General features: G+C 39.0%; 2 protein-coding genes across 10 annotated transcripts; both read left to right on the plus strand.

The window, feature by feature from the left end:
- Positions 1–33,532: 33,532 nt before the first annotated feature.
- LOC126299535 (SR-related and CTD-associated factor 4) lies at positions 33,533–230,675 on the plus strand. Of its 9 annotated transcripts, none has more exons than XM_049991518.1 (21): positions 33,533–34,367; positions 68,353–68,481; positions 68,852–69,013; positions 69,110–69,445; positions 85,734–85,862; positions 89,204–89,544; positions 89,966–90,125; positions 121,316–121,566; positions 132,774–132,968; positions 133,049–133,170; positions 133,255–133,463; positions 146,508–146,679; positions 153,044–153,430; positions 154,399–154,560; positions 164,616–164,849; positions 181,302–181,404; positions 184,802–185,368; positions 186,336–186,547; positions 207,722–208,267; positions 211,239–211,334; positions 211,694–230,675. In XM_049991518.1, exons 1-21 carry the CDS (start codon positions 34,338–34,340, stop codon positions 213,556–213,558), a joined length of 6,408 nt encoding a protein of 2,135 aa, XP_049847475.1. In that variant the 5' UTR covers positions 33,533–34,337; the 3' UTR covers positions 213,559–230,675. The 9 variants fall into 9 exon arrangements, with proteins under 9 accessions (XP_049847475.1, XP_049847476.1, XP_049847473.1 ...); XM_049991519.1 differs by having other exon boundaries at positions 33,846–34,367; positions 89,207–89,544; XM_049991516.1 differs by having other exon boundaries at positions 33,867–34,367; positions 69,110–69,460.
- A 40,844-nt stretch (positions 230,676–271,519) lies between these two features.
- LOC126297956 (uncharacterized) lies at positions 271,520–271,894 on the plus strand. Its single transcript, XM_049989275.1, has one exon. The coding sequence runs from the start codon at positions 271,520–271,522 to the stop codon at positions 271,892–271,894; it is 375 nt and encodes a 124-aa protein (XP_049845232.1).
- The last annotated feature ends 16,464 nt before the right edge of the window (positions 271,895–288,358 follow it).

Here is a 288,358-nt window from a genome sequence, read left to right on the forward strand (position 1 = left end):
CTCTAACATCAATGTTAAGAGGTTTTTTAAACCATGTACATTTAAATCGAATTCGGGATTTTTTTTTGGATAATGTCCAATTGTACTAACAGAATAATATATATAATAAATAACAATGAATAACACATTAGTGCCTCCTTGTAGCATGACGTTTATTATGACTGGCGGAGATCGTTGCTTTAGAGTACCTATGTAGGATATAAATAAGGTGCCAGAAAACCTAAGAGACATCGTTTTTAATTATGTAAGACGGGTTCAGCAATTGCAGTTAACTATACTAGAATTTGTAGAAGACAAGATAGCACTCAGTGAAATAGGTGAAGATATATTACAACTAGAAAAAAAATTTGAAAAGTTGATGGTTGAAATAATACCACAATCTGAGTAAATTAGGTGAAGAAATTATTTTTAAGGTCTACGAAACCTTAAAACTATTGATAGCAAGTAATAAGAAGATTTTTTCGAAATTAAAAAAATGAATTTTTATTTAATTTTTATAATAAAATAAATCAGTAAATAAATGAATATGCCTGAAGGAAATAAATATAACTATGCAGATAAATACTGCAACAAGTGTGGGTGGGAAATCACTTATAAGAATTGGTCCAGGAACTTGAAATCAAAGGGTCATCTTAAGAATGACCCTAACAATGAAGAGAAGGAGGAGCACAACAAAGATAAAATATACCGCGAAGATCTTAAGATCTTGGCTAAGGATTATAATCTTAGTGGTGTTTCGAAAATGAAGAAATCGCAACTTAAAGAAGCTTTGGAAAAGACTAAGGACATGTTGTACAAGAAGCAGGATTTGGAAAAGCTAAGGGTACCACAGCTTATAGACATCGGTAGAAGTAAAAACATTAAGGTGACTGTTAGGATGAGGAAGGCTGAAATAATCGAATCCATTTTGAAGACGCAAGACATTGTCTTTCGTAATAAGGTAGCTCAAGGGTTAGGTTTCCACGAGGACTTGATAGAACCACCTAAGGAAGACGCAAGCCACCATACACCATCACAGAGACCAACTCGCGATTCATTAAGAAATTTAACGCGACTGAAGTAGATTACACCATAAAGGTAAGTAAGATAATGGAAGTTGAAAACGCCATCAACGCAATGATTAAACTGGCCAAAGAGAAAGGAAACTACAAAAAAGGAGACAAATTAACAGTAGTAGCAAGCAACCCAAATGTCCATCATGATATTTCAACCGTGGTACAATCAGACGTCAGTGCTAGAACTTTCATGAGCCATATAGGTAGAATTCTATCTTCTAAGGAGAACTTAAATATCACACAGACCAGGTTCAATATTAAGATTCTGAATGTACCTAGAGGTCAGGGGAAAGCACAGAAAATTATAAATCTGTCTGAAGATGTGAGAACAAAAAGATGCATCACCCAAATAAAGAACAGAGATAACTTGTGCTGCCCACGAGCCATAGTAACAGCCGTGACCTACCACACGAATGAGGTTCTCGGTAGGCAACTTAGTGACATTAATATTAAACATGTCAGAGGCGGTAGACGCATTCAGACACAATTAACTGAAGAGTTGTGCAAAAGACTCGGTGGCTACAACGAGGAAGGTTTCACTTTAGAGGATATAAAGAACGTGGAAAAGTTATTGAATATTCAAATAAAGGTTGTCTGTGCCGAAAATTTTAATTCAGTTATATACTCTGGTGAAGAAAGGGATACAAAAATTTATCTATACAAAAATGGGAACCATTTTGACGTCATAAACAGTATGAAAGCTTTTCTGTGAAGCTGTTATTACTGCAATAAGTGCGACTCACCTTACAATAATAAAGACAAACATAAGTGTAAAACGAAGGGAAATGTGTGTATTCTGTGCAAGAAACCTGTGCACTCCCCCGAAGAAAAGAATAAGGTTTATTGTAAGGAATGTAACAGGTATTGTTACAACCAGGAATGCTTAGATAACCACTCAGAAGTTTGTAACACAGTTTATAAATGTAGAGGATGTAATTTAATTTTATCGAGATCTAAAGAGCATAAATGCGGATACTCCTTTTGCTACAATTGTATGGAACCTTATAAGACTGGTGAACATCAATGCTACATACAACATAAACATCAGAAAGGCGGAAGGTGTGAAAGTCGGTGTATTTGTAAGGCTACCGATAAGGAGAGCTTTTTGGAACACTTTGTAGCTAAAAACAAGGATAAACTTCTCAAAAATGTTAAGCTCACTACCCTTCAAAGACAATTTGGTAATGGAGATATTTCAGAACAAGAGTATAAAGTACTCTACAACAATACACTGACTGAAATTATAACGTTATTAAATGGTTGCCGTTACACAGAAAAGTATATCTGGTTCGACTATGAAGCTGAGCAAGATACTGGAGTGCACATCCCCTACCTCGTAGTAGCCCACTATATTGACGGTACCAAAGTTTCCTTCAAAACAAATGAAGAGTTCTGCAAGTGGTTGATTTCTAAGAATCACCAAGGGTACACGGCTATTGCACACAATGCGAAAGGCTATGACTCACAATTCATTTTAAAATACTGTATAGAGTATACGTTGAAACCATACACTATATACAATGGAACAAAGTTGATGATGCTAGAGGTAAACGGACTAATAAGCATTATTGATAGCCACAATTTCGTAGCTTCTCTTTTGAGTGACTTCCCTAAAACATTCGGGCTGAAAGAACTTAAGAAGGGCTACTTCCCACATTTCTTCAACACAAGAGACAATCAGACTTATGTAGGACCTATTCCTGAGACCAAATACTATGGCGTAGACACGATGAAGACAAAAGCTAGAAAAGAGTTTCTGGAGTGGTATCATCAAAAAGTTAAAGAAAATTATATATTTGACTTTCAAAAAGAATTTATGGATTATTGTAACTCTGATGTAGATATTCTGCGTAGAGGTTGTTTAGAACTAAGGAAACAATTTTTGGAAATTGCTAACATAGATCCATTTCAGTACATAACTATTGCGAGTGTTTGTATGGGTATTTATAGGTCCAAGTACCTCCAGGAAAATACTACGGCTGTGATAAAAAGTGACAAGAAAGAAATGTATAGTAAAGAGTCGATAACCTGGCTCAACACCTTCGGGGGTGTACAACACGCTTTGAATGGTGGAGAAGTAACGATTCGTTGGGCAAAAGTAGATGGATTCAATAAGGACACTAATACAGTATACCAGTTCCACGGTTGCTTTTGGCATGGATGTCCTGATTGTTATCAAGAAGAGACTATTAACAATGTTAACCATGAGACTATGGGAGACTTGTACGAGAAAACAAAGCGAAGAAGTTACCAAATTAGGGAAGCAGGATACAACCTTGTCGAAATGTGGGAATGCAAGTGTGCTAAGAGTAAAGGATACAACAATACTACTACAATCGTTGAGCCCTTGAACCCTAGAGATGCTTTCTATGGAGGAAGAACAAATGCAAGCAAGCTTAAAGTGTGTGGTAAAAAGCTGAGATACATAGATGTATGCAGCCTCTACCCTACAGTTCAGTATTTTGATTACTATCCTGTCGGTCACCCTATAAAATTATACAGACCTAAGAGGTACAACAAAAATTGGTACGGTTTGATTAAGTGCAAAGTATTACCACCGTGCAAGCTGTATCATCCTCTTTTGCCTATTAAAAAGGATAAGTTGATATTTGGGTTGTGTGGAAAGTGTATTGAGGAAAAATGTGGTGCTTGTCAGCACACAGACGATGAAAGGGTGATAATAGGAACGTGGACTACAGATGAAGTGAAGAAAGCTATAGAGAAGGGGTATAAAGTGGTACAAGTATACGAGGTTTGACATTTTGAAGAAAGAACTAATGATCTATTTAAAGGATACATTAAGGACTTTATGAAAATTAAGCTAGAAACGAGTGGGTGGAAAGAAGACTTTGAAACTATTGAAGAGTACACCACAGCGGTTAAGGAACATCTTGATATCGATCTGAATCCCGAAGAAGTGGTTCCGAATCCTGGTAAGCGTGCCGTTTCAAAGATTTGCTTAAACTCATTGTGGGGTAAATTCGGTCAAAGACAGAACTTGACCCAAAGTGAATACATAGTGGATGTAGACAGGTGGTACAAAATAATGTTAGATGATAGGGTTGATATAAGCAATATGATTTTTATTAATGATAATATTGTACAAGTCACCTATAAGTATAAAGACCATTTCATTGAAGACTCCTTCTCAACCAATGTGTTTATAGCAGCATTTACAACTTCTAATGCGCGTATACGGCTTTATGATATGCTAGACAGGTTAGGGTCAAATGTGGTCTACTACGATACTGATAGTATTGTTTATATTGATGATGGTACCAACACCGTTGAAACAGGCTGTATGTTGGGGGAGTGGACTGATGAACTGGGGAAGGATGATTATATCACAGATTGGATCTCTACAGGACCTAAGAGCTACGGGTACATGACATACAAAGGAAAGGAAACTATGAAGGTGAAAGGCTTCACGTTAAATTATGAAAACTCTAAACCACTCAACATAAATACCATGAAAAATATTGTGGATAAGGAGATAGATAAGGTTAAATTAAACTACAAAATGATTACGAGAGATACAAAAACCAAAAGATTGATTAATAAGGATGTTAGTAAGGAATTCAAATTCGATTATGATAAAAGAATGATTGAGTCTGAGGTCAATGGTATTATTGAAACATATCCTTGGGGATATTAAATAACAAAAGAAATAGCTAGAGTATTGGCATAAGTTAAGGTAGACACAACCTTAAATCAGATTAAGATAAATAGACAAGTTAAGGTTAAAAGAGGCTATAATTGGTAAGATAAGTTAAGGTAAGGTTTCACCTTAAATAAGATTAATATAGGTAAAATAAGTTAAGGTAGGCACAAACCACAATCTTAAATAAGATTAAAATAATTTTTTAAGGTTAATAGGACCTTAAAAAAGTGTTGGTTAAGTATAGGAATAATTCTTAAAAAAATCTTCGATTACATTTCAAGGTTAAGATTAACCACATCTTTTAACACTTTGTATTGAGACTCTTTATTTAAATAGAATGGATGGTTCTCACCACACATTTAATACTTGTTTAAGATGAAGCTTAACCATAATCTTTCTCAACACTTTTGATTATGTTTTGTGGTGACTTTGAACCATATTTTACTCATATTTTTCAAGAAAACTTTGTGAATTTTTTATGGTTGATCTTAATGATAACTTTAGATTACGTTTTAAGGTTACTTTGAACCATAAATTGTTTCACAATTCTTCAGAAATTTTTATGGTTAGTTTCACCTTAAAGAAGATTTACTTTTAGAAACCTCATTGGACAGGGTGTGGTTGGTTTTAATCTTAAAAAAGATTAAAAAATGAAATTGGTTTAAGGTAAGATTTAAGGTTAAACACGATTATCCAACAGATAAGTAAAATAATTTTTTAAGGTTAAATGGAACCTTAAAAGATAAATAAAATTATGGTTGAATTTAACCTTAGAAGAGGGGGTGATCCCTATACACCCACATACTACTCCCCTCTGTTGTTACTTATCTGTATAAATGATGTAGGAGACAATCTGAGCATCCGTCTTAGGTTGGTTGCAGATGATGTTGTCGTTATCGTCTAGTAAAGTCATCAGAAGATCAAAACCAATTGCAAAACGATTTAAATAAAATATCTGTATGGGGCGAAAATTGGTCATTGACCTTAAATATTGAAAAGTGTGAGGTCATGTACATGAGTGCTGAAAGGAATCTGCTAAACTTCAGTTACACGATAAATCAATCAAACTTAAACGCCACAAATTTAACTAAATACCTAGGAATTTCAATTATGGACAACTTAAATTTGAAAGAACACAAAGAAAATATTGTGGGGAAGGTAAACCAAAGTCTGCGTTTTGTTAGCAGAGCACATAGAAGATGCAACAGGTCTACTACTAAAGACTGCCCACACAATGCTTGTACGTCCTGTTTTGGAGTACTGCTGCACGGTATGGGATCCTTCCCAGGTAGGATTAACGGAGGACATCGAAAAAGTTCAAAGAAGAGCAGCACGTTTTGTATTATCGAGAAAGAGGGGAGAGAGCGTCACGGACACGTTACAGGATTTGGAGTGGACATCATTAAAACAGAGGCGTTTCTCACGAAATTTCAACCACCAACTTTCTCCTCCGAATGCAAAAATAGTCTATTGACGTTGACCTACATAGGGATAAACAACCATCATTAGTAAAATAAGGGAAACGACTAACTTTTAAATGTCTACTGTGAAACTTTGAAGAAACTTAAGTGAGCCATTCAAAACAAACTTCGCGTTATGTTGACATCTGGTGTTGTGCTTTTCCATGACAACGCTCGTCCCCACGTGCCTGGGAAACTCTAGAGGTTCTAAAGCAATTGAAATGGGATGTTTTTGATTATCCCCTATACACCCCAGAGTTGGCGCCAACTGATTTTCATCTCTTCGCTCACATGAACAAGTTGCTTGCGTCGAAGTACTTCGATAATGATGAACTTCAAAATGCTGTGAAAGGTTGACTGTGCACCTATCGGGCAAAAATTCATGAAGAAGGAATTTGTAATTTACTGTTACGCTATGCCAAATGCTTAAATTTAAATGGTGACTATGCTGGAAAATAGCAAAAAGCTGTAGTTTCAAGATGCATATAATAATTTTTTTCCATGCCCACTTTTTATTTACAGCCAAGTGAAGGTTACTTTTTGAACCGTCCTCACAGCATTTTTCAGTACGAATTCTTGCAGGTACGAAGGTTTCCGAAAGTCCTGAGATTTATCATACTGAGATTTGTCATACTGTGTGTAGATTGTTCGCCGTTGTCTATGGGATGATTGCAAAAGGGCTTGGATTTGATGTAGAAAAATGGAACAATACAATATTATGCCTTATATTATCAGCTTATGATATCAGTGATAAGGGATGTGTATGTGTGTGTGTGTGTGTGTGTGTGTGTGTGTGTGTGTGTGTGTGTGTGTGTGTGTGTGTGTGCGTGCGTGTGTGAGTGTGTGTGTGTGCGCTTGAAAATTTATGATGCCTACTTAAAATAAAGTGAATATTGGTATTAAGGTTGTAACATAAAATATGCAACTGCTCCACAACAGCCATCACACACAGGTGATGGAGATCAGTTAGACATTAGCAAGTCTCAAATCGGCTTCTGTGCATTTTTTCAGACCTCAGCTTCTTCTTAGAAAAGTACACATGCATTTTGCTGTTCAAAAGCGATGTTTCTTGTAGTGTGCAAGCGCATAGTAAATTCTTGTCAGATCATGTCAGCATGCTACTGGTCCCACCTAAAGACATATGAAGTATCAGCATTATATTATATATGCTTAGTGGCTGAGTATCAAGCGTTGCTCGGATATGTATTTATTGCACTCTTTTGTTAGTCCATCTCCTCCTTTCCTCTCTCTCTGTCCACCTCCTCTCCCCCCCCCTCTCTGTCCATCTACTCCTCCCCACTATCTGCCCACCTCCTCCACTTCCTCCTCTCTATGCCCCCCTGGCCCTCTGTCTGTCGCCTCCTCCTCCTCCACCCTCCCTCTGTCAATCTCTTCTCCCCTCTTCTCCCTCTTCATCCCCTCTTTCCTTTCTCTGTTCATTTTCTCCTCTCCCTCTCTCTGTTCAACTTCTCCTACGCGCTCTGTCTGCCTATCTTGTTCTTCCCCTTTCTTTAGTCACTTCCTCCTCTTTCCTTTCTCTGTCCATCTCCACCTCTTCAATTTTCTGTCCATTTCCTCTTTCCCCTCTTTCTGTTCATCTTCTCCTCCCCCTCTATCTGCCTATCACTTCATCCCCCTGTCTCTGTACGTCTCCTCCTCTTTCCTATCTCTGTTCATCTCCTTCTCTCTCCTCTCTCTGTCCATTCCCCAACGCCTCTCTCTGTCCATGTCCTCCTTCCCCCTTTCTGTCTGTCCATCTGCTCCTCCCCCTTCTCCCTCCACCTTATCACGCTAGTCCTAGCAGAAGGCTGGTGGTTCTTACCCCCACAGTATTTCTTTCCAGATATTAACTGGACGTGTGCTAAATTTGGTTGAAATCGCTCCAGGGGTTTAGGTAGAGCTTTTTACTTGTAACTTTGCCCATGCACGTGCATATCAAATATGAAAGTTCCTGGCAGATTAAAACTGTGTGCCGGACCGAGACTCGAACTCGGGACCTTTGCCTTTCATGGGCAAATGCTCTACAAACTGAGCTACTCAAGCACGACTGACACCACGTCCTCACAGCTTTAATTCCGTCAGTACCTCGTCTCCTACCTTCCAAACTTCACAGAAGCTCTCCTGCGAACCTTGCAGAACTAGCCTGTGGCTAAGCCATGTCTCCGCAATATCCTTTCTTTCAGGAGTGCTAGTTCTGCAAGATTCGCAGGAGAGCTTCTGTAAAGTTTGGAAGGTAGGAGACGAGGTACTGACGGAATTACAGCTCTGAGGACGGGGCTTGAGTGGCGCTTGGGTAGCTCAGTTAGTAGAGCACTTGCCTGCGAAAGCCAAAGGTCCCGAGTTCGAGTCTCGATCCAACACACAGTTCTAATCTGCCAGGAAGTTTCATATCAGCGCGTACTCCACTGTAGAGTAAAAATTTGATTCTAGAGTATCAAATATATTTAACATAGTTCATATGTATTTGTAAATATATTTCACCTGTATCTCTAGCGAATTTCACCCTACAGTTTCATTTCCACACAGCTCAAAGCTTATGATGTTGCCTCTCCTGAAATATTTGCTTGTACAATGACGTAACTTTGTAGGTACATTCAGTGGTATGTGTGGCTATCGTCTGCGAAATGTGTTGTGAATACCGTCAGTAATAAAGAATTAATAAATTAAAACGTCATGCATGATGCAGCAGTTTTTCTATTATCTCAGTATTTGACGTCGTATCTCCTGAACTATGTGTCGTACAATTATATATTTTTTGTAGGTACATTCAGCGACATATGTGAATTTGTCTGTGAAACGTACTGTGAGAAGAGTTGGTAGTAAAGAAGTAATAAATTAAAAAGTCATGCATAATGCACCAGTTTTTTTGCGCGGCCCTGTATTTGACATCATATCTTGTGAAGTATGCGTTCTAAAATGATATATTTTTGTAGGAACATTTAGCGGTATATGTGGATACTGTCTGCAAGAAATGTTGCAAACAGATTTACTAACAACGAAATAATAAATGTAGATGTGTGTAAGAATGTGGCTGTTTTTCACACACCTCAGTGTTTGAAAAATGAAATGTGTGTGAATTCCTAAAGGACCAAACGGATGAGGTCATCGGTTCCTAGACTTACACCCTACTCAAGCTAACTTAAACTAACTTACGCTAAGAACAACTCAATAGGACTCGAACCCCCAACGGGAGGGGCCCATTTCAGTGTTTATGATGTCATTTCTCCTACACTACGTGTCGTGCAGTAATATGATTTTTCTGGTGGTTTCAGTGGTATTGCGAATGATGTCTCTAAAATGTGTCACGAAATAAATTAAAACATGCTTCATGTAGCAGTTTTACTGCATGAACTGCAAAAATGTTGTATTATAAGTGATTAACTTTTTTTCCTTTCGCCATTTTGTGTTGACTGTCAGCGAAAAATTATTGTTAGGGGTTTGAAATTACGTGTAAAGTTTTTTGCAAGTTACTAAGTACTCTCATTCTCAAATACTGCAGCTGCGCGGGATAGCCGCGTGGCTTGAGGCATCTTGCCACGGGTCACGCAGCTCCCCCCTCGGAGGTTCGAGTCATCGCTAGGGCATGGATGTGTGTGTTGTCCTTAGCATGAGATAGTTTAAGTTAGATTAAGTAACGTGTAAAGCTAGGGACCAATGATCTCAACAGTTTGATCCCATAGCAACTTACCACAAATCTCCGATTTTCAAACACTGGATGACTAAATTATGGGCATTCACACAGCATGTGCTACACTGCTTTTTCACTCCAACCCCACCTCTTCGATACTTCAGTGATTGTTACCCTCACAGCTATACTTTCCAGACAATAAGTGATACATGTGCCCGGTTTGGTTGAAATCGGTCCAGTGGTTTAGGAGGAGATGTGGAACATGCATACATACATACATACATATACACCTATGTTCATAATATATACGGCTCACGCATTGGTGCCTCAACGGCACACTATCAGAGGTACAGCCAGTTGCATCACCATTATTCTAACTCCCCCAGATCTGTCGGCGAAATGTTACATGTTTATTATGCATTGGTGTCTCGCTGACACATAGCCAGTTGCGTCATGATTATTATGAGTAGTAACCTTAAGTTAATTTTACTGTACAGGGTGAGTCACTAACTATTGCCACCAAGAATAACTCCGAAAGTATGATAAGAGCTGAAATGTTTGTGGGACAGAAGCTGCATGGGAAAATGGGGGTCATAATATGATATTGGTTTTTTATTGCTAGGTGGGGCCGCTTCAGAAATATGAAGGTCAACTTTTTTTTTTTTTTCAAATGTGATGCTATAGCTTGGTACATATTTTCTGATAGCGGCTATCGAGACGAATTCACTAATATGCAACAGTAAGGTCTTTGAAGGCCAACGAAGGTCACAAAGGTGGCATGAACGTCCATTTACAGAAGGTGTTCAAATCGATGACCATTGGTATCAGTGTAGTGGTGCAGGTCTCCTTATCATGGATTGAGTGGTATTCCTTATCACTTCGGCAGTTCTCGAAACACATGCTCCGACAATTGTCTCTCACATATATTCAGATGTAGTTGGAACGTCTTGATAAACAATGTCATTTACGAATCCCCACAAGAAAAAACCAGAGGCGTCAAGTCTGGGCAGCGAGCCGGCCACGACACATCTCCGCGTCCAGTCCAACGATTTGGGAATTGTCTCTGAAGCTCATTTCTAGCCATCAGCAAGAAATGTGCCGCACACCCATCGTGTTGATATCGAATTATGTTCTTTGTTCCTAAAGGTATTTCTTCCAACAACAGACGTAATACTTCTTGCAGGAATATTGTGTACTTCTTACCATTAAGCTTTCTTTTGATGAAATAGGGGCCTACAATTTTGTCCTCCATAATCCCACACCATACATTTACTGAACACGGTTTTTGGTGTGCAACGTGCTGCAGCCAACATGGATTTTCAGTTGCTCAATAATACATGTTACGCAAATTAACATTTCCATGGTTCATGAATGTAACCTTGTCTGTAAAAAAAAATCAAATTAATAAATGTATCATCCCTCTGAATCTGAAGTTGAGCCTATCGGCAGAATTCAGTGCGACGCATACAACCCGTACCAGTTAATTCTTGGTGGAGACTGATATGGTAAGGATCATATTTATGGGGATGCAGAACACGAACAACACTACTCTGCCTCATGCCAGATTGCCTTGCGATTTGACGCGAATTAACAAAAGGATCTCGAACCACAGTGGCAAGAGTAACAATTTCCATTTCCTCATTAGTAATTTTCCTTTGCCGGATATGTTTCCGATGCGTTGTTCTCAATTTGTCATACACATATTTAAATGTACGACATGTAGAGTGAGTACGTTGAGGATATCTTTCAGCGTATGAGTCTCTAGCTCTCACTGAATTTCGTTGGCGTTCTCCGTAAATGAGAAGCATATCGACTTGTTCTTGGAAGGAATACATCATTCACATTCGCTTGATTCGACGATACTAGTCTTACCGTTCCTGTTAGTGTTGTATTGCGAAACCGTAGTAGAATGGTGTTTACATGTCAGTGGCACGGGAGATGCATACGCCGTATTCGGCGAATATTTCCTATTTTCACGATATACGAGAGAGAATTGTCGGAGCATATGCTTCGGTAAGTGCCGAAGTGATAAAGAATACCACTCAATCCATCATAAGAAGATCGCAGCAATGCACCGACACCAATGGTCATCACTTCGGACACCTTCTGTAAATGGGCGTTCATGCCACCTTTGTGACCTTCTTTGACCTTCAAAGGCCTTACTGTTACAATCATTGGATTCGTCTCGATAGCCGTTATCAGGAAATAAGTACCAAACTATGGCATAACATAAAAAAAACAAGGTTGACCTTCATATGTCTGACGTTACCCCACCTAGAAACAAAAAAATCAACATCATATTATGGCCCCCTTTGTCCAATGCAACATTTGTCCCGCAAACTTTTCACCTACTATCATACTTTCAGAGTTATTCTTGATGGCCATAGTTAGTGACTCACCCAGTATAATGGAAGAATGTCTTGACATTTTTATATGACATCAGAGTTATATACTGCAGAGGAGCTTCATCTACTAATAGGAAATGAGAGTACACACAATTATTTCAGTACAGTTAAACACTAACATTACAGTGAGAAAACATTATTTATATTTCAAGACAAGAATTCTTCTTTGCAGAAGCTTAACGCTGTTGGTAGTGGAGTCAGCCTTTGGCAACGTGTCACAAGGCTTTCAGTCCTATCCATAAACAAAACATTTCAGGTCATTAAAGCTAAAAAGTAACCACGCCATAAGGACATGCTGTACGTGTGGAACTGATCATGGAAAAAGTGTTTCTTCTCTCACACTTTTCCAAGACGAGTGAGGAGGAATCAGTATTCCTCAATAATGGAAATATGTTTTTTAGTGGAAGAGTAAATGGGATGGAGACTACGGATTTTACCCTGTAGTAGTAAATGTACCTGAATCATGAAAAAATGTGAAATACACATTTGGTGTTAAACTTTTTATTTCTCTCTCCGTTCTAATTTTTTGCGCATCGCCTCCATTTCTCAATGTGTAATCACCTTACCAAAACATTATCTTCATGTCGCCTGGCGTTCTGCAGTCTTGACTCTTTCGAGTGTATACGTAAGAAGCTTCGAAGGTAACACTCTCCCTAACACAATGGATGTCTGAGTCACAGCTGTTTTGAGTCAAATATTGTACGTTACTTGTAGTCTGTACAGAATGGGAATACACCTGCATTCATCTCTTGAACCAGCATCGTCGTGCAGTTCGCCCTACTGTTCCAAGATGGCCGCCGAGTAAGTGACGCCAGAAACTATTTCCAGAAAGTTAAATGATTTAGACAGGAATATAATTTAGTTTAACGCCGACAACAAAGTAAATACATGCATTAGTGTATCGTTTAGTCTTGCCGTTAAAGGTTTGACTTTTCTTTGCGTATTTTTTCAGAAAACACGAAAAGATCGTAACTTCGCGAAGTCACGCTTAGGCTCAAATTTTGTAAACGTGTTTGTTTCTTGTTTCACGGTAATTTAACTAGTTTCTCGGTAACAAATAAGTAAACTACCGTAAATAGCGTGTAGCTTCATTGTTTTAATACAGATTTCAGAAAAACACCGTAACTTTATATCAGAAACTTGCTTATATACATTTGTTTATAGGCCTAATTATCGTAACGTTTTTGGAGAATCAAACTTAAAGTATCTCGTTTAATTGTCCTTTTTTTCATTCCATCGAGTGAAATATATAATAAATAGCGTATACCTTCATTGTTTTAATACAGATCTCAGAAAAACAGCTGAATTCTAAATCAGAATCTTGCTTATATACATTTGTGAATAGGCTTAATTCTTGTAACGTCTGTTTGATTTTCGGTAATTTAATTGATTTACTCTAGCTTAAGTATTATTTTTGCCATGAGTGAGAAGTTCCTGACTTGCCGTAGAATTGTTTGTTCCGGGGTTTGGCGTGATGGATGCGGTCGATTTTTTCACTGAGGGGACTGCAGTGGCGTGGGTGTCGGGAAAGTGGATCAGGCTCATCAGTGGTTTTGTAGGATTTGCAGCAGAGATATGACGATAATGGAACAGGAGGGGAAAATTGCTGCCCTTCAGGCTGAGCTAGATCAGGCTAGGGAAGATCTGGACAGGTTAAGAAGGGAGAAAGGGCAAAGAGAGGTGGGAAGCGGCAACAGGTAACAGAAGGAACAGGCCTGGAACTAAGTCTGACAGTTTTGTGGTGAATGTCAAAAATAAGTTTGACCTGTTGCTTCAGTTACAAACTGATGAGCCTCATGCACAGGTAGGTGTAGACAGGACACAACAAACTTTCAATAAGAAATTGAAAAAGAATGTAGGAAAGTCATCGGAAAGGAAGAAAGTTTTGTTGTTAGGCAGTTCTCATGCCAGAGGTGTAGGCCAACATCTGCAGGAGGAATTAGGACCAGAATACCAGGTCACAAGTTTTTTCAAACCAAGTGCTAGTCTGGATCAGGTGACAGAGGATTTAGGTTCACTCTGTAAAGGATTTACCAGGGAACAGCATCGTGAGAGATCCTGGGTACAGTATAGAGTGTGACCTGGTAAAGATTGCGTCGGCATCGAGACACACCAATGTTGAATTTGTATCTGTCCTGAGACGCCATGACCAGCCTCATTTGAACTCTTCTGTCGGGAGAGTTAATTTGGAGTTGGAACAGCTGCTTGGGTCGGGTGTGGGGGCTCATATTGGTGTGGTTCCTGTTGATTCTCTCAGTAGGTGAGACTATACCAGGCATGGCTTACATCTCAACAGGAAAGGGAAGGGGAAACTGACTGGGATAATAGCAGGAAATTTAAAGGGGGAGGCACTGCCATGAATGGTAAAATACCAGTGGTTACAGGTGATGGAGCAGCACCTTTTTTAGGATAGCTAAGGCAGAAATATGACAAAGTCTACGAGAGGTCAGGATTGAAACAAATCTTAAGTTTAGGAAAGAAATTAAACAGCACAATTCTATCACATTGCATCACCAATCACAGCTTTCAATTATAAATTTTCACCAATCACCAGAAATTTTATCTCCACCAAATTGTATCTCAGTCCTAGGTAATTGCATTGATGAATTAAAGTCACCCAACCCAGTTGACATAATCTGCCTCTCTGAACACCATGTGAACACTGGTATAGGAATTAGGCCTAAGCACAATGAGAAACTCAGACAGGAGGGTACTGCAAATGTTAGAATAAGGAAAGGTTCTCATAAAAGTATAATTAAAAATAATGTAAGTATATTTCATCAAAATATTGGGAGTTTAAATAATAAAATAGATGAGCTTCTGGTTTGTTTAGAAGATTTAGAAGCTGAGGATGAAATAGATATAGTATGCCTGTCTGAGCATTACATTGTTACTGATATGGATAAGGTAAATGTAAGTGGATATAAGCTCTCTGCACTTGTAATGAGAGAAAATATGGAGAAAGGAGGAGTTGCCATATATGTCAAAAGTTTTCATTCTGCAAAAAGTATAAAAACAAAAAAGTTTTGTGTAGAGAAACATATAGAAGCATGTGCCTGTGAGCTTAAATTAAATAAAGGCACATTTATAATTGTAACTGTATATAGGTCCCCATCAGGAAATTTTCATCTATTTCTGAAAAATTTGGACTCCTTGTTGTGCTATCTGTCCGATAGGGGCAAGCAAATTATTATTTGTGGGGACTTCAATGTAGATTCTCTGAAAGAGGGTAATAGGAAAAATGACCTTGAAGTATTACCCGGTTCTTTCAATTTGACACCTGTTATTGATTTTCCTACTCGGGTGGTAAAGGATAGCAGTGCACTGATAGATAACTTATTTATAGACCAAGATAAGTTTAACCAGATAAATGCTCAACCTGTTGAGAATGGTCTTTCTGATCATGGTGCACAGCTAGTAACAATTTATGACATAGCTCCATTCAGCAATACTAAACAGTCCTCCAAAGTAGTACGTTCAGTCAACGATTTAACAATTGCACATTTCAGGGAAAGCCTACAGCAGTTAGGCTGGGATGAGGTGTACCATGAACCTGATGCCAATTTAAAATATAATTTATTTCATGACATTTTGTAAATGCATTTGAAAATTGCTTCCCCAAGAAAATAGTTAAATATACTTGTAAGAAACCTCGTAACAAACCATGGCTTAGTAAGGGTATAAAAATATCTTGTAACTGGAAAAGGGAAATGTATCTGACAGCAAGAAAGAGTAGTGACCCAGAAACTATCAGACATTATAAAAACTACTGTGTTATATTAAGAAAAGTTATTAAAAAATCCAGAAGTATGTGTATCAGGTCTGAAATCAGCAACTCTGATAGTAAAATTAAAACAACTTGGAATATTATTAAAAGAGAAACAGGTCAACCTACAGCACAGGAAGACAGTATTACCATCAAATTGAACGAAAACCTTACGAACAAAGAGCCAGAAGTTGTAAATATTTTTAATAATCATTTTCTAAATGTTGTGGATATAGTCGGATCCAGGTGTCCATTAGAAGATGCTAGGCTGTTAATGGAAGAGGCCATACCTATGCAATTTGATACAATTGAAATCTCACCCATTTCTCCCTCTGAAATTAGGAAAATAATAAACTTGCTTAAAAGCAAAAACTCGCATGGAATTGATGGCATTTCCAGCAAAATACTAAAAGCTTGTTCTCAACAGATAAGTAAGATTCTCAGCCACCTGTGTAATAGCTCTCTGGAACAGGACATTTTCCCTGATAGACTGAAATATGCTATTGTTATACCTTTGCTTAAAAAGGGGGATAGATCTGATGTCAACAATTACCATCAAATCACCCTTCTAACAGCTTTATCCAAAATTTTTGAGAAAGTAATGTATTCAAGAGTAGCTTCACATATTTGTAAAAATGAAGTACTAACAAAAGTCGGTTTGGTTTCCAGAAAGGTTTATCAACAGGAAATGCCAATCAAATTTTGAATGATCTGAATAACCGAACACCACCCATTGGGATTTTTTTGTGATCTCTCAAAGGCTTTTGATTGTGTAAATCATGAAATTCTGCTAGACAAGCTCAAGTATTGCGGCATGAGTGGGACAATTCACAAATGGTTTAATTCATACCTAACTGGAAGAGTGCAGAAAGTTGAAATAAGCAGTTCTCATAATATGCAAAGATCAGCATATTCCTCAAACGGGGAACTATCAAGAATGGCGTTCCACAAGGGTCAGTCTTGGGTCCTTTGTTGTTCTTAATATATATATATATTAATGACTTGCCATTCTATATCCATGAAGAGGCAAAGTTAGTTCTCTTTGCTGATGATACAAGTATAGTAATCACACCTGACAAACAAGAATTAACTGATGAAATTGTCAATACTGTCTTTCAGAAAATTACTAAGTGGTTCTTTGTAAAAGGACTCTCACTGAATTTTGTAAGACACAGTACATACAGTTCCGTATAGTGAATAGTATGACGCCATTAATAAATATAGACCTTAATCGGAAGCATATAGCTAAGGTAGAATATTCCAAATTTTAGGTGTGTCATTTGATGAGAGATTAAATTGGAAGAAACACATTGATGATCTGCTGAGACGTTTGAGTTCAGCTACTTAAGCAATAAGGGTCATTGCAAATTTTGGTGATAAACATCTTAGTAAATTAGCTTACTACGCCTATTTTCACTCATTGCTTTCATATGGCATCATATTTTGGGATAATTCATCACTGAGGAATATAGTATTTATTGCACAAAAGCATGTAATCAGAATAATAGCTAGAGTCCACCCAAGATCATCCTGCAGACATTTATTTAAGGATCTAGGGATATTCACAGTAGCTTCTCAGTATATATACTCTCTTATGAAATTTGTTATGAACAACCAAACCCAATTCAAAAGTAATAGCAGTGTGCATAACTACAATACTAGGAGATTGGGCGATCTTCACTATTCAAGATTAAATCTAAGTTTGGCACAGAAAGGGGTGAATTATACTGCCACTAAAGTCTTTGGTCACTTACCAAATAGTATCAAAAGTCTGACAAATAACCAAAAAGTATTTAAGAAGAAGTTAAAAGAAATTCTGAATGACAACTTCTTCTACTCCATAGAGGAATTGTTAGATATAAATTAAGAAATATTCAAAAAATAAAGAATATAAAAAACCACAAAAAATAAAAAAGTTGTTATATTAATTTAAGTATGTTGCCATGTATTGGAAAATTTGACTCGTTCCACATAATTACAAAATATCGTATTCATGATCCATGGAACTAGTATTAATCTAATCTAATCTACATATAGAACATACGATGTGAGGCTAGCTTCCTTCGATGGCTGCTCGTTTACAATACTCTGTGTGATTTAGCTGACATTCTGTAATATATAGTGTTGCTAATACTCTCATGTGAACATACCCATTTGTTAGACATGTTGATGTTAAGTTAATTTCAGCTTAGATTCTCATAAGATCATTATTTACAATTGCATTTCAAGCTACTTGTTTGCAAGGGTACTGGAAGTGGAGCTTAATCTTTTGTGAGCATCTGACTCGATACAGAAGACCAGAAGTGCACGAGTCACTGAATAGACAGTATCGTGTCAAAGACAGTTATGTCCATGGATTTCAGATGAGTAATAAATGAGGTACTATTTGGAAAATGGTAGACATTTGTGTTAAGCATTATAGTATGTTTCCTAAAACAGGAGTTGCTGTGTTGACGTACATTCTTCTCTTATTCATCATCACATGCAAATTTACAGTCTCAACGAAATAATTATAAATACAATGGAATGGAACATGGCAAGGACGGCATGTGGACACATTAAGATCATTTACAGTGTACCTGCACTGCAGTAGCACAAGCTTCAGTAATAACATTATTCCATTAATATTTTCCTGGTATGTGTAGGGCTAACACTGTAGTCATAAATCGACGCTTAACATACATACAAACACACGAAATGAGTGTAATAAGATCAGATACATACTGCAAAACGTGATAGCACATCCTATACAGTAGTGACATACAAACACACAAAAGAGTGTAATAAGATCAGACATGTGCTGTAATACATGATACCACCTCCTATACAACAGTGTCTTGATTTCCTCATTAAATAATTAAAACTATAGACAGACAGATAACAGTTGGCATTAGATTACACTTGTTAAATGCAGTGGTTTAAGCTTATTCTACATACTGGTTATTTTCTAAGACTTACGGAATAACATACTGATAGGATTAAATCATAATTCAATAAGAGTCTTTTTTGGTGGTATTGTGGCAAAAATATGTCTGTCATGTTTCTTTAATATAACTCTAACGCAATGGCATTGGCGTACTCTTCAGTTTTTAGTTTACACAAGACATTTGATTCGATCAATAGACGAGATAATAGACGAAATGTCCATACGCATTTTCATATCAGCGAGACCTGATGAGTTGAAGGCTTGCAAAAGGCAGTTAGTCAGCGAGTCAACACTTATAGCAGTCCTTGGTAGAGAAGAGTTTGGTTTTCACAAATGAGATTGAGACGTGTTAAAATGCTAGTTCAGGATTGTTGCTACATAATTGGCGTGTATGCCAAACAAATACTCTACGGAGTCATACCTAACATTCAAATACCAGTGGCTCAAGTCTCTCTCTCGTGACTGCTGACACATGATGTAGACCACTGCACTCTAATGTTTAGTGCAAGAGAGTGTACTGAAAAATAGCGCGACCTAATTTTTTATGTGAAAACTCTTAAGCTTTTTAAATACAACTAACTTTATTAACTTTCTACATCGTTATTCTTCATGTCCAGATTAGATTAGATTAGATTAATACTTGTTTCATAGATCATGAATACGACACTTCGTAATGATGTGGAACGTGTCAGGTTAATGAAAGATGTCTGTACAAGATATTACTTTACACAAAATATTGCATGACACTAATGCTTGAGTTAGTTTTTTTCCCTCCCTTAATTTATATCTAAAAATTCAGCCAATGAGTAGAAGGAGTTGTCATCTAGATATTCTTTTAATTTATTTTTAAATGTTGGTTGACTATCTGTCAGGCTTTTGATGCTGTTTGGTAGGTGACCAAAGACTATTGTGGCAGCATAATTTACCCCCTTCTGTGCCAAAGTCCGATTTAACCCTGCATAGTGAAGATCATGTATTTATTTCTCAACATACGATGAACACACCTCTCTCAGTGAGAAATCAGTTTGTTGATACCATCACTGTAGAATTTTGGACTTTGTTGACGGAGCTACGACCTTACTTCTGCTTGTATTGCTTCATCATTATCAAAGTGTAGTCCTCAAACGTGTTTTTTAAGATCTGGAAACAGATGAATATCGGAGGGGGTCAAGACAGATTGTATGAACGATGATCAATGACAGTGAACCAAAGACGTTGGGTTCTTGCAGAAGTTGCAGGGTTTGTGTATGGTGTGGATTTGTCATGCTGAATGAGATGGTGCATCATGAATGGAGGCACGTTTTCTGCTGTGAGAAACTCGATTGCTTCACGCTGTTTCTCACACACTGACGTTGTTACGTTACACACCACCATGTTACACACTGCAATTTGAAACCCTCTAGTGACAAAGGGTTGCAACTTCCAACAGCAAAGTAGGAAAGCCGACTGAGTAAAATGCATGGCATTTTACACCTCAACTGATATTGAGAACAGATAAAAAATTCGGAAGCATTACTTTTCAGCACGCCCTCGTAAATAGACACAGAAGGCAGTGCAAATGTGTCTACACACAGGAATAGTTTATTTGTTGAACTTGGAATGGGTATTTGTGTAACAAAATCAGCTACAATTATGGAAAGCTGCAGAATGTGTCCAGTACTTTGCTGCTAATTGTGTCGATTAAGTTACAAAACTTCAAAGTAGTCATTAATTACGGTAATACTGGCTAGGATCTTTAGACAGGATAGCACTGAGCTACACACAATTTGCCTAGATGATTAAAATTTTTGCAGAATTGACTGTGACAGCCGGCCGTGGTGGCCGAGCGGTTCTAGGCGCTACATCCTGGAACCGCGCGACCGCTACGGTCGCAGGTTCGAATCCTGCCTCGGGTATGGATGTGTGTGATGTCATTAGGTTAGTTAGGTTTAAGTAGTTCTAAGTTCTAGGGGACTGATGACCTTAGAAGTTAAGTCCCATAGGGCTCAGAGCCATTTGACTGTGACATCATCAAATTATGCCCACGCTGTAATATCAAAGTATCTTGCTTCAATATTTATAACCATTTTGCAGAACATGTTATGACGTTATTACTGTGAAAGTGTCTTACCTCATAATACACCCCTGGAAATTGAAATAAGAACACCGGGAATTCATTGTCCCAGGAAGGGGAAACTTTATTGACACATTCCTGGGGTCAGATACATCACATGATCACACTGACAGAACCATAGGCACATAGACACAGGCAACAGAGCATGCACAATGTCGGCACTAGTACAGTGTATATCCACCTTTCGCAGCAATGCAGGCTGCTATTCTCCCATGGAGACGATCGTAGAGATGCTGGATGTAGTCTTGTGGAACGGCTTGCCATGCCATTTCCACGTGGCGCCTCAGTTGGACCAGCGTTCGTGCTGGACATGCAGACTGCGTGAGACGACGCTTCATCCAGTCCCAAACATGCTCAATTGGGGACAGATCCGGAGATCTTGCTGGTCAGGGTAGTTGACTTACACCTTCTAGAGCACGTTGGGTGGCACGGGATACATGCGGACGTGAATTGTCCTGTTGGAACACCAAGTTCCCTTGCCGGTCTAGGAATGGTAGAACGATGGGTTCGATGACGGTTTGGATGTACCGTGCACTATTCAGTGTCCCCTCGACGATCACCAGAGGTGTACGGCCAGTGTAGGAGATCGCTCCCCACACCATGATGCCGGGTGTTGGCCCTGTGTGCCTCGGTCGTATGCAGTCCTGATTGTGGCGCTCACCTGCACGGCGCCAAACAATCATACGACCATCATTGGCACCAAGGCAGAAGCGACTCTCATCGCTGAAGACGACACGTCTCCATTCGTCCCTCCATTCACGCCTGTCGCGACACCACTGGAGGCGGGCTGCACGATGTTGGGGCGTGAGCGGAAGACGGCCTAACGGTGTGCGGGACCGTAGCCCAGCTTCATGGAGACGGTTGCGAATGGTCCTCGCCGATGGCCCAGGAGCAACAGTGTCCCTAATTTGCTGGGAAGTGGCGGTGCGGTCCCCTACGGCACTGCGTAGGATCCTACGGTCTTGGCGTGCATCCGTGCGTCGCTGCGGTCCGGTCCCAGGTCGACGGGCACGTGCACCTTCCGCCGACCACTGGCGACAACATCGATGTACTGTCGAGACCTCACGCCCCACGTGTTGAGCAATTCGGCGGTACGTCCACCCGGCCTCCCGCATGCCCACTATACGCCCTCCCTCAAAGTCCGTCAACTGCACATACGGTACACGCCCACGCTGTCGCGGCATGCTACCAGTGTTAAAGACTGCGATGGAGCTCCGTATGCCACGGCAAACTGGCTGACACTGACGGCGGCGGTGCACAAATGCTGCGCAGCTAGCGCCATTCGACGGCCAACACCGCGGTTCCTGGTGTGTCCACTGTGCCGTGCGTGTGATCATTGCTTGTACAGCCCTCTCGCAGTGTCTGGAGCAAGTATGGTGGGTCTGACACACCAGTGTCAATGTGTTCTTTTTTCCAATTCCAGGAGTGTATTTGCAGTCATTTTTAACTCTGATGCTGATAGTCTGCTCACTACAGTGTACTGACAATGAATGACAAGACACACATAATAACACAAAATTAATTTGTTTTAACAAATACTCACAGCCTGATCCTCTTACTACAGAGCACAGACGTATAATGGAGATCAAATTGCCTGAGAGCAGTGGAGCAATGCGGCCACTAGCAGAGAGCATGTGACTGCCTCTCGCTTGAGAGCAGAAGACCGAGTGGGGCAGTGCAGTGGTTTGCACACTGGACTCACATTCAGGAAGATGACTGTTCAAACTTGTGTCCAGTGATCCTGATTTAGGTTTCCCGTGATTCCCCTAAATCGCTTAAGGCAAATGTCAGGATTGTTTCCCTCTCCATCCGACCTTGTGTTCCGTTTCTAATGAATTCATTGTCGATGGGACGCTGAACGTTTCCACCTGCCTCGAGAGCAGAGGGTTCTCCGCAGCGATTACTTGAGAGCACGATGGTGACATCAGTGTGGAACACGTCATTGACCTAATGTGCCATACATGTAATATGACGTTGATGACAGCATGACATTGTCATTATCATTACTCTGATGTCAGTGTGATGTTGGTGTAACGTGAGACTGATGATGTGAGCTAGGAGCAGTCAAGCAGTTAATTATTTATAATGTGCAGTTACATCCTATTGTGCCTTTCTTTTCTACAGGAATGCACGCATTTACACAATTTGCGGAAGAGAGGTACATATCAGCATGGAAAGTTAAATTTTTTGACGGGTACATCTACATTTCTGGTTTATCCTATCAATTTGACAACTAAATTGTCAATTAATTCTAGTCCTCCAACTACAGAGTACAGAGTTAGAAAGGACAGAAAATTTGCCTGAAAGCAGTCGAGCCCCCCAGAGATTGGCTGAAAGCATGATGGCATTTACAGGGAGGGAAGTGGCGAGTAAACTGAATATGACAAGAGAAATTGCCTCAGCGCATTAGAAGTGCAGTTCCTAGAATGCTGATACGAGAATGTGCTGACATCACCAGTTCCTGAAATGCTGACACCAAAATGTCCTGACATTAGCTATTGTCTGTCCAGAACTGCGAGTGTTATTCTACTTACTATGACAATCATATGAAGTGTTCAAAATGTTGATATTGTGCGTTAATGCACAATATAAAGCGATTTAAGACAGACAATGCTGCATGTTGAATTTGATTGGAGTTATTGCTGCATAAGCTCGTGTTGTATGGCATTTCATATCTTTATGAGACATCTATGTTTCCTTGTCGATCTCTCGTGTTTCTTTTCCTTTTTTTTTCAGCCTCAGATAAAAGTACAGAGGTGTTAAAACTGATGAGTGTGCAGGTGTGTTTCCCATATGACTTGTCCAGTGATCTCCAAATGTTCTGTTAAAAAGGTATGTTATGATTTTATGGAGTGAGCAGAACATCTGTCAAGTTGGCACAACATTAGTTGCCTTATGGCTACTGTTATGTCTTACAATAACTGTGGAAGCATGTCTGTTGAGTATTGTAGGTACTTGGGAGTCCAGTCAACAAACCTGAAACCGATTAATCCGCCCCTGAATAGCCTGCACCACACATTTGACAAGCCGAGCTCATTGCTTACCACCTTCTCTCAGCCAGTGTGTATTTTCAACTGGCTAGTAGTTGTGAAGATTTATCTTCCCGTGGTTTTCTAACGATGCTTCATTTGTAAATTATATATTGCATAGAAACGCTGCATCACTTTCCAGTTTTTGTGAACGTCATACTGAGTACTGTAACTGTTTTTGAAAGTCATTGCAATGAAACCTTTGTTGGAGCAGAGTGTAAAATGGATGAAATGTGTGAATGTAGTATTCACAATACACTCCTTTATGTGATCGTACTTGTGCATTCAAGTTTCCTCAAACAAATACACACAGAATACATAAAACAGCTCACAGATTTATTTGCGTAGCTTTATTCATACGAGATCTGTTCAAAAAATTCCGGAACGTTCGTAAATGTGTTGTTGCGAAATGCGGTTAACAACGCCTGTGTTTAATGTGTAACTGCTAGAACTTTCATTGTTGTATGTCTGTTAGTTATTATCATTGTTCAGTGCTGTATTGAGTAGAATGTTGTGTAGTACAGTTTGCGGATTTCAACAAGAGAAGAGCAACGCGTCCGTATTAAATTTTGGGTGAAACTCAAGAAAACTTACAGAGACGCACAAAATGATGCAGGAAGCCTATGATGGTGAGTGCTTAAGCCACACTCGGTGTTATGAATGATTCATACAGTTTAAAAATGGCCAGACGTAAGTTGAAGATGGCCCTCATTCAGGACACCCATCGACGTCTACCGACGTTCTTGTCAGAAACGTCTCGAAATTGTGCGTGGCAACCGAAGATTGACTGGCTGAGAGATTGTAGGAGAATGTAAAATTTCAGTTTGATCATGTATTGAAATCCTATGAGAAGGAAATGGCCTGTAATGGGGTGAGACTATTCATGATCCTTGCAACACGATAACGCATCAGAACACGCATCCCTGTTGGTACGCCGGCCAGAGTGACCGAGCGGTTCTAGGCGCTACAGTCTGGAACCGCGCGACCGCTGCGGTCGCAGGTTCGAATCCTGCCTCGGGCATGGATGTGTGTGATATCCTTAGGTTAGTTAGGTTTAAGTAGTTCTCAATTCTAGGGGACTGATGACCACAGCAGTTAAGTCCCATAGTGCTCAGAGCCATTTGAACCTGTTGGTGCATGACTATAGCACAAGCAACGAAATCACTCCGCTCATCCTTAGTAGTCTCCAAACCTGGCCCCTGCGAACTTTTTTGTGATCAAAGTTGTAGAGCCATTGAAGCGACGAAGATTTGCAACGACAGACGAGACAAAAGTACTAGTCATTCCCCTTCCTGTTCTCGCAAATGGAGCAAAGGAGAGACGAATGTCTGTCTGCGCTACTGTAAGAACCCTGATTTCTCTTGTCTTGTCTTTGTCGACCTTATATGAGACGTTCCTTGGTGGCAGTAAAATCGTTCTGCAGTCTGTCACAGATGCGATTTCCTTACACTTCCTCAAGATTGTTTTGTGTAAGGAACTTTTTATTCCCTCCAGGGTTTCCTATTTGACTTCATTCATGTAACACGTCCATAATATCCACTCATTAACCGTAGAGGCACCCTGTGAATTGCTCCATTGCCTTCCTTTAATTTCACTTGGTGAGCAGTACTGGAAAATGGGTCACATAGGTGTTCTGCACGAGACATATTTTATAGATGAGCTACACTTTCCTATAATTACACTCCTGGAAATGGAAAAAAGAACACATTGACACCGGTGTGTCAGACCCACCATACTTGCTCCGGACACTGCGAGAGGGCTGTACAAGCAATGATCACACGCACGGCACAGCGGACACACCAGGAACCGCGGTGTTGGCCGTCGAATGGCGCTAGCTGCGCAGCATTTGTGCACCGCCGCCGTCAGTGTCAGCTAGTTTGCCGTCGCATACGGAGCTCCATCGCAGTCTTCAACACTGGTAGCATGCCGCGACAGCGTGGACGTGAACCGTATGTGCAGTTGACGGACTTTGAGCGAGGGCGTATAGTGGGCATGCGGGAGGCCGGGTGGACGTACCGCCGAATTGCTCAACACGTGGGGCGATGGTCTCCACAGTACATCGATGTTGTCGCCAGTGGTCGGCGGAAGGTGCACTTGCCCGTCGATCTGGGACCGGACCGCAGCGACGCACGGATGCACGCCAAGACCATAGGATCCTACGCAGTGCCGTAGGGGACCGCACCGCCACTTCCCAAAAAATTAGGGACACTGTTGCTCCTGGGGTATCGGCGAGGACCATTCGCAACCGTCTCCATGAAGCTGGGCTACGGTCCCGCACACCGTTAGGCCGTCTTCCGCTCACGCCCCAACATCGTGCAGCCCGCCTCCAGTGGTGTCGCGACAGGCGTGAATGGAGGGACGAATGGAGACGTCTCGTCTTCAGCGATGAGAGTCGCTTCTGCCTTGGTGCCAATGATGGTCGTATGCGTGTTTGGCGCCGTGCAGGTGAGCGCCACAATCAGGACTGCATACGACCGAGGCACACAGGGCCAACACCCGGCATCATGGTGTGGGGAGCGATCTCCTACACTGGCCGTACACCTCTGGTGATCGTCGAGGGGATACTGAATAGTGCACGGTACATCCAAACCGTCATCGAACCCATCGTTCTACCATTCTTAGACCGGCAAGGGAACTTGCTGTTCCAACAGGACAATGCACGTCCGCATGTATCCCGTGCCATCCAACGTGCTGTAGAAGGTGTAAGTCAACTACCCTGGCCAGCAAGATCTTCGGATCTGTCCCTCATTGAGCATGTTTGGGACTGGATGAAGCGTCGTCTCACGCGGTCTGCACGTCCAGCACGAACGCTGGTCCAACTGAGGCGCCAGGTGGAAATGGCATGGCAAGCCGTTCCACAGGACTACATCCAGCATCTCTACGATCGTCTCCATGGGAGAATAGCAGCCTGCATTGCTGCGAAAGGTGGATATACACTGTACTAGTGCCGACATTGTGCATGCTCTGTTGCCTGTGTCTATGTGCCTGTGGTTCTGTCAGTGTGATCATGTGATGTATCTGATCCCAGGAATGTGTCAATAAAGTTTCCCCTTCCTGGGACAATGAATTCACGGTGTTCTTATTTCAATTTCCAGGAGTGTATTTCAATAAACTAGACTGGACCATTCGCCCTTCCTACAACTGACATTATGTGCTCGTTCCATTTCCTGTCGCTTTGCGAGTCACATCTAGATATTTAATCAACATGACTGTGTCAAGCATTTACAGTCTGGAACCGCGCGACCGGTACGGTCGCAGGTTCGAATCCTGCTTCGGGCATTGCTGTGTGTGATGTCCTTAGGTTAGTTAGGTTTAAGTAGTTCTACGTTCTAGGGGATTGATGACCTCAGAAGTTAAGTCCCATAGTGCTCAGAGCCATTTTTTTGTGTCAAGCATTACACCACTAATAAATACTGTATTCGAGCATTGAAGTATTATTTTTCTTACATTTAGAGCATACTGTGATTCATCATATCTAATAGAAATTCTGTTCAAGTCATCCTGTAGCCTCCTACAGTTGCACAACGACGAAACTTTCTCGTGTTCTACGGCATCATTAGCAACAGGCTCAAATACAGAGAACAAGAACGGTCTTATTACATTTCCTTAGGGCATTCCTGTCGATACCTTTGTCTCCGATAAGACTTGCATCTCAGAACAAAGTTCTGTGTTTTATTACTTAAAGAATATTAGAGCCATTCAAGTATCTAAGAAACTATTCTATATGCTTGGACCTTCGTTAACGGTGTGCTTTGTGACACTGTCAAACGCTGAGAATATGGCTTCTGTCTGTTGCTTGTAATCCATGGTTTGCAGAATATCATGAGAGAAAATAGGAAGCTGAGTTTCCCAAGAGCGATGCTTTCTAAATCCGAGCGGGGTTTTAGATAAACGCTTTTCCTCATAAAGAAATTTATTACATTTGAACACAGAATATGCTCAAGAATTCACAGGCAAACCGGCGTTAAGGATATTGGTCTGTTATTTTGTCGATATGTTCGTTTCCCCTTCTTATATATCAGAGTCACCTGTGATTTTTCCATTTGCTTGGATCTTTGTTCTGGACGAGAGTTTCACGATAAATGTAAGTTAAGTAAGGTGCCAATGCTGAGGAGTACTCTCAGCAGAACCGAAATGGATTCCATCCAAACCTTGCGACTTATTATTTTTCAACTCTCTCCGTTAGAGATGTCTACAGTACAGTGATCAGCCAGAACATTGTGACCACCTACCTAAGTGCCGATATGTCCACTTTTGGCAAGGATAACGGCGACAACGCGTCGTGGCCTAGAAGCAGTGAGACTTGGTAGGTCGATGGAGGGAGTTGGCGCCACATCTGCACACACACAAGTCACCTAATTGCCGTAAAATTCTGGGGAGAAGATCGATGACCTCTGACGCCACGTTCAGACGTGTTTGACCGTATTCAGATCTGGCGATTTGGGGGGACGGGGGCAGGAGCAGCACATCAATTTAAAATCGCCGCTGTATTCCTCGGACCATTCTAACACACTTCTGGCCTTGTGAACTGGCACATTATCTTGTTAAAAAGTGCCACTTGCGACAAGAAACATGGTCGTCATGAAGGGGTGTATGTGATCTGCAACCAGTGTACGATACTCCTTAGCCATCATGGCACCTTACACGAGCTCCAAAACCCATGGATGCCCATGTGGATGTTCCCCAAAACATAACGGAGCCGCTACCAGCTTGTCTCTGTCCCATAGTACAGGTGTCAAGGGGCTGTTCCCCTCGAAGACGGCGGATTCACACCCTCCCATCGGTATGATGAAGAAGGCATGGGGATTCAGCAGACCATGCAGTGCTCTGCCACTGCACCAACGCCCAATGCTGATGGTCAAGTACCCATTGCAGTCGTAGTTGCCGATGTCGTGGTGTTAACATTGGCCCGTGCATGGATCATCGGGTGCAGAGACCCATCTTTATGAGTGTTTGGTGCGCTGTGTGTTCAGACACACTCATATTCTGCCCAGCATTAGAGTTTGATGTTAGTTCTGCCACATGTTGCCGCCTGTCCTGTTTTACCAGCCTGCCCAGCCTACAACGTTTGACATCTGTAATGAGAGTTGGGTACCTAACCCCATGATGCCTGGACATGGCTTCACCTTAGTTTCACCATGTGTTGAAGGCACTCACCCCAGTACTCTCCGACCATTTGACAAGTGGAATTTGCGAAATGCTTGTACCGAGCCTCTGGGCCATCACAATCTGCCCTCGGCCAAACTCAGATAGATCGTCTGCCTTCCCCATTCCACACGTGGACAGCACACTCACTGATACTTACATACACCGTGTGTGTGTCTGACTAACAGTCATTCCTCCCCAGGTGATGCTTCTATCGCCTGGATGGCTTTATATCGATAGTAGGTCAGTGATCATAATGTTCTGACTGATCAATGTATGTCCTCCATACAGTAGTCAAATGGTAGTATGTCTGTACAGCCCTTCTGCGTGAATGATTCTTTAAGCCTTTAAACACGAGATTTTAAACGGCAGCTTTCCTTCACTGCGGGTGGTTTCTCGTAATACCAGGTAAATCCGTGTCCTGATGTTGCTGATTCCGCAAAGTTTAACTGTGGAGCATTGCACTACCACACCAATTCCTGCAAAATGAGAAAGAAATCATAATGGCAAGCGCATAATATCGCTCATGGGTCCGGGTGGAATTGCATTCTTCATCCATATTGCATCATCACCGTTGCGCCCTTGTCTTCTGGGATCTATCATGATGCAGTGCCCATGTCTGGATGTGGCGTTGGTGCTGACTGAATTGGGAGGGATGAGAAGTGCTGTTGGGCCTGTGAAGCCATGGACTGTGATCCAGTAACATCTTTGGCCTTTAGCTATGCCACTTTAAATCGATCAATGGGCACAATTTTCTTTCTTCTTTTACATGGATTGTCAGTGCCCCATCAACCTGAATTATGGCCAGGAAGGGGCCTTAGTAAAGCAGCTCCAATGCTGAACACACTTCAGTCTAGCCACAGTCACTGTTATAGCCCCCCAGATGTCATACACTTTTTGGACTTCTTTGTGTGGCTCCTGCTTATAAATGAAGTACTCAAGCAGAATACTGTCCATTTCAGAAATACTGTCGTCGATTTCAGAAGCATTATCATCAATTTTAGAACCAGACTCTTCGAGTAGCCTCAGATACTCATCAGTCAAACTGTCTCCCATTTTACGACAAACTTTTGTAATCGAGACAACCACGGAAGCGCACAGCAACAACGATTATGCAGGAGGTTATTATGCCCATCATATGGTTTTTAAGTCGTGTAGCACTTTGTGGAATCACGAACATCCATTTAGCGGCTTTCAAAATTACTAAAAGAGCGAACAACTAACTCCACACCTTTACTGTTCGGAAATAATGCATCTGGAAATAACACTCAGGGAAGTCGCATGCGGAAATTTTTCGTGCGTCGATTATTAGGGAAATCACAATGCGCCCATAGTTTCTGGGGGCAGCGACCAGAATGTGTTAATATAGTGTAACTCAGTGTAAGAAGACATGTTTCATCGCGCCCAGGTCTTTGAAAACAAACATGAGTTGTTCATTATGGTGCAAGGCAGGCGTTGGTTGCAAATCGTCCTCTGGAGGTTCGTTACTAATCTAGGTGCTGTACAGCCTGGTGTGACAGATTGGAGGAACTCATGCGGTGACTACAGGGGCTCTCCATACATGAGATCTACCACAGATGCCTGAAATTCCTCCTTCCATGCCATTAGAAGCTGCTTGATATTGTGTTGTTCTCCTGAACAATAGTACCATGGTACAGAAGCTCTCAGCCTTCCATTGGCGACTCTGTTTCATATTCTTGACAGCAGAAACATGCTATCCGTTCTAAGCTAAATGCACAGTCCATAATTTTCACTGAATGATCTTGTAGTTGCCAAACTTCTGGTCACCTTCTGAAACTTTTATTCATTGTGAGGCAGTTTCAGGAGTTGTGAGGAAGAGGTAGTGGACCAAATAGCTCCACATACAGATGTGCAAAATTATATTGGTGTTAACAAAGGTCCAATGTGGCACTTGTTGGTAACATGTCTCTTTGCCCTTCTGACGGGGGGCTGCATTCCTGGGTCTGTGAATGGCAATCTTGCAGCACACCAGGTCACACAAAGCATTGTGGCACCTGTGTCATTGTAGAGCAGATGCTTATTTGATGCCTTTTGACTTAGTCTGTTCAAGGACTAAGTATTTGGCAGCATAGTGATGCAGATACATACAAAGATAGCCACCCTGTGATTTTGTCACATTAAAGGGTGCCTGGCGGTGGCAAGCAACATTCCTTGCAGCAGCTACGTCAGTTCTGCATTGTTGTTCTGTGCCATTATCAGCTCATTAAAATCTATTGTCGGAGATATGGCACCAACTCTGGACAAGACATTAGCAAACACATTTTCTGCGCCACTAATGTGGGTTGTGAAGTGGACAATTAAATTCAGGTGGTTAAGTTAGACTGGCAGGTAACTGCTCTGGGGCAGAAAAATGTGAATATCAGCAGTTAATGGATGGTATGTATGGTGAAAATGTGACCTTCGGCTGTAAACCAGTAACTTTTTATGGCTTTATAGGTAACGGGGAACTCTGTATATGATAGACAAGAACACCATTTTTCAGGTGGTTATTTGGAGAAAAGCCCAAGGGTTCAAATACTTTGTTCATGCGATGTTGCAGAGCCACACTGAAAGAACGAATTAAAGCATCTGAAAAAAATTGCCAACAGCAAACGGATGCGCAAGAAAAGCAACTTGTGTGAATTTCTCCTGGCATCAGCTTGGTGGAGTGACATCTTGACACTCTCAGCCCAAGGTATAAGATGTCGATAGCAGTATACCATGTCTAGACATCCATACAGTTCTCACATTGTTGTTGTCATCAGATAATCTCCAAGGGCAGCAGATATTTTTAATCCGATGACGATCACTTCTATAGTGCCACTAACACATTTGGTGGAATCCAGTAGTTTTCTATAGTAGTCAAAAAGACGAGAAACTTCTCAGAGAAGATGTTTGTGTTCTTTTAGCGGAGATGATACTATCAGCATGCCATCTTTGTAGGCAATACAGAAGCTAGACCTCGTAACACTTCATTAATAATCATTTGGAATGTGTGTAGCGTTGCACAATCTGTAAAGCAGAAACTACCGGTTTCAGCAGAGTTGAATTTCATGTCATTTTTTACATGCACGACAACTCCTTTCTCCATATTTTACCCACAGAAAGAGGTTCTAATTTATCGTGTCTATATTTAACATTTAGAGTCCTGTGTTTACATGATGCTGAGACAAACATAGTACCGTACATCAGCTTTGTGTTGACATCCTAGATCGCATAAACAGATAATAAGTTTGTTAACTTACTTTATTTTCTCCTCTGACATCCTGATGGATCAGGGTAAGCTTATTTGAACAAATTTCATTTGCGTGTGACCAATTATCCGGACTTCTTTTACGGCAGTCTCTTTAGGTGAAGTAGAAAACGCTTACCTCTAACATCTGAAATCAGAGTAGGCTAATTATGTCATTTTGACGGTGCCCCCATTCCCCTTATCTTTTCAGCTACCAGTTCAGCTACTCTCCCTCCTCCTATCATCCTTACATTTTCAGCAATACAACATCTCTCACGTCGAATTGACATCTACGCACTAGAAGTGATACCCACTAGTTCAGCCCTCGCGCTTTGTGAAACGATTTACAGTACTTGCTTCATGTGGGATTTCATTTGTGTCGCTGCATTTCTTCTCTGCCACTTGTTTTGACAGTAAAACTCGTCCATCGCATTCCATCACAACATACATCTCATTTCTTTAGGTGTTGATCATTTTTCCTCGTTCCTCTTGCAATTATTTCAGAGGAAATATAAGCAATTTTGTGTTGGCGCCGTCTTGCCTAGTACGATTGAAGTAAGTATCAGTAAGTTATAAGATGACCAAGAGCCAAGTATTTCTACAGTGAGATTCGACCAACCTAACCACAAATACATGAAGAAACCAATGAAACATATCAAGCTGACTGACAGCATTAAAAAAAATCATTAGAATGTTTGTAGGTATGTTACCTTAGTTGTTTACTCAACCACAGAACATTTTACACTTGTTTTATTTAATTTGGGTATAAGCAACATTGACCATGCAGCCAGCAGTAATCATTTTACAATTGTATTAGAAATGTTAATTTGGTACAACAAGAAAACAATTAAAAGTTAATAAACATGCGAGTATATAATACGGTAACTTAAGGGCCTAGTAAATCCTTAAACTAATGTTACCCCATTTATTCAGAACTTCCCACGAATCACTACACACATTGCGCTCAGTCCAACTACTTCTTCACAACTCACTGGACATATTAGACTCAGTGCAAAAGTACACTGGCAGAAAGTATAAAGACGATAACTAATCATGTTTTTTTTTTTGCTCAAAGAATTTTGATTGAAATTGATTAAATGATTGAGCTCTTTAAATCATTTGGAAGTAGTACGTTGGCATGAAACGTAGTTTTCTGAGTACTGGCTGAGAAACCGCTGCTGGCGAGAACTGTGACGTTTGCACAAACACAATCAGTTCGGTGATGAATCGCTCCAAAATAATGAGAGCTTACAAAACAATATAGGTTTACGGTCTGAAACAAAACATGCTTATTGGTAACGGGCCCTTATAGCACGATATACAGTGAATTAGCAGTGTGCAAGCTGACTGGTATTAATCGCAACTATCTCATGTATTTGTTTTACGCCACAGCTGCACATTAATTATAAAAAACGACTGCACCTTACAAATGAATTTGGCGCCACAGAAGTAACGGGCATTTGTTTAACTCCCATCGTTCAGTATCCGACTGAGGTCGGAAGGAGGTACACGCGGGACGTAGAGTCTTGAATGTTTATTTTGTGCTTATTTATGTACATCCATGTGTTTATTTCTATCATGTTGTATCATCCATATTGTTTCAATGTTAGATGGCAACATTTACGTTCAATCACGCCTTTTAGCTGGAAAATATGACGCATTCAATCATCTTGCGAAAACTCTCCGCCATTCCTCATGACGTAACCCATCTAGCGTCGTGTGAAGGTTTTTGTGAAAATTGTACTCAGGACGGTGGTGTATATTCGTTCCCAATAATGAAGACTCCAATATATGTATTATTTCTTACAATTAAGTGATGAACAAGTGTACTAGTGTTATTTTAATTATATTAGTAGAATGTTAAAGACGTGTAAGGAGTAATTTACAATTATTACAATGTCCTAAAGAAAGAAAACCATGGATTCAGTCCGAGCATTCAACGCAGAGGTTAGTTAAATTATGTAAATAGTTCTGAAGTGACGTTTTTATTGTTTGTACACTGCTTTCGAAATGTCCTGCCTCGTGTTGAAGCCCGATAGATTATACTCGGTTGCCAGTCAACAAATCGTTAATTGCCCTTTCTCTGAATTCTTTTTCGTGTAAAAAGAGGTTTTGTACTCTTTTTAAATAGTAGAGTATTTGTTGCATCTTCAAATCCCTGTCTATATGTTGTATTCAAATGTACGTAACGCTGCTCCGTATTTCCATGTCTTGCCTCGTAAAACAAATAATCTGTAGTCTCATGGTTGATTGTGGCTCCGCTAATTTATATGTAAATAGTTGCATGTCGTATTTTTTATTCACCTTTGTATTTAATCACTTAAAATACCTAGTATAGAACAGTTTCCATACAGGATACCGTACAGTGTCTAAGAGACGGTGGAATACATGTACTGAGGTAATTCACCGCCGTGGTTCCGCAAAGAAAAAAGACTAAAATAAAAGATAAAAAATTTCTCTTTGCTTCCCGTGTGAAATGTATACTATGTACTATTTCACGACTCCCGCGCATAAATTTCCCGCGTGGTTTTTTGTTTTCAACAGCTGGTCAAGTGCAAAAATTCTTTTCAACGTGGAGTATTGTGCCCTATTATAATTACTAACGCCGCCCGGGCAAATTAAAGTTTTTTTTCAGTTGTCGTTGATGATTTTCGTATAAAGAAACGGTGATAGCGTACTGCCTATTTTATACCTTGCCCAAGTATGATGGTTAACGTTTATTTAATTATTGCATTGGTTAATGTTTTTTTACTTATTGCATTAACATTTTTCACACATCATCAGTCTTGTGCTAATTAATACATTACGAATTTCTTTTCCCTTCTCACCTTTTGTTACCTTTTATAAATCTTCATTTGGCCTAAATGGTTTTCAATTGTGTGCTGTGCATGTCACTGCCTAGGAGAGCACTTTGAAATCACAATATATGTCCAAGACTGACTGTGTATATTGGAGCAATGTAGAGTTTTGAATTGACGCCAAAAGTCAGTCGCAGTAAAAGTTTAATCCTTTGCTTTGCCATGTTACTTCAGTTGTCTGTATTGATACCATAAAATGTAGTATTGTAACTATTGACAAAAATCATGATGTTCACTTTGTGCATTATTTTGTGAACTTAACAGGCACTTATTTAGCTTCTATAAGCATTACAGATTTTATTTCTACAATTTAACACACTTCTAAATACACATCATTGGTGTAGTGTAATGTTTAGAAGATACTTTTTCTGTTTAGGAGATACTTTTTCTTGCATTGATTAATGTTTTCTGGTATACACTACCGTGTCCCTTTTCATCAACTAAAATTCACCTTTGAGTTTCTGAATGCAGTTTCTGTGTGTGGATACTAGTAGTAAATTATTCAGTGTTTTATTGCTCTTGGATCACCAAAACATTTGTGCCAGCATCCTGTTCAGAGTTACAGGAATACCAATTGCAGAAACCCTTGAAATTTTGTGCTAATGTGAATAAACCTGCATGAATGCATGACTTTGTTGTGAATATGATTTACTGTTGTATTGAGGTCTTACACAAGCGGGAAATGTAGCAACTGTTACACAGATGTTAAAATATCAAACACTTCAGGTATGGGAAATGAGGATAGTGTTCTTTGGCATTAGGTGGGGATATTGAGGAAAAATACTTAAGAAACTCATTGAGCTGTCTAACAGTGTTGTATCCAGAGAACAGTGTGATACGGTACAAATCAGTACTTAGTTGTAAGTGGTATGATTTGAACTACTATATTATTTAGCCTCTGCACAATCCCAGAAATGAATAATATTGAAACAAGTATTCCTGGAATTGAAACCCAATTTAAATTATCCAGAGCAAACAAGATACCATACACATTGGCTTGTATTTGTAAAATAGCCCCATGTGATTGGAAAAAAGTGCATGGAATTATTAATAATACAAAGTGGACTGAATACGAGGAATCAGTACTAGGGAAGAGAAGGGAAAGACTAAACTGCAACAATAAAGGAAACTGTATATGGCACCAATGGGAAATACTACACAAGATTAAAAACAACTTAAATTCTTAAGTATGTATATTGGTGGATGCTCAGAATTGGAAAACAAACATATAGCCTCTTCCAGTTCAACTACTTTTGCTGTAAGAATAAATAAGAACACACGCAAGAGGGTGGTGTGGCCATTTCTAGTATATTACTGTAGCATTTGGAGTCCTTAACAGATACAATTCCCAGCAGATGACAAACTAATTGTGAGGCAGGATTCTATGGTCCTAAGATTCGTTCAGCTCGCGCAAAAAGTGTGTAACACAGATACTTAGGGTAAATATAACAAACAGTGATTTGAGGAAGATTGTCATTGTTTTGCTTCCTCCATCGTACATTCCACAAAGGGACCATGGGCATAAGTTAAGAGAGAGTAGGACTTGTACCAAAGTGTATGATGTCATTTTTCACCTCACTCAATGTGCAAATGGAAGGGAACAGGAAATCTAATACTTATACAAAATGCTTTTTGCAATGTGATTAGCCTCTCAAAACACAAAGCTTGTGTTTTCAATACTGAGTAACAGGTTTAATGTAGTAATCAGTTGGTAGATGAATGCACATAATGGTGCTTTCTGTTAATAATCACACCTTTCAAATACTGACTCAGTAGCTGAGTGTTATTTGTAATAACTTTTATTCCATTACCATAGGTTAACTTGTGAGATAATGCATAGTTCCTAGAAGAGAAAAGAAAATACAATGTGTAACTTATATAGTTAATTTGCTTTTCATTATCCATGGGTACACATTAAACTTACCAGGTTTTGAAAAATTGTCTTGACAGTACTGAACTACTGTGGAGCAAAATATTAACTTGTATGTCCATTTGTATGTTATTATTCTTGTGTTTGCCTTTTTCAGTTTCTTGTTTTATAACCTCCCACACTACTTTGCCTTTATTTTCTGCATTATATATTAATTTTACATTGAATGATTTTTGCTTCAAGCAGTATCTTCCTGAATATTTTTTTATACTTATGATAGTTCTTGAGAACTGGGAAATTAAAGTGTGTCTGAGGAGTTTTTAATATCCGCAATTATCCATCCATTTTCCTTAGCTGCAGCAGTAGAAATGACTACTTTTGCAAATATCACCTCAAAAATTAATTTAAACAATGAGCAAAATTTAAGTTTTATTTATCTGAAAACCATGAATTTCTTTTGAAATTATAGTGCAGTCAACACCGTAGTTACTATATTTGTTGAATTATGATGGACTTTTACTACCTTTCAATATCTGCCACATACTTATCCAGTATCTTCATCATGGTTTTATTGCCAGTGATGCATGTTTCTTTTGGACACTTCAGCTATTTCATCATTATGGTTTTAACAGATCCAGCCAACAAAAAGAAATTTTTCCTGCTTTTCTTGACAATTATGCAAGCTTGGTAGTTAATAATATATCTGTTGTTTATAATTTTACTTCAAACTAAACGTGCTTTATACAGTAAGCATTTTTGTATTTGGAGGATTCATTGTTTATTTTAGAAATAATATTCACATGAATGACAATGAATTGTGATCATTCAATTCCACAGAGCCATTATGGGCAAAGTTTAAAAAGATTGTAAATCGTCCTGTGGACAAGTATGTGCCTAGTAAGTGGATTAATGATGGGGAAAAGACCCACTGTGGCTTAGCAACAAAATTTGATTTGGAAAATGCTGGGGAAGCAAAGATTGTTTGTAGACTCTTGTCAAAAGAGAACATGCACATGATAAGAGGCAAAGGTTAGTAGAAATTCAAGCATACAACTTCCACCGTCATATCTTAGCAAAAGATCTGGCCTAGAACTTGAGAAAATTCTAGTCCTACGTAAAGTCGCTAAAAGGGTCTAAGGCTACCATCCAATTACTCATTGACCAGTCTGGTGTGGCAGTTCAACATAGCAAAACGAAAACCAAAGTTTTTATCCCGCATTCAAGAAATCATTCACACGTCATTTGACCATCACCCAGAGTTCCGTGTGAACAACATAGTAATAATCGTCCCTGGCATAGAGAAACAGTTGAAAGAGTTGAAAACAAATAAGTCACCAGGATCGGATGGAATCCCAATTTGGTTTTGCAAAGAGTACACTAAGGAATTGGGCCCTTAGTTTGCATTATAATGAATCTCTTGCCCAGCATTCTTAAAGTCCCAAGCGACTGGAAGAAATGCAGGTGACTCCTGTGTACAAGAAGGGCAAAAGAATGGACCTGCGAAGATACGTGCCAATATCCTTAACATTCGTTTGCTCGAGAATTCTAGAAAATAATCTGATGTCGAATATAATAAATTTCCCTGAGATTGAGAAGCTTATGTCCACAAATCAGCACTGTTTCAGAAAGCAGCTTGTCCTTATTTCACATGATGGACTGCGAACTATGGATGAAGGACAACAGGCTGATTAAATATTTCTTGATTTCCAAAAATCATTTGACACGGTACATCACTGCAGACTGTTAATGAACGTACAAGCATATGGAATAGGTCCCCCAATATGTGAGTGGCTCAGAGACTTCTTTGTTAATATAAGCCAGTATGTTGCTGTTGATGGCAAAGGTATTGCCAGGACTGCCCTGGCGAAATGTGATAGGACTGCTCAAAAGCAAACCCGTAATGTTCTGATACAGTGTTAGTAGGTCCTGCTTGACAGTCACGTCATCTAAATATTTGGATGTAACGTTGAAGAGAGATATGAAATGGAATGAGCATGCCAGTGTTGTTGTAGGGAAGACAAATGGTCAACTACAGTTTTGGGAGAATTTTTAGGATACTGTTCTTGAGTACTGCTCGAGTGTTTTGGATCCACACCTGGCTGGATTAAAGGAAGACATAGAAACAGTTTAAAGGCGGGTTGTTAGATTTGTTACCAGGAGGTTCGAACAACATGCAAGTGTTACGTAGATGCTTTGTGATCTCAAATAGGAATGCCTGGAGGGAAGGCGACGTTCTTTTCGAACAGAAAAAGAGAAGACTGCATAGCTGTATAGGGTATTCTCCACCACGCACCATACAGTGGCTTGCGGAATATGCATGTATGTGTAATTTAGATATTCACACTGTTGTCCCTTTCCTTCCTTCCATTTATTCTCTACGAGTGATGCATGTCTCTTGAGTTACTATCTTGTAGATTGAAATTATTATTATGGTTGAGTTAGGTAATTTATTGTTGGCACTCTGTAGAGACTGTAAAAAAAAAAAAAAAAAAAAAATAAATTTCTATGGTTTAGACATTTATTGGGGAAAGAAAGTTCAGGCATCCACATACAGTTTTGCTTCTGTACAATTGACACCCAAACTATAGTATTATGTATCCTCAGTTGGTATTGATAATGTCCCACACAAACTAATTTCCTGGCAGCAGCTAAGGAACTACCTCCTCTGGTGTGCCACTCAACCATCCTGAAGATTTCTTTGTTACTGAATTTGGTATTAAGGAGCTAGTTTTATGTAGAACTCTCCTTTCTTTCATATTTCTATTGGGGTCATTCAATGCCAATTTGGAACATTGTTTTGCTCAGCCATCGTGGATTTCATTGAAATTTTGTGTGATCATTCGCACATGGCCCCGATAAACATTTGTAAACTTTGATGTTCGGCAAAAAAATACTCATTGAGATATAGTCACTTCTTTGACTCCATGCTCGACTTCGCGCAGACCGAGGATGAATTTCTGGTGAATATGAACTGTTATATCTCTGACAATGTTCTCTTGAAAAAAATATAACTTGATAATCTTGTATGGCGTCATGCATTTTGTTGGGAATAATAATGGAAAGAATTTTACAGGTCATATTCAACCATAAAGTTTTGGACAAAGTTGTTGAAAAAATATTAAAAGTTTGGCTTCTTATGTCTCTGGGACTAAATGTATGACGCACGTGAAACTTGGCATGTAGTAACCAATCAACTCAAGGTTCTCAAATACAAAGTTCCATTTATATACCACTTTTTCATACTGAATAAATGAAGTGCAGAGTTGAAGATCCTGTGAAAATGTAAAAAAAATGCAATATTTTCGACCTCATTTTCCCAAAAACTTGTGTACTGTAAGATTTTATAAACCGGGCTCATTAGAAAGACCATAGTTTTAACTGTCAAAACAAGTCACACACTAACAATGCTAGATAGTGTACAACAAAGTTGGGCATGAAAATTGCAGCACAGAAAAACATAAACTTCGGATTCTTATATCTTGTAGAGTAAATGCATGATGAACATGAAACCTAATATGCAATAGCTTGGCAGCACAAGGATGTGGCATACAAAATTTCATTCACCTTCTATGTTCCAGTAATCTGTAAATTAGTCAAAAAGATGATCTTTGTGAAAAGGTGAAAATAGTCTTCAATTTACTAACACAGTTTTATGTTGAAGCTTCAGAAAAGTCTTATTAGAAACGATGTGTTTTAACCCCCACCTCACCCCACTGAGTATGATTTCCAATATGGGCTAACAGTGCTGTGTAAATTGAGGCAAACTAACCAGTAAAATCACACTGCTGATAAAGTTTTAACCTTGGCTTGTTATATCTCACTATTAAAGGCAGGATAAACATGAAACTCTTACGCAGCAACTTAATATCGTAAAGTATTCCAATAAAAAATATCATTCACACATTGCTTTCTAAATTTCTACAAAATCAGTTCAAACTTGAAATTTGTAAATATTACAAAAATAGATCATATTCAATTTTGTCTTAGAAAATCTGTTTTTTTTTTTAATCAATTTCAGACCAGTCAGAGTTGGAAAGTGTGTGTTTTCAAGCATTCAGAAAATCACGTTCTATCTTTCAATGTGGGCTAACAATACCTGAAAATGACATACAAATTTGAGGGAGCCCGTCAGGCCATTCTACATTATAGCAACATGTATCTGTGTGTCATGGAATGTTTTTTTATTTTTAAAATAAGGTATAGAAATGAGGTACATGGCAAATGACTTTGCAAGCAGACAAGGTTTTGGAACCTAAATTAAGAAACCAAATTACAGGCTTGGGAACCTGGATGAAGAAACCCACCAGTGGCTTGTATTGCACAGCTATTGGGCATGATCCCTGTGGCATTGGGGTTGTTGGTTTGTGTTCTTGAACTGGTAGTGACAATGTCTCCATGGACCAATGTGATATAGTGATATATTACTTAACAATTTAAAAATAAAATCCACATGCAACAAAACATGGACAACAGGTTGTTGCAATATAGCCTGTTTGCTTGATAAGAGTCCCTCAAATTTGTCCGTGATTTTCAGGTAATGTTAATCCACATTGGAAGGTAGAATGAGATTTTCTGAATGGTTGAAAACGTACACCTTCCAACTGTGATTAGTTTAAAATCATTAATGGAAAACAGATTTACTAAAAGCAAATTGAATGTGACCTATCATTGTAATATTTACGAAAATCAAGTTTGGACTGACTTTGTAGAAATTTATAAATCAGTACGTGAATGGTATTTTGTATTGGAAAACCTTATGTTACTAAGTTGTTGCCTACAAAGATTCATGTTTATCATATCTTTAATCAATGAAATATAAGAAGCAAAAGTTAAAACTTCACCCACAGCGCGATACTTCTGGCTGGTTTGCTTCAATTTATGTAGCATTGCTAGTCCATGTTGGAAATTAAACCCTCTCTTCAGGGCTGGAGGCATGGATTAAAACGCGTTGTATCAAAAGAGACTTGTTTTTAAGCTTTAATAGAAAATGGTATTTGTAAACGAGGTGTCGAATATACCCTATTTTCACGTTTCCACAAAAATCATCTTTAATTGTAAGTTAATGAAATTTTGTATACCACATCGTTATGCTGCCAAGTTATTGTGTATTAAGTTTAATATTCAGGATGTGTTTACTCTACAAGATATAAGAATCTCAAGTTTACATTTTTTCCATGCTGAGATTTTTGTGCCCAACTTTGCTTTGCACTATCTAGCATTGTTAGTACGCTTTGGATAATCAGATACACTATTTTGGTGATTAAAACTATGGTCTTTCTAATGAGCTCAGTTTATAAAATTTCACAGGACATAGTTTTTTGGAAAAATTAGGTTGAAAATACAGTGTTTTTTGTATTTTTCCAAAATCTTTAATTTTGCACTTCATTTATTCATTATGGGAAAGTAGTGCATACATGAAACTTTGTGCTTGAGAACCTTGTGTCATTCACTTACTACATGCCAAGTTTCACTTTCATAATACCTTTAGTTCCTGAGATATAAGAAGCAAAACTCTGATATTTCTTCTGGCGATTTTGTCTAAAAATTTCTGGCTAAATATGGCTCGTAACTCTTTACAGTATTATTTTTAAGAGAGCGCATAAAGTTGTAAAAGCCGGCAAAATTTTGTTTCTTTCAACAAATTACTGCCTGAGATACAACAGCTCAAAGACTCCAGAAATTCACACACGAGTGACTGTTTCTTGCCATGCACTGCTCCAACGAATGTCAAAGTTTACCAATGTTCATTGGGGCGATGTGGAAATGTTCACAAAAAATTTCAATGAAATCAATAACGGTCGAGGAGGGAGGCCTAGGTGATATGACATGGACTGACTGTATTGACTAACTTGGGTCACGTAAAAACTTCAGTTTCTCTTATTTCTTTGTTATTTCGTATTTTTTCAGTGCTACTCCGTCTTCTTCCCATGTTGCCTTTTCTTTGTTGTGACGGTGTTTTAATGACTTGACTAATTTTCTAAATTTTCGATACATGGTGCAGAAATTTAATCTAAGTGAAATTAAATCATCATATTAGCTCTAGAATCCAGTAATGTATGTCATTTTCACTTCCTCAAGAAAAATAAAGAAAAACAGATATTTGGTTCTTAATTGATGTTTTCAGTGTTAAGTATATGCCGTACTCATTCCACATAGCTCATAATACTTAATTACCCTTTGACAATTTTATACTTGCATTTAGTATATTTTATGGTCTTGGAATAGCAGTTTCTTACAAAATTGGTTTTGCTTGTAAGAAGAGTTTTTTTTTTTTTTACAGGACTTGTTGCAGAAAATCTGTATTTTAGGGGATTGCTGAGAAATTATTGTTTGTAGTTACATCTACATGTGTGCTCCACAAATACACCCATTGTGCATCATTACTATCATTATCATAATCTTGAACAGTTTCCAGCCCCAGGCTGAATCAGTTTGGAACATAAACCTCACCATCTAGACCTGTTTTCCCACTATCTTTCTGTATTCACTGTGGTCCAGTCCTGACCTCCTTTTTTCCAACATATTCCTCCACACTTTCCAGCCATCTATCCCTTGGTCTTCCTCTTGTTAATTTCCTTCACATCTCCATTTCATGTACCTTCTTGGGAATCCTCATTTTTTTCTGCTTAAGTGCACTTACTTCCTTAGCATTGATTTTCTATCCTGCTCTGCAGGGGCCTTCTCTTTCAATATTTCCATCACCTTTTCAGTCCTCATCCTGTCTCTCCTTGTTACTCCTATCCTAATTCTGAGGAACCTCATTTCACATGCCTGTAATCTGCTTACATCTATTTTCTCCATTACCCATGTTTCAGATCCGTAGGTCAGTGTTGGGATGTTGTAACTTTTGTTTATTATGTTATCTTTGTGTGTGTGTGTGTGTGTGTGTGTGTGTGTGTGTGTGTGTGTGTGTGTGTGTGTGTGTGTGATGTCTTTGCTGCAAATCAGGCTCCTAACACTTCGCACGAATTCTTCTGCCTGTGTGCCACATTCACTGATATCTTTCTTCCATTTCCATTTTCCTCTGTCGCACCTCCCAAGTACTTGATGCTTTCCATGTTCTTCATTCTTTCACCTGTAATCCGTATTCTGCTAGTTGGTCTATTTTTCTTTCTAGTTGTAACGAGGATCTCTCATTTGTTCACATTAAATGTCATTCTGTACTGTCTCACAGTTTCTTCCCAGGTGTCCAGCTGTTCCTGAACCTTCTCCCTTTTTCCCCAGATCATGAAGTAATCTGCAAATAACATTGCTTTCATCTTGTCTTCTCCAGTTTTTTCTGCCATCTTAGTCATTATCTCATCCAAGATAACAATGAAGAGAAGAGGTGGTAATGCACTGCCCTGTTTCCCACCAGTTGTTTGCTAGAACCAATCTGTCCTTCATTTCCCACTTTCACACGTCATACTTGAAGAGACATCTCCTCCACTACTCTGCTTGTTGTCTCTGTTTCCAATCCCTTCTTTTCTAGTCCCTGCCAGCCAGACTTTTCTTCTGCAGATGCTATCAAATGTTATTTCTGTATCGAGAAAGGCCATCAGAAGGTCTTCCCCAGATTCATAATGGTGCTCTTGGAGCTGCCTCTCTGCAATTATATCAACAGTTGACTTGCCAGATCTGAAGTTGTGCTGTTCCTCCCTCAATCTGTTCTCGATTCTTGTTCAACTTCTGCCCTCCAGGGTCTTTTCATACACCTTGGCACAGTGTGGTGTCAGTGTGACTACCCTGTAGTTTCTACTATCCTTCCTACTACCTTTCTTGAATATAGGGACAGTTGAGGCCCTCTTCCAATCTTCTCATTCCATACTACCATCAACACATGATACAGCCACTGTTCCCCAACCTCTCCTGCTGCCTTCACCATTTCGACACTTTGTCCATCCATACCTGGTTCTATTCCTCCTCTCATCTTGGCATTTCAGGCCCCCCCCCCCCCCCCCCCCCGAGTTTACTTCTACCTCCTTCAGTCTGTTATCTTCATCTCCAACTCTGTTTGGATTTAGCAGAATACTCCTTCCACAATATCTTCAGTGCCTCTCTGTTATTAAACTCCTTCCCATTTTTATTCATCATCGTTACATCCTCTCTCAAACATCTCCTCTTACTTTTGACCATTCCATATATAGTGCTTTCTGACTTCCTCTGCTAGCTGCCTCAGTCATTTTTGTCCATTCTTCCATCCACTTTCTTCTCTTCTCAGCAACCCTCTTACTTGCCTCTTTGTTCTTCTTTTTATCTCTTGCTAATTTGGTATTTTCTTGGAACTACAGCCTGAAGGTCTTGGTCTTCTTTCCCACTACCTGCTTGACTCTTTCATTCCGTCATGGTGTCTCCTTCTACAGTTTTTGCCACTTATCCTTCTGCATACAGCTACTGCACTTTCTACCATAGCACTTTTAAATTGTCCCCATTCCTCTTTTCAGGTTTTTGGTTCATCCTTTTTCAATCTTTCCATTATAATCTCCTGATATTCTTCGTAGACTTCTTTTTTTCCTTCAGTTTCCTATCTGTTGTCTATGATTCCTTCATGATTCTCATACTCTTCACCAGTAGCCAGGGGTACCAGCCATTAGCCACAGAAAGTAGTAGCTTTATATCCATTACAGTCCTCTTTGTTTCCCAGTCATAGAGCATGTAATCCACCAAATATTGTTGCCCTATATTCCTGCTGTACCTCATTATTTTGTGGATCTGTTTCTTCCAAAATCAGTATTACTAAACCATTCCTCTTGCAGAATTCCTTCTTCATTTTTGCTTCCCCATACTTCTGTTCCCAGTACATTTCATACCCCTGTCTTTCACTCCTTAGATGTGCATTAAAGTCTCTGATGACTATTATCCTTTGTCCATTCACCTGCTTTTGCAGTTCTTCAAAGTTCTGATTCTCTGGAGATATACAGCTCACTTGAGGGGGCTACATCTGAACCACCTGATGTCACTACTGTGCCAGCCACTTACATTAGGCACAAAAAAAAAAACAGATATTTGGTGGTGGGCACTAGCTAGTGGCTACAGGAACCACAGACTGCCAGTTTCAGGGCGTCACTGCCGCCGCCGCCACCACCACCACCACCACCACCACCACCACCACCACCACCACCACCACTACCTGAAACTGATCCAGAGAAGCACACAAATCATACAAATTCTCTAAGGAGAGGAAAGATAAGAAGTAGACCTCCAAGAAGGAGATTCCAGTGGCCCCCACACCACCAGATCGCACATTTTCCTCTCCTGTAGTCCAGGCGGAGAGTCTGGCAGCCCGAGGCCCCGGGTCGCACCACACAACGGAACCCCAGAACCTGTGTGTTGATGCCATAAACCCTCAACCAGTGGCAGTAGGTGACCCTATGGCATAACCTTCCTCCTTGATCTCTTCATGGCCTCACAGTAGAGTGACAACATTATTCTCCAGTGGAATTGTAGTAGTTTTTTTTCCATCATCTTGGTTCACTAAGACATATTTTAAGCATTTCCCTTGCCTTCTTCATTGCCCTTCAGGAAACTAGGTTTCCAGCAATGTGGACCCCAGTCCTTTGTGGATGCTAGGGCTATTTTAAGAATCATGCTACATATGACAGGGTGGCGGGCAGTTTCTGCATGTATGCTCTGGACTCTCTATATAGCACACTTGTGCCTCTTAATACGTCTTTGGAAACTGTGACTGTTCAGGCAAGGGCATTTAAGGATATTACTATCTGCAGTTTTTACCTCTCTTTCCCAGTGGTGAAATGTCTCAGAACATATTGTTTGCATTGGTTTCTCAGCTTTCCCCACCTTTCTAGTTTTGGGTGATTTCAATGACCATAGCCCTCTGTGGGGTGGAACCACAATCACTGGCTGTGGTCAGGACCTTGAAAACTTACTGGCAAAACTTGACCTTTGCCTCTTGAGTACTGGAGCCCACACACACTTCAGTGTGACACACGGAACTTTTCTGCCCTTGACCTTTCCATCTGCAGTCCTTGTCTTCTCCTATCCATCCACTGGAGGTCCAGGATGACCTGTGGTAGTGACCATTTTATGATCTTTCTGTTGCTCCTTCAATGTCACTCCCCTGGATGCCTGCCCAGAAAGGCTCTCAATAGTATTGACTGGGGTGCTTTCACCTCTGCTGTCACCCTTGGCAGCCCACCACATGTAGATATCAATGAGGCAATCCACAATACAACTACAGACATTCTTTCAGCAGCTGATTTAGTGATCCCCTGTTCCTTGGGCCCACCCTAACTTAAGACAGTACTTTGGTGGTCATCAGTAATCACAGAATCCATTAGATATTTTAAGATGGGGCTCTCCAATGCCACAAGTGTCACCTGTCAGTGGAGCACCACATTGCCTGCAAGCAGCTCTGTGTCTGGATCCGTCACCGAATAAAACAACAGAAGCGAGAATGTTTGAACCATCGGGCTATGCACATCTCCTTCACAGGTTTGACCAAGATCGGACATCGCTACAGATACCAGACACCTGCAGGTGTACCTCGTATTAGCTTGAATGGGCACTGTCTACACCGACCTAGATGCTGTTTGCAGGTTTGACCAAGATCGGACATCGCTACAGATACCAGACACCTGCAGGTGTACCTCGTATTAGCTTGAATGGGCACTGTCTACACCGACCTAGATGCTGTCGCCAAACATTTTACTCTGCATTATGCTCGAGCCTTTGTGTCTGAGAATTATCAACATGCTTTTAGTGTTCCAAAATAGTGGGTGGGGCGTAAGCAATTATCTTTTACTGGGTGCCATCTATAGCCATATAATGCTCTGTTCAGCAAATGAGAATTTGTCTCTCCCCCTCCCCCCCCCCCCCCTTTCCCTTCTTGGATGATCTGTTCAATTTGTTCGTTTTATGTCTATCTATGCTTCTTGTCCCCTCTCCGTGTTGCTAGTCTTTCCTAGGCAATTTCTGAGTGAGTGTGGTTCCTCTTTCTGGGGGCTTCAGGCTGCTCCCTAGATGGGGCACCTTGCCTGTCTTTCTTCCCATATCCCCCCTTTCTTCTTCTTCTTCTTCTTCTTCTTCTTCTTTCTTTCTAGCCTTTGTTGATCTGTGGTAGACGTTGGGGTTTTCTACCCCTAGGGTTTTCATGGTGGGCCATCTCTGATATACAGTCATGTAGACCTGTCTGCTTTAAGAAAACGGGGCTGATGACCTAGTAGTTTGGTCCCTTTAACCAACCAACCAACCAATGAATGGTTAAAAGATATACTTGAGGTTCGTTTTGTCCCCCTCAGGTGACAAAATTAAAGAAACTTTACTGAGAAGTACAAAGGAAACATTGTAACACAACTGATACTTTTTTTTCCTCCAGGAAATGCATACAGCATGCTGCAGTTGATAGCCTACTCCCCACTCCCCCTCCCACTTCCTATAAAAAAACTCAATCAGTCTGTTTAGTCGGTGGAAATTACTTGCATTTCAATGTGAGCGTATAACTTTCAGTTTGTGTGTTTTATCCACCAGCATCAGCAAGAAACAGATTGGTGTTTACTTGTCCCCCTCATCCAGCATAAAAGATTCAGCTTTGAGAATAAATATGTGGAGTAACTATATCTCCACATAAAACGTATTTAAGCTATGTGAAAGATAAATACATGCTATAAAAGATAGTGAAAATGGGAGACAGGTTGAAAATCCTATTGCTATTGTCTAAGATTGAGCACAGGCTGGAATTGGAAAAGACTGGGTAATGAACTCAGCTGCGTCTATTTAAAATAATCATTTTAACATTCATCTACTGCAGTTTAAGGAAACTGCGGAAAACCGAGTTGTGGAAGGCCTGACTGGAATTTTGAACCCTTTTTATCCTAAATCCAGTGCCGTAAGTAGTGCCATTCTCACTTTGTAAAGAAAATGAATAATTAGAAAAATTAACCATTGTTTCCCAGTGAGATTTGGAAGCATAGAATAGCAAATACACACATCAAAAAAAGTTTTGCATTGCCCCGGTTCCCAGAACTCCTGAAGATAGACATTGACGTGGATATTGTCTCTTTGACTGTTCAGAGATGTCACTAAACCCTTCCAAAGATGTAAACAACCACAGATGAGTAGTGCCTATTATACGGAGGGGGAGGGTGTCAGAAAGCTGATCGCCCCCCCCCCCTCCACCCCCTCCCCTGCGGGTCCGAGGGTTAGAATAGGCCCTAGGTATGCTTGCCTGTCGTACGAGGCGAGTAAAAGGACTTTCACATGTTTTGGCCTTTATGTGACGGATCCCTGTACGGTTTGAATTTCATTCTTCAAAATTTTCCCAAAGAGCGAGCCAATTAGGGAAGGGTGCCTTACAAGGCGCATTGCATTCATTGTGCATTGAGATCCTTAGCTGATGTTCTCGTCGTCGCATTGCAGTCCTGCCCATTCTCCATGTCTTGGGCGAGGACACCTTCCTGGGTGCATCTTCCACCATGCACTATGCAGTGCTGATTTCTGTGTTGACGATGACCATGGACTTCTTTGTACCTGATATCCAGCATGGTTACCAGTCCATTGTGCTGGGGCCGCCATGTACCCTGTTGGTTGTAGCCTCCTGACAACACAGGGATCCCTCTACTGACGCCTATGCTGTTAACTCCCCATGTATGCCAAGGAGTGGATGCCTGTCTGCCTGGGGCATCGGGACTCCCGGCAATGGCCATCCTGCCAGGTGGCCCTTGCTGTGGCTGGGTGGCACCCTTGGGGAGTGCCCTTGGTTGGTGTAGGTGGCATCAGGGTGGGTGACACGCAATGAAGTATGGCACATCTTCTCTTGCTGCTGGCCAACCACCAGCAGTCTCTAAGCGTTAGAGGGCTCACTTTAATGCAAACTTATATGACCCCAAATCGTTCTCCTCCCTGGCCACACCATGGGAGGAACAAATGGCTATGACTGACAGCGAGACATATTCGCCCTGGTATCTAGTCTGCACGAGAGCTGATGGGTAATCTTTTGTGTCCATAAAGCCTCAGTTCATTGTAGAGCATGTAGAGGACAAGTTCGGGGAGGTGGAGGGCTTGTCAAAAATGCGGTCTGGGCCAGTCTTGATAAAAACAGCAGCCTCTGCCCAGTCACAGGCATTACTCTCTTGTAAGAATCTGGGGGATGTTTCTGTTACTATCACGCCCCACAAAAGCTTAAATATGATCCAGGGCATTATCTTCCACAGGGACCTTCTTTTACAGTCCGACGACGGCTGTGTGCAAACTTAGGGCGTCGAGGTGTCCATTTCATCCGGCGCATCCCCCGGGGTCCGAGGGATAATCAGGTTTGCCACCAGTGCCTTCATCCTGCCCTTTGAGGGTGACACATTACCCGAGGAGGTGAAGGTGATGGTGTACCGCTGTGATGTTAAGCCATATATCCCTCCCCTGATGCGGTGCTTCAAGTGTGGGTCACTCCCTTCCCAGGTTCCTAACAGTGGCAAACCAGACATCCGCCAGGGGCTGAAAGAGCCCCAGGTAACTGGTTGTAGGGCTTCGCGGTCCTCTTCATTCCCGGAGGCTGAATCAAAGAAGCCCTCCCAGCAAGGGCAACCAAGCAAACAGCGTGAGAAATCGAAATCCAAGACCCCTAATACCAAGGGAATTGTGGTGGCACCCACTCCACCTCTACCTACAAGCTCTGCATCTGAGGACGCAGTGGAGATTCTGGCATCCGCTGAGGACCTAGATTTTGCTGGTCCCTCAGGCATGATGGATGTCGCTCCCGTCGGTACTCAGTCGGTGGCAGCAGGTGACCTAGCGGCGTAATCTGCCTCCTCGGTCCCGTCCCACCTTTATTGGCCATGGACAATGTCATCCTCCAGTGGAACTGCAGCGGTTTTTCCCATCATCTTGCTGAGCTCCGGCAACTTCTCAGCCTACACCCTTTCCTCTCCATTGCTCTTCAGGAAACTTGGTTTCTGGTGATGTGAACCCCTGCCCTCCATTGCTATTGGGGTTGTTATAAGAAACGGGCGGCTTATGAGAGGGTATCTGGTGGCATCTATATCTATGTCCTTCACTCTCTTTACAGCAAGTCTGTACCTCTACAAACACCTTTAGAGGCTGTCGTTGTTTGGGTGTGGACGCCTCAGGCTGTAACTGTCTGCAGTCTCTATCTTCCACCGGATGGTGATGTCCCGCAGCATGTCCTGACTGCGCTGATAGACCAATTGCCACCACCTTTTTTTGTTACTGGGCGACTTCAATGCCCATAACCATCTGTGGGGTGGATCAGTGGCAACAGGCCAAGGCAGCATTGTTGAGCAAGTATTGTCACAGCTCGATTTTTCTCTTTTAAATACTGGTGCCTTCACACATTTCAGTGTGGCATATTGCACATACTCAGCCATCAACCTTTCGATCTGCAGCCCTAGCCTATTACCATATATAAAATGGAGTGTGCATGATGACTTGTGCGGTAGTCACCACTTTTTGATCTTTCTGTCACTGCCACAGCATCACTCTCTTGGGTGCCCCAGCAGATGGGCTATGAATAAGGCTGACTGGGACTTTTTCACCTTCATTGCCACTATCGAGCCTCTTACCAATGACGCCATTGATGCGGTGCTTCACTCGGTCACCACCGGCATCATTAGTGCCGCAGAATCTACCATTCCCTGTTCTTCTGGGTCCCCTCGATGGAGGACTGTGCCTTGGTGGTCGCCCAATATCGCTGAGGCGATTAAAGATCGCAGGCAGGCACTCCAGCATCACAAGCGGCATCCCTCATTGGAATTCCTCAACGCTTTTAAACGGCTCTGTGTGGGAGCCAGCCGCCTCATTCACCAACGTAAGCAGGAGTGCTGGGAAAGGTATGTCTCCACCATTGGCCTCCGTGCCTCTCCATCACAGGTTTGGGCCAAGATCAGGTGACTCTATGGCTATCGGACCCCCGTCAGCGTACCTGTCCTCTCACTGAATGGAGCAGTGTGTACTGACTCTGACACAATTGCAAACCACTTAGCGGAGCATTTTGCTCTGAGTTCCGCTTCTGTGAATTACCCATTGGCCTTGTGCTCCCTGAAAGAGTGGTAGGAACGTTGGAGCCTTTCATTTCACACGCGCCACCCTGAATCGTTCAATGCTCCATTCAGTGAGTGGGAATTCCAAAGTGTCCTAGCTGCTTGTCCTGATACAGAACCCGGGCCAGATCGCATCCACTGTCAGATGCTCAAACACCTCTCAGTGGACTGCCAGCGACGTCTCCTAGACCTTTTCAACCGTATCTGGGTTAAGGGTGGGTTCCCGTCACAGTGGCGGGGAAGCATCATAATCCCTGTGTTGAAACCTGGCAAGAACTCACTGGAGGTGGACAGCTACTGCCTCATTAGCCTTACCAACGTTCTTTGCAAGTTGCTTGAACGCATGGTGAGCCAGAGGTTGAGTTGGCTACTTGAGTTTTGGTGCCTTCTGGCTCCGTGGGTTCCGTAAGGGGCGCTCTGCAACCTATAATCTGGTGCGCCTGGAGTCTGCCATCCGTACAGCCTTTGCCCGCCGTCGGCATCTGGTCGCCGTCTTTTTTGACATGCGGAAGACATACAATACGACATGGCGACGTCACATCCTCTCTATGCTTCATGGTTGGGGTCTTCGGGGTCCACTCCTGATTTTCATACAAAATTTTTTGTCACTTCGTTCCTTCCGCATGCAAGTTATGGCCTCACATAGTTCCTCCTGAGTTCATGAGAATGGGGTACTGCAAGGATCTGTCGTAAGTGTCTGCCTCTTTTTAATTGCAATTAATGGGCTCGCTGCGGCGGTGGGAACGCCTGTCTCAGCTTCCTTGTATCCTGATGACTTCTGCCTATACTTTAGCTCCACTGTCATTGCAGCTGTTGAATGGCAACTGCAGGGTGCTATCCGCAAGGCACAGTCTTGGGCTGTAGCGCATGGCTTCCAGTTTTCGCCTGCCAAGACCTGCGTTAAGCATTTCTGCTGGAGATGCACTGTTCACCCTAAGCCATGGCTTTATCGTGATGGTAAACCTCTTGCTGTGGTGGAGACGCATCGGTTTTGAATCCCAGTTGACTTGGCTTCCTCATATTCGGTAGCTTAAACAGACGTGCTGGCAGCACCTTAACGTGCTCTGTTGCTTGCGTCACACCAGCTGGGTTGCCAATTGGTCTACCCTTCTACGGCTGTACCGGTTGTTAATTCAGTCCAGTCTAGATTATGAAAGCCTAGCTTACGGTTCGGCATCCTCTTCCGCTTTGCAGTTGCTGGACCCCATCCTTCACAGCGGGATCCGACTCGCCACTGGAGCTTTCCATAGAAGCCCTGTCAACAACATACTTGTGGAGGCAGGTGTCCCTTCATTGTGGTTCCGCCGCCAACAATTACTGGCCGCTTATGCTACACACGTTTGTAGCTTGCCCGGGCATCTAAATTATCGTCTCCTGTTCCCTCAGTCGGTCGTCCGTCTTCTGGAAGGGCGGCCCCAGTCGGGGTGTACAATTGCAGTTTGTGTCAGAGCTCTTGTCTCTGGGCTTGAGGTTTTCCTTCTTCCACCTCTTTTCTGGGCCCCTCTGTGTATATCCCCATGGTGTGTGCCCCCGCACATGCCTTCGGCTTGATTTGGCACAGGACCCGAAGGACACAGTCCCTCCTGAGGCCCTCCGACGCTGCTTCCTTTCAATCCTTGCTGTGTTTCAAGGCTCCAACATTGTCTATACTGACGTTTTGATGGTTGCTGGTCATGTTGGTTATGCTCTTACTCTAGGGGATTATTATGAACAACACTCATTGCCGGCTGGCTGCAGTGTTTTCACTGCCGAGCTGGTCGCCAACTCTCGCGCCCTGGAGTATATCCGCTCCTGCTCAGGTGAGACCTTTGTTATCTGTAGTGACTCCCTGAATGGTTTACGAGCTATTGACCAGTGTTTCTCTCATTCTCGTTCAGGGATGGCTATCCAGGAGTCCCTCCATACTCTTGCCCGTTGCATACGCTCTGTGGTCTTTGTGTGGACCTCAGTTCATGTCAGCATCCCGGCAAATGAACGTGTTGACACGCTGGCCAAACAGGCTGTCGGTGCACCAGCCTTGGAGATTGGCCTTTCAGAGAGTGACCTGAGGTCAGTTTTGCGGCAGAAGGTACTTCACACCTGGGGTGAAGAATGGCACACCCTTTCTTCACCCAACAAACTTCGGGCCATCAAGGAGGCTACCGGTGTGTGGTGCTCCTCCTTGCGGGTCTCTCGCAAGAACTCTGTTGTCCTCTGCTGGCTGTGCATTGCCCACACCTCGATGACACGGACCCACCTTTATGTTGCTGCAGGTCAGCTATGACGGTGGTCCACATCTTGTTGGACTGCCCGCTTTTAACTCGGCTCAGGCAGGCGTTTGCGCTGCCTGGTACGCTTCCTGCACTTTTATCAGATGACGTTGCGATGATGGATTTAGTTTTGAGTTTTATTCGTGCAGGGGGTTTTTATCGCTTGATCTAATAAGTGTTTGGCCCTTTTTATTGTGCTGAATGGCCATTGGCCTACAACTTAAGACTGGGGTTTTTAGTGTGTTTTTTGGTGGTTGGCTTTTCCTTTTTTGTTTATATGGTCGGTCAACCACTGTCACACTCAGTGTGATTTTAATTCCTTTTTTCTGATCTCTGTCTGTGTCTTTCTTGTCCTGTGTTGTCTCTTGTCATCTCCATTGCTGGTTCTTATTCTTTGTGGGTGTTTCAAGTTCGTGGAAAAAGGACTGATGGCCCTAGTAGTCTGATCACTTCAACTCCACAAACCAACCAACCAGCTGATCGGTTCCAGTCATTCCACCAGGAAGGAGGTACACGGCTCATGTTGTGTGTAGTTCAACCATGCCTAGATGCTCAATACGGTAGTTTGATCGCATCTGCATTGTTACTTTGTGCCAGGGAGGGCTTTCAACAAGGGAAGTGAACCAAAGCGATGTTGTTTGGACATGGAGGATATAGAGAGAGACAGTTCCTGTCAATGACATGCCTCACCGAGGTCACCCAAGGGCTACTACTGCAATAGGTGATTGCCACGTACAGATTATGGCTTTTGAAATTGCTTTTCATGCAGCTACAGGACATAGTGCGACTCAAATTGTGCGCAATAGGCTGTATGATGCGCAACTTCATTCCTGACGTCCATATCGAGGTCCGTCTTTGCAACCACGACACCATGCAGCATGGTACAGACGGGCCCAACAACATGTCAAATGGATTGCTCAGGATTGACATCACATTCTCTTCGCCGATGAGTGTCGCATATGCCTTGAAGCAGACAATTGTCGGAGATGTGTTTAGAGGCAACCCGGTCAGGCTGACTGCCTTAGACACACTGTCCAGCGAGTGCAGCAAGGTGGAGGTTCCCTGCTGTTTTGGGGTAGCATTATGTGGGGCTGACTTACGCTGCTGGTGGTCATGGAAGGTGCAGTACTGGCTGTACGCTACTTGAATGCCATCCTCCGACCGATAGTGTAACCATATCGGCAGCTTATTGGCGAGCCATTCGTCTTCATGGACTGGGAAAGATTGAAAAAGGCTGTTCATGGATGACGTGACCCACTAACCATTCTGAGGGATGTACGCCAAATTGCTATTAAGGAGTGGGACAATCTGGACCAACAGTGCCTTGATGAACTTGTATGTAGTATGCCTTGATGAATCCAGGCATGCATCATTGCATGAGGATGTGCTACTGGGTATTAGGGGTACCGGTGTGTACTGCAATTTGGACCACCATCTCTGAAGGTCTCACTATATGGTGGTACGACATGCAATGTGTGGTTTTCATGAGCAATAAAAAGGATAGAAATGATGTTTATATTGATCTCTATTCCAATTTTCTGTACGTGTTCCAGAACTCTCGGAACTGAGGTGATGTAAAACTTTTATTTGGTGTGTGTATAAATGACTTTGGGATAGAGCAGCATGGTGATTCTCCTGGAAAACTCTGAATTCTCAGGGAATTATGTTTTACCTGGAAGAATCAGGGAAATCTCTGGGAATTCTGCACTTTTAACCTAGCATTGAAACTGAATTTGATTGACTTACAAACCACAAATTTTAAAATCCTTACTAATTCAAAGTGTGTTAATTATATGAATATTATTTCATATAAATTATCAATGTTTGAAAACTGCAGTTAATCTGCTGCTTGTGGATGCCGTATAGCTCAGAGCTGAGAAGAAACTAAAGTTATTACTGTCATATGCTGGACCCCCACCCTCTGGCCCCCTCCCCATCGCTGCTCACGATTAATTAATCAGGAACTTCTTGACACTATCTTCCTTCTCGCATCTGGAGTTCTCAGGGATTTTTTTCTTTCCCAAGTTCGTGTAGCCACTCTGGTATATAGTGAGGCTGTGGTACATGATGGGAAATCTAGTAGATTCTATATTGATTACACAACAGAACTTGTAGCCAGCATTTGTTAAATGTTGCTGGAAAAACTAAAAAAGACACAAGTATTGCCAGTTATGCATATATAAGTTTCATTCATATTGGTTTGTTATATAATTACTGAACTCATTTTTAATGACCGTGATGACTTTTTGGGACGAAGGAATTGTATTAGAGCCAACGTGGATTTAGGAGTTGTAGCTGTAAGATTTTCAGCTCTCCTATTTCATTCAACACACTAAGAAAACTGTAGAAAATGACAAGAACAAGATGTTTGCACCTTGTTACTCACCTTGCAGAAGGGCTGTGATTCACTTTTTTATAATTATTTTATAAACAAAATACAAAAGGAAAATCGCACCAGATACATGACTAAACTGAAGATTTTCTCAGTGTTCAGCATTCTTTTCTTGATTGCAGAACCTTCATTAATGTGAAAATAGTATTGAGCGTGCGACAAAAAAGTGTTGAAAGACTTTCACATTATATAATAATAATGTAATAGATGATGATTGTCTCTCTGTGATCTTTTTTGGAACAATATTGCTGCACAGAGAAGTGGCATTGGCACATTATTGTTACAAATGCCAGAAGCTGTACAGATTATCAGCAGTTCATCAAAGGGTGACATCTGAATCTCAATATAAGCAAATGTAATGTTATATTGAGCCATTGTCATTTACAGCAGATTAAGGTGAAGTGACCACGTAACTTTAGTTGTTAGGAAAGGATACACCACACTATGTTTCAGTACAGTAAATTTTTAAAAAGTGTAATTCATCTTCAAAAGAAGTTGCTTAAGTAATGCTTTTCTGACATACACTTCGGTATTTTCATTATCAGAGATCCTTAGCAAGCAGTAGTATAGAGAGAAAAAGATTCAAAGGACTGTGTGATTCGTCCCAGATTTATCTTGTTAAAATGAGAATGTTACAGATATTCTCAGCAAACATGAGGGCAGATGCTTAAAAAAGGACATTGTGTGTCACCAAGGTGCTTACTCATAATATTCTCAGTTATAACCCTCTTTTTGATAAGACACACTACTTCAGACATATACGGGGCACAGAGAAAACATCTTGGTACTAATGTCATAGCAGCACAATGGGAATCAAATCAAGCAAATTTGGTCAAGTAGCTGTAGACCAGAAATTTCATTGCTGTTACCACTATCATGGCAAAAATTAATATATGCTGCCTCTGAGATCGCTGACATGGAGGCCTTGGCAGTAGATGGCAGCACTATGCACCTAATACGAAAAACATATGTTTTTGGGGGTGTCCGGATACTTTTGATCACATAGTGTACATCCCAGAAAAAATTGGATTTACTGTACCAGCCTTGGCTACAAATCTAAAATTTTCCTTACTTTAACTGTTTGGTTTATGCAAATTAACCATTGAAACTTCCTGGCAGACTAAAACTGTTTGCCGGACCTAGACTCAAAATCGGGACCTTTGCCTTTCGCGGGCAAGTGCTCTTCCATCTGAGCTACCCAAGCATGACTCGCGCCCTGTCGTCACAGCTTTACTTCTGCCAGTACTTCATCTCCTACCTTCCAGACTTTACAGAAGCTCTCCTGCGAACCATGCAGAACTACCACTCCTGGTAGAGCACTTGCCCGCAAAAGGCAAAGGTCCCGAGTTTGAGTCTCGGTCCAGCACACAGTTTTAATCTGCCAGGAAGTTTCATATCAGCACACACTCCACTGCAGAGTGAAAATCTCATTCTGGAAATTAACCATTATCTGTGCTTCTTAGCATAACAGGCAAGTTACTTCCATACAGTGGGTGAAGAGGAATATTCGTTACTAGTCATTGGCATTAACCAGTGATGTAATGTCAGTGGCTGCTGTTACATCACCTTTTGGTGCCTATTTTCACAATTTGATTTGTTAGTTGTTGAAGCCAATGTATGTGAATCTGGTTGTGGTGACTAATTTATAGCTTAGCCAATCCGAAAATATTGCCACTGGTATCATATTATAGTCTCCATGTTGTTTACGATGTTTGTCATATGCTTCCTATGTCACTCGTAAGATACTGAATAATATGGAACATTCATCTTTACACCATACACTTGTTAATCAGCAGGCAGCCGTTTTATATGGCTGTAGCTCCTGAACAATACATTTCCAACCTATGCATATTTTGGGAAATTCATTCAGTTTGGTGGCACCTGCCTTCTTCTGGTCATACTGTAGCTTTTTGTGTGTTAATTCTGTGCCCTATAGGACATGTAATGAATGTAATGCTAAAATTAAAGAAATTAGATCCCTAGAAGACTCTAGCATTTTCCAGAGTCATAGAATAGTGTTATCATTTGTAAAATGCATGTCTATATCCGATTTTTTATTCTTAGTTACCATAAATGTTGAGGAATGCACTTTGGGTGTATGGTATACATACAGCAGTCATATTAGTTAAATGTTTTGTAGATAATTTGCACGTTTTTATCGTAATGATGGAGAACAGTCAGTTCACATGCTACATACATATGATTTTTTGTGAATATGGCTGGCTGCTGGCCATTTTCAGGTTTTTAATAGCTCACTGACCATAGGTTAATAAGAACAAATGTATTAGCCTTTAGCAATCGTTATTTAACTACCAATTTTTATTTTTTAACCTACATTTACTATCACTTTTTAATTAAAAATTCATATACGGGATAGAAGTTATCAAGAAGAAATTATTTTAGTCAAGATTTGAAATTTGTTTTGCTATCTATCAGACATTATAGATTGTTGGACAAATGATAATATTTTTGCCTGCGTATTAATCTCCTTTCTGAGACACTGATAACTTTAGTGGTGGGTAATAAATGTAACTTTTTCCTTATGTTGTTGCAGCTGTAAACAACATTGTTCCTATCATTTTGTCATCATTGACAGATTTCATTAGGGGATGTACGAGGGCAGGTCAAAAAGTATATGACTTAGATTTTGTAAATAAATCTTTATTCAGATAAAATTGTTTGACATCAGTCACCTTCAAAGTAATCTCCATCAGCTTCTACACACACCTTCCAACGTTGCTGCCACTGCTGGAAGCAATGCTAGAAAGCACCTTTTTGTATGATGTGGAACTGCTCCATTGAATTCTGTGCATAATATCTTCCCTGTTAAAAAATCCCTTTTCAGTTTAGGGAAAAGCCAGAAGACACTCAGTGCTAGGTCAGGGAAATAGCTAGGCTGACAAGCTACAGCTGTGTTGCGTTTGGCCAAAAATAACCCCTGAATTAATTGAAAATGATGAGTGTGTGCCAGTGTACAGCCCGATCGAAGTGGTGACACAGATTTGCAGTTGAGTTTAAATCTGGGTAGTTAGGTGACCACGAGAGTGAGGCAAACTCATTGTGGTGGTGTTCGGACAGATCATGTACACTGCGAGCTGTGTGACATGTTACATAGTCCTGTTGGTACATGCCGGCATGCCAAGGAGAAACAAACTGCATGTAAAGGTGGACATGATCCCTTGTGTTGATCCAGTGCACCTTCCGGAATGACGAGATCACCTAAGAAATGCCATGAAAAGAATTCCTTAGACCATAATGCTCCCTCCTTCCAGCTTTCATTGCTGATGAACAGCAGTCAGCATGTCATCATGGGTACATGAACCAGGTGCCTGCTGTGGAAGCTCACCGAATGGTCCTTGTGGAGACACTGATGGCAGCTCTTTGTTTCATGTGTGTGGTCAGTTGCTCAACAGTTACATGTTGATTTGCCCTACACATCTTCACAGCCATCATGCACTCGTGTCATCTATGGCCTGTAGTGCATTGCAGTTACGTTGGTGCCAGTTTTGCATGGTGCCATTTTGACTTATGTAGCATATGTTAGACATCATTATACATGAGCAGCCTACAGACTTAGCTGTTTTTGAAATGTTTCCACTGGCCCGAAAGCCAATGATGGTGCCATTTTCAGGGTCAGCTAAATCACTCCGTTTCCACATTATAAAAATGACTGCACTGTTTTCCTCAAACCCCCAGCACACTTTATATACCCTCCACTGCTAGTGTCACCTGCATGTGGTTATTGCACATTGACATTGAACATAGGTGGTGCTCACATTAATGTGACTGGACCATGTTGAAGTAGAACTACCTTTATGAGGATCTGCGTGTGAAGTTCGTAGGCATCCAGATGAATAATACACTGAGATGACTCAAGTACATGGATAAGTTAATGGAGAAAGTTCAGTTCTGCTTGATTTGCATTCAGAAATCTCTCTTTGTGTTGACCTGCAGAAGTGATTTACTGGCATACGTTTTAGACTTTGTCAGTACTGTCCAAGAGCAATACAGCTAAGGATAAAACTAGTATTTATTCTACAGGCTGTAGAAGCTTTGCCAGGGACCTTGCAATTCTTACACTTATGTGAGAATACATTTAATCCCTAATGGTCTTTGTTGTTATTATAAGTGTGAATTTAGGGTGAAGTCACATCCACAATACTAGAAGTAAAAATAATTTTCAAATAGGCTGTGCACTTACATTTAGAGTTCAGAAATTAGTTTTCTATTCTGATGTTAAACTCTTTTATGGGTTGCTGGCAGGCATCAGGCAGGGAATTAGAACTGCTCCGATATTGAAAACTAAAGCAAAAGAAAATGTTATTTGCCACTCTTACTATTATTGGTTGGATTATTTGGACACTGGCAAGTAAATTCCAGTTGACATTAACATTCACCTTAAACATGTTTTTAACTTTTTCAGTGTATAGAAAGCTGGTAGTGTTCTCAGTAAAGTTATTATATGCTATGTTTAAAGTTTTAGGTAGAAACACCAAGAGAAAGAGCTGTGTTTTTATTTTTTTATCTTTTTTTAATGTAGCTGCTTTTCTGTTGAGGTACAGTTTAATTAATCTAGAAGTTATTCTCATAATTACCAGTGTGAGTAGATTAATGTTATACAATCAAGACTTTCACGATCGGACGTTTCAGCTGCTGAGAATACTTCCAGGTTGTATGGCCGTGATCCATGGAACTCTTCTATCCCTGTCGTTTCATCCAAAGCTACATTGGACATCTTTAGAGGTGCTTCTGGTTGTGCTAAGTCTTGCTGACTGACGACTAGTATGTCGAAGAATGGCCCAAATACCGTGGAAAGTGACTGTGGTTTGCATTTCACGTGATAGCAGTGATAAACCTTCAGACTAACTAAGAAAATAGGTCAAGCACTTTGTTCCGTTAAGAATAAATGTCCCCCTCTGTCTGTAAGTGGTGTATACAAGATTCTTTGTACATGTGGTAGGGTCTACATTGGAACTACAAAGAGAAGTGTGAATACAAGGTTGAAAGAACATAAAAGACTTTGCCAACTAGGGAAAACAGTCAAGTCAGCCGTGGTGAAACATGCTCTTCAGTCAGGTGATCACTTAGTGAAGTTTTCAGAAACTGAACGAACTATTATCCACGTCTATATAGAAAAGCCATCAAAATATTTAAACTTGTGGATAATTTTAACAGAAAAGAAGAAGCTATGAAACTCAGCGATATATGGACAGTGGCGCTACAGAATCGATGAGAAGTTTTTATCTTTGACGTACTATGATTGATATTTATATTTTATCTTTGATGAGGTTTATCTCTGCTATCACGTGAAATCCAAACCACAACTACTTTCCACAGTATTTAGGCCGTTCTTTGATGCCCCACTCATCAGTCGGTAAGACTCAGCACAACCAGGAACACCTATGAAGACGTCCAACATAGCTTTGGACGAAACGTCAGGGATAGAAGATTTCCATGGACCATGGCCATACAACCCAGAAGGATTCTCGGCAGATTAACGTTAGTTGTAATAAGTCATTGCTATAGTTAACAGAAGCTGCTAATTAACCTATAATTAGACTTGATGAACACCCTTGAAGGCTCTCTTCTATTATGGAATTTATAGAGCATAATGTAGAAATTAATAGGTAAAAACCAACCTTTCTTCCTTCCACATTGAGTGTGTTATTACAAGCCCTTGTGTGGTTTACTTTCCATATTCTTCCAATCAAAGTGTATTTGTAAAACATGGTTTATAAACCATGTTTTACAAAATACTTTTACAAATACTTTCAACATCTTTGATTTTTTTATGTTATTTGGTCCACGCAAAATGTTCTCGGAATCCTTAGAGGAAAGGATTCCAGTCCCATCTGAGTGCTCAGCTAAAATTTCTTGTGATTTTCTAGAGTTAATATAAATAGACACCGAAATTGTTTGTACAAAGCTTTATTAATTTCTCCTCCACCTTTGCCATGAGAGGCGTATACTGCCCTCTTAATGTATACATTTGATACAACATAAAAAACTAAAGATCATTGTCTGGAAATTTTAATCATCATCCATTTTCCAGGTAGTACTACCAGTGCTAGACAGAGGACCTTGTCCATTAAACATCTCAAATTTCCTATTGACTTACCAATTTTCACATGTAACACATGAGATATTATTTCCAAATACCTTGGTGGTGGTGGTGGTGGTGGTGGTGGTGGTGGTGGTGGTCTGCAACCAAAAGTTACTCTAAAAAGTAGTTATGCGATGTATAGATAAAACTTATTGAAGAGCTCTGTTATTCATTGATGAGCTTGGCTTATCATAACATACAGGGCCCCAAGTTCAGTACCTGATTTTCCCAAAAATTGAGTTCTGATTAGGGTGCCCATTCTGCTCTGTGATATTAACTTGAGGTGCTTCAGTGCAGATGCACTGGATTCATAAACATATTCGGGGCAGGAGGTAGGGTACTGTATTTACTCGAATCTAAGCCACACCTGAAAAACGAGACTCGAAATCAAGGAAAAAAGATTTTCCCGAATCTTAAGCCGCACCTGAAATTTGAGACTTGAAATTCAAGTGACGATAAAAGTTTTAGACTGCCCCTCCAAATCGAAACAAAGTTGGTCCATTGTAACTTGAGACACAATTGAGGTCGAATGGTTTGAAGATACAGCTACAGTAGTTTGGTTCGAGTCATAAGCTTAACAGTTAAGCTTTATCAAGTAGCCATTGCTATGTGTCAGGCGGGTGCCCTTCCTTTTTCATGTGCTTCGTCTGGTTTGAATCGATTGCTTATTTTGCTTTGATCTGATATGTGCCGTTCTCTTTGTTATAGGGGTTTACGTCACTCTAAGCTGAAAATGCATTATTGTACTGTGTCATGCATTGTTTGTTGCATTCTGATAATGAGTGTTTATGACCTGTCGCCGCTCGCGGCAGGGCTTGCTCTTGTGCGCTCTACCGCGGTTTAAAAAAAAGGAGAGAACTCTCCCCGAATTTCAATAGTAATCCTCTCCATGATGCACATCATCTCTCACTTGTAGCATTTTCCGTTAGAGGTTGTTGAGTATTTCCTTAACACTCTCGCTCTGATCTCACAAGCTCAAGAAGAAACATATTAGTCATCATTTGAGCTTCTCTAGTTCTTCTGTTAACCCCTTAACATATTGATATTTGTTTCAAATTATGTGACAAAAAATATTATTTTTTTATTAATGAGAAACATCGTACAATGAACAGCATTACATATAGATGTATAAAGATAGCTCTTAAAGTTCAAAATAATGAGTTACAAAGTTTTGAACATCACCGGTAATAAAATCTTGAGTATACTCGTGCACTACACTTTGACTAATAGCCTGAAACGCGGAAGTCAATTTTTTAGTTCATGTGTAGTGTGAAGACTAACCTAATCATGTATTTCATAACAGTTTCCTGAAACCATTGTCTAAACGTCAATGCAGGAGAGAACAGAAAGTGCGCATTTCATTGTCTAGTATCCAAAGCTGCACGCAGTAAAGACAATATCTAGTGGCAACCACCTTAATCATAAAATCACAGCCGGTCTACAAATGTAGGGCCAGATGCTTTCTAGTGGCCTAACACATAACTATCAGTGCTGAAATGGTTATAAGCAAGGTTTTATTTTTTTGAAGCTCTGTTCTTAAGTTGTCCAAGTATACTCCGGTTTTAAGTTTCTGTCAAAATAATAAAAAAGAGATAACTCTGGGTTTTGTGTTAAGGTAAGGGTCCCAGACTGATGATCAGTTCTCAAGTATAGGTTGAACAAGTGGTTTGTAAGCCACTTCGTTCTTGAATGAAATCCATTTCCATGAGATTCTTTCTATGAAATTGTCTAGCATTTGCTTTCCATATCATTTTTTTTATGTTGTCATTCCACCTTTATGTTACTTTGAATGGCTACTCATAGGTATTTTATAGTAGTTATCGTTTACAGTGATTTCTCACCAATAGTTGAAGTATATGGTAGTGGATTTCTTTGCATAGTAATGCAAAATATGTTACATTTATTTATGTCCATGCTAAATGCCAGTCCCTTGCATCAATCATTGATCTCTTCTGTATGTCTTCCTATAATTCACTTCAGTTTTCTGGCTTTGATACCTTGTTATAAGCAACTGCATAATCTGCAAACAGCAATATGGAGCTTCTTCAAACTACCTCTACATCTGTAGATTTTATCGTATTAAGAGTCACATGTTGATGTATCTGCAAGGAAGTCTTGAATTTGGTCACAAATCTTGGCCGATACTCAATAGGCTCATATTTTGTTCACTAAACAGCAATGCAGAACTGTATTAAGTCAAGGAAAATAGCAGCCACCTGGGACTCTGAAAGTCATAGTAGGATCTAAGTCCTATCACATATGCAACAGTTTCGAATTCAGAGGCTCTCTGCCATCTTGTCGATATATGGATTTTTGCAGATGCATTGAGCTCCATTGACACAGGGTTTTCCATATTTTTGGCATGGCTTTTATTTGATCTGTTCATTGCTTAATGATAAATCATTAAATAGCGTATCTAGAAAGAATAAATGTCATATTATGCTTTTGTGTCTTTCGTATCAACATGTAGAGTTTAGTTACTCACAAAATTACCATTTGTAGCTTCTTTCTTAAGCTATGTATTGTGTGATTTGCTACATCACATAATGCTTTTGTGATATAGTAATGCAGCAGTGGTGGGGGCAGTATACAATTATCCAAGAGAGACCACTTTATGTATGTACCTAGTCTGGGGGTTGCTTTCTCAATTTGATTTATTTGAAAATTAAGGCAGCCATAGCATGATGACAGCAACACAAGGATCTTTGTAAGAAATATGATGTTGGTATTTTTGGTTTTTAGAGCAGCAATTTGCTGTAATGGAATCTTTGTCAAAGTCCCATACTTTGGTTGCATCCTTTCTTAATATTTAGTCGTGCCTTGCATTGATTTGTTGCTGACAACTCTAAAATTGGTTTGTTTGCAAATATAGCCGTTATGCTTGTTTCACATTCAGGTAAGAAAATGAATAACATACTCTCATCTTTTGGAGGGAAGCAACTCTTGATTCACAGCTAAGAGGCTGGCTTGTAAGTGCAGTAAAACTCTAAGCATCTTGTTTCTTACGCAAGTTCCTTTTTATACTGTCCTTCAAGTCTCTTACAATGGTAATCTGATCATTTAGGTAGAGGATACCAGATATATGGTATTGATAGTAGATAGAGATCCTTTACTAAAGGCCCATCTTCATGAACTGTTGCAGAAACTGAATGCCACTGTATTTACAGTTAAAATGTTTTCAACAGTTAGTGCCAGTGACAAACTAAAACTTGTTTATTTTGCATAATTTTATCATCTTGTGGTGGTGCAGTTCTTCTTACGTCTGTACTTGCTTTGAAAATAGGACGAGGATTTCCGCCTTATATGAGACACCTTTTCAGTTTCATTTTACCCAGACATGTTTCAGCACTTTTTATGGTATCTTCAGTGGGTTATTTTATTTTCTTAACTCACATGAACGTATTGGGTATTTCTGTTGGTAGCTAATCTGCTACACAATCTACAACTTGTCATGGCTTTAATGTTGTGGTGTTTCCATTGAATAGTGACAAAACTCTACCCATGTTTGAAAATTCATAGAAAGTGCATTATCAAATGACCGTAAGTCACAGAAATCAGCGTATTCACCTTGCCAAAACATATGAGAAAACACTATATTATCAAAGCCATGACAAATTTTACATTGTGTAGCAGACTAGTTATCAACATAAATACCCAATAGCTTCTAGCTTCATGTAAGTTAAGAAAATAAAATAACCCACTGAAGCACAAAAAGTGCTGAAACATGCCTGGGTAAAACAAAACTGAAAAGGTGTCTCGCAAAAGACGGAATTCCTCATCCTATTGGCATACTTTTATTCCTTGATGTGGTAGAGTATATCATCTTGTGGGCAATTCTGCTCAATCACAAAGAATAGTTTTAACCAGAAAGTGAGCAACCTAACCTCTATATAATAAGCTTAAACTGACACCACAATAAATCTTCTCACTTATGAGATTTGTGATTGACAGTAGGAACTTGGTTAACTAGGGCAGTGATAGCTATTCAGTTGGTCATAAGATGACGAACAGTTTTTGTCGTGAGCATATCTTTAAGTAAGGTTAAAACACAGCACTCTGCTGTGTACAGTTTCAGTAGACAACTACAACAGATGACAGCTGTTCGAGAAAAACTGCAGATTTTTTAAATTGAAACTGAAAGCTTTTCTCCGAGCAGGTGACTTTTATTCCATATACGAATGCTTAACCTTTACTTAATTGTGTTTTATTCATGAATTCACTAAAATGAATGGAATAGTGGACAAAACATCTAAATATTTTAGTATCATTACATGAAAGTATGGTTACTGTTAACTATTAAAATGAATTCAGAATTTAAAGAAACTGTTGATGTAAAGAGGATTCAGGCTTGTTTATGTAATCCAGTTATGCCAATTGGGGTTTTCCCCATTAATTCCAGGTGAATACCGTTATAGTTCCTAACATTGGGCAAAGGCTGACATGTTTCCCTTTCATATCCCATTATTAAGTGTGAGGAAATGAGGTACATTCTTATGCCGTATGTTTATTATTATTATTTCATAGTCAGCATTTTGTTTTTATATTTTTATTTTAAACGATTCTGGGTATATTACATACCTTATGTGACTGACTAAATGAAAAATAAATGTTTTGGTAATTTGAATGTTATATCAGAATTTTATTCACTTTGCTTCATTTCTTTCAACTAAGTGCATTTCGTTATTGTGAACATTAAAAATTATTGAAACCTATATGCCTGGCATCCCAACCCCCCCCCCCATTCTCCCCCCCCCCATTCTCCCCCCCTTCATTCTCCCCCCCTTCCTCCCCCCCCCCCAACAAGCACATTCACTTTCACTAAAAGTGTTGACACACAACAAATAGTAAAGGGTACAGTAGCCAGTTGCAAATAATGTTTATTGCATATCCAGACTTCAGTCACTGTGTGGCCATGTTCACTGCTCAAAGAAGCAATTACAGTAAGTTAACTGTTAACTGAAAAACATTAGTCACCATTTGTAGTTACACCTTGTTTGTTTTATGTAAATAAGTTCTTAAAAAAGTATAAAATAATAGCATGGGCGTTTACTAATTGTAAAGTAAAGTTTTCAACACATCACACATGTAAAGAGGTCATTGTAGATTCATATGAAGAACACTGAAGCCATCTGCATTGTAACCGTAAACAGCGATCTCAGTGCAAAATTGGCCTTTGACATGAATAGTCCATTCGGGACTCTGCATATAAAAGTGATTTTAAACTTTTAACTTACATTCATTGATATGTATTTCTGATTGACACATTTAAAGGTTATACAACTCTACATTTAATGAGACATGCACATTACCTTATCGTAACGGTTTCTTTTTATGTCTTTTTTAGCATAGAAGATGGCCACACTGTGACCAAAATCTGTATATGCAATCAACATCATTTGACTTACTACTTCCCTATGCAATCAAACATAGTTGACACATAAATATCCTTTGATGCCTGTTTCTTCTGTTGCAGCTGTCAGCTCTGTATGAGGTGAAGCCACCTATATCAAAAGCCAAAATGACTAGCATAACTAAAGGAGCTATCAAAGCCATAAAATTCTACAAACATGTTGTTCAAAGTGTTGAAAAATTCATTCAGAAGGTGACCTTTTTTGCTTTATTTTGTTTTTCACATCTCTTATCCAGCTGATATATGTAGAAAGTACACTCATTTAGTTAGAGTAATATTAATGTGTGGTTAATAATGAAGAACATGTTCTGTTAATTTCTATGGGACAGCATTGACAGACTGATATACTTAGTAGTTAGGTATTTATTATTGAGATATTAAGTTTTATATTTAACTTTCCTAAAGTAATTTATGAAATCATGTTTTTCATATCAGTACCATTTGGCCAGATAGGCACACTCAAGACACGTGTGGTCTCTCTTTCATTATACGGTAAAAGTTAAATAACATTATTTTAAATGTGATACTATTTTTCACTGATGTAACTGATTTTTTTTTTTAGTGCCGGCCTGAGTATAAGGTTCCTGGACTATATGTTATTGATTCAATTGTTCGGCAGTCGAGGCATCAGTTTGGAGCTGACAAAGATGTTTTTGCTCCCAGATTTGCAAAAAATCTGCAAAATACTTTTGTACATCTTTTCAAGTGCCCACCAGAAGAAAAGGTTGGTTGTCAGCTATTACTTCATGGCTACTTTTAGGAGGGAGTAGTCCTCGAATTATTGTTATACTATTTGTGAATGTTGACTTTTTTGTTACAGAGCAAGATTGTTAGGGTGCTGAATTTGTGGCAGAAGAACTCAGTTTTCCAATCTGAGGTTATACAACCTCTTTTTGATCTTGCGGATCCAAATCATCCGATACACAAGGAGCAGGCGCAAGTAAACACCCCAAATAATGGCTCAATAACAACTATGAATAATGTTGGGAAAACACCACCTCAGTTAAACAGAACACCAAACAAGACTCCTTCATCAAATAATAAATCAACCGATAGCAGCACACCTTTGTGGACATCTCAAAGTGATTCAAGCAACAGTTCTTCACTTCAAGTTTCAAACCAAGCTGTTGACACTGCAAGTTTGAATAGCAATCAGGTGTGTGCAGAAGTGGTGAGTCCACAGACAATTGGCAGTTTTTCTGCTATTAGTTATATTTGGTAGTACACATACTTGCTATTTAAAAGGAACAAAGGAAGTATTGCTCTCACAGTTCAGTCCAAAATTATGACAGCTTAAAAGTTAGATGTGAAATGAACTACCTGCAGCTGGAAAAAAGCAAATCCCCATTCTCCACCATTTCCTTGCCTGGCAATTAACTTCTGCTGCCTGTATCTGGATCAGAATAATTACATGATTGATAATGGAACCTGGTTAAGCATGAAGAAAGGCAGCTAATTGATCTCGGGGCCCTGGGTTCGATTCCTGCTGGCTTGGTTGGGGATTCTTTCCACTTGTGCGTGTTTTTTGTCTTCGTGATGGCGGTGGTGATGATCATCGATGGGCAAGTTGCCAAAGTGACATTAACTAAAAAGACTTGCACCTGATTGCCAAATACCCCAGAAGGGTGATTCCAGCTACAAAAGCCTTAGGCACATTTCATTTCATTGCACAGAGAAACAAAGCACATGACAAAAACAAATTAGATCAAATACTTTGCAGGGGACCAATCCTGTTTTGTCAGCCTTTGAGTAGCTGCCCCTTTTATTGTATTTTAAATGCAGTTGCTTCCTTTCCTGTTATATCCTATTTTTCATTTTGGGGGTACCACCCTGTTGAATAGTGGACACTCTTTAGCATCTTGACAATAATGTATCAGTGATGTGATGGCTATAGTGTTGCATGCAGAGCCCCAAGGACACCCACTTGGTGTTTTACCTACTTCTGTCATTTTGTTTTTATTATTGGCAGTCCAGTTGATAAATCTGCCAACTAGAAGGCATTCTTTGTTCTGTAACTGCCTTCGTACTTCATCGGGTTGGCAGGGGTCAGATGCGGCACGGGGTTTCTCTCACCAAGAATGAGTCCTCGGAGACTCCTCAACTGCTGTGACCTATGTACTGGCTATGGCATCAGCTTTGCTTTCAAAGCCTCAATTTTACCGCTTCTGTGTAGTTTCGTCATCAGAACATGTTCCTCGTGGATGTCACTAACTCTGGATGAACTACGCATAGATTGATTGGTTGATGGGCTTGCTGTTTAGACACTTAACTCCCAGTGAACCAATCAACCAAATACTTTTGCAGCTGTAAGTATTTTCAGGAACTGACAGTGGCAACTGGCACCTGATATAGCATACTGTTATGACACTGTTCTGCAGAACAGAAGGCATTGCCAAGTTCAGTCTCTGATTGGCTGCTGCTGTGGTTCTACATCTACGTATATACTCCACTAGCCACCAAGCAGTGTGTGGCCGAAGGCACAATTTGCGCCAAAGTCATATTCCCCCCCCCCCCTCTGTTCCACTTGTGGATCGCGTGAGGGGAAAAATGACTGAACGTTTCAGTATGTGCTCTAATTTCCCTTATCTTTGCGTGATTAGAAAGTTGGTGGTAATAATATATGCTCTACATCCTCGGCAAAGATCGGATTTCGGAATTTAGTGAGCAGCCCCTTCCATTTAGCAGGCCGTCTGTCTGCAAGTGTGTCCCACTTCAAACTATCTATAAGATTTGTAACACTCTTGCGATTGCTAAATGTACCAGTCAAGAATCTTGCCGCTCTTTACTCTTGCGATTGCTAAATGTACCAGTCAAGAATCTTGCCGTTCTTCTTCAGACCTTTTCAGTCTCTTGAATCAGACCCATCTGGTAAGGGTCCCGTACAGATGAACAATACTCTAAGACTGGACAAACTAACGTATTGTAAGCAATTTCCCTTGTTGAAGGACTGCATCACTTCAGGATTCTACCAATAAACCACAATCTATATCTCGCCTTGCCCGTAACTTGTGTAATCTGATCATTCCATTTGAGATCATTTCGGGTAGTCACTCCCAGATACTTGACGGATGTTACCGCTTCCAAAGACTGGGCATTTTTGCCTTGTTATATGCAGTATGTTACACTTACTAATATTGAGAGATAACTGCCAGTCATTACACCACATATTTGTTTTATGCAAATCCTCATTGATTTGTTTACAACTTCCATGTGATACTACTTTCCTGTAGACTACAGCATCATTGGCAGACAGTCTAATGCTACTGTTGGTACCATCAACCAGATCGTTAATGTAAATTGTAAAATGCAGGGGACCTATTACATTTCCGTGGGGCACACCTGAAGTTACCCTTGTTTCTGGTCAAGTCACCCCATTCAGGACGACATACTGCTCTCTGTCTGTTACAAAACTTTCTATCCAACCGCATAGAGCAAGCGGCAGTGCAGAACTGAGTCGAACGCCTTTCGAAAGTCGAGAAATATGACATCAGCCTGGGAGCCAGTATCTAGAGCCTGTTGTATATCATGCACAAAGAGGGCCAGCTGTGTCGCCCATGACCGCTGTTTCCTAAGACCGTGCTGGTTTCTGAAGATGAGCTTCTCAGAGTCTAGAAGGGTCATTATGTCTGAACACAAAATATGTTCCATGATTCTACAACAAATAGATGTCAGTGAAATTGGCCGGTAATTATGTGCATCCGATTTTCTCCCCTTTTTATAGATTGCTATGACCTGGGCCTTCTTCATGACCCTTGGAACTTTTTGCTGTTCCAGTGATCTTTGATGGATAAGCATGGTGCTATATTTGTAGCATAGTCAACATATAATCTTACGGGGATGCCGTCTGGGCCAGATGCCTTCCTGGCATCTAAGGATCTTAACTTTTTTACAATCCCAGATACACTAAACACTATGTCAGCCGTCCTTGTGTTTGTTTTTTCAATAAATGAAAGGGGGAATGGTGGTGCAGTTCTCTACCGTAAACGAGTTTTTGACAGGTAGGTTTAAAATTTCGTCCTTCTGTTTATCATCATCCGTTACATTACCTGTACCGTCAGCAAGAGAAGGTATTGAATTATTTGTAGCGTTGATAGATTTTACATACGCTCAAAATTTTTTAGGTTAATTTTTAGAATCTGCAGAGAAAATATTGCTTTCAAATTCATTAAAAGAATCTCTCATTACCTTTTGACAGCTGCTTTCATCTCGCATAATTTCTGTTTGTCAGCGGGGCAGTGACTACATTTAAAACGACTGTGCAAAATTCTCTGCTTTCTCAGCAACTTCCTAATATGTTTGTTGTACCGAGGTGAATTCTTTCCCTCCCCTATATTTTGCTAGGCACATACTTCTCTAGCATTTGGTTTTTGACAGGTAGGTTTAAAATTTCGTCCTTCTGTTTATCATCATCCGTTACATTACCTGTACCGTCAGCAAGAGAAGGTATTGAATTATTTGTAGCGTTGATAGATTTTACATACGCTCAAAATTTTTTAGGTTAATTTTTAGAATCTGCAGAGAAAATATTGCTTTCAAATTCATTAAAAGAATCTCTCATTACCTTTTGACAGCTGCTTTCATCTCGCATAATTTCTGTTTGTCAGCGGGGCAGTGACTACATTTAAAACGACTGTGCAAAATTCTCTGCTTTCTCAGCAACTTCCTAATATGTTTGTTGTACCGAGGTGAATTCTTTCCCTCCCCTATATTTTGCTAGGCACATACTTCTCTAGCATTTGGTGGACAATACTTTTAAATTCCGACCAAAGATGCTTGAAATCTTTATTTCCTGCAGTGAAAGCTTGGAGCTGAGTATGAAGATATTCATTAATGACAGTTTTATTTGCTCTCCCAAACAAGAAAACTTTTTTTTTTTCCCTCAACTTCCGCTGATAGAGAAGTCACAATGACATTATGGTCGCTAATACCTTCTTCTAGATTAACTTCCTTAAAAAGATCAGGTCTGTTTATCGACAAGATATCTAATATGTTCCCATTCCGAGTTGGTTTTCTAACCAGTTGCTCAAGGTTGTATGTTGAGAGCATTCCCAGAATAACTTCACATGAGTCTTTGCTTCTGCCCCATGTTATAAACGTGTAATTTTCCTAGTCAATGGACCCCAAATTAAAGTCTTCTCCTATAACTAATGGATAATTTGAATATTATTTCCTATGTACTCCCTAAAACATTCTGTGACATTTTTTGTAGATGCTGGTGGTCTATAAAAACATTCTAATACAATGGTCACTCCTTGTCCGATTGACAGCTTTATCCGGACTATTCCACAGTCTGACCCAGTATCGATTCCAACTGTGTCTAAACTGCTTTTAACCGCAATTAACACACTATCTCCTGTAGCATCAGTCCTATCCTTCCTAAACATCGTCCAATTCGAGTTCAAAATTTCACTGCTATTTATGTCTGGTTTCAGCCAGCTTTCGGTATCTAATACAATATTGGCATGGCTTCAGTTTATTTCAGAGAGTAACTTGGGGATCTTGTTACAGACACTTCGACAGTTTACTAACATGAGATGTAGCATATTTAAATCCTCTGGAATGACCTGTTTAGGTGAACTAACAATTTTTACAGTTGGCAGACCTACATCAGTGTCATGAACTGGTAATTTTTCAGGCCAGCTGTTAGTCTCCCATGGGGAGGAACCTACTCTAAAAACCCACAAGTACTGTGCTACCCATGTAGCTATTTCCTGTGTGTAGTGCACCCCTGATCTATAAAAGGGCATCCTACAACCTTCCACCCCATAGCATAGATCGAGGAATCTACAACCATTTTTGTCACAGAGTCGATGTAGCCTCTGGTTTAGATTCTCCACTCGACTCCAAACCAGAGGACTGGACTCCAAACCAGAGAACCCTGGTCCACCCTGGATACGATGCTGCAGATCCTCAGCTTGACTTCCACTCCTCGGGAGGTGGAGGCCACCTTCACCTATATAGCCAGCCATCGTAAGGACCCAAGAATTTCCTCGGAACACTGACGACAGGCACCGTTGGTGCCAACATGTACAACAATTTGCAGCTGGCTGCACCCCGCATGCTCGATAGCCGCTGGAAGAGCCTCTTCCACATTCTGGACAAAGCCCCCCAGCAAGCACACAGAGTGAACGTTGGACATCTTCCCCACCCTAGTCATTATGTTCCTGAGGGGCTCCATGACCCGCCTAACATTGAAGCTCCCAATAACTAACAAACCCCTGTCCCCACATGCCTGTCCAGACCTTGCTGAAGGAGCGGCCACTATCGTGGCAGAAGGTGCATTCTGATCCGGCTCAGCCTCTCCACCCCCCCACCTCACCACCACCACCACCAAGCATCAGATAGCACACTGAATCTATTATCAAAGTGCGTGGGATTTGGCAGGAGCCTGCGTCCCCCATGCAGCCTCAGCCTTTGCCTTGAGGCTCGAGACTTTGACACAGTCCACCACCCACACTGAGGTGAGAGTGGGCCAGCCGGCTCAGTCGCACCTGAGGTTGGCTCAGTGACACAGAGCTGTGACATCCCCCCCCCCCCCCCCCCCTGCACATCTAGTACAGTAGAGGCTGTCCCAGGCACCTCATCCCCATCACACCTCAAGGTGGCACTCTGGAGCTTGTTGACTGTGGCCAACAAAGCTTACAGGTGCGTTTGGACTTTGGCCACCTACTCCTGCATCTGCAGACAAAAGACACAGTCCCTACCCATCCAGCTAATAACTGATTTACCATAAGAAATTTAAGGAAACCTCCTGCCACACAAGGTTAACAGCTACTCTCTAGTTGGCAGAAAGGACATTCAACAATGAAAAACAATAAAAATGTAAGGTAGAAGCTAGATCTGGTGCTTATTTTCCTGGTAGGGGCTGTCTAGTGAACATTATTAACAAATTAAACAGTAACCTATGGTAAGCTACACCTACTGATTATCCCTCGTATTTATAATGTAAACAAGTGTGTACGTACATGCGAAAATGACCTAATAAAACTAATAACTGTCAATCACTTTTACCATGCTGATCTAGGTATAGTATGTCAAGTTCAGTGCTTGAGATATGTGATTGTGTAGTATTGTGTTGTCTTTGCACCCTACTATGTGGTGCAGTTTATTTCAGCTGCGTGGTATCAGTAGTACCATCTGAGGGTAGGTAATCTTACAGAGCAAATTTCATATTCACTCTATATGTTATTTACAGATCTTTTTAGGCAGATAAATCAGTAAGGAGAAATCTAATTCAGTTTGTGCAAATGGTGTACAATGTACACATTACAAGAGAGACATGTATTAAAAAGTTTGTGGGTAAGCTGGTTCAAGGACATTGTGTGACCTTGTAAATGTTTAAAGTACAGAACAAAAGAACACAGGTAGCAGTCCAAATTCCTTAAGTATGTGGTCAACTTTTGTTATGTAAGAAATATTGGTTTTTTAATTATTTTTTCAGTGTCTCCTTTACTTGGTTGGCATCACATTTTGTATACAGTAGTTCCAGAATGAAACAATGGAAAATCCAGTATGGCATGATGACAGAATTATGAAAAGGATAGTTGCCACTCACCATATTGTGGAGATGCTGAATCACAGATAGGCGCAATAAAAAGACTGTTAAACAAATAAATTTTCGGACAAAAAGGCCTTCATCGGAATATCTCTCTCTCTCTCTCTCTCTCTCGCTCTCTCTCTCTCGCTCTCTCTCTCTCTCTCTCGCGCTCTCTCTCTCTCTCTCTCTCTCTCTCTCTCTCTCTCTCTCACACACACACACACACACACACACACACACACACACACACACACACATACAAAATAATAATTAAAAAATAACCCCAATCACAGTCTCAAGCTGCTGAGACCAGACTGAGTTTCTAGCTGCTGAGACCAGACTGCTAGCAGCAGCACATGATGATAGAAGCAACCTAGGTGGTGGGGGTGAAGAGGAAGCTGGGGTGGGTAGGGTGGAGGCCAGTAAAGTGCTGCTTGTGGGAGCAAACGGATGAGGTGAGGAGAGGGTAGGGCAGCTACTTCAAAAATGGGTGGTGTCTTGGTTTTAATGCAAGTTGGCATTACTGTTGTTCTATTTTATAGTACAGTTTTTTTTATCTGGTAATCATTTTTCAAGGAAGTTATCCCACCAACCATAGTTAGAGAATTTCATTTTCTTATACACTGATGTTTAAGGTGTTTTGTAAATGCCAGTATCAGAGTATTTTGATTGTTGTGGTTTGAATTGTGGTCAGGTCTCCCATATTAGTATGATGTGACTGAAATCTGAATTAATCTTCTCTCTTATGACCTTTGTAAAGTATGCTTTATTGAGTAACCCATAACATTTTAATATTATCCATTATGGATGGCTGACACTTTTATCAGTGACCTAGAAGATAGAGTTTTACACTTCGACCAATCCATTATGGCTAAAATTGTTTATTGTAAATATTGTGTAGCTGAAACTTTGTTACTCATTGACAATTATGAGGAAGATATACAAGAAATAGCAAAGCAGTTCAGCAATGCCAATAGAAACAGTAAGTTTACAGTGGAGCATGAAATTGACAGCAATTTGTAATTCCTCAATTTGATAATTAAAGGCCAGGGTAATAAGCATGTGTTCACCGTTTGTAGGAAACTGACAACAACTAACTGTTCCACCATACATAGGGGTCATAAGGAATGTTCCTTCGGTAGTTTAGTGGACAGGACAATCAACATGCCAATGAGCAGGAGGGCGCACCATTAAGACAGTAGTGGTTAATAACAGTTAAAGTATAGGAATTGTTAATAAATTGCTGTGCAAAGGAAATAACAACGGAAAGAATAAACTTTGCGAAAAAAATGAAAAGGGTCACTATGCTGTGTTATGGAACAGATCATGAACATTTTAAGCTGCATGGTGTTAAAAAAACATTCCAAACAATGTAGTGAGGTATAACCTGAAGCTTCTGATGTTAAAGATGAGTTTGCTAGGTTGGGAGTTCATAAAATTCATAGTGCATCCTCTGATGCAAAGTATATTGGACAGACAGGAAGAACATTTTCGATCAGCTTCAAGGAAGGTAAAGGTGCATTCAGACTGAGTAACTATGGCATATCAGCTGTTGTGAACAATATATACAGGCCCTCCCCTTAAAGGGAATAGAAGATAACTTGGAAATCTTGCATGTAGAAAATAAATGGAGGAAACTCAACTTGCTGGAAGAACTGGAGATCACCATTTATAAAGTAACATGACAATATTGTGGGTGCATAATGTAATGACAATGGAATGAGATTTCTTAATGTAAATAGTTATTTTGTAGAATTATTTCAAGGCAGATTCATAATTATAAATACACAATGCCTCTTCAACAAAATAGCTGGAAGCTGACGACAACCGTAGATGTAGGAAATGAGTAAAAGAAGGTGACCAATAGAACAGAATTATGATTGAGCCAATAGCTGTGCTTACTTGGTAATACTACAGGCATGTCAGTTCACAAAAAAACAACCCTTGGACCTCTGTATAAGCATGAAATGACATTCTTGGAGCCCAGAGCAGATCAGTAGGATGTGGCCTGATGCACTGCACAGTGCCAAATGGGACAGTCACAGACAGAACTCGTCAGTTTTATTATAAGAGGAGGATCCATAGTCCACTGTGTTTTGATTCCATTTTATTTTATGAATACCACAATTGTGTTGGTAGACGTGTTAGGGTTTTAATGTCATGAGCAAAGTTTTGCAACCTGAGAGTATCGTGTCTTGAAACACATTATTGAGTAGTTTGTAGGGCAAAAATATGGGTAAATTATTGCTGTAGACACAAAACATACTTTGTTCTGTGGTCTTTATATCAGACACTAATTTACAGAATGAAATTACAGTGAAATCCAGACCATTAGCTGCTTACAGGCATTGATAAATATCAACAGGGCCAGATGAAACTGTCCGCCCCGATCAGGACTCGAAGCCGGGATCTCTTACTTACATGGCAGACACAGAGGATAGTGCGAGTGCAGGGACTTATCTCTGGCACAGTCCCCGTGAGACCCACATTTCCAACTTACTGCCCACACACTACACTTGCAGTGCCACTATTCTCATTACTAGTGGCAGTCAATCTACCGATTCCCATAAGTGTTTGAGCAGTGTGAGTGCATTCTCACTGAAGAAAATCATTGGCCGATAAGACTTACGTATATATGAAGATGGTACCTGTTCTTTCGGACATGTTCCCGTTGATAATTATCAATGCCTGTAAGCAGCTAATGGTGTGGATTTAGTTGTAATTTCATTCTTCGAGAGCTGCAAGACCATCTTCATATACAGATCAGGCACATGTCTGAACATGTCCGAAAGAACAGATACCATCTTCATATATAGATAAGGCTTACTGGCCAGTGATCTTCAGTTGGATGCACTCATGTTGCTCAAACTCTTATGGGAATCATTAGACTGACTGCTGCGAGTAATGAGTATAGTGGGCAGGGGCACTGCAAATCTAGTGTGTGGACAGTAAGTTGGAAATGTGGGTCTCCTGGGGAGCATGCCAGAGAGAAGTCCCAGCAGTCGCACTATCCTCTGGCTCAGTCGGGTAGACCATCTGCTATGTAAGTAGGAGATCCTGGGTTCGAGTCCCGGTCGGGTCACACATTGTCAACTGTGCCCGTTGATATTTATCAACACATGTAAGCAGCTAATGGTCTGGGTTTTATTGTACTTTCATTCTTCGAGAGCTGCAAGATCACCAATGGTATCTGTTCATTCGGACATGTCCGAATGAACAGATACCGTCTTCATATATAATTTACAGAATGGCTGACACAAATTTTGCTGTACAGTTGCCTTTTGATTAGTAGTACGGATTTCAAACCAGATCAGTATCATGATTTAAGGCCAAGTGATGTTGATTGTTGGCAGCGGATCACTGAGGAACATGACTGAAAGTAAAATAAGAAGCTTTTTATGCCATGGAGGGAAGTGAAAATGAAAGAAACTGGCTGTGAGAAAAGGTAGTCATAGGGGGAAGCAGAAGTGATGTGTGCGAAAGTAAACAGTGTATAAAATTCCGCATTATAAGTGTATTTTTTAAAGTATGGAGCACTTATTATCATTCTATAGCAATCAAGATTGCTGTCTGCTCAATTTGTTTTGTGTTATTTGTTTGTTTTTACTGTGGCTGTCAGTGTTTACATGCTGACTGCGAGAGGCGATGTGTTCTGCATCAACTATTCTGTTTATTCTCTGACTTGATACTACTACATTCATTGATGTTAACTGCTTGTTTTGTTGAGGATCCATTACTCTTCAGAAGTGACATTTCTACATGGATGTAAAGCTTCTCTCAACTGTGGTCTCCTAAGGAGATATTTTTTTTCTGTGTTACGCAGAATAAAGGTAATTTCCTTGGTGCATGGAACTTAAGTATTGTTTATAAGACAGGCTGAACATTATGATACCCATACAGTGAAGTTGTTCACATGGACCTCACCTTAACGTTCTGAAATTGATGCCTCCGATATAAACAGCACAGAAAATGCAAGAATTTCCATAAAATCAAGTCAAAAGATGATAGATGAACCGACTGAGACAATTCCTGCAGTGTCCAAACTTGCCATGCGATTGCCGCCTTTCTGGCTGTACAACCCTGCACTATGGTCTGCGCAAGTCAAGGCAAGTTTGCATTATGCTGGAATCTCCACAGATTACATGAAGTGTGCCTTAGTGGTCAGTCAAATGGATCACCATTTCACTGCAGAGGTTCAGGACCTGTGATTAACTCCTACAAAAAAACTCAAGGCAGAACTGCTCTGCAGAGTGTCTGCCTCACAAGAAGAATGCATATGCCAAGTTTTGACACAGGAAGACGTCAGCGACAGGAAACCACCAAAGTACCTGAGATTTTGAGAAGCAAAGTTAATACTCACGTTGTGCCAGACAACCTACTACACATGTTCTGCAGCAGCCACCTCCACTGCAAGTCAAGGCTATTATAGCGTCACAAGCTGAGGTGCCCTTAGACACAGTCATAGACCTGGCTGACAAAATACAAGAAGCCATGACACCCACTTCTATCCGTATAGTGACAGTGCCATGTAACAGTGTATCAGCATCATTTTTACACACATGGACAATGATTCTCTTACAGCCAAGGTCCACATGTTAACGAAACAAATTGGTGAAATGTTGTCTCATTGTGACTCTAGAAATGACAGGGGACACTACCGCAAGAGGTCACTCAGCTATTCCTCAACAAATTCTTCAACTCCTGGTGCAGAACAGCAGTCCATTTATTTGTATCGCAAAACATTTGGAAACCAGACTTGCAAGTGCACGTCACCTTGCACATTGCCGTGGGATGTAATTGCATCTGCAGCCTATTGCCAGGCAGTCAGGGCGCCTATTTATCAGTGATTGAAGGTCGGGTTAGAAATTCTTGGTGGACACTGGACCACACTTGTGTATTGTACCTTCTTACATGGTTGGTGACCACAGACTTTGTTCACTTGTATGTGGCAAATAGTTCTTCAATATCAACATATAGTACGCAGCAGTTTGAGTTAGATTTTGGATTATGATGTGCCTTAGCATGGGACTTTGATTGCTGACATCACAGAACTGATAATTGGAGCAGACTTCCTAGCATACTACCACCTGCTGCCACACATGGCGAATGCAAAACTCATTGATAGTGTTACCATCCTGGCAGCTAAGGGTTTCCGGTGCAGTGCAGCAGTGCACACCGTTAAGTTTGTCCAAGTGGCAAGTGGTGCATAGCGTTGTTCACTGATGGACCACCTATCTCGTGTTGACCCAGCCAATTAGCTCACAACCATTTGGACACTGCAAAGACAGAATTTGACTCCAATCTTAAGGAAAGCATTATTTGCCTGTTAATTAGTCTATGGTCAACTCCTCTCCATCTTTTGCAAAAGAAGTATGGTGCATGTCACTCGTGCAGAAACACAGGCACAGTACCGGACTTTTATATGTTACCCTTGTTGTAGGACTATAATTATGCTTTACATGGTACAACTGTGTTCAGTGTGCTTGAGTGTGCTGAGGCTCAAATCTCACTGGCAGAAGAGGACATTCCTAAAGCAACCATCATCACACAAATTAGCTTATTTGAGAGTCTTTTCCATGACATTCAGCCTAGGTAATGCTGCAGTCATGACAACAGTTTATCGACTAAGTACTGCAGGGTCTACCATTTTGTTTCACCTATCTGGATGGCATCCATGTCTTTTTGGCCACTGCAGTGCATCACTAACAACGCTTAATCGACATTTTCAAACACTTGGAACAGAGTGGAGTGGTTCTGAACACTGCTGTGTGTGTGTGTGTGTGTGTGTGTGTGTGTGTGTGTGTGTGTGTGTGTGGCCAGTTGCAAATTAACTTTTTATGCCACTGGATTTCTTTTTCAGTCTCACTGACATTACCAGAAAAAGTAGAAGCCATTTTGTTGAAGATAACATGACCAAACACTTAAAGAATTATTCCACTTTTTGTGTATGTCGAATTTTTATCGTCACTAAATAGTACAGAAGTTTCTGACTGCAGCACTCGCTGCTTCCAAAACCAAAGGAAGTTCTCCAATTCAGTTGACAGGTACAATGAGCTTTGCCTTTGAAGTGGCAAGACAGAGCATAGTGATTGTCATGCTCTTGGCACACCCTGAAGTGGATGCATCTCTTGCGTTATTGGTAGATGCAAGTCAGACTGCTATCAGTGGCCCATGAAAGCCACTCGCTTTATATTTGCATAAGTTGTCACCATTGCAGCACAAGTGGAGCACATATGATCAGTAACTTCTCACTGTCTGTGAAGCAGTTGAGTACCTTTGCCCATAATTAGAAATCAGTGTGTTCACCAGCTTCACAGATCATAAGCCACTCACTTACTCCTTTTGACAAAACAACAATTGGTCACCATAAGAATACAATCATTTCCAATTTATTGCCCACTTCAGTACCAATATCAAGCATATTTTGGGCATCAACAATGTGGTAGCTGATTGTCATTCTTGCGTCATCAATATATCAAGCACCATTCATTTCGCACAATTTGCCAAGGCGCAACATACAGACAAGGGGCTCCAGAATCTCTTCAGTGACATATCATCGACTTGGAGTTGCAACTAGTTGACATTCCTGGCAGAGATGTCAAGTTATACTGCGATGCCTCAAGTTGAATGCCTCTCCCCTTTTTACCAACTACATTTCACAGGTGCACCTTTGACTGCTTGCATGACTTGTGCCACCCAGGAGTCAGACCATCATTTAATCTGGTCTTGAAATGATTTATTTGGCCTAGAATGCAAAATGACTGCTACAAATAGACTTGTGCGTGTTTCCAGTGTCAACACTTCTGTCACTTGCATTCGTCAGTGGGAGACTTTTACAACACAACTTAGATAACTTCATGATTGCTGCATATGCACATCGATGTTGTAGGTTCACTACCTCCATCAAATGGTCAACTTTACCTTCTAAAACTGATTGATCACTTTGCCTGCTGGTTGGAAGCAGTGCCAGTTGACAACATTTCAGCAGAAATGCTAGCCTACCTGCCTCTATGGCCGAGATCACTAATGCGTGCTTGAATGGCACCCAACCTGGCGGTAGGCTGGTTTGAATCCTGGTGGTGGAAAAAATTATTACTGCTAGTATTTGGTCGCTGAGGGGAGGAGAAGTGGTGGTGTAAAGTTCCTACTCACCATACTTTTCACCAGTGTCCTCATTTAAATACCAAACCTCTCCACAATGTCTCATTAAGTGAGGACATATGACACTGTTGATAGTGATCAGTCCATTGGATGGGAACATTAAGCTTGGCGGCCCCCTTCGTGCTATTTGTGAGGAGTAGGCTATGTGTTGGCACTGGGGTTCCCCCACTCCCTTCTCTCACCAACATCACTACACACACACACACACACACACACACACACACACACACACACACACTCACACACACACACTATGTGTTACAAATATTATGTAATTGAGCATATTGTAACTAAAACAAATGCTAGTCTCTGCCTGTGTATAAAGTTGGATATTTTGTTTTGGTTGCCCACTGCACATCACAACAGACTGCGGCTGACGATATGAATGTGATCTGTGTGCCCCAACTTGCCAAACTTTCTGGCAGTGTGCACACAAAACTACAATTTATTATCTGGCAAGCAACAGAGTGATTGAATGTTGGCGCCATTCCATAAAAGTAACACTGATGTGTCATAAACTAATTGGATGACAGCTGTAGCAATAATTCTACTTGGTCTATGGAACGCGTGCATACAAGCCTGACTTGGATTTCTCATCAGCAGACCTAGTCTACAGTGAAGTGCTACGGCTTCCTGGAGAATTTATTGACACAAATTTCCTGCAGCCTTCTAACCAAGACAAGGCAGAATTTGTTCATCAATTGAGAGGTCATATAGCCAGCATTTGCCCTCACAAAGCTTGGAAACGTGCATGCATGTTATGCTACATATGGGTTGTGTTAAGCTCTCAGCACCTACCTTACACAGGTCTGTAGTGTCTCTGACAAAGAGGAGCACAAACACTGGACATAACAGTAAACAGCAAACCCTCTACAGTTTCCATTGACAGAGTCCAACTAGTGTCTGTGTTCCCAGATGCACTGCCAACTGATGCACCACAGAACCAGCCTCAGCAACAAGTACCAATACTCCCCAACCCAGATCTGCTTCCACAACACGCAGCAAGTTCCAGACGATGCACACACTTCCATGCAGTTGTTTTGGATGATGATCCGCTTCCCCGAAGAGACTGTTGTGGCAGTCAGTTTTGCCGTCTGCTGCATTTGAGTTGTGTGTTTGTTTTTGCTGCAGCTGTTCAAAATAATTCAAATGGCTCTGAGTATTATGAGACTTAACTTCTGATGTCATCAGTTCCCTAGAACTTAGAACTACTTAAACCTTTCTAACCTAAGGACATCACACACATCCATGCCCAAGGCAGGATTCGAACCTGCTACCATAGCGGCCGTGCGGTTCCAAACTGTAGCACCTGGAACCGCTCGGCCACTCCGGCCGGCGCTGCAGCTGTCAAAGTGCTTATACGCCAACCACTGCAGGCGTTGTATTCAGCATTGACAATTCCATTTATTCTCTGACTTGATAATACTACATTCAATGAAGTCAATAGCTTATTTAAATACAGATTCATTAGTGTTACTACTCACATGTAGGACTTGTCTCAACTATGTTCTCCTAATGAGATATTTTTTGAGTGTGTTATACTGAATAAAAATATTTACACAGTCTGAGGAAGCTAATTTCTGTATCAGACAGGCTGAAATTGTGACATATAGTTAAGTTGTTCAGGCGGCCCTTGTCTTAGCCTTCCAAAAATTCTTTGTATCCATTGTGGATGACAAACTGCAGCTGTAACTTATTAATATAATAAAATAAAAGACCAATAGCTGTATGTATTCATTGCAGAAAGTTCTCAGGTGTGGGCCTGCTAAATCATTGTTACACTAGGTGTTACTTTACAGCGTGTATTTGTATGTGCCAGTAAAAAGAAAACTTGTAACCAAGAAGCATTGTAGCGATTATTCAGCTGACAATGTACTGTTGAAAGAATTATGTATTGTCACTGCACAGTTAATTTGGAAAATTACTTACCTTCATTTGAGGTGAATCATTCCACGTTTTACTGAAATTAGTTAATTTCCTTGATAGGCATGTTGAGCGAAATCTTTTTGGGTTTCTTGGCACGTCAATTCATATTGTGTTTGTGACCCTTTTGAAAGCATATACTATCCTCCATTTTTTGGTAGAAAACATGTAAACAGAAAGGAGAATGTTTGGGTTCAATTGCCTGCCATGCTGATGCAGTTAAAAGGTATCATATAAGGAGAATTTGTATGTAATACAATGAAAAATTTTAGAAACCCAAAAAAATGCAGAGTTTGACATGAAAAAGTTCAATTTTTCACATAAGTGTAGTCAACTGACTAAATGTGTAGTACTGACATGGAGAAACATCAGTTGCTGAAGATACACTGTCAAACCATATTTGTAAATGTTTAAAATGGTACCAAAAGGAGATGCCAAAGTATTGCTACTGTCACCAAATGGCAGTGAAAAGGAAGCATAGGTGAATATAATTTTGGAGAGGATGTGTGCAATACTATTAGCTGAGAATGTAGCTAATGCTGCGGACAGTTTTGATAGCAAATCCTTAACAAATCATTTACCGTTACCTCTTGTTTAGTACAGAAGTAACTGAGGTATGTGTTATGAAGAAAGATAACTTATGTTGTAGAAGCAACATTGAATAGTATATAGGCCCAGAAACCACACATTGTTGACTGGAGCTCATTTCTTGGTCTTACACACTTTGTTGGTTTGTAGTAAGTGGAGGGAGAGATGGCGGGGGAGGTAGGTTTGTTGTTCCACTTAAGGTAATTGTTGCTTTTTCTTTGGATTGAATCATTAGGTCTCTGGCAATGGGGCATGTGACCCGGCTCTTATACGACAGCTACAACACTTACAGTTGTTACTGCTACAACAGCAGCAGCAGCAGCAGCAGCAGCAGGAATCTGGTTCTCGATCTCAAACTGATCAGGTAAGTTTCCTTGTGTGGTAACATTCAGTTCTCTTTTCTGTAATATTTCTGCACCACTAACTGAAAAATAAAATGAAATAATTTTTTTCACATTTGGTTCTTGAGTGTCTGTATGCTGTTTTATTTAGTTACTAACAGGAATCTTTTTTATATCTGTAGGCTCTTCAATTACATATAATGTAGTATTAGAGTGACATTTTTATTGTTCGTTTTGCATGTAGCTTTATACTATTACCTTTTAACATTTACTTAATAGAAATTTTGTTTCACCTCAGTGGAGAATGTTTAACAAGATTGTGAATGGTGTCATGAATAAAACACCATATCTTGTGTATCTCAATTTTCAGTTTTGATGGTAATAATTTCCTCCTTGCTTTAATCACTTATGGTTGCAAGTGACCAGACCACTTTGAGACTCAAGCCTAAGCTTATAGGTTTAAGGGTTTAATATGCTGTAGAGTAGCAGGCTCATATATTTTTAAGCCATGAATCTGCATGCCACATTTTTCTGCTTTAATATTTTAGGTAATTTAACTGAATTCTTGCTTTTTATCATAGTCTGTATAACAGACTGGAAACATAATTGTAGTATTTAAAAGATTTTAGTATATGTGCGGAAGACCAGTGGGACAATAGGACAACCAATTCTTGGAGACCAAAGAGAGAATGGTCTGCTTCCTCTTTGGGAAATGTAGTATTGTATTTTAGATTTTAGTACAGGTGCCCAAGGCCAGTCGCACATATGGACAACCAGTGTTTGAAGAACAGATAGAAAACAATCTACTTGCTCTTTGGGAAGTGTAGCATTGTATTTTAGAGTCTGTGTAATTACAAGATGGATGAAATGGCATGGAAAAAGATATATTCCTTTGCATTAAGAAACAATATTCTTACATACCAAGTTACTGAAGAAATTATGAAACGTTATTTTTAATTCAGAAACTTCAGAGCACCACTAGATGTCCAGCATAAAAAATGTTTGTACTTAAAAATTATTATTAAGGGCCACAATATGAGCTCTTTTCAACAGGAGTGGTGTGATATGGAGCGACATCATGCACAAGCGGATGAGTAATTGGAGAAGTGAATTATTACATGAAAAGAGTACCATGATTGAAAACATAATGAAAATAGTCAGTGGTTGGCTAGAGGAAAAAGCTTGATATGAATTTACTGTAATACATGAAACAAAGTTTGTTCACCTTAAAGCAGAGCTCTGCTCCCACATCAGTTTCTAATGCCATCTCTGGGGCTATACCACCTTCACATCTATAAAAAGGATGCGACTAGGCAAAAAATTGCTGAAACGTCTTATGAGTTAGGAGTACCACATTATTTTTTAAAGTCTGCTACTGATTTAACCTTATTTTCTCATTTTGTTTTCTGGGGATGGCCTTCATATTTTTAGAGAAAGAAAATACTTTACATATAGGAGATCAACCAGCATACATACTTTGAAGTGAAGAAAACTGTACAAAGCTTTGTAACTGCCAATTTTTAAATCTCTGTTACACCAATATTGAAAGATTCAATCTTTAATTTAGTTGTAACAAAATCTACACTGATGGTAGCATTAAGTACAGCGACTGTCAATTCATCTCTCCCTTTTAGAATTATGCCACTGAAGATAGTTACCAACCCTCATTCCAATGTGTGCTCCATGTCATGCATAAACAGAATACCTTGTGCCTACCTGTGTGTGTTCACTACCTCCCACAAACAAAATCTTGTCAAAATTGAAACTGAGTTGGAGGAAATGGGACCAAAAATGCTGATTTGACAACATATAACATAACTAATGTGAGCAACTAGAACAGAAATACAAATCTTGTTAGGCAGAGACAAAATCTCATGTCTCTCTTACTCATTATAGTTGCAGCACAAGGTTGGAAAGAAAAGGGGAAGTTGGAGCTCGGTCGTGAAATGCCTCACATGTTTATTTGGTATACAAATAGATTAAAAGTTCACATGGTAAATTGTGTACGATGATAGATTTATTTTCGTTCCCCTTAACAGCAACTAACTCAGCAAGGCCCTTCTCTTGTTTGGGATAAATGTATCTTTATTTTGGGGGTAATTGCAATAACCTATCCATTCATAAAATTTAACACTTTTCTCCTTAAACTTGTTACAACAATTTTGTAGGTAAACATACCAAACAATGAAAAGCACTCTTAGTTAAACATTTACCACTACAATGTTAACTCTGTCACCTGAGAGATAAATAGTTAGATGCCAACAGCCTGCAATTGTTTCCTTCCCTTCCTTTGTCTTCCTCTACTTCAGAGGGTTGGTAGAGAAAACTTATTTTATTTCTTATTTATGTTATTCACAAGTTCAGCTGGAACTCTAAAATGAAAAAAATCCAGAGTAAGAATAGTAGCTACTGGGGCCTTGTTCTGCTGAATCTCCAGATTAATGCACAGCATTATTTGTGAATATTACAACCCCCTGAAAGAATGGTCTCATTCAATCCAAACTGTGAAGATATGTTGAAGAGTGTACCAGCTATAAGTGTTCAAGATGACTGAGATCCAGTAGAACTCCCTCTAATATTATGTGAAAGGTCAGTGTTATGCCATTCTGTCATTTAAAAGATATCAAAGGTGAAATGAAGCAGCAAGTACCCTTATTCCTCTTTGACATCAAAGGCTACAGTCTCAGAGAATGAGGGAGTTAAAATGGGACAGTGATAAGCATGTGACAAACTGACATACCATAACATTTTTATCTTATACAGGGCACATTCTTACACTCATATTTGCAGAACCAGCAGTGTAGTTGGGGTGGGTGTATATGTGTTGATTATATGCACAACACTGTTGGGGTGGATAGATGGTATGCATGCTGTTGCATCAGCATGCACTCTCTTCAGTGCTGTTGCTGATATGTAATATGCTGCACACCAAAATGTTTTGTTTTCAGATGGATCCCACTTTCACCTATTCCACAGCGATAGGCGCACAGGCGATAGACACTACTGTGTTGAATGCTATCAAGCAGTCTGGGTTGCTGAACAGTGTAGCAGAAAAATGCAAATGTGGTGGTTTGGCATGCTTGTATGTTGTGTGTGTAATCTGTATTATAAAATTCTTTTCAGTCATGTGTATCATACTTGACCTTATGTATCATACTTGACCTTATGTATCATACTTGACCTTATGTATCATACTTGACCTTATGTATCATACTTGACTGTGTTGCCATTTTCTCGAACCTGCATTTTTTATAAACTATCATTCTTTGTTAATAGTGAGATGTTGCCATTCTAGACACTGTCACTTTAATGTTATGAAGTTTTAAGTGGTTGAAATTTGTGATGGTAATATACATTCATGCAGCAGCTGGTACAACAGCAGACACAGCAGCTGCCAATACATCAAATACAACAGTCACAGCAACAGCAGCAGCAGTTGCTGCAGCAACAGCCACAGCTACAGCCACAGCAACAACAGCAGCAACAGCAACAGCAGCAGCTGCAGCAGCAGCAACCACAAATACAGTCTCCATTGTCTCAACAAGTACAGCAACAGAATCAGCAGCACCAAACAACAGTGCAGTCAGTTGAAATGCAGGCTGTGCAAGTGCCGCAGCAGACGCAGGCTCAGTCTCAAACTCAAACTCAGACTCACACAATATTATCTGCCGTTACTTCACAGCCATCAGCTACTGGACTTGACAGGTTTGGTACTTTGTATTTTTTTTAACTCGCAACAGTTTCGTTTGGAGTTAGATTCAAACAATTAGCTGAAGTCTAATTTCAGTTCCAGGTCGTTATTTCTTTTTTTCTGTGGAAGCATCTAATTTTGAATTTTTAACAGGCATAACTGATATTATGGGTGATATACACTGACAAGCAGAAACTGTTTGCTGTTCTGTTTTGAAACTAGTCAACCACATATTGTGCAAGATGAATAACTGTCATCTCCTTACAGTTTTGGCTAACAAAAACTGCCTTCAGATAGTTATATTTGAAATTTATAAATCGTGCCTGTAAGGGACTGAAGTAATTTTAATTTTTAATGAAGTGAAGCAGTGATTCAGTTACTTGTACCGTAAAGGAGAATTTACCGCAATAGTTTCTAATAGAGATACTTTTACAGCATTTTATCAAACCCAGAACTCATACGGCAGCTTCAGAACATACAGCAGCAGATATCACTCCAACCAGTCAATCAAGAATCTGAGGATAACCTAAGGAAGTTACAAGAAATGAAACAGCAAGAAGAGGAATTTGACAAGCATTTGAGTCAAACAGTGCAGGTAATTGTGAACAAAGATCATGAAAGCTGCACGCATTAGCAGTGTGTTGTCGTCCGCGAGTGTGTGCCGCAAAAGACCAATACTGTGAACTTCCGATAGAGCCTGTCACAGACGAGTGTCCATTTAAAACCTGCCGCGCTACACTGTCGCTCAGTTATGTTATTACTGCTTAAATACATTTGCCTTATCTTATTGTGTTCAGTGTATGTTATGGTGATTGGCATACATGGCACAGTCTAATAAAGTTGTATTAACGTTCTTAGTTGTGTTGTGTGTGCAAGTTACAACACAAGTGAAGATGGGTGTGAGATGGTTCTCCGTGCAGTTTTCAATATCTGGTTAGCCCTCTGTTGCGCCTACAATGTCTGACAGTACCACTGACGAGTTTTTACTCTGGTTGGTTGATCAGCAAGGGTTTCTTACTGCAGCGTTGCAGCATCTCTGTCAGAAACAGGTGGTGTTCACCACAGCACAACACAATCAAACCTAGGTATTCCAAATGGTTGCCTCTGTTTGGGTCTCTCTCAGTCTACGTCACCCGCTGTCACCCCTTGCACCTCCTGTTCCTGTTCTGTCTGTTACTACTCCGGTCATTTATCCCCACGGTTTCCGGCTTACAATGAGTATGTCGAAGAATGGGAAGCCTACGAAACACGGTTCCAGCAGCATTTTCACGCATTTGGATTGATTGACGGATCTTGTGCCGAGCTTTCTATTTGTCTTGGTTGCTGCCTCGCATTTATCAGCTCCTTTGTCAACTGTTCCCCCTGGGGGATCCATCTTTACACTCTTGATAACATGTATGACCTACTTTCGAAGTACTAATGTAAACAAACACATGTTATTGCCACTCGAGTTGATTTCTATTTATGCTGCAAGAAATTGGAACATACATATAAAACTTGGGCAGTTAAACTTCATGGTTTAAGCCATCTTTGTCGCTGATGTACGTAAGGAGTCGTACGATGACTAAACGGTTCGTGATGCGATCATTTCGTTGGCTCCAAATCATGAGGTTCGTTCAATGTGAAAACCTTTTCCTCTCCAACGTTCTGACTACTGTACAATCGTTTGGGATTTCGAGGGCTGCGGGTACTCAATTTGAATCGTAGTGTGAAGTTGCAGAAGTTGAACCCACGTTGCAGAAGTTGAACCCACTTTCCCCCGCCATTTGTCAGAAGTTTCACAGGGGTACGATATGGTGACAGTCCGCACGTAAGTGAAACGTCTCAACAGCCGCCCCAACTCACTGCGGTGGCCACACCTGCAGCAGTAGCACAGCAGGCCTGATAATGAACGACAGTGCAAGCGCTACATGTGTTCCTCTTGTCTATCGTGTTTTGTCACTCATGATAGGTGAGATTGTTCTAAGCAGTGTGCTGTTTGCTGCCAGTACTAGAAAACGGTCCTCATTGCTCCTGTTTTTAACGCAAAATTCCAACAGCCTATTGCAGACGCTGACGTGGATGTCAGTTGTGTATTGGAAATGTCCATTGCAAATAATAGTCTTTTTATTGATGTCAGGATTTATCAGAAGGTTTTGCAGATGTAAGTTGTACATGGACTTGGTTTCTCGCCCTTTAACACCAGTGTCATGGACATCGGTCACCTACAGTAAACAACTCAGTCTGATATTGGGTAGTTTCTCGGCCCCAATCACATAGAAATCTGTGGTTCGTCCACTGTCTTTTCTGGTGGTGAACAACGCATGCACCGAAAATTTGTTTGGCTTGGACACTCTTAACTTTCCAGGTTTACTATTTCTGATGAAGTTAATCTCGTCTCTGTTCAAGAGCCTTATACACAACTCAACTCTTTATGCTCTGAATTTTCTGCCCTGTTTTTTGTGGTCTTGGGTTTTGCCAATAATTTCAAAGCCCACATCACCATGAAACCTTCGGCCAGGTCCAGTTTTTGTCGGGCTCACCCAATGCCAATGGCACTCCATGACCAAGTCAAGGCAGAGACATTGTCATTGTCAAGAAGCTGTCGGTGGTTTCAAAGTTTCTGTCAATGCACAGTCCATCGTTGACTTGTATTCTTTGGTGTGTCCTGATGAACTTTTTGCTAAGCTCACTGGTGCTTAGTATTTTTCCAAGATCAACCAAATTGAAGTCTGTGTTACAATCTGCACTTTGCCTCATAAATTACCAACTGTGTCAACATTTAGTGTTAGTAACAGATGTGTCCTAGCATGAGCTGGTGGCGATATTAGCTCATAAATATTCTGATGGCTCCAAACGCGTATTGAATACACGTCGAAGACACTTAATTCGGCTCGGACTATATATTCACAAATAAAGAAATAATTTACGCTTTTAAGAAGTTTCATGTTTTCGTTTGTTGTGTAAAGCTTCATCTCATCGTGGATCACAATCCGTTTGTGTTGCTGTTTAACCCCTCAGCATCATTGCCAGACAGCAGCGCATCTCCTTCAACATTGGGCACTATTCCTCTCTCAGTACAACTGAAATATTCACTTCCGCCTCATGGCTAAACATGCAAATGTTGACACGCTTGCCCATTTTCTGGTTGGTCCAGATCCATTTCTGATTGGGAGGAGCTACTCTGTTTCTGCGTTGATGAATGCGCTCGACAAACTGTCGATTGTTTTCCAATCACCAGTGCTTGTGTGGTACAAGCTAGTGGTACCAACCCGATTTTGCAGAAAGTGATACATTGCATACAACATAGGCCTTTCGACCCCCTCCGTAACTACTTTGTGTTTCAGCATTGTTTCTCTGTCATTTGATGGTGTTCTATCCTTTGATATGGACTATTGAAGTCCTCATGTAGTTGTTTCTTTGTGTCTCTGTTCGGAGATCCTACAGTTGCTGCATTCTGATCACTGGGAGGTGTCACGCGCCAAGGCATTAGCCCTTGGTCAGGTTTTTTGGCCTGGTTTCTACAGCAACATCACTGGTTATTATGTTCTCAATGCACATGCAGCATGCTGCCCCGCGGCTAGCATTGTCTCTGTGACCCAACCTTCGCAGACTGGAGACAGTCTCCACATCGATTTTACCAGCCCTTTGCTTAATGCATATTGGTTAATAGTAATTGATGCATTGTCTCGATTCCCATATGTTGTTTTTTGCCTGTCAACTTCGGCCCCTACCACCGTGTAAGCCCTGTCAAAAAAATTTTTCCATTGAAGGTCTCTGATATCGGCCCTCAGTTTGTATCACAGGAGTTTTGTCTCCTTCTGCAGTGCCTATGGGATTCACCACATTTTCGCCCTGCCCTTCCACCTGCAGTCCAATGTTGAGGCCAAAAGGTTAGTTAGAACATTCAAAATGCAAATGGAAAAAGTATGTGACTTGGTCCCTGTTTGACGTGGCCTTGGATCAGTTTCCTATTGGTTCACGCTGTTCTGCGAAGACAGTCTCGCCAAGCTGCTCCACAGATGTCAACCCCAGGCACTCCTGCATCTCCTGTAGCCCAGCCAGGTACGCCAACATGTGCAGCCGTTGGCCCATTTCCAGCCCAGCGTGGCTGTCTGGGCATGCAGGTTTGGTCGTTGCCAAAATGGATTCTCACTGTGATCTCCTGATGCTGCGGCCACCGTCTCTTGTGACGTCTGTACGGAGTAGGGCCTCTGTGCATATGATTATGACCAGTTACGCCTGCGTGTGGACAAGGACGACCCTGGCTGGGACACTGATTTCGCCATGCCAGTCTGCGTCATTGAATGGATCACCTTATATGGCTCAGTCCGTGCCATGATATACAAGGGATCCCTTATCACTGGTGGATGAACCTGGTGCAGCATCTTCAGTACCGCGACCAGTAACGGTGCGGCTGCTGTCTACACTGGAACCGTGTTCTCCGCCTCAGCCTGCCAACTGTGGAGGCTCCACCACCAGCAGGCCCTGGACATTATGTGGACATGAAGCTCACTCCATCAGCCATCCTACCATCTGGGTTGATGTTAGAAAGCAGACTCTGACACTACTCACGCCACATGTACTCTTGACGATATGCCCCAGTAGCAGCATGTCATCTCAGTCAGAGCCTCGTGGAGGAAGATGCCATGGACATCTCAAGAATTGGAGCTGTTCCCCAAGGAATGAGGAATGAAGTATTGCTCGCACACTTGATAGCCGTGCACATTAGCAGCATGTTGTCATCCATGAGAGTGCGCCGTGAAATACAATATTGTGAACTTCCAATAGAGCCCACCACAGTCAAGTGCCTATTTAAACCCTGCCGCACTACGCTCACGCTGAGTTATATGTTATTATCGCTTGCATACATTTGGCTTACCTTATTGTGTTCAGTGTATGTTATGATGTTTGGTGTATATGCTACAGTATAATAAAGTTGTACTAACATTCTTGGCTGTGTTGTGTGTCCAAGTTATAACATTAACAAAAACAGTGAAATAACAATATGAATTTGAATAAATTGCTACCTACCACATAGAGGAGATGTTGAAAATCATTCAGACACATTTGAAAGTAGACTGTTAGTGGTTTTTAAAATAGATATCAGAGAAAGTCATTTGTCACTCCTACATACTTTCATGCATGCAGGGCCACTGTTAAGTTTTGGAGCTGTGACGAGTACCAATCTGAGATGAGGTAGGTAGTGGATCCAGAAGAACTGAGGGGAGGTGGAGAGATAACAGGTTAAGGGTGGAGTAAGATGCTGCTGCACTGCCTGTAGGAATGAACTGAGGCATGGCTGGTACAGGATGTTGGGCTGCTAGACTGCAGTATTGGGAATGGTGTGCTGGAGGGAGGGGTAGAGGGAAGCGAGACGAGAAGCATAAAGAGGGAAAAATATATACTGATGATCTGGGTGGGGCTAGTAGACATGAGAGGATGATGTGGGAGCAGGGAAGGGTAGGATGTGTGCATGCTGTGTGTGGATGCAGTAAGACCTGGCTGCAGTTCGTGAACGTGCTGTTAGGGACTGCAACTGCTGTATTCGGATGCAGGCTGAGTTGGCATCCCTTCACTCCCAGTTTCAGGCAGTGTTGGCTTTGGTCACACAGCTTGAGGCTGTTGCCAATGGGCATCACTGTGGGGGTCAGGATGGGGGTTTGTCGGGGACGGCCAGCTGGTCCCACGCATCCCCCGATCGGACTACGACAGTGGTTGCCAAGGATACTGCCCGCATTGAGGCTGATCCCTCACCTGTGGTAGAGTGGGAGGTCATCTCAAGGTGTGGCAGGGGATGAAAGACATTCTGGAGGGCTGAACGGAAGGCCTCTCCAGTTTGTCTGACTAACCGGTTTCAGGCTCTGTCTCAGGCTGATACTGATCTTCGGCCTGACATGGCTGCTTGTCCTGTTCCAGAGGTTGCCCCTCAGTCTGCAAGATCCGGGCGGTCACAGAGGGTGAGCTTACTGGTAGTTGGGAGCTCCAACGTCAGGCACGTAATGGGGCCCCTTAGGGATATGGCAGCAAGAGAGGGGAAGAAAACCAATGTGCACTCCGTGTGCATACCGGGGGGGAGTCATTCCAGATGTGGAAAGGGTCCTTTCGGATGCCATGAAGGGTGCAGGGTGCACCCATCTGCAGGTGGTCGCTCATGTCGGCACCAATGATGTGTGTCGCTATGGATCGGAGGAAATCCTCTCTGGTTTCCGGCGGCTATCTGATTTGGTGAAGACTGCCAGTCTCGCTAGCGGGACGAGAGCAGAGCTCACCATGAGACGGTTCTGCGACCGTGTGGGCTGCAGATTCCTCGACTTGCGCCATAGGGTGGTGGGGTTTTGGGTTCCGCTGGTTAGATCCAGGTCAGGAGTCCACTACACGCAACAAGCGGCTACATGGGTAGCAGGGGTTGTGTGGCGTATACTGGGCGGTTTTTTAGGGTAGATGGCCTTGGGCAAGTACAGAAAGGGCAACGGCCTCAGTGGGTGCGGGGCAAAGTCAGGACATGCGGGGACCAAGCAGCAATCGGTATTGTAATTGTAAACTGTCGAAGCTGCATTGGTAAAGTACCGGAACTTCAAGCACTGATAGAAAGCACCGAAGCTGAAATCGTTACAGGTACAGAAAGCTGGCTGAAGCCAGAGATAAATTCAGCCGTTTTTTACAAAGGTACAGACGGTGTTTAGAAAGGATAGATTGCATGCAACCGGTGGTGGAGTGTTCGTCGCTGTTAGTAGTAGTTTATCCTGTAGTGAAGTAGTAGTGGATAGTTCCTGGGAATTATTATGGGTGGAGGTTACACTCAACAACAGAGCTAGGTTAATAATTGGCTCCTTTTACCAACCTCCCGACTCAGCAGCATTAGTGGCAGAACAACTGAGAGAAAATTTGGAATACATTTCACATAAATTTTCTCAGCATGTTATAGTCTTAGGTGGAGATTTCAATTTACCAGATATAGACTGGGACACTCAGATGTTTAGGTCGGGTGGTAGGGACAGAGCATCGAGTGACATTATACTGAGTGCACTATCCGAAAATTACCTCGAGCAATTAAACAGAGAACTGACTCGTGGAGATAACATCTTGGACCTACTGATAACAAACAGACCCGAACTCTTCGACTCTGTATGTGCAGAACAGGGAATCAGTGATCATAAGGCTGTTGCAGCATCTCTGAATATGGAAGTTTTCACAATATATATAAATGACCAAGTAGATAGTGTCGGAAGTTCCATGCGGCTTTTCGCAAATGATGCTGTAGTATACAGAGAAGTTGTAGCATTAGAAAATTGTAGCAAAATGCAGGAAGATCTGCAGCGTATAGGCACTTGGTGCAGGGAGTGGCAACTGACCCTTAACATAGACAAATGTAATGTATTGTGAATACATAGAAAGAAGGATCCTTTATTGTATGGTTATATGATAGCGGAACAAACACTGGTAGCAGTTACTTCTGTAAAATATCTGGGAGAATGTGTGCGGAACGATTTGAAGTGGAATGATCATATAAAATTAATTGTTGGTAAGGCGGGTACCAGGTTGAGATTCATTGGGAGAGTCCCTAGAAAATGTAGTCCATCAACAAAGGAGGTGGCTTACAAAACACTCGTTAGACCTATACTTGAGTATTGCTCATCAGTGTGGGATCCGTACCAGATCGGGTTGACGGAGGAGATAGAGAAGATCCAAAGAAGAGCGGCGCGTTTCGTCACAGGGTGATTTGGTAACCGTGATAGCGTTACGGAGATGTTTAACAAACTCAAGTGGCAAACTCTGCAAGAGAGGCGCTCTGCATCGTGGTATAGCTTGCTCGCCAGGTTTCAATAGGGTGCGTTTCTGGATGAGGTATCGAATATATTGGTTCCCCCTACTTATACCTCCCGAGGAGATCATGAATGTAAAATTAGAGAGATTAGACCGCGCACAGAGGCTTTCAGACAGTCGTTCTTCCCGCGAACCATACGCGACTGGAACAGGAAAGGGAGGTAATGACAGTGGCACATAAAGTGCCCTCCGCCACACACCGTTGGGTGGCTTGCGGAGTATAAATGTAGATGTAGATGTAGACGTATGGTCAGTCACATTTAGGCTGCGGCCTCAGTGTGTAGTGGTGAAGGAGAATCTGGCGTGTTGCATGGGATATTTCAGGTGTCACTTGTTTTGCTCACGGGCTTAGCTCCTGAGGCACCTCCTAGTGCGCATGATGCAGTGGATCTGCCCTCACAGCAGGGTAAATTGGCAGGTGGTAAAGCGTTCTCGTCGCTTGAAGCGGAGGGCCAATGTGGAGGCTGGCTGCCTGCCTGGTCTTGCTCATTCAACCTGTTAGTGGACAGTTGGCCGATCCTTCAGCAGGGTCCAAGCAGGCTCACAGGGGGAAGGGTTTACTGGTTATTGGGACCTCCAGTGTAATGCGTATTATGGAGCGCCTTAGGCAGGTAGCGTTCAGGGCTGGAAAGAAAGTCAATGTGCACTTGGTATGTCTGCCAGGGGGTCCTCATCAAAGATGTGGAGATGGCCTTGTTGGTGACTATAGAGCGTGTAGCGTGCTGTCATCTGCAATTTGTGGCTCACGTCAGCACCAACGATACCAGTCGCATGGGTTTTGAGGCAATCCTCAGTTCGTACAGGTGGTTGACGGAGGTGGTGAACACTGCTGGCTTCGTCCACGGGATACAAGCAGAGCTCGCAATTTGCAGAATTGTTCCCAGAGTTTATTGGGGTCCTTTGGTTTGGAGCCGAGTGGAAGATCTTACCCAAAGACTTTGTCGACTCTATGACGGTCTTGGCTGCAGATTTCTGGACCTGCATTATTGTGTGGTGATTTGTAGGACTTTCTTTGATAGGTCAGGAGTGCACTGAACAAAGGAAGCAGCTACTTGGGTAGAAGAGTACTTGTGAAGTGCACATGAGGGTTTCTTAGGCTAGGCGGTAGTTCGTGTTGCTCATCAGTTGATTTACAGCAAGTGAAGTCAAATGGCATTCAGAATAAAGACACCGACTGTCACAATTTTATTTGTAAACTGTCGAGTATTTGTCATATAGTTTCTGAATTTACTGCCCTCTAGGAAAGGTCTCGTGCTCGGATTATTCTTGGCACTGAGAGCTAGCTGAAACCCAAAGTGGAAAGCTCCGAGATATTTAGCGAATCATGGAACATATATTGGAAAGACAGATTAAAGGCCATAGGAGGGAGTGTGTTCGCTGCAGTTGACAAAATCATTGTCTCTATTGAGGTCGAAGTTGGGTGTGACAGCGAAACTGTCTGGTCACATATAATAGATGTAAGTGAAACTTGAGTTAATTTTTCAATATTTTTACTGGCCACCTGATTCCACTGTGGCAGTTTTAGGGTCATTCAAAGAAAGTCTACGGTCAATAGCTCATAAATACTTAGATAATGCAATAGTAGTTGGTGACGACTTTAATCTACCGAGTATAGACTGGGATGTCTATGGATTTATTGCGGGTGGGGGGGGGGGGGGGGGTGGTGGTTACAGTTAAGACAATCATGGGAAATATATTTGAACATGTTTTCTGAAAGTTGTCTTGAGCAGCTAGCTCAGCAACCTACATGCAATGGAAATATCTTAGACCTTGTAGCTACACATAGGCCAGATCTTATCAACAATGTCAGTATAGAAACCGAGATTAGTGATCATGATGTCATTATAGTGACTATGATTACAAAAGTTAATAAATCAGTCAAGAAGGTTAGGAGAGTGTTTCTGATAGATAGAGCGGATAAGCAGATATTAACATCATATTAAGACAGCATCATGTAGCACCAGTAAGACGGATGTAGAGGCATTATGGAGAAAGTGTAAGCAGATTGTAGATCGTGGTCTGGAGAGTTATGTGCGTACTAAGTGGATAAAGGATGGAGAAGACGCACCATGGTTTAATAACAAAATTTGTAAGATGCTGAGGAAGCAGAGCCTGTTGCACTCTAGGTTCAAAAGGGGCTGCACAAATGACGACTAGCAAAGGTTAGTAGAGACTCGTATGTCTGTGAAAAGATCTATGCGTGAAGCATACAACTGCTACCACCATGACACCTTGGTAAAAGATCTGGCAGAGAACCCAAGAAAATTCTGGTTGTGTGTAAAATTGCTAAGTGGGTCTAAGAGTTCCATTCAGTCCTTTGGTGACTAGACTGGTGTGGCAGTTGAAGACCGCAAAGTGGAAGCCGAAGTTTTAAATTTTATGTTCAAGAAATCGTTCACACAGGAGAACCATACTAACATGCCGTCATCATCATTGGACAGACTCCCGTGTGGACGACATTGGAATAAGCACACCTGAGGTAGAAAACAACTGAAAGATTTGAAAACAAATAAATTACCATTTCTGAATGGAACCCCAGTTCGATTTGAAGAAGAGTACACTATGCCATTGGTCGCTTACTTAGCTTGCATTTACTATTAATCTCTCGCCCATAACCAAGTCTCAAGCGACAGTAAAAAGGTGAAAGAACAGCCAAGCATAATTACAGACCAGTATCTGTTTACTGCAGAATCCATGAACACATTCTCAGTTCGAATATAATAAAGTTTCTTGAGGCTAAGCAGCTTATGTGCACAAATCACCATGGATTTAGAAAGCATCACTCATGGACACTTGGCTTGCCTTTTTCTCACATGATACACCGAGAACGATGGGTGAAGATAAACAGGTAGATTCCATATTTCTAGATTTCCAGAAATTATTTGACATGGTGCCCCATTGCAGGCTGTTAACAGAGGTACGAGTATATGGAATATGCTCACAGGTATGTGAGTGGCTCAAAGACATCTTAAATAATAAAACCCAGTATGTTGTCCTCGACGGTGAGTATTCATCAGAGACAAGGGTATTGTCTGGAGTGCTCTAGAGAAGTGTGATAGGACCTCTGTTTTTCTCTATATAAATAAATAAGTTGGCGGACAGGGTGGGCAGCAGTCTGTGGTTGTTTGCTGATGATGCAGTGGTGTACGGTAAGGTGTCGAAGTTGACTGACCATAGGAAGACACAAGATGACTTAGACAAAATTTGCAGTTGGTGTGATGAATGGCAGCTAGCACCAAATGTGGAAAAATTTTAATTAATGTGGATGAGTAGGAAGACGAAACCTGTAATTTATAATACAGTATTACTAGTGCCATGCTTGACACAGCTCATTTAAATATTTGGGCAAAATGTTGCAAAGCGATAGGAGATGGAATGAGCATGTGAGAACTGTGGTAGAGAAGGCAAATGGTCAACTTCAGTTTATTGGGTGAATTTTAGCAAAGAGTGGATCACCTATAAAAGAGATCACATGTGGGATGCTGGTGTGACCTATTCTTGAGTACTGCTCGAATGTTTGGGATCTGTAGCTCGTCCAATTGAAGGAAGACATCAAAGCATTTCAGAGGAGGGGTGCTAGATTTTTACCGGTAGGTTCGAACAAAACGTGTTATGGAGATATGTTGGGAATCCCTGGAGGGTAGGCAGCATTCTTTTTGGGAAACACTATTAAGAAAATTTAGAGAACCGGCATTTGAAGCTGAATGCCAAACGATTCTGCTCCTGTCAACATCCATCACACATAAGGACCATGAAGATAAAATACAAGAAATTAGGGCTCATACAGAGGCGTACAGACAGTCATTTTTCTATTGCTCAATTTGTGAGTGGGTCATGAGGGGAAATGACAAGTAGTGGTACCGGGTACCCTCCACCACGAACTGTATGTTGACGTGTGAAATATCTATGTAGAAGTAGATGTGATGTAGATGAAGGGTATGTGGACAATTGAAGGTTTAGGCAAGGAGTCTTTTAGGTATCAGGGATACGTTGCAGGAGAGTTTTCACATGCACATTTCAGAAATTCAGAGAAGGTGGTGTTCGTAGGGACATAAGCTGTGATGCACCCTTTGAAGCCAAGCACAAGCACACCATGTTGAAGGGCATATGCAGCAAGTCATTGGTTACAATTTGACGTGTTTGCATATTTTGCTAAATCTTAAGTGAAATATGATACATGATCATTATTTTCTCCCCTTTAAAGATTTAAACTGCAGGTCCACATGTGAGACTCGATAGCACAGATGAAATAGTAAAAGAAAGAAAGAAACATGTTCAGGACACTTGCAACACTTTTGCTAATCATCTGCGTACTGGTGTTGAAAAGAAATGTGATTTTTTTAAACACACACCTGTACTAGATGTATTTAAAAGAAATTAAAACACTAGGTGAAAAAAGTTAATATTGTTAGAGAAACAGCTAATAGAAAAAATAGCACACTTGTGTTATTTAAGGATAAGTACTGAATTAATTTAATAACATCCTTGGAACTATTCCCATTCTGTCAGGCTTGACTAAATTAATCTGCCAATGTGGAGATTACTTCACTCATCAGTTCCCTCACAACATGGTGTAAGATGCAAATTTTGCTATTGCTGCTTTTCATGTGCTTCATCATACAAACCATACATTGTCATGTCAGATACTAATGGTATGCTTGACAGTATAAGTGCTAGAATAATTTGACAATTTTTGTATCAGTTTATACATTTGCTTCATTATGTGTTATGGATTACTGAGAAGCACGTAACTTTCAGGAGTCGAAATTCTTTGTACTGACAATAGACAGACATGAAAATGGGGAGGGGGAGAGGAGATACTATCCTAGCTTTTGAAACCATTAGTTTCTTCCTCAGAGAGGAAAGGAGGATTGGATGGGGATGGCCAAATAGACATCAGGTTGAGTGAGATCTGCCTGCCTGGAGGGTGAGGGGAGATAATCTAAAGGGTGAGACATTGGGGAAAGTAGAAGTTCAAAGGCAGTACATGAGCAAGCAATGTCCTGGTTTTGTTCCAGATTTAATAGAAGGTGAAGTAAGGAGGAAAAAAAGGTATCAAAAGAATGAGAAATGAAATGAATAGTGAAATTAACCCTTTCATGGTACAGACATGCTGTCTGCATTCCTTGCTGAGGGCGGCTTTAATTATGGCTGTACTGCTTGCGAAATGCTGGTGCTTGTGCTGAGGAGCAACGTTCCAGCTTATATGAAATACATATCATCCAATTTTTCTAAAACTAATTGCTGAAAAAATATTTCTGCATATCTTTACAAAATTTTAAAGTGTTTGCAGAGGAAAAAACGCATTGCGTAAACTTTGAATGTGATTGATCTTAGCTCATACATTGCAGTGGATGACGTGTAGACAAGATATCAAAATTTTATACAAAATTGTGAGCAGAATGATATCTCATTTCATTCACAAGTTATTGGATTTTGTATCTGACAGACAGTTGCATGCAATGTACGCATTCACGTCCTAGCACATCACAAATCATGTGGTCATAACAATTTTCATATCACATAATGATTCAAGATATTGAAGCAAGTTTTTGTTTTGTGTGTGTGTGTGTGTGTGTGTGTGTGTGTGTGTGTGTGTGTGTGTGTGTTATGCAAATGATAGGTTACAATGAGGCACAAATGTTGTATGATAAATACTTGAAACTTAGTGTTAACTGAGACATGGAAGTAACTCGCCTGCAGTGGTGAGAGGTCAGTGGCTCAAGATGCATATGGACGTCCATAGCAGTGTAGGAAAACCCGAGCGGTGCAAGTCTACATGTCCACAACACCTGGGGAATGGCGTAGCAGAATGTGTGTACACATCCACAGCAGTGAAAGGGTTAAGAGTTAGGATGAAAGTGAGAAAGAAAATGAAAAAAAAGTTAAGAAAAAGTGGGGTCACAAAGATGAAAAACAAGTAATAGACTGAATTATTGAGTAAATAACTGAAGAAAATTACAATGAAAGGGAAAAGAAAGAAAAATTGGGAAAAAGGGAGTTGGGGGTGGTAGTGGTGATCAAGTTCAGGAGGGTGGCAGTATATGAGGATATGTTGGAGAGCAGATTCCCATCTGTGAAGTTCAGGAGAGCTAGTAGTGGGCACCTTCAGTCAGGAAGGTAGAGCATGCGCAACAACTGGGTAGTAGGTCTGGGATGACAATAAGTTTTTTTTTTTTTTAGATACTTTCAGGCGAAAGAGGAGTGGGATTGGATTTGAGGCTGATCAGAGCTTGATTAGCGTCATTCTTGTGTAATGGGAGGCTCCTTGGGAGGGGTTTGGAAGGTTTACCAGGCCTGAGATGTGTTTGACAGGGACTTTGAAACTTGCTACAATGAGGATTTTATTACACACACACACACACACACACACACACACGCACACGGTAGGAGTTGTGAAATGGATGATTTAGTGTCCATGGCCAAGGCATGCAACAGGTCACAATTAAAATGCACAGCTAGTAATAACAACTGTTCATTCTTAACTAAGAAATGGAACTTGGTACACTATTTCTTGGATGAGTGTCCAAACTGAAAAGCGAATTTCTGATGTTGCCTTATAGGTGCTCACAATGATGAGGTCGGCTTGGCTCTAAATGGCTCTAAGCACTATGGGACTTAATATCTGAGGTCATCTGTCCCCCATAGTCGGCAGTGAGCAGATTAGGTGATGGTGGACGGTTAGCAATAGCGTCTCACAAGGCTGTAGGTTTGTGGACAGTTGATACAAAAGTCCCTTGTGTTGAGCTTCACTGTGGCAGTGACACAGGTCCAATGTAATGAGGCACTCCATGGCGTTGACGGAAGTCCATTGATATGTTGAACAGCTGGTGTTCATGGCGGGGAAATGGCGAACATAATTCCATTTAATGGGCTGCAGATGACGCCAGCCTTTAGCCCGGAATCTGTGCTAAATACCCACCAATGGATGGATACTTGTGGGGCATTCATAGGGCATGTGATTTGCTGTAGGAAAGTGGTGCCTGTGACTGCAGCACTGTTTACTCCAATCTGTGCACTGCATATCGGCATGGCTGGCACCCCCGAATGCCGTGGAGGCTATGTGAAACTTGGTTGAAAGCAACCTGATTTGTGTTGATGTATGCTATTTATGTGCGATCTTATGGGTTTGTGTTACTTGTGGGGCAGGTCTGTGGCTACCCGCAGTACATGTATGTAAGAATGGTGGCTGCCCGGTGTATATGGTATTTGCGGGGGAGGGGGTTATGGAGTTCTGTGTAGACAGATATGATCACCTTTTGAGGAGCCCACACTTTCTGGTATTCCTGCAGGTTGGTCTCTATGGAAAGAATAGTCATTAAGAATAGTTTTGTGTGTCGAGGTGCTCAAAAGCTAAGTTTCTTTGCCATGTACTCCCCTCAGTGGTGCAGCTTTCGTCTGCAGGGAGGCTGGTGATAAGAGTGCCTTTGGATCACAGATGTCTCTGTACTCATTGTTTTTTGTCATACCTTTCAGGAAGGGTTGGAAAACTGAAAGAAGTGTGGAATTCCGAAAATCCTGGGGGAGAGGAGGAGAATCCCAATGGGATTTGGGTTGAAACTGTTCGTCTCAGTTATTTGATTGTGGGTTAAGGTTGTTTAGTGAAATGGTATTTCCAGTTAATGTTGGACCTAGATAAGAGATCTTTGGCTCCTTTACTTCATATTGCCATACAAGAGATGAGTCACCACCAACATTGTCTCATGCTCTTGTTCCACAATGCGCTACAGGAAACAGATTTCAACCCAAGACATTGTGCACAGTCTGCTGACTGGAAGGTAAGTCGCCATGTCTCTCCCTGTATTATCACCTCACTGATCATATACTGATAATGAAAATTTCTTACACTACAGAGATATGATTTAGCTGTCTAGGGTTTAAATGCCACCACATTGACGTGCTAAGTCACCTTGGCTGTGGTAGTGAGTTTAATTTTTCGAGAAACAAACTTCTGAATGATTTTTTGAAAACAACATAAAAGTTTCAAATTTTTGAATGTTTACTGAAATTTAGTAAAGGCTGTAGATGAATCACAAATAAGCGAGAGAAGTAGCAGGAGTGCTTGTAGATTGCCCTTTAGCTACCCATATTCTAACAGAACCACAGAATAGACTCTTGTTACTTATTTTATGTAGGGTGAAGTGGGTATTATTATTTTGTCTTGTTTGGCGTACTGAGGACCACATGAAATAACTTAACATCTTTATTTCGTTCTTTTATCTTTCCAGTAGTTTTTTATTGTTTCCTATGTTTTTCTCTTTTTTCTTCTGTCCATACTGCACTTTTTCTTTTGTCTTCTTGGGGAAGCCTGTGAAACGTTTTACTTTTGCTCTCAACTTTTCGCTTTCTCCTATTTATTCTTCCATTATTTCTATTTCCTCGGGTCTGCTGAGGATCCACTTCATTGATGTTTTTGCGTTTCTGTGCGAGAAGTAAAAAAATTGTTTTTGTTGTAAAAAATTTTTTTGTTCTTTTTTTCACCTAGGCTTTTTAGGTATCCATAGAGTACAACTCTCCTCTTCCTCATTGTGTCCAATATTGGATTTATTCTTTTGTAAACTTCTTTATTACTCATTAATTTCCATTTTCTATTGTCATGTTTTGATCCCAAGATTTTCCTGATTATTTTCCTTTGCTTCTTTTCTATTTCACCAATTGTGTGTCTGTAGCATAAGGGCATTCTTGTCTAATGATAGTGTTGCAGTTGTTGTAGTGCCTGATTCTGGCATTTAAATAGATTTCGTGTTACATAGGTGTTTTGTTAATTGAAAAGCTACTTCCATTTTCGTTGTCCTTCCTAAGTTAGTTTCATTGTCCAAAGCAGTTGGTTGTATTAGTTCGCCTACATAATTAAATTTTGTGGCCTTCTTTATTCTGTCATAATCAGTTTTCATGTATTTGGGTACCTCATTCACATCTGTCATTATTATTATTATTTTGTAGATTAATTCTCCAAGGACCACAATCAGATGTTTTTCGTAAATTCACTGCACGTAGCATGTTGTTCATTTTGATAGCTGTCATGAAGAGGCTTTAGAACTGTCATCTTCAGGTCAGATACTCATTTCTTCTTGATCGTTTTTAATATTTATGTACCAGCTTATTACTGTTCTACATGTTGAAGATGTACTTCATCTATCTGGAGGCCTTCATCCTTTGTAGTTTACCATAAAACCAAACTCCATATTTTCATGTTGTATTTTGATAGTCTCTATTTTAGAATTACATTATTTTACTATTTATGTGAAAGCACAAATTTTTATTGAAGTTTGGAAAGCTATTTCCAGTTTTCTGACTATTGCTTTCGATGCTTCTGTATCTATCCTAGTAGCTTCCATCCATGTGCTCAAGAACCATTCACAAATTTTATTGTTTTGTAAGTCCTTGATTCTGAATAATTCCAGTAACAGCTTCATTGTCAACTCTTATCGTTGTCACTGTGATCAGTTTATTAAGCCCAGTTGGGAGACATGTAGTCCAATGATTTCTACAGCTGCTTTACTATCGGCAATAATCTCAGCTGGTATTCCGGATACTGCAGCTGATGTTTGCTGTCAATTAGTACAGATAATCGGCACACCAGTATGAAGACAAAACTCCTCTGGATGTGGGTAGTCATGTACAAAGATCACCACTGTGATCAGTGTCACTATAACACACCAGAATCCCTGTGCTGGCATTGGTTTTGTTCATTATACTTTGATCAGAAATGCCCTACAGATACTGAAGGGTTTCTTTGACTTGGATTACGTTGTGAACTATTTGATTTTCTAGCTTTCTAGGTATTGTTATTACTGAATATGCTGTTTAGGTCAAGTTCCACATATCAGGAACACAAGAATTCCCGCTGCTTGCCTGAATCATTAGGTGACCCTTCTTCTGTATCACTGTCATCAACGAGTTTAGTTGCTGTAGGTTTATGCTCACTCACGATAAAGCATTCTTTGTGCAATGAAACAGACCCATTTGTAAATAACCATCTTACATTTGATGAATTTCCAAGCCGAATTTAAATGACACTGGCTCTGAAGCAATTCTGAACTCTTTCATCAAATCACATATGAAGGGAACATTGTCCTATGCTGCCAATGTTAAAGTATCAAACTTTGTGACCAATTATCTTAAAGTTTTCAAGACAACTACTTCCTATTTTTCACAATTAATGACTGTACTTTTTTAGATAAACTGAAATAGATTTATTACAAAAATTCTATATGAGGTGTGTTACAATATTTTCCACAAACACTTAATTTTCCAGGCAGAATTTTATGAATAAATGAACATAAAAACTAAACAAAATAGGATATTTTTATTATTTTAGTTCCCGTATGTATTAAGTCTCATTCTTGTCATGCTTTAAAAATTTCATGTATCTATGTACAGTGCTTTTTGAGGTAATGGGTCGTTTACAGGAGGAAAATAAAAAGTAGTTCAGGGATGTTGTACAATTTTTTTTAATTACAAACATTTATACACTCTACCAGCCCTGACTCTGTCATTCCAGAATTGCCTTGGACAATGTTGGACAGTGTTAAAATCACCTAATGCTAGCCTTCTTCTTTACTGTTGTGCTTCCTTTGTCATTTACTGAACAGCAAACTGCTTGACACATGTGAAGCACATGTAGTTTTTACAGTCGTTTACATGTGTTATGCCTTAACTTCTCCATAACCCCTGTGTTTTGCCTTAACTTCTCCAGAACCTTCAGTATTTTATAGTTCCCAGTGTTCATGTTATTACAGCAATAGCCACTGCTAACTTCAGAGTCATGAAACCAACAATAACATTGAAAGCATGTGGCACTACACAACATTACTGAAGGAAAGTCACTTTCAATGTCTTCCCATGCAAACATTTCTGTAGTAGTTCTGGATTTGCTAAATTTGTGAATATAGGTTTGATTGCCACCATTACTGTCAAAGGAAGAGAATGTTTATGTATACATACATTTAGGTTGCCAGAAAATTCGGCTTTCCTATACTTTATTCCAAACCGTATGGAACATGGTCACTCCAGAAACATTATTCTTGTTGTTTATGCTCCCTTCAATGCTTACTCACAAGTTTTCTACAAATAGAGATGCAATTTCAATTCTCACATATGTTACCCACAAATTGGCATTTCTTTTGTGCTTAGTCATTATATAGAAGAACAATATATGCAAGTAAACTACAGAAATCACTGGATGGGGCATTATTTTATAACAAACACAGAGGCTGTGTAGTTCCCAAAATAACAATTTTTCAATTCTGAAAATGTATATGAGATGGTGGAAATTGTCAGACACGTGTCAAATTTAAAAACATTATTTGAAGATCTTAAAATTGTCTGTCTTCAGTGAATGATAAACGAAAATGTTCAGGAGATAAAGTACATCATGGAATAGAAAACAGGAAATGTACAATTTTGTCAATTTTGACATACAGTCCCACCTTAATGTATTAAGTTCTTTCTCACTGTTACCTGCTATTAAGTCACTGTCACTGTAAGTGGGGGAAGGTGACTGGAGTGTTTGAGCTTCACAAAGTGACAAGGATCAGCGTCATTTCTTTCAAATCCCAGCTCAGTAATGTGGTTGTTGGATATTCTATTCCAAGAATAAGAAGCTTTTTTTAGTCCATATAAAATGTTCTATAAATGATACACCTTATCAGATCCACCATCTCAGGTTGTTTCACATCATCTTGGATTGTTTCACATAAATGGTCTGCTCCAAATCGCTACACAAAAAGTAATAGACACATGTATTTGGGTAATATTAAAATGCTCATTTGTAGCCACAACTGCTAATGTGCAAATAGTGGATGTACATGCCACTGTATTAAATTCTAATCATAATTAACAGTTTTTTCCTTGTTGTGAAAACCCTTAATTACCAATCTAGCCATAAGTTTATCAACAGAACAATCAGTGTTCATTTCTGTTTTGTAAATCCATGCAAGGAATGGTTTTTTCCCCTGAAAGAACAGCTTCCAAAATTCAGCTCTGATGATCTTGCAGTGCATCTATTTCTTGGTCGAGTGCTTCCTTCCAGTTGTCTTGTTTATCTAATTTCATGATTTTGTGAAATGTTTGTGGCTCTTCACAATCTTTTAAATCAGAAGTTATATAAACTTTGTTTGTTATTTACTGTATGAGTGCTGACCAATCATGTAACTGTATTTCTGTTATTTACTGTCTTGTAGCATCATTGTCAGTTTTCTTTTGCAGTCTTCACTTTGAACGTCATCTTCAGGGTTATCTTCAGTTTGAGTTTACCTGAAATTCTTGATGAGGAGTATCCATAGTTACTATAACAGGCACGCCTTTTTTCTGAAGTTGATGTCTTTTCCTGAGAATGATATCTCTTGATCTGATTAATTTATTTTTTGATGACATATGATAATCTTCCATGTCTTAATGAATCAAGATTTCTTTTCCAGCTTTCTGTTTTCTTTCTTATTTTCCATTAAACACGAGTGTAGCAAACACATCCATTTATACTGCCTGACAAAAAAAGTGAAGCACTGAAAAGAGGAGGAGGAGGAAATAAAATGAATGTTGTTGTTGTCTTCAGTCCTGAGACTGGTTTGATGCAGCCCTCCATGCTACTCTATCCTGTGCAAGCTTCTTCATCTCCCAGTACCTACTGCAGCCTACATGCTTCTGAATCTGCTTAGTGTACTGATCTCTTGGTCTCCCTCTACGATTTTTACCCTCCACGCTGCCCTCCAGTACTAAGTTGGTGATCCCCTGATGTCTCTGAACATGTCCTACCAACCGATCTCTTCTTCTAGTCAAGTTGTGCCACAAACTCCTCTTTTCCCCAATTCTATTCAATACCTCCTCATTAGTTATTTGATCTACCCATCCAATCTTCAGCATTCTTCTGTAGTACCACATTTCGAAACCTTCTATTCTCTTTTTGTCTACACTATTTATCATCCACGTTTCACTACCATACATGGCTACACTACATACAAACACTTTCAGAAACGACTTCCTAACACTTGAATCAATACTTGATGTTAATAAATTTCTCTTCTTCAGGAACGCTTTCCTTGCCATTGTCAGTCTACATTTTATATCCTCTCAACTTCGACCATCATCAGTTATTTTGCTCCCCAAACAGCAAAACTCCTTTACTACTTTAAGTGTCTCATTTCCTAATCTAATTCCCTCAGCATCACCCGACTTAATTCGACTACATTCCATTATCCTCGTTTTGCTTTTGTTGATGTTCATCTTATACCCTCCTTTCAAGACACTGTCCATTCCGTTCAACTGCTCTTCCAAATCCTTTGCTGTTTCTGACAGAATTACAATGTCATCAGCGAACTTCAAAGTTTTTACTTCGTCTCCATGGATTTTAATATCTGCTCCGAACTTTTCTTTTGTTTCCTTTAGTGCTTGCTCAGTATAGAGATTGAATAGCACCGGGGAGAGGATACAACCCTGTCTCACTCCCTTCCCAACCACTGCTTCCCTTTCATGTCCATCGACTCTTATAACTGCCATTTGGTTTCTGTACAAATTGTAAGTAAACAGCCTTTCGCTCCCTGTATTTTACCCCTGCCACCTTCAGAATTTGAAAGAGAGTATTCCAGTCAGCATTGTCGAAAGCTTTCTCTAAGTCTACAAATGCTAGAAATGTCGGTTTGCCTTTCCTTAATCTTTCTTCTAAGATAAGTCGTAGGGTCAGTATTGCCACACGTGTTCCAACATTCCTATGGAATGCAAACTGATCTTCCGCGAGGTTGACTTCTACCAGTTTTTCCATTTGTCTGTAAAGAATACGTGTTAGTATTTTGCAGCTGTGACTTATTAAACTGATAGTTCGGTAATTTTCACTTCTGTCAACACGTGCTTTCTTTGGGACTGGAATTATTATATTCTTCTTGAAGTCTGAGGGAATTTCGCCTGTCTCATACATCTTGCTCACCAGATGGTAGATTTTTGTCAGGACTGGCTGTCCCAGGGTTGTCAATAGTTCTAATGGAATGTTGTCTACTCCCAGGGCCTTGTTTCGACTCAGGTCTTTCAGTGCTCTGTCAAACTCTTCACGCAGTAGCATATCTCCCATTTCATCTTCATCTACCTCTTCTTCCATTTCCATGATATTGTGCTCAAGAACATCGCCCCTGTATAGACCCTCTATATACTCCTTCCACCTTTCTGCTTAGAACTGGGTTTCCATCTGAGCTCTTGATATTCATACAAGTGGTTCTCTTCTCTCCAAAGGCCTCTTTAATTTTCCTGTAGGCAGTATCTATCTTACTCCTAGTGAGATAAGCCTCTACATCCTTACATTTGTCCTCTAGCCATCCCTGCTTAGCCATTTGCACTTCCTGTCGATCTCATTTTTGAGACGTTTGTATTCCTTTTTGCCTGTTTCATTTACTGCATTTTTATATTTTCTGCTTTCAGCAGTTAAATTCAGTATCTCTTCTGTTACCCAAGGATTTGCACTAGCCCTCGTCTTTTTACCTACTTGATCCTCTGCTGCCTTCACTATTTCATTCCTCAAAGCTACCCATTCTTCTTCTACTGTATTTCTTTCCCCCATTCCTGTCAATCGTTCCCTTATGCTCTCCCTGAAACTCTGTACAACCTCTGGTTCTTTCAGTTTATCCAGGTCCCATCTACTTAAATTCCCACCTTTTTGTCTATCTTAAACCTTTTAGTATCTCCAGGGTTCTTCCATGTATACAACCTTCTTTCATGATTCTTGAACCAAGTGTTAGCTATGATTAAGTCATGTTCTGTGCAAAATTCTACCAGGCAGCTTCCTCTTTCATTTCTTAGTCCCAATCCATATTCACCTACTATGTTTCCTTCTCTTCCTTTTCCTACTGTCGAATTCCAGTCACCCATGACTATTAAATTTTCGTCTCCCTTTACTACCTGAATAATTTCTTTTATCTCAGCATACATTTCACCAATTTCTTCATCATCTGCAGAGCTAGTTGGCATATAAACTTGTACTACTGTAGTAGGCGTGGGCTTCGTGTCTATCTTGGCCACAATAATGCGTTCACTATGCTGTTTGTAGTAGATTACCCGCACTCCTATTTTTTTTATTCATTATTAAACCTACTCCTGCATTACCCCTATTTGATTTTGTATTTATAACCTGACCAAAAGTCTTGTTCCTCCTGCCACCAAACTTCACTAATTCCCACTATATCTAACTTTAACCTATCCATTTCCCTTTTTAAATTTTGTAACCTACCTACCCGATTAAGGGATCCAACATTCCACGCTCCGATCCGTAGAACGCCAGTTTTCTTTCTCCTCCTAAGTAGTCTCCGCCCGGATATCTGAATGGGGGACTATTTTACCTCCGGAATATTTCACCCAAGAGGACGCCATCATCATTTAATCATCCAGTAAAGCTGCATGCCCTTGGGAAAAATTAACGGCTGTAGTTTCCCCTTGCTTTCAGCCGTTCTCAGTACCAGCACAGCAAGGCCATTTTGGTTAGTGTTACAAGGCCAGATCAGTCAATCATCCAGACTGTCGCCCCTGCAACTACTGAAAAGGCTGCTGTCCCTCTTCAGGAACCACACGCTTGTCTGGCCCCTCAACAGATACCCCTCCGTTGTGGTTGCACCTACGGTACGGCTATCTGTGTCGTTGAGGCACGCAAGCCTCCCCACAAACGGCAAGGTCCATGGTATCCACTGCGGCAAGGCCGTCGCTCTCAGAATTTGTAATTACTAATGAATCGTGCAGGTTCTCATTTGCTGATACTGAAATAACAATTGGTCAAGGAAACCGACCGAACTTCCAATCGCATAAATTAGACACATCGTGAGTGCATAAATTACACTAACTCCTCGTTGTCTTCACTTACAAGAGATATGTGATGTTATTCCAGTGATTACTATATTGAGTGAAATCTAGAAATAATATGGTAGTATGAGCCAACTTACCAAAATGACATTGTACTCAATCTGGCACGGATGAACGACTTGATTTGGTAAGCCATTGTATCCTCTCCTTAGGCAAACTTGCCCACAACTGTTGTAACTGGTACCTAATATTGTGGTACTGGCACTGGGATGTAGTTGATGCATGAGACAGTAATTCCTTAGTCCAGCTGCTGCTAGTGATGGTGCAGAATAATACAGAATATTGCTGGAGTCCATTTTTGTTGTTGGATGAAAGGCACAAATTTAAAGGGACTATGACATGCTTGGTGCACAATGTGACACTCCTCCCTTGTTGTGGTCAGATGTGGTTGACCAGAACCTTGAGAATGACACAGATATGCAGCATCTACATGTCATTCAAAAATGCTGTTCACACCTCTTAAATGCCATGTCAGGTCTGGTAACAACACTAGTGCACACTCCTGGCTGTTTTACCTGTCACAGAGAACTGACATCCAGCCGTGTCTTCAGATATTTTACGTTTCTAGTCAGGCAGTGTATATGCAAATGCTTTGCTCTAAATTTCTTAACATAACACACTTTGTATGGAGATACCTCAGATACATTTGAAGAATCTGTTAGATTTAAAACGTGTGTTGTTGAATCCCATTTCAGAGAACAGACACAGGATGTTATCATGAGCATGGGTCATGGCTATAACTGGTTTGAGAAGAGTATGGCTTTCACAGTAGCCATTTTTATGTTGAGTGTGGGGCATTGTCAAATGTTGAAGTGTGCACTCTTTATGAAGAATTCCTCTAACCTTTTTTATCTAAATGTCCTGCTATTATCATTCAAAAGCACCTTAACAAATATCGGTCTTTGGTTCAGCTATAAATTTCCTCAATTCACAAATAACCTAGTGTCTTCTTCTGATCAAATAAACATTGAAATATTGTGTAATCATATTTAAAAAGTACAGAATAATGATATCTGGATCCAGAAATTTGAACTGGATCACAAACATATCAATATATAATTTCTCCTGGTTTTGTAGCTTTTTCTGTTCTGCCAAAAGGAAGTGTATGAACTTTTCCATAAACACTACTTCCTAAGAAGCCCAGATCAGCATTGAGATTCAACTCCTTGTGAATAATTTCTTTCACGTGATATTTATTTTGATGTCCAAATGTTTTGTTGATGCAACTGTAGTACATTATCTTGATTTGATGCATTCACTACAGCAAGAAAATGGGCTTTAATACTTTTCATACCTGGTTTGAATAAGCCATTTACTATCCCCACTAGTAAGATATTTGAGTCAATTTTGAAACTGTATTTTACTACTGATGTTACAAATTTAGTATCTGGATTTTTGTACTGTGCAGGATGAACAGAAAGCAAATGACTTTGTATCTTTGGCACATACTACTCGTCTCCCAGTGTCAGTTTCTAACAATTTCTATTTACCTCTGCTTCAATGTCCAGTTCTTTGCCACTCACTTCATCAGTAATCCCATCTGCAGACAAAAATTGTTCAAATGGTTCAAAGTTCTGTTATTTTATTCGTAATGTGGCTTGTTGCTCCATTAGTTACTTACACATCTATATACTGTAAGCCATATTATGGTACCTGGCAAAAAGTTGTTTTGGTACCATTGTCATCCCCTCCTGCTCACTTTTCTTTGTTCTGTTTGTGAATGGTGTGTGAGAAAAATGACTGTTGATAAAAGTCTGTGTGAGCCCTAATTTTTCTTGCGATGGTCATTTTGCAAGGTGTATGTGTGAAGGGGTAATTTCCTTAATGTAAGAGTATTTTGTGAAGTATAATATTTTGAAATTTGTGAAAAGCTGCACCACAGCTCAAAAACAATTTATCCACAATATTGTTACAAACATTTTTCATGGAAGTTCTGGCAGTGTCAGATTTTAAATTGAGGTTTAAGTTTTTAAAAATAGTAAGAAAAATACTAAATACTATTGTATTGTATGCTTGTACACTAAGGTGAACACACAGAAAAGTCAGTTTAGTAACACCAACAGTCAAATAACAAAATACTTTATTTAATATAAAATCGAACTAATCTTTATCGCTCTTCACTCCTATGACTGGAGTAAGCGCACGTGGAAGAGTATATACAAATACAATTCACGATAGACAAGAAACAGCTGTAGGCACAGAGCAGCATATAATGATCAGTGTGAGTCTTGAATTCTGAATGTCTGAATATAGATCAACATTCCTTGTCCGTAGGGCACAAGTTAACACACTGTATAACTACAAGTCTGTTAACGCTTTGAGCACTGCAGGTGTGAAATTTCGCTGCGCTCCACCTTTCTGCAGGAGCTGTGGACGTCATTAGTTGCTGCGGTGGTATTTCCCATGGGCACTGCAGACGGCACTCGCCATCGTGACCTGGCCAGTACCTGATTCCTAATGATGGCATTTACCATCAGCCGGTTCTGCTACCTGTGGTCTTGCGGTTGTCTATTGTCGCTCAGTGGTTTTTCCGTTGGATTTCACAGTTGCTGTTTGACATTCACGCTAGCTGGTTTGTGTGATCATCTGCATTCTGCTTCTGTGGTGTTCTTTAGCTTTCTGCCTATTCCACAGGATTTTTAGAGTGCTGCCACTTTTTGAGTTCCACAAAGAAATGGCATGTTGGCATGGTTGAACTGGCGAAGAGATACTGGAGATGCGCACAAGCATTGACAATGACATTTAGTGTGGCATCTTCAGAGACTGAAAGTGAAGACTAATCGATCGGTAAAAGGCCATGCCTTAGTGACAAATTTGATTGGCAAAAGCATGATTTCAGTTTGGCACTGCACGCATTTGATGACTTATCTTCAGGGCATAATTGCCAACAAGCACCTAATTCAAGCGTGATATTCTACTTCGTGCTATTTCAATCAAAAAGTCTGATGAAAGTTGTAGCACTTGAAACAAACCAATTTTACACTTTTACCATGGAAAATATATCGGAATTAGTTCATTCTCGACTGTCCACCTTGGAAGATATTGGTTTTGAGACACTGTATTGCTTTATTGGTATTTGGCTTCTAGTGGCCTGTGGTTAAGAAGTTGAGGGTAAGGAATTATTGGTCCAAAATTGTACTACTGAGCACTCTAATTTTCGGCAAAGTTATGTTCCGTGACCGTTTTACGTTACTTTTGAGAATGTTGCATTTTAGTGACAACTGTGCTAGTAATAGAGATGACATTTTGTTTAAAATTAGGAAAATAATTGATACAGTTTGTATGGTGTTCCACAGTGTGTTTAATCTGTACAAAAATTTCTGCAACAATTAAAGGCTATTATTGTTCAAAGGTCGCTTATCTTTTAAACAATTCATTCCTTTGAAACGAAGTAGACTTGGAATCAAGAAATTCATGTTGCGCGACTATAAAAGTGGATATGCCTCAGATTTCATTGTATACACAGGCACAACAGTAGGAATTGAAGTCCATAATTTGGGTACATCCCGCTGTATAGTGGTGACACTAAAGGAGCCATACTGTGACCGTGGACATACACTGTATGTCAACAATTGGTATACAAGTCCAGACTTGTTCCTCTGGCTGCACAACCATAGAACAACAGCATGCAGAACTGTACATAGCAACAAACACAATTTGTCGAAGCTACAGAAGAAATTGACTCACACAATGCTTGCCATCAAGTGATGAGACAAGGATGGATTGTTGATATTGACTACCTGTAACACTATAGAAATGTATGCCATGGGAAAGAACATCAGGAAGACTGTCGAGAAAGTAATGAAGCTGCAATGTGTTGTCGACTACTTTGCAAGTGTAGTCGCTGTGCGCTGACATTCACAGACCAGATGCTTCAAGTCCAGGACAGTAATGAACAAATAATTTAAAAAAAACCAATTATTCGTGTCAATCGTTTCAATTGCGAATAACGAAAATCGTTAAAATCCTATTTAAAAAAAAAAGCTATCTCAGTATTTCCAGAATTTTCCAGTTTTCTAGGGAACTTTTACAAACTTTTCTTTCATACAAACTTCGCCTTAACAATTATGAATGCAACAAAGAAAGAAGTCATGTTTAATTAGGTGGTGTAGAAACTTCAGTATTTCTTTATTGAATTCTTAAACAAAGGTTGTACATCATCATCTGTTTCTACTGTATAAAAAGAATTCATAAATGTTGACTTTTTGGTTTTGAAGTTTCCCTGGAGGTAATTTATTGAGTTAGTGGTCCCAAAATATAGGAATCATCTTCAAAAGTGTGTATTGGCATTCAGTCTCTTCTGTCAAAAGTTGTTTGTGGACAAATTACAGACGAATGTCAACGTTTGATCGTTACGGATTCTCCAGCGTTTACATCATAAGTTATGTACAAAAAAACCGACAATTAAGTATCAGTATATTGATGACCTCAGAAGTTAAGTCCCATAGTGCTCAGAACCAGACGTATCAGTACATTAAATGAAACTCAGATGTATACAGAAACCTTATGTGGTTCCCAAGAACTTCATGCAGATGAAAGAAAGCCTTTGATGAGGAGTTGGCAGCATTGGCAGTCTCAGTGTACATTATATCAGCCGTGCAATTCATCTCCAGATTCAAAGCTATGGAATAAATATCCAGATACACTGTGTTTATTTGTAACGTCAGTGATCTCTCAGACTGCCAGACAGTTGCGATCACACTGGCTCCTGAAACAGGGCGAGGTCAGTCAAGCAGAGAGCTCAGGCAGGCAGCAGTCTGCGAAGATGGCTATCAGCACAGTCAAACGGATTAGGCAACCCCAAGAGCACACTCGACGGGCCAGTCGCACATGCAACGCCGGCAACCAAAGGGTTATAGCTCAGCAGAGTGCCAATGTGTTGACTCTGTGCTCTGGAGGCAGAATGAGAACACCAACTAGAGATGTAGCCGAAGCTGGAACTCATACAGAACTCTCTCTCCTGATCCTTGCAGTTATGTTTTTTAACACTCGCACCATAGTGGTGTCTGGCAGCTCCGGGAGGCACAGCTTTCGCCTCGTCCAGATTTGATCTGCCAATGATGCTACTTGGACTTGCAGCATCTTTGCAGTGGTTTACCTCGGTGCGGCATTATCGACTATCGGCAACACCGCAAATAGGGTTTATTTTTAAAAAATCTCTGTTTGTAGAAAATAATTTTGTAACAAAGGCTAGTCACTTAAGCCTAAAGTAAGAATGTAAGTTATATGAGGAAGAGAGCTGAAGTTAAAAATATTAGCATAAAATTGTTGTGGCCATAGTCACAGCCCTATCAGCAAAAATGTCTCATAACAAAAAAATTAATTATTATGAACACCATAATAGTAATTTCCTGTGTTTGTAGGAACCATATGTTCACTTCTTACTTCACAAATTTGTAACTTCCATTACCAAGCGAGGTGGCATGGTGGTTAGCACCCTGGACTCACATTCGGAAGAATGACGTTTCAAACTCTTATTCCTAAATTGCTCTGGGCAAATGCCAGGATGGTTCATTTTAAAGGGAATGACTGATTTCCTTCCCCATCTTTGATACAATCCGAGCTTGTGCTCCATTTCTAATGACCTCGATGTTGATGGGATGCACACACACACACACACACACACACACACACACACACACACACACACACACACACAGTAACAACAAATTTTGGGAAACAGGTTTCTATTACTACACAGTGTCAATTTGAGATACATGAAGTTGTACATTATGGATGACATCCAGAATAAAACTGCTCAGAGATGCAGCTGTTGCATCTGGTTGCTTCGTAAAACACCTAAATGTTTATTTTGAACACCTGTGTATGGGAATAGTATTACTCACAGTTAGGCATGTCAACAATTCACCTTGTAATCTTATCCTCCCACACATCACTCTTAAAATTCTGTCTTTGCACAAATTTTGCAAGCTTTGAGAGGCATAAGATATATGAAAGAATAACTATTTACTTATCTTCATTATCTGTGGTGGTTGTCGATGGCTCAGAGTCTTGTCTAGAGGTACATTCTTGCAGCTGAAATTTCGATTTTGTAGGTTCTTGATGACTATATAACTGATGAAGATTTGTCTATATTATTCTAGAATTTTATTCTTTGTCACATCTTTCAACATCACACTGTTTTTACATTTCCCATATTCAAAACAACCAGTAATTACATTGTTGGTGATGAATTTAGAAAAGTCTACTTCCATCTGAAGCATGCCCACCACTACTTACATTCTGCAGTACTAAATTATTCCAAAGAATTTACAAGGCAAAAGAGTTTACAAACTTTCTTTATCAGAGAATATCTTCACCAAATTATAAATTATTTTATACATAAATCCAGAAAGAAATTTAATAATCAGAGTTAGTGTGTACAATTAATAATATGAATTTTAAATATACCAGAAATTTTGTAATTTCTAATATTTTTGAAAGAAGAATAATTTTAACTGTTAGTACATATTGAGTGTAACACATTAATTTCTTTTTTATACACCGTATACAAAATCGCATGAATTCTTTTAGTGAAACAGCTGAGATAATTTTAACCTATGCAAGAATCAATAGTACTCATGGTGTCAGTTATCTCTATGAAAAGAAAGGTGGTGATAGAGTAGGGTGATTCGTTATAACCTTCAAGAAAAAAAAAAAAATATTGAGAATATAATCTGTCAGTACTTCATGACTCTTGGCTTATTGTTTCAGCAACATCCATTTAACTAACTTCAAGTAATTCAGTAGAATGTTACATTAAACAAATGTACTGATAATACTGATTGAAGAAGAAGAAGAAGAAGGATCAGCACTGTTACTGCTGCCAAGTACAAACTTACTATGCAGCCCCAAACAACATTGCTAATGTATCATGGATGTCCTGATTATATATGTAACCTCATATTAAGCATGCAAGGAAAATTATGCACGGAATCCACCAGAGGTTGGGCAATGACATTCTATCTTATCAAAAGATGTTGAGCTGTAACAAACCACACTCCATGTGATTGTTTTTAATTATGGCAATAAGGACGTTAGGAATAAGTGATATGTTCCTTCTGTCAGTAGCGCAAGTGAAATGTTTGTAGATCTATTTCCGGCCTTTATTTGTATAAACATTTTCAGATTTCATCTGTATCCAATTGCCATCTTTTGTTATTGCCATCAGATTACATCACAACTGATATTACAGCAAGCAGCTCCCTATTCAAATATGTGAAACATTGTCAACTTAAAGAATCACAGCTACTTTCAAGTTTGCTGGCATTCCATCTGCTATCCACTTTCAACGTCAATCACATGAATTGCCTTTTTGTAGCAATTATATTATTTTCTCCTTCTGCTTGAGCTCAGTACAATATTTCTTCTGTATTTTTGTGTCCCTTGTGATGTAGATGTTTGTCTTTTTTTATGAAGTCATTTCATAAGCTACCAGCTGTGTTGTCAGATTATCAACTGTTCTGTCACATAACCATCTAACTGAAATATATATATATATATATATATATATATATATATATATATATATATATATATATATATAAAACGTCCAGAGCAGATTTATATACTGATTTTTCTGTCAGATATGTACCTTCTACAACTATGTTTGGTTTTACTAACTTACACTCAACATAATCAAATACTCCTGAAATAATCTCTCAAACAAACACTTGTTTTGTACCTCAATGTGTTCCAATTAGATTCTTCTTTATGAGTCTTGCTGTATCCATTTCCATGCCGCCACTGAAACTGCAGTTTTTCCACAGGGTATTTGTACTTAACAAATTGCTAACATCAAATACCCCAAGACGTATTTGACTGGGCCAAAAACCTATTGAGGTGGTGTTTTTTTTTTTTTCTTGTGTGTGTGCAGAGAACATGTTTTCGTTTTGTGTGTGGTAACACAGTGACACACATTCAGCAAAGTATAGTATAAAATGAAAACCAAGGCAAAGATACTAGCAGTGGAGAATCGAATAAACGAGATGCACAAAGTTTGAAATTGTACACTAGTTGTTAACATCTTTAAACACAAGAAAGTACTTACATCGATTGTATCACAATTATTGTTATTGTTGTTACTGCTGTAATTGAGGACATTCTTGTACGTAGGTGCTTAGAAATCTGTATCTTTACTTTCAGAGCCACCCCTTCACTTCAGACTGTGATCCTAGAACGGCAGGTGACATTAAAACCACTACTCCGACTCCTTTTGAAAAAGTTGAAATAGAACAGCACAAACCTGCATACACATATCCAGTTCTCAACATGTCTCATCCTCCACCAGGATTTATATCAGAAACCAGTAATGCTGCAACAACTGATAATCACAAAAGTCCACTGGAAGATGGTGAACATGCTGATTCTGAAGTGGAGTTTGTTGACAGAACTGTGTAAGTAAAAACATGTAAACATTTTTGTTCTGTTTTAAAATTTGTTCATGGGTTGCAATAGAACTACTTTTTCTCAGTACTTCGGCTTGTTTTGTGAAAATGTAAGCTAAATTTCTATTGCAGATGTTAGCTCGTGTGTGAAGTAACTTTCCAAGTAGATGTAAGAGAAAATAGTAATATTTTTGTATTTGAAATTATTTTTAGTGCAGTGCTAAGCATACCCAATGAGCATTATAGGAACCAAAGCATTTGTAATGGCTATAGAGGTGTCACACATCTGTAGAGATCAGAAAAAGAAAATGTAAACCTAATGTGAAATTGCTATATAAACATTTAGAAAAGGTCCCAAAATTACTCTCACTTATTAACACTATTAACATGTATACAATAGTTTGAACACAAAACTACCTGGGATTACAAATAAACTGCAGCAAAACCTTATATTCTGAGTGGAATATATTTCTGAGAGATAAATTGTACTCTAATTATGGTAATGTGCATACAGCTGTAAAAACTCAGTAATGGGACAAATACAGAGTTAAATCCAAATAATCTGGCTGAATTCAAGTGAAAAAAGTGGAGCCAATAATAGTTACGTTTTTCTTGGCCACTCACATCACACATCGAAGCAGTGGAATTCTTTAGAGACAGCTTGTAATATGTTACATAAATTGTCAAATTATGTTATAATAGGAGGAAAGAGCCGCGCGGGATTAGCCGAGCGGTCTACGGCGCTGCAGCCATGGACTGTGCGGCTAGTCGCAGTGGAGGTTGTAGTCCTCCCATGTGTGTGTGTGTGTGTGTGTGTGTGTGTGTGTGTGTGTGTGTGTGTGTGTGTGTGTGTGTGTCCGTCCTTAGGATAATTTAGGTTAAGTAGTGTGTAAGCTTAGGGATTGATGACCTTTGCAGTTAAGTCCCATAAAATTTCACACACATTTGAACAATAGGAGGAAAGAGATCAATTTGCTAGCTGTATACAGAGATAAGCACCTGTGTAGAACAAGTGGAAGGCTAATAATTCAGGTTACTGTGTACTAAATTTCTTTCTCAAAAATATACTCTGGAAATTTTCAATACAAATGAGGGAGCAGCATTAGATCGATACAGATAGCAGTACCGTAGGTGCATCCATAATGCAGGGGTATATGTGTAGAGGCTAATTTGTTTCCTGAAAGAGGGGCAGTAGCCTTTTCAGTAGTTTCTGCAGCAGCCTGGATGATTGACTAATCTGGCCTAGTAACATCAGCCATTGTGGCCTTGTGTGCTGGTGCTGGTGCTGGTGCTGGTGCTGGTGCTGGTGCTGGTACTGCAAATGGCTGAACTACAGCCATTAGGACATGCAGCTGTACTGTACAGTTAAATGAGAATGTGAAATGTTATATCCTTTAATCAGGTAGATAGGTTAGAAAATTTAAAAAGGGAAATGGAGAAATTGAAATTAGATGTAGTGAAGATCAGTTAATTTTGATGGGAGGATGAACAGGACATTTGGTCAGGTGAGTACAGGGTTGTAAATATGAAATCAGATAGAGGTAATGCAGGAGTAGGTGTAACAATGAGTCAGAAAATACGAATGCAGTTAAGCTGCGATGCAGCAGCATAGTGAACACTTATTGTAGCCAAGATAGACAAAAATGAAGCAGGTGAGAGGGCATACAAACATTTAAAAATGAGAATGACAAAAGGTGCAAAATGGAAAAGCAGGTATGGCCACAGGACAAGTGTAAGTATAACTAGGGAAAAGATAGATACTGCCAAAAGGAAAATGAAAGAGGCCTTTCTAGAACAGAGAAGCAGCTGTATGAATATCAAGAGCTCAGATGGAAAACCAGTGCTAAGCAAAGAAGGGAAAGTTGAAAGAGGGAATGATTATGCAGAGGTGCTAAAAGGAAATGAACTTGGAGAAGAGGAAGTAGGCCTAGATGAAGGTGAGATTAGAGATATGACACTGTCAGAAGCCTTTGACAGAGCCCTGAAAGGGCTAAGCCCAAACAAGTATAGTAGATGGCATTCCATCTGAAGTACTGATAGCCTTGGGAGAGGCAGCCATAGCAAAAATATTCCATCTGATGTGCAAGAGGTATGAGACAGGTGAAATACTCTCCTACCTCAGGAAGAATGTAATAATTACAGTTTCAAGGAAAGCCGGTGCTTACAGGTGTGACTGTTACTGAACTGTCTGACTAACAAGTCATGGTTGCAAAAATACTAATACAAATTCTGTACATACGAATGGTAAAACTGGTAGAAGCCAACTTCAGGGAAGATCAGTTCGGATTCCGGCAAAAAGTAGGAACATGCAAGACAATACTAACCCTATGACTTCTCTTAAAGGTTAGGTAAAGGGAAAGGCAAACCTACATTTTTAGCATTTGTAAACTTAGAGAGTTTGAAAGTGTTTACTGCAACATGCTCTTTGAAATTGTGAGGGTTACAGGTATAAAATACAGAGTGCAAAAGCCTATTTACAACTTGTACAGAAATCAGATGGCAATTATAAGAGTGGAGGGGCACGAAAGGAATGAAGTATTTGAGAAGGGAGTGAGACAGTGTTGTAGCCTATCTCTGATGTTATTCAGTCTGTACATTAAGCAAGCAGTGAAAGAGGCCAAAGAACAATTTGGGGTAGAAATTAAAGTGCAGGGAGAGGAAATGAAAACTTTGAGTTGTGCTGATGATATAGTAATTATGCCAAAGGTAGCAAAGAAATGCATTTCAATGGAATGGATAACATCTAGAAAGGAGGATATAAGAATAACATTAAAAAATGCAAAACAAGGGTAGAGGAATGAAACAATTAAATCAGGTGATGCTGAGGAAAGTAAATTAGGATATGATACACTAAACGCACACTGCACAACACACTTAAAGGGTCATTTCTTTGAAACCCTGTATTTGTCTCCCATTGCAATGCAGCCCCTCCCCCCAGTTTGGCAACACAATTGGTGCCACCCACACACCTTTGTCGAGCTCTTCAGAGACAGTCAGTCACTGATAATAGGGTGCCGGTGTGACACTCATCCTGTTGCACAACTGCTAGATTCCACATTTGGCTAGCAGCTTCTAGTTCAGCGACATAGGGCCACTCGGATCAAGGGTGTTGAAATAGTTGTCTGTCACACCAGCACCTAATAATCAGTGACTACCTGTCTTTGTACAGGTACAGTTTTAAAGTGCTCATCAAAGGTGCATGAGCGGCATTGAGGATGTTGCTGGACTGGTGGATCTCAGAGGGACCCTTTAACGTTTTAGTCACACATGTGTCAGTGTTGCACACGTCAGCCCCCCCCCCCCCCCCCACGATCTCCACAGGGATGGTGCAAAACAGGAGGGCTGAATAAGTATAAACACCCTTTGCTGTTTCGGTTCACATGTTGTCAAATGGTTTTGAATGTCCCTAGTAATTCCACCCTGGGTGTGATCACTTGGCGGACCCATAACGTTCTTAGAGAAGGGTTGAATTGTCCAGGTGGGGGAGGGGGGAGTTGTTAGGTGTTAGCAATGTCAGAGATTGTCAAGAATGTCATCTTCTTGCTCGTTTCACTGAGAACTGTGGTTTTCGACCACAAAATGTGTGGGAATCAATGCCCCCTAGGAAAGCGGTGGCTTTATTGATGTCCTTTACGCCACCCTCTGAGCAGTGGTGTATCTGAAATGTTTTCCTCAGGCCATCAAAAATAAAACTGTGGTTTCAATGCTGGGTGTTGTAGTACTGACCTAAATCATAGAGGCATCAAAAGAAGGGGTGAAATGTGGGTAAGAGGGGATGTGATGACCTTCTTTTCGTGTGACATGTCCACAGTGGCGTTGGGCAGAATTGTGGTGAATTTGGTGCCAGTATGATATCATTAACCCATCTTACACCTCACTTGATCTTCTAAGCTCTGGCTTATTTTTTTGCATGTGTTGAAACCCAACTGTTTGGAGCATTGTCATGTCTGAGGGTGATGTCACAGTACTGTGCTTTTGTGCCATTACAGAGGAATGTTGTAGGCAACCTTTGAGCCAAGTTTCAAACTTCTGTGTTACAATGGGACAGAAGAGAGAAGAGATGGATTTTCAAAAAAGTGGCCCTATAATTGTGTCACACAGTGTAGTATGTGTGTTTTGTGATTTGGGCAGTAAAATAACTGATGATGGCCAAAAGTAGAGAAGGTATAAAAAGTAGAATGGCAATGAGAATAAAAGTGTTTCTGATGAAGAGAAATTTGCTAACATTGGATATAAATTTAAGAGACAGGATGTCTTTTCTTTGAAGACATTTGTCTGAGGTGTAGCCTTTTAGGGAAGTTCAATGTGGACGATAAGCAGTTCACACAAGAAGAGAATAGAAGCTTTTGAATTGTGGTGCTGCAGTAGAGTGCTGAAGATTAAATGGTTAGATCGTGTAACCAATGAAAAGATACTGCATAGAATTGGGAGAAAAGAAATTTGTGGTGCAACTTGACTAAAAGAAGGGATTGGTTTATAAAAAGTATTCTGAGACATCAAGAAATCATTAATTTATAATCAGAGGGAGGCGCGGGGGGTAAAAATTTCAGAGGAAGACCAAGAGATGATTACATTAAGCAGGTTCTAACGGATGTGTGTTGCAGTAGTTGTTCAGAGATGAAGAGGCTTACATGAACATAGTAGCAGGGAGAGCTGCATCAAACCAGTCTTTGTACTGAAGTCCACAACAAACATCATCATACATAAGCAAGGATCCTTGTGGCACATTCATAGCCAAATGAATTTTTTGCTGGCAAACCAAGCTGAATAACATAAGGGCAGGTAAGTGCAAAACATTCAGCAAATTTGAAAGCAAGATTTGACCTGCCAAACTATCAAGAAACCGTAGACGTTTGGCTCCTATGTAAAATTGTGAATTGTCAAAGTTACCTGTTGGATTGCTTGTTGATCATGATGGCACCAAAAAGAAAGATCATAAAATGGAGGGTGAAATACAAAATTCTGCCTCATGAAATTTATGTTTTGGCCTAATTCCCAGTCACTGATCACTGTGCAAATGCAAAAGTGACATACAGAAATAGACGAAAATTGGAAGAACAACAGGTGTCTACAGAGTTTACAGCACACTCAGTACAGCTGGTCGCCCTATATGGGAATCACATTTTGATTTAGAAATACCATGTACCTTGTTGACACCAGCATCATTGTGCCTGTTATTAGAGGAGCAAGTCTCCTCACGATGAATTTCTGTTTCAGCATTGAAGTTGTATACTGAGCCAAGTTTAAATAAAACTATCATTTGCAATTTGTCTGACAATGTAACCAACGACCTGCGCCAACTTCACATGGGCAGCACTAAGTACCAATAGCCAGATAACTCGTCTGGTGTAGCGCTAATAAATTGTACTCACAAACCTTCCTCGTGAATCACACTGTATATTAGTGAAAGCAATATAAAAATTGCTGCAGTAGTTCCTGAGATTAATCTTCACATACAAACAGAAAAATGTGGCAGGAGATTTTAATTTATAATATATAGTGATGTACTTTCACGTCAGTTGTGTGGCAGTGCTTGATTTTTTAACTGATTGTGATTGACATTCTCTGTGGCCACACCCTTCCAGTTTTACGTGGGAAATGTAATGATACAGGATTCATTTCAGCATCATTTATGCTGTGACAGTGTCAGCAGTCTTGACAGCAATGAACCATAGTCGGATGAGATATGCCACATTAAAGCTTTCTTTGTATGTCACTTACACACCATTTTAGTTCAAGTGGACACTTTAGGTTGTGTAATGTTATTAATTTCGTTTTAATGCTGATAGTGAAACTTTGCATCTGCTTGTGGCAAGTGACACATTTTATTGAGATGTTATCAGCTACTGCTCAGTGTACCAGATATTTGTTATTACATCTCCTTCTGTATTTCACTACTGCTTCATTGTCAGCCTAACACCACAGTAAATATATATATATATATATATATATATATATATATATATATATATATATATATATATATATATATATATATATAAAATGATCTCTGTTGGATCAGTTGTGTGTGATGTGAATATCAGCAGCCCTTTGTATTTTCTTGGAGCACTCTTATACTTACATTTGTTTCTGGTGATCTGTCTCCATGGTAATTTATTGAGTTCTTTCAGTCAGTAAGTTCTCAGTACAGTCAATTTATTCAAGCTCATAGTTTTATTTATTCCTTATGAGAGAAACTAGGGTAGAATAGCATAAATTTTACGGTCTTTCTAATAAGTTTATCATTGTATTACCTGTATTTGTTCTGGAATCTATGTAGATCATAGTAATTTAAGATGATGATGCAGTTATAGAGCCATAAAATTGTTGGCTATAGCGTTTATTCTGAGATGTGGAGTGGATCCTTTGTAAGAAGCACCTTCCACTTACAGAAACCCTTGTAGCTTAATGCCAATTCATTTTTATTTTTTTAAATTAAGGCCTTACTTTTTATTAAGTAAATTGCAGGTGAATGTGACAGTAATCATTATAGTTCACGTGGGATGATTCTGAATTCCATTTAATTGATATGGAGACTGTTCAGTGATGATCTTGTTCCCCATGGCAGGATGTCATGTAGTATTTATAGATAATTGTGAGGTCTGTGTTTTCCATCATGTCGTTTGTGTGAGTGAACCTAGCAAGAATGTGTACTTAACATCTAGGTACTTACAATATCTTTTATTTTGTATTTAATTTTACTTGGGAGATGCAAGAAGTGGTGGGGCGAAAAAATGGTCGACCTATAGTCGACCTCGTGTAGGTGAAATTATGGGGCTACTTTTGCAGATTTGATTTCCCGAATTATTTTGGGAGGCTTTATGAAATGCAGAGAACTGAGTTTCTTACATTTTAACTGTACCGACTCACTGACTCAATTCGAAAATGCAGGTTGTAATGAACAGTATTATGACAAGGAAAGTTGCTACTCTGTGAAGTGCAGAGATGCTGAATCGCTCATAGGCACAACAAAAAGACTGTCGTAAAATAAGCTTTCAGCCAGCAAGGCCTTCATCAAAAATGGTCACACACACACACACACACACACACACACACACACACACACACACACGACAGTGGCTTCAGTTGTCAGAGACTGCAGTCGTGTGTGTGTGTGTGTGTGTGTGTGTGTGTGTGTGTGTCCTATTTCTGACGAAGGCCTTACTGACTGAAAGCTTATTTGTGACAGTCTTTTTGTTGTGTATCTGCGACTCAGCATCTCCGCAGTATGGTGAGTAGCAATTTTCCTTTTCATAATTTTGTTATACAATTATTGACAATTTTTTGTAATTATCAAGTGCAAAAAAAAAAAAAAATGTGATGTGTACAAGGAGTGCTTAAGTTACAGGATTTTTGAGAGATAGATTGTACACTATATATATGGGCAGTGTATACCATGTTTACCTGATTATAAGATCAGGTTTTTCTCTAAATTTGCCATGCAAAAAATGTAGGGTCATCTTACATTTGCAGATGAAACTTTGGCAATTGAGGTCATGTGCTGATTTATTTTGAAGAATTTGGAAGGACTGAAGAGGGAACTAGGACACCGACTTGGCAGAGAACTAGGGCAAATGTGGGTAGGGGAGAGATGAACAGATGAATTTTGTAATGCTGCCAACCATGTAACACATACCTCGGCTTTTTGTTAACATCTGTCATGTTTAAACTGCAGTTTGCCTGAACCTACTTGCAGTCAGAATTGAATTGACTTTAAAATTGGACAAATTCTCAACAATAGTGTGTGTTTCTGCAGGAGACGATAAAAGTCTAGGTAGGGGCCAGTGGCATACTTTCTTGCCCTGTGTAACACAGTTGTCACTGAGAGATATGATGGGAACAAAAGAGGATCTGTTAGCTGCTGGGTCTATACAGCCAGTGAGAGAGCAGTGGGCATATGATATGTTTGGAAACAATGACGAAGAAATATTGTCACATTCTCACATCTATAAAAGGTTTATCAAAATGGACTTTACAACTTCAAAAACTGATATTGATGTATTCATTTAACTTGTAGAAATGGTTTCGTATCCATTTATAGCAAAATACATAAAGCTTTTTAACCTTTCACATAAACAGCTTCAATGTGACTTCCATTGGTTATGCTTCGCATATCCCGTCTGAAGTTTGATTTCTTGCAAGACTTGCTGCAGTATGACAGGCATGACTTGTTCAGTTGCGAGATAGTCTAGCTGTGAGCTCTGGTAGAGGAACCGGTAATGGTGGAAAAAACATGATATCTTCGATGAATCCCCAAAAGAAAAAGACAAGAGGTGTCAGGTCTGGTGAACATGGGGGCCATGCAGTTGGCACATCTCGACCCATCCACTTTTTTAGAAAGCGGACATTTAGAAAATCCTGGATGTCATTGGTGTGATGGTGCACAACATTGCATAAGCTGTACACTGCGTTCTTGGTCACCAATGTCAGTCTGGAGAATTAAAAAGTTTTCCGGCATATCTAAGTACACAATTATGTTGACAGTTTTCGTCTTGGAAAAAGAACAATCCATTAACCTTGCTCTTACGTAATGCACAAAACACGTTCAATTTTGGGCTGTCATGTACCAGAGATTTCCATGGGTTTTCACAGCACCATATCGTACAGTTGAGTGTATTAACTTTACCACTTAGGTGACAAGTTGACTCAATACTATAGATAATACTATTGAAATCTTCATCCAACTGATGTAACATTTCCACACAAAAGTCCTTAAGAGTCATCCTATCTGTGTCATTTAGGTCGTGCACCATTGTAAGCTTGCATGGTTTGAGATTCAACCATTTTCTTGGCAAGCGCCAGACAGTCACATTTTGGGTGCTCAGCTCTTGCAAAGCACACAGGGTTGATTTTTTTGGACTTTTCACAAAGCTGTGTCTCACTTGCTGTACAATGCCGTCAGATGCATGGGGGCAATCTGAGGATTTGTTATGTCTTACTGAACATCCAGTTTTAATAAAACATGTACGTCACCCATAAATAGTAGGCCTACTGGGAGGATCTTTACCACACACTGTACAAAAATTATGTTGCACAGTTGTCGCAAACTTCCTCTTCAAACCAGAACACACAAGGAGAATACTCGGGTCCGGTAAAGGCAGTCATCTTTGCTGCAACTGCCACTAGTGCTTGAGTTCGTGCAATTCTATAGTAGCATACCACATGGGTCAAAACTTGATCTATTTTCCTTGAAGACCAACACTAAATGTGTAAGTCATATGAATAAGTTTTTACTAATTTTCAAAGTTGTAAAATCTTTTTTGATACATTGTGTACAGATGCAGAATCGCTAGGTGAAACTGTCATCCCATTGACAATGCATACCTGACACATTGCCAACCTGTGAGCATTAGACACACTCTTTCATGACTGGTAATGGCCCCAGTGTAAGCTATAGCCCAGGAGACAAGTTAATGCTAACAAAAATGTGTTCCTGCAGAACACCTGAAACCCAACACAACAAATAAAAGTGCAACAACTGTACAGCACTGTTGATTTTCATGATTTGTTACAGTATTATAGAAGTCTTGAGAATTCTGCCCATTCAACTGTAGGGAGAGCTGAGAGGTTGAGTCACGGTATTGTTGTTATTCAATTTGCTTATATTTCCAGTGCTGCAAGAACTCTATAATTAATGTCAAATTGCAACTGTGACTTTTGAGAAATACGGATCTACAAGTTCACAATTCACCGCTAGTCCACACAGACAATATGACACTAATTTTAAGTTAATAATGGGTGATTCATGAAGCAGAAGCCAGAAGCACCTCTGTTACTGCCACAGAAGTGATGTTCATATGTGGTGTCAGATGCAGAATAAATGAAAGAGCACCAGACCTATGTACCGAACTTTAAGGTAACCAAAGCAGGCAAAGTTTCACAAACTGTACCAGCAGATTTTTCAGTATTTGCAAGAGAAATGCAATGAAGGTATCCTGGTTACTAGAGAAATTATCAGAATGAAGACCCTGGAGATCAAGAAGAATTTTCCAGCTGCATGTGTTGCGGGATTCAAAGTGAGTACTAGCTGGTGCATAGGGATGATGGAGAGTGTAGGGCTAACATTATGACACAGAACAACACTAGCCCAGTGACTTCCTACGGCGTACGATGAAAAACCAGTTGTATATCAGTGTCGCATAATCAGTCTGAGGAAACTGTACGACCATTCGCTAGGCCATATGGTCAGTGCCAATCTGGTGCCTGTTTATTTTGATATGCTGTCAAATGTTGCTGCCACTGTGCACAGCATTAAGCGTTCCTATAAGTAGGTCTGGCAGTGAAGAGGCCAGACTAACAGTAATGCTGGGTGTGTTAGCGGATGGAAGAAAGCTCTCCCCATATGCAATTCTTCGCAGGGAAAAGAAAGTGATGAATGACAAATGACCATCAAGATTGGTTGAAGGTGCCTTGGAACAGAATACCAGGGTTTTTGCTTAACAGAAGGAAAATGTTGGTGCTGAATTCTTTCGGGGGATACCTCACCCAGGAAGTTAAAGATCTGATAGCAAAGAACAACAAAGACCTGCCAATAATTCCTGGTGGCATAATCTCATGATTTGAGTAATGGATGTTGTCGTGAATAGACCTTTTCAGGCTCACCTGCAACAGCCTTACTATGAGTGGCTGCTTCAAGGAGACCGTGACCTCTCTCCAGGAGGGGAAATTATAGAAAACTGTCAATATCCAGACTGGGCTGGTGGATCCTTACTGCTTGTGGTAAAATCTTGAGTGAATCTATTATGAAAGGATTCAAAAAGTGCTGCATACACAGTCCAGCGGATTGCTCATAAGATGACATACTGTGAGAGAAGTATCGGGAAGAAAGAAATGCCAGTAGGCTTAGGAGGAGGAGGAGGTGGTGGTGGTAATCCATTTGTTTTTGTTTCTTATTGTATTATCAGAATGTACACAGTCAATAAACAGCATTAATTTAGAATAGTTATAATGTTAAAATTTTTAGCCAGGTACTTTATACCAGTAAAACAATTTGTACCTTTGATTAGTTGGAATATGTTAAAAATAAAACTTTCTTCAGGAGCCTTAAAAAAGGGGAAAAGGGGGGGGGGGGCGGTGGTCTTATATTCAGGGTCATCTTATACTCTGGTAAACATGGTAAATCACTTTGCTTATTTCTGTAGCATTTTAGTGTCAAAAATGTTAATCATAAAATAGGTGTATTTCCAAGTGTGTGTGTGTGTGTGTGCCAATAACAGGCAACAGGAGAATGGGAACTCAGTGGAAATAATAAACCTCGATCGCAGCAGATCTGGCAGCCCATCAGTCAACTCAAAGAACTACAGACGTAGGCACAGTCGTTCTCGGTCACGAGATCGTCGCCATGGTAGAAGATCCAGGTCGAAATCATCCGACAACAGAGCACGATCACAGTCGAGGCAAAGGAGGAGAAGGTATAGTGTGATAAAATTGTTCTTTTTCTATGTAGATAATATTCTGAGAAAATTTGTGATACTTAGCTTTTTAATAATAGGTCAAGGTCACGAGACAAAGAACGTGACCGAGAGAAGGACAAAGAAAGAGAGAGGGAACGGGAGAAGGAGAGGGAGAGAAGAAAAAAAGGTCTGCCACCATGTAAGAAAGAACATTTGAGCGGTAAGGATTCATTTCATACATTGTGCATTTGTACGAATGGAAGTGTATTTAAAAATGTAGTGTGAAAAAATTTTTGCTTTTCAGTTTGTAGCACAACTCTGTGGGTTGGACATTTGTCAAAGTTGGTTCATCAGGAAGAATTATCAGACACCTTTGGAGAATATGGTGATATAGTATCAATAGATTTGATACCACCTCGAGGTTGTGCCTTCATATGCATGAATCGACGACAGGATGCTTTTAGAGCACTACAAAAACTAAAAAATCACAAACTACAAGGAAAAGCAATTACAGTAAGAAAACTAATTCATCTTTTGTCACAATATAACTTTCACTTAAAGGCTGTGTTTACGTGTGTGGAGAATATTTGCCCAAAAACAGGTTTCCAAAGCTCTGTTTCAGAAAATCTCCATGTGTTTACACTATGAAGGAAGCAGAGAGTTTCAGTGTGTAAAAACCTTGACATTATCGTTTATATACAGGGTGAAGCTAAATTCACGCACTTGGGCTTCGCAGTGTGATTCCTTACATGCCAGCGATAAAAAGAAATCTCTCAAAATTTCGTCCGGCAAGTACATCCAGCAGAAAACGGACGTTAAAGAGTGGCAATCTGGCAACACTGTAACCACATGTATGGTAACTACCTCTGTCAGCACACATTACTTGTGCTGTACAGTTGGTGCAGTGGGTAGGGTTTTGGGTTAGCATGCAGGAGGTCAATGGTTCGATCCTATTTTGAGGCATATGTTTTAATTTGGTAAATGTAGTGCAGGTGGCACGGTACTTGGCTCTTAATTGTCAACAATGACTACAGCGGGTTCTCTAGAAGACATTTCCAGTTCCAAACGACAGTTGTAGAAGTGGAAGATTGGTCAGTTTTTAAAACAGCCCTTTCCACGTTGTGGGCGTGAATTTATTCTCACCACTTCATTTACTAGGTGCGAAACTTGTTTTCTTTGTATCGTTCTCCAATGGTACCATAAATTAATACCGAGTATTATTCTTGCCTCATTCAGGTCCATTACATTTCGTTAGGGCCTTATGTTACCAGTAGGACTAACAGCATGCTTTGCGAATACTGTAAGTGGTTCCAACAAGAACAGGAAGCCAATGACAATTTCGTGAACACTGTAATAAGGCCAGATGAAGCAGCATTCCCTCTTGAGGGTGTCTTCACACCATTGGTGTGTTGTTAACCTGTATGTCAGCTGCGACCGTGGATATCAAGTTTGCTTTGGTATCAATGTCTGGGCCGGAATATTGGGTAACAGGTGTTTGGGCCCTACATATTGCCTGACTAGTTGTCTGCACGAAGGTATCATTCATTCCTCTCAAACTATCTTTCTGATGCACTGGAAGATGTTCCACTACATGTTTGGCAGAGTATATGGTTCCACACGAAGGTACGCCTCCACACTCTGGAATTAATGTGCGACAGTATTTGGACAGAACATTTTCAGGTGGTTCGGACGTGGAGGTCCAGTTGTATGACCACCTTGTTCACCTGACCTAAATCCCCTGGATTTCTTCATGCAGGGACACCTGAAGGAGCACGTATACTCTACTCTGCTGACGAATATGGAAGAATGGGTAGTGCTTGTTCGTGCTGCTCTTTTTACTGTGGATGCAGATTTTCTGCGAAGGGTCCAGAGCTACGGCAGGTTGCACAGCAGTTGGACATACAGGGAGGTCGTGCAGGTCATGCGGTTATTAATTTGGACATTATTACTGTCACCGCTTGCTATTGTGCATCATCTGAGCGCTCGTATTACATATAGTATAAATGAAAAGTGGATGTTGTGTTATTTTACTGTGCTATCGTCTTTAGCATCTCGAAATTGATAACGTTTTTGTAGTTATTCTGCCCTATGACAGGTCATTTGTTTCAACTGTCTCTTTCTTATTTGTCTAATCACATATTTATATTCAACGTTGCAAAATGTTGTAAATTTAGGATACATGTGACCTAAGAAACGGTGTATATTATAGTATGAAATGTCAGAATGAAATTAACAAATAAGAATAAAATGTGTCCCAACCCAGGGTCGAACCCTTGACCTCCTGCATGCTAAACCGAAACTGTATCTTCTGCACCAACTGTACAGCACGATTATTGTTTGCTGACAGAGACTGTTAACATACAAATGGGTACAGCGTTGCCAGATTGCCACTTTTTAACGTCCGTTTTCAGCTGGATGTGCTCACTGGATTAAATTTTGTGACAGACCTATTTTCATCACTGGCATGTAAGGGGTTGCGCTGCATAGCCTGAGTGTGCGAATTTCACTTCACCCTGTCTAGTAGACATAGGGTGAATGAAGTATCGTCACTGTAGATGTAATAGTATAAGGCCTGCTCCCGAACTTTGGGGAAAGTAATACAAATGTCTGCTTCTTTTATAAATATAAAAATCCTTCATATCTTCTGAAAATATTTTTCTTAAATGTACATTATTTTTTGAAGATGATTTGCAACAACAGTAATATAGTTCAAAAATGCATCACACAAAACTGTATTAATACTTTTTTATTGTTACTACTGATTTTGGTAATATACCATCTTCTCAATATCTGTATCAACCAAAAGAAAGCAAAGCCAACTACAGAAAAATGTGGACATATATTGTTAGGTTAATGGCTGTATATAAAGTAGTACATACGAAAAAGATTAATATTACTTATGTGTTACCATAATTTCTGCCATGGAAATCCTCATTTTCATATAAAATCTTCAGTTGTCCATGAAAAGAAAAGTAATAAATGCTATAAGCATAGAAAGGCATAGGACTCATTAGGACAGTGAGTTCTAAAAATTTAAAATTCTTATTTCTTTAAATTGTTTGTGAAGCTATATTCACTACATACACTCCACAGTAAACATTACACTGTCTTAAACCATGTAGTGAACACACTGTGATGTGATTTTCAAGATTGATTTGAAGACAGAAACATTTTGTTCCAAGGATTCTAGCAATCTGTACAGTTCGTTATTTTGTTTTAGCACAGAGGGGGAGATTAAGGGGGCAGATATCTTGTGATGTAGATGCAGAAGTATATGGATGGATTTTTAGCTTCCAACTACTTGTTCGGAAAGCTAAAGGAAGCACACTACAGCAGACCAGTTAGTTTTTACTGCTGCGTCTTCTTGTAGTGTAATTTTGACAGTTAAGTTCTGTTGCCTTGAAGAAACTACAGTGTTCTTTTCTTTTGGTAACACTCTTCGCTCTCTTCTCTTGTGTTGGATAAGTGTCCTTCGATGACTCCTGCTTCATTTCAATAACAAATAGATACAGCCATCTTTAATTACAAGTGAAGATACCAAATATCATAATTATACGTGTTGAGCGTCTGTTATTGTTCTTAGGTCTTCAACCACCAGGTTGGTTATCAGCAGTTCACTATGTATTTCTGTCTTTGACCTTCCTCTTGACAGCAGTGTAGGTGGTGCAGTTGGTATACTACATGATCTAGTTGATGTATTCTAGTTTCAATCTTCCTCTCATACTTTACCCTTTTACTCTCCTTTCAACAATCATGTCTCATTAGTTGTCCAACTTAATAGTGCCTTCTGTGTTCGCTTGTCAGGCATTTTCTCTTCCTCGTGTTGACTGGGTATTGTGTGCTGTCCTTAGGCTAGTTAGGTTTAAGTAGTTCTAAGTTCTAGGGGACTGATGACCATAGATGTTAAGTCCCATAGTACTCAGAGCCATTTGAACCCATTTGCGTTCGCTTACCTTCGGGAGAAAAGGCTTCTCTTCATCCACTTTGTGGAGCACTTCTTCATTGGATATCTTGTCTACCCAGAAAATTTTGAGGATTCTGCAGTAACGCCACATCATGAAGATTATTATTTTACATTTTTCTGCTTCCCTGAGTGTCCATGTTTCACTTCCGTACAGCAGCACACTCCAAACAAACGTCTTTATTAAGTTTTTCCTAAGATGTTTGTCTTTGCTGCTGGACGTGAAAAGGTTTCTCCTCCTGTTAAAAGCAGCTCTTACCTGATTTGCAATATCCTTCCTTGACCTTCCATATTATGTATTTTTACTCCCTCTGTAAGCAGTGTCCAGTCACTCATTGTTGTGTGAGCACTGGGCAACAGTGTTTTGTCTGCTCACCATTAAGATTTTTGTTTTACCTGTATATATTTTTCATATTATAGGAAGAGCTAGAGTGATTTCCATCTGGGCCAGCACCATTTCTAATTGTTCTGCATATTCACTAAACACTGTGGTATCACAGCAAATCTCAGCATGTTTTTTTTCTGACCATGAATTTCAATTCCTCCTATGGCTCCCAGTTTTCCATAGCTTCATCTGTTGCCCCCCCCCCCCCCCCCCCCCCCTGAATGTATCCATTGAACAAGACAGGAGAGAGTGTGCAACCCTGTTGTACACCCTGCTTAATAATAGTAGCTTCTTCTTGATGTTCTCCACACCTTATCCCACCCACCTCTTCTCTTCTGTCCTTATACTTTATGCCAATCTCTCTCAGCTTTTTAAAAGGCTATGTGACCAGTCTACCCTATCAAATTCTGTTTCGATATATGTATCTTGACCATCCTTTATTCTTTTCTCAAAAATTAATCATGAGCTGAGTATCACTTCTCATGTGCGTACACCTCTTCTAAAGCTAAACTGGTTGTCCATTATCAATGCATCTAGCTTGCCTTCTGTCTGCCATAAAATGATAGAGATCAAGATCTTCGAGGCGTATATTACTGAACTGAAAGTCCTGTGTTGTTCGCATCTGTTTGAAGGTGCTTTCGTTGCTACTCTTGATTTTCACAGCATTCTCCAGTTCCAGATCTTCAGTATTTCCTGCTTAGAGTTTTTCATGGTATTGTTTCCACTTTCTACAATGCTTCTGGCTCTGTTAGAGAATGTTAAATACAGAGACATCTATTCCTGGAATAGTGTGATGTGCATGTGCAAATATTCTGGACATGAAGGTTTTACAGGCAGCTGCCATTGATTCCAAGAGCAGATTGAATGTACTAGTAGGTGTGTTGGATAGACACAATGTGTTGGCAATAGAATGCATGCTTCTTTGTCTCAGTCAGCTGAAAACTCTTGTTGTGGTTCCATGTTCATATAAGTGTCTCTGAAGCTTTATTTGTAAGTACTAAAATTGTTATTTATTTAACATATGTGTGTTCATCAACCTTACATTGTATTGCAACCTGTTCAGTGGTTTATTCTTTCCTAGTGCTGGACTGCAGTTCTTTCCATTCAGGCCTGATTGTACAAGGCATGTCCAGAAAGTGAGAGTACTGTGCCTTCTACACTCAAAGGGAATTTTTTTCAACAGTTGCCAGTACTGTTCTCAAGGATAATGTGTTGGCAGTAGAATGCATGCTTGTTTGTCTCAGTCAACTGAAAACTCATGTTTTGGTCCCATGTTGAAATAAGTGTGTCTGTTCTGAATCCCACCAGCTGTGAAGTGAAGAGCATAATCCAGTCTCTTCTTGCAAAGGGAAATGTGCTGTTTCAGATTTTTAATGAAATTGGAACTGTTTATGGGTGTGGTGTGTTGAATCATACTGATATGTACAAGTGATATTGTGAGTTTAAAATTGGCAGAATGATTGTTAATTATGAGCAAAGGAGTGGGTGTCTGTCAATTATGACCGATGACATGAAATTTTCGCTAAATGTATTGCCTTTTCAGTTGACTTTAGACGAGATGAACACAATGTCTCTGCATTAAGTCATTACTGAAACATATGGTTTTCAAAAATTATGTGAGAATTGAATGCCAAAACAATTTACCAATCAGTACGAAATCAACAGTATTGTATCTTCAGGGATACTTCACAATCGGTTCAAACTGGAATATGAACAATTCCTTGACTACTGTTACTGGCAATGAAACATGGGTGATCCACTAGAGCCCTGAGGTGAAAAGACTATCCATGTATTGGTGACATCCCTCCTCTCTGTCAGTGCAAAATTCAAAACCCTTGTTTTGACCTTAAAAATCATGGCCTCAGTTTTATGGGACTGTAAAAAGGTTTCTCCTCTCTGAATTTTTTGCCCAGGGGAAACAGTTGATACTGTGCAGTACTGTGAAGGCTTAAAAGAACTTTGGAGGACAATACAGGACAAAACAAGGGGATGGTATCAAAGGGATTGTGCATGTTGCATGACAATGTACGTCCGCACGTAGCCAATAGTTGGGACATCATCAGCTACCCCATTCACAGCTCTGATCTGGCATCTTCAGGTCCCTGAAGTTGTTTCTATTGACACCGAGGTCCAGTGTACGTCAAACAATTGGCCAAAGTGGTGAAGGGAGACTTTTTGAAAAAGGTATAAGAAATCTCATCCCTCAGCTCATGGATTGGGAATGAAGCTGACACTGTTGAAAAACAATATTTCATGTAAATTTGTGGATTTTTAAGTTTTTCCTAAATATATTATCTTTTCAATTTGTAAACAATTGCGTATTCTAAATATCTGGACAAGCCTCATATTCAGTTTTTGAACAGCTTCAGTGATAGGAATGTAGTAGTCTAGCATGTAAGGCATATGGACTGCAGAACTGACACAAAGATGTTATTTAATATATACTGCTCAAGTCCAGTAATAATGAAATGATTGTGAAAGTTTATAACTAACATTCTGGGGATGAAGTTTTCCTTTAAAGAATGTATGATTAAGTTAGTGCAATTTTTTTGTACCAGATCAGATATTTGCCTCTCTCTCTTCTTTTAAAAAACAGAGTGATTTACTCCAAAAAGTTTCTCAGTTTTAACCACAAAACTTGAAGGATTACAGAAAGTGTGGATTGTATACAGTGTTGTACATGCTTTTTAACTCTTACTGTTATTCTGGCTTAATAGCCACAAATTTCCATTACAAGCATTCTCACAAGAAGAAAAATTGTGTCCTGGTATATAAGGGGATATGCCAGGAACATGAGCTGATTAGCTGTGTAGAAATAATAAACATGAAAATGAAGAGTTTTGTTTTTCAGGTATCGTACACGTGCATTTCATTTTTCTGTGTAACCACACTTTAATTCAAAAGCTCTTTGCTTCACAACAATTCTTTTCAAACCCTCTGTTAAACATTTTCTTTTTGCATTTATACACTGATTTACATTTGTTGGCTCTTTAAAGTAACCCAGTAGCACGAAACTGGCTATTAATGTAGATCCAATAAATAGAAATTTGCAAATAAAAAGGTAGTTTTAGTTAAACAAAGTCATTAACCAATGACTTAGAAGTGTGTTGCCTGGTATTTTTGTCAACGTGGCACTGAAATGTTTAAGTTCTTTTTCCTCAAACTGTTAAAATGTAATACATGTGTTGTGATGCTGGAAGAGATTAGTGATACTCACAGGGTACATGATCATTGTGAAAACAAAATTATGCTGCCGCATGCAGTTGTGAAGGATTGTAATTTCAGAGTAACCATTGTTAATTAAATGTATTTTGTTTCATTTTTCAAATTGTTTAAAAAAGTGCTTGCAATGTGAGAGATCTATAAAGCCTTCCAGAAACCCACAAAAGGCACATTATTCACTGAAGAGCCAAAGAAACTGTAAAACCTGCCTAATATCATGTAGGCTCTCCGTGAGCATGCAAAGTGCCTCAACATGACCTGGCATGTCTGAAGTAGTGCTGGAGGGAATTGACACCATGAATCCTGCAGGGTGGTCCATAAATCCGTAAGAGTACGAGGGTCTCGAGATCTCTTCTGAGCAGCACATTGTAATGCATCCCAGATATGTTCAATGATGTTCAAGTATGGGGAGTTTGTCGACCAGCAGAAGTGGTTAAACTCGGAAGAGAGTTCCTGGAGCCACTGTGTATCAATTGTAGACATGTGGGGTGTCACATTGTCCTGCTGGAATTGCCCAAGTCCATCAGAATGCACAGTGGACATGAATGGCTGCAGGTGATCAGACACGATGCTTATGTACATGTCACCTGTCAGAGTCATATCTAGACGAATCAGGGGTCCCATATCACTCCAGCCGCACACGTCCCACACAATTGCGGAGCCTCCACCAACTTGAACAGTTCTTTGCTGAGCCATGGAGAATCCATGGATTATTGAGGTTCTCTCCATACCCACACATTTCCATATGCTCGATATAATTTGAAATGAGTCTCGTCTGACCAGGCGACATGTTTCCAGTCATCAACAGTCCAATGTCAGTGTTGATAGGCTCAGACGAGGTGTAAAGCTGTGTGTTGTGCAGTCATCCAGGGTACATGAGTCTGCCTTCAGCTCCAAAAGCCCATATCGATGATGTTTTGTTGAACGGTTTGCACGCTAACACTTGTTGATGGCCCAGTGTAGAAATATGCAGCAATTTGCAGAAGGGTTGGGCTTCGGTCACGTTGAACGATTCTCTTCAGTTGTTCTTGGTCCTGTTCTTGCACGATCGTTTTCCAGCTGCAGCGATGTCGGGGATTTGATATTTTTACCAGATTTCTGATATTCATGGTACACTCTTGAAATGGTTGTACATGAAAATCCCCACTTCATTTGCTATCTCGAAGATGCTGTGTTCCATTGTTTGCGTGCTGACTATAGCACCACATTCAAACTTACTTCAATCTTGATAACCTGCGATTGTAGCACCTGTAACCAATCTAACAACTGCGCCAGACACTTCTGGTCTTATATAGGCGTTGCCGATAGTAGCGCTGTATTCTGCCTGTTTACTTACAGTATAAGATCAAAAGTATCTGGACACCTGGCTGAAAATGACTTACAAGTTCGTGGTGCCCTCCATCGCTAATGCTGGAATTCAGTAAGGTGTTAGCCCAACCTTAGCCTTGATGGCAGCTTCCACTCTCACAAGCATACATTCAATCAGGTGCTGGAAGGTTTCTTGGGCAATGGCAGCCCATTCTTCAGGGAGTGCGGCACTGAGGAGAGGTATCGATGTCGGTTGGTGAGGTCTGGCATGAAGTCGGCATTCCAAAAACATCCCAAAGGTGTTCTATAGGAATCATGCCAGGACTCTGCAGGTGAGTGTCGTGTAACCACTCCGCCGCAGGCCATGCATTATGAACAGGTGCTCAATCGTATTGAAAGACACAATCGCCATCTCCGAATTGCTCTTTCACTCCACACAACGTTTTCCCATTCTTCAATTGTCCAGTGTTTACGTTCACTGCACTAAGTGGTGCATCCTTTGGCATTTACCGGCTTATGAGCGGCCACTTGACCATGAATTCCAATTTTTCTCACCTTCCGTCTAACTGTCATAGTACTCGAAATGGATCTTGATGCAGTTTGGAATTCCTGTGTGATGGTCTGGATAGATGTCTGCCTATTACACATTACGATCCTCTGTTAGACAACAGATGAGGTTGGCCTGTACACTTTTGTACTGTACGTGTCTCTTCACATTTCCACTTCACTATCACATTGGAAACATTGGACCTAAGGATGTTTATGAGTGTGAAAATGTCACGTACAGAAATATGACATGACACCCAATCACCTGACCAAGTTCGAAGTCCGTGAGATCCGCGGAGTGCCCCATTCTGCTCTCTCACGATATCTAATGACTACTGAGGTCACTGATATAGAGTACCTGACAGTAGGCAACAGAACAATGCACCTTACATGAAAAACGTATGTTTTTGGGGGTGTCCGGATACTTTTGATCACATAGTGTATCTCTGTATTTGAATATGCATGCCTATACCAATTTCTTTGGTGCTTCAGTGTAGGTTCCTGAACATAAGTTTTTCTCTTGAGACTAGTTTTTGTAGGTGGACCAGGATTATTACTTTGCAGTGTGAGTCTTCTCTATGAGCACTGACATTCGAAAATCAAACGTCGTAAACCTGTGCCACATGAAGTAAGATTTCCTGTAGTTTACTTGACAGCATGTGACACCATCCAACCAGGCACTGTAGGCTATATTCTTTTCTTTCAGTGCTCTCTGCACTGGCCAGTGACTAGTCTTGTCAGTATATTGCATCACAAACTGCAAGTGTAGCCATGCTACAAAGGTGCTCAGTAGGCAGTGCTTGACCTGACAGGGCCTTTTAATTATCTTGCTTGGCTCCACAGTGCAGTGATCTTTAGTCCAAACATTGATTTGATGCAGCTCACCATGACAGTCTGTCATGTGCAGGCCTCTTCATATATGCATGACTACTGCAAGCTTCATTCACTTACTGTAGCCACTCCTTGGTATCCCTGTACAATATTTGCCCCCAACACTTCCATTCATTAATAAATTGATGATTCCTTAATGAGTCAGGATGTGTCACATCAATCGAGCCATACTTTTGGTAAAGTTCTTTCACAAATTTCTTTCATACTCAATTTAATTCACAGCCACCTCATTAGTTATTCGATCTACCCATCTGATTTTCAGCATTTTTTTGTAGCACCACATTTGAAAAGCTTGTATTCCCTTATCTAAACTGTTTATAGCTCATGTTTCACTGCCTAACAAGGCTACACACAGTACAAATACCTTCAGAAAAGACTTCCAAAAATGTTATTTTATGTTCAGTATTCTTTCTCTTTTTCAGAAATGCTTCTCTTTCTGTTGCCATTCTGAATTTTATATTCTCTCTATTTTGGCAATTGTTTGTTATTTTGTTTCCCAAATAACAAAACTCATCTACTACTTTTAGGGTAGAATTTTCTAATTTAATTCCATCGACATTGCCTGACTTGACTTGGCTACATTCCATTACCTTTGTGTTACTTTTGTTGATGTCCATCTTAAAACATTTTCCCAGATCTTATCCATTCCCTTCAACTGATTTCCAAGTTCTTTTGCTGTCACTGTCAGAATTACAATGCCATCAGCAAACCTCAAAGTTTTTATTTCGTCTCCGTGAACGTCAGTTGCGTTTCCTAATGTCTGCTTGGTTTCCTTAACTGCTTGCTCTATGTACACTTTTTGTAATATTGGGGACAGGCTACAGTCCTCTCTCTCTCTCCCTCTCTCTCTCCCTCCCTCTCTCTCTCCCTCCCTCCCTCCCTCCCTCCCTCCCTCCCTCCCTCCCTCCCTCCCTCCCTCCCTTCTCGACCACTGTTTCCCTTTCATTTCCTGTAGCTCTCAGTCTGCTTTCTGTGTAAGTTGTGAACCCCCTATTCCCCGTATGTTAACCCTGCTGCCTTCAGAGTTTCAAAAAGTGTAGTGCCATCAACTTCGTCAATCTTTAACTAAATCTACAAATGCTATAAACTTACGTTTGCCTTTCTTCAACATATCTTCCAAGAGAAGTCATAGGGTCAGTATTGTGTTACGTGTTTCTACATGTTTCTGGAACCCAAACTCAATTGGCCAAGATTGGCTTTTATCAGATTTTTTTCATTCTTCTGTCAATAATTTGTGTCAGTACTTTGCGGTTGTGATGTATTAAACTGATAGTTCGATAATGTTTACACATCACTGCTTACTTTCTTTGAAATTGGAATTGCATTCATATTTACAAAAAAATTAAGTATTTCACATGCCTCATATATCTAGCACACCAGGTAGAATTGTTTTGTCATGGCTGGTTCCTCTAAATTTCTAAATAATTCTGATGAAATGTTGTTTATTCCAGAGCTCTTGTATTGATTTAGGTCTTTCAATGCTCAGTCAGATTCTTCACGCTCTGTCATATCTGCCATCACATACTCATCTGCTACTTCTTACCTTTCTATGATACTGTCTTTAACCTTGTATAAATCTTCTATATATTCCTTCCATCTCTCAGTGTCCCCTTCTTTACTTAGTATGGGCTTGTCATCTGAGATCTTAGTATTCATACCAATGCTTCACATTTCACCAAAGGCCTCTTTTGATTTTCCTTCATGCATGCTTCTATAGCTTTGCATTTCTCCTCTAGCCATTCCTGCTGTGCCACTTTGCACTTTCTGTCAATCTCTTTTTTTTTTAGATCTATATTCCTTTTTGTCTACTTCATTTGCAGCACTTTTATATTTCTCCTTTTGTCAGTTAAATTCAGTATCTTGTTTGTTACCCATTTATTTCTACTGGGTCTTGTCTTATTCTCCGTGTTGTGATCCTCATTTGCCTTCACTATTTCGTATCTGAAAGCTACCCATCCTTCTATTTCGCTACTACTATCCCCTGTTTTAGTTACTCATTGCTTAATTCTCTTTTTCAAACTCTTCAACAACCTCGGTTCTTTCAATTTATCCAGGTCTCATCTCCTTATTTTCCTACCTCTTTGCAATTTTCAAGTTTTAACTTACACTTCATAACCAATGAAATATGGTCAAAGTCTACATCTCCCTCAGAAAATGTTTTACAATTTAAAATGTCATTTCAAAATCTCTTTCTTTTTCTGTCTGAAACCTTCCAGTGTCTTCAGATCTCTTCCACATATACTAACCCCTTCCATGGTTCTTAATTCAAGTACAAGCAATGATTAAATTGTACTGTGTGCAAAATTCTACTAGGTGCCTTCTCGTTTTATTCGTTTCTCCTCGGTCTATGTTACATTACTATTTGTACTAAAGTGCAGAAAGAAAGGATTACAGCTTCAGTTAAAGTGCTTAGTGTGTTGTCATTATTATGCTGAAAAAAACTCGCAGTTATTATAAGATACATCTGCACCTGCAACAGCATTTTATCGCCAAACAAATTGCTGTAGGCCGTTCACTATGATAGCTTTGGCAGGTGAGGTAGTCAGCCACATTGAATGTGAGTAAACTTAATGGTGAAATTGCACCCTGTGGTAAAGACTACAAATGATGAAAAATTGCCCCCTACACTTCATAACATTTAAAATTTTGAACTGTTTTGGAATTGAAATTTCCTGAAAGGATAAATGGTCCAGGATGAAAATTTCACTTTCTTGGTTGTACACACCATGAAATTGAAATTGCCAATTTATATTCAAAGCAAGTCACATTTTTCATCATGAAAATTTGACTGGCTTTCCCCAATTAATGGTGCCATGGCATCATTTCTCATTTAATAAATTTTGTATAGTCATATGTTTCACACAATTTACAATGTGTTACACAATCACACTAATACACCTAACTGCTGATCAGACTTCATTACTGCTAGGAGTTCCAACTTTCCCAATTATTTTAATGTGCTGTTATTCAAATGCAAACAACTGTATGATGATTATTTGTAAGATAAGTGTCCAATACATCATTTGAAGTTTGTTGTCTTCTGGTATTTAATCAGGATTGCCAATCAGTTGGGATTTTTAAACTCTCATAATTTTGGAGTGCTCCTATTATGGTTGAGCTTAAATCGCAAATGAACCAAGAATTTTACTTAAAAGCTTGGGTCATGCCCTGCTTTGTAGTATTTCATTACATTATAGTCTTTCATGTACATTGATGAGTTTTAAAGTGTGAATTTCGTTTTTAGCTTGCATGGGCCCCAGGTAAAGGAGTGAAGGGGAAAGAGTGGAAGGATTACTGGGAAGTTGATTTAGGAGTATCTTACATTCCTTGGGATAAGCTCACTCAAGCAGCAGATTTAGATGTGTTAGAAGAAGGTGGCATGATTGATGAAGAAACGGTGCCTGATTTTCTGAAAGGTATGTATTTATATTTTCATAATAATTGCACCACAAACTACACTACATTTGATGTGATATCTTCAGAAAGTGCAATTCTAAATGGTAACATGTGACAGGTTTCTTCACTGTTTGTGTCTCAGGTCAATTTTCATGCAGGGTGTACACAATTTTGGGGGGGGGGGGGAGGGGGGGGCGGGAGATGAGGAGGAGGAGGAGGAGCAGTATTCCTTGGACAAAAACTAGAAAAATGAGTCATTATGTCTTTGTCATTCCTTAAAGAGTCCATGGGAACATGATGTTCCAAAGTCCTTCATTTTCTTAAAAGTTATTGATGATAGAGTGTTTATATAGTTCTCAAATCAGAAATTTGTAACAGATAATAAAAATGTCCATTTGCTTCAACAAATGAATTAATTTATTGGTTTATGTATTGTCACACTATTTTGAAGAAACCCAGGACAATGTCAGATGGTTTCACAACCTTTCATGACTGCACAACCAGTTGTTTCAATTGTCTGACAGATACTCGAAAGGATTGAGGTCAGTGGAATGTGCAGGCCATAACACTAATCTTCTTGTAACTGTCTGTCTGTCATGGTAGTTATCATCTAGAGTATCTCAAACAACATGACCAAAATGTGCTGGAGTTCCATTACATGCAAACCATATCTTTCCTCTCATTATAGTGACAAATTGGGAAGAGGGTTCCAAATATGTTCTTGTACACCACATCTTCAAGATGTGATGGAAGAACATTTGGATTTACTCAACAGTGAACCAGCATTTCTGCAACAAATTAATCTTAAATTGCTGCTGATGTTCAGCTTAAATTGTATCAGATATTTTCATATGTCTACAGATATATGTCATGAAAATTTGCTCTTTCAAAAGTTACCTCATCTGTAAAGAAAATGCGGTTCTAGGTGCTTCAGCCCAGGACCGCGCTGCTGCTACGGTCGCAGGTTCAAATCCTGCCTCGGGCATGGATGTGTGTGATATCCATAGGTTGGTTAGGTTTAAGTAGTTCTAAGTCTAGGGGACTGGTGACCTCAGATGTTAAGTCCCATAGTGCTCAGAGCCATTTTTTTGTAAATACAATGGAAGATACAGACTATAGATTGGCAGTTCATGCAATAAACCATCAGCACAAATTGTTCTTTGGTCAGTGATCATCAATGGAAGACTCTAGACACATTGAAGATGATGTGAATTCGTGAAATGCCCTCCATTCTGTTCTGTAACAAGCTTCACATGCACTGTATCTTCATAGACGGCTTGCATGATGCAGTCTTTGTATTCAGGGGTACAAGCAATTGTATTCAGGGGTACCTTCATAGTCTCAGATGTTATTGAATTTAGCATATGTTAAAATTTAGGAGTAAGTAAAAAACACTTTTTTGTTTTCTCCACACAAAAAAGTGCCCTGAGATATAGGCATCCAAAGATGACCCTACAGACACCATTTTGAAGATGCAAATTTCAGAATAATTTTTAAAATGCTGTATCTCTGTAACAGTTCTAGATATTTTGTTAGAGTTTTGTTATTTGAAAAATAATTGCTTTTTGATTTCAATGGTATCCTCCATTTTTTCAAAAATGCTAATCCAGGAAAGTTAGATTTTTTTCTATTGGTTGGTACCATGTAGTACTATATTCTATGTAAAGGAGAGCTTCTACGTTTGAGTTGGACAGGTTTTATTTGTAAAAAATCATTTTTTTTTTTTTACTTTCAAGGGTAATGTATGTCTTCACTGAAGTTGTTTCTTTGTTACAATGTTTATTTCTATTGTCTTTGATGCAGTTATTTCTTATCACTTTCTTTGTTGTATTTATTTCTTTTCACTTTCATTGTTGCAGATATTTCTTACACTTTGTTGTAGTTTCTTGTTCACTTTCTTTGTTGTAGTTCCTTGTCAGTTTCTTTGTCATGTTTGTTCATAGTAAGTTTCTGTATTGTAGTTGTTCGGTGCTAATTTGTTTACTGAAGAGGCTTTTAAGAAAGCTGAGACCATCCAGTGGGTTCTGTGTTTTCGTGAGGAATTTGCCAGTTGACACAGTTGCAGTGTTTTGCGAAAAGGGCTGTTCAAAATGTTTTCTGATTGGGTCCATAGGAGAGTGGAGTGTGCTGACTATTTGCACATCCATAAAAGAGTGATATATAAGAGGAAAAAAAAAAAACAGACTTTGTTCAGGTTGGGAATAAAGTGTTCTCATTTGAAGACTGTTTCAAAGTGAAGGTGTTTCCAGTGACGACTTTTGTGTTCTAAATGTTTTGATAGAATAACAAGACTGATAGTATCTGAAAAGAGTGAAGCCTCCAATGGTTCACATGATGCAGATTTTGCATCAATAGAGGAAGAATTAAATACCCGAATCAGTCGGCTACAGAGGTAGGAGTTAGTCTTGTTAAGAAACTGTGGTCAGTGAAGTCATGTCGTAAGCTCTATGCATCAAGAAAGCACAGAGAAATGACTAAAGTGTGGATGAATACACTACAGCAAAACTGACCACACTCTTCACAGTAGAAATTACATCTTCAGAAGAAAATGAACCAAAGCACTCTTGCACCTCTTGCCAGGAATTTTTCACAAATATCAATTCAGCTGTTGAATATTGTGCACCCTACAATGAAAAGTTGCAAGTTTTAACTGTTATTCCTGAAAAATTTTCAAAAAACAATTTTTTTTAAATCACATTCCATCAGTATCAAAGTAAATGGTAGACAAATCAAGAAATGTGAGGTCTGTAAAAGGATTCTTTGGAAGACCAGATCCCTATTATGGTATTCTGCAGAAGCAGCCCAAGTTCAAATAGTGCAGTCATTTTATGTGGAAGATAAATGGGACTGTTCTCGTGAGAGTGCCAACAAGGACGGCATTAGAACTGTAACAGTTTGAAGGTCAAAAAGTTCTGAAAGCGAAGAGGTACATGACTCACAGTATTAAAGAAACTTTTGCAATTCATGAGAGCAACTATACAACTTCTCATTCTGGAAGATCACAATTTTATGCACTACTACCTAAGAGGGTAGTTCCACACCCATCTAGAGATGTCTGTTTATGTGTGTACTGAGCAAATTTTGAACTTTGTGTGGTAACTTTGAAGACCTTACTTGGTTGGGTGTGTGAAGTAATTAGTAGTCTGTGGCGTAAAACGAGAGACTTGTTTGTTTCAAGAATGTGACTGCCCTGGAAAAGGAGGAATGTCTTTACAGACACTTGACCTGGAAGATGTAGTAGATAACTCTGCAAAAATTACATATGCGACATTGAAGGAAAATAAAGGACAGTTTCATTGATGAACCTGGTAAATGGTCAGTGAAAGCAGTAACGCACCAGCATCTGAAGAAATTGCAACAACAGCACATTGCTGAAGTGAAAGGGTGTGTACAGGTTGAAGAACTATGTTTAGTGCTTCATTGTGATTTTGCTGAGAACTGGTCTGTAATTCTCCCAAAAGAAGTACAAGGGTATAATTGAAGTAATGACCAGGTTTCAATTTTTACATATTTTCAAAACAAGTCCACAAGTGTTGCAGTTATGAGTGATGGCACAGAGCATGACTCAGCCCAAGCTTTGCAAACAATGCGCAAAATTCTTCAACTGCAAACGGGGGCAGAGAAGATCATTATTATTTCTGATTGTGCTCCTAGTAATTTTAAAAATCATTACCAGCTGTTTGAATTGAGTAAGTAGTTTGCAGAAACTGACTGGGTATACAGTGCTACTGGTCACAGGAAGGGGTCATGTTATGGTGTAGTGTACTGAAGCACCATACTACAAAACATAATCTTTCCAGACCAAATACAGCTGTGATTCAGAATGCTGAGGATTTTATGAGAGTAGTGAAATCTTCCACATCCACAGCCCTCATTCTTTTGTTCAAAGAGGAAATAGAAGAACTGCATGAGCAGAAAAAAGAAGAATAGTCCAAACAAACTAATCCTGTAAAAGAAAGTCAAAATACACATTTTTGGACTCAAATTGATGGGCAAATTCATATTGCACACACTTGAAAGAGCGAAAAAGAAGAAATTTCATTCGTTCGACCAACACCACAGTAACAGTAAGGTAATATTCAGATTCACAACCTTTGAGGGGGGATGTTTGTGGCATGTGTGTATGACTGAGAGTTGTGGATTGCAGAGATTATGGACACCAGTTATGAGTTAAACGAAATTATAGTGAACTTTACTATTTGGACCAGCTGCTGGATATAGGTTTCCAGCTGAAGGACAGCAACAACTCCATCAGTGCTTACTTCCTGTTCACAATGTTTTGAAGTTCGTAAGTGCTCCAGTTCCTATTGGTTCAACAGGAAGGCATCACTTTATACCAAAGAAAGACATTGCCCCCCCCCACCCCTGTCGGGCGGACCATTCGCTGGGTGCTGGTCTTTCAATTTGACGCCACTTGGGCGACCTGCAGTCGATGAGGATGATAGGATGATGATGACGATAGCACAACACCCAGTTCCTGGGTGGAGAAAATCCCCAACCCAGCCAGGAATTGAACCTGGGTCCAGAGGATTGACAGTCTGTTACGTTGACCATTCAGCTACGTGGGGGGGGGGGGGCAAGGAAGATACTTTCAAAACTAAAATTATGTTAAATAAGACTAGGTTTTGACTTTTATGAGCCTGCTATGTGATAATGTGGTACTAAAACAGGTTTTATGTATGGCAAAAATTTCAATTGTTCATAAAAGCTGTTCAGCCTAAAAGTGGAAGCTCTCCTTTTGAGGGTATGTAGAACTATATGGCACTAATCAACAGAAAAAAAAGTTCAGAATGCTATAGTAAAAGAACTTTGGCAGATAAGTCCACATGGAGGATTTCTTTGTAATCATAAAGCAATAATGTTTCAAAAAAAAAAAAAAAAAAAAAAAAAAAAAAAACTAGAACTGTTCCAGAGAGACAGCATTTTAAGATTTTTTCCAAAATCCACATCTTCAAAATGGTATGCGCAGTGTCATCATTGGAGGGCTGTATCTCGGAGCAGAAATTTTTTTGCAGAAAACATGTGTTCCTTACTTTGTCCTTCATTTTAACATACGCTAAATTCAATAACATCCGAGACTATGAAGGCAAGATTTTTTCCTAGCCTACCTGAATTGATACGGACTATGCCTGTTAGATTGTTCAGGCTCATATGACCTTTCTTTCAAGGCAAGAGGTTTATTGTTATAGTCTGTTAACAACATTATTCTGCTACTTTGCAAACTTTTCTTGTGCCCATGTAAGTACAATATCTTATTAAAGTTAGCAAATTTCTTCAGTAAGGTAATGTAGTCCATTTTAGTTGAAGAATTTCATTGACTATTTCGGAAAACTTTCTTCATAATGTGAGCTATCTGGACAAAATAATAATAATAATAATAAGAGCAAAATTTTGAGTTGTTATTTCAGAGGAAAACAAAATTAAGTTAAACTTAGTGTGAGACATAATGTTTTTGTACTCAAACCCCTATTACGTTTTAAAAGTGTATGCTATGCTTAATAATTTAATAATTGCTACCAATTTTTGTATCATAACTCGGAAAATATTGACACTATAAGTAACTCTTCAGAAACTATACAAAGTTATATCATTGGGTAAACATTTTAAATCACATAAATGAGGCTCTACATCCTATGAAGACTTTTCTAATTGTATCATTACCTTTTGCTTTAATTATGTCTTATATACGACAACTATGGTAGCACATAGCAAGCAGCAAATGCCTGAGGAAGACAACTAGGAAAGCTGTTGACATAGTGTGTAGAGGGAATGAGAACTTTACTGCAAACACAAAATCCTGTACATCATCTAAACCTTTGTCCCATTCTCACACAAATTTTATTCAGCGCATATGGTGTTTAATTCATTTCTACGACGAAATCCTCATTTCACTAAATTTTTTACTCTTAACATTTTTGTATTTTATCTTAATACTTCTTGGTGCAAATTCATCCTTTGATGACTAAAATGTAGATCCTAATCTACATCAGAGATTTTAAAATTGACTCCACCCTCTAGAAAACTGTCACTCTCTGATTTTCATGGTACTGTAAAAGTTTCTTGTGGTCAAACAGAAATTTCTGCCTAATGACCCCTTAACTTCTTCCAGGTGAAGACACAATAAAGATAATTAAAAAAGTAACAGTTGTTTCTTTGCATCAACACTTGCCTTATTATTGTTATGGACAATGATCAATATATTATTAAACAGTCAGAGGTTTTGTGCTTAATACGGTATTAAACTTTGTATTTGCTTAGAGATAAGAGGCAGAATGCTCAGAACTAATGTGTTGCCCACAATCTGTTATTCTGAAGGTTTTATCCAAAAATAATGGCGTCTTCAACTATACAATGAAAAATATGTTTGTGTAAATACATTTGTAGCTCAGACTCAGCAACAGCAGCCACCGCCACCACCGCCGCCACCGCCACCTCCCCCGCCACCTGGACCACAGCAGCAGCAAGAACAGCAGACCACCGTATCAGACCCAGCAGTATCTTCAGCTCTGTCTCCAGCTCCAACCCCAGCCACAGCCACAGCCCCAGCTCCAGCAGCTTATATTCCGCTACCAGATGGAATTCCTGTACCGAGCACAGCTGCCCAAAATGTTGACACCTCCCAGCCACCTCCACTGCGAACTGCTGATATAACTGGTGTAACAGCTCCAGCTGGAGTTCCTGGGCTGCCTGCACAAATTCCTACTGCTGTTCCTCCACCCTCTGGACCTCCAGTGCCCATTGTAACACCGTTTGGGATTCCTAATGTGCCTCGTAAGTCGTCTTTTTGTCGTATCGATGTCACTGATAAAAATCGTATTCTCATTGTTGCAGATTATTTTGTAATCAATTATTAATGAATAGTCATTTAAGTGAAAAATGCTTTCTGATGTGTGTAAAAAGCACTGAGGAAAATTTCACAGTAAGTTATCTTGAGAATAAAGTGGAGAATTTCAAGTGTTTTAGAGTTAAAACTGTCATTTCAAAATCTGATTGATGTTAGTAGCAATTCGACTTTAATGTCCCTTAAAGTGAATCCCCTTATAAGCATTAATTGGGTACACAGTAAGGATAATAAGGCAATCTAATCGGTGATATTTAGTTTACCTACTGATTTCTCTTTCCAAAGCCAAATTTTTACAATATTTAGTTAAAGATTTTTTTCCCCTTCAGCTAACTTATGATGAGATAGGTATGAAGATCAGCTGTACTGATGATTTGATGTAATATTTTGTATTTCTTCAGATATTGTTTAGAGAAAAATCGTCCTCCATTATTCATACTTTACATTACTGCTGTTAATGACTGTTGACCGAGGCAAGTTTAGATATTTTAGCCCGTCTGTTTATTGAGTGTTAACAGGTACTCGTAACAAAAAACCAGTTTGCACTGTGTTCTCAATATAGCTGTAGTGCACAAAAATAATTGGCAATAAATTGTATAATTTTTTGAATGACAGAAATTGAATAATAATATGTTTAAAGACTGATAAGAGAGAATAAACCAAGATAAATCAACCTAATGGCAGAAATGTGAGTGAATTAACATAGCATTATGTTTTATGTTGTGCTTATGGATCTGTTGAAAATTTCCTATTGCATTTAATTTATTATATGCTATTAATACCTGTGAGGGGTGTACTTTTCATGTGAACTTAGATTATTCTGCTAGTTGTTTTGTAAGATTATAATTTTCACTTTTTGTAGCAGTTCTAATGTGTGATGTTTCCTCTCACAATTCAGCACCCATTAGCATGACAATGGGACATGGTATTATGCCTAGTGTACCAATTGGAGTACCACCACCAGGTATGCAGAGTTTGCTGATGCCTGGCAATCAGATGGTCCACCACCAGCAGATGATGGGTGGGGTACCTCAACCAGTGAACTCCCCATTTACTTCAAGTGAGTGAAACAGATGTACAGAGAGGCATATCGTGCTGTCATATTGTTAGTTTGTATCATTGTAAAATTTAGAATCATAATTTGTGAGTGCTGTATAGGTACGGCATTCAGAAAATAATAGCGACATCTACAAATTTTAGGAATGGGAATTCTCGTCCAACTCTTGATGTAAACAATGACAATCTGTAGTTTGATAAATTTGTGGACAGTTTTTATATGTCTCCTCATGTTGGCATTGATGTATGTGGTTTTCTGGTGATTTAACATCAGTCATTGGTTTGAATACCATCTGAAATTTGGTTTTCTTTGCCTGTACATTTCTAATAACAAATAGCAGTGCAGTTTTCTAATATTCAGCCGAATATGGTGAAATTGTTCCAGAATTTGTTGAGAAATTTGTGCTGTGACATGTTTTTCAGGTTTTCTTAGTGTCTGATAGAGTTCTATTTTTAGAACTGACTGGCCACTATCTGCATTTATTGTTGTAGTGATAGCATTGGTGTAATAAGTGTATTGTGTCATAGATAAATGACTAAGAGGAGGCAGTTATGTCACTTAATATGTGTCTTTATCAATTTCTCTGATGGCAGAAGTGTTAAAAGATGTCACAGTTGGAAGCTGCATAAATGAAATGTCTATAACGTGTACATTTGGCAATTTTTATTATCACATGCCCAAACTATGCGCTCTTCATATAGATACACTTTTTCATCCCTAGAGTTCTGACCTTCAGGAAGTAAAGACACCTTAAGGATTCATCACACCTGTGAAAGTGTTTTGTGTGTTACAGAAAATGTATTTGTTATGAACATGTTACACATGGAAAGAACCTTCGTAAGCAGTTATGCTTATACAACCAAAGATCATGTCCTGTTGTCACGCATCTTCATTATGTAGACAATAATCATGATAAAAATTGCAGAAAGGAACAAATTACTGTGTTAATCATAAACTCAGATGAACCAAGGTAAATCATGTCTATGCATCTTGAATGTGTAGCTACTTCATTGATCATTAAGTACTCTTCTCATAGTGCCTTACTTTTATGCCGCATTTGACAGAAGATATGAGATGGACAATAGGACAGTACCATTATCTGATTGAATAGAGATATGGTGGAAAAAGATGAATTGTGTGTTGTACTGAGTTGAAGTGTTTAGCCAGAAGGGAACTTGCAATGGAAGAAAACCCAGTAAACACATAAAATAGGAGTAACACAACTAAGCACAGATACATTAAAGTGGAAATTGTCCCATAGGTAATGTATGTGCATAAGCATTTTAAAAAGTAACAAATAATATCTTTTCTACGTAATATGCAACTCCACACCAAGCCATAAAGGCTGCTCCAGAAAATATTAGGCATTGTACCTGCAAAAGTTTCAACATTTTCATTTGAATGCTGGTGATTGAAGATAAAACAAAAGAGAATAAATATTTTTTAATCCTTATAGGAACAGCATTTGGTGCTTCTGTAAAGCCTTTAACACTTTTTTTCTTTTTCTTACATGGTTTTCTGAATTCAGGCTCTTCTCAACATCATTCGTCTTTTTGCATCTTTTTAGATCATTTAAAGATCTGTAGAACACTGATTATGAACCAGTAGCATATAGCCCCTGATTAGCATATTACAGATCCTTTTCATGGTGATTCAAAGCTGTGCAACTCGTAATCGACATTTGACAACGCTACAGATAGAACTGACAAGGTACTTAAGTATAAGTAGGACCAAAAAGTGTTGATTTACGCTTACAGAAAGACTTGGTGTGGTCGAAATACATTACCAGCTTTGTCTCTGGACTGTATAGTACATACACTATAATCGGCCACAAGCATAACCAAATGAGAACTTACACCATCTGTGGGGCGAGGAGCAGCGTGGAGAAGCTCCACCTCTTCCTCACCTGGTAGAGCCGTGCAAGCAGGTGGCCCGTATGTACTTGGCAGTGTGCAAGTGAGAGTGTGAATACACTTTGCATACATTGCTGGAAGTTGCTGAAGATGATAGACAATAATGACAATTGCATGAGCACATGTACACCAGCTGCAGGGCGGTCACAGTGCACGAGGGCTTGTACGCAGTCATGGAAATTTCACATGCCTCCACTCACTTGTGCGTAGGTTGTGAATTTGTAGTGTGCACATGCTCAGTGCACTTCACTTAGCACCAGACTATGGCAAAATTTATGCGAATACTGAAAAGAGGATATAAATTACTCTTTGTTATTTGTGAATAACAAATGTTATTCAAAACATTATTCACTTACACAAATGAAAACACTTATTCATATTGGTGAACAAAAAGTGTTAAGAATAATAGATAAAGTTGAAATCCAACTGTATTTATTGCTTCACTTCTTTATCATTTATTAAATGAATGTACTTCTCATTTCTTTTAAATTAGTGGTCATAACAACTCTAACTTTGAAGCACCTCATCAGAAACTTTGATTGACAAAGATTTACTGTTGTGACAATAAAGTATACATTCTACACATGCAATGCACTTCAGAATTCATCTTTAATCATGACTTCGTTGCGTGACTTTCAGCTCACGAGCTTCTTCAGCAAACATTGAGAAATCATCGATCTTACGTTAGTTTTCATCAAATAATTTGGTATGATGCCACTTTAACTTTGCTGCTCAACTCACATTCCAAACAAAAACTTCTTTTTACATCATAATGTCACTCAGAACTCGTGACCCAATTTCTTTGACATTTCTTTGGCTATTATATGCTGGAAGTTTGTTGTAATCCTCCATTGGTCATAAACGGCAACAGAGGCGAACTACAACTATTTTGAATCACATGTAAGACTTTACTTCAAGAATTTTGTTTGGTATAGAATGGCAAAAATGTTTTTTTAATTGTATCTTGACACTTTCACAGTATACAAGTTGCAAGTGCAATATTACGAACTCTCTTATATACTTGAACTCAGAGTCTCTTCTGAAATTTGTGAACCTCAGAACTCTGCGTAATTGCATAAACAGATGTTGGATTAAAAAACCTATTCCATATTCTAACAGCAAACTTACTCAGAGTTAATCCTAAAAGACTTTGGGTGACTTTGAACTTCCAAGGGCTTTCTATAACATTTTAGGAGACATTTATTAAACGCCTGACTATGTTAATCATTGGGAACCACTGTGCCCTTGCTTGGTTCACCCATTTTGTAGCCATGATTTGCGTAATTATACTAAGGAGACATGCTTATCTGATATTGTTAACAATCTATGAAAGGTTCTGAAGATGGAAAGTTATTGTTGGCTGCTTGCGTAGAGTACTTGCGCCATGTGAGCAGTGGGAGGGGGAAACGTATTGGCAGATGCTGAAGGGGTCTGAGCCAGTAGTGCAAGGGCTGTAAAGTGCTTGCCAGGCTGTCTACAGCGTCCAATAAATGACGTGCATTGTAGTCTGTGCACTGGGCAACTGTAGTTTTCTGGCTGTGGCAGTCATTAGCACACATCAGACTGCACAGCAGCCACATGGCTCTGTACAGGTGGTTGTGACCAGGGTGTCTAGTGCAGAATGCATATGGGAATTTCCAGTTCCGGAGGGATTTTCAGTGTGTCTTCAAATTTTTAGCCATCTCTCTGGCACATAATTTTATAAAACACAGCACACACGTATTATGGAAGCTACAAATTCTTTTCGAACATTCATTGGGGGATGGAAAATTCTGCATTCTCCATTTATTTGCCACAGTGCCAAAAGTTCATTTTGTAAAATGCCTAGTCTGAGATAATTCGTATGTAAAGATTCTTTTATTGTTTCTTAAACTCCTTCCTCCATAAGGATGCATTCACTTTTCTTATAAACCAAATGCCTCATCTCCGACAACAGTCTCAAGTCCTTCCACAGTTGCAGAAAAACTTGGTGTTGGTGAGCCCACATCTTCTTCATCATCATCATCCTCGTCACCTCCAATTTCAGTTTTTACACCAATATCAGCAACAAACAGCTCACTCATGTCCATAGTGGGTATAGAAGTAAGGACATTATCATCGCATGAAATAAAATCTTGGAATGTCACAGTCTCAGGAACATGTATAACATTCCAATCTTCTTCATGGATATCGTTCTCCACAAATAATGTTGCACCACAGCCAGAATTTCCAAAGCAGTTTATGACAGTCTGCTGTGTGACTGCATTCCAGGAGGCAACAAACATATGCATGGCCTGTAAAATATTCAATTTCATAACTTGCTTCCTCTGCAAGAATGAAATTGATTTCTGCACTAGAGCCATTCTATATTTAGCTTTAACTGAGCGGATTATGCCTAAGTCCAGTGGTTGCAAGTGACTTGAGCAGTTAGTAGGAAGGCACACAACATTTATATTTCTTAAAAAGTCAGGTATCTTCGGGATGAGCAGGGCAACTATTTAGGATAAGTACAATCTTTCTTCCTGCTGCACCCATCTTAGAGTCCAAGATCCTCAGAAACCTTATAAAAATATCTGTCGTCATCCAGGAATTTTTGTTAAACTCATATTTGCATGGAAGTGTCTTTGTGTTCTTAAAACACCTCAGAGTTTTAAATTTACCAATAATTAAAGGTGGCAACTTTTCACTCCCATCATTGTTCACTCACAATAATGCTGTCATTCTCTCTTTACTTTTTGTCCTTCGTGACATTTTTCACCCTTAATTGAAAGTGTTTTAGATGGAAGGAGGTAATAAAATACACCAGTCTCATCAGCATTAAAAATATTTTTGGAATCATACCCTTGAATCAGACGTGGCAAAGTATAACTTTTCCAGTGCTCCACACTTTCATTGTCCACAGATGCACTTTCTCCACTTAAATTTTGGGTTGAGAGATTGCGATGTTTTTCAAAATGATGTAGCCAGCCATTAGATGCACTGAAGTTCTCGTATCCCATCCTCAGTGCAATTTCTCGCCTTCTCACGCAACACATTGCCACCTATGGGAATATTTGCGGCTCTTATTCCCTGAAACCAGTCTAAAAGAGCAGTTTCTATGGCTTTGAAAGACGACTCACAAATATTCTTCATTTTTTATGAACATGAATGGTGTGCTTCTAAATTTAATAAAGCCTCCTTATTTTTTATTATTCTGCACTAAGATGATGGCGGCAAATCGTACTTCTATGCAACATCGCATAATTTCATACAGGTATTGTGATTCTCTTCAAAATCCCGAGTAATTGTTAGCTTCTGCTGTATTGTCAGTTTTCTTCATTATTACACATACAAAAACACTATTGTAAGTAGACTACACAACTACCGTATACACTTAATGCTTTCACTTTATAGCGTCAGACATGACAGCTGGAGCGCAGTAGTGCAGAAGAATTGTGTTTTCAAATGATCAGTTTAACATTCACCAATCTCGATAACTTCACAGCTATCAATACGAGACCAATATCAGAACGCTAATACGGGCATTGATTTTAAGAATGCAAATGATCAAAGCCTAACGTTACGGTTTAAAGTCCGAAAACGAGAAGTGCAGATGCAGACCATATTTTAATATGCGATTTGTAACACACTTATTTCTTAAAAGTTGGATTTAAAAGAAAGTGCAATTTGTTAAAACTGAATTTCAGGAACACTTTTTTTATGGCGTTATCGCCGGGACCAACAAAAATATTCCTTAAAAGCGGGTTCGTTAATACGGGGTTTTACTGTAGTTCATTTGCTCAATTTACTCATGAAAGCATATGGTGTTGCTAGATTGAAGTTTCTTTTGTTAATTATAATCAAAGTTGGCAATTATAGTCTATTGTCACACTCCTCAATATAATTATTTTGGATTTATTCTGTTCAAAAGTCCAATGTGATTTTAGCAGCTGACTGAAAGCTCGCTAGCTATTATTTCATGGAAATATACGGTTCCATGGCTGTAACAATAACATTCAATATTTGGTTATCACTTAATTTTCACGGTACTGTTGTAACACTTTGTGAATCCCAGGTGTACAGGACACACCTTCTCTATATAAAACATGGAAAATTGACAACTTAAAAGAAACTCTAATTCTAAACACATTTGATTACTTACCAGGCCCATTAATGCTACTACGTTGTGTCAAAGCTGTATAGGTACAGGCTTTGCCCCATGGCAGGGCCATGCAGCTGTTGCCTGCCACTCCAACAGTGAGCACAACGTGTTACCCAATGAGTGAACTGCCAGCCACATAATTGTGCATGCTCGTGCACAGGGATTGGTGTAAATGAAAGCTGCTCATACAGATTTGCCTTTCAGATGCAGCACTCTACTGATGGGCAGCCAGCATACATCTGTGTTCTCTGTTTCTGCGAAAGCAGAACTGTCACATGGTCAGTGGTCACCAATCCCTCCTGCTATTGTGTGTGCTGTGCTTGAACCTCATGGTTGGCCGTTATTAAGAAAAGAAAATGACACACAACCCAAATCAAAACAGAGTGTATGTAGCATTTGGTAATGAACTACTGGGTTGCTGAGGTTTGCAGCATTGTAAATGAAGTAGTTCCGGCCCAACCTCTTCTGGAATCTTACACAACCACAATTCAAAATATCCCCACCTAAAACTGGCACATTGAAGTGCCTGCTTAAATACCAGGTTTAGCCAGCAGCTAGATGTATGTGTTTGTTTCTTCTAAAATGCTAAATCTCATGGAATTGATGTGGCAGCAGTTTATAACTTAAACAGGTGCACTGATATGTCCTTGCTTTCATGTACAGGTGCCCTATTTATTTTGCAAATGTGTTCATACTCTTTCCAAATTGAGCTTTGCCAAAAGTTGTGAGATACCAGTAACTGAAAATTTGTTCCTTTTTTTATATTTGCATTCTGAAAATAAATCTGTTTCAAAGTATCTCTGATAAAATAGTTCCTCAGTACGATTTGCTGTGAATTAGTATTTATTAGGTAATTTTGCATTTTTTTATTTTGAGGTAGAATTCTTATCTATATTTGCATTTACTACAAACAGATTTTCCAGGTCTCTACCAATGATTGACTGATAGACGAGCTAAGCCGAAAAATGTTTGTACATCTATTTGAGCAACCGAGTTGGTATTTTGGGAAGCAACACGAATGGTGGTGTGATACATAACAAATCAAACTGTAGCATCATTTTTAGGCTTCAGTTCATTTTTACAACAGCTTGTTGGGTTGCTATGATCACTGTGGGAAGTCACAAGAAGTTGATTGTGGATGTATTACACCATATGTCCACATCTACTCGTACATACACACATACATATGCCACAAGCCACCATATGGTGCATGACGGAGGGTAACACGTGCCATTACTGGTCATTTCCATTCCTGTTCCAATTGCAGATTGAGCAAGGGAAAAGTGGCGTTCTGTAAACCTCTGTGTGAGCCCTAATTTCTTAAGTCTTATCTTTATGATTCTCACACAAAATGTACATTGGAGGGAAGTAGAATCAATCTGCTGTTGACCTCAAATGCCAATTCTCTAAATTTTCACAATAGTGCCTCTCAACAAGAGCTTCATCCTCCCTCCAGGGATTCCCATTTTCGTTCATGAGGCCTTTCTGTGATACTTGGATGCTGATCAAACCTACCGATAACAAATCTAGCAGCACGCTTCTGAAAGACTTCGATGTCTTCCTTTAATCCAAACTTGTGGAGATCCCATCCCCTTGAGCAGTACTCAAGAATGGGTTGCACTAGTGTTCTATAGGCTGCCTCCTTTATGAATGAGCTACAGTTTCCCAAAATTCTCCCAATAAAACGAAGTTGAGCATTCACCTTCTCTGCTACCAACCTAACATGCTCATTCAATTTCATATTGCTTTGCAACAGTAAACCTAGATATTTAATTGATGTGACAATGTCAAACTGCACACTACTAATGCTGTAATCAAACATTATAGGGTGTTTTTCCTATTCATCCACATGAGCAAGCTGCCGTTGATCGCACCAACTATAAATTTTGTCTAATTCATCTTGTTTACTCCTACAGTCACTTAATGATGACACCCTCCCAAACACCACAGCGTCATCAGCAGACAATTGTAAATTGCTGTTCACCCTGTCCAGCAGATAATTTATTTATATTGAGAATGAGAGTGATCCTATCACTCTTCCCTGCGGTATTCCTAACAACACCCTTGGCTCTGATGAGCACTTGCTGTTCAGGAAAATGTACTATTACTTGAAAAGTCTTCGAGCAAGCCTCGTGTCTGGCAACCTAATCTGTATTCTCGGACCTTTGTCTATAGTTTGCAGTGGGGCACCGTGTCACACACTTTCCAGAAATCTAAGAATATGGAATCTACCTGTTGCCCTCCATCAATTTTTTGTTGAATATCATGTGAGAAAAGGGTAAGCTGAGTTTCTCATGAGCAATACTGTCTATATCTGTGCTGATTTGTGAACAGAAGATTTACTTTCTCAAGGAACTTTGTAATAATTGAGCCCTGTATGTGTTCAAGAATTCTGCAGCAAACCAATGTTAATGGTATTGGTCTGTCATTATGTAGGTCTATTCCTTTACCTTTCTTTATAACAGGAGTCATTTGCACTTTTTTTATCCTGCTGCATGGGACTTTGCTCTGGACAGGAGATTTGTAATAAAAGCAAGCTAAGTAAAGGGCCAGTACTGCAGAGTACTCTCTGTAAAACGCACAGTCATATGACAGAATGTTTGTACATTCCTCCTGCTTAAATGATTTCTTAAACATGAAATTTAAAACTTCAGCTTTCCTTTGCCTGTCTTCTATTGCCACATCAGACTGATCGACAAATAACTGGATAGAAGTGTTTGATCTCTTAGCGATTTTACGTGTGACCACAATTTTCTCAGTTGCTTCGCACCATCTATTACTAACATATGATGGTGGAAATTATTGTATGCTTCCTGCATTGATCTATTGGATGCATGATTTTCTACTTTTACCTGTAAACATTTGTGCATTCATTTTTTAACAAAGAGTGCAACAGTCTCTCTTTCCTAAGATTTTCTGAATTTGATCATTAAATGATGCAGGGTCTTTTCCATCCTTAATTCACTTACTAGGCACATACATCGCCAGAGCATGATTTGCAATCAGTTTAAGGCTTTGTCTGAAATCCAAATTTGTAACAGTCATTAAAGGTTGATTGTTGTGTGTCTGTTTTCCTGAATTTATTTGAAATTGTGCAGTGTGTTTGTGATATTGCTTTTTAAAGGCACCACCAATCATCTCAAGTATGTAATAGGATGTTTCTCCCTTCATGTCATATATTTGTAAAATTTGTCTGGTTGTCTAATAACTGACAAAAGAGTGTACAGTACTCGTCATGTTCTTTTCAAGGCTAATATTGGTTTGAAAAGATTGTAACCTCCTTAGTCTTGCCACAACTGACGACTGGGATTGGACGTACTGTGACTAAAATGTTGGCAAGTATTATCAGGCAGCCTGTGGTGACTGTGCCTGGTGACCGTCGTCAGTGCCACTGTTAACAAAGCATAAGTTATGATTTATATCTTTTTTATGTGGGAATTCCTATTTATTTTAATTGCTTTCACCTTGGTCATCACCATCATATTCTGAGTCCAGAATTGCTAAGAAACCTACCAGAAAGAAGTAAATAGTGCCTACAGATACATAGTGTTTCGAATAATAATGACAGAATCCACAGAGGTGACTGATAGTCAATCAAGATATGTCCAAGGACGTCACATTTTTGCAGTGTTCACACAATACTATTTGCAAGTTGTAGCAAGCTGCGTATGATGTGATGGTAAAGGAGGAAACCTCTCAAACGCTGTAGGATGATCGGTGTACCTCTGACATTAGCCAGCTTGGCACTATTCATAGTACTGCTGTGGAGTTTGGATGTTATGAATGTAGGGCTTGAACCGACCTTAGCCCACATCATGCAGTATCGCCTATGGCCAGTCTCGTGCACCACTGAGTATGTAAGAACAATCTAAGACCAGCGTGCTTACGGTTGCCAAGTTATGTGAAGTTGTTAAATCTTTGTAGTGTGTGTATTTTGCCCACAGTGAAAATTATATATAACAAGATAATTTACTGTACTGTGTATAAAATGGTTAAGTGAATCTCCGGTGTGATTGACATTCCAGCTGCTGGTGGCCCAGTGGGAATGATGACAGGCCCTGTGCATGGACAGCTTTCACAGATCCCATTGCCTGCACCTGCTGCTCCACAGGATAAAACAGCAACTGGTCTTCCACATGCTACTCCTCCTGCTCCTGTTGGAGTTCCACCTCCCACATCGGAGGCAAACCTTCCAGGCATTAGTGAAGCTTTGCTCAGAGTTCCTTTTGGGGTACCTGCACAGATGCAACAACTAGCAGGTAAGCAGGGCATCTCAAACATTAACTGACTTGTACTGTTGTATAAATTTTCTTATTGAAGCGTCTAGATGTTAAATAATGAGGGACAAAGAAATAGGATATTTTATTTATATGATATTACACTGTCCACTGAATTCAGTCAATATGTTTATGGTAAAAGTTTTGTTTCTGTAATTGTCTGTGGTAAGTAGAGCAGGGGAGATTGCTAAGCCTTGTCAACACTATACTGTACTATGTGGTGAGTTTCTAGAATTTTAAGCAGATCAAATGTTTAATATTTTTTTAATATGATTCATGGTGGTGAAATGGTGGCGTGTGTGACTCACACATCGATGAGCCAAACCATTATGATCACGTGCTAGTACTTGGCAAGACAAAGTGGTAATTCAGCAATATCAGGAACTAACGTAACCACATGACTAGATACAAGCACGTTCCAATTAATGTAGTGTGCATTGTTTCATCACAGTACAAGCATAGAAGATGGAAGCTAAAAAAAGTCATTGTGGGCTGGCATGGCTGCTTGTGGTTAATGTGATTAAATTTGTTGAAATGAGAAAGAGAAGGGACATACTGTGCTGTTTGAGAAGCCGATGGGATGTACAGCCAGAAAGTTAAAAACTAAGCAACAGAATGGTTTGCAAATTATGGAAGGAGGTACTAGAATTCAAGTTTCGGTGCTAAGGAAGGAGAAGCAAAATCCTTGCAATAAGTATTCCATTGACAGTGCAAAGGAAGGTATCATCAGGCAGCAACTTCTACACTATTACAAACAACGTAAAAAGATAGCAACTTTGCAAAAACTACACAACTTATACAGAACCAAACTTCAAAGCTAGCAAAGAAACTTGTAGAAAAATTGTTTTCTGTGTGAGATTTAGTGTTAAAAGGTGCCAAAATAAAAGTGCTATTATCTGTGAATGAGAGGACATAGTTGCTGAAAGGACATATTATATTAGGTTTTTATGGGACCTAATGTAGTATGCCATTTCTGCAACAATCAAAAGTACCAGAAACAAAATGGACAGAGATTTACTTTGATGAAACACAGGCTCACTCACATTGCACTGTAAACAAATGTTGGCAAAGTGACAGTGTTAGGTGAGTATTGTTGAATAAAAGTGCTGGTCAGTATTCTATTGTTCTGCATGCAAGGCAGTGATGTGGGTTTCAGTTTGGATTCACTTCTCATATATGAGTCAAAAAACAAATTGCCTGCAACACGGCAGTTACAAGATTTCTTCTTGCCTTTTAAACTCTTAATTATTTGGAGGAAGTGATTTTGTGGGGAATAAAGGGAAGAAAAGTATTTTGCTAATTTTGAAGTCTTTACTTTACTTATTTGAGAAGAATCAAATTTTCTCTTTCTTTTACAAAACGAGATACACACATGCTGAAATACCTTCTGAACTAACAAAATTAGACTAATTGATGACAGCTGTATTATCCTTTGTTGTGGGTTAATTTGTAAATTATTATACCCACTTTCTCTTACTGGCAAATGCACTTGTCCACATCCGTTTCCTGGTGACAAAATATCCGGTAACTTACAAGGGAAGGTGTGGAATCGACTTTTTGAAACCATCTGTAGCATAATGAGCAAATAGAAACTTAACACAGTGGTTAAATGACGTGACAAAGGATTGGAACTAAAATAAATACAATTAATTGGGTAAAAATAATTAATTAAGTCATTTTCCTAAGGATTAAAAAGTAAAAATTTCAAAGCACCTGACACTATTCCAACCCACAAGCCTTTGCTTGTTATGATTGCATCTTAACTACCATGCTGTGCCAATGCTTTGAACATGAATATTAATTTTAATTATGTAGAACGTCACGTGAAATAGTTTTTGTGATTAGTGACAATATGTATATCCATTTTGAATATTTTTAGCCATTGTAAGTGTCCAAAATTTTTCGTTACAATAAAGTTCAGTTTCCATAATGCAAGTGATCTTGTGAGAGCAATAAAACAGTCTCGCATGGATAAGAGTTTTGAATATCTCATCGTGCTGCTCTCTCCGTCAAAAATAAATAAATAAATAAATCATATTTGACAAGTGACATTCAAAAACCGATATTTGATTGGTTTAGCAAAATAGTTTCAGGCCTAACATGTAAACATGTCAGCAGACATCAGATACTGATTTCAAAATTAGATTTTCATGTTCCACAAATTGTGTCATGTATAAGCGGTGATAAACAGACTATATGTAACAGTGCTCCACTTGTAAGAAAACTGGTGTGTGCACAAGTATTACTTCCCCTTTTTGTATCTTGGGCATAAGTGCGACAGTGTTGCCACCTTGGTGAGATTGCCACTTCACTTTACCAAGTAATAATATACTATGTTGGTCCACCTTTGGAATGCAATACAGCAGCGAGACTACATGACGTGGATTTGACAATTCTTGCTAGGTTTCTGAAGGTATGTGGCACTAGATGTCTATGCACAGGTCACGCAATTTTCGTAAATGACAGACTGGTGATTTGTTAGTGTGGAACTTACATCTGATAGTGTTCCAGATGTTCAATTGGGTTCAGACCAAGCGAATTTGATGGCCAGGACGTAGGTGTCAGTTCACTAATGTAGCATGATTATGGCATTCTGAGGCATATAGTTATCCTGCTGGATGATGCCATCTCCATCAGGAAAGAAATAAAGCATTAAGGTATGCAAATGGTTTGCAATAATGTTCACACAGTCCACAGCTGTTGAGGTGCATTTGATTACTACCAGAGGTCGGCTATGGTGAACATCCCTTACAGTATAGTGCTGTTCCCACTGCACTGTGTCCATGGCGTAGTGTGTGTTTCGAGTAACCATTCTCCAAGGTGAAAGGGTGTCCATAAACTACTGTCAGCCTTGTGTAACAAAAAACATGATTTATGCAACCAGGCAACATCTTTCCATTGATCCATGGTCCAATCTCAGTGATCCTGTGCTCACTGCCATCATAATTGATTATGCTAGTGGGTAAGCAAGGGAACACATAGTATTTGTCTGCTGCAGGCACCGACTTTCAACAGTGTACACTGAAAGGTGTGCTTCAAAACACTTGTGCCTGCACCAGCATTTTACTCTGGCATCAGATCTGCCACAGATCACCTACTATCTTGCTTGGACAGTGTGTACAATCCTCAGACCTCCACATTCTGTGATGAGGCTTTGAGTCCAACATCTAATTGCCCACTCATGGTTTCACTGTCCTTAAACCACTTTCCATAGATGGTCATAAGAATAGAATGAAAACTGCCAACCAGCTACACCATTTCAGAGATGCACATTCCCAGGAGCTGGGCCAAAACAATCTACTCTTTGGCAAAGTCGCGTATGTCAGTGGATTGCCCCAATCATCCCTGCTCCTCTTACATACTTTCTGTACTGCATAATTTACCGACAGCGACACTAGGCAACAGTCAATCTTGCAGTGGGCAGTGGTCAGTGGTCATAATATTTTGGCTCATCAATGTAGTTGTACTCTAGTGATAGGTGTATGCATGAGTAGAAGATGGGTTGAAGTGAACAGAAGTTTCAAAATCTTCATCTTTATTATTGGCACAGCATTGGTGCACTGCCTCAAATGTCACATTGCCTACAACCACAGTTAGGTAGCAAATTATTTCACTGTAAACTGAGTATAGACATTCCTTTAGTCCACCAACACCAAATCAAAGATAGCACCCGGTAGGGGGTACATTAGAAATGGCTCTGAGCACTATGGGACGTAACATCTGAGGTCATCAGTCCCCTAGAACTTAGAACTACTTAAACCTAACTAACCTAAGGACATACACATCCATGCCCAAGGCAGGATTTGAACCTGCGACCATAACAGTCGTGCGGTTCCAGACTGAAGCGCCTAGAACCGCTCGGCCACTGTGGCCGTCTAGCGTGGTACATTAGTTTGTACACTGCTGTACTAATTGGTAGCTAGTAATCTTTTATTTACTCATCCAGGGCTCATCTCACAATAATACAGGATTTGTCATAATACCCACTGGTTACTCCAGGACCCAGAACATGTATGTCCCGACATACTCCTTTCAGTCCATCTGAGTTTCCTCCTTCCCTGAGGAGCGAGATTTTGAATTCAGAGGATTGACAAGACATTAGTTATGCACTATAGACCTTGGCACATTTTCTTACAAGAATATTGCATTGTCATTATTTAGTACAATTAGACGGTGTTATAGTTTTCTCTTTTCGTCATTATTGTCTACTCTGAGTACTCTAAGTAATCTTTTATTGTATAATGTGCATTACTTATGTGCCTCCATAGCCAAGGTCGCTAACTGGTGCCTCTGGGATAGCACTTGACTCAGAGGTAAGCTGGTTCAAACCAGGGAAGAAATTTTCACTGCCAATATTTCTCCATCAAGGAGAAGAAAGGTGGTGGTGTAAAGTTTCCGATCACCAGTCTTTCCACCATTGTCTTGGATTAAATTCCAAACCTCCCTGCAGTGTCTCGTGAAGTGAAGCCATGTGACACTGTTCTATGTCTACGTCTATACTCTGTGAACCGTTGTGAAGTGCGTGTCAGAGGGTATGTTCCTTTGCCTCTGTCCATGCTGTAATTAATCTAATCTTATCCTCATGAGCCCTATGGGAGTGATATGTAGGAGGCTGTAGTATATTTCCAGAGTCATCATTTAAAGCCTGTTCTCAAATCTTCATTAGTAGACATTCTGGGAACAGTTTCTGTGTATCTGAAAGAATCTGCCAGTACAGTTCTTTCAACATCTCAGTGACACTCTCCCACATGTCAAACAAACCTATTACCATTCTTGCTGCCCTTCTCTGTATATGTTCAATAGCCTCTGCCAGTCCTATTTGGTACAGGCCACACACATACTTGAGCAGTATTCTAAGATGGGTTGCACAGTTGATTTGTAAGCAGTATCCTTCATAAACAGACTGCATTTCCCTAGTATTATACCAGTAAACCAAAGTCTGCCACTTGCTTTACCCATGACTGAGCCCATGTGGTCATTCAACTTCATGTCCCTACTAAGTCATTCATGCAAGTATCTCAGTTTACAGATTCCAGCTGTGACTCACTGATATTACATTCATAGGGTACCTTATTTTTGTGAAGCGCACAATTTTACATTTTCGAATATTTAATGCAAACTGCCAATCATTGAAATATTATCAAAATCTGTCTGAATACTTGCACAGCTTTGTTGAGACTGTATTTTGTTGTAGATAACTGCTTCATCTGTGAAAAGTCTGAGGTTACTATTAATATTGTCTGCAAGATCATTAATATACAACATTAACAGCAAGGGACCCAACACGCTTCCGAGCAGTACACTCAAAGTTACTTCTATATTTGTTGATGATTCTCCATCCAAGATAATGTGCTGTGTCCTCCCTACCAAGTAATCTTCAATCCAGTCACATATTTCATCTGATACCTCCTGTGATAGAAATTCTGATAAAAAGCATAGGTCTGCTGCAGAGTCAAATGCTTTTCAGAAATTGAGAAATACTACATCTACCATACTGCCTTGATCCATGGCTTTCTAGATGCCACGTGAGAAAAGTGTGAGTTGGGTTTCACATGATCTACGTTTGCGAAATCCTCGCCGGTTGGCATGGAGGAGGTCATTCTATTCGAGATACATCATTACATTGGAGCTCAGAATATATTCTAAGGTTCTGCAACAAATGGATGTCTAGGATATAGGATGGTACTTTTGTAGGCCACTTTTGTTACCCTTCTTGTAGACAGGTCTGTCCTATGCTTTCTTCCAACTACTTGGCACGATTTTTTGTTTGAGGGATCCACGATAGATTACAGTTAATGGAGGGGCTAACTTAGCAGTGAATTGAGTATAGAATCTAATAAGGATTCCATTGGACACTGGGGCTCTGTTTATTTTTAACAATTTCAACAGTTTCTCAACACTACTGCCACTAATATCTATTTCATTCATCTTTTCAGTGGTACAAGAATTAAGTTGGGGCAATACTGGGTTTTTCTTTGTAAAGAAATATTTGAAAACAGAGTTGAGCATTTTTGCTTTTGCTTTGCTACTCTCAGCTTAAGTTACAGTCTTGTCAGTGAGTGATGGGACATTAACTTTGGTGCCACTAACAGCCTTTAAATATGATGAAACTTTCTTTGGGTTTTGTCAAAGCTAATTTGACAATATTCTGTTACAGTAAGTTACTGAAGGTTTTACGCATTGCTCTCTTGCCTGACAAATGTGTTTCATTATGCATCTCTGTCTATAGCCATATGCTTTGTTTTATACTATTATGTAGTAGTTTCTGTTTCTGTAGAAATTCATCAGGTTACCTTCCATAAGGAACATGGGTGCACTCAGTGATCTGATTTATAAATGATAGAGCACAGCAGTCAATCATCCTTTTTTTGCAGGTTTCATTTGGCAAATCCAGATTTTGACTAGTGCCTAGCCATTATCAATGCACTATTTCGTAGTCTCAATGCATGTCAGTTCCCTGTTGTTTGGGTGTCTGTCACAGTTCTTTCTATATTCAGTAACTCCACACTTTTTCAATGGATTAATAAAATGTTTTAAGGGTCATCAATGGCTGATGAAATGAGAATTAGTGTGCCTTGCAACAGCAGAAGTGAAGAAATTACTGATACACATTTATGATAATAATTATTTTTTTCTGAGAATGTTCGCTTTCATAAGCTGTTGACATGATTTCCCCTTAGTTCCTTGTTTAATTAACCTCTCTCTCAGGATTTTGTCATTATCACAACAACGGTAGCATGTTAGTGAGGAGACATTATGTAAACTTCACTGTGTTGTGGCAGAATAAGCAAATTTTAATATGGCAACAGGAGAAATGTTAATGTTACTCCAAATTCACCACTGATGTTGCTTCTCAGAAAGTAAAGTAAGTTCAGTAAAATACATAACTCCTGTTGCAGTTTTAGTCGACTCTGGTAACCCAGTGTGTGTGTAATAATGAATAGTGGCTGAGGGATTTATTTCTATGCTCCAGTGAGAAATAAGAAAACAATTCACAGCACACAGTTCTTATCCCCATTTAAATGGTGTTGCTGAACTATTTCACCTAAAAGATCTTTTTGATATATTAAAGATATTATCTGTTTTGGCCTTGATGAGTAGTTACAGCAGCATATAAAAGGAATTAACTGTGCTTTAACAAATAGATCTATGCTCCTTTTTGGCTCCAGAATAGTACTTCTTGTTGAGGCAATGTATGTTGTAGCTTTGAAGCTGTTATCACTTCACCGACTTGCAGTATCATGCCAACTGCTTGTCAAGGGAAAAATAGATTGTCAGTATCTTGTATAAACTAAAAGATATTTGAGGTGAATAAGTTTAGTCCTTGCCTCATAAGACCAAAAATATGGTGTGCTGTTTGGTGTGAATTTTTTCATATTTCTCAGATCATTGAGGTGTAGAAAGTAAATACTTCGCCAAGTTTCAGTATCATGTTCTAACATTGCAGATTATTATGAGTTGTCATCTTGCCGTGGAGCTGGGAGGAGAGTTGATGTTTCGTTCTCACACTGACACAGCTGGTGCTGGCTACTGGGCTGAGCGAGCCAGATACTTACTAAGCACTGCGTGCAGTACATTACACATACACTCTGTGCATCTGAAGAAGTACTGTTAAATATTAATCGAACTTTTTCACACTTAGTATACCAAATTCTATGGGTAACGCAACCCTATTGTTAAAATTTCAAATCGATAACTTCAATACTTTCGGAGATATAATTCTTTACCTAAAACACCCAATACCTGTGCTGGCATTGATAAACTGAATAAGGAACTGTAATGTATACATCTATAGTGTCATTTGAAACTACAACCAGGAGGATAGGTTTCTATAATCTGATTTTCTGGAATTATGTTTGGTTTCATTACCACAAATTTCTGAAATAGTTAAAAGTACTTTGGAAAATTATTGTTTCATCGTGTTGTGGTGGTGTGAGTGTTTTGGGGAGAGTGGGAGAGTGAATGGAGGGCATACTTAAAGTGAGGATGTGGTATTTTATTGAAACTGTGTAAATGTATGTGAGAAGGTTGTTGTGCAATAGGAGAATTTGTGATGTATGTTTGAGTCGACATGATTTTGTAAAATCAGCCAGAAGGGGTGTTGAGTATTAAATTTATTAGTAATTTATTTTGTGGAAAATAATTGTATTTATTTTTTTCATTAAATTTTATTTAGTTTCAGCATTATGAGATTTGTAGTCTAAATTACTTGTGATAATTATATTGGCTGCCTCACATACTAGCTAGTAGGAATTTAGCATTTACCGCACATTCAAGTAGGGCTCTGTGCCTAAAGTCTGTGAGTCAGTAAAGTCGCTTGGGAGCAATCTTCTGGTAAACACCTATGTTAAACCATGCTGATCAAATTTATACCAAAATTAAGAAATTCGCACAGTTTGATTGGTTCTACGTGTCGTTGACGAAAAGCAAGTACAGTATCCAGTATTTTGGGAAAGTTTGAGCTTTGAGAGTAGTTGATTTTAGGAGATATTCACATGTGAACCTCACATGTCGTACATAAACTCCACGTGGCGCGTTTCCTAATGATTACGAGACATTATAGTGAGCACTTCTTTACTAACAGAGACGTCAGTAGAATTGCATAATGATGTTGGGATATTACATATGGGCTTGAAAGGTATTATCTGTGTTTTAATGACAATAAACCAACTTAAAGGAAATTTTAGACATTTTTTCAAATGAATCGTGCAAGTTTAACTAACTTTCAGCTACTGCTCATGGACTGGAGTTATGTGGCCTTTGTGTGGTAGATATGTAGTCGAATTTTCGTCAACACTGCATTTGTCAGCTAAACAAGTATCTACCATTGCAGCGTGAAGAGACAGACAACCTTAAACCTATCTAGGCATATGGACTGACTGTTTAATGGATAATGAGAGAATAACCCACCATGCCCCAAGCTGTGCATTATTAGAAACTTACTGGGTTACAGACTCCATTGAAATTGGAGTAGAAAGAGCTGTTTATTTTCATTAGACTTACTAACCTTTCTTTACATCCAGAGAAGTGTCGTCAGTGGTGAATTTTGAGTAACATCTACATTTTTCTTGTCACATTAAAATATACTTCTTGTGCAAAACACAGTGAGGTTTACACAGGAATCCCACTAATATGCTAATGCAGTTGCAATTGTGATGCAATCATGAAACAGTGGTTTAATAAAATAAGGAACTGAGGACAAATCAGGTGAACAGCTTATGAAAAACCGCATTCTCAGGATAAAAATAAGTATTTAATTTCTTCACTTGTGTTGTTACAAAGCCACAATAATTCTCATTCCACCAGCTATCGCTGTCCCTGTAAAAAATGGATTATTCCATTAATTATGATTTTGTGTTAATCGTATAGTGATTTGTGTGTGAGAAACCCATTTCAGTATCTCAAACAAGTTAGGAGATACAACAGATGTTATGAATATTTCATTACCACTGTACTTTTAAGAGTAGAAGTGAACCCGCTACTTAAAATCTATTTTCATGAGATTGGAGTTAGATATAGATTTCCTCCCACGTTTAAAGAAAAATTGAGCATGTTAGCTACATTTCATTTATAGCAGTGTATGACCTAACTGAAGACTGAAGCTACATGATAAAAAATAATCATTTTTTTTACAAATAGTTTCTTTAAAGTGGTGTAAGAAAGATTGCAGAACAGCCAGTGTGCTCATGCTACCAGTCCCTCTGTGGAGTGTATCAGCCATCTGTTGTGTCAAAGTGGCCAAACAATGTTTCGTTCATTCTGGCTTGCTGGTGGGCTGGTCCACTACAGTCAGTGCTGCCACCCAGCAGTCTCTGTTGCTGTCTTATTAGATATGCCTCATGATGGTCTCCATGATGTGGGTAATCTGTTTGCTTTTGAATGGGTGACCTGAAACTGATGATGATGATGATGATGATGATGATGATGATGATGATGATGATGATGATAACACAAACACTCAGTCCCTGGGTAGAGAGAATCCCCAACCCAGCCAGGAATCGAACCCAGGACACCGTGATCCAGAGGCAGCAACGCTAGCCCCTAGAACATGAGCTGCAAACCCTTAAACTGATGCTGAATCATTTTGATACTCAAGTAGCAGTTTTAACCAGAAATGTTCACTGTTTTCACTCTCAACGTTTGTAGTGTCATGGTGGCCAAATGTCTTTTTTACTTTATCTTATATTATTTAATGTAGATCACTGTTCAAGTGAATTTACATATAATAATGTTGAAGTTATTAAGAACATTTGGATGAGGAAGAAATACTGTAGTGAGTGGTGTATTTTACTTTGACACTCACTATTTCCATCATAGTGTGTCATAGATTTGTCATATTGAAAGAGCTACAGTCATTGTTGCAAATCTCAGCAGCCAACATTTTTAGTACATAGTTGTTTGTGTGTATGATTCCACAGCTGCTGCAAATGTCGTGAGGGAAGTTAGTGTCCTGTGTAGGCTGTTTTTATACTGGAAATAAATATGTTATTTCATGCTTTTACGCTATTAGCTAACTCTCTCTCTCTCTCTCTCTCTCTCTCTCTCTCTCTCTCTCTCTCCACCCCCTTTCTCCTCCAAGTATTTTCAAGCTACCTGGTAGTGAAGCAAACCACAAAAGTTACAGCAGCCTCAAGAATAGAGTAATGAAGTCAGAAACATACATAAAAACTATTTATACACCTCTGCCACAGTGAAAAACAGTAGTCACGTATCATATCTTCCACACATTAGTGTGCAGGAAGCTCCATCTAATGCTCTCTCTAATGAAGACTACTAATGAAAATTGTGGTAATGTGTACAACCTGCATGTGCATCTCTATTTAGCAAAATTCACATAAAAATGTAAAAATATAGCTTATGAGATATGAATTTTGGTATGTAAAATGATAAACTGCAATCCTTATGCGGGTCTTTGTCACTGTGCCATTGTAAACCACACTAAAATCTGTTAGATCACATTTCAAATAAAACTAAACATAATATGGTCAATGACAAAAATCAAATGACATACATTTGAATGAATTTTAATGCATGGTTGTATCATCAGAGATATAAAAATAGCTTAAACAGTGGAAATACACATTTGGTCAAAGGCATTACTAAAAGTTATTTGAAACAAGCTAATATTGGGAACACATGAAGCTTTGAAGCATCCAAAAAATTGTATGATTTAGACGAGGATTGTGCAAGCCTTTATTGCATTTTTTAGGGTGCAAAGAGCTAGTCAAAACACCATCAAAACATGGCCCAGTCACAAAATTGCTACAGTACATACGTGGGACAAGGGACTGCGTTCTCAAAGTCTTCTACCGTCTCAGTAAGTGATGGCATGCAGTCCTCCCTCAGCCGTTGGGACCATTTCATATGACCGTTGCATGTTACCTTGCAAAATGGGATATCTTAAAACAATAATACAAATAATAAACAAAACATTGAAGCATGGATATAGGTATGGTCACAGTATAATGAAATAAAATTGTCTCAGATATCTGGGAATTGTCTACTAATTTCGGCAGGAGATCATTACAAATGGTGATAATTACATCTTAGGAAGGTCCATTATAAAAGAGGTACATCATATACATTTACAGATAGGGAGATGCATTCCAAGTGAGATGGAAGAACAACATAATATTATTGCTGTTTCAAAGTTGTATAAAAATTGTCTAAAAACCACCTGTTTTTCAATTCTGTTGATTTAAAATCTTTTCTGTGTGTTTATTAAAATTGCTATAAGTCTCGGTCTCTTCTAAAGTATTCATGAGACATCCTTTGCGTACCTTATGTGATAGATCCACAGTAGCATCAGTATCTTTAGTGACATAGCTCTTACTATGCAGGTGAGACTTTTGATGAAGTGTTGCTGTTGCTAGAAGAATATGTTCCCTCAATTTTGTATTAAATCATCTCTCTGATTTAGAAATTATCACATGTGTCACAGCTGATTTTGTAAATACCAACTCGGTAATTTTCTTTTTAGCACGCCTGATTGTCTTGCCTAAAGAGATGAGGGTTCAGAAACTGACGTGCACGCCCATATTACTGAGCAAACGAGCTATTTTGTAAGATATTTTGTTGTAGTATGGAAGTACAGCATATCTTGGTATTTCTTTACTCTTTTCCATTTGTGAATGTATCTTATAGTGACCATGTTTCTTCATTGTGACCAACTGATCAATATATTGCTTTCATACCCATTCGTAACAGTGACTTATTTCAATATAACACTCTTCCTGTCTGATGGACATTTTCAGGGCTCTAACTTTCTTATGTAATTCTGGCTGTGACTGACAGTGTCTGTTGTTTGTTTTCAATAAACACTGAAATAGTGGCTACTATTAATGTTGGTGAGGGTCAGGTCAATGAAGGTAACACTACGATGCTGCTCTATTTCCACTGTAAATTTCATCTTAGGATGCAAACTATTCAGTTGAGCCACCATTGTATTGATTTCATGTGTGCCCCAGTTGAATAAGACAAGTGTGTTGTCTACATATCTTTTGTAGTAAATTATCTTTTCGCCTATGCATGTGTATTCATTAAAAAATTTGTTCTTAGTGTGTGTTACAAAAATATCCACTAATGTGCCAGCTATACAGTTACCCATGTCAACACCTTCATGTTGAGAGTACACCTCATTGAAAAAAAAAAAAGCAGTTAAATGATAAGATTAACTGACCTAATCCTACAGTTTCATCTATCTCTGCCATGATAACCTTTCTGTAAGGAAGTTGGCTCTGAGCACTATGGGAATTCTTCTGTAAGGAAGTAGATTATCTTTTATAATATTAATTGTTTCTGGCACATTGTAATATAAGTTTAAAATATCAAATGAGACAAATTTTGCTCCACTATTTTTATTTCATTCACCGTGTTCACAACATTTTTAACTGAGTAATTTGTTTCAAAAGCGTACTCATTTTTATTATATTCGATTTTTTACTAATTAGATATGCAGGACTGTTAATGCAGTTTGCTTGTGAATTTATGATTGAGGATGGGAATTCTGGGATTGATTACTACACAAACCCTAACCTATTGTGCTGAGAATATCATTCCACAGTTTTTTAGGGTGTTTTTTAACCATTGCACTAAATTTATTTGTCAAATCTTTCTCAAGATTTATAACATTATTATTATCAAAAGCTTGTACTGTGGTACTACGTTATTCTTAATACCACACTACTTTGTTTATGTAATCTCTATTATGTTTGGTATTCCTGTCATGTTTTAGCTGCTCTTCAGTTAAGATAGCGATTTTGCTTGTAATTCTATTTTTTTGGTAAATTTGCAGGCGAGTCTTGTCAAGTGCTACTTTTGTGTTAGCTGTTAAGTGGTTGATCACACTGTCTTTAAATGTGGGCTCTACATTAAATTTAAGGCCTTTCTTGAGTAGGTTGAGCTTAGGTTAAGCTCAGATTGAGAAAATATTATGTTTGGTAGGTTTTCTCCTTTTTTACTAAATTTAAGTTGGAAACATTATTTTCTCATCCTTAATGTCACTAACTTGTATACATTTAATGGTATAGAGATCATCTAACTTCCTCTTGTGCCTAGAACTGACCTCTTTGTTTACCAGGTGTACAAAGTATTGGCTCCATTATTTGTACACGTGTCAACTTGTGTGTCTGTCAGAGATGTACTCAACACCATATGAGCTAAATACAAATCACAATGTAATCAGTTTTAAATTTAAATTAATAATGAATCTCCTCTTTAAACCACTTAACATCACAGTACATTTTTATGCATTTTACTGTAACACACAAAACCAAGGAAAGAGGTTAAGTGCAGCATGGTGTGTGCATTGTTCACTTGAAACTGTGTAACTCTGCACAACAATGAACAGGTTTTGCACTGTGTTGGTATATCAAAGGAAATTTTTTGTTTTGTTCATGTGTGCTCTGGACGGCTCTTCTAGTTTTCCAACTTTATTGATGCTCATTGGAACATTGCTGCGCAACAATTAACACTCTGCTCCATTCTGTGTAGTTGTGTCCTGGCCTGCATCGTGTGTCTGTGCTCCGCGCTACGCAGTAACTGCAGTGTAATTAGGAACAAGCTTGTCTTTCAAACACATCTTATTAAAATGAATGTTCTCTATACGCTGAAATATTTTAACTTTTTTTCAGTGGTATTTGAGCTCCGTACCAAATACCTTGCTAGGTAAGGCATGCTTAGTGTTTTGTATACGTGTGTCCAGAGCCGCTGCTAATTTCGTGAATTAAGTCACTGCCCTGCGTAGGCTGTTTTTATTTTGTAAAGAAAACACTTTATTTCGTGCTTTTGTGCTATTGGCCAGGGACATTCAAGAAGTAATGCAATACATTTTTTCTCAGCCAATTTCAGTTGAAGAAATGCAGAATTTTTTGTGTGGCAGTGTGAAATAGTCAGCTCATATAGTTTCATAAAATTTCGATAGATAGTGGTGTTACATGTAGTCTGCAAAATGTTGGCTGTAATGGAGGTGTGCTCCGAGCAAAGGGTGGTCATTCAATTTCTTTAGTTGGAAAACAAGAACATTGCAGATCTTCAGAGGCTCATAGAATGTCTAGAGAGATCTGGCAGTGAACAGAAGCACAGTGAGTTGTTGGGCAAGGTGTCAGTCATCATTGCAACAAGGTTGCATAAACCTTTCTGATCTCTGGCATTCCGGTGGCCACACACAGCTCTGACTCCTGTAATGCCGAATGTGTGGACACTCTCATTCGAGGTGGTCGATGAATCACAAGCAAACACCTCACTGCACAACTGGACATCTCTGTTGGTATTACTGCCACACTTGTCCACCAGTTGGGGTATGCAAAGGCGTGTGCCCACTGGGTTCCTCTCCACCTAACAGAGGACCGTAAAGAAGAACAAAGGCCTGTCTCTGTGGAATTTCTTGCACATTCTGATTGTGATTATTTTTTTTGTCAAATATCCTCACGGGCAATGAAATATGAGTTCACCACTTCGAAACAGGACCAAAAAAGCAATCCATGGAGCGGCGCCACACCCCATTTTATTCAAGAAAAAGTTTACAATCACGCCCTCAGCTGGTAAGGTCATGGTGACGGTCTTCTGGGACTCTGAAGGATTATTGTGATTTACGTCTTTCATCATGGTGCAGCGGTCCGCTCTGAAGCATATTGTGCTACCTTCAGGAAACGGAAGAAATGATTTTGGCATGTTCATTGCCACAATAATGTAAACAAACTGCTCCTCCGTGTGGTAACACAAAATTGCACACCCGAGAGGAACTCGCAAAACTTCATTGGACTGTTCTTCCTCATCTGCCCTACAGCTGTGATCTTACGCCTTCCGACTTCCTTGTGTTTGGGACAATGAAGGATGCAGTCTGCAGGAAGAAGTATGTGGATGATATGGAGGGTATTAATGCAGCAAAACATTGGCTCCTACATTAACAAGTGGAGGGCTACCCCGTGGCCATGCAGGCCCTCCCAATAAGGTGGTGTAAGGCCATCGCATTGAACGAAGATTGTATTGAAAAATAGGGTTTTGTAGTCAGAAGAGTGGAGAATAATATAGTGTATTGGAATCCTGAATAGAACTAACCTGCTAAAAGTGTTTCACTGGTTATTGAACGCCCCTTGTAGTTCAGACAAATGCCTTTGACCAAGTGTTTGTCTTTTGTTTAAGCTATTTTTATACCTATGGTGACACAATTGTGCCAGTAAAATTCGATATGAATGTCTTTTGAGCTTTGGATTTTGAACATGTCATGTGCAATTTTATTTGAAATGTGAGCTAACGGATTTCAGTGTAGTTTACACTGACATAGTGACAAATACCTGCATAAGGTTTGCATTTTTCATTTTACATGTGGAATTCATATCTGTGAAAGTAAGTTGTAACTTAATTTCACAGTAATACCAAATATAATGCATATTTTTTATGTGAATTGTGCTAGCTAGTGATGTATGAGCAAGCTGAGCCCATTACCATGTTTATTAGTAACCTTTATGATATGATATGTGACTACAATTTTTCACTGTGACGGGAGTGTGTAAGTAGTTCTATGTATATCGTGGACTTAATTTTTCTATTCTTGAAGGTGCTGTAACTTTCGTCATTTGTTTCACTACCAGGTATGTTACAAAAGGTTAATCCTTGCTCTTCCCGTGCAATCAGTTTTCATCATTATCCTTCATATATGATGAGTTATAGCAGTTAATAGTTGACTGTTATGATCATTAGTGATGACACATTTTAATTGTCCTAACTGATAACTGGCATTTAAAAATTTCATCTGTTAAATTCTTTCTGGAGACAATATACTTAACTGAGACTTCAAGCGGCAGAGAAACTCTTTCATTATTATTTGTACTGTCAGCTGTTACTATCAAAGAAAATCTCTGGAGTGGAGAAGTAAGTTGGGTCTTTGAGAGTTACACACGTTAAGAGTGTATAACATTTTTGGTTTATTTGCAGGTGTTCAGGTGCCTAGAATTAGCCGTGATGACACTTCCAACATGGATATGGATATGGAAGATATTGATGGTAAAGCAAACAGTTCTGCAGACTCATCATCCAGGTAGACATCTAATTTTGCTGTGCATCTGCCCCCCCCCCCCCCCCATCTCTCTCTCTCTCTCTCTCTCTCTCTCTCTCTCTCTCTCTCTCTCTCTCTCTCACACACACACACACACACACACACACACACACACACACGTCTCTTTAAGCTTGTCCCTTAAATTAAAAGTTTTATGCTTTTAGGCTAGACTGTTACAATTTACTGTTGAGATCATAAGGATATTTTTATTTTAGCCACAAGCAGTTTACACCTCATCTACTGACACCCTTTGTAGGAGACATACATGCAAAGAAACTATCATAAATAGTTTGGATTTTTTAGTCTGATATAATTTTCCAGTTAGCATGAAGAATTCTGGAGTTTGTAGTATTCAAGCAATACTGTTAAGTCTATTTTATTTAAGCTCCAAACTATCATCAGGTATTGCCTGTGGTGCCCAAAAGACTATATACAGGGTCAGGGGAAACATTTCATGGTCTAAAACTGTGTGTCTTAAGTGAAAAATGCACTTCGTTTCCGACACAACCCCCTTTGAGGTAAGTGTGTATTGTCCAACCAATTTTTTCTCATCGTGAACACATTCATTGATATGTGATTTTGGAAGGTGTGCTGAATACCCATTCATGACTGCCATAACTTCTTCATTTGATTCAAAACAGCTTTCTGGATACAAATTTCATTTTATGTATCATTAGCTGGGAGTTGGAGATTGTCAAAACCTGGTTAATAAGGTGGGTGGTCCAGCAATTTGAACATCAGTTTGCTTAATTTTACCATTGCCAAAACAATTGTGGTTGCATATTTTCATCAAATTATTCCAGAAAACGTGCTTAGTATATTCCTCTCACTTTTTCAACCATCATAAAGTAATCAGTAAGAGTCACAGAAATCAAAGGCTATAATCTTCTTGGCAGATCAACATTGGTGCAGGGGCACAACATCCACACACAATTTTGGTTGCTGTTTTGTTTCTAATATTAAGTAATTAATCTAAATGTTATCTACAGTAGCACATTGGTACATACTGTCAGTTGAATTATTTTAAAGCCTAACGTTGCTGTGAAATTCTTTTCGCATTTGTTTTGGGTCAGCATTCAGCAAACACAACATCCAACTTACTGAAAGCTATCAATTCTTCATGTAAAATAAATCATACTCATTGTTTTAACATAGCTTTGCTGTAATGTTTTTCATATATCTATAGTCACAAATTGTTCAATACCATATTGTGCCCCGTTTTAATGATTTCACATGTGGTGGTATTTTTGGGTTGTCTTCCATGCACATCATTTTCTGAGCAGTAAGGCCACATTTGATTTCAGTGGTCATTTCTTATATGTTCCCAGTAAAGGTGTAGATTCCTAAAAAATACTCACAGACTGTGGATAAAATTGCATTAGTGATAAATTACACGGAGCGAATCATTTTTTAGTGGCCTGCTGTTCCAGTTTATTTTTTGCACAAAATAGACTGTACACACAAAAATTACAAATAAATCTATTCCATCAATCAAGTTGACATGTTACTGCAAAATGTGCCAACGTAGCAAAATTTTTTCCGTAGAACTTCACATCTTCCACTCCATCTCCACTTGGGAGACAATGGGGAGGGGGCGAGAGCTGGGAGGGGAGGAGAGGGGCCAGAGAGGAGGATAGGGGAGGGGAGGCAAAGAGGAGGTGGTGCAGTGAGGGGGAGGTGATGTGAAGCCCTCCTGGCTCTGGCCCCTCCCATCCCTCCCCCTCCTCCCAGCCCTCCCCCTTCCCCGCCCTCCCCCATCAAAGCTTTCTCCAACCCTCCCCCTCCTGCCCATCCCCGTCCCGTCATGGCTCGCCCCGCCCTTGCCCCTCCCAGCTCTCCAGCCCCCTCCCCAGCCCCCCTCCCCCTCCCGGTTCTCTACCCTCCCGGTTCTCTACCGTCCCGCCTCCCTCCCCCTCCCGGTTCTCTACCCTCCCGGTTCTCTACCCTCCCGGTTCTCTACCCTCCCGGTTCTCTACCGTCCCGCCTCTCTCCCCCTCCTGCCTCTCTCCCCCTCCTGCCTCTCTCCCCCTCCTGCCTCTCTCCCCCTCCTGCCTCTCTCCCCCTCCTGCCTCTCTCCCCCTCCTGCCTCTCTCCCCCTCCTGCCTCTCTCCCCCTCCTGCCTCTCTCCCCCTCCTGCCTCTCTCCCCCTCCTGCCTCTCTCCCCCTCCTGCCTCTCTCCCCCTCCTGCCTCTCTCCCCCTCCCGCCTCTCTCCCCCTCCCGCCTCTCTCCCCCTCCCGCCTCTCTCCCCCTCCCGCCTCTCTCCCCTCCCGCCTCTCTCCCCCTCCCGCCTCTCTCCCCCTCCCGCCTCTCTCCCCCTCCCGCCTCTCTCCCCCTCCCGCCTCTCTCCCCCTCCCGCCTCTCTCCCCCTCCCGCCTCTCTCCCCCTCCCGCCTCTCTCCCCCTCCCGCCTCCCTCCCCTCCCGCCTCCCTCCCCTCCCGCCTCCCTCCCCTACCGCCTCCCTCCCCTCCCGCCTCCCTCCCCTCCCGCCTCCCTCCCCTCCCGCCTCCCTCCCCCTCCCGCCCCCGCCTCCCTCCCCCTCCCGCCTCCCTCCCCCTCCCGCCTCCCTCCCGCCCCCCTCCGGCCTCCCGCCCCCTCCCACCCCCTCCCGCCTCCCTCCCGCCCCCCTCCCGCCTCCCTCCCCCTCCCGCCTCCCTCCCCCTCCAGCCTCCCTCCCCCTCCCGCCTCCCTCCCCCTCCCGCCTCCCTCCCCCTCCCGCCTCCCTCCCCCTCCCGCCTCCCTCCCCCTCCCGCCTCCCTCCCCCTCCCTCCTCCCTCCCCCTCCCTCCTCCCTCCCACTCCCGCCTCCCTCCCCCTCCCGCCTCCCTCCCCCTCCCGCCTCTCCCCCCCTCCCGCCTCTCCCCCGTACCCTCTCCCCCCTTACCCTCTCCCCCCTCCCTCTGCCCCCTTACCCTCTCCCCCCTCCCTCTGCCCCCTTACCCTCTCCCCCCTCCCTCTGCCCCCCTTACCCTCTCGCACCTCCCTCTGCCCCCCTCCATCTGCCCCCTTACCCTCTCGCACCTCCCTATGCACCCTTACCCTCTCGCACCTCCCTCTGCCCCCCCTTACCCTCTCGCACCTCCCTCTGCCCCCCTTACCCTCTCGCACCTCCCTCTGCCCCCCTTACCCTCTCGCACCTCCCTCTGCCCCCCTTACCCTCTACTCCCTCCCTCTGCCCCCTTCCTCCTCGCCTCTCTCCCCCTCCCCATTTTCCCCTGCTGCCCACACTGTTTTGAATTTTTATTTACAGGAAACATTGACTATGAGACACTCTTTTCATCAATGTGGTGTGGAAACCTTTGTAATTCTTTTGATGTATTCATTTTATCAATTTGACAACTCTCCAACAATTTTATGTTTTACTATACACCCTTTTTTTCAGGGTTGCTGGTCAAATTCTTGCAGGTGTTGGCCATGGAATGTCACCATTTTCGGCACCTCCGCCAAATCACATGGGCCCATTGTCACACCACCAGAACTCTGGTCAACATCTTGGTGATCATAATAGTCGTCAGAATAATTCAGTGCTTGTAAATGAGTTGGATTCCCTGAAAGAGGGCAGTGGGGATTATCCAGGACAGGTTCGCGGCAGAGAAAGGAACCGTGACAGAGACAGAGATAGGGAAAGAGATATAAGGGACCGTGAACGTGATCGAGATCGTGATAGAGACAGAGGTCGTGACAGAAATCGTGATCGTGATAGGGATCGTGATCGTGAACGTGACAGGGATCGAGATCGTGGCAGTAGATGGAGTGACAGAGATAGGGATAGAAGAGATCGTGACCGTGATCGTGATAGGGATCGAGACAGGCCAGATAGGAAAGATCCGTCAGCTCCTGATACACCTTCTACACCATGGTCAGAAAGAGGAGAGAAACCAAGTCTTCTGGAACGCCTAAGGAGCCTAGCAAATGATGGAATTGCAACTTCTAACAAAGAGGAAGCCAGGTAAAGCAAAATTTTAATTGATGCCCCTTAATTTCAAGTATGTAGCAGTCATGGAGGAGGTAGGTGAGCTAAACTAGTTCAGATTTATTTGACTATGAATATGATAGGATAGTTCTCCATATTATCCCATTTATTTTACTTTCTTGAAATAATTGCATCTCTTTAATCTGCTGAACACATTCATTGTTTCACACTGGTAAGCAACCCTCCTTCATACAAAATTTTCACTTCTGAAAATGCAAGCAGTCACACAGGGAAAGATCAAGGAAGGGACCACAGAATCTTGCAGCATACTGAGTCAGTATGAATTTTAACCAATGTGTTGGAACACCATTGTGACTAAAGATCCAACTCTTGGCTGTTAGTTGGATGGTGTTTAGGCATCTGCAACTCAAGGCAGGCATTGTCCTGCACACCACTTTCTAACAACTTTAATTATTGTTATAATAATAATAATGATAATATAAATAATGTATTATAATAATTGTTGTTGTTGTTAGCACTACATCTCTTTGACATAGCATTTTATCTTCATTAGTTTCCCTTCAAGAACCAGTGAAGGTGGTTGTCATTGAACCATTGGCATATGGTGGAACAATGAAGACAGTTATCTGCAAACACAGGAAATATTTCCTCTAAGCATTGAACAGCTGTCAGTCTGTTGCAAATTGTGAAACTACTTATTTATCTTCTTTCTTCTTCTGTAATGTTACTCCATCTTAACCAATAATAGCTGTGGAAAAACTGCCTGGAGAAGGTAAAGCTTCTGGCTGCAGTGCATTTATGGATGGCCCAAACAGAAACAAAAAGTTCCTTCTACCTTGTTAATCTCAAGTCATATTGCAAAACTTTTCCTTGATGTACTTCTGTGTAACAGTAAAATACTGTAAATTGCAATGTTTTTGATGTGAACGATTTTTCATTTTCATGTAAACAATGACTGACTAGATCATACTTCCTCTGCCAGGCATGGTTTCAACATAAGAGAGGGTAAAGCAACACAAGAAAGAACATCTGCTGAAAGAGAACGGCCTAAGGATCGTGAGAGGGACCGTAATCGTGGTCGGGACCGCGATAGAGAAAAGGAGCGTGAACCAGATCGTGAACGCAGTCGAGACAGGGAACGTGATCGGGATCGAGACCGTGAACGTGATCTTGACCGGGATCGAGAAAGAGATGGTGAGTAGTCTAATAATATGCTGTTGACTTCTCATGAATTGTTGTGACAATGCTATGTGACTAGTTCTATAGGTCAGCTTGCTTTTTAACAGTGTATGTAATCTAATGCCTATCCGTCATATCATAGACTACTTTATTTTTCTGTTGTCTCCACTCATCTTCGTCTTTAACTGGTCTGAATATCCTTGTTATAACCCTTGTATTGAAGAAAGCAAGTGTTGTTCTACATACTTATCTTTCTACATATGAGCTGTAGGTCACAATGGGTTGACGATGATGTCTTATCTATCTTTATCTTGTTGTATGTGCCAGGACTTAGAAATCCTGGGGAAGGGTGTTCGACAGTGCCCCGTTGGATAAGGGTGCACATCAGCTCACTCATGGGCAGACACGGGCACTGTATTCTAACTACCAGGTGGCCCAGTTGCACATTTTGCAGCATGCTACATGATTCATTCTGTCACATTTTTCAGCTCATCTTTGTCTTGACATATTCCTACATTATAATTTACATACATTCACCACATACGGGGCATGTTCAATTCTGAACCACTGCATTCCTTATATCCCACTGCAGCTTTAGATTGGGGAAAAAGGAAGCAGCAGCTTTGTGTCACCCTCTCTGAGCTGTATTTCATTTAAAGTGTCTGACACATTTCCATCACACTGCAAACCATTGTATGCACATTCTTGTTAGATTGACCAGATTTTTGTGTCATTAAACACTCTTGCAGTATTATTTAGTCTCCCTATGTGAATTCTGTTTTGTTCCTTTTTAAAGTCTATGTATAGGGTGAAAAGTTCATGTTACGCTCATAGTACTTTTCCCATAGGTGTCTCAGAGTGAATACATTGCCCTTAGTTGTATATGTAGACAACATTTTGTATACTATGTTACGTAGGGAATGCCTTGGTAGTTGTAGCAGTTTGTCTTTTGGCCTTTTTTGGAGAATGTGTATTTCAGAGTTATTTCTATTATTCAGACATTTCCTCCTTTGTTTCATATCTTATGAATGAGATGCAATATTTCACTATGGATCACAAATTTCTTTTCTTTCAGCATTTCTGCCACAATTTCATGTTCTCCAGATGTCATGTTGTTCTTTAACATGGTGATTCTCTTCTTCAGTTTTTCTGTATTGACAGCTGGTGTCTCATCTCCCATCTCACCTTCCATTTTCTCAGTATGTTATATTGATTGTAGTGGAGCTTAATTTAAGTGGTGAAGTGTTGTCTTTAAAACTTTGTCTTTACTGGCCACTAAGCAACTACTCCTACCTAGAATAAAAGTGGCTCTCATTTCAGTTCTTCTTCTTGAGTTTTTGATTGCTTAGAAGCGCTGCCTCAATTTGTCACCGACTTACGTTTTCTGATCGTATTAATCTTCGTTTCCCCCTCTGGCGTCCCAGAAAAATTCTTTTCTCCTGTCAATGGTTGCATTGGCTAGTCATTCAACTCTCTTCCTTCTGAATCAGTTGTGTGTTGACATCTACATCTATGTAGATACTCTGCAAGCCACTGTACAGTGCATGGTGGAGGGTACCCTGTCCCACTACTTTTGATTTAATTTCCTGTTCCGTTCACAGAGCAAGAGAAAAACTGCTGTCTACATGCCTCCATGTGAGCCTTAATTTTCCATATCTTATCTTGGTGGTCCTTACGCAAAGTGTATGTTGGCAGCAGTAGAATTATTTGGCAGTCAGCATCAAATGCTGATTCCCTAAATTTTCTCACTAGTGTTTCTTGAAAAGTGTGTTGCCTTCCCTCGAGAGATTCCCATTTGAGTTCCTGAAGCATCTCCATAACACTTGTATCTGTGTTCAAACCTACTGGTAACCAATCTAGCAGGCCACCTCTGAATTCCTTCAATCTGACCTGGTACGGGTCCCAAACACTAGAGCTGTATTCAAGAATAGGTCGCACCAGTGCCCTTTTTGCAGTCTCCTTTACAGGTGAACCTGTCTTTCCTAAAAAAATTTCCCAATAAACTGCTGTTGACCATTCAATTCTGTACCACAGTTCTCTCATGCACCTTCCATCTCATATCGCTTTGCAACATTACACCCAGATATTTGAACAATTTGACTTGCTTTTAATTAATTTTTCTTCTGTTGTGTCCAGTAATTGCCTTCACTGTCTTTGTCATCAAATACCTTATTCAGCATCTTCACCCTCTGGTTGATTTCTTTCTTCTAGGTTATCAAACTGATTCCTAATTTACAATTTGTAACCAAGCCTTACTTTATTGTGGTTCAGTTTCTTTCTTTTAATACCAGATAGTCTATTGCTGTTTCTCCTGTACTTGGTTTTCAATTCAATATCCAGCTTGCAAATGACCAGGATGTTTAAGACTTCGGACTCTTTAACAGCTATTAATGTCTACAATGGCTACCTGATTTATGGTTTTGCCACGTGGTGAGGCTAAATTCATATATATATATCTGTTTGTGTGGGAACATGGTTGATTTTACATAAACACCCCCAAAACTTGTGTTAAGTTAAAAAGCTGTGTTCGTTCGTGTTCACCCATGAATGTCGTGTAGGTACCTGTTGAAGGAGCTAGGCATTTTAACTATGCCATCAGAGTACATATTTCCGCTAATGAGATTCGTCGTAAATAATCCCTTGCGGTTTGAGAGGAATAGGAACATACACACAGTACTAGACGGAAAAATATCCTTTATTATTAAAGTTGTCAGTGTCTCAAAAAGGAAAATTATTTATCCTGGACAACTCGTCCTATACCACTGGCAAATTTCTACTTTAAAAATGCAGCTTGTTTTCAAGCATGAGTAGGAATAAAATGATAAATATGATCATTCATGTTAATACTAATCACGTATACATATCCCACAAACTGACTCATTCCACATCATTTCCATAAAATAATCATTCAAATGACCTACAGAACATATAAGTACAGAAACCACGATTTAGCACACACACACACACACACACACACACACACACACACACACACCAATGAAGGTGAAGGCAATTACCACCACAATTCAAGTTCCATAATAGTGATAATGTAACTTCTGTGAACACTGCTTGTATGTTGTGATGAGTTAACTTGTTCCATAGGTGTTTGAATTACTCAAAATGGATGTGAGGATGTGCTTTCTGAAAACTATGTGACTAATTTTGTTCCACTCTCTTGTACAATGTGAGCTTGTACTTCAAACCTAATTCTCTCTTCAGCAATGACATCTTTAACAGTAACCTTGCCTCTTTGTTTCATAGCCATCAGAGTTATGATTTTGATAATCCTATGGAACTGTAAGTAAGAGTAAGTGACAAAACCACAAAATTCTGTATTTTATGATTGCCAGGGCATATACAATGATATGTAGATTATTTTATGTACTATGATAACTAAATGTGAGCTGTGTGTTACCTGCAAATGACTTCTCATATCATCAGTAACGTGAAACTTTGTAACTACAGTGAGTTTTCTTCCATTCATGGCTTCTATTATTAGAGAACTTATACAGGGTGTCCCAGGAGGAATGGTCAATATTCAGGGATATGACAGGAAAGCTCCTTCAAAACAAAAAAGTCGAGTAAACGTAGACTCTAAAGCACATACTTCAAGTTTTATGAGCACTTTTTCAGTAGAAGAGGTGTTTCATAGTAGGGAAGATATATATGTGCTCATAGCTCTTAAGGTATGCACATTAAAGCCCATGTTTATTGGACATTTTTTCCTTGTTTTGGTCCATGCTACCATCTCTCAAAATATGGAAAGCAAAGAGCGTGTAGTAGAATGGATTTGTTTCACAGTCTCAAAGACATAGTAGTGCTCATATCTCTTAAGGTATACATTTTAGAGCCCATGTCTACTAGACGTTTTTGCTTCAAATGGTCATTCCCCTCTTATCCCTTGAATATTAATCCTCCTTGGACACCGTGCATAATCGATAATAAAATATCATTCTTCTTTATTGCAAAATTTAAAAATGGGAAAATGTAACAGTATCTAACAATCCATGTAGAAATGGAAGTAACTTTGTAAAACGTGCTGTTCATTTCAGCAAGTAATAAAAAATTTCTGCAATAATTCATTTAGTTTTTAAAGTGACGAGTCGCCATGATGACAAAATCATGATATTTATTAACTACTTGTATTTCACAGTCAGTTTGAGAACACATGTCGTGTGTCACAGAACCTTTGTAAACAATTATACAATATTTATTGACACTTATTTCATTAAGCAGTGATAATTTGGTAGCTAGTTTAATCCTACCATGACCAAATTATTTACAAAACTTGTAGACTTTTTATGAGCACTTTATTGAGCTAAGAAATCACTATTAAAATCACTTTTTAAATCTTGAAAGTGAGAGATTAGTCTTTTGGGAGGGGAAAAAAAGTTTAGATTATTGTTCCCACTAAATGCTCGAGTACCTCAACTTGAGAATTTAAAAGAAAATATTTATTTCTAAGTACAGAAAATGTCTTTAATAGAGAGGCGTAGTATTGCACACAATGTACTTGACAGCTACTACATGTTATGTTTGTTCTCTTTTCTTCATTATTTGGTGGCATATTCTGTTTGTTGCAAATTTTTTGGGCAAATGAGTCCTTACTTTCTGCATAAGGAAATCCATGCATTCCTCTTGTCAGCATTCAGAAATGCACTCTTCGCTTCTGACTTGAGAAGCCAAAGATGAGCTGCCTTGCCAAGTGCAACCTTAAAGGTAGCTTGTCCATCTGTGTCCTTTGAAGTTTCCATGTAATGTAGGAACAAAGTGTCTGTGCCACCATTTCAATGAACGATGATCTACAGCATACCATTCTCGCAGCTGATCATATCTATCAACTCCTCCCATTATTTTATTGTACTCTGACACAGCCAGAGGTTAGAATACTTCACTTCTGCTACCATTTTCAATTGTTCTCAAAACGATAGTTATGTTTTTGGTTTGTGATAATTTGATAGTATACTCACACAGGTTTACCATCCTGTCATTTGATGACTGCTGCTGCAGTGCAGGACCTGACAGCAAATTCAAATTCTCTTCTGCTAAGTTGTGATTTTTTTTCTTTTTTTTTCAGCATATCTGGCAAATCTTTCCTGTTTGAATGAACAGTTCCATCATCATAAAGTCCGTGACACTGTAACTTTCCATTATTCGATATATTGTAAAATAATTGTTCATAAATTGTAAAATAATTACCAAAACCCACCAAAGTAGGTGCGTATGTTAATGTGACCACTTGCAGAACAGGAAGGTGTGGCGACTCCGGATCAAATTAACCTAGCAGATTAACAGTAAGGGGTCAGTGTGCCAGCCAGTATAGATGTGGTTTGTAGGTGGTCTCCCACATTCTACTAGGTGAATACTGAGCTGTTTCCCATGTTCTGCCTCAAATACATGCTAAGCGAACATTTAAAACACTTTTTCACGCTTCCATACAGAATTTATTCTATACACAGACAAATTGGATACACTGCACACTGCTTGTGTCCTTTGGGGGGGGGGGGGGGGGGGGTGTCATCTGCAGCATAATTATCAAATGCCACCAGCCTTTTGCTTCCAACCATTACATTTGGTTAGTATAATTAACTTCTTCATCCAACAAAAATTCGGACCTGTCATCTTTGTCTTCTTTTTCCAGTGTAGATGTCAACATTTATAATGTACCCAGCCTTAGCATCAGCTAGGCACCAATTTATAATCATGCACGATTGGTTTTATTGACATATATTATTTGTGTTGAATGTCCTTTGAAGGCCACCCTACATTTGTAAAGTGCCAAAACAAGAGGTGGTTGCCACAGTTGGCGCAATTTCTTTGATAGAGCGGTGATGACAGATCGGACTGTGTGCAGCTTTTAATACCCCAGTTGTCCATTTTTGACAGACATGCTGTTGTCATTGCAGTGCAAATGCTCAAACCCCTTTGTCGTCATTGATGCAATTGCAGAAACACCAGCAATAGGATCGTTACTCCAATAATTTCAGGAGTGTGGGCTCTGATGTATATCCATCAAAAGTAATAATTCCCAAAAAATCTTTTAGCTCAGGAACAGTAATGTATTACCTGTTGGAAGTTAAATGATTTCTTCCCTGACTTACCTACACACCTTTTCTGTTATCCAGATCAGTTCATTTGATTGCAAAAGTGTAACAAAATATCTCTGTAAATAAAGGCTGGAAATATATTATTTCAATATCAGATTCTCAGAAGCTAGCTTAATTTTATGTGCTGCCTCCTAATGTCATTGGAAGATTTTCAAAATGAGAAGTATTCTCACTCCATTGTTAGCACTGGGAGAAAATATGGAAGCATCTCCTTCCAGGGCTGAGCTGGATACATTATGACAAGGAGATACATTTCCAGGTTCACTAGCTTCTGTTTTCAAATCAAAACCCATAACATCACTTGGTACAATAATGTTATCATTAATTTCATTGGAAACCTGTTAACTATTTGTTGAATTAATGTCTTCATGAGAATCGAGTCAGTATGGCAGTCTGAGTCTTCTACATCATCTGATTTCAGAGTGCAAAATTACCAGAATGTCATTTGGTGTGCAGACATTCTAAAATCGAGAAGCGTAAAATAAACACAATGCTGATTCCACAGCTTCACACCTAGCACCTCACGCACAGTTGAGTGGGATAAATAGTTCCCACTAACGTACCTTGCAATATTTCTGTGATTTTCAGTGAAAGTTGGCAAATATAGGCATATACTTTTAAAAATTTAAAACAGTCTTGAATGCATAAAGTATTATAAAATTGTGCTGGTTTCAGTTGATTATGGTCATCTTTAAGACAGATCTATGAAATACAGATAATGCTGCAACTTAGAATGACACAGAAACAATGAAGTCAAAAACACTGATAAAGGAAAACAGAATTAATGAACAGGTGTATACCCTGAGATGGTGAGTGAGTGGAGACAGTAGTAGAGTGCAAATCATTTGTGCAAAGACATAAATGTTGAATGTTGAAGTGTCAATACACTATGGCTTAAATAGGAGAAGCCTCTCAGACAGCCTGCTGCGTGGCAATAGTAAGACCCATTGAGGCGATATGTGAGGTAAAAATGTCAAAAATATTAGGAAAATAGATTTGAGTGTTAAAAAATAGAAATAATGCACAAAATTATATCAACAGTAACTGCTATGGGCAGTAGTTAATCAGTGGAACAATGATAAAAAGTGAATACAGAAACCAGTCATAGTTATGGGATTATTAGCTGTCCCCTATGGGCAGTAAGTAACAGAATAAAACTAATAGTAGGAATACGACTGCAGCAAAGATGATTAAAAGTGAAACCATGTATTGTCATGGAGATGGCACAAAGAGTACAGATGTGGTGCACCCTCGGTAAGCTGACGACAAACCAAAGGTGTAATGCAGACTGTATACAGTGCTACACAAATGAAGTTTTGGTGAGTGACTAGTGTGTCGAAAAGCAGAAGCCATTAGTTGCTGTGGAGATGTATACAGTCCATGAGCTGCCACGAACAGATGAATGTATCTGTGATGATGCACATGTTGTGCCATTAAGATTATGCCACTGGACACGGTGGAGGTGTGAAGATAGGTGAACAAACTGAAGTGTGCAGGTTAAAAAGTTGTTGTCCTGGAACTTGAACATAGAAAACATATACCAGCAGCCAAAATGTGCTGCCTAAAACTGGTCAGCCGGGAATTGGAAAAAATATACAAACAGCCAAAAATAATCAAAATTACCAGTAATTGGCAAATAAGTACAGTTTGAGACTTATACACCATCTATGGATCATGTAGCCCAAGAAATAAAATGATATTGAAACCAATTAGTGAAAAATGTAAAAATACAAGTTATGCTATAAAGAGAGACTAAGATAAAAAGAGGAAGATCTTAAAAATGTTTTTCTCATAAGTGCAGTTGTTCATTTAGTAAGGAAAGCTGGCTCATTTCTGTAATGTCCATAAATCTCAATATCCTCAAGGGATCACGTACCCTTTGGGTGCATAATGCAGGATTTTTAAGTTATTCTGGAGAGAACTTTCAGAATGATTATTTTGCATAAGGTGTTGGCTAAATAATGATTTACCACAGGCACTGCCTGTAATGTGTTCTGTAAAGTGGATAAGGAAACTTCAGACCACTTGCCCGATGTGTTGTTTACCACAGTCATCACAAAGAACTTTTAAAAAACCAGAATCTGCATATTTGTTATTGTAACTATCAATTGTAAGTTTCCGCACCTTCTGTAGAAAGGTGTTAGTAAAGTAAGTTACGGTGGTGTCAGTATTGTTAAAAAAATTTATATTACCCATATCAGTAATTTTGCTAAATTTTAAATTTGTTCCATTAAGAGACTGTCAATTTCCGTAATTTATTGACCAAATCATCTACTTCATTGGTAATGAAATTGTTGGCCCTAGCAATCTGCTTAAGAATAGCTAGTTCTTTCTGAATTTCGTCCGACTTGTCCAGAAATTTTAATATTCTAGGTATAATTGAATCAGACAACACTTTTTTGTATTTATGATAACATTTGTTGCAGTTTGTTTTCTCTAAGTAGCAAAAAGTTTATCATTGTGATTAGAAATGGTAAGATCAAGAAAACTGATTCCTCTTACATTTTTATGTCGTACAGCAAATGAAAGTTTAGGATCAATGTGTTGAAAAGTTTGGATGAAGTATCTGTTTCAGCCAGTTTGAAGCAACAGTGACACTATATTTCCTATTATTGTCACACCATATTTCCTATAATTAATGATTTTACTGGTAATTTCAGGATTTTCTTTAAAAAGTTTAATTCCAACGTGATTGACAAAAAGTCTGCTTAAGTCCCAGTTAAAGAATTTCCCACTGCTAATGCAGTGCTAATTTTATCACTGAAAGAAACTAATATAATTAAAATTGTGCTATTTAATGTGTTATAACGTGGAAACTAATTGCTGTATGAGTACCAAACTTGGTAGCATTAATTACCAGCGTATGGGGTGCATGATTTCCACGTGTAACAGTGCCACTGTCCATTTCCAACTACGCCTACCAGATGCCGTGACCATTCATCGTGATTCATAGCCTTACACATGTGACAAGTCACAGTGGAATTGTTGACTTGGCACCATGAGCTTGGACAAAAGGAGTAGGGCATTTTTGGTGAAGCTCTATTATCAAAACAACAGTAATGCTGCAAATGTACTTCAAGACCATTGACAGCTGAAAGGATTACAGGAGGGTCCTCTTTCTCACCTGCTGTACAGAGCATGAAGTAGTAGTTCAAATCAACTGGAGAACTGGGCATTGCTCTGGGAAGAGGCCGATGACCGGTTGCACCACAGGTTCCTGATTAATTTGCTGTTGCTATGGCAGGCAGCGCTGCCTACAATTCCCGATCATCAGGCAGTGCACATGCCGTGTCCCGACAGTTGAACAGCCCATGATCCACTGTACAAAAAGTGCTTCGGAACCTTTTCAAGTGGTATCTGTACAAAATCTATTTTGTACAACATCTTGCACCACAGGATGCGTGCTAACATGTTGATTTCGCTCTCCACTTTCTCGCAAGGATTGGAGTTGACGAGGGCTGGCAGTGGACCATCCTATGAACAGATGAAGTTCATTTTTCTCTGATGGGAGAGATGAACACACAGAAATGCCGAGTGTCGGGATCTTCACCCCCAGTCACTGTGCATGAAGTTCCTCGGTGTGGTGAATGTGTCACCATATGGTGTGGCTTCATGGCTACATTCATCATTGGCCCATCCTTTTTTGAACAGGTTCATGCTCAAGGACCAAAGACATGCAGTGTGACTGGCCAGCGTTACTGCAATATTCTTCACCAACATATCGTACCTGCCCTACAGGAGAGAGATGCATTGAAATCAACAGTTCTCATGCAAGATGAGGCCCCACTGCACTTTGCTTGTGAAGTTCATCTGCTTCTCCAAAACACATTTAGAAATGATTGACTTATCAGCCGATTGTTTCAAAATTCTTGGCCGACCTGACCACCTGATCTCACTCTGATTTTTGGTTGTGAGGCTACCTGAAGAACAGGGTTTTCCAGGGGAACATTCACACAAGTGCTGATCTGAAACGCAGCATTTCAAGACAGGTTGCCAGCATACCTATGGACATGCATCGTTCTGCTGTGCAGAATCCAATCCTGTGCTTTCAGACTCTTCTGGACACTGATGGCCACCATAATGAGCCCCTTTTGTAGCAGTAATGGTGCAGGTACGTAGTGGTATGATGTACCATAGCAGCACATTAAAAGTGTTTCAATTGAATTGATTCTGCATTATTTCTCTTCCCTATGTCCTTGACATTAATGCTACAGAATTTGGTTCTCATGCAGTAATTAGTTTCTGTGTTAGGGAAAGTTTAATTATAACCATCTACTATTATTTTTAATGCTTTCAATAACTTACGAAATTGGTATGTTGATGTATAAATTTGGCATGTCTGATGATGCAAATCTAGCATCATCGGGAATGTTATAAATTGTTTGGGCAGCTGCATAGCTATTCTTAATATTAAAATTTTCTTCATGAATGGAAACAGATTTTAAAATATCAGTTAGGTTTTTGTTTTATGTATAGGTTCCCGATTCAATGCATACGTGTATTTTGAGAGTGTCACTTGAAGTGTGACCTCAACTTGGGTATTTCTGGACTCATAATTTTGAAAGAAATCTCCTGTGGCAAAAATTAAAAAATGCTGTTATCAATTAGTTTTGTAATTGTAGTTTTAAGTTTAAGCTGTTAGATCTTTATTAATTTCCCTGATATCATTATCATTGAAAAATTTTTAAGTTTTGGAAACATATTAGTCTTTAGTAATTACTAATGTAGTCTCTTTATTTGCTTTGGTTGTAATTGCTTTAAGTATTGTCAGTTTATTATTTACAATTTTTACTGAGTGAAAATCATTATTTAATTTGTGTTTACTTATTTATTTTGTAATAAGTTCTTTGCTTTCTGAAGCTGTGAAACTGAAGAACATATTACAAAATAAATAAGTAAACACAAATTAAATAATGATTTTCACTAAGTAAAAAGTCTAAATAGTAAACTGACAGAAGATACAACAACTGTAACCAATGCAGAAAAAGAAGGTGAGTGTATTTTCATAATTTTTCAATGAAAATCACATCATAGAAATTAATAATGATGTATTATCAAAATTTAAAACTGCAATTAAAGTGCCAATTGATCATAGCATTTTTTATTTTTGTGAGAAGAGATTTCTTTGAAAATTATGAATCTGTAATTATCCAAGTTAAGGCCAAAAATTAAGTTACACAAAATATGCAAATCCTCCAATTGTGAACAAATAAGGTGTTCTCCTTATAAGTTGAACAAAAATCTTAATGATGTTTTATAATCTGTTGCATTTATGAAGAAAATTTTAACATTAAGAATAACTATGAACTTGCCCAAACAATGTATAACACAGACATTCCCGATTTTGCTATATTTGCCTCATTAGCCATGACAGATTTATACACCAGCATACGAATTTCAGAAGCTATGGACATCATTAAAAATAATTTGATAAGACATAATATAATGAGGCCTCTTAACAGATACCCTTCCATTGTGGTTGCACCTACACTATGGCTATCTGTGGCACTGAGGCACACAAGCCATTCCACATGGGGCAAGGTCCATAGTTGATGGTTGCAGGAGCAAAAGCCTGGATGATTGACTAAACTGACCTTGAAACATCATCCAAAACTGCCTTACTGTGTTGGTACTGCAAACAGCTGAAAGCTAGGGGAAGCTACAGCTGCAATTTTTCCCGAGGGCATGCAGCTCTACTGTATGGTTAAATGATGATGGCATTGTCCTGGGTAAAATATTGCGGAGGTAAAATAGTCCCCCATATGAACCTCTGGGTGGGGAATACTCAGGAGGATGTCATCATCAGGAAGAACAAAACTAGTATTCTACAGATCGGAGCATTAGCATTCCTTAATCGTGCAGGTAGATTAGAAAATTTATAAAGGGAAATGGATGGATTTGAAGTTAGATATAGTGGAAATTCGTGAAGTTTGGTGGTGGGAGGAAGAGGACTTACAATCAGGTGAATACAGGGCTATAAATACGAAATCAAATAGGAGTAATGCAGGGGTGGATTTAATAATGAATAAGAAAATAGGAATGTGGGTAAGCTAATATGAACTGCATAGTGATGCATATCATAGCCAAGACCATGCTGACTAGCTCTGCAGGTGTTGAAGAGATTGAAGAAATATATATGATAAAAGAAATTATTCAGATAGTTAAAGAAAGGAGATGAAAATTTAATTGTGATGGGGGACTGGAACTCGACAGCAGGAAAAGGGAGTGAAGGAAAAATAGTAGGACTCGGGGGGAAATGAATGAAAGAAGAAGCCCCATGGTAGAATTTTGCACAGAACATAATCTAGTCATTGCTAACACCTGGTATAAGAATCGTAAAAGAATGTTGTATACATGGAAGAGAACTGGAGACACCAGAAGGTTTCAGATTGATTATATGATGGTAAGATGTAGATTTAGAAACCAGATTATTAATTACAAGACATTTTCAGAGGCAGATGTGGATTCTGACCATAATTTGTTGGTTATGAACTGTAGACTAAAACTTAAGAAATTGAAGCAAGATGGGTTATTAAGGAGATAGGACATAGATATGTTGAAAGACCTAGAGGTTGTTGACGGTTGACTAAAAAGGGAAAGGAAAACAGTAGAAGGTAAATAGATAGCTTTAAGAGATGAAATATTGAAGGCAGGGGGCCTAGTAGAAATCTTTGGGTGACACAAGAGATATTGAATTTAATTGATTTAAGGAGAAAATGTAAAAATGCACCAAATGAAGCAAGCGAAAGGGAATATTAATGTTTAAAAAATGAGATCAACTGGAAGTGCAAAATGGTTAAGGAGGAATGGCTAGAGGACAGATGTAAGGATTTTGAAGCGTATTTCACTAGGGGAATGGCAGATACCACCAACAGGAAAATTAAAGAGGCCTTTTGCGGAAAAGAGAAACAGCTGTATAATCATCAAGAGCTCAGATGGGAATCTGGTAATAAAAAAGGGTTCAGGTTTCCCTGAAAAATGGAAGGAGTATATAGAGGGTCTATGCAAGGGAGGCAAATTAGAAGGCAAGATTATAGAAAGAGAAGTGGATGTAGAAGAAGATGAACTGGGAGACACGATACTGCCAGAAAAAAATTGGCAGAGCTCTGAAAGGTCTAAGTTGAAACATTGCCCCAGGTATAGGTGAACTAGTGACAGCCTTCGTAGAGCCAGCCATGACAAAATTATTCCATCTGGTGTGCAAGATGTATGAGACAGGCGAAATACCCTCAGGCGTTAAGAAGAATATAATAATTCCAATTCCAAAGAAAGCAGTTGCTGACAGATGGGAAAATTATGGAACTATCAGTTTAATAAGTTATGTTTGCAAAATACTAACATGAATTCTTTACAAAAGAGTGGAAAACTGGTAGAAGCCAACTTCAGATAAGATCAGTTTGGTTTCCGGAGAAATGTAGGAACAGGCGAGGCAATGCTGACCCTGCAACGTATCTTAGAAGATAGGTCAAGGAAAGGGAAACATACATTCATAGCATTTGTAGACTTAGATAACACTTCTCACAATGTTGACTGGAATACTCTCTTAGAGATTCTGAAGGTAGCAGAGGTAAAATATGGGGAGCCAAAGTCTATTTATAACATGTACAGAAACCAGACGTCAGTTACATGAGGTGAGGGGTGTGAAAGGGAAGCAGTGGTAGAGAAGGAATTGAGATAGGGTTGTAGCCTGTCCTCGATGTTATTCAATCTGTACATTAAACAAGTTGTGAGGGAAACCAAAGAAAAAATTGGAGTAGGAACTAAAGGTCAGGGAAAAGAAATAAAAGCCTTGCAGTTTGGCGATGACATAGCAATTCTGTCAGAGACAGCAAAGGACTTGGAAGAGCAGTTCAACAGAATGGAAAGTGTGTTGAAAGGAGGGTATAAGATGATTAGATTAGATTAGATTAATACCTGTTCCATAGATCATGAATACGACACTTCGTAATGATGTGGAACGTGTCAGGTTAATGAAAGATGCCTGTACACGATATTACATTACACAAAATATTGCTTGAAACTAATGTTTAAGTTAGTTTTTTTCCCTCACTTAATTTATATTTAAAAATTCAGTCAATGAGTAGGAGGAGTTGTCATCTAGAAATTCTTTTAATTTATTTTTAAATGTTGGTTGACTATCTGTCAGGCTTTTGATGCTGTTTGGTAGGTGAAAAAAGACTTCTGTGGCAGCATAATTTACCACTTCTGTGCCAAAGTCAGATTTAAACCCGCATTGTGAAGATCGTCGTTTCTCCTGGTGTTATAGCTATGCACACAGCAATTGCTTTTGAAATGGGTTGGATTATTAACAACAAATTTCATAAGTGAATATATATACTGTGAGGTTACTGTGAGGATCCCTAGATCCTTAAATAGATGTCTGCAGGATGACCGTGGGTGGGCTCCAGCAATTATTCTGATTACACGTTTTTGAGCAATGAATACTTTTCTACTCAACGATGAATTACTCCAGAATATGATGCCATACGAAAGCAGTGAATGAAAGTAGGCATAGTAAGCTAATTTACTGAGATTCTTATCACCAAAATTTGTAATAACCCTAATAGCATACATAGCTGAACTCAGACGTTTCAGCAGACCATCAATATGTTGCTTCCAGTTTGACCTCTCATCAATGGACACACCTAAAAATTTTGAAAATTCTACCTTAGCTACAGACTTCTGTTCAAAGTCTATTTTATTACTGAAGTTGTGCCATTTACTGTACGGAACTGTATATACTGTGTTTTATCGAAATTTAAAGAGAGTCAGTTTGCTGAGAACCACTTAATAATTTTGTGAAAAACATCATTTACAATTACATCACTTAGTTCTTGGTTTTTGGATGTTATTACTATACTTGTGTCATCAGCAAAAAGAACTAACTTTGCATCTTCATCAGTATGGAATGGTAAGTCATTAATGTATATCAAGACCAGTAAAGGACCTAAGACCGAACCGTGTGGGACCCCGTACTTGATGACCCCCGCAGTTTGAGTAATCAGCTGTTGTTTTAACATTACCTCAACCACTTATTTCAACTTTCTGCATTCTTCCAGTTAAGTATGAATTAAACCATTTGTGCACTGCCCCCCCTCAAACCATAATGATTTAGCTTATCTAAAAGAATTCCATGATTTACACAATCAAAGGCCTTTGAGAGATCACAAAAAATACCAATGGGTGATGTCTGGATATTCAGAGCATTTAATATTTGATCAGTGATAGCATTTTCTGTTGAAAAGCCTTTCTGAATACCAAACTGACATTTTGTTAGTACTTTATTTTTACAAATGAGTGAGGCTACTCTTGAATACATTACTTTCTCAAAAATGTTTGATAGAGCTGTCAGAAGAGAGATTGGGCGATAGTTGTTGACATCCGACGTATCCCCCTTTTTATGCAATGGTTTTACAATGGCATATTTCAGTCTATCAGGGACAACACCCTGCTCCAAAGAGCTATTACATACGTGGCTGAGAATCCTACTTATCTGTGGGGAACAAGCTTTAAGTATCTTGCTGGAAATGCCATCAATTCCGTAAGAGCTTTTACTTTTCAGTGAGTTTATTATTTTACTGATTTCAGAGGGAAAATACAGTTGTTTCAAACTGCACAGGTATGGCCTCTTCTATTAGAAGCCTTGCCTCTTCTAGTGAAGATCTAGATCCTATTTTCTCCACAACATTTAAAAAATGATTATTGAAAATATTTCCAATTTCTGATTGTTTGTTAGCACACTTGTCATTCAGTTTTATGGCACTAAAGTCTTCCTATGCTCTTGGTTGCCCTGTTTCCCTTTCAATAATATTCCAAATTGCTTTAATTTTATTATCAGAGTTACTGATCTCAGACATGATACACATGCTTTTGGACTTTTTAATAACTTTTCTTAGTACCGCACAATAGTTTTTATAATATTGAACAATTTCGGGGTCAGTACTCCTTCTTGCTGTTAGATACAGTTCTCTTTTACGGTTGCAAGATATTCTTATTCTTTTAGTTAGCCAAGGTTTTTTATATGTTTTCTTGGAATTATGTTAATTATTTTCTTGGGAAAACAATTTTCAAATACCCTTAAAAATTTATCGTGAAATAAGTTATATTTCAAGTTTGCATCGGGGTTCCATATACACTTCATCCCAGTCTAGCTGCTTTGGGCTTTCCCTAAAATTTGCAGTATTTATATTGTTAATTGAACGCACTGCTTTGAAATTTTGATTTGATATACTGCATGGAGCTATGTCATGTACTGTAACTAGCTGTGCACCATGATCTGAAAGACCATTCTCAACAGGATAAGCATTTATGTCTTTAAACTTATCTTGGTCTATAAAAAAGTTATCTATCAATGCCCTGCTGTTCTTTGTTATCCGAGTAGGAAAATCAATGACGGAGCTCAAATTGAAAGAACTGAGTAATACTACAAGGTCATTCTTCCTATTACACTCTTTCAGGGAATCAATATTGAAATCCCCACAAATGATAATTTGCTTCCCCCTGTCTGACAGATAGCACAACAATGCATCCAAGTTTTCTAGAAATAGCTGGAAATTCCCTGAGGGGGACCTATACACTGTTACAATTATGAAAGTGCCATCATTTAGTTTTTGTTCAGTGGCACATGCTTCCATATTTTGCTCTACACAAAATTTTTTAGTTTCTAAATTTTTTGTGCTGTGGAAGCTTTTGACATATATGGCAACTCCTCCTCTCATTATGTTATCTCTACTTACATGTGCAGCTAATTTGTACCCATTGATGCTAACCTTTTCCATATCAGTGACAATGTGATGCTCAGACAGGCATAGCGCATCTATTACATTCTCAGTTTCTATATCTTCTAAACAAAGCAGAAGTTCATCAATTTTATTCTTCAATCCCCCAATATTTTGATGAAATATACTAAAATTATTTTTCATTTTACTTTTGTGAGTATCTTGAACTTTTTTAACATATTTAGTACTTGCCTGGCTGAGTTTCCCACTGGACACTGATCTTATACTAAAAAAGAGTTACCACCATGAGATGTAGTTCCTCTCCCCTTTAAATTTCCTGCTATCAGCCCAGCCAGTTTACCCTTCCCCTTCTTGTTGAGGTGTAGGCCATGTCTAGTGTAGTCCCACCTACAGAGTGAATCAACAGGAACCACACCAATGTTTGACCCCGCATCAGATCCAAGTAGCCGTTCCAACTCCAAATTAACTCTCCTGACAGAAGAGCTCAAATGAGGCTGCACGTGGCGCTCTAGAACCGACACAAACCCAACACTGGTATGACTCGATGCTGATGCAATATTTGCCAGGTCACACTCTATGCTGTACCCCGGATCTCTGTCAATACTGTTGCCCGGCCCACCCACAATAACCACAGTATCTTCCTTAGTGAAGCCTCTACATAGTGAACCTAAATCCTCTGTAACCTGCCCCAGTCCAGCACTAGGTTTGAAAAAACTTGTGACCTGGTATTCTGACCCTAATTCATCCTGCAGAAGTTGGCGCACACCCCTAGCATGCGAACTACCTAGCAACAAGACTTTCTTTCTCTTTGCAGACTTCCCTACCTTCTTATTCAATTTGCTGCTGAAAGCTTGTTGAGCCCTGTCTACATCTACTTCTGTGAGAGGCTCATCAGTTTCTGACTGAGGCAACGGGTCAAACCTATTTTGTACATTAATAACAAAGCTGTCAGAAGAATTTCATGAACATCAACAAAAGCAAAACAAGAATAATGAAATGTAGGAGAACTAAATCAGGTGATGCTGAGGGAATTAGGTTAGGAAAAGAGACACTTAAAATAGAATATGAATTTTGGGCAGCAGAGTAACTGATTGTGACTGAAGTAGAGAAGATATAAAATGTAGACTGGCAATGGCAAGAAAAGCATTTTTGAAGAACAGAAATTTGCTAACATCGAATATCGATTTAAGTGTTAGGAAGTCTTTTCTGAAAGTATTAGCCTGGAATGTAGCTATGTATGGAAGTGAAACGTGGACGATAAACAGTTTAAACAAAACGAGAATAGAAACTTTCGAAATGTGGTGTTACAGGAGAATGTTGAAGGTTAGATGGGTTTTAGTATTGGAAGGAAGTGGGTGGGGGGATCATAGGGGGAGACCAAGAGCTGAAATGCAGTAAGCAGATTCAGAATTATGTAGGCTGCAGTAGTTATTTGGAGATGAAGAGGTTCACACACTATAGAGTAGCTTGGAGAGCGGCATCAAATCAGTCCTAGGACTGAAGACAGCAACAACAACAACAGCAATATAATGAGCGTGGGAGAAATAATTGAATGTACTGAACTGCTTGAAAATACACTTGCTTTCGATTGCATTTATTTCAATGATCAAATTTATTTTAAAAAATGCATTAGCAGTGGGGAATTCCTTACCTGGGACTTAAGCAGACATTTTCGTTAATCATTTTGAAATTAAACTGTTTGAAGAAAATCCTGAAATTACCAGTAAATCATTTAATTATAAGAAATATGTCGTGACAATACTCTGTTGCTTCAAAAAAGATGAAACAGATACTTCAGCCTAACTTTTAAATACATTGGTCCCAAACTTTCAATTGTTGCAGGGCATGAAAATGCCGGAAGAATCAGTTTTCTTGATCTTACACCATTTCTAATCACAATATAAAAAAGTGTTATTTCGTTTAATGATTCGTAGAATATTAAAATATTGGATAAAGTCAGACAAAATACAAAAAGACATAGCTATTCTTAAACAGATTGCTACGGCCAACAATTTCAATACTAATGAAGTTGATAATTTGGTCAACTTATGGAAATCGATACTCTCGAAATGCAATGAATTTAAAATTTACTTTAATTACTGATATGGGTAATATAAATAAATTATTTAACAGTACTGACATCACCATATTTTTCTCTACCAACAATTTTCTACAGAAGGTGCATAAGCTTGCAGTTGGTAGCTAGAATATCAGTCTGGTATTTACAAAGTTCTTTTTGATGGCTGCGATAAACAACACATCGGGCAAACTGTCCGAAGTTTCCGTATCCACTTCACAGTACACACTACAGGTAGTGCCTGTGGTAAATCATTATTTGGCCAACACCTTATGCAAAATAAGCATTCTGACTGTTCTCTCCAGAATAACTTAAAAATTCTTCATAATGCTCCCAAAGGGTACTTTCTTAATATCCTTGAGGAAATCAAGATTTATGCACGTTACAGAAATGAGCCATCTTTCTTCACTAAATGAGCAACTGGACTTAAAAACATTTTTATTGTCTTTTGATGGTCTGCTAGTAAATATTCCTGCGCTTTCATTTCCCTTTTTTATCTTGTCCTTATAACACAACATATATTTTTACATTTTTAGTTATTGGTTTCAATTTTATTTTATTCTTGGGCTGCATAATCCATAGATGGTATAAAGTGTCTCAAACTGTACTTATTTCCCAGTTAGTGGTAATTTTGATTATTTTTGGCTATTTGTATATTTTTTCCAATTCCTGGCTAACTAGTTTTAGACAGCATATTTTGACTGCTGGTATATGCTTTCTGTGTTAAAGTTCCAGGCCAACAACTTTTCAACCTGCATAGTTCAGTTTGTTCACTGATCTTCACATCTCCACCGTGTCCAGTGGCATCTTATTGTTGCCACAACAACAATGGCACAACATGTGCATCACCACAGATACCAGAACTATGACTTTTAAACTCATCAGTTCCTGGTGTCTCATCAACTGTATACATCTCCACGGGGATCAGTGGCATCCATTTTTTGACGCAATAGTGGTTCACCGAAACTTTGTCCGTGTAGCGACAGATTGTGTCAGCTGTCGGCATTACACCTTTGGTTTATAGCCTGCTTACCAATGACGTACCATATTGATACTCTTTGTGCCATCTCCACGACAATCGATGGCTTCACTTTTAATCATCTTTACTGCGTATTCCATTGATTTGTTTTACGCTTTTACATACTGTTCACACAGGGCAGCTAATACTCATATAACTTATTGTTACTAGTTTGTTTTGCATTTACTTCTTATCATTGTTTTACTGATCAACTACGGCTTGTATCAGTTAATGCTAATGTAATTTAGTGTCTTTATTTTTAATTTTTAGTGGTCAAATTTATAATTGCGGTGTATTCAAGCTTTTCAGTAACTAACATTTGTATCCTTGCATATATGTTTCGTGCTGTTGACTGCCGTCTGTGCTCACCACCTGAGATAAACATCTTTCCATTAATTTTACGTTATTTTATTGGTCTTAGTTTTTTAACTTCGTTGTTTTCTAAGTTGTTACATCATCTGTAATTCTGAGACTTTTTCTGAATATGATTGTAACTGACCATTTTAGTAAATATTTTATGCAATGAACACAGAATTCAAGAAATAAATTGTTGCTACCAAAATAATCAATCCAGTTCATTCACAAATAATACTTTTGCATTAATTGATCAAGAATGTAGATGTACAACAACATCTGCATGCCCCCTGGCATACTACACACAGTTAGCACACCATAACAAATATAGGTGCCCAAGCTATAATTTGGAACGTTGATTGTCCTGAGCTTAACAGTGAATATAACACAGTGGGAACTATATACAGATTCCACTGGTATACATCAAGTGCTTACCTTCAGTGTTGGGAATGTGAACCATTTAAGTGTGGTGCACAAGTGACCCTGTGTGAATTTTATGAATTCGCCCGTGCCTAACTCTCCTCAACATGCAGGGTAGATCGAACTAATGTTGATGACTGGGAAGAGGTCTGGTAGCAAAAACTACAGCCGAGATTATTTTGAAATGGGAAAATATACCAAGGAGCAGGAAAACTGAAATTTTGAGTAAATTTTCTGACCTCATATCGGTGTGTGTTCTCTCTAACAAATGCCTACTATTTTGTGGACTGGGTCATCTAATAGACCATATTAAACTCGCACCAACTGTTTGTGATGGGCACTTGGAGTAGTAACTTATTAGGATGTAAATTTTGCTGAACTCTCTTTACATAATATGATAAAGTAATGTCAGTTTCTAAGAATATTGGTAGTTTTTATTGTCATTGTGAAAACCACCTCTCCATTTTCTTTCAGCTACTGGACCACCAGTGTTTCCTGGTCCTAGAAGTGACTTCAGGCCTCCAGGTCCTGATGGGTTTATTCCTCCAGGACAAATGGGTTTTAGGCCACCAGGACCAGGACAGTTTTTAGCAAGAGGGGTTACTGAACCGTTGCCACCAGGACATGAGAGAGAGAATTTTGATCCTAGGGGACCACCCCCACATGAGATGTTTGAAGGTCGACAGAGACCTGATGACTTTGTACAGAACAGGGAAGACTTTGATCATAGAAGAGGTCATGAAGATTTTCCTCCAAGGGGGCCACACCATGCAGAAGATTTCAATATGTCTTTGAGAACAGATGATTTTGAACGCCGAGGGCCTTCCCGCGGACCGCCTGTTGAAGAGTTTGAACCGAGAGGCCCATATCCTGATGACTTTGGCCGTGTGCGAGGTCCTAGACCTGACATGTTTCCACCTCGAGGCCCAGAAATGTTTGGACCAAGAGGAATGATGGGCCCCAGAGGTCCAATGCGACCTGAAGGCTTTGGACCTCGTCCAATGCTAATGCGTGGACCTGGTAAGTTGAATTTCTTACAATTAAAATGTTTATCTGTTGTTCTTTCGTATATAAATTCCAGGAAATTTAGAAGGAACATGTGTCAGTAATGGTTGGCAAGATTATTTTTGTTTATCTTGTAAGAAGGGGTGGTTATTGTACCCATAGTAAGAGTGTTTTGCCTAGCTTGACTTGAAAGCACTCGATTCAGAACTTAAAAAAGAAGAGGGGAAAGAAAAGTGTAATCTAGTTGTAATCATGCCTCTCTGGATTATCCTTTTGGTAATAATAATATCAAACATGACGTTAGCTGTCTTGCTTTTGTATTCACTACATTTTATGAAACTTGTTTGATTTCTGTTATAAGGCGCAAGTATTACAGAGGGTAATATTATAGAGAAAAAAGAAGTAGTGATGAATATATATGTTTACAGACTAAGATTCTAAGTGTAATTCCCATTGAATTTGTTCCCTGCTTAAAGGTATGAAAAATTGACAGTAATGGTGGGTAGAAATGGGCACATGTTATGTGTGTGCAACATTTGTACTTGATGTCAGCGTATTTTCGTTTCCTCGTTGTGTTGTGAAATCATGCAAGTCGTGCATCATTAATCATTTAGAACTGTAGGTGTAGGTGGGTGATGCCAAATACTTATGGTTCCTTTATGATGTCCACTACAATCACTCCCACAACATTCATTTCTATTTCTGCTGCATTCCAGGCAAAATTTCATTCCACTGCTTTCTGTATTCCTTCGTACAGTTCTTAACTGTCTTGACCCTTGTTCTAACAGATCTATTGTAGAAACAGAATGAGATTTTCATTCTGCAGTGGAGTGTGCTGATATGAAACTTCCTGACAGATTAAAACTGTGTGACGGATCGAGACTCGAACTCGGGACCTTTGCCTTTTGCAGACAAGTGCTCTACCAGCTGAGCTACCCAAGCATGACCCGTCCTCACAGCTTCAATTCTGCCATTACCTCGTCTACTACCTTCCAAACTTTACAGAAGCTCTTCTGTGAACCTTGCAGAACTAGCACTCGTGGAAGAAAGGATATTGTGGAGACATGGCTTAGCCATGTGAAGTTTGGAAGGTATGAGACGAGGTACTGGCAGAATTGAAGCTGTGAGGGCGGGCCGTGAGTCGTGCTTGGGTAGCTCAGTTGGTAGAGCACTTGCCCTTGAAAGGCAAAAGTCCCAAGTTCAAGTGTCCGTCTGGCACACAGTTTTAATCTGTCATGAAGTTTCAGATCTAATGTAGTTGTACACAACGATGTAAACACAACGTAATGACACTCTTAATTACATTTAAAAAGTCCACAGCTTTAGTCATTCTGTTATTCCATGATTTCGTACTTTTTTTTTTGAAAATTGATCAGGTGGTAGGCATACTTTGTTATTTATGCTGGGCAGTTGTGTCTGGATGAAATAAGTTCCCATAGAGCTTACAAAGCAGAGTTCAGGAATGTAAACTTGTTTGCGGCCTTAGTGTAAGATAGTCATTTATAAGAAATGGAAATATTCTGTCACTATTTCAAATCCAGGTTTTTCAGCTTTCAGGACTGTTCATAATGACAGTTGAAATCTTTCATGTTAAGTGGTTGGAACTTTTGGTGGCTAATGTGTGGTGGTAGTATGTCAACAGTGTGTGAGATTTGAAGTTGTATTTCACCATTTATGATTTTTACTACATGCCTGAAGTATGTGATTGATAGAAACAATAAGGTCTGTATTTTCAGTGTAATGTTTTACTTATTTGGTCATTCTGTATATTTTGTGGGATATAACGCATAATTAGGAACATGTTAATTGTAACTGGCATGAGATCAATTCGCCATTACTTTCCTGCATCTGCATCATCCCAAAAAGCCACATTATGGTGCACAGCAGAGGGTACTGAGTGCACTATCATTACTTCCTCCCTTTTCTTTATAAACTGTGGATAGCTCATGGGAAGAACGTTTATTGTTTAGCTTCTGTTTGAGCTCAGCTCTCTCTAATTTATCTTTGTGGTCTTTCCACAAGATACAGTATATGGAGGAGTAAGTACTATATTGATTGACTTTACTAGAAGTGTACACTCTTGACATTTTTACAGCAAACCACACCATGATCCACAATGCCTCACTTACAGCATCGAGCATCTGCAACTGGAGTTGACCGAGTGTCTTTGTGAAACTTTCACACATACTAAATGAACTTGTAATGAAACATACTTTGTGGGTAGACTGCAATTGTAGGGGACTCTTACAATGAATCTATGTGGCATCTGCTTTACCTGTGATTAGTTTTACGTGGTCTTCCAACTTTAAATTGCCCAATGCATATATTCCCAAGTATTTTATAGTGTGACTGCTTTCAGTGACTGTACTGCAATCATGTACTCATACAATAACAGGCTTTTTGCCTATTTACGTGGAATATATTACATTTATTTATGTTGATGGTCAACAGTCAATTCCTCCGTCAAATATTGGTCTTCTGCAGCTCTTCCTGCAGTTTACTACATGCTGGTTTCATGGTTAATAACTACATTGATGACTGTACTGTAAATACTAGCATCTATATCTCCCCTACAATCGTCTTAATATAGTAAATTAAATGCTCTTACTAATGATATTTTTGTGAGAGTCTGCATTATGAGAAATTTTTCATTTAATTAATGTTAATTTGATATCTCATTGGTGTAAATATCGTTATTGTAGTGCTGCTGATATAGATCGTTATGCATTGTGGTAAGAGAACAGAAGGTTATTGTTATTATTGTTTATTATTATTTATCATCATCATCATTATTATTAGCCAAATGATTGCTGTCTCGTCTGTCAAAATTAAGAGAATATTGAACCAGCTTACAGCATTTATCATAAAGTAGAAAACCAGAACTTGTAAATACATAAATGTCGGACTGTGTCCTGCTGTCAGCATTTTTATTAATGGTCTAAAATGACTCCCAACTTATTTGTCCATTATTTCTGCAACTCTGTAGGACCCATGTTCCACCCAAGAGGACCACCTCATCCAATGGCAATGAGAGGAATGGGACCAGGACCGGGGCCAGGACCAGGGCCTGGTCCAAGACCTGGTAAATATAATTATTCAGTGAATATTTTCTTTACTAATATTGTTTTCTTCTATAGTGTGCATAGGTTAGGAAAATAAATTTTATTTATAGGAAGCTAGATAGCAAAGAACATTGTGGAATTTTTTAATGGTTTCATTTTTGTTGTTCTGTTAGTAAGAACATTTATTACAATTGTAACAGATGTAAGAGCTTGCACGATATCTGCACAATTAGGTTATCGACTGTCACTGTGTTCTGTTGTATAGAAATGCAAAGAGACAAATTTTCAAACTACAGCTATTAAAATACAAAATTTTTAATAATTTTATAATCTCATATATAATAGACAACTGTATAATTTAGTGTTTATGTATGTTTAGGTATGTGGATGGATAATCAGGGACCTCCTATGTATCCACCAAGAGGATTCGAAGGACCTCCTGGCGAGGGCCCACCGCCAGATGGATTCTTTCAGAGACCACCATTTGATGACATGGAGCGGCGGCAGTGGGAAGATGGGAGGCATGCACGGGGCCGTGGACAGGGTCCGAGAAGAGGTCCGGGAACACCTGGACCTGGATTTGCTCCTCATGCAGGAAACCGTAGACGTGAGGAGGAGTCACCACTACTTCAGAGTCCAGCAAAACGTGCAAAAGCTGAGGATTTGCCATCCGCAGAAAAATGTAAGGAGGAGAAGGTATTTAGAAAATCGGAAAGGGATCGTAATAGGCGGTCCCGGTGGAGTAGTGCTTCTCCTAAAGAAGACAAGTTTGAGGAAGTTAGTGTGGAAAATAATAGTGACACTACGTTTAAAAGGTCAGGGGCAGTAGATGAAACATCACTGTGTTCTACAAAATCTGAAGAGCACTGTGAACAGAAAGAAAGTGTTAATTCTGAGAAATGTGTGACTTCAGAGCCTGCAACAGATCTAGACTGTGGGGAAAACACTCCTTGTCCAAGTAACAATCAGTCGGACCACCAAAAGCAAGTCATGGATAATGAATCACATGTAAGTTCCCAGGGTGAACCAGGAAATGATCAAGAGTCATCTGCTGCAGTGGATTTTGATAATACCACAGAAGTGAGTTTTTCTGGTGCCAGAGAAAAGAATTTTGGTGACACGTCCAAAGTGTTTCTCAGCACAGAACTGTCTCATACAGATACAACCGAAGTCAATTTCCCTGACGGAATTGAAATGATTCACACCAATGAAGTGATTCATACTGACACCAGTCAGATGAATTCTCCTGTCACCTCTGAACTAGTTCATTCTGACACCACTAAAGTGACTCACACTACTGAAGTGGTATGTACCAACACCACTGAGGTGCTTCATACTGACACAACTGAGGTAGTTCGTACCGACACCGTTAAGTTGGTTCATACTGAGACCACTGAGGCATATCACAGAGACACCACCGATACATTTCGTACAGATGCCACTGGGGAATTTCATGAAGACACAAATGAGGCATTTTGTGAAGACACAAATGAGGCATTTTGTGAAGACACCAATGGGGCGTTTCGTGAAGACACCAATGGGGCATTTCGTGAAGACACCAATGGGGCGTTTCATGAAGACACCAATGGGGCATTTCACGAAGACACCAGTGAGGCATTTCATGAGGACACCAATGGGACGTTTCATGAGGACACCAATGGGGCGTTTCATGAAGACACCAATGGGGCGTTTCATGAAGACACCAATGGGGCGTTTCATGAAGACACCAATGGGGCGTTTCCTGAAGACACCAATGGGGCGTTTCATGAAGACATCAGTGGGGCATTTTGTGAAGAAACTAATGGGGCCTTTCATGAAGATCCAAATGAGGCTTTTCCTGCAGACTCTACTGGTGCATTTCATCCAGACTCTACTGAAGGGTTTCATGCTGATTCTACTGATGAGTTTCATGCTGATTCTACTGACGCATTTCATGCAGACTCCACTGAGGCGTTTCAGACAGATGCCACTGATGTATTTCAGACAGACACCACTGAGCCGTATCAGTCAGATGCCACTGATGTGTTTAATACAGACACTACTGATGTGTTTAATACAGACACTGCTGATGTGTTTAGTACAGACACCAATGAAGTGTTTCAGTCAGAATCTGCTGATGTGTTTCGTACTGAGGCCACAGAGGTATCTCAAACTCCAAGCACTCAACTATCTGATAATGACACCACTCAAGTGTCTGATGCTGATGTCACTCAAGCGTCTCATAGTGATGAAACATCAGCATAATAAGCTACATATTTACAAATATTTTGATACATTTCTCTTATCCCGCAAATTTTTTTGAAACACTCTTATTTTCAGATATTCCTCTTCCTCAACTACTAAATGTGAATGATGTTTTAGTCTCAAGACTAATTCACAGAAACATGGGGAATGAAAACTGATAAGTGTTTAACTGAAGGAATAATGCACAGGTAGTCTCCGACTTACTGATGCCCAATCATTCAGTATTTTTAAGAATCAGATTACTGTAAATTGGGTTATAGGTCACTCCTTATTGCTTACTTTTGTTAGTTATTGTCTTATGTTAACAATGTCTCTTTTTTGGTCACCAATCACAAGGTTGATTCTTGTCACTTATCAGCTATTCACTTCATTTCTGTATAACTGTTGCACCTCATGTCATTAATGATTTGCCTTTTGCACTCATATCTAAACCTGCCTGTGAGATTCTTTCCCCCTTCTGTTCCTTCAACTATGGTTTTTAGAAACAAAAAATTTTGTAATGTGTGCCAACCATCCTATTTCTCTGTTTCATTATGCTCTTTAGTATATTTTTTTCCTGTTAACTCATTGCAATATGTTCCATTTTATAAAAATAATTCTTTATCTTTGAAGAAAGGAAATGTAATGCATTTGCTTAGTCTCTGTTTCTGTTGCCTCCAAAATAGAAATCTCAATCTTGTCATCCTATGAATGTAGGTGTTTTGCTGTATCAGTCACAGATTTTGAAAGGTATTACGCATTTCAATAACGGTCCACATTGTCAGGAGTCCTTACAGCTAGTTGCATTTACATGATAGTTCTCTGTATTTAAATTCAATTAATTTCATCAAAAAGTTGGTGCTGTTCACTGGGAGCACGTCCTGTAAATGCGTATCTTCTTTTAAACAACCCTCTCTAACAAAAGAATACAATGCTTGCATGTAAACTTTTGTGGCTCAATGGCAAAGCATGTTAATAATCTCATGTTTACATTCTCATGTCACTTTTTCAGAAATGTTTCAAGTGAAATAAGTCAATTCCATGTTCAAAAAATAAGTAGGACACGTGCAGATCCAATTTATTTTTATTTATTTTTTTCACTAGAAAACAATTGTGAATGCTCTAATTGTCAATCTTTTCTTAAGGACTGCAGTGTGACATTTTTTGTAAAAAGGAATCAAATACAACGTGATATAAGCACAAGAAGGTAAACACCCAGTGTCATTCAAAAATTTATTATGTTGCTCCTAATATATAACAGTGAACAGTTGTGTTCTTGTTCAGCTGTAATTTCATTTTCCCCAGTCATCATAACTCATTGTGCCCTTTCCCCTTTCAGCTCTTTTTTTCCTTGAAGATTTCAACTTAGAGCATAAAATGTCTTTTTTTCTGACATAATGACGTAAAGCTTGCACTTTTTCTTCAGATCTACAAATTATACCTAGGAACCCATAATTTCATACGTATTTCAGTTACAGTATTTCAACAGATATTTTGATTAGATATATGTTGTCACATTTTATCATAGCTTAGGCCTGTATTAGGTTGAAGACTTCCTGTGCAGTTAAATGTGTGAGCACCCCATGGTGTTTGTGTGACACACATTTGTTATATCTGTGTTTTTCTTGTGTAATGTAAAGGAGTACTTGCTAAGGAGATTGGACAAATATTTTAAAATATCGTGTACTAATAATTTTTGTATGTTTTGCTAATTTGTTGCTCCTTTAATAGTGTTTCTGTGTTGAAATGTGCACGTCCATCTTGTTTTGATTGATGAATGTAATGGTGAACTACTATTAATTTACCATATTTGCAGTTAAAATTAATTACGTTGTTAAGTCTTATGATAGAATTATAAGTACAAGGTGCACGAAAATTGCCATCCTTAAAAGACTGTTTTTGGGCATGCAAGTGAACACAGGACAATTTTTGAATAAAGACAAAGAAATTTTTATCTGTGATATATACAAGCAACTCTTGTGGAGTTAGTTATTTTTTAGAATAACCACATTGGTTTATGATCAAGTTTTTATTCATAGTGTTTTATGAAAATGTTGTTTTATTAAAAGTTTTCATTTCCAAACTGTTCTGAGTAGTTACAAAATGGCTGGTTTTCAACGTGCTTTCTTTCCATATAGCATCTGAGAATCTGAACTATTTTTATTATTGACACAATGTGTTCCCTCAATAGAAAGACAAAATGTTGGGAGTGATATGTTATATAAATAATAAACCTCATTCATTTCCCTCCCTTTGTTCATCCAGAAGCTTTTTCCTTATTTAAAAGTTTTTAATGTCATCATTAGTTGGGACCCTTTCTTTTAATTGTTCAGTTGACATTATAAATTTCACTGTCGTGTAGGTCAGGCTTCCTAATTCATGTCAGTGTTCGGGAATGTATAATGAAAACAATGAGTACAATATTTACAAATCTATTTGTACATACCCATTTTCCTAATTCATTACAAGTTATGATGTTATGTATCAATTTTGCAATAAAGCCAGCAGCATTTTCTGCAAAAGTCAGGCTGTGTAAATAATTCTGTGTGTGCTAGGAGTGTTATTTTAAAAAGTGAGAGTGGTCCATAAAGTGTAACAAATGAAGTAGAATAACCATACAGAAAACATCTCTTTATTTTTGTAATAATTTCTCATCTCTGCTTTCTACTGAACACCAAACAAGACATGCAGTGTTGTGCAAGCACTTGGGAATGCTCTTGCTTTTCTTCTTATTCCATTATTGGGAACTTCAATGACATTACAAACCTTGAATTTCTCTTTCACTGTGCTGAAATTCACTTACAAGTGACTGAAAGACTTCGCAAATTTCACAGTTGTATATGGCTGTGGTGATGTATCTACTGTAGCTTAAAAATTACATTTTCATGCAATGTCGCCCAAAACAGTTTCCATTCAGTTGTAAATCATATCTACATATGTATGAAATTTTGCTTTACTTTTCATAGCTGGTAAAGTGGTGAAGTCTTGGTATAACATTGGACTCGTATTAATCATTGCCTTAGTTAATGCATACATAAAAACAGCAACTGAAAAAGAGAAACAGAGTGCCAATAAGTAGTATGATACCCATTTATCTTCAGAAAAAGCCGGAGACAGAGTTAGCTGTAAAATGTGACGTGTAGTTCAGTGCTTTGTCATCTGTGATCAGCTATACTCTAGTGTTACTGTAACACATGAAAAACCTGTGTATCATCTGCAAAAGTCTTCTGTTCTTACATCTCTCCATGAAGACAAAATCATTTCTGAACTACAACTAATGGCGTGTACTAGATCATTAATATACTTGTCCGCTATTTTACTGCCCCTATCCTCAGCTCTTGGAAATGATGATGATGATGATACATATAGAAAGTTTTTTTGTGCTCAATCCTCATTTCATTTTACCTGGTTGTTTCTTTTCGAAATATTGGTTGCAACAGTAGAAAATGTTCGCCACAATCCTAATTCAGCTTAACATTAGTAATATGCACACTATATTTCTTTTAATTTTTTAGATGACACTATCATGTGCTCTAGTATTCTAGTCTCTTGGGTGGAATGAGAGTTCTGATATTTTACATTAAATAGCTTTTACTAGGTGTAATTCTAGGACATATTCTGATAAAAAATAACTTCATGATCTTCACAGTATCATATTTACACAACTTCAGATAAAAATCCAATGTTTTTGTGCCTTTCTATTTGTTCTTAGCCTAAAAAACTGTTTTATTTTGACCACCATCTGCAACCCAGAATTTCTTTGTTTTAGGTAAATGGTGATGGTAGGAGAAAGGGGGTGGATATACACTTCATTTCTGAATGTACACCCATTGCTGGGTACTTTTTTTGTGTTCCAGTTTTATACATATCATCTTTTTATTTTCCACTAGTTGGAAATGCACAAGTGATCTGTTTCAAGAACTATAGCTTGACCATTGACACTCTTATGTTACTGCCAATCTTGACAACACTGCTTGGTGATGGCACTTCTCTTAGGATAGTTAAAAATTTAGGGCATTACAAAATATTTATTTTGATACTGAATATAAAAGGTTCAAAAAAAATAAAGCAGTTGTTTGAGTGCACTAGAGATAGACTTGTACCAAAAACATTGTTTTACTGAAGTTGCAGGCGAATGATAAGCATCTGTGTGATTGGATTTTCAATTTAGTTATTGGTTAAGTGAAACAAGTAGCTCTCAATTATTGTCTATCAGCCCATAACATTTGCTACACTCAGTTGATCAGAATAAGAATGGACAAAATCAGATAAACAGAGGAAGAAATACGTATGTATAAACATTATCTGCAGCAAGTGGGCAATAGTGCATTTCTTATTTATCAATATTATGTGTGCTGTACATTGTGCTTATTGGGATTTTGTGCAATAGCACAAATTTATCTGATGAAGTGACATGTTTTTATGAGTAGAAACTCTCTCTCTCTCTCTCTCTCTCTCTCTCTCTCTCTCTCTCTCTCTCTCTCTCTCTCTCTCTCTCTCCCTCCCTCCCCCCCTCCCCCTCCCTCCCTTCTCCCCCTCCCCTCCCCTCCTTTCACTCCCTCCCTCCGTTCCTCCCACCCTCTCCCTCTGCCCCCCTTTCCCTTTCTGTCTCCCCACCCATCACCCTCCCCCAATCAACCTCCCCCCCTATCCCCCTCATCTCTGACAGGGTCAGTGTTTTTGGCTGTCTGTCAGCATGTAACAACCCCATCTTTCTGAAGTATAATTTATTTTTGCAGCACATTTTCCATGTTTTCCACTTCATTTCGGTACCCTGCAGGTTTGGTTTTAGTTCATTCATGTAAATATTTGTCTGTTGTGGGTTTCTGTACTATATCGACCCAATCCCAAGGTATTTGTTGGATTCAGTTTGAGAGAGAATCCATTGCAGTTCAAGTGCACAGTTTTTCTATAGTTGGTTTTTTTTTCCAGTTATAACTTTGTAAGCTAAATGTGTATGATAGAAGGGAAAGTTTGCAACGTATTAAACATATTGGTGTAATTGATTTGTTATTGATATTAGTACTGATAAGTCCACAAGACTTTTCTTTTTGTCAGTACCACAGTGCACATTTTGCTGAAATTGCTGCTGGCTTTATAGAAATGTCTATCTGTGTACACAATTAGTTTAAGTGACATGTAATAATAGTGTGCATGGGAGTGAGATGAATGAGGTTTCAACAGGCAAATGCTGAAGTGACTAAAATATGCTGTTGAACTGTAAGAAGGTTTATGAGGTGAGAGACTGAAGATTTCTAGATACTGTGTTTTGCCTTTGTGAGATGACGTTGACTCATATTACTAATGTTAACTACATGGAACCTAACATGGATAATATATTATGAGCAAAATTGTGAAAATATACTTCAGGTGCATCTTTACGATCAGGACACCTGCTCTACATCTATGTTCATAAAATACATCAGTTTTTCTGATGAATTATGCGATTCTTAGATGCTGATCTATATCTTTTTGATTATTGTAAAGAAAATAAAACTAATGACCTGCTTCTCAATCAGAAAATAAATATTTCTTTCATTTAAAAGTAGCTTCATTAAATAAATTGCTTTTAAATTAATTAATTTTAATTTGTTTATGTTCTAACTTCCAACTATTTCTTATAGTACTCAATCAGGTCATACATTGGCAAGTTAACGTACTATGCTGTGCTTCAGAAAATTAAGCAAAACAAACCATTAATAGTACTTTTTGAAAGTCATGAAATTAAGAATATTTGAATAAGGATATTGGAGGACCACAAACTGAATGCCAGAAATTTTACAGGCATTTTTGTTGCCATTACTTCACACCTAAAGAATGGTAACCATCTGATACCACCTTCATTTTGTGTATTCAGAATAAATCAGTCATGCATGTATACTTGTTAGGAAAAAATGTTTTACTTCATTTGCTGGCCTGTTGAACCTCAACTCACCCATACGGGTAATATAAAAGATATTCCATAACACACCATAGACAGCAGGAGAATGTGAACTTTCTACTCATATTCTAACGCAGACATAAATAAAATGATTTGCCAAATGGACACAAAAGAGCCTTAATCGCAATGAATAACTTCACCTAGAATGTATTTTTTCTCAGCTGCATCTGACAGTCTTTGTGAAGAAGAGCATTAATTCTCCATCCTGAATTATTAGTTCTGTCATTCATTAACTGCTGAATGAGTTTTCATTATTAAAAATTTTTCAGTGACTGCATACTTTTTGCACTCATTGGATCATCTGAAGCAATTCATTTTTATATTCCAACATAGTTAATCAAGAAACAGCTTTTTGGACAACTGTGTGCTCAATATTATGTTGAGGCAGTATAAATCGAATAAACAAAACAATACCACAGTTTATAATTGAGAATCTACTGCATTTTTTCAATGTGTTAGAAGTTTATAGTTGCTGTGTCACTGTGTGTATCATCTCATTGATTCTTTTTGGCAGAGAATGTGATTGTGTACACTCCTCTGAATAGCTTAAATCTGAAAGTAAAAAGTCTCCCCAGTGAATAGGTAATTAGTGGCTCTCTGGTTTAAATTCTGCTCAGTTCTGAAATACGTAATCTTCAGAAAAGAAATGGGACCCAGAAAAATGTTAAATGCAATTTAAAACATGATTTAGCACAGTGTGCATAATTTTAACTGTATTTAGTGGATAATGATAAAGACCAATTCATATCAAATATACCATTGTAAGTAATAGACTTACTGCGACTATAAAATCTGAAGTTTTCGTGACATAATAGGTAGTGTAATAGCAGGCATTGTTCGTCGTTTGCTGTACAGGAGTTTGCCAATTTCCATGATGTACATTTAAACCAATCACAGTGTGTTTTTCTGTGTCCTTACAAATGCAGCTACATAGTTTTTGCAACTTTGTTGGTTGATAAGTACATAATTGCCAGATGCAGAGCAATCTGTTGTCAAATCTTAAGTTGAATAACCAGCCATCATTTAGCTATCTCCTGAGTTGCATAAGTAACTTCAAAGGTAGGTGTTCCTGTGTTCACGTCTGCATCACCTGACATCGAGGAGGGGGATCTCGTGCTTGCACTCAAATTGAGTGACAAGTGCAAGGTACTGTGGCACTTTAATTTTCATTTATGGATGGGGTGCAGAATTTTGTTTAGGAAGTGCCCTTGTTAAAATTGTTTAGTAATAACTCTGTAATTGATGAAAACTAATAATTAATATCAGTCTGTATGATTGTATGACTTACATGCATGAGCATTATGCAGAGTATACATGTATGTATAAAAATGTGCACACAGTTTGACATGTCTGTGAATTTGAACTAGAAGGGAAAAAAATTGTGCACTATCTGTGATGCAGCACCCTAAGTTGTAAGAAGATTGTTAGTTCCTTTTTAATGTACAGTTTTGCATGAGAAATGTACTTTTGTTTATTCATTTGGTTTGATTTTCTTAAAAATATCATGAAGGTAGCGCTGCACTATATATATGGCTTTCGTATGTTAGTATTTTGCAGATGAATTTCTGTATTAATCTTCCATTTTATAGTTTCATAAGTATGATGCAGCATGGCTACATATATTTATTTCATATCAGCTCTTTGCAAAAATATTCTTGTTAAATAAGTCACCTGTTCATATTGTACCTTTTTTTAGATTTTTTTCTTCAACCTACAGCACCAGAAAAAGTCGTCTCATTGGTTTGCTTCAGTTGAGCTTACCAATCTTGGTATTGTAATGTGTGATCACAAATTGAGATTCTCATGAAGAAAACAGTATAAAAGACACAGTCACAACAGTGATATATGGAGTGGATTTTTAATTGCTATTGTCAGAGCAATGTTCATATGACTGGTATGTGAACTGTATAAAAGGACTGTTGTGTGAGTTTTCTAATTTTTTGTTGCACTGTTTCATAATATTCAGTGGCGACAGACATTCAATAGCTGATGTAACGTGTTCTCAGTTCTGCATATCGTAGTGAAAAATGAGCAACATTTTTATTCTAAATTGACATATTTTTTGTAGGCTGTAATCCTACTAATCTATGGAAACATACACCGTAATTTGATGTACATATTTAATGTGTCAGGATGGTATGTATATTATGGAAGCTATTAAGAATATGAACAAGAAGCCGAGGTGCCTTTATTGTCAGTTCCATACTGCAGACAGCCTTATCTTCATGAAGTAAGGAATGCCATGATTAATAAAATGGAAAGTGGAAGCTGTCATGTAGCCTATTAAGTCTTTGTACAGGATTTTGTGATAAAAGTACAAACCCCATGTTATTGTATAAAAACAACAACAAAACTCAGATTTAGTAGCATACTACATTTTTCTCAAATTTCTGCTGAGGATCTTTAATCATAATCCCTTTCTGTACCAGTTGATGCATAGTAATTACAGGAAAGGATAGTGAGATTCATTTATATCCAAGCAAGACATCTGGTAACTTAAGCTTTGAAGTAGGTATAACTGAAATATGTGTACAGAAATCATATTTAGTATTAATCTTACATGAGAATGGATGACAATGCTTGAATTTTACAGTTGCCTTTCCTTATGAACTGCCTGCAGTTGAATGCTCATCCTGGCTTTCTCTTTTAGAACAGCTTGAGTTGGCAAACATATAACCAATCTCAATAGTATATTAAATTAAATAGTGCGTTTGTTAATAATTTATTGCAGATTATAGAGAGAGATGAAAAAGGTTTTATTTCAAATCAGGTTTTGTAAAATAATTGGTATTTAATATGGCTTCTCTCTCAGCATGCATGATTATCATCATCCTCTCCAGGAATACATACAAAACTTGTGATTTACAACTGATGTTTCAAACTGAAAGTACTGCATGTTTTGTGTAGTGTTGGAAGCTCTAGTGCAGTCTAAAAGTAAATTCCCTTCTGGATTAAAAGTTATGATCATCGTAAAAAAAAGGTTCTGGTAACACTGTGACAGATTTGTTTATTAATGTGCTATTATTATGAGGACAGTTTCCTATCAGCTGTGATTTTATATTATGGTTTAGAGTTCAAAATAATGAGCCCTTTAATACATTTTTAAAAATTTTCCTAGTCACTTTGAAACTTACTGCTGTGTTTACTTGAGTGATGTCACGGTTAGTGTTTTTATTGATGAATGGGATACATAATGTCAAGATTAGGTTTGTTTAAGTCACAGAGAAAGTCATTAACAAGTTCGTGATATAATCTGCTGAAATTAGTTTTATCTGTTTCTAAACAGTTCAAGCAGGATATGTCCAGTTTTTATGAGTGAAGTCATGAGTGCTGTGTAACTTATATTATAAATATTTGCAGAGTTCAGTTTATTTTGGGCACGTGTGTGTCATGATTTTTTTCCCCAAGGTGGCAGTATGGCTAACCAGTGCTTACCTTTGTGAGACAAAATTCAAATACTTCCAGTAAACACAATGAAGATAGGAAAAACTGTTCTCAGCTTTAAGAACTGTTAGTTCCTTCTTCAGAGAGTAGTGATAGTTACATTTTGGAAAGTTGGGAAAGGGGGAGAAATCCCCTTCTCCTTGCATTGAATGGGTTCTTCTCATCGTGGAGTCTGGTTGACATACACCTTCTACCCAGTCTAACCTAACCCATCCCTCTATTCTCCATGAAATACCTGACAGTTCTGAAAGGTAGGAATAATTTTTTTTTCTACTTCTATTGCGTCTATTGGCAGTATTGGTACTAGAATTTCACCTCCAGAATGTAAATATTGGCCAGTCATACTGTCATCTTGTAATTTTTCATGTTTCTCAGGTGAATTTTCCTTTTGATATTTGTGATTTTTTCCCCTAAATTCCCATGTGATTCATACTACTTTCCAATATATTCAGAGACAACTGACTGGTGTATACTAACAGAGAACACAAATTGCACATTTGTAAGTAACTGACAGCTGTGTATCAGAGCTGTATCAGATTTACAAAATACGTGATTCAGTGAAGAAATCATAAATTAATACATTAGATGCTATCATGTAAAATACCATATTGGCTAAAATTTGTGAAAGTATCATAACTTCTTGAAATTAGTTCTTATGCTAGAGCTTGCCATTATGGTCGTCTTCTCATGAGAAAATTCCAGTGTGAATAGAAAACATCATGACTGGTAGTTGTTTTTTAGGGTGTTAGCCAAATTGTAAACGTCATAAGTTCTGTATTAGTGTGTTATTGCAGTTTTTATGATTCTCATATTTTATAATGTTTGGCATGATCTTGCACTTCTCCCTACCTGGGCCATTCCACAGAAATGGAAAACTTCACACAGATAAAATTTTTTCATTTTGTAGCTTTATTTACAAGCAACTGGGTACTTTCCATGTCACAGTTCTCCTAAAGAGCTTATATTGTTTTTATATCATCCATGTTGGCTCATTCCTTACATTAAGAGAATTACACCATTTATAGCAAATGTCTTGGCAAACACTCTTTAAATTTTTTTAATGATTTTCAAGTTCCTTGCCACAAATTACAGTGGAAGTGTTTTTCCCTCAGTAATTGACTCCTAAAGTCATAATTCTTGTAAGAAACTGGGACTCTTAAATATTCATTAGTGTATTGTCCATCAGTTTTGTATCTGTACTGTAATATAGTTTGATTGCAAGTGTTCACTCTTATGAACCACTGGCCATCTGCATTCAGTCCAGCTGGGAGTATAATTCCACTTTAAAATTTTTTATATGAAAGTGGCATGAACAGTGTACTTCTCTAAAATCTTTCATCAGTTCATAAGTGTTTTTCTTGTAAACATCACCTAAACAATTGTCAAATATATTTTCCTAAATTTATTTGTAAACATGTCAAAATAATGATTTGGGTTGTGAATCCTAATGCTCCTTAACAAAATACTATGAAGTGTATATTATTTGCAGGATCTGTTTGCTATTTTGGCAGAGATCTTGATTGTAAATGGCAACTATATATCAATTTTGTTCTCCGTATATCCGATTTGGTCTAATACAATAACTTCTTTCAGTTTTTGACATGAACGTGTTTTTGTAGCCACTTCTCAACGCATTAAATTTACAGCAATGGATTTGTTTATTTAAATTTCATTCAACCTTTTGAGTACAACAAACTATTTCTATAATGCTACATTTCCAACTGAGAAGCCACATGAGGTCACTTCCCAATTTAAATTCACTTCTTATTTATCACTTTGGTGTATCAGGTTATTGCGGCAATGCAAATATCTGCTCAAATAGTGGGCATGACTTGCTTTGTAAAGCCATTAATTTCTATTGTAACTAAAGATAATTATCCAAACTTCCTTTCCCAGCTGTTATTTTGCTTGGCTTCAACACATTTTGTTATTATTGTCAGTATTACTTCTTCTTTCAGAATGAATGGTTACATATGGTTTGGTATTGGAAGCATCTTCGCTTGCCCACCATTGTACTATCACATGTGTGTTGCTCATAATATCTCTGCTCGTCATGCAGATGTCTAAAAGTGTCTAATGGTTTATCAATAATGCGGTTTCTAGCCTGAATTTTACATGGTATTGAATGATTGCTATAGGCTTATTTCATTTCCTATCTCAATAAGTAACATGGTGGGTTACAATTACTTCTCACTATTATTACCTTAGGGGTTGTTTCAGTATAATTGGATTCTTTTTTTGCAACATAAGTAGTGAATGATTTTTGGTTGTGGTTTTGCTGCAGTCTGAAAACTATTGAGAGGGTTTTTGCCACATGCCGATGTGTGCATGCACTAGTCCTCTGATCCATGCACGTGACAGCTACTGCTACACCTAAACCCCCCCCCCCCCCCCCCCAAATTTTCCCTCCTACACACACAGAGGTTAACATCATTTGTCATGAACCATTCATTATTTCTCCATCCATTGCGTGCGTGTGTGCGACATACCCTGCTGTGCTTGGACACTATTTAATGAGTTCATTACCAGATACTAGCTGAGGTTGTGGTGTGAAGTGCATGATTTGCTTTTAGATGCTACATATATAGTGGTAATACTAGATAGATTATAAATACAAATGATGAACTTAACTTTCACAAACTTAATTTGTGTTTCTACACCCTTGATTTTTGAGCAGGACACCTAATTTTATTGGGAACTGTACGCAGCTCATCAAAAAATTACTCACTTCTTCATTTTCTTCCCTTTAACATACCATTTTTGGGAGAACAACAATTTCTAAGCAGTTAGTAGCTGTTGACCTTCAGTCTGTATAGTAGTATGAAAATACCATTGAAACAAGTTAAATTTCTAGTCTGTTGTGGCAAAAATATTTATAGCAGAGTAACGTGGTGAGAATGAATCCATCCTTTGAAGCCCGAAAGAGGCTAGAATTACAAGGAATTTACAATGACATTTATGTTATTTTATAAAAATAAAAACAAAAAAATTACATCCCATCAATGGAAGTGCCCACAAAAAGCAATAACTAGTGTAATATTGCTTATGAATATCCGAAAGTACCAAGCGGAGATGAACTGTGTACTTTCTGTTATCAGGCACAGTTGTTCCATTTGGGGTAAACTTCAAAATTCAAATTAATGCTTCAGTTTGTAAATACAGCTACAGATACAATATTTAAGTAAGTGTGAGAAATTTTGCGTTTTATAAAATAATGGTTTTACTGTCATCAATTTTTTAAGCCATTTGTTTAGCTTGTCACACTCAAACATTGTAATCACTATTATGAATCCCAATAGAAGTGTGCTGGATGGGGGAAGGATTAGAGGATACAGTGTATATTTAGTTATTCACAAAGTTTTCTGTGAATTTATGTGTCATTGTATTTTGGATAAAATTGTTGCACATTTTCTTTTCAACGTACTGTTAAAGAAATGTATTTGTATTTGTCTCATGGAGATCACTGCCAGTACTCGAATTTTTTGCGTGAATGTCAAAGAGCACTAGTCATAGTGCGGCAATTGAATTCCAACCGTGGTAAACCTTGAGAACGAGAACTGTTGTTTTGCATTGCATGTCATAAAGAACAAATTATTATACATGGAAAGATTAATGTGCACAAAATTTGTAATAGTGAGTTTTCTTCATGCGTGCCACATCTTTCAAACACATGTTAAATATGTAAATGTGTCTCATTGACTTTTGAAAGTTGCATTACGGGTTGTAATTATTTTAACCATGATTGTAGAGTGATCCTGGGTGAAAATTTTATTTGCAGCTATGATTTAGCTTTTTGAGTATGAGGTCTGCATGAGTTTTCAGTCAGAAGTATGCATATTGTTGGAATGGTCAGTTTGTGTCTGAAAATAATGCAACATATATGCCTTACAGGCGAAGTCGTTCGATTCTGATGCATAGAATTACACAGATGTGAACAAAAGTTTAATATAATTTTAAACATCTGATTACCTAATTTGTGAAGACAACTCAAGTTTGTAATTAGTGTTAAATGTTTCATAAGACGATTCTGTGCCTTAATAAAACACCAGATAAGCAAGAATTGTTGATGTCTAACATTTAAAAGGCAGTGTGAACACCATGGGGAGAGGGAATTACTAATAGTTGTAGCAAATATGTCTTTATTAAGAGAAAATATTTTTCTCTCGGGTTTTGCGAATGTGAATGTCTTGGTGGTTTGTGATGCCAGTATGATAATTTTCTGTTTTACTTCTATATCTCAGTTCACATACAGACCAACAAGCCTATCATAAACATATTCTAAATGAGCAGTGATGAATGATCCATCAGAAATTATGTATGGTAATGTCAGTCTGTGTCTCAGAATTGCAACGGAAGCAAATTGAAATGCCATTTGACTGAAGGTTGTATTTTCACTTTGGAGTCTCAAGGCATGTGCTGATACTGGGTTAAGACCATGTGATATCAGGAGCGATGAGTGAACAATGATCTAGGCTTCAGTTAGGTAGTATACCTGGCCAGTAAAGTAGTAAAGTGTTCACAGGGCCATTTTAAAATTCTATGTGTCTGTTGGTCAACTTTAATTCGGGTAATAATCTCTAAATTGAATGGAAAACATGGGTACAGTGTGTGCGGAGATTCAGGATAAATACCAGTTTGCTGTCAGCTGAGCTGCAGGTGTCCGTCAGGACCTGACAACCATTCATAAATAGTCTTCCATTATGTACAAATATAGTAACATTTTTGTTTAAAATCAAATGAGAGTTTTTAAATATTTTCTAGTTAGTCATTTGTGCCTTTGTCATTGTTCTTTGGGAGAAATATGGTATCAGAATGTAATTACAAATGCAGCAAAAATAATAATATTGCCACACAAAAGTTCATAACTTGCAATGAGAATTCTTGTTTGCTTTTAGAACTGTTGGCTTTTCTGAAATCATTTTTTTTAAGAGGGAAAATGAACTTGATGCAGTTGAGATTTCAATGAAATAATAAACACTCTTGAAGGACAAATTCCACCCTCACTGGGAAGGTCATGAGTGTTGTCAGAATCAGTAGCAATGAAATCAATAGTAATAGTTGTGGTGCCTCAATGAAACAAAAGTGATGAATCAGTCAACATTATTTTCTTTTCTCAAATGGTGGAACCTGTTGCTTAGTAATTAGCAAATACCTTCTAATATTTGAACATTTGTATGTATTGTGAAACAATGATTCACCTCTGAGACTACTGACTTCCTACTGCTAAACAACAAAGTTGTAGATAATTAGTATACATTGCTGTGTGTAATGGCTAGAATAATCTTGAAACATTTTTGGGGGTGTACCAAATTTGCAATAAATTTAGTGCAGTTACAGGGATTAACAGAGACTGATGACGTTGCATGCTTCTGACAGGTGCTCCAATTTAGGTCCTGTAAAACGTTTATCCCTTAGAATGAAGCAATGGTTATGAATTAAGGAAGAGATATAATCCAGTAATTGTTTTCAAACCTAATGTCTTTGTATTTAACATTAAACAAGACTAAAAGTGATTATTCAAATTTGTAATTGACAGAATTACAGCCAGTATATGAATGCATGTATGCAAGTCAATAATTATCCAGTCTGGTTCCTTAGTCAGCTTTGCTATTATTCTGGTAGACGTTAAATGATTAGTATGCTGCAGACAGTATACTGATAGTGAAGATGAGACAAATGTGTGTGTTGAGGTAAAAATCTTTTGAATAAATTTATCCCTAATTATATGTTGTTTTTATGGGATCATTACATTATTAACAGATTTTTAGGGCAATTATTTAATTTTTATTGTAAGTTAGTGATTTCTTTTCAATGCGGAATGGTGCAGCACTACTTGCTGTGCAAAATTTTCTCACACCAAGAATGGTTTCATCTGATCACTGGATTAATTACACTTGAAAGAAAGGAGTCCCAATAACTGCTATTGGAGCTGATGTAGGGAAATAGTCTTTATGATAAGGAAAGAGGCAGATGTAGTGAGAGTTATTTCTTTTACTTGAATTAATATTTAGAAAAAAAAATCATTTTAATGTTTTTCCTTTGTGAAAGAACCTGGCAACACTTGTGAACTTGTCAGCATCTGATGATTAATTAATGAAAACCTACTGTTTTCACACAACAGAGCATGTTGTAAAGAGTTGTGAATTGATTAAGAAATATAATTTATTTTATCTGGGAGTAGACAAACACACTTGAAAAACTTTGTTTATGAGGAGAAACAGGAAGGTAAGTGTAGTATGTAGTTATGCATCAGTGCTGAAGTTTACGTGGTATGACTTAACTGTAAGTTTTTGAAAATGTAATTTTTATTTCAATATAAATTGTCAAAAAGTGCCTATACAGGAGCAACACCAAATTGTCGTCTGAATTACTGACCAATTTTCAGTATATGAGTTAATAGTCATTAATAAGGGAGTTCTGTGGTGCAATTATAAAACTAACAAATGCATAGTCCTATATGAAATGTGGAGTTTTAGGTCATATTTCACTTTTTAAAAAAATCTGTTTTGTATGAATAAATGTGCAAATGAAGAAACTGATTCCTTTATTGACAGTGCATATGTTTACAGCAGTGTGAACTGTGTGTTTGCTGCTGCTTGTAGTTTCAAGTGATAATATGTCAGTTGAGTGCTTGATTGCGATGTGGGCTAGAGCAAATCAGTGGATTAAAATGCACATCATCTGTTTACTGATACGTAACAGGTACTTCAATTATTCATTTTTAAAAATTTCGTTTTGTAAAAAGAACAATCAAATAAAATTATTGTATTGATAATTGTAGATTATATGTGTGATGGTTATAATACTTATTAAATGATGTGTAGCACATAAATAATACAAGAGTACTTATGAATATTATACTTGAAATTTTAAGATACGTTGTTGAAATATAGATCAGCATAAGTAGAACATTTGTATTTTATAAGCATTGTGTATAATTCGGGAAACCTTCTCAACTTCTCAGCTGGCTGAGACACTGAGAAGATTTTCGGAATTATATTTGCCCATCAGATTAAAAGAAAGAGTGTATGATAGTAGGTATTCAAGCACCATAGCTTCAATTTTGATAGTGACATACAAGCTTCTTAAGAGTAGCAGCTACAAATAGCTGATATTCATAAATTTAAGTATAATTAAGAGGACCAAATGTCAGTCCATGCATAATTAATATGAAAGAGTATACCTCACAAAATTGTAATAACTGATATAAATAAATACAATTTTAGAATAAGATACCATGTAATTCTAAATATATGCATATCGCTTAGCAGTAATTTTGACTATTACTGAAAGCTTTACTTTGGTAATGTATAGTTACATAGCAGCATACTGAATGCAGTTTTCAAAATACTTGTCATTAGACATTTGAGTCAAAAGTTTATTAGATTTGATATTATTTGATAGGACTTTGGTTTTCCACTAATGATAAAGCAGTTCATGTACAGTATGACGAAATTAATAAAGTGTTGTGATGTAATATCTTTTCTATGCATTTTTTTTAACAATAGTGGTGAAAATTTTATTTCAAAATCTCTGTTAACTTGGTTTTGAAAGTTTGCATTCACTGTGCGCAAAGCTGTTACTTATTGTTCTTTTTTTGTCAGAAATGAGGTATTTTCTTGCATGATATAGATTTTATAAGAAACTAGTGTACATTGCTTCAGATAGTCTTCATTAATTTTTTTCTTTCTAAGTGCAGGGCTCTGCATGTATTAAAATGTAATTAAAGTGAAATATAAAAAATCTGTGTTTACTTCTCGTGTAATTTAACTAACTATAATTTATTAAATAATACAGGATGTCCCACTCAAACTTCCCTGATTTCAAAGACCCAGAAAAAAAAAAAACCACACACACACACACACACACACTGGATACGGCAATGAAAAATGCACCACATTGTAGAGCATCTCAAAGAATTTATTTATTTATCATCAGTACACCTCTACCCGTGAACCATTTGTAGCACAAAGAATATCGAGTCTATATGCAATTTCTTGCCAAGTTCTTTGTAACATTTCCTCTGTTATTGTAGCAATCGCATTAGTGATATGATGTTGCAACGTAGGAATATCATCCACTTTGGTCGCATACACACGGTCCTTCACGAATCCCCACATGAAGAAAACAAGCGATATAATGTTGGGTGAATGTGGTGGCCAGGCAACGGGTCCCCTGCATCTGATTCAACAATTGGGAAATTTCCTATTCAGGAATTTGCGAACAGCTGTTGACCAATGTAGCGGAGCCCCAACTTGCTGAAAAATGATGTTGGGTTGCAAGTCATGAATCTGAGGGTACATAAAACTGCTCCAACATGTCCAGATACACTGACCCATTCACTGTTTGTCCCGTGAAGAAGAACGGTCCAACAATCCTTTCGTGCATCAGCCCGCACCAGACGTTTAGTTTAGGGCTATCAAGAACATGTTCAATGACAAAATGCAGATTTTGCCAACCCCAAATCCAAACATTATGCCTATTAACCCTTCCTGATAGATGAAAGGTTGTCTCATCTGAGAATAAACATCGTTCCAGGAAGTTGGCATCAATATCAATACGCTGCAGCGTATCCGCAGCAAGTTGTTGTTGGTGGCATGGTTTGTCATCAGAGGTCGCAGAATTTGCACTTTGTAAGTGTACATACAAAGACGCTGGTGAACCACACGGTGCAATGTTGATCAAGGTCCATCAAGTTGCCTAGATGCATGACAAATTGACTTATGTGAGCTTCTCAGAAATGTTTGTCTGATGTCCTCCATTGTCTCTTCTGAAACTCCGTAACATGCACTGCCAGAATGTTTCAGAATGCTTCCTGTTGCCAGTAAATTCCTATACCATTCCTTAATTGTTTTCACATAAGGTGGATTATATTCATACACATGACGATAATTTCTTTGCACAGCAATCGGCGATTTTGTTTCTGCAAACCACACAACTGCTGGCGCGCACTGTTGTGGAGTCGCCATTTTCAGTTCATGCGACCATGCTGCACTCTGCCGATGATACTTGGCCCTTCTGATGTGTGAATATAAATTCTTTGAGATGCTCTACAATGTGGTGTATTTTCATTGTCTTATCTACTGTGGTTTTTCTCTCCTGGGTCCTTGAAATCGGGGAGGTTTGTGTGGGACATTCTGTATATTGTAGTGAAAAGAAAAGAAACCAACATTATGGAAACAGTGAGACAGCGTAGTGTAAGGCAGTTTCCTGAAAATTTTGCAGACTTAACATTTACAGTTTGTTAAGACTAGTCTTGCAGTGCTAACCTTGTAAAGTTCATAAAGTTGAGTATGAAGTACATTCTAATTAACAATTCTGATTAGGTTGTGTGAACAGATGTAAAGTTGAGTATGTCATGTGGGTCAATTAGCACAGAGATACCAGGTAGTTTTTTCCCCTCCCCCTCCCCCCCCCCCCTCCCATCTTTCCCATCCCTCCATTTTGTTTTCAGTTCAGAGGAGTCAGATGGAAAAGTGTTAGAAAACTATTTATGGTTTCATCACAGCTTAATGCCCAACAGAAACAATCAGAAAATGAAACATTTACAGCAATTACTTTTTGCACTGCAGGTCAGCATCTCTCTTGTGCTAAGTGCCTATCACCATTTTATACAGTTGTGAATTTTTAAATATTTCATTCAAATTTTTGAAAAATACTTTAGTACATTATATCTAAAAACAAAAAAATTACATGTTTTGCTACCTACCACCTATTGAATATTCATATCAATATTATATTTGTTTTGTGTACCAACTCTTGATGTTTCATGAGAAGACATTGTTGCATTTCAGATAGATGGTTTATTTCTGTATTGAAGTATACAGTATAAATTTCTGAAACTAAACCTACTTTAAAACAGTTACAATAGTAATGGTAACCTAATTACCGTATAGATTTGACATTTTGCTTGTGTGTCGTGGATGTAGGCTCTTTGTTTCTTACCTACTTGTGAAGTATTTTTCTCTGATACACTGTGATGAGGGAAACAGAAGAAACTGATTTAGATTAATATGGCATAAAATACTTTTAGAATGTAAAGTGCCTCTTAGGCAGAGATGTTACCCTAAAACATACGAGGGTTGGAACTTTAATAGTGGCATCTACTTATTTACAGCTCGTACAAAATAGAAATGTGTTTCAAAGGTTTACTGACCTTCAAAGTAGTCACCAGTATTGTGTATAACCCATGGCCAGCGATGTTGAAGTTGTAGGATACTCTTAGCAGTGCCTGTTGTGTTGACAGTTTGAGAGGTGCAGTCTATTGCCCAGCGAATTTGTAGCAGTTCTGAAGTGAATGCCGTGAAGTGTTTCCTTCAGTTTAGAAATCATGTTGAACTTGCAAGGGCTGTTTTTCCATTCTCATTTAGATCTCATTGTTTACAATTAATTTTCCTATCATAATTTAGGCCGAGGTTTCAATATCTAGGCCTTTTCCAGGAGTCAAATTTTTTGTTTGTTCATAGTTTAATGTGAGTTGCCTTTGTTTTAGATTGTTTGCTGAATCAGAGTTGCTATGGGGAAGCTGGTCAGGCATTACTTTAACAGCTGCACAAATCTCTGTTGAAACCACATGTATGTTGCCAGAAGGCTTTTGATTCAGTTGTCCTTTCTTACTGCTTTGACCATCCTTTTACACCTATATTCAAGGTACAATAAATACTTCTACTGCAGTTTATATATTTTGCAATCAAGGCCTTTCTCTGCATTTTAACTTTGGTTACTATTTCCATTGCCACAGTACATATATCAACTTACCCCTCTGACAGTAAGGCATTCACTGATTTCCTCTCTCTGTTAACACCCCCTCTTTTTATTTTTCTGATCGCTTAAATTTTTACGGTTCTTTTCAGCTGTCAGCATTTCAGCTCCCTTTTACAAGTTTATTTAGGTCCTTAATTTGAATAATAATGTTTCAAATTCAAATACAGAGCTTGTTTTATTCTCAACAGTTAAAATGTTGGTGATTCTAGTGACATGGAGTTAGAACTTTAGTGTCAGTTTGTGAGGAGTGTTCAATAAGTAATGCAATACATTTTTTTTTCTTGGCCTATTTTGATTGCAAAAACGCAGAGTTTGTTGTGGAACATTATGGAATATCCCCGCTTCAGCCCCTACAGTTTCATGAAGTTCTGATAGGTGGCAGCACTGTATGTAGGCTTCAAAATTCCATCTGCAATGGAGGCATGTCCCAAGTGGAGAGCTGTCGGTGAGTTTCTTTTGGCAGAAAACGAGCTCATTGCAGATATTCATAGGTGCTTGCAGAATGTCTACGGAGACAAGGCAGTGAACAAAAGCATAGTGAGTCGTTGGGTGAGGTGTCTGTCATAATTGCAACAAGGTTGCTCAATCTCCCACGTGCCAGTCGGCCACACACAGCTTTGATTCCTGCAGTATTGGAATCTGCGGACATACTCATTTGAGGTGATCAATGGATCACAATGAAATGCATAGCTGCACAACTGGACATCTCTAGTGGTGGTGACATACTCATCATTCAGTTGGGGTACTCAGAGTGTGTGCCTGCAGGCTTCTTTGTCACCTAGTGGAAGACTGTAAATAGAATGAAGGATCATCAGTGCAGAATTGCTTGTACATTACATTGGTGGTCAGTGATGCAGCAAGATGTTGGCACTGATTTTAACTAGTAGAGTGGTACCACGTGGGCATACAGCTCGTTCCCCCCCCCCCCCCCCCCCCCCCTCCCCTTAAGGTGGTGTAGGCGATCACATTGAACGGAGATTATGTTGAAAAATAGGGTTTTGTAGCCCAGAGAGTGGGGAATAATATGGTGCATTGGAATCCTGCTTTTAGAAAAATGTTACTTATTGAACGCCTCTCATACAAAACTTGAGACAGTTTTAACATTTAAGTACAATGATTGGAAGACTCTTGCTGAAATATAGTCTGAGAAGACTGGTTAATGTCATCTACATTTTGCTGTGGGCTGCAGAAATCCCTGAACGTTGTTCGTTCAAGTACTAATACTTCTCAACATCCAAATTTGCGTCATTCAACTCCTTGGTATGCCACGCTGCATCATGAAGTTCTAGGAAGTTCTACAGGCTTGACTGTGGACATTGTCATGTGGTTTGATCATTTTCTGTATGCTGTTCTGCAGTCTTAACAGATTGTATTAGTGTGCACTGTTGTAATAATATCCATCAGAGTTGTCTTTTTTATATTGTAATATCCACTACTGGTTTCTAGCAATGGTTCATTCTCAAGTAGTACATTATAAGATATCACTTGAGAATGAGCCACTGCTTCAAACTCATAGCTGGGGAAAAAAAAAAAGAAAAAAAAAGGGGGGGGGGGGGGGGGGGGTCTTGCTGATCTTATTACAACAGTGTGTATTTCATGCTATCGCGTGCCTTGCAGTGATCTGTTCAACTCCCAATGCTCCGAGATTTGTCTCATGGTAAATCTTTGCTCTATAGTTGATCCTCCTGTATGAAGCAGTGCCTGGTAACCTTCAACTAATTGTTTAATCAATTCTTCAATTTATATAATGAGATTAATGAAAGGATTTTGTGTTGCGCACTCAACAATGACGTCCCTTTATATTTTTTTACAGTCCCTTTTGCTCTTCTTTTTGGGCATTAGGATAATTATCACACCATATGAATGAGATAAGAAGTTTGCTCTGCAGTGTTTTCTCTCCTGTCTTCAACAATTATGCAGTTATTTTGTTCTCACTGTGGCTGGGGGTCTTTCTGTGTTTCAAATTTTCTAATCACCACTCACATCCTATTCAGTGAGTTCAGCTTCTTCTTCCATCTGGTTTACATCCTCAGAAACTGGGAACCTCTTAAGTGGATCCTCTACATTCAGAATATTCAGACACCTGCCCCATATCTTCTCCTTACTAGTGAACATGTCTGCTTCCACAGATATTAATCAGTGTTGGATTCCTTTATCCATTCATTATCTGCTTTATGTTCTTTTGAACATTTATCTGCTATCTTTCTTACTGCTCTCTCTCTCTCTCTCTCTCTCTCTCTCTCTCTCTCTCTCTCTCTCTCTCTCTCCCCCCCCCCCTTTCTTTCTTTCTTTCTTTCTTTCTTTCTTTCTTTTGTCGTCTACAATCTGCACTTCCACTTCTCACTGTGCACTGTTTTAGCTCTCTGCTTCTTTTGATTTTTGACTGCTTCCCTTTTACTCTCACACTGATTGTCATGCAGATATAGTTTTCTTGCTTTGCTTCCAGCTTTTACAGACTTTTTACTAGCCTGATCAAGCCATTTTTCTTTGTTCTTAACTTTTTCCCTAATATTTCTTCTTCTGCCTCTACTGTCGCTACTTGTATGCCTTCGTGTTTAATATAGCATAATAAGCAATTGATTGAAAGAAACAGTAATCACAGTAATGTACTGTCTACACTATACAGTTACATATCTGATGTGATGTGTGACACTCAGATTAATCACACTCTAGGCCACCTGCCTCTAACAGGACGTAACTGTGATAGCAATGCGAGTTTTGATAAATTAGCAAACCATTAAATACTTCGCACAATTCAGTTTTTACATGTTGGTTCAGTCCCACAATTCTATTCAGTAATAAATTCATTGTATTCTGTAATGAATTAGCTTTTTATGAATTTCACTTTGATGATATTTTTGGTGCTTGTTTTTAGTTCAAAAGAGTGTTAGTCATCTCTCAAGATTTGTGTGTATTTGAACCCAGATTGGCTGACAGCATTCTAAAATATTGAGAAACTCTATTATTCTATTGCAAATAACAATTACTGTTGTTGTGTTATACAGGGTGTATCAAAAAAGTATTATCCAATTTGGCACATCTACATTTCTGAAACTAATAAACATATACAATAATTATGTTTTTTGATGAACAGGAAACTCAAAAAATTATTTTTTCAATATGTCCCCCTTCAGACACATGGCATATTTCAATGCGGTATTCAAATTGTTCCCACACTGCAGCGAGCATGTCTTGAGTTACAGCCTTCACAGCTGCTGTTATGTGATGTCACAGTTCATTCATTGTAATGCAGGCACAAAACAGAGTCCTTTATAAATCCCTACAAGAAATAATCACATACAATCAGGTCCAGTGACCTTGGAGGCCAGTAATGTTAGGCTGAATCATTTGGTCCAGTGTCACCAAACCATTGTTCAGTAATTCTTTGATTTAAAAGTTCTTGCACTTTCAGATGCCAGTGTGACATTGCCTCATCCTGTTGGTAAATGAAGTCATTCAAATCAGTCTTCCACTGTGGGAAAGGAAAGTTCTCAAGCATGCTGAGATGTGCTTCCTGTAACAGTGTTCTCGGCAAAGAAAAATGGACCATACACCTTATCCTGTGAAACTGGACATAACACATTAAACTTTGGAGAGTCCCTCTCATGTTTTACAACTTAATGTGGGTGTTCTGTACCCCATAGTCTCACATTATGACGGTTCACTTTCCATTTAAATGAAATGTTGCCTCGTCACTAAACACTAAGTGTGGAAGAAAACTGCCATCCTCCATCTTGCCAAGAACAAAGCTACAGAACTCCATGCATTGTTATTTGTCACCTTCACAAAGAGCTTGCAGTAGCCGAATTTTGCATGGTTTTATGTGTAAACGTTGATTCAACACACACCAGACGGACATTGGGGGCATGTTAAGCTGTCGAGCTGCACAACGAATGGATTTCTGCTGACTCCTTGTGAAACTATGGCGGATGTGTTTGATGTCTGTGTTGGACACTCAGGGGTGCCCCAGTGATTTACCTTTACACAAACAACCTGTTTCTCGGAATTTTTTGTGCCATAATCTAATGCTCCACACTGTAGGAGGATCCACACCAAACCTAGTACAAAAGTGACACTGAACAGAGATTACTGACCCGCACTGCACAGAATGTAGAACACAAAACACTTTCTGTTGTTCCGACACCATTTTTACTAGAACTGAACTGGGCGCACACTGCTGCTACCTAGCAGAACCATGTAAAACGTGAGAGTTTGCTCTTTCTGGTAGTACGTTGTTCACGCACATATCTCAAATAACATAATAGTTATGATTTTTTTAAATTGGATGATTCTTTCTGGTACACCCTGTATAATCTCCAACATTTCCACCACCAACTGTGAAGGTTATCACTGATTTTCACTGTGTGGTCACAGATATATTATATACCTTGAAAGAAAATGTAAGCCTTTTTATTCATTGTGCAAGTCTGCTGCTTATCCTAACATAACTGTATCGCCAATGTGCTCTGCAAGTGCAGGCATGTAATAGTAGTAGAGGAGTGAGTGCTGTACCACCTCCATTGTCTGAGTTGTGGCAAGGGAGAGGGTAGCCACATGGAGACTTGGGAGAGGATGAGGCAGACACTGTGTGTTTCTCAGGCTAGTTAATTGTGCAACGAGAAGTATATTGGTCACTGTTAATGAGGTTCACCACTATAAAATAAACTAAAAAAACGTGATGCTGCCATATAATTTTATTATTAAGTAGGTACATATTTCCAGTTTTACTTAATCAGCTGTTTCACTCTTGATATTCTTGCTCTTACCCACTTTTACTAGAGCTGCTACGTTTGGTGAAATCATTTGTGTGCATTTCAGGCATAGCAATTAGGTCATATTACCTTCTGACTGAGTTTCTCAACTGCATTTTACTGTTCTTCATTGTCAAAAACAATTGTTCACACTTTACACTTCTGATAAAAATGGGTAGCATGTGATGGTTGCCCTTCCATCAAGGGCTAAACTTTCAAAAATTTGCAAGCTGCTTCTGAACGTCGTCTGCCATATCATGTATGCAACACAATTCTGCTATGATAACGGCACCTTGCGAAACTGTTTTACCTTAAGTGGACACATGTTCAGCTGAAACCACTAAGCATTCTTTTATTAAATCACTGTCAGTGGAAAGGAAAAAGAGCTTTGCTGAAATAGGTGCACTTTTGTATCTCATGTGAATGGTAAACTCCTCTCTTTTCCTTTTTCCGTCCTTTCCTCCTCTTCACAGAGCTTCCTTTTACATTTCAAATCTTATTGTACATGCTCAGGTCCCCCACATTTTCCATTTCCATATTTTTTGATGTGGTAAGAAGTGTAGTGGCCTTGTAAATTAAACATCCTAAAAGTACTTAGTGTGTTGACAGACACTGAACAATTTGCAAACCCATCTTTTTGTGTTAAAAAAAAAAAAATTAGGCTCCTCCCACTGGGAGTTGAAGAGCAAAGGTATTTTCGGTGTTATACTGAGCTGACTTGCCACTGCTTCTATTAGGCAGCACAGTTGTCCCTCATTTCACAGCTGACACTTCTGCAGTGTTGTCGCAACCACACTTGGCATGCATCTCATTCACTCTCCTCTCCGCTGTTACTGGTAGTGCTTGAGAAGGTGAGGGCTCTCATTCAAAATCAGTGAGTTGTTAAACCCTCCTGCCTGCTCTATCATGTGCTGTCAGGCATATATTGATTGATGTTTTGGAAGATATTAGCAGTTTCATTTAGTAGTTTCTAGATGGAATTGGTCCAAACACTGCTAATCATGTGTTTTATGTGATGTCCGTAGTTGGTGAAAAATGTCAGTTTGTTTTGCAATATAAACAAAATGTTTTTTAAATGGAGTTTTATGTGCCGATTCAGTAGAGTTTGCCCAGATTAGTGTGACATTCTGTTTACTGATAGGTATTGACGGGGACAGGAAAATATGAAGAATGACTAGTATTACTCCAGCATTACCGTAACAGTAGACCCTGACTGTTTGTCAGACAATGTGGCAAGTGTAGGGATACAAGAACATAGCCACAGTACTAATACTGTGCTATAGTGGCATCCGTTGATTATGTGAGCCGTCTTTTTTTTTAACTGGGCCCTACCCCCTTCCCCCACTGATGATATGTGGTGGGACCCCCCCCCTACACCTCACATAAGGTTTATCCCATAATTTTTAATTAATTAAATTTATTTGATATGTGCATGCTTTTGCTTCATACCATTACAAATACCTAAAGCATATCTTCTGTGTGCTACCTTTTTTCTGTGAAATTAGAGGTGAAAATTATAATTACAGTTAACATGGACTATAATGAATTTAAGTAAATTAATTGTCTTGAAAGCTGCCAAATGGCTCTCTACATATCATGATTTTAGCAAATACTTATTGAAAATAAGCAATTACAAATTAGTCTGTGTTACCACCTTCCTCAGTTCTTCACTCACTCTGTGGGCACTCATGTGCTCCCCCTATTCTACTTATTGGACACATGACATCTATGTGTTTTGGTAGTACAGGAATACAGTCATTAAACGTGTCTGTGTCCTCCTCATGCAGCCACTCCAGCCTATCATCCACTGCACACAGCAGCTCCTCAGCCCCAAACCCTGATCACAGGTGCTCATGGGGTTGCATGAAATGCTGACCTGTGTTGTGCCAGCTTCACACCCAAAGGAAAGTAGATGCCACACATCTTGCAGCATCAATTGTGTAGAGTTCAGTCATTCATCAAAAGAGATGGGCAGTAGGGATTCTATGGTATTTGGGAATAGCAAGGGCAGTGGTTGTCAAACATTTTTGCTCAAGCACAAATACTGACATTGTGATGAGGGACCTCGAGCTACATATATACTGATCTTATGATTAATTGAAGCATTGAGTTCAAGAAGGTGACTAGTCCATCAGCAATCATTTTGAGAAAAACAGCAAAAACTTTATAAATTGCATAATTTTGCAATAGGCTTAATTTTTTTTGTACATTTGGGTGCTGTATGTCATTTTGTACATACACTGGTGGGGAAAATAAATAGTACACCCTCACTCAAGATTTATTGCTGCGACAGTGCACATAGAGTTCATGAAGTGATTACATTAACAGATCAATAGCACAAGTGGGTCTGAGGTATCAGGTATAGACTGGTACTGAAGCACCCATATTAGTATGTGGTGTACCCTCCACATACGGCAATGCAGGTGCTGACTGGCATCCAGTCAATCATACAGATGGCAAATACTGTCCTAGAATATGTTATGCCATGTCTGCTCGACCTGTTCACGTAATTATTTAAGATTTGTGGTTGATGAGTCACACAAGTCACTTCTCAAACCATCACATCCCACACATGCTTGATTGGAGACAAGACTGGATATCATGTTGGCCAGTTAAGTTGCTGCACATCTTGCAGAGAACATTGAGTTTCATGGGTAGTGTGTTAGCGAGTGTTATCCTGTTGGAGCAAAACATCACCTTCCTGTTGCAAGAACGGAAAAAGAATACCAAAGGTGAATGAGAGTTTTAGCTTATTGCATTCCACATTATAAAGATTGGGGTGACGCCAGTGTGCCTTTAAAAAATGCACTCTACAAGGCAGTGCTTACCAGATCTACGTCGCATATGTGAACAACCATCACTTGCATGCAGGTAGAATCTGCTTTCATCACTGAAGACAATGGCACACCATCCTCTGATGGCACCAGTCAAGCTGTGCACATCGATGCTGTAGCTTGAGTGGAAGACAGGCTAGAGGTGTGAGTGCCTGTAATCTCACAGATAATAACCATTATGCCACAGTTTATTTTGACATGCCTGGGCTCAAAAGCCCTCTTACCTGTCCTGTGGTTGCTGTATGATCTACCACTGCTGCCCTTACAATACAACAATACTGACGGCCATCTGCACTACGTAGATGTCCAGAAAATAGTTTACAGATGTGAGAATGTTCACATCGCCACTGATACCAGCATCGATGCACAACTGACGCAGCACATTCAACTTGTTTGGCAATTCTCTGGAAGGACTATTCCACCGCTCGGAAGGGCGCAGTTTGACCCCTTTTGTACCTGTTCATATGGCTGTAGGAAGCACGAGTGCATCTCTGTGATATGGTTTCCTGCCTGCTTCACACATTTGCACCACACTTATCCTTCTGGCTGTGAGCATTCCCTCTTAAGGGTAGACATAAATGGCACGCTATTAGCTACGCCACTTACACTATCTGTTGGCACACAATGTTGAAACCATTCTCAGTACATCTACTATCCCTCAGGTGGTATAAGCCGTCACCGGATCAAAATCGATGTTGTCCTTACTGATATAATAATTTTTTCTAGCAGTGTATGTAGAAGAAATGTTTGAATTTGAGGGAGTTTTACAATCATTAAAATGAGTTTAAAAACTGCCAACAAGGCCGCTTTTGCACTGAACAGAAATGCCTTATTTTGAATAAGTACAAAATAGAAATATTATATATATATAGACACACACACAAAATCTCTTCATACTCTGGCACACTCCAGTTGACATAACTGAACAAAATTAGATTTGTTGCAGCAGTTTTCAAATGAATATTACAAGCAAATTTGAAATCAGTCCAAGTACCATGCTTCACTTTCTGAATCTTGCAGTGTTGGTTGTTTCTCTTTATTGGAAAATTGCTCAAAAATGGCCTTGAAATAATCCTGGTGTTCTAAAAATATTAATTCCAGCACTTTAACAGTATCATTGGCGTTGGCAGCTTTTATTGGTACTAGGTCAAAGTAGGCTGGGGGCACACCAGACATAGGAGGATGCCTACCAGGTTTTGCAAGTGAAAAATTGTATAAAACTAGCGCCACTGCAATGAGGAGATACTGTTATACATTTTTATGTTACTGGAGACTCAAATATTTTATCTGAAGTCACAGTCCACTTATTTCCTTTCACTGTACAGATTTTTTTTGGAAAAGGAATCAAAATGATGAGCAACATTAAAAAACATATTTTGAGGACACATCTGGAACACCAACTTTGTCAGATTAATACATAATATGTCAGACCATTTTGAAGATGCCATTATATGAATGGCCATGTGAAGAACACATATGTCATACTACTGGAAACCTACTGTTGTGCATTAAAGTTTACCAAAAATGAACAACTAAATAATTCCTATTTTGGCCTGTACAAGCACCTGAGAAAAATACAGTTTCCTTACAGTAGTAGCTATATGATTTTCAATCAAACCCCTTTTCTAGCAGTTGTCTCATCATAAACATACATAAACGCTTTATCATTAGAGAACCCATGTATCTTAAAAACAACAGCCCAAAATTGCCTGTAATAGAACATTTCTGTGACAGGTATACGTGCAACTGGAATATTGTGCATATAACTGAAAGTAATCATTTTTTCTGCTCCTTTCTCATCCCTTTTAACCAGTTCCTCACAGCTTTTCATACTACCATGAAATCCTTTCACTCTTAACTTGTGAAGTTTAAGTTCATTTACCGATTGTGTCTTTGAATCTATGTTTGTTTCACTGTAGATTTTACATTTAAGTTGTTCATAAGTCCCACATATATCCACTGTAGCATGATCAAATCCATAGCTGAAATGATCTTTGAAACAGTTGTAGAAGTAATGGTATTTCACTTTGGGACTGAATACATTAGTTCCATTGGATTTCATATCTTGATAAATTAAGTACAAATCTGGCTCATAATTCTGCAAGAACAGCTTCCATAATTTTGTAGTGACAAGTTGCACGATAGATACTTCTTTCTTCCACCGGTTTTCCCATAATGTGCAATCCTGAAATGAACAAATAAGTTGTCATATTAAAACACTGGCATGCTCTGGGGTCCTGCATTGTTGGTTGTGTTTTTCTCAACCATCTGATATTGAACACACACCCTCCTGGAAAGCTGACACAGTCTTTCCATTCATCGTTTCGCAATGCCATGAGATGCTACAAATGTCTTTGCATATAACAGTGTCTCGGAAACAAGCTTTAACCTAAGTCAGAACAAAATTATTAATACATTACTATTCCATGTTTCTGTTCTGGCTCATAATACACTGAAGAACCAAAGAAACTGGTACACCTGCCTAATATCATGTAGGGCCCCCACGAGCATGCAGAAGTGCTGCAACATGATGTTGCACGTTTCACAATATATATAAATGACGTAGTAGATAGTGTCGGAAGTTCCATGTGGCTTTTTGCAGATGATGCTGTAGTATACAGAGAAGTTGCAGCATCAGAAAATTGTAGCGAAATGCAGAAAGATCTGCAGTGGATAGGCACTTGGTGCAGGGAGTGGCAACTGACCCTTAACACAGACAAATGTAATGTATTGTGAATACATAGAAAGAAGGATCCTTTATTGTATGATTATATGATAGTAGAACAAACACTGGTAGCAGTTACTTTTGTAAAATATCTGGGAGTATGCATGCAGAACGATTTGAAGTGGAATGATCATTTACAATTAATTGTTGGTAACGCGGGTGCCAGGTTGAGATTCATTGGGAGACTCCTTAGAAAATGTAGTCCATCAAGAAAGGAGGTGGCTTACAAAACACTATACTTGAGTATTGCTCTTCAGTGTGGGATCCATACCAGATCGAGTTGACAGAGGAGATAGAGAAGATCTAAGGAAGAGCGGCGCGTTTCATCACAGGGTTATTTGGTAACCATGATAGCGTTACAGAGATGTTTAGCAAACTCAAGTGGCATATTCTGCAAGAGAGGTGCTCTGCATCGCGGTGTAGCTTGCTCGCCAGGTTTCGAGAGGGTGCGTTTGTGGATGAGGTATCGAATATATTGTTTCCCCCTACTTATACTTCCCGAGGAGACCACAAATGTAAAATTAGATAGATTAGAGCGCGCACGGAGGCTTTCAGACAATCATTCTTCCCGTGAACCATACGCGACTGGAACAGAAAAGGGAGGTAATGACAGTGGCACATAAAGTGCGCTCTGCCACACATCGTTGGGTGGCTGCGGAGTATAAATGTAGATGTAGACTAATGTCTGAAGTAATGCTGGGGGGAACTGACACCATGAATCATGCCGGGCCGTCCATAAATTCATAAGAGTAAGAGGGGTGGACATCTCTTCTTAACAGCATGTTGTACGGCATCACATATATGCTGAATAATGTTCATTTCAGGGGAGTTTGGAGGCCAGCGGGAGTGTTTAAACTCAGAAGAGTGTACCTGGAGCGACTCTGTAGAAATTCTGAACTTGTGGGGTGTCACATTGTCCTGCTGGAATTGCCCAGCCCTGTCGGAAAGCACAATAGACAGCATGCTTATGTACATGTCACCTGTCAGAGTCGTATCTATCCGTATTAGACGTCCCATATCACTCCATCTGCACATACCCCACATCATTACAAAGCCTCCACCAGCTTGAACAGTCCCCTGCTGACATTCAGGGTCCATGAATTCATGAGGTTGTCTCCATACCCATACATGTCCATCCACTCAATACAATTTGAAACAAGACTCATCCGACTGGGCAACATGTTTGTAGTTATCAACAGTCCAATATCGGTGTTGAAGTGCCCAGGCGAGGCATTAAGCTTTGTGTTGTGCAGTCATCAAGGGTATACGAGTGGGCCTTCAGCTCCAAAAGCCCATATTGATGTGTTCCATTGACTGGTTCACACGCTAACATTAGTTGATGGTCCAGCATGGAAACCTGCAGCAATTTGTGGAAGGGTTGCACTGCTGTCTCTCTGAATGATTCTCTTCAGTCTTCATTGGAACCCATTCTTGCAGGATCTTTTTCCAGCTGCAACTGGTTTTTAGAAAGGCTTTTCAACAGAAATGCTATATATGCTTTCGCTGATCAAATATGAAATGCATTGAATAACGAAACACCACCCATTGGGATATTTTGTGATCTCTCAAAGGCTTTTGATTGCATGAATCATGAAATTCTTCTGGATAAGCTTAAGTATTGTGGTATGAGTGGGACATTGCACTAACAGTTTAATTCATACTTAACTGGAAGAATGCAGAAAGTTGAAATTAACAGAACAGATTGTCTGCAAAAACCAGCAGAGTCCGCTAACTGGGGGAAGTATCAAGAATGGTGTCCCACAGGGTTCAGTCTTGGGTCCCTTATTGTCCCTAATATATATTAACGTCTCGCCACTCTGTATTCATGAAGATGCAAAGCTAGTTCTTTTTGCTGATGATATAAGTATAGTAATCACATCCAACAAGCAAGAATCAGCTGAGGAAACTGCAAATGTCTTTCAGAAAATTATTAAGTGGTCCTCTGCAAATGGACTCTCACTAAATCTTGAGAAAACACAGTTTGTACAATTCTGTACAGTAAATGGCATAATACCATTGATAAATATAGACTATAAACAGAAGTCTGTTTACTAAGAGAGAATACTCAAAATGATCTGCTGAAACGGTTATGTTCCTACTTATGCTATTAGGGTTATTGCAAATTTTGGTGAGAAACATATCAGTAAATTAGCCTACTATGCCTATTTTCATTCACTGCTTTCGTGTGGTATCATATTTTGGGGCAATTCGTCATTAAGGACAAAGTATTCATTACACAAAAGCGTGTAATCAGAATAATAGCTGGAGCCCACCCAACATCACCTAGCAGACATTTATTTAAGGAACTCGGGATATTCACAGTACCTTCGTAATACATATATTCACTTATGAAATTTGTCATTAATAACTCATCCCAGTTCAAAGGTAACAGCGAAGTGCATAGCTACAACATTAGAAGGAAGGACGATATCCACTATTCTGGATTAAATATTACTTTGGCACAGGAAGGGGTGACTTATGCTGCCGCAATAATCTTTGGTCATTTGCCAAATAGTATTAAAAGTCTGACAAATAGCCAACCAACATTTAAAAGCAAATTAAAAGAATTTCTGAATAACAACTCCTTCCACTCAATAGATGAATTCTTAGATATAAAGTAGTAACTGTAAAAAAAAAAAAGAAATAATAAATAATTATTTTTTGTAAGGAAACTTATGTTAAAGTGACACATTCCACCTCATTACGAAATGTCGTATTCATAAACTATGGAACAAGGATTGTTGTTGTTGTTGTCTTCAGTCCTGAGACTGGTTTGATGCAGCTCTCCATGCTACTCTATCCTGTGCAAGCTGCTTCATCTCCCAGTACCTACTGCAACCTACATCCTTCTGAATCTGCTTAGTGTACTGGTCTCTCGGTCTCCCTCTACGATTTTTACCCTCCACGCTGCCCTCCAATGCTAAATTTGTGATCCCTTGATGCCTCAAAACATGTCCTACCAACCGATCCCTTCTTCTAGTCAAGTTGTGCCACAAACTTCTCTTCTCCCCAATCCTATTCAATACCTCCTCATTAGTTACGTGATCTATCCACCTTATCTTCAGTATTCTTCTGTAGCACCACATTTCGAAAGCTTCTATTCTCTTCTTGTCCAAACTAGTTATCGTCCATGTTTCACTTCCATACATGGCTACACCCCAAACAAATACTTTCAGAAACGACTTCCTGATACGTAAATCTATATTCGATGTTAACAAATTTCTCTTCTTCAGAAACGCTTTCCTTGCCATTGCCAGTCTACATTTTATATCCTCTCTACTTCGACCATCATCAGTTATTTTACTTCCTAAATAGCAAAACTCCTTTACTACTTTAAGTGTCTCATTTCCTAATCTAATTCCCTCAGCATCACCCGATTTAATTTGACTACATTCCATTATCCTCGTTTTGCTTTTGTTAATGTTCATCTTATATCCTCCTTTCAAGACACTGTCCATTCCGTTCAACTGCTCTTCCAAGTCCTTTGCCGTCTCTGACAGAATTACAATGTCATCGGCGAACCTCAAAGTTTTTACTTCGTCTCCATGAATTTTAATACCTACTCCAAATTTTTCTTTTGTTTCCTTTACTGCTTGCTCAATATACAGATTGAATAACATCGGGGAGAGGCTACAACCCTGTCTCACTCCTTTCCCAACCACTGCTTCCCTTTCATGCCCCTCGACTCTTATTACTGCCATCTGGTTTCTGTACAAATTATAAATAGCCTTTCGCTCCCTGTATTTTACCCCTGCCACCTTTAGAATTTGAAAAAGAGTATTCCAGTCAACATTGTCAAAAGCTTTCTCTAAGTCTACAAATGCTAGAAACGTAGGTTTGCCTTTTCTTAATCTTTCTTCTAAGATAAGTCGTAAGGTCAGTATTGCCTCACGTGTTCCAACATTTCGACGGAATCCAAACTGATCCTCCCCGAGGTCTGCATCTACCAGTTTTTCCATTCGTCTGTAAAGAATTCGCGTTAGTATTTTGCAGCCGTGGCTTATTAAACTGATAGTTCGGTAATTTTCACATCTGTCAGCACCTGCTTTCTTTGGGATTGGAATTATTATATTCTTCTTGAAGTCTGAGGGTATTTCGCCTGTCTCATACATCTTGCTCACCAGCTGGTAGAGTTTTGTCAGGACTGGTTCTCCTAAGGCCGTCAGTAGTTCTAATGGAATGTTGTCTACTCCGGGGGCCTTGTTTCGACTCAGGTCTTTCAGTGCTCTGTCAAACTCTTCACGCAGTATCGTATCTCCCATTTCGTCTTCATCTACATCCTCTTCCATTTCCATAATATTGTCCTCAAGTACATCGCCCTTGTATAAACCTTCTATATACTCCTTCCACCTTTCTGCCTTCCCTTCTTTGCTTAGAACTGGGTTGCCATCTGAGCTCTTGATATTCATACACATGGTTCTCTTCTCTCCAAAGGTCTCTTTAATTTTCCTGTAGGCAGTATCTATCTTACCCCTAGAGAGATAAGCTTCTACATCCTTACATTTGTCCTCTAGCCATCCCTGTTTAGCCATTTTGCACTTCCTGTCGATCTCATTTTTGAGACGTTTGTATTCCTTTTTGCCTGCTTCATTTACTGCATTTTTATATTTTCTCCTTTCATCAATTAAATTCAATATTTCGTCTGTTACCCAAGGATTTCTAGCAGCCCTCGTCTTTGTACCTACTTTATCCTCTGCTGCCTTCACTACTTGATCCCTCAGAGCTACCCATTCTTCTTCTACTGTATTTCTTTCCCCTATTCCTGTCAATTGTTCCCTTATCCTCTCCCTGAAACTCTGTACAACCTCTGGTTCTTTCAGTTTATCCAGGTCCCATCTCCTTAATTTCCCACATTTTTGCAGTTTCTTCAGTTTTAATCTACAGGTCATAACCAATAGATTGTGGTCAGAGTCCACATCTGCCCCTGGAAATGTCTTACAACTTAAAACCTGGTTCCTAAATCTCTGTCTTACCATTATATAATCTATCTGATACCTTTTAGTATCTCCAGGGTTCTTCCACGTATACAACCTTCTTTCATGATTCTTAAACCAAGTGTTAGCTATGATTAAGTTGTGCTCTGTGCAAAATTCTACTAGGCGGCTTCCTCTTTCATTTCTTAGCCCCAATCCATATTCACCTACTATGTTTCCTTCTCTCCCTTTTCCTACACTCGAATTCCAGTCACCCATTACTATTAAATTTTCGTCTCCCTTCACTATCTGAATAATTTCTTTTATTTCATCGTACATTTCTTCAATTTCTTCATCATCTGCAGAGCTAGTTGGCATATAAACTTGTACTACTGTAGTAGGTGTGGGCTTCGTATCTATCTTGGCCACAATAATGCGTTCACTATGCTGTTTGTAGTAGCTTACCCGCATTCCTATTTTCCTATTCATTATTAAACCTACTCCTGCATTACCCCTATTTGATTTTGTGTTTATAACCCTGTAGTCACCTGACCAGAAGTCTTGTTCCTCCTGCCACCGAACTTCACTAATTCCCACTATATCTAACTTTAACCTATCCATTTCCCTTTTTAAATTTTCTAACCTACCTGCCCGATTAAGGGATCTGACATTCCACGCTCCGATCCGTAGAACGCCAGTTTTCTTTCTCCTGATAACGACATCCTCCTGAGTAGTCCCCGCCCGGAGATCCGAATGGGGGACTATTTTACCTCCGGAATATTTTACCCAAGAGGATGCCATCATCATTTAATCATACAGTAAAGCTGCATGTCCTCGGGAAAAATTACGGCTGTAGTTTCCCCTTGCTTTCAGCCGTTCGCAGTACCAGCACAGCAAGGCCGTTTTGGTTAATGTTGCAAGGCCAGATCAGTCAATCATCCAGACTGTTGCCCCTGCAACTACTGAAAAGGCTGCTGCCCCTCTTCAGGAACCACACGTTTGTCTGGCCTCTCAACAGATACCCCTCCATTGTGGTTGCACCTACGGTACGGCCATCTGTATCGCTGAGGCACGCAAGCCTCCCCACCAACGGCAAGGTCCATGGTTCATGGGGGGAGGTAACAAGGATTATGGTATGCTAATTATTAGACATATTTTATATACACTGACGGGAAAAAATCACAACACCAAAAAATAATGTAGAATAACGAAATTTCGGGAATACATTTGTCTAGGCAACATATTTAAGTGATTAACATTGCGAGCCGGCCGCGGTGTTCTCGCGGTTCTAGGCGCGCAGTCCGGAACCGTGCGACTGCTACGGTTGCAGGTTCGAATCCTGCCTCGGGCATGGATGTGTGTGATGTCCTTAGGTTAGTTAGGGGACTAATGACCACAGCAGTTGAGTCCCATAGTGCTCAGAGCCATTTGAACCATTTGAACATTGCGAGATTACAGGTTAATATAAACATTAGATAAGCCATTGCAAATGTGAATTGCTGGTACGTTAATAACCGGTGTAACCGCCAGAGTGTGGAATGCAAGCATGCAAACATGAATGCATTGTGTTGTAAGGTGGCGGATATCAGTTTTTGGGACAGAGTTCCATTCTGGTTGCACTTAATCGGTCAATACAGGGGCGGTTAATGTTGGTTGTGGATGACGCTGGAGCTGTTGTCCAATGATTCCAATATGTGCTCAATTGGAAATGGTGATCGAGCAGGCCAAGGCAACATGTAGACTCCTGGTAGAGCATGGTGCATTACAACAACGGTATGTGGGCGAGGATTATATTGTTGGGATAGACCCCCTGGTATGATGTTCATGAATGGCAACCAGCAGGTTGAATCACTAGAGTGACTTACACATTTTCAGTTAGGGTGTATCGGATAACCACGAGACAGCTGCTACTGTCACATAAAATCGTAGCCCGGACCATAACTCCAGCTGTACGTCCATTTTTGTTGCAGGTACTCACTTGGTCTCCTCCTACCCAGCAAATGGCCGTCACTGGCACTGAGGCAGAGCCGCTTATATCAGAAAACTTCCACCCTGCTCTCCAATGAGCTCTTGCTTGACACCAGCGAAATTGCGGCGGTTTGGGGTCAGTGGTATGCACACCACAGGGCATTTGTTTGGGAGCTGTCCTTGAAATAACCGATTTGAAACAGTTTGTTGTGTCACTGTGGTGCTAACTTGCTGCTCAAACGCCCGATGCTGATGCAGTACATTGCACCAGAACCATACTCTGAACATACCTAATCTTCTTACGATTGTACATTCTTGTGACTACCGCTGGTAGCTATCATGTGCAGTTCTTACATTCCTGCCAAGCCTTTTGCAATATCGCAGAAGGAACATCCAGCTTCTTCAAGACCTATTACAAGGGCTTCGTTGAAACTCGATGAGGTGTTTATAATGGTGTCTTTTTCATCTTGAGGACATTCTTGACTAACACCCTCACATCCACACCCCACATCTTACTAGTATACACTGCACGGCCTATTAGGGCCACTCTTGTGCGACTGGCGCGAAATCTGAGAAGATATCAACTTTCACATGTGGAAATATGCCTACTAACTTTCGTTTATGTTGCACAACTCCTTCATGGTGTTGCAAATTTTTTCTGTCGGTGTATTTACCTGCTGTCTGCACCAGTTTGTCTTACTGGTACAAACTCTCCTTTCGAATTTTCATGTTCTTCACCACTTACTTTCTTCAGTTACAAAATATTTGTTTCCAAATTTCAGGTATCCGTTTCTTTTCCCGAAAGAATTCAGAGCGTGGTGTGTCACTGTCACTGCTACTGTCAGTCATCTTGCCACCACTACAAACGAATGAAAGTGAGCACACGACACTATTCCCATCAAGCGGTAGAGAACTTACTGCAAGAAGAAGACTTGTCAACTGACCGCAGCGCCATATTCTACCTGTTTACATATCTCTATATTTGAATACGCATCTTCGACAATGGTCGAAGATACATGTGCCTATACCAGTTTCTTTGGCATTTCAGTGTAAGACACTATCAAGGAATGTTTTGAATGTCATTTTTCTTCTACTCATTTGTTGTACTGCAACAGCGTTAATTTAATTTAATATTACGCATTTGAAGACGATTGTCTGTGTAATGCACATCCATGAATCCATGTTACTACCATGTAAAAATTTACATCGCAGTAGCTGATCGACACGAGTTGCACATGTCTGTCAGCTGTCAGTGCTGGAAGACAAATAACAAAACATTCCCTCTCTCATGTCCTTTAACCCTGTAGTGGCTGCACTATTTACCCCTCTTCCCTGAGTAACCAGCCTACTTTACTTTATTTATACCCGAATTCAATGTCAACTAAAATTAAGGACATCTTGAAATATTACAGTCTCCGTAAGTACTTTTTGTGACTGAGCAGCGAAACTACACTCTTAAGAAGCTTTTAACATTAACTGACCTTCTGCATTCAGATGTTATTTGCTAGAAGTATACTATTATAAAATACGGCTGCAAACCACCGGGCACACAGATACTTTTGATTTGGGCCGCATGCAGCATGTGGGCCACAGTTTGGCGACTACTGAACTTAGGGTGAACAACTCTCCAGTATTTCCCAGGATCTCCCACATTATAGCAATTTCCCCATCACCCTTATTGATCGGCTGTTTCTCTCGTATATTTCCTCTGTGATCACTGTTCTGAATTGCAGCCCCACAAAGTAGAACTGATAGTTCAAGTTCCTTGACCAACAGATCTCGTATTGCTTTCATATAATAATCAACACTATAGTGGACATGTAGTCATTTTTGTGTTCATACTTCTACAGAAATCAGAGAGTTTTTTGTTCAGAGGAATCCAACGAGTGGAGAAAGAATGACGTAGCCTGCACGTAATTAGGTGTTGTAAGAGGGGGAATATTTCTTTGTTTCTTGATCAGTACTGGTACCTCATGGGTACGTTTGCCTTATACCAATCAGCAGTTATGGTACAAAAAACACACGGAAGTAAAAGTACTTGCAAAAGTGGATTACAGAGATGTTCATGTGTAACAACACTACTAGGGTTATTGCAAATTTTGGTGATAAACATATCACTAAATTAGCCTACTATGCGTATCTTCATTCACTGTTTTCTTATGGGATCATATTTTTGGGGCATTTTGCCATCAAGAGAGAAAGTATTCATTGCACAAAAGCGTGCAATCAGAATAATAGCTGGAGCCCACCCAAGATCATCTTGCAGGCATTTATTTAAGGAACTCGGGATATTCATAGTAACTTCGCAACACATACATTCGCTTATGAAATTTGTCATTAGTAACCCATCCCAATTCAAAAATAACAGGGAAGTGCATAGCTACAACACTAGAAGAAAGGTTGATATCCACTATTCTGGGTTGAATCTCATTTTGGCGCAGAAAGTGGGGAATTATGCTACCACAAAAATCTTTGGTCATTTGTCAAATAGTATTAAAAGTCTGACAGATTGCCAACCAACATTTAAAAGCAAATTAAAAGAACTTCTGAATGACAACTCCTCTACTTAATAGATAAATTCTTAGATATGAAGTAGTAACTGTAAAAAAATATATATATTTTTTGTGTAATGAAGACTTATGTTAAAGTGACACATTCCACATCATTACGAAACGTCGAATTCATGATCTATAGAACAAGGCTTAATGAATGTATGTGTGTTACACTATTTATTTCTCAGTTGACTCACACAACACAACAACATTTCACAGTGCTTGAAAATAGATAGTACTGATGGACCGTACAAGTTGACAGTAATCGGAAACATGAGAACAGTCAACATGAAATATTCCAATTTGTATAGTCATCTTCCTGTAATTGTACCTACTATGCTCCTAAAATGAATCAGTTTTAATCATGCACTCGTACCGTGAAAATGAAGATGTAAAAACTCAATGCAGTAAGAAAAGTTAAATACAGTACGGTACTCCAGTATTTATTTGAAGAAGTAGGATGAACAATACTCTTGGTTGAAGCCTATGACTTCCGATGTAACTGAGTTTACTTTGGGCTATGCAGGTGTGAATTCAGTGTCGGTCATAGGGATAATGCTGACTGCAACCAGCATGCTAAATCTCCCTTAAAAATCATGGCCAGATGTTGTTTGTCTCTCTTATAACAATGTTCATATGTTGGTCACCCTATGAATAGCCCACATGTTTGGGATACACAGTGAGACATCGCTGAAGTATGAATGGTGCGAGCAGTCAAATATAAAAGCCAATTCAAAAAAAAGTTCCATTCTTGTCAGTGGTAAGATAAGGGGTATCTGGCCGACTTACATTCGAGGTCATCCCCACTGCCTCTTCCCTGGGGAACCACCAAGTATTGCTCAAGTTCACTCGGGTGAATCACCCAGGCCCATCCCTTCTCCCCCACTCCCCCCTCCCCACTGGACCAACGAGGATCAAACAATCCCTCCTCACCTCCTTCTATTATAACTGGGACACTTGAGTGGAAAAGGGGGGGGGTTTCTGGAGCTGGACAACATAGGAGGAGATTGCAGGCTGTAACTATTTGTTTATGACAAATTATGTTAAGTCATATCACTTAAGTTCTGTCTTTTAATATCAGTTTAATAATACACCATTCGAGGAACCAGCAGAGACCACATCCAGGCAGATATATAAGTACTCTGATTTTTATTTATTTTTCCATATTAACCTGTTTTCCTCAATCTTAAGGATTTTCCCCTGGTTTAGTATTTTTACTGGGTTTTCCACAATTTTAGGCATTTCGTTCACCTCAGTGATCTAAACATCACATTGTCATCATAATGCTCTCAAGCAATCACAATACAGTATGCACCTGAATTAGATATCACTGATACTGAAGCACTCTTCCCAGCTCCATCTTTTATAACTGGGACAACTGAGTGCTCATCATAGACATAGGTTGTAGGCTGTGTCTATTCGTTAGTAACAAATTACGTCACTTGAGTTCTATTTGTAAATAACAAATAAATATTTCGTCATTAGAGGCACCAGCAGACGCCACACCTAGACAGACATATAATTACTCCAATTTTCCATATTTTCCAAAATTTTACATATTGTATGCATAGCATATTGCTACAAAATACGCACCTAGAGATAAAGTCGACCAGTAATTGAAAACACCTCAATGAAAATCGTGTCACCTGCAAGGTAGATCATCCCTCGGACTCAGAGGTTTGGGTGTATTACAGAGAACACTGTTGCTTGGAGTATGATGGCGAACACACTAGCCAGCAATGACCGAGAAAATCGCATGTAGTACTGTACAGTCTAATGGCTGACTCTGCTGCTATATCTGTTCTGGCCGAGGGATCTACCACCCACGGAAATAATGGCAAACAGATTCCAAGACGACGGTGGAAATATCACAGACAGCTAAAACTACACACCTAGATTATGAGGAACTCTCCACAGCATTCACATGTCCAATGAGGCAAATGAGACGCTGGTGGGTTATGGAACTTCGCGAGTGGCCGCGGTGGCCACCGAATGCATAAGTGTGAACGGGATAGTCCATATTTCCGCCAAACACTACGCCAGACCATCTCCTCAGGCATGGTAGAGAAATTTGCACACTGTATGTGTAATTGTCTCACCGTCTGGCTGGCACGAAAGACACTCAATCATTCAAGGAAAGGGGATACACCTAGGCAAGCCAGTCGTAGCTTGCAGTCACCTACACACTCTCCAAAGGAAATCTGTCGATGCCTTTGCGGAAAAAACGCTTATAACAGTTTAAGCGCCAAACACTCCCCTCCTCCCTTACCACTGGACTCTGTAACTTGCAGACTACATGCTCGCCAGAGGAAATCTGTGCGGATAAACGCTGTTAACAGTTGAGCCGACAAGCACTTCCCTCACCACAATCCATTCACTCTGAACCAATAAGAAACATGCTGCCTCTCCTTCACCAACTATCATGCTCTAAAAAATAACGAGAGTAACTTCATTTTCAGCAAGGTAGAACTCCCAGGAGGACTGAAGACACGTAATTGTGGTGTCTAAACAAAATAAATTCTGTGGAATTATTAATATAGACAAGTTCACTATAATTCTTGTATATTAACTACAGGAAAATCCTAGTATGGCCATCGCTATTAACGTAATTCTGTCAGATCTTAAGAATTAGAAAAGACAGACGCTAGATACTGTACACCACAGTGCTTATAAAATTATTGCTACAGAAGCATATCTGTGCATTAATAACGAGTATCTTTAAAACGTGGGCAGGACTGGTATAAGTGACATACCCCTCCTACAATTGAACCCTATTGGGTACATCAAGAAAAAAAATTCGCTACAAAACACAATCCTGGAACCTCGTCGACAGTGGGAAAGATCTACCTGTATTTCCAAACATGTAAAACTCGCCATATTACAGCGCGAAGTCACTGCAGGGTGTTACAAAAGGTACGGCCAAACTTTCAGGAAACATTCCTCACACACAAATAAAGAAAATATGTTATGTGGACATGTGTCCGGAAACGCTTAATTTCCATGTTAGAGCTCATTTTAGCTTCGTCAGTATGTACTGTACTTCCTCGATTCACCGCCAGTTGGCCCAGTTGAAGAAAGGTAATGTTGACTTCGGTGCTTGTGTTGACGTGCGAGTCATTCCTCTACAGTACTAGCATCAAGCACATCTGCACGTAGCATCAACAGGTTAGTGTTCATAAAGAACGTGGTTTTGCAGTCAGTGCAACGTTTACAACTGCGGAGTTGGCAGATGCCCATTTGATGTATGGATTAGCACGGGGCAATAGCCGTGAAGCGGTACGTTTGTATCGAGACAGATTTCCAGAACGAAGGTGTCCCCACAGGAAGACGTTCGAAGCAATTGATCGGCGTCTTAGGGAGCACGGAACATTCCAGCCTGACTCGCGACTGGGTAAGACCTAGGACGACGAGGACACTTGCAATGGACGAGGCAAATCTTCGTGCAGTGGACGATAACCCTAATGTCAGCGTCAGAGAAGTTGCTGCTGTACAAGGTAACGTTGACCACGTCACTGTATGGAGAGTGCTACGGGAGAACCAGTTGTTTCCGTACCATGTACAGCGTGTGCAGGCACTATCAGCAGCTGATTGGCCTCCACGGGTACACTTCTGCGAAATGGTTCATCCAGCAATGTGTCAATCCTCATTTCAGTGCAAATGTTCTCTTTACGGATGAAGCTTCATTCCAACGCGATCATATTGTAAATTTTCACAATCAACATGAGTGGGCTGACGAGAATCCGCACGCAATTGTGCAATCACGTCATCAACACAGATTTTCTGTGAACGTTTGGGCAGGCATTGTTGGTGATGTCTTGATTGGGCCCCATGTTCTTCCAACTACGCTCAATGGAGCACGTTATCATGATTTCATACGGGATACTCTACCTGAGCTGCTAGAACATGTGCCTTTACAAGTACAACACAACATGTGGTTCATGCACGATGGAGCTCCTGCACATTTCAGTCGAAGTGTTCGTACGCTTCTCAACAACAGATTCGGTGACCGATGGATTGGTAGAGGCGGACCAATTCCATGGCCTCCACGCTCTCCTGACCTCAACTCTTTTGACTTTCATTTATGGGGGCATATGAAAGCTCTTGTCTACGCAACCCCGGTACCAACTGTAGAGACTCTTCGTGCTCGTATTGTGGACGGCTGTGATACAATACGCCATTCTCCAGGGCTGCATCAGCGCATCAGGGATGCACGTATCCTCGCTAACGGAGGACATTTTGAACATTTCCTGTAACAAAGTGTTTGAAGTCACGCTGGTACGTTCTGTTGCTGTGTGTTTCCATTCCATGATTAATGTGATTTGAAGAGAAGTAATAAAATGAGGTCTAACATGGAAAGTAAGAGTTTCCGGACACATGTCCACATAAAATATTTTCTTTCTTTGTGTGTGAGGAATGTTTCCTGAAAGTTTGGCCGTACCTTTTTGTAACACCCTGTATAAGACTTCTAAATAGATGTGGAAATAATCTGAAGTTCAGAGTGTCCATAAAATCTGGGCACATAGGGAATCCTAATAAATAATAATGAGGGGAATTTTAGTAATTCTAATGTTAATAAATAACATTGTCAGCAATATCTCCATGCTTTTCAATGCACAATTTGATGTGCTTTGCAAGATTAAGGTGAGCTCGATGGAACAGGTTTACATTGCTGTCGATTTTAGTACACTGACTGGTAACGCATTCTTTCAGAGGATTTAAATCTGTAATCTTCAACAAGTGAACTTTCTCTTTCAGCGTACCCCAGGAAAAGAAATAAAGGGGAGAAAGGTCTGTCGAACGAGGGGATCACTCCACATGACCTTTCCTCCCAATCCACTGGGCAAACTTATTCCACTTATCTCTAACAGCTGCAGGGTCAGGGGCCCCACCTACTGAAACCAGTCTGGAAGTCCCTCAACTAAGCATTTAATTTGAGGCATCAATTTGTCTCTCAGCATGTTCGATAAGTCTGATCTGTTACATGTTCATCAAAGAAGAATGGTCCTAACATATGAGCTTTCCACAGAACACACCACACCATTATCTTTTATGGCAGCCATGCTGTTTGGATGGACTTAAGTAATGTGGATTGCCTTGAGACCGGTATTGAAGATTTTATTTGTTCACTTCACCATTAACATAAAACACAGTCTTTAGTGAAATTGATATTTTCATCCAATTTTTTTGCAAACCATTCACACATCTACATGCATCTATCGCGGTCATCTTCATTTGAGTGACGCAATATCTGTATCTTGTATGGCAGAAACGTCTCCTCTGCCAGGATTTTGTTGATGGTTGATCTTGGAACACTCAACTCCGTGGATGTCTGACAAAGCGATTTCTGTGGGCTAGCATAAACCTTGGCCAAGACAGCATCTTTCGTTTTGTCTGAAGTCTTTTGTCGCCTGGAATGGGGTTTGTCCATTTGCCTGTTTCTTTAAACTTGGTGATTTATTTCCAGATGGCAGTAAAAGAAATAGGTTGACGATGAGGATGTCAGAGGTTAAATTCGGCCACAATTTTGTGATATGGCCATTCTTCTCGTCCACTTAAGAGTACCAACTCTACTCGTTCTTTAGACAGAGCAACCATTCAGTCTGAAAAAAAAACAAAATCTATTAGAATTGTTAGAAATTATTTTATTGTTATTTAGTTATTTATTGATATTTATAGAATATAGAATATTTATTAGAATTCCCTTTATACCCAGACTTTGTGGACAACCTGTATATACCTGCTCGCCACACAGAAACAATATAAAGCAAAGACAACTGTCCACCAAAAATAAACTTTTCATACATACAAAATCACAATCGCATACAGATCGTGATACATGTGCTATGCAATAAAAAATGTGACCTTACAGATCGAGCACTGTCTGTCGATAAGCATATTCTCGAAAGATCAATCATCCATGTATATATATGAACATGGTATCTGTTCTTTCGGACATGTTCATCCGGACATTTCCGAAAGAACAATTATCATCGGTGACCATGCAGCTCGTTAGAATGAAATTACAATGAAATGAATACCCCTGGTTGCATACAGGCGTTGATATAAGTCAACGGGGATAGTTGAAAATGTGTGGGCCGACTGGTACTCGAACGCGGGATCTCCTGCTAACATGGCAGAGGCTCTATCCATCTGAAGCACCGAGGACACAGACGAGAGTGCGAGTATAGGGACTTATCTCTGGTACGCCTCCCGTGAGACCCAAATTCGCAACTTATTGTCCTGCACTATATTCATAGTACCCCTGCCCATTACACTCATTATTCGCGGCTTCACTGCCGATTCCTGTAAGAGTTCGGGCACTGTTAGTGCGTCTGCACAGTAGAAGATGGTCAAATGGCCGGTGAGCCATGGTGAGTCGCGTAAGACGTAACACGCCCTTTATTTCGGGGGCGATTGCACGTATCGGCATGTAGTTTTCGGCGAATCATAGCGGACTATGGGGCACATACGTTGGTACATGCACAATAATCACAACGTTTAAATTGACCAAGATAATGAGGCAAGTAGATGTTTTTTAAATGGGACGCTGTACTTTTTTACCATCATTCGAACGCTCTGGAAAAGACGCGTATAATGATGTAACGCATGTTGCTATTGTGATTCAAACTTTGCTTAGAAGAGGGCGGATGAGGATTTACCTTCGTAGCGTAAGCCGTGCATGGTGCATAGGACACGGCAACTCGGCCTGCGAATCGCGCGAGGCGTGTTTACAGTCTGCAGCCGCTTCCGACCGCCTCGACCTTCAATCGTACAATGTTTCCCAGCGTCTTTTAAGCGAAGTTTGAATCACAATAGCAACATGCGTTACATCACTATACGTGTCTCTCCAGAGCGTTCGAATGATGGTAAGAAAAGTATAGCGTCCCTTTTAAAAAACATGACTTGCCTCATTATCTTGGTCAATATAAACGTTGTGATTATGGTGCATGTACCAACGCATGTGCCCCATAGTCGGCTATGATTCGCCGAACACCGCTTGTCGATACGTGGAATCGCCCCCGGAACAGTGGGGGAGTGGGTGGGGGGGGGGGGGGAGGGGTGTTACGTCTTACGCGACTCACCCAGATGATATCTGTTCTTTCGCTTCTTCGTGTTTTAAGCACCTCTTCCAGTCCTGCTGAGTAACGTTGTCAAGAGCTTCTTGTGTTAGCTTCTCGACGTCAGAAAGTTTGAAAGTAGTACATCTTTTCACTACTTCTCGCTTTGCTTGGACCCATATCAATTCAGTGGGATTATACTGGCAGTGATACGGTGGTAGACGTACCACTTGGTGTCCCATTTCGTTTGCCATTTGATCTAGTTCGTAAGTCTTTTTGGCACCTACGATTTCTTCCTTAGACAGGACTTCAGCCTTTGTTTCTTTCTCTTTAACTATTCCATAATATCTGCCTTGCGCCAATTTGAACGTGGCAGCTTTTCTATCTGAATGGATAGATCGCGACAATTGACCCTTCTTCCAGCGCAGACAACAGTCGAATAAACCAATTCTTATAAACTTCTCCATTCACTTCTGAATGGTAATCGGATTGGCAAGAACGTTTCCCACAACGAAAAACAAGTTTGGCCTCTGTTACGAAGCCTGTCGTTGATGAACCAGCGTGGACGATGATTAATCGGCCCCCTCTGGCAGTAGGCACTTTCAAACCGCCGTTTCCTTTGGAGTCGTGCCATATATACTTATTCGTGTGGTTCTGTGAAACCCAAGTTTCATCCAAGTACACTGCAGGCTTGGTGACTTCAGCACGCAAGAAGTGCATTGTACGCAAAAACTTCGCTCTTGCTGATGCAATGTCTCAGCATTCCATTAGAATTTCCGTCCGTCATTACACTTTTTGAATCGGAAACCAAGGCAGCGGAGAAGACGAAGAACGGAAGTCTCTGAGCCCAAGAAATTTATTTTTTCACGGAGGGCGGCCTGTATCTTTTTAGCCGTTGGATACTCTTCTCCGTCATAATATCCAAGTACAGTTCTACGCACGAGCTCTTTGTTAAAATCGTCGAAGTCGGTTGATTTACGTTCACGTTCGTATCCCTTTCTTGGATACTCGAAACACACATTCATGTCTGCAGATTCTGCCAATGACACAGATTTGCTAATACGGCCTACACTTGACTAGAGACACCACATGCTTTAGCAGTAAGTTTATGAATTTGCGTAAAATTTAAGTTATTCCTCGCTTCTTCATTGTCGGCCAGATCAGTAAAAAACTTGAGTACATTCGATATGATAATTTTCTATTGTTTACAAATGTGTTTTCGCCCTTTACGCACACTGGAGAAGTACTAGGCCGTTGCTCCTGCTTTGTTTTTCACCACGGAACACATGTCAAAGCACCTTTCTAAAGACAGTAAGACACAGATCAGACGTGAACACCCGATATATCATGGTAACAATGAGATTTCAGCTACTCTGACCTACCGCACCGCTAACGTTTACCTACATGGCAACAAAGCCGAGAGGCGGGCGAATCATAACGCGCAGCCCCTGTTGTCGGCAGGCAGCGGTCACGACCTTGAGGACTCTACTTTTGGCCGGCCAGTATAGAACATCACTGGCTAGCCAGCTGGTCCAAACTAACCTGCCGTGTTGCGAACATTTGCAGTTAAGACACAGAAAGAGACTAGCTGAGAAGCAACATGGCTTCGATCGTGAATTAATTTCTAAATGGAATGAAGTAATATGCGGTGAAACTGGCGATATGCTTCTTAGGGTACCAAGCGGAAGACATAAGCTCTCGTTCTTAGGTAACATAGTGTCATAATTAGAAACAAGAGTGAGGAAAATTGCTAGCTTAAACACAGCCCTCTACATTATCTGAGTATGATGTAAAGGCGTATTGCAGAGATTTCACCATTTAGCTATACATAGAAGGCACTTGAGGTTATTTCTTTGTAAGTCATCTGGGAATTTCTGAACTGCTTCCGTATCCAAATCTGAGAAATATATTTCAGTACTGGAACTATCATCTGCTACATTGATAACAAAACGATTAACAACAGCAATCACGAAACCATCCAAATGCCACATTTTCTACTCTTTTTTAATTGTGCATTGTTCTATATCCCGGCAGCGTTAGGCAGTGATGAGCGACAGTGCTTCGTGCATGATTTACAGCAAGTCTGGTTGCTTAAATGTCTTGTTATTTCTAGCAACAAACATCTGATCTTGGCTTCAGAGTGCAGTGATACGGGGACAACTTTACAAATGCAGTAGCTGTGCAATGTGTTCGTTGCTGTCAAAATTGTTTTCCATTTGTCTATGACGTTTATCATTCTGGCTCGTGTGAAATCACATCTCTGTTGTGAAACAGTTAGAGAAACCAAGATTCATTATGATATCATTTCAAAGCAACAGGACTGGGAACCTGGGAAATAATTCAAGCACGTTCAACAGTTGTAATGTAAATAATGCCAGTACCTACCTGAATTCAGTTTATTATCCCTATGACAATTTACATGCGGAGGGGAATCATAACACCTACAGTCTGCCGGCCGCTGTGTCCGAACGGTTCTAGGAACTTCAGCCCCTAACTGTGCTGCTGCTATGGTTGCAGGTTCGAATCGTGCCTTAGGCATGGATGTGTGTGATGTCCTTACGTTACTTAGGTTTGGCTAGTGCAAATGGCTCTGAGCACTATGGGACTTAACATCTAAGGTCATCAGTCCCCTAGAACTTAGAACTACTTAAACATAACTAACCTAAGGACATCACATACATCCATACCCGAGGCAGGATTCGAACCTGCAACCGTAATGGTCACACGGTTCCAGACTGAAGCGCCTCAAACCGCACGGCCACACCGGCCGGCTTACTTAGGTTTAAGTAGTTCTAAGTCTAGGAGACTGATGAACTCAGATGAGCTCAGATGTTAAGTCCCATTGTGCTTAGAGCCATGTGTGAACCTACAGTCTAGTATTGAACATTTATGCAAGGTTTCGCCCTTCTTACTGTGAGGGTGTTAAAGAAAAAGATCGATGTCTGCTCACCCTACGGAAATTCAAAGAATTGGCACCACTCATTGTGATAGATTGTTCAAATCAAAACGAATCTGTGGAACCTGATCCTGTGGATGTACATATTGGATTCAAATCTCCAGAAAACTTCTCAGCAGATATCAGAACATACGTTCTAGCTCTGCATGACCACGTGATTAACTGTTTACCTCTCACTAGAAAATTGTTAAAATGGCTCTGAGCACTACAGGACTTAACTTCTGAGGTCATCAGTCCTCTAGAACTTAGAACTACTTAAACCTAACTAACCTATGGACATCACACACATCCATGCCCGAGGTAGGATTCGAACCTGCGACCGTAGCGGTCGTGCGATTCCATTCTGTAGCGCCTAGAACCGCTTGGCCACCACGGCCGGCCCTCTCACTAGAACTGTGCAACGAGTTGTAGAAAGGAACAAGTGCTGAGTCACATCTAAAGCATTTCACGATGATGCCTCATTGTGGGAACATCATTGCAGACACACAAGGTTTCTACGACGAATGTGGACAATTTTTATTTAAGGATATCGCCTTCATTGGATTTACAAGTCACAGACGCATAATAACGACATTCTCAGCAAATATAGCGTCACCAGAACCTTTCAAGTCTGTGAAGTGTGGCAAGATATAGAAGACTGCATTATGGTTAACAGATTTTTTCCATGGAATTCATTGCAATGAGTCTAGCATATCTTTACAAGGATGCAATTACAACAGTTCAAACTTTTTACCACACAAACACCATTTTCCACATCAAAGGCATCAAGAAGGCAGCATGGATGTGTAGTATCTACAAGGATGCAACTATCTGAGATCCGGAATACTATGGATGTCCTGCCCTCAGGCAACTCAAGACAAAATATGGAGATGAACAAAATAGTGTTGTGTCAGCTTCAGAAAAGTAAAATTGCTTTTAAGTTGGGTGTTAAATAAATGAATTTAAAACAAAGTCACCACATTATTAATGAGTTACTTTCATTAAGATAATGTGATCTTGTCCAGATACGATGACTATGGCTTTCTTCAAGCACAGGTGATTTAATTGAAGAGATGGCATCTATGCATGTTTGGAAAAAGTAGCGATCATGAGCTGCCTCTTCCCAGAAACCTACATGTGCTGATCGGTATGCAAAATCCCAAGTGATCAGGCTATGAATTGTATTATCTTCATCTTTAAATCACACCTTTTTAATAGAATTCAAGTTCAACAAGTGTCTGATGTGCACATTTCACACACTTCATGTACTACACGACTTTGACAGAATTATTGTAACTACCAATATAATCTGCGGTTTTGCAAATAATAATAAGGGTATATGTTCACAAATTATTTTCATTTTTTATTCTTGAAGAAAATAATCCGTTTATACTTTGGTAGCATCAGTAACAATACACATTTTTCAATAGAGAGATACTTTTTTGGTAATATTAATGACTAGTAGCAAATACGTTTCCTATGAAACTCTTCAAACAGAACAGAAAAAAAACTATTGGACTGTTGTAACGTAGCAATGGAAAATCGATTTTCTTATTGCAATGTTGGAAGACATTTTTGCAGCAGGTGAAGAAAAACTTATATGAAAAATATATACTTGCATTTCTTTACAGAACATACACTCCTGGAAATGGAAAAAAGAACACATTGACACCGGTGTGTCAGACCCACCATACTTGCTCCGGACACCGTGAGAGGGCTGTACAAGCAATGATCACACGCACGGCACAGCGGACACACCATGAACCGTGGTGTTGGCCGTCCAATGGCGCAGCTGCGCAGCATTTGTGCACCGCCGCCGTCAGTGTCAGCCAGTTTGCCGTGGCATACGGAGCTCCATCGCAGTCTTTAACACTGGTAGCATGCCGCGACAGCGTGGACGTGAACCGTATGTGCAGTTGTCGTCTTCAGCGATGAGAGTCGCTTCTGCCTTGGTGCCAATGATGGTCGTATGCGTGTTTGGCGCCGTGCAGGTGAGCGCCACAATCAGGACTGCATACGACCGAAGCACACAGCGCCAATACCCGGCATCATGGTGTGGGGAGCGATCTCCTACACTGGTCGTACACCTCTGGTGATCGTCGAGGGGACACTGAATAGTGCACGGTACATCCAAACCGTCATCGAACCCATCGTTCTACCATTCCTAGACCGGCAAGGGAACTTGCTGTTCCAACAGGACAATGCATGTCCGCATGTATCCCGTGCCACCCAACGTGCACTAGAAGGTGTAAGTCAACTACCCTGGCCAGCAAGATCTCCGGATCTGTCCCCCATTGAGGATGTTTCGGACTGGATGAAGTGTCGTCCAGCACGAACGCTGGTCCAGCTGAGGCGCCAGGTGGAAATGGCATGGCAAGCCGTTCCACAGGACTACATCCAGCATCTCTACGATCGTCTCCATGGGGGAATAGCAGCCTGCATTGCTGCGAAAGGTGGATACACACTGTACTAGTGCCGACATTGTGCATGATCTGTTGCCTGTGTCTATGTGCCTGTGGTTCTGTCAGTGTGATCATGTGATGTATCTGACCCCAGGAATGTGTCAATAAAGTTTCCCCTTCCTGGGACAATGAATTCACGGTGTTCTTATTTCAATTTCCAGGAGTGTAGAATGAGTGTTTCTTATATGTCTTATCTTCCAACTGATGCACTGCTGGAGTTTCTGTAATGCATTACATATATCTCCTTCTCTTCCAGGGACGTCATCAGCTTTTCGGAGGGGCCTGCCTTATCGAACTAGTTGCTCAGCACGTAGCGGCAAATTGCTTTAGGCATTATCCAAACTATTAGGATACATCATTTCTCATCATTTCTATATCAATGATGTATCCCACGCTAGAATCAACAGCCCAATCATTGACTTCCTTTTCACCTAATCCTGTAGTTTCAACATTGGACAGCCATCAAAATTCCCCAATAAGCAGAAATTGTGGCATGGCATGCCAGTATAAATTGTGTACATCGAAGTACAGGATGTAACTCAGCTCATTTGATGCACTGAACTTCTCACCAAGCTGTGGGTTGATTGATTTGGTGTGGCTATTGACACATTGGCAAAGTCCAAATCAGAATCCTTGTTTGAAAAAGAGGAGCAAGTCAGGATCAGTCAATAACCCAATGGTGACACATGTCTGTTTCACCATACTGTCACACAAAAGCCCTTGGGTGGTATAATAGAAGGTAGGTCCAGAGTGATCAGTCATACACTTTGGAACTTCTCGAAAACGTCTACAAGCAAGTGCATGTCTGCATCCATGTAAACTCTCACATACCCTCCTAAATTAGAGATAGTAAATTCCTGCCAAACATTCACCACACACCAATACTCCACATCAGTTATGCCATTGCCTGTAAGTTTGATGGTTAATGTGGTTAGTCAGGCAATACGGTTTCATCAAGTCTTGTCACAGAATCCAGATATTCAGATGGGAAGACCTCCTTATTTGTCACAAGCTGGAACTGCGTCATTGGGATGTGCACCTCGAGTGATATGTATATCTTCCTAATGCATTGTTTCAGCTTATTTATGAAGTGGTGTATGCAAAAAGTGCGGTGAGTTCTGGAAGTGAAATGTAATTTTAGACATCATTCGTTTGAAGAGTGAAGTGTAGTTTGCAACAAACTCAGGCAGGACAGTAACCTGATCATTGTCCAAGCCTAAATCAGCCAATATCTCAATGATGAAGTGAGCATATTATCCGCTCAAATTCTGGAAGAAGACGGATCTGTGCTGGGGTAACTGATATTTCAGATTGCATGCACTGTGAGCGGTGCTACAGAACTTCCCTGTTGGAAGACAGTGGTCCTTAACTGGAGTTTACGCATCTCTGTCTAATGACAGATCACAAAAGTGGGATTTAACCACAATATTATATATATAGTCAATCTCCCACAATTTGGTCATGGGGATGTTTTGCTACCAAGCCAATCAACATTCCAAGCAAGTTGTTGAAGATTAGTGAGCAGCAGTTTTGCAGGATCATCCCCAATGTATGAGGCAAAATGATTGTGCTTATATGAGAATGCAACTTGACATGCTGCCATATACGGTATGTGTCATTCTGTGAAGGTAGTGTGGAAGGCTGTAGATCATCCTCACAATGTGTCAGAGAAGCAAGGAGGCACTCAAATTCAATGTACACTATGAAGGGGCATACTTAGACTTTAAGAATTTATTTTCCTCTGTGGGCATTTTGACACATACAAGTTCCTGTTAAAAGCAATCTATTATATGCTTTTTTAAATGCTCGCTTTTACTAAAGGAGTTGACACATATAGGTCAGAAATGCCGTTTATGATTATAATTACTCAGTTAAGGAGGACAGAAGTTTGGACATGTTCTCGATCCAGCTGTACTGTTGACTGTCGCCATCAGAGAATAGCAGTAAATCTATATGCATCTTCCACTGACTGCGAAATCAGAAAAATCCAATGACTTTATTAGTGATTTTACCTTTATCATCTGGCTTGCTACTCTTTAGATCATAGACATGAACTAGTACATCGGTATTTTGCTTCTCAAATTTAGGTATGTCCTGAACTTTAATTGGGAATTCGATACCATCAAAGTTATAACTGGCAGCAATATTATTACCCACCCAGTATTGAGATGGAGACTCAGGATGACTCTATAAATTTCTTTCATAAGCCAGGATTGACAATGCAAAATAAAACTGTTCATTAACGTTTTGGACGTTAATATATGTGTTCTTGTACTCAGTACATTCAATACTCAGATGAAAGCCTTACCAGACCCTCTTACCTTTGTCTCAGCAGAACAGTCTAGTATAGCTACGTTATCACACCATCTTCCACCCAAATATGGATGCTGGTCTGCTCTTCAACACCATTGTCTCATTTCTGGGGATGTGTGAGTTCACAGTATAACACTACATTACACATGATGACAGCATACTATGGATTGTTAACGAGTTTGGAGAACTGTCTTTCCACAATGGGTTTACATGTGTTCAAAAACTGAATTGGGTCTCTACACCAAGCAGTCGAGTAAAGGAGATCCACCCTTCAAAAGCACTGCAATCGCTGAGTAATTTAAAGGTGATGTGCCACTAACCTGGCGTGTACCTACATTATCAGTTGGAAGGGAGAGAGAACTTCTCCTAATCAGAGGCTCACTGCAAATGGTAGTGGGTTGGCTCTGAGCAATATGGGACTTAAAACTCGTAGTGGGCATCAGCCCAAGATGCTCAATGGTAGGTCCTCAGTGCTGATGTGTCAGATAGTTCAGCAGGGAGTGTACAGTGGCGAGTTATGGCAGTGATGATGCCCGTGATGAAGGACTGAGGCACAGTGATGATGGTAGTGTCATCTGCAATGATGGACCAGGTCATGGTAGCCATGCTAGTGTCAACTGCAGAGTCGGTATTTCGTAAGGTCTGGATCCTGAATCCATATCCAGATGGTTTAAGCACTCTTGTAGAAAAAAAACAATAGTATTACATTATAGAAAAAATACTGTGGATTACATATATATAAGCAACTGTAATCGAATAACAAGTTAAAGGGGTATAAAACGCACACATACAACTAAATGTGTACATGTGTTACCATATTACTCACCAGCATCCTGTGGGCTGGAGCCATTATTATCAAACATTTCTGAGCAGTCCATTTATGGGGCAGGTTCCAACATGCTTGCCCATCCCCCAGCACTGGAGCAATCAGTTATCTAAGTATATGCTTCCCCAAAATTGTCAGTTATGGGTGAGGGAGTAATTACATCCTAACCTTTAACACAAAGAAAGAAAAAGATTGCACATTGCTCAATACAAGGTTCCAAGCTGCCTCTGCTGTCTTCACCCCTTTATTAAATCCAAAGCGAGTAATATGTCGCAAACTTAAGTCTTTTTTCACTTGCGAGTCCGTCTTACACCTCTCGAACATTTTTCATAAGTTTCGAGCATGCAAAATCCAATATGTAACTGGAAGATAAATACTAGAGCTTTAAATACGGAAATTACAGTTGATAAACACACTGACAGGCCAAAGCCATATTCACCTGATGACGATTTCTGGCTTTAGGCAGCGGATGGCGCACTAACAGCGGCTGGCAGCAATTATGGCCGTAAACTGTTCAGATCTTGACGCAGCTGTGAGCTATGTGATGGAATAGTTTCTGGAAGTCTTAAATATAACAGGTGGATAGAAACTGAAGTGAATTGTCTTTGAGGCTACATCAGACTGATAACTTCAGCAGTCAACCAAAACGCAATTTAAAAATATAGGGAACAGAGCAGACTCAAACTTGAGACTACATATTTACATTGAGCGACGCTTACCACTAGATGATGAGTGGATGCAGCTCTCTAACAGCTCTTAAAAAGTAACTGCACTTCTTCCAAATACTTCCACATCCCTCAGTGTTGCCAGATCATGCATATGGAAGGATTTAGAATTCTGAGGGGCGGCCAGTTATACACTGATATGACAAAAGTCATGGGATACCCTCTAATGTAATATCAGACGTTCTTTTTCCTTGTGTAGTGCAACAATTCAACGTGAGAAGATTCAGTTTCCCGATTCTAGACAAGGAGAATGCTTTTTTAATCTTTTTTGTTATAAAGCTGTAATTATAGATTTAATCTTTTTCTTTACAGTTTTGTTCAAGAAAAATTTAAAAAGCATCATCTTTGGTCAACAATTTTTTAGGTTCACTCTTTTTTCATAATTTTTAGATTTATTGTTATCCTATTCCAAAAGTTTAATTTTTCATTTTCAAAAATCTATAAAGAAACATCTATACAAATGAGCTGAACCAAATATATATTTATATTTGAATAAAAGAAAAGAAAATTTAATTTATTCAAAAAAGAAAAATCTAATACAAAATTTCCCTTATAGGTAATCTATACCAAATCTTATCTTTCTATTTCATCAAGAGAAAATTTCATTTTATTTAAAAAAGGAAACTCTAAGAAAAATTTTCCCTTAGAGCTGGCTGGTGTAACCAAGCGGTTCTAGGTCTGGAACAGCGCGACTGCTATGGTCGCAGGTTCGATTCCTACCTCAGGCATGGATGTGTGTGATGTTCTTATGTTTGTTAGGTTTAACTAGTTCTAAGTTCTAGGGGACTGATGACCTCAGATGTTAAGTCCCACAGTACTCAGAGCCATTTGAACCATTTTTCCCTTATAAATAAGCTATTCAATTTCACCAAAAAAATTTCGTCTTATTTAAAATAAAAAAACTTAGTAAATTTTTCTCCTTATACATTAGATTCATGAAATTGTGTTTTTCCATTACACAAGTTTTATTTTTCATTTTAAAAATCTAATATATTTTTTATGTTATAAATAGAAAACAAAATGTGTGTTCCAACCCAGAGCTCTTATATACATTACCAGATTTATAGATATATATAATATTACGACAATGGATTGAATAATAAGTCTTTATAAGGGTTTTGAGAAATTTGTAAAAAATATACAAAATAACACTACATATAATAAAAATTAACCGATTTTAATGAAAAATTATCATAATGATAATGCTAATAATAATGACAATGATAACAATAATGATAACAGAGTGGAGAATAAATCTTTAAATGAGCTCTTCATAGACAAATATCAATAAATCAAACAAGAAAACTCTCAGAAAAATTTTTGAGGCAGTAACTTTCTAAAACTTGATGATAAAGAATTTAAAAGATCTAAACAAATTAATACAAAAGCGTTTGCTTTTTAATCTGGAATAATAACATTTGAAATTTATAATATCAACAATGTTGCAGATCCACAAAACTTTTCAGTCAAATTAAAGGAGAAGTAATCACTACATTTAAAAATACTCTGAAATAAAGGAGAATTAAAGTTATTATTAGATTTTATCGTAGTTTTAAGAGACCTGAAGGAATACGAGAAGAAAATTAATTTTCCAGTGCAATTAACAGACATCATTGCGCTAGAGAACATCCTGTTCAAGATCTTTACAACACTACTGTGCAAACGTCTTAGAGATATCATCGATGAGAAACTTCCCGATTCACAGTGTGGTTTCCAAACCAATACAGAAATGGACTTAGCGAACTGAGGTGGAAGGCTTCATGCGATTCTCATGGACTACACCAAAGTGCTCAACATAATCAATATATCCATTCTAATTAACAAACTGGAAACCACCTTAGGTCCTAGACATTACCTGTTGCCAATCATTAGAGATCTTCCCACTAACAACAGGGTGGAAATACATGATGGTACTAATAAGTCCAGCCTGATACAACAAACAGTTAGAGAGTTGCAAGGTGACCCACTGAGCCCCTTACTCTTCATCTTAGTTATGGCAGACAACATTGAGACAATAAAACCTGACAATGTAAATCTACTCATGTATGCAGATGACATGGCATTAACCTCAGTTTCTCAGGATGATCTGCAGAAAACTTTCAACCAGTTAGTGTACTGGGCACAAGAAAGACCTATCCTTGAATGAAGAGAAGGCAGTCTCCATGACCTTTAGAAGAGGAGGAAGACCCACCACTTTCTATGTTGGAGAGACACCGCTAAAGTCAGTCACCTAGCTGTTACCCCTCAATCACAGGGAACAATATTCACACGCCACATAAACTACAGAGACAGCGCCGTAACGAGAGCCATAAATGATAGCAAGTCGATAGGCAAACTCTCCCTGGAAACAGCCCTACAACTGTTTGTACTCAAAGTTGAACCTGTTGCTATTTATGGATTGGAAATCATATGGATTCATCTGAAGAAGACAGATCTCGAAAAAATAGAGAACTAAAGGCTACCTACTTAAAAAGGGTGCTATGTCTCTCCACATTCACACTTTCGCGACTTGTGTATGAATTGGCCACAGAGTCCTCCTTCATAGAAGAGCTGCGACTGAAGCACTTGCTACCAGTGATGATAGCTTACCATGACTTATTGATGGAAGTACTCGAGAAGAAACACAAGATATGGAACGATTTTTATGTTACAGACGCCATGACAAACCATGAATGGACACAGGGAGGATACAAACTCCGCCACCTATTGACAAGACTCTCCATGCATCGATTTCATCACAAACTGTGCAACACCCAAAGTCTTCACAACCCCAGCACGAGCTGTGTATGTGCAAGGTGTGGTGACCAGTGTGAGAGACATCATCTGTAGATGAGAGCAGAATCATTGGTGAAATTCTATAGTGACTAAGAATAATAATAGTGAATAGAGAATAATTCCTGTACTTCATGCACTAAATAGCCAGTTTGGCTGCAATAAATCTATTATGATAATTAACAGCCATTACAAAATTTGAGACAAAAATATTTCCATTAATGTTTATGCTTATGCGAAAAAGGTATATTATATGCTTTTATCATATCAAAATAAACAAGAAACACGCATTAATCATCTTTCAATTCAAATTGAAAATAATTTGCACTAATGTTGGAGAAAAGATTTATCTAGATTAATTACTTTTCAAGCAAATAAGCACAAATCAAAACATTTCCTTGCGATAGATTTTTTTACTCTCAAGAAAAATTAGGCAACCAAGAAAATGATTATAAGGAACATAAAGAAGTAAAAGTACATATACCTAAAAAGGTGAAAAATTAGATTTAAAAATTATAATAAATTATTAAGGTTGACATTCGAAATATATGCCGATTTCAAATGTTCATTAAAAAACATTACTACTTGTCAACCAAATCTTGATAAATCTTATATTAATAAATATAAAAAACATTTACCAATATCTTTGAGTTATCATATAAAATCTTCTAGTGGAGATTATAAACCAACCATAATGTATATCAGTAACAATGCACCACAAAATTTTTAGAAATGTTAAAACATGAACCTAGAGTAATTAAAGAGTTATATGGACAAAATATTGCAATAATCTTGACTAAAGAAGACAAATAAATTAAAAAAAATTTGAAATATTTTTTATTTGTGAAAAACCATTGCCTGTTGGGGAAAACAACTAACAGAAAATTTCGAGAGGCCACACACACATACTGTAATATATATTATAAAATCCTTCTTTTCCTCAAAATTATATTCATAATTTATCAAATTATGATGTTCATGTGTTTATAAAAGAATTAGATAATAAAAATCTGAACACTATTCCAAATAATGAACAATAATATATTTCGTTTAGTAAATGGATCAACTTTAAGAATTTTTTTATATTTTTAGATTTATGCCATTAATTACTGATCATTATCTTCTAAACTTTAAAAAGAAAAATTTGTACTGGGAAATAGATCAACTTTTAGATTTTTATACTTTTACATTTACTCTATTATTATTGATCAATTATTTTCATATCTTTATAAAAGAACAATTCAGAGAAACATCAAAACATGGTTATGATGAAATATTAAATTTAATGATTAAAAAATGTGTTTATCTATACGATTATATGGATTCTGAAGAAAATTATAAAGAAACAAATTACCTCACAAAAAATTTTTATTCAAGGTTTAATTAATAAGGTGTAAAAGCAATACACATAGATGTGCAAAGGCTGTTTGGAAAAAAGTTGATGTTAAAGATTGAGAACAATGTAAAAAGATATATAATAAATCTGATGTTTTAATATCACTGAAGATTTTCGAAAATTTTAGAAATACTTGTACTGAATCTTATAACCTCGATCCTACTTGGTATTATACAGCCTCATGTTTATCTTGGGACACTATGTTAAAGATGACAAGCTGTATTAAAAGATTCTGAAATTATTCTAATGATAGAAAAAGAAACTCAAGGAGGTATTTCCAAAAATATTAAACGATATACAAAAACAAATAGTACATATATAAAAAATTTTAATCCTAAAACAGAATCACAAAATATAGCTTATTTGATGCAAATAGTTTCTATGGCTGAGCTATGTCTCAGGTTTTTCCACTTTGAAATTTCAAGTGGTTAGAGCCAGAAAATCACAAAGCTGAAGAAATACAAGAAACACTGGACAATTATAAATATGGATTTATATTGGACGTTGGTTCAGAATACCATAAAAATTAACATGATTAACATATAGATGTACCTTTAGCACCAGAAGGAGGAGATGAATTATTACCAACATTAAATAATAAAGAAGAATACGTTTTATATTACCGAAATCTTAAACAGTGACGAAATCTTGTATTAAAATTAACAAAAGTTCATACAATTGTGGTGTAAAATAATGGAAATTATTAGAAACAGACGAAATGTTAACATAATAGTAGAGACAGAAAGATATAAAATGCAGGTCTAAACGAAATTTTGAATACACGACATTATTAGCAGCAGTACACATGAAATGAAAACGACATTACAATTTGATAAACGTATTTATGTATTTCAGATTGTTCTAGGATAAAAGTTTTTATTTTCATTATAATGTTCTGAAAAAATGTTGGGAAAATATCTATTTATTTTACATAGATACCAATTCTTTTATTTATGATATTAAACCTGAAAATTTTATAGAAATATGAACTCGATGATAAACTAACTAAATACAAGTTATTATGATGAAAAGAATGTTTATGAGTTTCTACAAGTAAATAAAAAACTTTAGGAAAAAATGAGATGGAACTTCTGAAAGAATTATGTTAGAACACATTTCTTTCAAATACAAAATGTATGCTTATTCAATAGGGGAAAATATAAAAAAATCTTAAGGAGTTAACAAATCTGTAGCTAAAAGCGAAATTACTTTTCCAGATTATAAGAAAATGTTGAAATAAAAATATAAAAGAATGTGGTAAATGAATTTAATTAGATCTTTTAAACATGAATTATATACTGTTGAAGTTAATAAAACTGTTTTAACCATGATAAAGAATTTACATTATAAAAGGGAATAGCTACATTACCACATGGACATTATAAGATAATGGAAATAATCTAAACATTTAAAAAGTATAAAAAAATTTAAAAAATAGTAATTAAAATAGACAAATTACAAAACAAAAAAGAATTAATTTAAACAGTTTAAAAAGGCTGAAAATTATATATATATATATATATATATATATATATATATATATATATATATATATATATATAGGATGTTACACAAAGGTATGGCCAAACATTCAGGAAACATTCCACACACACAAATAAAGAAAAGATGTGTCCGGAAACGCTTAATTTCCATGTTAGAGCTCATTTTAGTTTTGTCAGTATGTTCTTCCACCTACGCTCAATAGAGCACGTTATCATGTTTTCTTACGGGATACTCTACCTGTGCTGCTAGAACATGTGCCTTTGAAAGTACGACACAACATGTGGTTCAGGCACGTGGGGCTCCTGCACATTTCAGTCGAAGTGTTCGTACGCTTCTCAACAACAGATTCGGTGACCGATGGATTGGTAGAGACGGACCAATTCCATGGCCTCCACGGTCTCCTGACCTCAACCCTCTTGACTTTCATTTATGGGGGTATTTGAAAGCTCTTGTCTACTCAACCCCGGTACCAAATGTAGAGATTCTTCATACTCGTAATGTGGACGGCTGTGATACAATGCGCCATTCTCCAGGGCTGCATCAGTGCATCATGGATTCCATGCGACAGAGGGTGGATGCATGTATCCTCGCTAACGGAGGACATTTTGAACATTTTCTGTAATGAAGTGTTTGAAGTCACGCTGGTACATTCTGTTACTATGTGTTTTCATTCCATAATTAATGTGATTTGAAGAGAAGTAATAAAATGAGCTCTAACATGGAAAGTAAGAGTTTCCGGACACATGTCCACATAACATATTTTCTTTCTTTGTGTGTGAGGAATGTTTCCTGAAAGTTTGGCCGTACCTTTTTGTAACACTCTGTATATATATGATATTGAAATTTTTAAAAAGTGTTATGCATGTGTATATGTGATGATATCCAAAAGAATTAAAAATTTAAGAATTGTAATGTATGTGCATATATGACGTTTTTAAAAACTAAAATTCTAAAACACATTTAAAAACTAAAAAATTAATTCACATTGTTATTAATATTTTTTATGCTCACCTAATGCTTGAAGCATTTTCATATTGAGTCCAGAAAGAAACTTTCAAAAAAGAAGTTCAATGTTTTCACAGTATTTTGGTTTACATTTTGGCACACTTTATCCCAGCCTTATTGCTAATGTAAACGTTTGCTTCCTTTTTTTGTCGACTATTATCACATTGATGAATGTATTTACAAACATTTTAACCTCTTTTTTACGAATTTCACTACACAAATTTGATTTCCAGTTAAAACAAGAACTTTTATATGTTCTAAGTTATATGCAATTCGCTTCTTTTTTATACAATTAATATGACCTATTTTTGAGGTACATTCTGTTTTGTACTTTTTATCTCATTATTAATTTCTTTTTCACACAAGGAAAAAATTATTTTATTTGATCTTTCCATTAGATATAAAAATTATTAAAAAATAAAAATGAAAAATGAATTATTAATTTAAAAATGACAAAAATAAAAATTTGTTCTAATAAATGGAATTGTTCTTAGATCTTAAAACCAACAAACTTAAGTATAATGGTAAACAGCTATTAGTACTTATTGATGAAAAAGTAGTCCTAGGTCTTATACAAATCAGGTTGCCAATATTATATAATACATAAATAATTTCTTCTCAAATCTTTAGGCAGCGATTGCTGGAGCACTCTTTGTACTGCATCTCATTCCTACCATTCCTTTTCAGAAATTCGCGTTTTATAGTTTTACACACTGAAGAAATGTAAGGTGAGTACCGATATTATCAGAAATATTTAAATTAACTATGTCACATTCAAATTTTTTTATTTAGAATGAAAATTGCCAATCACAAAATACCTCTAAATGTTTCCCTTATTTCTGTAAATCAAAATTAGATTTTTTTCTGGATTTTTCTTACTTTTTTAGTCCTGCACCTTTCTTCTCCTTTTTGTTCTTCTAATTCTTTATGATATTTTTGTTTATTCTGAGCAGATGATGCAATAGTTGCAGCACCAACAGCTGCTGAACCAATTGCACCTACTGCTGATAAAAAAATTGGTAAAAAACCTCCTTCATGTTTTGTTAATCCTGGCCATGGGCTTAAGCCTGCTCCAGTTGGTGCTTAACTGTTCTCTTTTTTGTAAGGTATTTCAAAATTTTTTTGACAACAGGTATACGAAATGTTATGAGTAAATTACCACCTGTCCTAGGACAGTTTTTTGAGCATAAGTGTAAGCATTGTTAATACTATTTAATTGTTCATTATTTAGTTTAATTTTAATACGCTTAGGTTTAGATTTACCACTTGGAAGTAAGTTGTAATCAATAGTAAAATTATACATTTATATAGATTAAAAATTTAATGATGAATACTATAATGCCCAGCCATTTTTATTGAAGACATCAACAGCTGAAGCACTCAAGACTGCATCCATTCCTAATTTTCGTTTTCTGAACAGTATTCCTCTAACTGCTGGTGGTGGTAGTTTTTCACCAATTGAAGCATCTTCAGCATACATTTTTTTCTTTTGCAGCTAACTGAAATTCTTTATTTGCTTTGGGTCTTTTTTCTAAGTATTTTTTATCTCTGTAGGATATGTTTCTTCCAAGCTTCAGCTAATGTATTTATTCCTGTATCGGCTCTAGCTAATCTTTTCTCTAATTTTGTTCCTGGACCGCAATAACTGTAACCAGGAAGATGGAATTCAGATTGTAATTTATTAATTAAAGTATTAGCCAATCCTTTTCCATATTTTTGCAGCTTCCAAATTGTGTGGGGAGGGTCATTTTTAAATCTAATTATATATGGTATACCTTTTGCATTAATAATGATAAAATCGTTAAATTTATTTCTTAACGATTTTATTATTCCAACTTCTTCATTATAATACTTTTTGTTTCCAAATAATTCTTTTTCGTCATATATTGCTAAGCTATCAATTATTTGATTGACGTCATCCATCTGCACATATTCGATTGCTTTTACTATATATTTTTAATAAAATTTTGGAAATTTTTGGTAAGTTCCTATGGTACCAAACTGCTAAGGTAATCGATCCCTAGGCTTACATACTACTTAATCTACAGTAAAGTAACTTACATTAAGGAGAACACACACACCCATGCCCGAGGGAGGACTTGAACCTCCGACAGGGGAGGAGTGAAAACTGTGGCAAGGCGCAAGGCGCCCTAGACTGCGCAGTTACCCCATGTGGCTATTTTTAATTAAAACTTCGCCAATTTTTTCAGTTATATTATTTAATGAACCATCAGAATTTCTTTGTGAGAAACTAGGAAAATATATGTAAAAATTTGTAGCAAATTAACATATTTCTTTACTTTACTTGATTTTAGTTTATTTGGATTATTTTCATTATATACCGATTTTGAGTCATATAAAATTCTATCATAATTGAATCAAAGAATATCATCAAATTTTTTACTTAAATCACTCCAAGTAATCTGTTTTTTAATTAAAACCTTTATTAATCGATATATTCCTTTGTATGTCTGTTCACCAACTGCTAATTAATCACCAACAAATTTTACTTTTTTGCTGCCAATATATTCAGATGTGCCAACAGGTTTTAATTCAGAATTGTATCTTCACTATTATTTATGTATTCCAGCACTCTTTCACTTATGTTTATCATTTAAACATCTTTGTCTTTTAATTATTTTCTATGTTTAATGTATTCTTCATATTTATTCAATAAATCTTGGATTCCTGGTTCACTTAAAGTATAGTCAATCTGTGGACTTTCATATTGTTTAATTGAGTGAAAATCATTAATTTCTTCTAAACAGTGTTGAAGATATGGAACCATTTGTTTTTCAACTTCTCTATTTCCTTCAGTTGCTTTTAACATGTTGATACCTATCCCAATTCCTAGTTTAATTCGTTCTGTTGCATCAATACAGTATTGTTTTTTGTTATGTTTTTCATAAACTGTTCTATATTTGTTTTCCATTTTCAACTACTTCTTTTAACTGTTCTTCTTTCTTTCTATTTCGTCTGCCTTTTTTAACAACTTCTCGTTCAAAAGGCACTTTTGCATGATCATATTTTGTAAATATTCATTAACAATAAAAACAAATAAACATTTACATTTTATATTCTTATCTAAAGTTTAACAGTTTACATTTAAAGTTTAATGTTTTATGTTTAATGTAATTTTTTATTAAATGTAAATTGTTGACTAATGTAAATTTTTGAATGATTTTTTAAGAAGTTAAAGAAATTAATGTTATCTCTGTGCTTACCATTATTAATTTTTTTCATATATTGTGTAATAAATCCAAATTTATTATTATTCCAACATTTACTACAAATTTCCTTAAATCGTCAAAATTTAAATCACCTCCAAAAGGCGCATCATAATTACGATTTGAATTTGTATCATCTTGTCTAAAAATATTTTTAAAAAATTAAATGATTTCTTACTAGTTGTTTTAGGATTGTTTAATCTGGTTGAACTAAATAAAAAAATCTCTCTCTCTATGTCTGCCCCTAACAAAACATTATTTAACTATATTTTGATTTTCGAGAGTACAATCATCAAATAAAATAACTGAATTATCTTCACATTAATCTAATACTATAATTTCCTCATTATTTTCAAAAAAGTGAGCAATTTTTTATTACTTTAATCTTCCATTATTCATACTTTTATATAAATTTTAAAGATTTTGGTTCCTCCAAATTTTAGGATAAATATATAAATGACTTATTTTACCTAATTTAACCATCATGGATCTAAACTCTAGTTATCGACCATTAACATTCCTTTTTCACATCAGCTTGGTCCTATTAGTGGTCAATGAGTAGAGTTTGGTAAGAGCTTACCATGTTTAATTTTTAACTTCCATCACAGAATTCTTACTTTTGATCCCAATATGTCATTTATTTGTGGAATGTTTATGAATAATAAATGAGTCACCATTTCAAGTATGTGATAATTCATCACTTCTCAAAAAATTAACTGTTCCTATAAGTGATACTTATGAAAATTTTGGAGTAGTTGTTTTTGTACCGCTTTTTACCTCCAAATGTTACATCCGAAAACAATAAATTATATTTTGAAGGACAAATAATATAAATGACTGTTGGTCAATATAGTCTCAAAATTTAGAAATATTGCTTAATTCTAAAAATCTAATATATACATTAAAGAAGATAAAATTTTAAATAGAGTTATTATTGAATTTGAAGTTATATTCTATATGGATAAAGAAGATAGTTTTGGAAGGATGCTTGGATTTGATAACCAAACTATTGAAGCTAATGACAACACTGTTACTAACGATGTTCCTAAAAATATTCTATGTCAGTTAATTAATATTAATTTTAATTTAGCTCATGGAATGTTTGTAAAGCAACTGATCACATTCATCGATAAACTAATATTATTGCTTCATTCAAGCCAAATGCAGTATTTTGAGGACCAATAATTTATAAACCAAATTATCCTTGACATATTTTTGATATTATAAAGGATTTAGAAATTACTAATGGAAATATAATTTGATCGACTTTAATAGCGCTGCTGTAACAGTTATTTTTAAAATATCTTAATAACTGTTACTTTTATTTATGAATAAAATTGAAAGCTATCAGTTACTCATTCCCTATGAATGAGAAAGCTAAAAATAATTTAAATATCCTTAACAAGGAAATGGAGATTAACACAAATCCTGTAGATGGATGGATTCATCCAAATCATGCACATATTTATATGAATTTCAATATTATTGGAGCTGATGGTACAGATTATACGACATATGGTGGAAAATTACTCATTAGTTTTGTAGGAAAGCTGTGCAAAGTTATCACAATAAAGAAAGGAAACAATATTTTATCTAGAATAGAACATCCATTTATTTCTTCTTTGGCTCTTATCCAATTAACTTCATTTCTAGCCACTGAGTTAACGGTAGGAGGTGGTATCCTTAATAATGGATAAATAAAAAGTAACAAAAGTGAAGTACATTATTCTTTAGATTTATTTGGTGAATTTTTTAACGAACGTAAACAAATGATGTGGGAAGGAGATTTCACTATAATTTTTGCATGAATTTCTAGTACTAACAATTCCATTTTTCTGTGGGACGACCATAATCAAACTGGTGTCAATGATGTAACCACACTTCCTAAAGAAGGAAAAATAATTGTAGAATCAATGGAAATCCGTGTACCTGTGGTTAAATATAAAGCTGAATATTCACTCAAACTAGAAGAAGAACGACTAAGAACACCAAGAATTGTTTTTTTTAAACACAAACTACAGAAATAGCTGCATGAAAAGGAAAAAGAAATTTCAATTTAAATATCAATAATTATTATAATTCTATGGAATCTCATATGCCATATTTTATATTTGTTATTTTTCAGACAAAAAGAAAAAACCAACTCACTGATTCTTCTTTATTTGATCATGTTAAATTACAAAATTTCTAATAAAGAATGGGAGAAATTATGTTTTCCTCATGAAAATGGGGATCTACATCTGTCAAAAAACTTTGTGAAAGCTTATGACACTTTTCGAGATTTTAAGAGAGTAACGCAATTAAATGGCGATGTGAATGTACATCCATTCTATTTTTTTTGGAAATTATCCCATCTATGTTATAAATATGTCAAAGAGAATGAAATTTTCAACTACACAAAACAACAATGAAATTATATGATAATTTTAACGATAAAATTCCTAAACTTCAGCTTATAAAATTTGGTTAAATATTATGTCGTTTCTAGAAGATAAATTTAATAGTATTCTTCCAGATCGTTAAACAAAAAACTTTTCAGAAGATGAAGATAAATTGGAGAAGCTTATCAGTTAATAATTTACATATCGAGGCAAAACACAAATCAAGATCATTTGGTTTACATTACTGAATTTGAACAAATTGTTTCTACAATTCTCTATTTTTTAGATTTTTACCACTTTGGTATTACTACAATTTTTTCAGCACTGTCCTAATGAATACCTTCATTATACATCCAACTTTGATCTGTGGTTATTTCAAGAAGTTTTGCTTGATTGGTAGCACTGACAACTCTATGCAGACGCTACTGCTCTCAGTTGTTAAGTGAAAGTTGTTGGGCTCTGCATTGTGATGTGAGATGATGCTTGATATTTGCTATTATCATCACACTCTTAACACCGTGGATCTCGGAATATAGAATTCCTTAACGATTTTTGAAATCCATGCGTCCAGCTCCAATACCATTCCTCATTCGAAGTCTATTAATTCCCGTCGTGTGGCCATAATCACGAAAGAAACCGTTTGACGTGTATCACCTGAGTACAAATGACAGCTCAGCCATTGCACTGTCTTTTTACGCATTATGTACGCAATACTTCCACCAACTTATATGTACATATCGCTCTCCCCTGACTTTTGTCACCTCAGTATATTGAATGTGTTGAGAAAACGGCTCCAACTTAGCTACACTCCAAATCCAGCCAGGTTTTATGTCTAAAACTGTACCCCATGACGTCATCATGTGCAAAGGACTGTGATTTGCTCGCTTCCAGTTCTGTTGCCATATACATGCTGTAGCAACTATTGAAGCCAGCGCCAGCTTAATTTTCAGTGTTCCTGGATGATACTGTGTGTCCATGTGTGGTTTCAGTCTTCCATAGAAAGATATTTCTTTGTGGCGACGGTAATGAATGGAGGAACGAAGGTCTCAACTGGTCGGTGAGTGAACGAGCGATGGGATACAGCATCTCTGAGGTAGCGATGCAGTGGAGATTTTCCCATATGACCATTTCACGAGTGTACCATGAATATGACGAATCCGGTAAAACATCAAATCTCTGACATTGCTGCATCTGGAAGAAGGTCCTGCAAGAACAGGACCAATGACGACTGAATAGACTCGTTCAACGTGACAGCAGTGCAACCCTTCTGCAAATTGCTGCTGATTTCAATGCTGGGCCATCAACAAGTTTCAGCATACGAAACATCATCGATATGGGCTTTCAGAGGCGAAGGCCCACTCGTGTACCCTTGCTGACTGCAAGACACAAAGTTTTACGTCTCGGTTGGGACCGTCAACACCGACATTGGGCTTTTGATGACTGTAAACATGTCGCCTGTCGGACGAGTCTCGTTGTATCGAGCGGATGGACATGTATGGGTATGGAGACAACATCATGAATGCATGGACCCTGCATGTCAGTAGGGGACTGTTGAAGCTTGTGGAGGCTACGTGATGGAGTGGGGCATGTGGAGTTGGAGTGATATGGAACTCCTAATACGTCTAGATACGACTCTTACAGGAGACATGTATGTAAGCATCCTGTCTGATCATCTGCATCCATTCATGTCCATTGTACATTCCAACAACTTGGGCAATTCAAGCATCATAATGCGACACCCTATACATCCAGAATTCATACAGAGGGGCTGAGTTTAAAGACTTCCGCTGGAAACCAAACTCCTCAGACATGAATGTTACTGAGAATATCAGGGAAGTCTTACAACGTGCTGTTCAGAAGAGACCTCCACCCCCTCGTATTCTTTCGCGTTTATGGTCAGTACTGTGGGATTCATGGACTCAATTCATTGCAGCAGTACTTCAGACATAAGTCGAGTCCATGCCACATCGTGTTGCGGCAGTTCTGCGTGCGCGCTGTGGCCCTACACGATATTAGGCAGGTGTACCTGTTTCTTTTGCTCTTCAGTATATTTCATCTGCTACTTCTTTCTCACTCTGCAAAATTCCTTGCTTTCCTTCCTGATGAAATGTAAACTTCAGCAACTGTTGTTGAAGATATAATGCAATGTTTGCTTTGCTTATCATTGCCATTTTTCTGCTTTGTATCAACACCACTAGCACTGTAGCTCTGTTAAGAGTTACTTGACAACTAAGTAGTTCAACTGCACTCCATAGCCTCATGCTGTATTCACCATTGGGTACCTCCGCCCCTGTTGCCATTAGTAGCCAATATTACGGCTGCACTGCAGACAATATGTGGGGTGTCGAATGCTACAATTGTCATTGGTAAGGAAGTTGTTTTCAACTCTGACCAATCGGGATTTGAAGAGGAAATGCATGTGAAATAAACATTAGAAATTAGAGGTACCAAGACAGTTGTATCAAGATCAGCTAACATTAATGACGTAACACATTCGTATACAATTGTGCGGCTTGTTCATCTGGATGGTAAATTGGCTGGAAAATTATTTATCGAGCTGTGAGGAGATTAGGTGCTTTCTCATGTGCGTGATCTTGCAAGGGCAGTTGGAAAAACAGCAAGCAAGAATGGGAAAATAGATGTAACATAACTACAGCTATGGTATGAGTACTGCTTTTGGCCTGTAGCTGGTCAAGATAACTTGGTTTTGCTTGATTCCTGGTCTGTGTGTAAAAATTATACTATGTGTGACACTGCTGTTCATAACACCTGGAACCACTGGAGAAAATTCAGCCTCTGGATGTTTGTTTTTTCCATGCCTATAAAACATATTATCGCACTCTCTGCAGCTACACCTTAAAGTATAGTTATTTTAACGATAAACTCCATGACAGACAGTTTCGCATTCGGTTGCATACTATCACATTCCATCAGTTCTCATTACTCCGTTACACCAATATGATTATAAATATATGCATTCTTTAAGAATGGATATCTAGCTGAACGTCCTGCATGCTTTGCAACTCCCAAGTAGTTTGCCTTCGATCTTGATGGTGAGAACTTTCCTCATCAATGTGGCGTTCATGGTGCAAATTAATGGTTGTTTTTAACATTGCTTGAATGTCGACGATGCCCACTTTGTAGAGTGTAATACATCCAGCCCATAGAAGTTTGATCTCTGGAATTCCTGGACACTAAGTTTCTGTCAGCCTCCTGATGCACACGGTGAGTCACTGGTGGCCAATATTTTTCCTGTCGTACATGTTAACACAAGAGTTTCAAATGAGCTTTACTAATGATTGAACTTGCGACCTCGCATTCAAAGGGTTCCTTGTTAGTCAGGTCATGTGGATTTGGTGTTATGATTATTCCTAACCAGTTGACCTTGTCAGTTCTTTGCAGGCAGAACGTTTCAGTAAGACGCTGGTTTGTGTGGTTGACAAAATCTCGGATTTTTGTTCATTTAACGTTGCACTACAGGCGTTGGTACAAGCTGTAATAATCCCTATAATTGTTTCGATGTCTTGGTTTGTGGTACAAGAACGCTTCTATCGTCTTCATGTGCGTGGCGGACTTTTCTGGTGTTCAAAATTTCCAATCCATTTAGATTTAATAGCAGATATAAAAGTAGCGGTTCCATAGCTATAATATACGGAGACGTAGATAAAGGGTAGCCTTGTCAAACAGATGATTGAACGGTACGAGGTTCATTAAGTGACCACTGATCTTCCTTCTGGAATATGTTCCGGCTGTGCATTTTTGTATTAAAAGTGAAAACTGAGCATTAAAATCAATTATGAACATTACATAACAGAAAGTTGTGGTGAATCCTGTCAAAAGCTTTCTTAAAATCTAAAGACACCATTGCAATTTGACAGCTGCATATTTGTGTTGAATTTAAAATGTCTCTATATCTGCATAAAATGGTCATCATTGATCTTCCCGTGCCAACTCCTGTTTGGTTAGTCCGAGTATCTCCCCAAGGAGTGGTTTCATTCTGGTGTTTATCACACGGGTTAAAATTTTGAAGTCAGGGTTGAGCAGAGTTATCAGCCATTGCCATTTTTTCTCTTTTTTCTTTTTGGATAAGCACTACCATGCCTTCAGTGAATTCTTCGGGAAAGCCATTGTCTTCCAACAGTTTGTTGTACAGTATTCTTAGTTTAGGGTCAATAATGTTGCAGAACCTTGCATGTACCTCTACTGGTAAGCCACCTGCTCCGGATGGGTTGTTCCTTGGAAATTCCGTAATAAATGTTTTCATGTCTTTTTCGTACATGTTTTCTAGAAACCCTTCATTCTCTTCGCCATCGATTGTGGATTATACATTAGAGAGAAAAGTTTCTTCCATAGTCGGGTCTGTCACGGATTCAGAATAGAGATGCGAGTAGTATCGTACAACATGTTGCTTATTTGCACTTTGGTCATGGTAACTATCGAGAAGGAGCTGAAGACTTTCTCATTTGCGTCCTGTGGCCTCCCTTATCATATTGTATACCGAAACACTTCCTTTATTTATATCAGTTGTGGGAAGTACCCACAATTTTTGTTTTCTTTTGCTGTGCCAAAGCAGCAAATTTCGGTTTGGTGCGCTTCATTCATAGACTACTCGCCGCCAAATTCGTTGGTTCATTTTACAAGTCACGTAGGCATGAGAAATAGTATCCCAATATTTTTCCGCCAGTATGCTTTTGTTTGGGCAAACTAAATAAAACATTTTCTTATTATCAGTTTTGTAGTTTGAACCCACCGGCTGTAACGCCTTGGATATCTTGACTGGCTCTGGAGGCATCGAGTCCATGTCCTTATGATTGCTTGGTGCAATATTGCTCGTCACTGAGGAGCGACAAGTTGAGATGCCAGACCCCCTCGCCCCAGGAAGCATTGCTGTTTGATGTAGTGAACTGTGATGTGATAGGCACAAGGCTCCAAAAAATTAACTGGCCATACCTCGCATTCAACCACGTTACATAGAAAATTCCTAGTTGCGAAAATTCTGTTTAGCCTACTTGTGGATGTGCTGCTGATATACGTATAGCCTATGGAATGTGGGCGAAGGTGAATCCATGTGTCTCTTAAGTCTAGACCAATTGTTAACACATTCAGCTCTCCACAGAAATAAAAATTTGGCCATTGTTCTTCCTGGCTCAAAACACATCTACATAAAGTCCGGAAACACTTTCAATTATTTATTGCACTGCACTCTTCATACAACGCTCCAAACGAATTTTCCATTCATGGAAACAGTGCTGGAAGTCTTCCTATATGACGTTCTTCATGGCCTGTGCCGCTTTTTCGTTCACTGCTTCAACGGACTAAAATCTTGTTCCTTTTATGCAGATTTCACCTTGGGGAATAGATAAACGTCAAATGGTGCTAGGTCAAGCGAATAAAGTGGGTGGTTTAATTGGAATACTACACTTTGCTAGAAACCTCTTAACAAACAATGCGGTATAAGCCTGTGCATTGTCTTGATGCAGAACCCATCACTTGCTCTTCCACAATTCTGATCGTTTTTTTCCTTTTTTTTTAAGAGTTGAGTAAGATCCTCAAGGTAATATTGTTCATTAATAGTTTGACCATGAGGAACCCAGTGAAGATACACAATTCCATGGATGTCGAAAAACAGGTCATCATCACTTTGAGTCTTCACTTGCTCATTCGAGTTCTCGTTGAAATTGGGACCTTCCAGTGCATGGACTGGCGCTTAGTTTCTGAATCAGAAGAAAAAAAATCAAGATTCCTCACATGTTATCAGTCTTTCAAAGAAATTAGGATCATTTTCAATGGTATTCAAAGAATCAGTACAAACATTTTCACGACCTGCTTTTTGTTCGAGCGTGAAAATTTTCGGCACCAGTTTCACACACACATTTCTCATGTTAAACTGGCTATGCAACATTTGCCTTACACATTTTTTGTCAATTTCTATAGTGTCAGCAATCGATCGAATACTCAGATGCTTTTTCGATAGTTTCATCCGCTTTGATGTCCAGCGTCCAGCACGTGAATCATTTTCAGCATCTTCTCGACCATCTTGGAAACGCTTGAGCCACTCAAAAACTCGTCTACATGATGCACAGTCTTCAAGTGAAAGATAGGTTTCAGTAGCAGTTTTTCCAAGTTTCATGTGGAACTTCACGACAATTCGTTGCTCTATTATTACACATACCATTTTTATTGCAAATCAAATTAACAGCTCTTACACAAACGAAGGCCAGGGCCACACTGATTTGTCTACAGGCAACAGGGAAGCCGCATTCGGCTGAGAGGGCTTTTTGCTTCACAGCTGGTGGACATTCATTTTCGGAGCATGGGCACTTACC

This window comes from Schistocerca gregaria, chromosome X (genome assembly GCF_023897955.1).
Source record: "Schistocerca gregaria isolate iqSchGreg1 chromosome X, iqSchGreg1.2, whole genome shotgun sequence".
Classification (NCBI taxonomy): domain Eukaryota; kingdom Metazoa; phylum Arthropoda; class Insecta; order Orthoptera; family Acrididae; genus Schistocerca; species Schistocerca gregaria.

Excerpts from the sequence above, each read along its gene's own strand:
- LOC126299535 (XM_049991516.1), top strand. The coding sequence starts at position 34,338 with ATGGATTCAGTCCGAGCATTCAACGCAGAG. Across the intron at positions 69,461-85,733 it reads ATCAGGTGTGTGCAGAAGTG|GTCTCTGGCAATGGGGCATG; the intron begins GTGAGTCCACAG and ends TTGAATCATTAG. Across the intron at positions 154,561-164,615 it reads GAACTCCCCATTTACTTCAA|CTGCTGGTGGCCCAGTGGGA; the intron begins GTGAGTGAAACA and ends TTGACATTCCAG.
- LOC126297956 (XM_049989275.1), top strand. The coding sequence starts at position 271,520 with ATGGACTACACCAAAGTGCTCAACATAATCAATATATCCATTCTAATT.